The sequence below is a fragment of the Pantherophis guttatus genome, chromosome 6 (assembly GCF_059756535.1).
Source record: "Pantherophis guttatus breed Tessera chromosome 6, ASM5975653v1, whole genome shotgun sequence".
Classification (NCBI taxonomy): domain Eukaryota; kingdom Metazoa; phylum Chordata; class Lepidosauria; order Squamata; family Colubridae; genus Pantherophis; species Pantherophis guttatus.
In genome coordinates, this window is record NC_142068.1 from 67,696,222 (window position 1) to 67,974,039 (window position 277,818).

The window sequence follows — 277,818 nt, forward strand, 5'->3', positions numbered from 1 at the left end:
ATTTTTGACACCTTGCTAAGCCACTGTTGGTACTCCAGTATTGCCATGTCATAAAAGTGGTACAATCTGGGAAAAGTTGAAAAGCACTGTTTTAGAGAACAGCTAACTCTCCCCCTGTATTCCAATCTCTCCTAGCTTGCCCTGGCCAGGAGGGAAGCAGTGTGTAAGTTTGATGTGTGCGTGCATATTTCCCTTTTCACAATGTCAACTCTAAGCTGTACAGTCTGAAAAAAAAAACCCTTTGGGAAATAGATAAGGGATTAGAACCAGTAAATCGAAAACTCCTTGCGCCCTGCTTGCTAATGTCTTCTTTCAGGATCTTCTGCCAGCTGTGGACAGGAGTTTTTCCAAAGGCAGAACTCTCTGCATGTTCTCTGTTGGGGCAGACCAAGAAATATGTAGCCTGAAGGTCTTCCTCTCCAATCTACCCACTTCTAGTGGGTAGGGACTCTAGGGATTAGAACTACACACAAAAGCAGAAGCTTTCATATTTCTGAAGAGTCACTCGGAGCTAAAAAGCTAACCCAGCTATTTTAATTTCAGAAAAAAAACTTCTGTCAAAATTCAGGTTCGGGATAACGGGCATTCCCTGGATACCTTTCTGCCTATACATCTGATCTTAGAATATGCAATCCTGACTACTTAAGGTTTTTAAAAGGCAACTGCATTAATTAAGGAATCACCATTCTATATATAAGGAACCCCAAAGAGTCAGGGAAAGTTTCAAACAGGGAGGAGGGGATAATACCTATAATTGCCAGGGTGCTTTCTCTTTCTTTCTTTATGGCAGGAAATGTAACAGGAGACCTTAGGGAACCTAAATCTCACTGTGTTCCCACTGGATTGTTTGATGCATCCCATTCACATCTCCTAGAATCTGTTTCAAAACAGTTGCGTGTGGCAGGCTTTTAAAATTACCTGCCAAATGGAAGGGAGGATGATATGGCAGCTAAGCCAAAGAGTGTCAGAACTGGAATACAAATCCTGAAATCCTGGAAGAAGTCTAAGGCTGGTGAGCCAGACTTATGACATGGAAACAATGAAATGCTGGAAATTCACTCTATATTTCTCCCATCACTGTAAAACAGATAACAAAGAATATGTGAGAATAGAGGATATGAGCATGTATATACTCATCCCATTTTATTTGGCCCAAACAAAATAAAATCCAGAATCGAAAAAGGATATTGGAGATAATCCAACCTTCAAGAAAAGGAATGTTTAAAAAATGTCTGTGGAGATTCTCAGTCATGGTTGTCTCAAAGGTGCTTCTGGACCTTTCAAGAGGCAACTGGACTTTCTGGTTTTTCTTTGAAGACATTTCGCTTTTTCATCCAAGAAGCTTCTTTAGCTTTGACTGGATGATGGGGAAGGGAAGGATGTATATTACTTGCAGACAGCTGATCATTTGCTTTCTTTTAGACAGTTGTTGAGGCTCCTTGGAGGTTTATCTGTGTTCTCAGGATTACCTGAGTAGTGCAAATGATTGTGAAGCCTCCTTGGAACTGCTGAAAAGAGTTGTGTTGTAGACTGAAGATAGATGATGTCGTACCCACCCATCCCCACCCCCCATTGAGAGAGGGCTGTTCAATTTTGACATAGATGGCCTCTTTGACCCCTCTTTCAAACCAGCAGTCCAATGCAGGGCACAAAATAGGAGGACAAATCCATCAGGACAAGATTCAGCAGTCCATCTGCATTTAAAAGACAAAGGCCACTCTTTTGAAGACAGCAAAGGCCACATTTTGGATAGGGAGGACCACTGGTTTGAAAGAGGGGTCAAAGTGGCCATCTATGTCAAAATTGAACAGCCCTCTCTCAACCAACGGGAGGGATACAAGATCATCTATCTCCAGTCTACCACACAGTCCTTTCAGCAGTTCCAAAAAGACTCCACACCCATTTGCACCACTCAGGTGACCCTGAAGACACAGATAATAATCCAGATGACTGCAAAGAATATAAATTCTTCCATTTCCCACCAATCAGTTAGAACTGAGGAAGCTTCTTGGATGAGAAGCGAAACGTTTTCCAGGGGAAAAAACCAAGAAAATCTAATTGCCTTTTGGAACAGTACCTTTGGGACAACCATGGACTGGATGATTGAGAATCTCCATAGATGTTAATTAGTAGTTACAGCAATCTGAAAATACAGGCAAGCAATGGTGTGTTGCTGAAAGGCAATATGGAAAGAATAGGCAGCATCCATCACAGAAACCAAGTACTGAATCTAAGATTCCCTGCATTGCCCAAAGAAAGAGTAATAGGCCTCCCAGACCCACTGCTATAGTCTATTTGTTGATATGAATAAGCCTTTTCTTATTCCTCCTCCTTCATGGAAAGACAGCTCCAGGCATATTCTCACAGTATATTCCACATAGACATGCAATCATCTTTACGTTAAGAGATTTCTATTCTTAAAACACATGCAGATTATTCACATGTGAGGTACAGCATATTAACCTTTGTATTGTTGCAACAGTCAAGCTTTGTTCAACAGAAATAAGCCTTTTAGAATATCTGCATTATGTTCTTTAACATATTATTAATTAAATGTATTGTTCATAAAAGCATTTTCTCACTATCTGGGCAGAAATAAATCCTAGTGTGTTCAGCATAGCACATTCTGATTTTTCAGAAAAGTGACTGGTTCTATCAAGCATCAATCATTTCCAACCACTGCCTTTCCAATGCCCTGAAATAAAGACCACAGAATTTCCAAATCATTCTGAATTCTTGCTGCCACCAATGCACTCCGAAGAAAACTCTGACCTAAAGCATTATACATTTCCAATTGCACCCAGTTTTACTCTATTCCTTCAAAACGTGGTAAAAGACTGAATTAAAAAACCGCTGGAGAAAGTAAACAAGAAATGCAGATAAAAATGCACTTGCTAGTGATGGAAAAAGCAGCGATAGAAATAACTCAAATAACCAGAGGTAAATTCGAGTAGCCTGGGTTTAAGGTAAGTCTCTAATAAAATTAAAAAGCAGAAGTGGATAGAATTTAATAAATCAGTTAATCCATAGTGGGTTACACAGCCCTAGGCTGGAGAGCAGCTGTAGACATCTTAGCCTGTGTACTCTCTGGCTGCAGAGCTGCTGTTGAAAAATGTTTTTGCAAGGCTATCTGGCTGCTGTCATATCTAGTTCTGTTTTCTCTAAAGACACTGCTTCCTGCCCCCGAATTGCTTTTCTATTTCAGATCTCCCTTTTGCAAAGTTTCCTAACCGCTCTCTTCTCCCAGTCACACCAGTTTGTAGTGTGCCTGTTATTCAGTTTTAATCCAATTTGACTATTCATTCTAATTCTGCTGTTTTTAAATCAGCAGGACTTGGAGATCTTTGAATCCTGTCAGATATTTTGCCCTCTCCTCCCCAAAAGAAAGCTACCTTTAATAAACAGCAATATTCAGATTAATGCAATAGGTCAATGCACCGTTTCTCCTAAAGGGAACTGGACTTTCTGGTTTTTCTTTGAAGAAAAACCTAGAATTTCTCCTAGATTTTTGAAGGAATGTTTCAGATTTATTTTTAAAACGTCTAAATGAAATCTGTTTAGGGAACATAGGGTCATTTTTGTCCGTTTCCTGCTTCAGAATGGTGGAGAATTGTGATGCCTATTTTTGCAATTGCAATAAGAGGCCCTTTAAGGGGTCAAAGTCAAATTGGGATGCCAAGTGACAACATAGTGCTTCAGGTTCCCCATTTGGCCTACAGGCACTTTCCCTTTAGCAAGTAACAATGCTTGTTCTCTTGGCTCAGGATTACATGAACATCACTTTCTATGCAAAAAATAAAACCCAATTTGGCTCAGCCCTAATATTAAGCAAACACTATGAGCAAAACCATTTGCTTCAAAAAACAATATCTTAATTTTAACTGTATTTTGAAGCTTTAGTGAGCATCACTCAGAAAGAACACAAAGTGTAGGGAAAGATGGATAAGAAGAATACCAAATTTCTAAATAAAATACAATTAATATATTATTTTCCATTATGTCTGGTTTGGGATCATTCAATTAGGAGAATTGCTTAAGTCTCTTAGATTATTCCCTTCCTCTTTTTTTTTTTTTAATTTGATTTATATGCCGCCCTTCTCCGGAGACTCAGGGAGGCTTACAATGCGTTAAGCAATAGCCTTCATACTTTTGTATATTTATACAAAGTCAGCTTATTGCCCCCACAAACTGGGTCCTCATTTCACCTACCTTAGAAAGGATGGAAGGCTGAGTCAACCTTGAGCCTTGGAGAGATTTGAACCAGCAGTAAATTGCAGGCAGCTGTGTTAATAACAGGGTGGGTAGACCACTGTACTATCAAGGCTCTTCTCATGTCACTAGTGAAATCCTTGCATAGGGACATCTCCTGCCTATTTTACTCTAACTGAAAAATCTGTTGAATAAAGATTAACATTCAAACATATAGTCTTTGTAAACAGCAACAACACATACCCAATATTTCCCAGTCATATGGCAGACAATTGCAAAGATTACGGTGATCTTATACATATTGATTTTACAGAAGACAATGTTGAAAAGGCACTACACAATCTAAAGCCATCTCTATCTATTGGACCTGATGGACTATGTGCATACTTCTTAAAAAAGCTTTCCACTGCAATTGCAGAACCTCTAAGCATAATTTTTGAAAAATCTTTCAGTACCAGCACCTTGCCCTACCAATGGTAACAAGCCAAGGTCATCCCTATCTTCAAAAAGAAAGACCCTAGCCTAGTTGAAAATTACAGACCAATCTCTTTATGTTGCGTTACCTGCAAAGTCATGGAATCAATCATTAACCAATCTATTACCCTCCACCTAGAGACAAACAACCTACTTTCTAACAAACAATTTGGTTTCAGAAAAAATGTATCCTGTAATCTACAACTACTACATTGCAAAAACATATAGACTACACATCTCGATAAGGGCAAAGCAATAGATGCAATTTACATAGACTTCTGTAAAGCTTTTGATTCAGTGGTACACAAATTACTTCTAAAATTAAAATCCTATGGCATTTCTGAACTCCTACATAAATGGATAGCTGCCTTTCTGTCAAACAGACAAGTGGTCAAAATAGGACGCATTCTATCAAATCCTGTACATGTTAATAGCGGTGTTCCACAAAGCAGTGTTTTAGATCCAAAATTCTTCATACTTTACATAAATGACTTTTGTGATCATATTAAAAGCAACTGTGTTCTCTTTGCTGATGATGATAAACTATTCAACACCACCGACAATGCAACCATCCTTCACCCTGACTATATGTCAGATTGGTCTAACAAGTGGCAACTTCAAATCTCAACCAACAAATGTTCTGTCTTGCACATTGGCAAAAAAAATCAAAACATAAAATACAAATTAGATGGACATGACCTTGTAGATGACCCTCACTCTGTCAAGGATCTTGGAGTACTCATTTTTAAAGATCTAAGTGCCAGAGCCCACTGTAATAACATTGCCAAAAAGGCATTAAGAATTGTTAACCTAATCTTGCGTAGCTTCTTCTCTGGTAATGTTGTATTACTAACTAGAGCATACAAAACATTTGCTAGACCAATTCTTTTTTATATATATAAAATAATCTTTATTAAATATTTACAATAAAATTAACACACAATAATGATTGAAAAGCAATATAGGAAGTGAAATATAGAAACACATAAACACAGGACTAAAACGAAACAACAAACATGATTAACCGAGAGTTAAGCTCACTCTCCAATTAATTTTAACTAATATCATCCTAGCCAAACATTTCAATGCAATCAAGTTCTTTTTACTAACTACAAAACAATTGGCCTGTTTTTATCAAAATTATAAAGAGTTATAAAGCCTAGTAAATACCTAGTTAATCTAATTAGACGATCTTATCACCCTTCTCCTAAGTTTAACTTTCTTTTGAGCCAGACAAAGCATCTGTCCCAACTTTTATTATATACTGAATCTTTCTTGTCTTTTAAGATATACGTTAGCCTGTCCATCTCAGCACATCGGAGAATCTTGTTTATTATCAGATGGTCAGGGGGCGTATCTGCATCTTTCCACAGTTGAGCAAATGCCATTCTCGCTGCTGTTGAGACATGGACAAATATATACCAATCCTTCTTGTCAATGTAGTCCGGTCTTATTCCGAGTAAGTAGAGGTCTGGGTGAAGGGGAAAGCTCACACTGTTATTTCCAGCAGCCACTGCTGTATTTTCCCCCAATAGCGTCTAGCTGACGGACAAATCCACAACTGATGGAAGAAAGTACCCTTTGCCAACCCACATTTCCAACATCTATCAGAAGATCCTGGGAACATCTTAGCGATTCTGGCGGGGGGGAGAGACCAACGGTGGATCATTTTATAAAAAATTTCTTTGAACGGGAAAGAAAGGGTCCGTTTCATAGTTTTGTTCCATACATTTTGCCATGCATCAAGCTGAATTGTTGTTCCAATATTTCTCCCCCAGTAATCATCATATCCTTTACAATCTCCTCCACCATAAAATTGGACAGAAGAAGATTGTAAACGCTGGAAATAAATTTCCTTCGGCCACCTAGGAGAAGCTTGTCAAAAGTTCGTAAATGAAGGGAAATACCATGTTCCTGTTTATCCCTAGCGAATCTAGTTTGAATTTTCACATAGGACCACCAGCCTATGTCTAATCCTCTAGTTTGGAGATCGGCTCTAGGTCTAAGTCTCCCGACTTCATCCAACAAGTCACCATAAACCCAGTTCCTCTTTATATTGTGCACAGTCAGAAGGGTCACTGCCTCTAACGGAGACACCCACTTAGGAATCTGTGTGTAAACTTGCTTCTTCACCATTTCCCAAACCCTTAATAAAATTCCTCTATTATAATGATTAGTAAAATGTTTGGATTGTTTGTCTTTCTGAGACCACAAGAAGGAATGCCATCCCCGCTGCAAATCATCTCCTTCAATTGCCAAAATGCGCTTTCTTGAGAGGATCACCCAATCTTTTATCCAAACCAGGGATGAAGCTTGGTAATAAAGCTCCCACATAGGGAGCCCCAAGTCACCCCTTGTTTTGTGCTCTTGCAGCATTTTTCTTTTTATACGGGGTTTTTTACTCTGTCAAATAAATTTACTTAGAATTTGGTCTAATTTCCTTAAAAAGTTTTTATTCCAATCTTGCAGGAGCCGTTTGGAATAAAAAGATCCATTTTGGTAAAACATGGGCTTTTATCGCGGCAATTCTACCCAAAAATGAGATCTGAATATGCCGCCATCTCTCCACTTCATTCGCTATGTCTATTAATAATTTGGAATAATTGAGCTCTTTGATAGAAGAACATCTATTTGTAAGCAAAATACCTAAATATTTAAGTTTTTTGACACAATTAATCCCCTAATACTTTGGATCTGTTCCTTTTGGACACCTGACAAATTTTTTGTTAACATTTTGGTTTTATCCTTATTGATTTTTAATCCCACTACCTCCCCCTATTCATCTAATTTAGTAAGTAATTTTGGTCCCGTAATAAGGGGATCTTCTAATATGAAAACCAAATCGTCGGCGAATGCTTGGAGTTTGTATTCTTCCCCTTTAACTTTTAAGCCCTTAATTTCTGAATCCTGCCTGATCATCTTAAGAAGTGGTTCACGTGTTAAAATAAAAAGCAGCGGTGAAAGAGAGCATCCTTGTCTGGTACCTTTATAAATCTGTATCTCATCTGATAGTGATCCATTAAACAGTAGCCTTGCTGACTGTTTAGAATAGATGGCTTGAACTGCCCTTGTAAATTGAGACCCAAAACCCATCACTTCCAATTGTTGTATTATAAAATTCCAGTTGACTCTGTCAAAAGCCTTTTGGGCATCCAGAAAAATCATTACCATTGGTTTATCAGGGTGTGTCTCATAGTATTCTAAGGCGTTCAATACTACCCTTACGTTATCTCTTAGGTGCCTATGAGGCAGGAAACCATTCTGGTCTTGGTGGATAAATCGGGACAGGAACACCCAGAGTCTCTCAACTAGTATTGTCGCAAAAAACTTGTAATCCACATTCAGGAGCGAGATTGGCCTATAGTTCTGGATCAGAGTTTTATCTGTATCGGGTTTCGGGATTAGGGAAATGTAGGCTTCCATCCAGGACTGGGGTATCCTAGAGTGTAATAAAACCACATTAAATAAATCTTTAATGTACAAACTAAGTGAGTCAAAGACTCCTTTATAAAATTCACTAGGAATCCCATCTGGTCCCAGAGTCTTGCCAATGGCTTTTTTCTTGATAGCTACTGCTATTTTCCCAACTGTAATTTCTGCATTTAAAATTTCTTTACAGTAATCCGGAATCATCTCCAGTTGTAGATTCTGGAGATAACTCTTGAGTTTATCTTCCTGATGGATTTCTTGGCTATATAAGGAGGTATAAAAATCTTGGGCCACCTTTGCTTTTTGCTCTGTAGTACCTACCAAATTTCCCATAGAGTCCTGCAAAAATTCAATCTTTCTAGATTCAGCCTCTTTTCTTAATCTATATGACAACCACCAGCCCGGCTTATTAGCATGCTCAAATTGGTTTTGTCAACATTTCCGAATTTTATTCGCCAAATAGTTTTGATCTAGGATAGATAACTCATGCCTAATCAAGTCAATTTTCTCCTTAATCAAATTATTATGAGGATCTAAACGCAGCTCTCCTTCAGCTTTCTCCAATTCAGCCATTAACTCAATCCGTTTGGCCTTCTCCTTTCTCCATTTGGTAGCTGTATATTTTATTACCAATCCCCTAACTACTGCTTTGACAGTATCCCAAATATTTTGAAGGGAAGTATCTTCTCTTGTTTTCGGTAAAATGATCTAATTCTTTTTTAATCATATTTATAAATCCCTCATCTTTCATGATCTCAGCCCTCATAGACCATCTCACTCTTCTAGTGGACCCCTTCCATTTTATTACCAGGGGATGGTGGTCTGCCCATATATTCGTCCCTATTTCAACCGAATTTATGCCTTCTTTCAAATCTGATGTTTACCAGACCATATCTATCCTAGACCACGATCTATGCCTGGGGGAGAAATATGTAAAGTGCTTTTGCATAGGATGGAAGTCTTGCCAGATGTCTCTTAACCCTATTTCTGTTCTTAGGTTATCCCATGTTTTGGGGAGTACCTTCCTATGCCCTTTTTTATATTTAGGAGAACCCCTTCCTGGATCATAATCAATTGAAGTATCAGCAATCACGTTGAAGTCATCTACTATGCATACATGTTCGTAATTTAATTCATTAATTTTCTTATGCAAATCTTTAAAGAAACCCATTTGGTTAACATTAGGGGCATATATATTTACTAACAATACTATTTTTTGGCCAATACTAATCTCTAACATAAGTATCCTACCCTCTGTATCTGCATATACTTGACGTTTCACCAGGCCGATCGTAAACAACAACTCCCCTTTTCTTCTGGTCGGCCAAGGATACATACAACTTCCCCAGTTTGGGATAAATTAAAATCTTAGAATGGTCTTTCCTTATATGGGCCTCCTGTAAACATATAATATCATAATTATTTTTTTGAAGTTTAGCCCAGACCTTTTTCTCTTAGTGGGAGCATTCAGGCCATTGATGTTAACGGAAAACAGGTGGAGCACCTCATCCATACCTCTACTTACCTGTGTTCTTGAGTTTCTGGGATCTGGTCTCGATTTGGAAATTTGTTCCTCTTTCTTCTCCAGATTGGGCTGTGTCTTTGTCATGTCCAATATGCTCTGTGGCTGTTGTTTCCTGGGTTACCTCTTCTTGGCTCTTACCTAAGTTACCACCTTCACTCTCTTGGTCACTAAAATTAATATAGGCCTCCGCGAAGTCCTGCGTTTCCTGTACGGTTTCCAATCGTAACCTCTGCTCTTGCCAGGTAAACATCAGGCCTTCCAGTAGAAGCCAACAATAACGTATCCCTTGTTTCCTCAGCCATGTTGCCAAAAAGTCATATTTCCTCTGAATGTCTTGTACTCATCTCGGGAGCTGGGGCAATACCATTTGTCAGTTATCTTTGTAGGTAAAAGCTTGGTCCCTCGTTTTCCGAAACACTTCATCCCTTAGTGCTGTTCTAGTAAATTGAACATGGATCTCTTTAGGACCAATTCTTGAATACAGCTCATCTGACTTCAGTAACAGAATCGTCAATGCCTGGAATGCATTACCTGACTCTGTAGTTTCTTCCCCAAACCCCCAAAACTTTAACCTTAAACTATCTCTGTTGACCTCACCCCATTCCTAAGAGGTCTGTAAGGGGCATGCATAAGTGCACCAGAGTGACTACCGTCCCTGTCCTAATATTCCTTTTTACTTACTCTTTTCATGTATTCAAATTATGTTTATACTTTTACCTGTTATCTTATATATGCTTGACAAATAAACTTATGATTATGGTTATATAACTTCTGATATTAGAAAAGTCCATTTTGCAAGATTTTTTTTCAGGGACAGATAACTATTCCAATCAGAAATAAAATTTGATATTTTTACTTATTTACTTACTTTTATAGGAGCCCTGGTGGCACAGTGGTTAGAATGCAGTATTGCGAGTAAAGTCTGTCCACAGCCTGGAGTTCAATCCTGATGGGCTCAAGGTTGACTCAGCCTTCCATCCTTCCAAAGTCAGGAAAATTGAAGATCCATATTGTGGGAGTAATATGCTGACATTGTAAACACCCAGAAAATGGTGTAAAGCAATATGAAGCGGTACATAAATCTAAGTGAGATGTTGCTACTGCTATTTTATGTCCTTTATTACTATTTTTAATATAAATAATTCAAGGTGGTGACCATCCTAATATTTCTCTCTCCCTCTATTTCCTCCACAAAAACAATCCTGTGGCCTAAGATACAATCACTGGTTTTAATTTTAAATAAAATAGAAAGATTCGAAGGACATTGGAAAGCCAGGCAAAAATAATCAATGAAGGGAAGTTCAACATGTCCCCATATATTTGTTTCCCTTATTGAACTGATCTTATATTTAGAAAGTTTTTCCTAACATTCATTTAGATGCCTCATGTCCATTAGTCAGTGACCTTCACTCTGTGACAATAAATAATTGCGCATGGACTTATTCTATCTGACAGTCTTTCGGGCACTTTAGCAGAGTTAGCACACCCCTGGGCTGTCTTGGTGAATTCAGAAAAACTGGACAAAGAATTCAGACAAAGTAGCCTAACAAGGATAACAAGATTCACAAATAGAGATGAATGGAACTGGTTATGTTGTGGCCCTTTGGCTGCCAGCAGAACTACCAGCAGAGTCAGATGAGGAGGAGGTTGAGGGAGAGCCTGGGCCAGCTTTGGAGCTAATAATAATAATAATAATAATAATAATAATAATAATAATAATAACAACAACAACAACAACAACAACAACAACAACAACAACAACAATAATAATAATAATAATAATAATAATAATAATAATAATAATAATAATAATAATAATTTTATTTCTATACCACCTTTCTCCCGAAGGACTCAGGGCAGTGTACAGCCTATTAAAAGCACAAAGACAAACAACAATTAAAATTATTTAAAATTATTAAATAATTTCAGCTCAATATTAGAACCCCAAAAAATTTAAAACATCCAATTTAAAATCATTACATTGATAGCCCGGCCTGGTGGAACAGCAGGGTCTTAAGGGCACAGCAAAATACCCTGAGGTCGGAGATCTTACGCATTTCCGGGGGCAATTCATTCCACAGGGCTGGGGCTCCCACAGAGAAGGCCCTCCCCCTGGGTGTCACCAGCCGACATAACTTGGCCGATGGCACCCTGAGGAGACCCTCTCTGTGGGAGCGAACTGGCCGGTGGGAGGCTACTGGTGGCAGAAGTCGGTCTTGAAATATCCGGGTCCTATGCCATGGAGCGCTTTAAAGGTGGTAACCAACACCTTGAATCACACCCGGAAGACCACTGGGAAGGCTTTAGAAGGCTGTGATAAGGAAACAGCATCAGAGACAGAGGCAGAGTCAGGATCTTCTATCCTCTCCCAGGTGGAAAGGCAGCTGTCTTTGGGGTATGAGCTGAGTGAGGGGAAGGAACAGATGGGGCCCATCCCAGATGTGCATATGCGTAGAGAGGAAAGGAGAGGAGAGCAAAGGAAAGCAATAAGCTGGCTCTCAGGGAAAAACAGATGTAGACTCTAGCCAGCCCCTCCCTGGCTGGGAAATAAATAGTAGGTGTTTGGGAGTGGCAATAATAATGTTAAACAATAAGTTTACAATTTGTGGGATTGCATTACCAGCTGTCCAGGGCTGCATGCAGCCCGCAAACTGTAGGTTGGACACATCTGGGCTAACAAAATTGTTTAATAGGAGAAAGCCAGAACATGCCATCTCTGCTAGATCTGGTGGAGTTGGCAGAAACAATGGCAAAAGAGTGTTAAATTTATATTTACCAACAAAGAAATAAAGGGAGACTAGTATAGATCTATTTCAAGCTATTTAGCTCTCATCCGCTAACCATAACCTTCTGGGATTCAAACCTGGGCTGCTTTATATTAGGTAGATGTATTAACCGCTAAACCACAGGTTCTCCTCCCTTTGTCAGCTGTACCAAGGGAGAGATTAAGTGTTTAACCTGGTCTTCCCAAATATGAGAAGAGCAGGAGCCAAGAGTCCAGGAGGACCCCAAATTGTGCACCAACTCTGAGTTGGGAAGTACACCCACAGAGTTAAAGATGGAAAATCCCTAGAACCCAAGAGTCTTAAAACTCACAACAATTCCATTCTCCCTCATCCAAAGCCTCATAGCATCCAGGCACTGGGAAAGGGCTGGCTTACTCGGTCAGCCAGGAAGAGATGTACAACTGGATGACCTCACCCAATGGCTTCATGGAGATGTTAAATAGGAGTGTGGAAAGAGTAGAACCTGAGGCACCCCACAAAGTAGAAATCTCAGTTTTGGTATACCGACAGTGGCTGGAGCCAGCCTTGGAGAAAGGAGATCCACAATATCATGGTGCCTCCCACACCCAACTTCCTGAGCTGGCCCAGAAGATACCATGATTGATGATACCGAGTGCTACTGAAAGATCAAGGAGGACCAAAATTGATGCATTGCTCCATCTTGAGCTCATCAAAGGTCACTGACAAGGGCAAGCAATGCTGTCTCAACATATTTTTTATTGTTCTACTTTGGTTCTCAAAACTGGACAGAGCACTTGAGGTCTGACCATCACAGAATATAATGGAATTAATTTGGAAACTCTTCTATTAATGTAACCTAACATTGAATTTCTCTTTAAGCAGCCATGCTCTACTACTGTCACCTATTCCTTTTCTGACCACTTACAATTTCAAGATCCTTTTCAGACATAGCATTACCAGACCCCATATTCTCAATTTTATATCTGTACACAATACCTGTGAATTTGATCTTTTCCCCTGCAGTGAAATATTTTCCATTAAAGTTCATTCTGTTATTATTAGCCTTCATCTGTAACCTATGGAGACATTTTCAATTTTGGTTCGATTTTCTATTGTATGTTAGCCATGCCACACAGTTCTGTGCCATCAGAAAGTTTCCTCCAGCTTTTCATCCTAGCCATTAATGAAAATATTGAAAATATCGAACAGCTTCAGACCCAGTGCAGAATGCTTTGGTATTCCTCGTGACACATAATTCCAGTTTGATGAGAAGCTCTTTAAGTATAATCTTCAAGCCACTTATGGATCTGTCTTCCCTGATCACCCAACCCATCCTTAACTAGCTTGCTAATAGCATCTCCTAGAGTACCTTTGCAAACACTTGAACCAAAATCAGACATATTATGCTGCAGCACTTCCACCATTTACTAAGGAAGTTAGCTGGTTTTCTATAAACATGAAACAAGATCTGACAAGACACGTCCTTTTTGTCTTTACCAAAACACTCATTTGCAGATGCCGAGGCTTCTGGATCTTTTTAAGTTTTTGAGTCTGCAGCTCTTGGGCACATAAGTAAGGCTCTTCTCTCAGTCTGTCAGTTGCCGATGCCTCTGTGGTCTCCCCAGAGAAGCTCTTCTTTTTCTACACTCTGTTATTTCCTTCCCCCTCCATTTCCTTTCCTCCTGCCCCAACCTTGCTTCTCCAATTTCCATTTCCATGCCTGACTTCTCAAATCTCCTTGTCTTTCATTCTAAAAGCTGTCAGACAAGTTTTATAACAGATTTTTTTTTTCAAAATTTAGAAGGAACTAGCTTTGTTTTACAGCTCTGTTTGCGGTGACCTATTTCCTCCAACAACTAAAACATCTTTTCAGGGCAACTGTTCTACACAAATGTTTAAACTCTGTCTGAGATGACACTACGCCTTCTTTCCTAAGTGGCACCTCTCACCCCAAATGAAGCTAATTATACTGCATTTTGTTTGACTCTTTATGAAAATGTTTTGGGTGAGAATAAGGAGAATGTGCTGCAAAATAACCATTAAAGAATTGCAATGCCTCATAAGATAAAGGGGAAGAGGCATAGAATAATAGAGAGATCCAGCAGGAATTTTCAAGTGGTAAAAGCCAAATTTTTTAGTACTATAGAGTAGAAGGATGAGAGGTTGGAAAGAGAATGCAACTTTTAGAATTTGTTTCATTCTGTTAAACTCAAATTGTTGAAATTTATAATATTGTACCTAATATGGGGAAAAAATCTAATTGTTACTTTTCCAACAGTTTTTAGAAAATAGGTGGACAATGTTGGTCATCAAGATTGAAATAAATTTATTCTCTTTCTCTCTCTGTGTGTGTGTGTGTGTATAATGTTATTAAGGTTTTTTTTATAGAACATAAAAGATCAAAACTAATAAACATCGATAGTTAGAAAGAGAAAAAAGAGAAAGAGAAAGGATAAGGATGCAGAAAACAAAAAATATAGGAAGAAACAAAAGTATAACAAGAAAGTTATTTCCAACTTATTTTATGAAAGATATAGGGTAAATGAAGCTTAAATTCAGTCCTTAGTTTAAGACTATACTATAGTATCCATTTTTCAAACAATCAAAATTTACCCATTTTCTCTATATATGATACTCACTATAATTTTTTTCTTCCCTTGAAATTTCAATTTTTACATATATGTTCTGTCTAAACTCTGCCTCCATTTGATCATACAATTTTAGGCGGTTCGATTTCTTAATTCATCAGCACCTCACAAATAAAGTCCATTAAGTGTGCTAAGTTTTGTGCTACAAGGTTTTCACCAAAACCAAACTTCTTAAAACTTTTCACTTTGGGTGCACAATCCAGAAAAGATTAAAGAAACAGATTAAATGAGAGAAACTGGCTGATTCTTTAATAAGTCCAATGTTTAAATCTAATAATATTATAAAAGAAACCACATCTCGAAGTAGATTATTAGAAGAACTAGCTTTATTTAATGAAAACTACTGAATTTCATTTACCAAGATCCAAAGCTATTTCAGATCTGGCCAATACCTAAGATTTGTGCTTCCTGAGTGAGATTTTTTTTTCTTTGCTGTTAAACAGAAACTCCCACTGACAGATCACAAGCTGCTTTTGAAGATCCTATCTCTTTCAAAAAGAAAGTTGCCCTGTGGCAGGTTGGATTATTGTTCAAGAAATCTAAGTTTCCCATGAGCTATGGAAGTGGTTGTGAGTTTGTAAAAGTCAATATATCAAAACAGAAACAGCCTAGAACACCAGGTAGAATTGTTAAAACACATCAGATGTTCAAGCATTCCTCTTTCTCAATTCACAATTTCCCCTATAAACTAAGAAAGAAAAAAGGAAGGAAGGAAGGAAGGAAGGAAGGAAGGAAGGAAGGAAGGAAGGAAGGAAGGAAGGAAGGAAGGAAGGAAGGAAGGCCCAACCCAGAAGAAGGAAATATTTGGGGACTATTAAAAAGGCAGGATATTGTATTTCCCCAAAGGGAGAAATGGAGAAACATGCTCTTAAGGGAGACAGAAACCAGCACCAGTCTCCCTGCCTCCAAGCAGAAACTGAGAAGGCCAGAGGTGGTATTCAGCAGGTTCTGACCAGTTCTGGAGAACCGGTAATGGAAATTTTGAGTAGTTCGGAGAACTGGTAAATACCACCTCTGACTGGCCCCACCCCCATCTATTCTCTGCCTCCCGAGTCCCAGCTGATCGGGAGGAAATGGGGATTTTACAGTACCCTTCCCCTTCCATGCCCACCAAGTCACACCCACCAAGTCATGCCACACCCACCAAGTCACACCCGCAGAACCGGTAGTAAAAAATTTTGAATCCCACCACTGGAAGAGGCCAGCTTTTAGAAATGCAGATTTGGTAATCCATTCAAGACAGGATATTTTGAAACTCCTTGGCAGAATAGTTAGAAAGCAGCCCCGCCCTCAAGATCCAACCCAGGAGGAAAGCCATTAGCCACAATTGGAATTGCCCAACACCCTTTCAGAACTCAAGCCCCTTTATTGCACCACCCCCAGTCCAAATTTCAAAGTCACAGAAACCTATAAAGATACACTCGCTCTCAGCTCCATTTTGTCAGCTGCCCAGAATCACATGAGGTTGGTGGTTCTGCTTCATCAATAAACCTTTCTTTCCAATCAGCCTCCATGTTCCCAGTGTCTTTCTCCCAGCTTGGAACTGAACCAGGTGGATATTTCTTCCAGAGGGAGGGAAGGAGGGAGGGATGGAAGGAAAGAAAGAAGGAAAGAAGGAAAGGATGGTAACCTTTGCTAATGTAGAACTCTTCCCAGGGAGAAAATAAAAAGACTTGGTTCTGACTTTGATGTTATCCACAATTAATGACGATCAACTTTTTCATAGAGAGGGGCTGCACTTTTCTGGAAGTTAAGCACGTAAATAGCAGTGGTGTAGGGGGATAGTTTTACCATTTAATTTATATAAATCCATTCCATTTAAATGACCTCCCTTTTTATTTACTGATTCGAATAATCTCAAACAGCAACTAGGCCTCTATTTGGGGGATAGGACTCAGGCCTGTGGCTCTGTGAGAAACCCCAAAATGGGCTTTTCATAATTTGTTTAGTTGTTTCTGATGGCAAGAGAAACTAAGTGGAAGTAATTGAGCAGTAATATGTTGGCATGCCAATTCAACTGTGCTAAATCAAAATTGTGAAGAATTTTGATTTAGTATGATGTCCAAATGTACCTATTGTCAGAACACACAGACTGCCTTTTGATTTGATTTGATTTGATTTGATTTGATTTGATTTGATTTGATTTGATTCTGCCTTACTCCAAGTTATCTATTTAGAATTGTCTCAGTTCTATTAACAAATAATACAAATGTTTCTTCCAAATATGCTGGAGCTACAACTCCTGGAATTATGTTACCAGATTTCCTTAAAACTGTTCACAAACAGTATTTTTCAGACTATAAGACACACTTTTTTGTCTCCCAAAAGAGGGTGAAAATGTCTGTATGTCTTATAGACCGAATATTGCTGAAGCCCCACCCATCCGCCAGCCATTTTTCTGCCTCCACATGTCCCATTTTCGGGCCTTTTTTTGGCCTATTTTGGGGGCTTTTTCAGCCCATTTTTGATGCTTTCTTTGGGCCATTTTTTGGCTTTTTTTGGCCCGTTGTTGAGGCTTTCTTCTGCCCATTTTCAGGCTTTCTTTGGCCCATTTTTGGCTTTTTTGGCCCATTTTTGAGGCTTTTTTGGCCCGTTTTCAAGGCTTTTTTGGCCTTATTTCAAGGCCTTTTTTGACCTGATTTCAAGGCTTTTGTCAGCCTATTTTCAAAGCTTTTTTTGGCTTATTTTCAAGGCTTTTTTTGGCCTATTTTCAAGGCTTTTTTGGCCAATTTTTTTGGAAAAAACATCCGGAAAAAAGGGCCAAAAAAGCCTCCAAATGGTCTTTAAAAAGCCTTGACAATGGACTGGAAAAAGCCTCAAAAATAGGCTGAAAAAGTCTCAAAAATGGGCTGAAAAAAGCCTCGAAAATGGCCAAAAAAGCCTCAAAAACAGCCTGAAAAAAGCTGAAAAAATGGGCCAAAAAAGCCTAGCTAATGGGCAGAAAAACACCTTGAAAATGGGTTGGAAAAAGGCTGGAAAAGGCCCAAAAATGGGGCGCACAGAGGCCAAAAACTTTTTTTGTTGATTTCCTCTTCTAAATTTAGATGCTTCTTATAGTCAGGTGTGTCTTATAGTCCAAAAAATACGATATCTCCCTAAGCTGACAAAAAAAAGAATGAGAATGAACAATACACTGACTCTAAAAGTCTAGGAGATTCTCAGTCATCCAGGTCATGATTATCCCAGAGCTGAAGAAGCTTCTTGGATAAGAAGCAAAACGTGTTTAAAGAAAAACCAGAAAGTCCAGTTGCCTCTTGAAAAAGCACCTTTGGAGTACACTGGCTCAAAATCATTTTTAAAGATTTCCAAAAATACCAGAAACCAAGCCTAGTATAGTGATTAAAGCATGAGGCAAGAAAACAGGAGACCATGAATACTAGTCCCATCTTGGTCATGAAGCTACTGGATAATCATGGGTCAGTCATTCTCCCTCAGCCCTAGGAAGGAAGCCATGACAAACCACTTCTAAAATATTGCCAAAATAACTGCAGGGACTTGTCCAGGAAGGTGCCAGGAGTTCACACTGATTACAAGGCACCCCATCTTCCCAGTCATACAGGCTCAAAACATACTGTATTTTTCAGAGTATAAGACACACTTTCCCCCCCTAAAAGAGGTGTCTTATACACAAAATCAGGGGTGAAATGCTCCCGGTTTGGACCGGATCACCTGATCCGGTAGCGATGGAGGCGGGTGGTTCGGAGAACCGGTAGCAAAAGTCCCCACACACACCCCCATGCCCAGCTGAGCCGCACAATCATCAGAGGCTTTTTTTTTTTACTTTTAAAAAGTATTTTTTCTACAACTTCAGCCGAAAAAATGCTTTTAAAAGTAAAAAAAAAAAAAGCCTCTGATGATCACGCGGCTCGTCAAAGGCATTTAAAAGAAAAAAAGGGTTTTTTTCTTTTAAATGCTCTGACGATCCAAGCTGAGTTCCCTGATCGGCACAGGCTTTTTTAAAAAGCCTCTGCCGATCAGGGAACTCAGCTTGGATCGTCAGAGCCTTTTGAAAGCATTTTTTTACAACCTCTTAGCCGAAGAGGTTGTAGAAAAAATGGTTTTAAAAGTAAAAAAAAAAAAAGCCTCTGATGATCACGCGGCTCGTCAAAGGCATTTAAAAGAAAAAAAGGGTTTTTTTCTTTTAAATGCTCTGACGATCCAAGCTGAGTTCCCTGATCGGCACAGGCTTTTTTAAAAAGCCTCTGCCGATCAGGGAACTCAGCTTGGATCGTCAGAGCCTTTTGAAAGCATTTTTTTACAACCTCTTAGCCGAAGAGGTTGTAGAAAAAATGGTTTTAAAAGTAAAAAAAAAAAAATGGCCACACCCACCCAGTCACATTACACACACCCCCCCCCGCACCAAGCCATGCCCACAGAACCGGTAGTAACAAATTTTAGATTTCACCCCTGCACCAAACACAGCCGTTTTTGGCCTCCCAAAGCCCCGCCCCACTTGTCTCATTTTTGCGAAAAATGAGTCCGTTTTTCGCAAAAGCAGGGTGCACAGATGGTTTGGGAGGCCTGCAGAGTGCTCCTGGGGGCCGGGGAGGGCAAAAATCTTTTTTTTCTTACTTATGTCTTTGAAATCTTGGCGTGGTTTATACACTGGTGCGTTTTATAATCCGAAAAATACAGTACTTCATTGGCACCAGTTCAGCTCCATGCCTCAACATCTGCTAGTTAAATCTGCAGCCCAACCCTCCTTCACTCTTTAATATTTAAATGAATCTATACCTTGAATTTTGGGGGGAGCTGCTTTCCCAAAGTCATTTTCTCCATATTGTGCCACTAGTAGTTCATTGCAGAAATGAGAAAATAGGGAATACATTTCATTAAACAAAGAAGGATACAAAAGGAATCAATATTGAGAAGCCTTCTTTTTGATGACAGTGGTATGACCTTGAACTTCACTTTTATGTCACTTCCTCTTTTTATAGTATTTTTGGTAAACATAATTAAAAAGGTAAAATCTAAGAAAAAGAAAATAATAAAAAGAAAAAAGAGAACGTGCAGGAAAAATAGGGAAAAATATAAAAGAAAGAAAAAATAAGAGTAACAAAAAGGAAAGGAAACATAAAAAATGATTTCTCTCTTCATCACTATAAACAATTTTAGTTATTTATCATCTTAAAATATGACAAACTATCTTTTCTTCCCACATCTCAACTCTTATTTATTAACAACTCCTTAAACTCTTGTTTATTCCTAGTCAGCAAAAGTTAATTAAGGGTTACCAGAAATAGCAGCATATTTATATCAAATAGCAACTGCACTTAGACTTATATACCCCTTTACAATGCTTTACAGCCCTCTCGAAGTGGTTTACAGAGTCAGTTTATTGCCCTCAACAATATGGCTCCTCATTTTACCGATCTCAGAAAGGATGGAAGGCTGAGGCAACCTTGAGCCTGGTGAGATTCGATCTGCCAAACTGCTGGCAGCTGGTGATCAGCAGAAGTAGCCTGCAGTACTGCACTCTAACCACTGCACCACCACGGCTCATTTAAACCTACTTCATATTTCTTCCTTTTATTTTTAACTATCTTGATCGTCATCCCTTCAAATAATGTCCTAGAACTTGATTACTTTTCAGTTTTTCTCACCAAATTCTTCAAAACTTTAACAAATCTCTTTGTCTTAATAATTAAAAGGGACATCAAAATTACAATCCAAAAGAGCAACCTCCGTATATTGGATTTACGAAAGGGATTTGTTAAAACCTTTATGTCAGCTCCAAAACAAACTTTGGCTGTTCTGACTCTTTATCACAGAGAAATACTTAGCTCTGAACAATTATTTGAACACTACACTTTTCTATCACCATTCCTGCCCTCCAGAATATCATTCTCCAGTGGTCTATTTGGCTTTGTCTCTTCTTTGTTTTGGAAAGACAGTGAACACCTGGTTGTTAGTGGGGGTTTTTTTTAGCAGGCCCTGGGCCAAGGTGTTTTGTGATCCTGCAGGGTGATGACAGATTATTTGAGATGGCTTTTAAATAAAGCGCTTCCCCAGAGCATTATTTAATAGGTTGCACTTCCTGCATTCTAATTGTTGTTTTCGTTCAGGTTTAAAATGCAAGCCACCAGAGGTATCTTCAGTGTGATGGTCTTATTAATCCAATAAATAATAGTTCTCATAATTATCATCGTATGGAACATGGTATACAGATTTCTACTAATGTCTGTAAGAAGCAAACCAGTGACAATGGAACCTAGCAGGAAGGGAGGTTTACAACACAGTAACAGCTATATTTCACTGTGTAGACTCTTTATTACAGATAGAGAGTAAACGTGATGAATTGTATGTAGGGTGGATAAAGTGCAAGATTAAGAGAAGTGGGACTTTTCCCCCCACTAACATTTGAAATACTTATTAAAGTGTTTTTGCTTGCCGTAAATTTCTCCCACTCCCCACACCAGTTTAGGGACTCAAACCTTAAGGGATTCCAATAGAAAGGCTGAGGCCAAGATATAGCAATATCTTTGGTACCTATACTGTCTAGCTTTCTTAAAGACCACTGAGACTTTTGAAGGCTACACTCCTCCGTACTCAGCAAGAGTTTGCCCATAAACTATTGCTTGCCAATAAAGTTCCCCTAGTTGGTGTTTACTTTTGAACTAAAGTTGTCCAATCCTTTGTGACCTTGGGCTAGATTTTTCCTCGCTTGTTAAGCGGCAAAATTTGCTTTGATAATCCCTAGAGAGTTCCTATCTGGGTCCAGGATTTTGCCTGATATATTTGCTGGCATTCATTTGCTGGAATTATGCATCTCTCCCATGGAGGCCGATACTCTGCTCTATCTTTCTCGAACAGCTTCAGTCCCACAGGCACGCTTGGTGATGCACTTTGCTCATCTGATCACTTCTTCTAAATGGATTGCAAAATTGAGTTGTGGGAAAAATGCCCACTTTAAATAAGGGACCAAAACGTTTAGAGAGAGATGCAACCAAATGTCTTTTGTTGGCATGCTTGCACAACTACAATGATCCCGGGCTCGCGCTCCCCCTCCCCCAATGCAAAAGGAGCTAGAACTAGTCAAGGTTATGAGTTAAGTACCCAAGAAATGTTACATAGGAAATCCCAAAGGTGCTTTAGGCAACCAGAGTTTGTTTTTTCTTGAAGATATTTTGCTTCTCATCCAAGAAGCTTCTTCAGTTCAGAACTGAAATATCTTCAAGGAAAAACAAAGTCCGGTTGCCTTTGAAAAAAGCACCTTTGGGACAACCATGACCTGGATGACTGAGAATCTCCACTGACATGGGAAAGATAAAGAAAGAAGTGTCACTCAAACCAGGGGTGAAATGCTCCTGGTTCGGACCAGATCGCCTGATCCGGTAGTGATGGCGGCGGGTGGTTCAGAGACCGGTAGCAAAAATCCCTCCCCCCCCCCCATGCCCAGCTGAGCCATGCAATCATCGGGGGCTTTTTTTTTTTTTTACTTTTAAAAGCATTTTTTCTACAACCTCTTCGGCCGATGTTTAAAAAATGCTTTTAAAAGGCTCTGACGATCCCAGCTGAGTTGCCTGATCGTCAGAGGCTTTTTTTTTCCTTTTAAAAGAAAAAGTAGTAGTAACAAATTTTACATTTCACCACTGACTCAAACTACGAACTTTACAATAGGAATGTAACATCTTAATACTACTATCATGGGATGACCTTATTATGACTATCTCAGCAGCCAACATTCTTTTCTAATAATGAAAAGACCCACCCAATGCTTGACTAGGTGGCTCAGTGGCTAAGACACTGAACTTGTCGATCAGAAAGGTCAGCAGTTTGGCGGTTTCGAATCCCTAGTACAGGTCTCCTGCATGAGCAGGGGGTTGGACTAGATGACCTCCAAGGTCCCTTCCAATTCTGTTACTGTTACTGTAGATCTAAATAAACACTGCCATTTAGCAATAGCAATAATAGCACTTAGACTTATATACTACTTCCTAGTGCTTTGCTGCACTCTCTTAAGTGTTTACAGAGTCAGCATATTACCCCCATTTTACTGACCTCAGAAGGATGGAAGACTGAGTCAACCTTGAGTCATTCAGGATCAAACTGCTGGCAGTCAGCAAAATTACCATGCAATACTGCATTCTAATCACTGCTCTACCAGGGCTCTATCATGGTAATCATTTATTGCATCTATGTACTGCCTCCCACCACTACCAAGAAAAAGACCACAGTCTGGTTTGTAGTATCCGTCTTCTTTCTTTCCAGGGTCAACAGGCGGCTCTGGTTGGCCTGTATTTTGATATTTCTTTGCCTTCCCTCATGCTTATGCTATGTACCATCCTACATGACCAACCTCCACAATTGGATACCTTTAATTTTGAGAAGATCCTGTCATTCTAACCATTCATATTGGAGTAATATTGTAGACAGACTCACTCAGTTAAACTCTGGAAAATAGAGGGATTTGAAATGACAAAAAATAGAAATGGATGGGAGGAAAACAAAGATATGTACAGGGAGAGTCCAGGATGAGAGTAGTCCAGCAGTCTCTGTTTATTCCTCCAAGACTCTCAGACAGGGAACTTGCTACTACACGTGCTCTTTCTGATTGTCTTCATGAAATGCATCATGATTGTGCAAAGTAGAATTTTTTCGAAGCATGTTCCTTCCATACACATTTGCCTTTAATAATAATAATAATAATAATAATAATAATAATAATAATAATAACAACAACAACAACAACAACAACAACAACAACTTTATTGTCATTGTACGTGTATACACAGTATACCCATACAACAAAATTCACTTAACACCCAAAGACCAGGTCCAACACACATAACAATCCCCAAACACCCCCCCACCCAGTGGTGGGTTGCTCCTGGTTCGCACGGGTTCACAAGAACAGGTAGTAAAATTTTGTAGTAGTAAGGAGAACCAGTAATAACATTGGCCAGCCACACCCCCGAACTGGTCCCCGGCCCGCTCGCCGCTCACTTACCCCGCCTAACTCATCAGAAGCTTTTTTTTTTTACTTTTAAAAGCATTTTTTCTACAACCTCTTCGGCCGAAAAAATGCTTTTAAAAGTTAAAAAAAAGCCTCTGATGATCGTGCGGCTCAGCTGGGATCGTCAGAGGCTTCTAAAAGAATTTTTTTCTGCAACCTCTTAAGGTTGTAGAAAAAATGCTTTTAAAAGTAAAAAAAAAAAAAGTTGGCCACGCCCACCCTCACATTACCCCCCACCAAGCCACGCCCACAAAATAAGCCACACCCACAGAACTGGTAGTAAAAAAAAATTGAACCCACCCCTGCCCCCACCCACCACAAATTCCCCACCCCTAAACCACCCAAACATCCATACAACAGACCAAGTAATGCTGTCCAACAGCTCGCTGATGGTGGCCCTTTAGTTCATTGTTGAGTGCAATTATAGCTCTGGGATAAAAACTATTCAGAAAATGTGTGGTCTGAGTTTTAATTGTTCTGTATCTTCTGCAAGAAGGCAACAGTCCAAAGAGTTGTAAGCAGGATGGGAAGAGTCTCTGAGAATGTTATGCAACTTCCTCAAATAGCGAGATTCGAAGATGTCATCCAGGGCTGGTAGCTGGAGCCCGATGATATTCTGGGCAGTTTTAATGATTCTCTGTAGAGCTTTTTTTTCAGCTACAGAGCTGCTCCCATACCATGCAAGAATGCCTTTCTGTATATAGAATAGTTTGGCAGGATTTCGTTATCCCTGAATTATTTTAATCCCTGTTCTCCTCTGTCTTGACCATCAAGTAAGTAGGAGTTGGCTCTAAGAGCCTGCAGGCACACATTTTTTGAGTTTACTAATCTACATGATTTAGAGCAAGGATGCAAACACCCATCCAACGGTGTATGTTCTAGTAGGTAATTTTTATCTCATAGCCAAGCAATTTGCCCATGTTGCAAATACTGGATCTTAAACTTTCATGGAATATTTACTATATGGAATACTTAACTATATGGGATACTGAAAATTGCTCAGGATTCAAAGGGACAACAAATTTTTAATTAACCAATTCAAACTAAATTTTAAAAAATGACTGCTTTAGCCACCACACCTACCTGCTAATCTGTTGATTGCTCCATAGATCAGTAAGGGACAAGTGAATACAAGAATTAGAATCCAAGAGAATGAAGAAGAAGAAAAATAGAACCATCACTGAAAGAAACAAAAGAAGACTGATTAAGTCAGAGATGGTAGATGTGACTATAGAACAAGGGTGTCAAACTCGATTTCATTGAGGGCCACATCATGGTTGTGATTGACCTCGGGGCGGGCGGGCTGGGATGGGCGTGGCCAGGGTGGATGTGGTCAGCTCAATATCCCTTGTGTTGGGGGTGCCTGTGGCATCCCGAACGCTCAGCCAGTGAAAACGGGCTCCTGAGCTCTGTTTTCAGCTGCGACGGCCTCCTGCAACCCTCTGGAGCAAACGGAGGGTTTGCAACCCTCTGAAAACGGAGCATGCCACATGCAGCCCTCCCAAGCTCCGTTTTCACTGGCAGAGGCACTGCAGGCCGGTCCTTTGGTGTTTCCAGGGCAGCCCCATGGGCCAGATCTAAGCACCCCGCAGGCTGGATCGGGCCCGTGAGCCTTGAGTTTGACACCCCTGCTATGGAAGCATGCATATATACTAACAGAGGAATATCGTTGTTTGCAGCTATGACAAACTGGAGCATAACGTGTTAGCAATGTTTTCCATAAAGTAGAAGTGTAACATGATTGCTTCAAAAGGTGGCATGTCATCTGTCAGAAAAGGAAATGCCACTGTACCAGCTTCTTCAAAACTCCTGGAAGCTACTTTAGGGTACAACATGTCACCCATTCATTTCATTGTGCCTGCCATAGGGCCTCAGGCACAGATTAGACTCATTTCTCCAGCCATCATAAAACAAACATTTCTTCAGTAGTTTCTCTGCCCGTTTTCATTCCATTTGATGAAAGAAAATGTGCTTTAGAGTTTTTTTCAGGAAAAAAAAGAGAGAGAGAATTGAACAATTGAGGTCCGTCTGGGCAGGCTTGGGTGTGTTTGCACTTATTCAGTTGTGAGGCAGCTAAAGGGTGTGTGTGAATATGCTCTATTCCACAGCACAATCATTTCATCTGGGCTATGCAACCTCCACAGCTTCCCACAGTTTTAATTAAATTCCAAGGCAAGATATAAAGAGCTAAAGGTTCTGTTAACTGATTCTATTTTTGATCCTGTTATCCATCTTTCCTGGGTGGAGAAAAAAAAAAACTTCCCTATGTAGTAAATAAATCTGGATTCAAAAATTCACTGCCATTGATCTGTATCATGTTTTCCAGGAATGTCTGCAAGTTTTGTGACAGTGCAGCCAAAGCTCTGCCTGGTTTTTATGTGCATTGTTCATGCACATGCAACAAACATGTACATGCAACACATATATACACAATGTGGGGCTTCAATTTTCATAGCTGTGCTCTTTCTTGACCATACCTCATGGACAGCTATTGCTATTTCTCTAACCTGCCACTCAAAATCTGATTCCTTTGCCATGTAAATGCGGATTGTACTGAGTACTTCCTTTTTGCACACTTTTTTTTAATAAAAAAACCCAAACAAATGAAGAGTTGAATAATTTCTGGAGCACAATATATCTTCAACATCTGACTGATTTATTCCATACAGTATTTGAGCATATTGCACACCAAGTCAACTCTGCAGCTTACATTTACCAACAGCTGTTTTTCTTTCTTGGAGCAGATGGTGCGTTGAATGTTCCGTGACATAATTCACATTTGCGTTATCAGTCACAAATGCTAATGTGTTGGAGGCAACTGCATTTTTGTGTTGAGCTAAGATATATTTAGTAGCCACAGCACTTTTTAACATCTTCTCCAAAACTGTTTGTTAGTTCAGTCAGTAAAAGTCAACTTTTCCTCAAGTTGGGTGGATAACAGTAGCGTTTCTCTTTCTATAATAAAAGAACATATTTATTCACCATCTATTTTTAACTGATCTTCTTCCATCACACTTTACATTGATTAAGAGGTCGTTGTTCCTTGACTATTTCAGTAATTTAGATCTGATGCAGCACTAACTTCTAAAAACATTTCTCTGAGAAAAAGCTGTGGCATAGTGTTAATTTATTTCTTCAGTTTACATGCATAACTACATAATATCTGACCATATGGTATGAAGCAACACTTACTTTAAAAATGTCACATCTAGTTTGGACTCTGGGGTGATTTGAATGCAGAGCACTCATCTCGATCTGGATCCTACCTATTTCATGAACTGTCCATTCATTTAGCCAATCTAAGAATTAGGAAATCAATATACTGTATGCTTTATGGAAATTTAAATGTTTCACGTATTTATTTTCAAGAGAAATGTGTGATTTGCCCAAAATAGAATCTGTCAAGGCACAGCTAATTTTCATTAGTATCCACTTCAAAATGTTTCTTGGCTCAAAATGATGTCTGTGGGGAAATTGTACATGAAAAACATATATTGGAAAGGATACAAAATATGCATATTTGAAGAAGCTGCATACACAAAATGCATATTTGCCAAAGGAATATATAAATATATAAAAAGGACAGATTTGAGAAAGTGAAATAAATGTATTTTAAGAGATGTTGCAAAAAAACACACATATATTAGGAAAAGATGTATACAGAATATGTTTAGTGGAGAAATGACACAAGACAGCAATTTCATATTGCATTTGTGTGTTTATTTTAGTCATTTATAAAATAACTTGTTGCATTTACTAATACTTGAATGGATCTCCTGCTAATGTAGACTAGATTTTGACTGATGCGGTCATCTCTATTCTATAGTCAGTTTACTCAAACCAAACTTTCTCAGATACTAAGGCCTGGGCTGCCCAGCATTCAATCATGTCCTGTTTTCAATGAAATAAGATGAAGGCAAAAAAGAAGCAAAGAATCCCAGAACAATTGCAGTGAGAATTTTTTTTAAAAAAAAGCGGGGTGGGGGATGTTAATTTCCAAAGCTGGAAAAAACCTTTCCTGTCCGTCCTTTTCATTGCCTCATTTAAAAACAACAGCCTTCCAGTTTTATGGACACAGTCCAAATCATGCTGTTACAAAGTTTACTTAAGGTATATAAAGTGAAGATAAGGATGTTAGAACCAACCTAGGAGAAATTTCCTGATAGTTAGAACCACTAATCCGTGGGTTAGGGTTAGGGTTCTTCTGCCTCCAGAAGTTGTGAGTGCTCCAAGACTGGGAGTTGGAAGAAGAGAGGGGACAAATATTTGTCTGAAATATTATAGAGTTTTCTGCTTGAGCAGGGGATTGGACTAGAAGACCTCCAAAGTCCCTTCTAACTGTGTTATTTTGTTTCCTGAATATTCTTTCCCACAGTCCTCCACTAGTTATGGCACTAGGTCCCTTGGGAGTTATATGCTCTGATATCTATTATCTACCTATATACCCATCAATCATCTACCATCTATCTATATCCATCTATCAGTCAGTCAGTCTCTATCTATCTACCTACCTATACTGTGCCATCACAGTACATGTTCCTTTCCATCTTTTTTTAAAAAAATTTGTAAACTTTTATTAATTTAAGAAACCACAAAATACATTTATAAATACAAGTAAAACAATATACAACAAGCATCATCTTAATGACATCTAAAAATGTAATGTCTGAATTATTACACTATCAATAACCTATATTCTTCAGTATATATTCTTTCTCTCGCCTTATATAATGATATTATTTTATTGATATCTGGTATTTCTTTATTAAATTTCATTTGATATAGAAATTTATTTTACTCTTTTGAGATCTTCCTTTTATTTGATTTTTATTTCTTTTTTTTTCCCCTCTAACCATTGATACCACCTTTGCCAGACCAGATAATATTCAGATTCTTCTTTTCCTTGAATTTCCTTGGTAAGTCTATCCATCTCAGCACATTCCATAATTTTAGATACTTTTCTATCTTGAGTTGGGACTTATTGTTTCCAATTTTGTGCATATGTGATTCTTGATGCAGTCAAGATATGTGTTATTAAATATAGTATTTCTTTTTCATATTTATGTGTAGGTATTCCTAATAAGTATGTTTCCATCTTAACTAAATGGTTCATTTTTATCTTAACAATTCTTCTTCTTTCCAGAATCCTTTTTGCTCCTATTACCTTAAGAAGCATTGGGTTTTTTTTTAAAAGAAAGAGAAAGAGAAAAAAAAATCAAGAGTACTAAAAGTATGAATTGTTCAAAAGTAAGATCAATTTTCGCTTAAAAATCAGATAGAGCATCAACAAATATTACTTGGGCTTCATTCCGAGTGAAAAAGTGGATTCTGTTCCCAGAAGTTTTCATAATGAAATGCAGGAAAAGCTAGATTGCTCTTTGTTTTTTTTTTCTAAGTGGTTTGAGGACACCTATAATATTGTAAAGCACACAAGCGTGCTGCCATCATCTCACAAATAATATCAGGCAAGCTAGGAAGGAATGCTTAGAAAATGGACAGTTTTCTGAGGATGCTTGCAAATAAGATGATTCCACTACAGATAAGCAGAATTTGCCAAATGTTAAAAAAAAACAAAAACAATGCTATTGTTTAATATTTAAAATCTATCCATGGCACAGAAAATGGAAGAATATTTATCTATGAACCTTAATGCTTGTAAATTATTTTACAAGCATTAAGGTAGTATTACCATGTGGTTTATTCTTTTTTCACTCTCTCCCTCTTTTAAAAATATAGTTGTTCAGCTTCCCATACATGACTTGACTATTTCTTCCATTATTTAAATTTTGAATGTTAGATCTTTCACCCCTCCTTTGTTACTTGCAACATATCTGATCTTCTAAGACGTATGTATGGTAGCATTCATAGTCACTGTCTGACTTGTTTTAAGGCTGTATTCAGGACTATGAGTCAGTTTAAGTCGAGGATTTTTTTTAAGGGGTCTGTAGCAGTGGTGAAATCCAAATTTTTTTACTACCGGTTCTGTGGGCATGGTTTGGTGGGCACAGCAGGGGAAGGATACTGCAAAATCTCCATTCCCACCCCATTCCAGGGGAAGGATATTGCAAAATCTCCATTCCCACCCCATTCTGGGGCCAGCCAGAGGTGATATTTGCTGGTTCTCTGAACTACTCAAAATTTCCGTACCGGTTCTCTGAACTGCTCAAAAGTTCCACTACCGGTTCTCGAGAACCTGTCAAAACCTGCTGGATTTCACCCCTGCTCAATAGGTTTCAGTAGACTCTGAAAGAGCTCACTGCACACAAAAAAGTTTTTTAAAAACTGATCTAGATAAACTATTCTGATTTATTCCTGATTCCACAACATAATTTGTTAGGGGGGGGAATCATATTTCTAGCAACATTTTTTTAAAAAATCTCACTGCTTTAGAAGTGTCTAGGTAGGACAACTTGCCACAGCCAACTCAATGTGGAACAATTCGCTGCTGGACAAGTCAACGCTGTATTAATAGTTTTTGTTGAAATTATTGTAACTCTTGTATTTCTGAATTGGCTTTATTTTATTATTACTGGCCAGATTTCCATAGAAATTAATTTAACTTTTGTATTTGTTGAGTTGTCTTGCAGTGAGTTGTCCCATGGCAAGTTTTCGCATTCTATCTTTAGAATGTGTGTTTCTTTCCTTTGCTCTTAAAGAACTGTACTACCACCACCCAAAAGGGATATTTTTGCTGTGCTTCACCCTGCTTGGTCCTGTCCTTTCCCAGTTTCTCTGTTATCTTATCACTTGTCCTATATATTATGATTGGGATATGTCAGTGTTGGCAAACCTTTTCATCACCACGTGTCGAAATGGGGGGAGGTGCATGCACATGTGTGTGCCGGAAACCAGAAGAGTAGCCGCCCAGTGTGCATGCGCTCACCGGGAAGATGATCTTCCGGTTTCCGGTCTTCCAGTTTCTGGTGCCCATGCACGCACAAAGACCAACTGGCTGGTGCGCTTGCATGTACCAGAAACCGGAAGATCATCCTCCCGGTGCATGCATGCGCACCAGTCAGCTGTTCTTCTGGCGCTCCCGTGTGCACGAAGGCCAGCTGGCTGTTCCAGCAGAACCCAGAAGAGTAATGGGCGATGGCTTGTGTGCCCAGAGCGATGGCTCTGCATGCTACTTCTGGCACGCATGCCATAGGTTCGCTGTCATGGGGATAGGTAGGCGGCTTGTACACAAGAGTACCTTTGAGTTGATATTTTGGGGTAGATTGTGTACCTTTCTCTCTTTTTTCCCCCTTTCTCTTTCTCTTTTCCTTCCTTTCTTCCTCCCTCCTTCCTTTTTTTCTGCCTTCCTTCCCCCACCCCACCCCCACTCTAGTTTAAATTACTTGGATTGGTCCCATGGTTTTTCTGGGTATGGTATATAGTGTGGAATCCTTGGTGGTCTCTGAGCTTGATGGTTTTTTTTTTGCAGATGTGCATTAACATCATCATTGCGCTGATAATATTACCTAGTTTGGTAATGAAATGACTGCAAGAAAGCCACCAAGGTCAGAGAGCACCAAAGACCCCACAGTTCAACCCCGAGCTACAAATATTCTCTTCTCTACGGTATATAGTCTAAGATGTGTCACTTTACTACATGCATCAATTTACATAATAACGTATTTGAAGATACAAGTACTTTGGATTTAGGTATCATGCAGCTGTCTGCACTCTTGGAGTTACTTAAGGATTCTGTGCATAATGTTGTTCAGAGTCGCAAAGTTCAACCCCCACTCGGAAGAGCTTTTTCTAGCAGATATGAAATGCTGAACAAGCAACCTTTGGCAAGGAAGAGTAGAAGTGCAGAAAGCAAGGAAGATAATGCTGTGAACTTTTCTAGTCAAAAGTTATGCTTTGTCTGCAAGTGGACTAAAATTATCTTTGCAATCCAGCAGCTTGTCAAATGAAATTTAATCTGTTTTGAAGCTGGGATGGGAAGAAAGCATTCCTACTGAGGAAAAGCAACATAGAAAATAAGTAATCCAAATCTGGCATATGCTGTACTTGAAGAAAGTGATATAAATGAATTTATTCACTAGCATATCAACTGATTCCATATGAAAGTTATGAATGTAGTAAACTGTAAACCATGTATTATTTGATTTAATGATGTGCTGTCAAGTTGCTCTTGATTCTTTACAACTACATACACATTCTCACCAGGAGACTCTATCTCCATCTTGGTCCTTGAGGTCTTCCAATTGCCACTGTAATTAAATCCATCCATTTTGCCTCGGGTTGTCTTCTGTTTTTGATTTTTATCTTTCCCAGCAATATAAACTTTTCCAAGAGGTAATCACATAATTCCCCCATATGCAAACATTGTTTAGATATACCTAACCCTAGCTAACAAAAGATGCAAATCTCAAGTAGGTCCAGATGTTGAGTACATATGGTTTGGGGGCAGGGGGGAGTTGTGAAAGAGGATCCAGCTGAGATTGTACAACAGCCTTTTGTCTCCAACACACCTTGGTAAGGAGAAATGTCAAAAGCAACTCTCCTGCCACTTATTCACTCATCTCCTGACTTAAAGATGAGTTGAATTCTAGTGACATTAGTTATTCTAAATCCAGGATAAAATGGGTCTAAGCTGTGGCATGAGACAAACCATTGCCTTATGTATTCAGGGTTACAGATGTAGGGAAATTGCTGCAAAGTCTCATGGAACTAAATTTAACTTTTTTGCTCTTATTGCATTTTACAGTGTGGTAAGTGCCAGTATCAAAGAAAGTTACTCTAAAATTCAACTTTTCCAATGAAAAGAAAACACAGTGCAGAAAGGTGAAACTCTATGGCTTTTCTTAGTTTACTAAAGTGTGTGTGTGTGTGTGTCTGAATAGAGGAACGGAATATATTATTTGGAAGTAATAGTCACACCAGCGTGAATAGTTAAGATTGTACTCATCTTAAGGAAAATGAAAAAAGAACATACTGACATTCAGAAACACTTAAAAAAAACACAGAAGACAGAAGGGGGGAAAGTATCACTTATCTCTCCAGTCAGTCAAGGAACACCAAAGAAATGATGGCAAAGGAAGCCTTCAAAGTCAATCAAATGTAGTACTCCACAGTAGGCCTGCATCAAAGTTCCATCTCATGGAAGTTTCCAACCAAATTACATGGACATCCAGCTATAATCATAGCTGTTTTCAGCGTCTTTGTCTAATGTTGCCAAGATCAGATTCTTTCCTCTTGTTCTTGAACGTCTTTGCCTCCCCCTACCAAGGATGAGATCATCCAGGTTTAGTGAGTATTTGTTTGTTATCATTGTATTGAAGATGAGAAAGATCATCCCTCTATGTAGGCCCAGGTATTCCATATCAAGTATAATACAAGACTCAGTATAACCCTTTAGTGAGTAAAATAAATGCTTAATTCTGTTTTACAGATTCAACCATTGCCTTCTGGCAGAAGATACAGAACAATTAAAACTCGGACCACACGTTTTCTGAATAGTTTTTATCCCAGAGCTATAATTGCACTCAACAATGAACTTAAAGGGCCACCATCAGTGAGCTGTTGGACAGCATTACTTGGTCTGTTGTGTGGATATTTGGGTGGTTCAGAGGCAGGGAATTTGTGGTGGGTGGGGGGGTGTTTGGGGATTGTTATGTATGTTGGGCCTCGTCTTTGGGTGTTATGTGTTATATGGGTATGCTGTATATATACGTACAATGACAATAAAGTTATACTTATACTTAGGTATTTAAAGTGGTAGGCGTCATGAACCTACACATCACTGCCCAATCCCTTCTAGCCAAACTTTTCATGAAACCAACCCCATCACAGAGATGGGCGGAAAATGCCAAGATGGTAGTCATGACTATGCAAACAAAGCCCTATTTATGTGTCACACATAAAAATGGGGTGAGGCTTCAATTATGTGGTTGTGGGTACGACCTTGAGTTTTTGGACTCTCCCCCAACTACCCATGCAAAGTTCCAAGGGCACATGATATTTGAAGCAACAAAGCTGCCACCGACGACCTCCCATCGACCCGTGCGCTCCTACAGAGAGGGCCTCCTCGGGGTGCCATCAGCCAAACAGTGCAAGCTGGTGACCCCCAGGGGGAGGGCCTTCTCTGTGGGGGCACCCACCCTCTGGAATCAATTGCCCCCAGAGATAAGGAGAATCCAAGACCTCAGTGCCTTCCGCCGTGCCCTTAAAACCTTCCTTTTCCAGCAAGCCGGGCTGGCCTAATTTTTTAAGTGTTTTTAAGTGTTTTGTTTATTGTTTTTAATTAATGGGGCCAAATTTATATATATATATATATTAACTGTATTTTAATATTTGTACTTGATGTTTTTACTTGGCTATTCACCGCCCTGAGTCCTCAGGGAGAAGGGCGGTATACAAATTCAAAAATAAAATAAAAAATAAATAAATAAATTAAAATAAAGCTGCTCTGAACACTTGCAAGCAGGCACTTTATGCTAATTCTTTTTGTATTAGGTCAGACTCGGTTCACAATTTTTTACAATCAACTATGCTAACAGGTTTGAATGAATTCAGATATGCACTCTTTGAAATAAGCATAGCCAGTTATCAGTCTTTAGCATGAAAATAAAAGTTTGTTTAAATTTTAAAATAAATAAAAAGTAAGTAAAGTGTTTTGCTATATATCAGGAGTCCCCAACCCCTGGGCTGTGGACCAGCACTGGGCCACGGCATGCCGGAAACCGTGCAGCACAAACAAGCAAAGCCCCATCCGTGGGACGCAGGCAGCACATGAAACCACGCCCCCTCCGGTCTGCAGAAAAACCTCTCTCCATGAAACTGGTCCACAGTGACCAAAAGTTTGGGGATCCTGCTCTACACCACATACATACACTGTACTTTCAAGCAACTTTGCAGTTACTTGGGAATTTAATGATCTGATTGTGGGGTTCTTGGTGAGTGGTAGAGTGTCCTAGAGGACACTCTCGCCTCCCAATCAGGAGGCTATGAGTTCGATCCGAGGTAGAGGCAGCTATTTCTCTCTCTGGGCACAATGAGAATATATCTGCTGAACAAAGCTCCGCATTGGTGACAGGAAGGGCATCCGGCCATTAAAACACTCTGCTAGCTCCATTCAGTTGCCCAGACTCCACCCATCAAGGGATTATAGAGTCAGTAAAAGATGATGATGATGATTGTGGTGTTCTTGGTGCTCTCTCTCTTAGTTTGGTTTTTTTCCTGCAGATAGTTCATTACCCAACTAGGTAACTTCATCAGTGCTGAAAGGGATGGGGTTTTGTTCTCGGTTTATAGGCAATGGCTTGTCCTGTCAGTATTGATGGAAGTGTTCTTGGTAGTTCCTTCATTAGGCTGTTTGATTGTTTGTCTGACTCTTTCTCATTGTCTAGCTTTAGTGTTTCTTGACATGTCAGATTCAATAGAGGTAGCAGTTCTTGAACAAATCCCTCCTCTTCTGAAGCCTTAAACCAGCAGAAGCTGAGTCTAGAGCAGGGGTGTCAAACTCAAGGCCCGGGGGCCAGATCCGGCCCATGGCGTGCTTAGATCTGGCCCGCAAGGCTACCCTGGAAACAGTGAAGGATCAGCCTGCAATGCCTCTGCCAGTGAAAATGGAGCTTGCGAGGGCCGTGGGTGGCCCTTTCAAGCTCCGTTTTCACTGGCAGAGGGTTGCAGGACCCTGTCCCAGCTGAAAACAGAGCTCAGGAACCTGTTTTCACTGCCACCACAGGCACCCCCTGACATGAGTGACATCATGCTGGCCACGCTCACCCTGGCCATGCCACACCCAGCCTCCCCAAGGTCAAACACAACCATGATCTGGCCCTCAATGAAATCGAGTTTGACACCCTTGGTCTAGAACTTTGTTCCTCAGAAGTGAAGGATCTGATCTTTGGAAATATTTATATTTATCAAGCCGACAGCTCAAGCCTGCAATAATAATCCTTCACCATATGATCCATGCTGCTGCTTATTATTTGGTGGGGAGGAAATAGTAAGTTTCGGGGTTACCTGAAAAGTAGCAGACTAGATCCAGAGAATCTGAAAGCAGCTTTGCACCATCACAGTGCAAATTCCACCCTCATTTCACATGTGCATGACATCATGTGAGACCCTAACCAAAAGGTCATTGTTGCATTGTGATGCTACAAAACTTGGTTCCTCATTGCCTCTTCACTTGGCTCCACCAAGAAAACCCTCTTGCAACAGGCCAGATCATTTGGAGCAGTGAATCTATGCAACTAATAATGGTTGTTAATCTTGAACAACAATGGGTTTCTTAATCTATTGTGTACTTGGGGTGAGTTAATAAAGGAAGAAAGCATAAGGCCGTCTCTCTGCGATTCCCACTGAAGATGTCGGTTTCTCTACAGCCTTCTTTTTTCCTGAGGCTGCTAACCTGAGGCAGCCTGCAGGTGAGATATTCCAATTTTGGAAAAAAAAAAAATCAAGCTTCTCAGGAGTAAACAGCTTACAATAGTTTAGCTTAATTGCATTTGCATAAATTAATTATGGATACATTTTCACAATCAAAAGTGGCATTTTGATACCAGGCTCTAATTAATCTAATTCAACAGGACACAATTATGTTCCAGTGTCAAGTTCAAAATTGAACACTGTAGTACACGGAGATAAAACTTGACTTAAGACATGGCCATAATTCTTTACATTCACAGACTGAATAATTCAGATGAATCTGAACATAGAAGCTGTATTTACCCAAACCATTACTGGTTCCTTTATTTATGCAATACATTGATTAAATCACCGCTCTTCTCAATTCAATTTCTTGATCACATTCATGGACAAATGTATCAGGCGAAGCTTGCGCTATATTTGCCATATTTTAACTGGCATATTTTTCATTGTTATGACAGATCTTCGGGAACATTTTATTCAAGAAAATGGGATTACATTTCACGAAAGTACTCCGGGTTTTCCTTCTCTCTTTTAATACATTAAAGTCTGATGTTGGCATAAAGAAATATGTACTGGAAGGCGTTTCTGACAGTCATGTTTACTAACACATATTTCTTTTTTTAGGGCTGTTCTTTAAGAAAGAAAGAAAAGCTGCGTGTAAAAATTACCTTTCAAAGCCATCTTCCAAAATGTCCTTTTGTTCAAGCTGTTTGTTTTTTGATGTTTTGCATATGTGAAATCTCTGAACAAGTCGGGTTGCCATGGAATTGTTAAATATGGATGTTGTTAGTACTGGGAATAAATCAGTGGGTAGAGGCCCATATGTCCTGTAATACTCACCAGACAATAACTGCAACTAGATAATTAGAAAATATGTAGTTAGGGACCATATCCTTGACCAACTTTAATGGGCTTGGTAGCTCATTGAAGGCTCCATGGTCCATCATTTTAAATGATATTATAGGAATTGTTGGGTAACGTGATGTTTTGGAGGGTAAAATAAAGCCTTTGATCAATTTTTTTTAAAGGATTTTATTTTATTTATTTTATTTTATTTCAAATTTATATACCGCCCTTCTCCCTGAGGACTCAGGGCGGTGTACAGCCAGATAAAAACATATAATACAAACATTAAAAACAATTAAAAGAAATATCTCTGTTTGGCCCCAAATTTAAAAAGACAAACCAATTAAAATTATTAGAAGAATTTGTTAAGCCAGCCTGGCTTGCTGAAATAAGAAAGTTTTAAGGGCGCGGCGGAAGGCACCGAGGTCTTGGATTCTCCTTATCTCCTGGGGCAGCTGATTCCAGAGGGTAGGTGCCCCCACAGAGAAGGCCCTCCCCCTGGGGGTCACCAGCCTACATTGTTTGGCTGATGGCACCCCGAGGAGGTCCTCTCTGTGGGAGTGTACGGGTCGATGGGAGGTCGTCGGTGGCGGCAGTTTAATTTAACAGATTAAAAAAGTAGGAAGGGACCTTGTAGGTGATCTAGTCCAACCACCACCACTCCACCCAAACAGGAGACCCTACACCATTTCTGATAAATGGAATTCCAGTCTCTTCTTGAAAGCTTCAAGTGACGAAGCTCCCACAACTTCTGAAGGCAACTTCTGTTCCATTGGTTGATATTTCTCACTGTCAGAAAATTTCTCCTTATTTCTAGGTTAAATCTCTCCTTGATCAGTTTCCATCCATTATCCCTTGTCTGGCCTTCAGGTGCTTTGGAAAATAGCTTGACCCCTTCCTTTCTGTGGCAGCCCCTCAAATATTGGGACACTGCTATCATGTCTTCCCGGTCCTTCTCTTCACTAGACTTTCCTTCAGCCCCAGTAATAAGTCATGGAATAATCATACTATGATTTTGAGGAGTTCTTGCATTTTTATTTTTATTTCACAGGCAGTCCTTGTTCAGCCTCCACAATTGTGACCGGCAACTTAAATGAAGCAGTCACTAAGTGAAACCACATCTGTGCTTATGATCTTACTTCAGCTGTCCCAAGTGGAAGGAGTGTTCACAAAATTACTTTTCATCGTCATCATTGTAATTGCGAATGGTCGCTAAATGAGACAGGCAATAAATGAAGACTACCGGTATTATGCAAACTATCATTTTAAGTCTGCATTCATAAAGCAACATCACAGGATCAACACGGCTACAAAATCAATTGTAGCAATGCAAATGGTTAAAAAAAAAAAAGACTCTTTATAAACTGAACGGTTCCCAAAATTGCCCATATTGCCCATATATATTTGTCTCTCGTTTGAAAAGAGATTAACTCAAACCTTGATACACAATGCATAGAAACAATCTACAGATGTAACTCAGCTATGCATCTCACTTTCCGTCTGATGTTTAAACAATGTTGTTAGACAACCTTCTGAGCTGAAAAATTCATAATCATTAATATCTAGTTATAGATTCCAATATTGGGATTCCAATACAGCTAAAAATAACATATATGCCCTCAACAAACAAGGATTGATCCAGAGTTATATTAACAATTGTTGAGATCAGCATAAAATGTAAATATAATAGGATAAGACCAGTGGGTCTCAACCTTCCTAATGCCGCGACCCTTTAATACAGTTCCTCATGTTGTGGTGACCCTCAACCATAAAATTATTCCTAAAACCATTGAAAATATGTGTTTTCGGATGGTTTTAGGCGACCCCTGTGAAAGGGTCGTTCAACCCCCAAACGGGTCCCAACCCACAGGTTGAGAACCACTGGGATAAGACTAAGGGTTGATGGTCCAAGTCTGAATTATATCAACTTCAGCAGGTTAATTGCAAGCAACCATCATTTGTTTTACCAAAACAGGATATTCAAGCTTGTTATATCAAGGGCCATTAATAAATAATAGCAATTGATCCAGCTTTCTGTAAAGAAAAAATATTGGTTTAAGGACTGCCAAAACTTAAAATTTTGTGAAACATCAGGAACAATTTCATATAGAACAGATAAATTAAATTCTTAAGTTGAACATGATGTCAAAAAAGTACCCGGAGATAATTTCATATTTTTAATTCTGTAAAAAAAATTTAAAATCAACCTCTTCAAAGTAAAAGCACAAAATACAGATGTATTGTAGACACTATGTTTAAACTAACCTTATTTAAATCCTGATATCAGCATCAAATATCAACTCTTTGCCTTATTTTAGTAAAACCACTTACTATTTTATACTAATCCTTTAGGGCCTGATTCAACAGAATATACAAACAAGAATCTTTGGCATCAGGTTAAACATAATCTTTACTTCTCAGAGCTATAATCCTATAAAAGAAAAAAATACAAATATATAATAGGGGGACAGAGAAATTGAAAAGTTGTACAGTTAGTACTCGGTATATCATAGATGAAGGATTAACTATAAAAAGCAGAATATATTAAGTTCTTTTAACAAAAAGGGAAAGGATTTAAAAGTGTTTTTAAATGTCTGAGCTGAATACCAATGTGTCCACTATTTTATTATTTAAAGATAAATCTCTTAACAAAAAAAGAGAAAGAACAGAAAAAAAGCTGGTAAAAGTACTATTGAGTGAATAATATCTAACTTGCTCTTTGTTGTACTCCTGATATTCACTATTTAAAAATATTCAAAATGTTCATGTATTTTTCATTTTACTTCTTTAGCCAATTCTTTTTCCCCTTAAAAACCATGCTCCAAATGTTTCAGTTTGCCATGCTGCTTAAGATAAAATGTACATGGACACCATTCTTGCTTAAATTTGGCCAAACATCTGTTATGAATATATGCTGTTAATTTTGCCATTGCTGTTTAGTTTCCAAGCTTAAGCTCCCAATGGTAACACATCCCTTTTCCAAAGTTGCACTAAGTTTACCCTCAGGACTGTCAACATGTATCTCAGTAAACTGTGAGTTTCTTGTTGTTGTTGATTTGTCGTGGACTTATTCCTAATTTTAAAATCTGACTTGCATTCAAAGTTAGATTCTAATACTTTTAGCATGATGATTCAGATCATAACTTATTATGATCTTCTGTTGGTGTATATCAGAATTTCCCAACATCAGCAGCTTTAAGACACATGGACTTCAACTCCCAGAATTCCCCAGCCAGCAATAGGGTCCTCGGTTGGGTTATATGGAAGACTGAACAAAGGAATTACTGATATTCAAAACTTTTAGACAGTAATCACATCCTCACAAAATAAACCTCCTCAATATTTTTTTGCAATTTTTTTTTTTTACAAATGAAATGCTAGAATTTCAATTGCATTGTTGCAGGCATCATCTTGAATTGTGGTCCACTAAATTTTGATTTTTATTCTGCCAAATTATGTTTCTATCATGGGCATGAATGTCCATGAAACAGGGGCAGGGGGAAGAATGAAAGTAATTGGCAACAGCTATGTTTGCAGAAGAGTCAAAGAAGTCAAGACGATAGCCAGGACCATCTGGTCAACATGCCCCTTTGTCCATGCATGTGATATCAACATGTGCAAGAAAGTTAAGAGTTTTGAACGGTTGCAGGTTTGATAATATGGTTGTAGATGCCATCTTGATTGACTCTCCATGATGATGCCCCTGTGACAGATCCATAAGCAAATGCTGCAAAAGGATAATACTGTACTAGGAATAGAAATCAATCAATTTGTTGCCTGTCTGAGCTAATCAATGTGATCAATCAGATTTATAATTTAATATGGACCAGATTTACCTCTGAATAAAATCACCTGCATTTATCATATTTCACTACAACAAAATGTCTCCTACTGTACTCAGCTTTCTGAAATAAATTGCTGAGATAAATAAGTTCAAGCATCCATTCTGTAATATAATAATTGCAGAGAGAGAGGGGGGCGGAAGGAGGGAGGGAGGGAGGGAGAGGGAGAGGGAGAGGGAGAGGGACAAGGGGAGAGAATTTGGACCACTGCATTAATAGAAAAGTTAGTGTATAACTTTCAAATTAGTAAAGGTTCGATTGGCCAAACTAATTTCTTTACTAAAAAGTTTATTTACTAACATTTATATCATATGTTAGCAAACCATGAGTTCTTTCTTGTATATGGTTTGCCTAAAGATATTTGGAACAGTTAAAGTTAGAATATTTCTGGGTGTTAATTATTTTTGCATAGTTAGCTATTTATTCCTTGTTCAAGTAGTTATTAAAACTAAAAACAAGAAAACATTAAACAATAAGCTGAAAATGCAGAAGGATAGCATTCTATTATTTGGGCCTTTCAGATATGTGTTAGAGCGCAGGAATTCTAAAATTGCATCTGGAAGTACATCTGGAGGGCACCAGGTTGAATGTCACTCCACAGACATTCATTTTAAAATATGTTATCTGCATGATTTAGCAATCCCATTATGACTTCCTGCCAGTCCTTTCCCTTTGATTGTATGGTTGTTACAGGAAGAGGAAATTAGAACAAAGGAAACATTTCAAAATATAAATTGCCAACTATTCTAAGGAAATCCACACCTACAACAAATATCCATGGTGCATTTAAGATTTTTCTTTCTCAATAATGATAAAGATATGCTTTGCAGGTAAGTAAAACTTTGCTTTAAAACAGTGAAATGATAAAATCTTATTAAATTTTCTTTAAGCATTTCTTTCCCAGGGTTCAAGGTAATCCAAGCCAAGGTGTGAAAATATTTCTTCCTCATTTGCAGCACTCAGAAAAATTTTCTGGAAGGAGAAAAAAAGCTCAGTTTAAATAAAAGAAGACCATTTCTGAAACAACTAGATCCATAATTAATGTACTTAGCATTTGCGTTGATCTTGGCAAAAATTTGATAATCTGACTGTCACATTGCAAATGAAAAACATGTTCTTATTCTGCAAAGTTCATGAATACAGAAAAGCAAATAAACAGGGTTCTTTTTTTTCCCTCCTAAGATGTCGTATTTTTAATTTGGCATCAATTAGGTCTCTGCAGAACTCTTACTTCATTTCAATCAATTATTTCATAAATATTGCATTTATGTAACATATATTTTCATTGACCTTTAAGTATACTTAATACAAAATGCCTGTTTTGCAAATGATTTCAGACTATGAATTCCATTTCTGTAGTTCTCATTATAGCTTCACTGATCAATAAGGTACAAGAAGCATGAAGTGAACAATTTTAATTAACATTTTAATCAATATATGATTGCAATTTCACCAAGCTCAAATTTCATACTATATTAAAGCAGAACTTGCTTTTTAAAATATATTCTTAATACTACAAATGTGGTTTAAATGTTCAAACATCACACAAATGTAGTTTTCCATAGTTGCCCAAGAAGCAAATCCTGAATGCAAAATAGGATTTTCCAGTATCTTTGCTATTTTTTTTTTCAATGTGTCAATTTCTTAATCCTTAAACTAAGTGTAAAATTGAGGTCTGAGTAAGCTGAATACATTATTAATTAGTTATAAATAAGAATGCATTCATTTTTTTCTTTTAACCCTTAATCCCTTGCAGCTGGGTAGAGTCGGGGCAACTGAATGGGGCTGAGCATTTACTGGCCAGATGCTCTTCCTGATGCCTATGTGGAGTTCACAGCAGACAATTACTCATTGCCCCAGAGAAAGAAATATCTGCTGTTACCTAGGATCAAACTCACAGCCTCCTGATTGTGAGGCGAAGGCTCCACCTCTAGGCCACCATGCTGCTCGCATTCGAATGTTTATCAATAATTAAGAAATTAATTACCAGAACAATAAGCCTGCTTCCTTTTTTTGTTTAACCTCCAGGGTTGCAACTGAACGTTTCTGCCTTTAATTCAAAATGTGTGATCAGGTTGCATAACTTACAGCTTCTTCTATTGCACTATTAGAAAGCTGCCAAAGAAGGAGGAAAAGATGGAACTGCACGAGGAGAATCTGGTCAGAGACTTTACTTTTGTCTCTTCGGCTTTAGAAGGCAGAGATGTGTTTCTGAATTGAAACCTGGAGATCCTAAATTTGAGATATGGGGAAGTCTCCATGTTTGCTTCTTGAACAATGTATGTCCACGGCTGAGTCAGTCTTACCCTGCAATTTTACCATCTTTACTGCAAAGGTAGACATTCAGTTCTATAACATCCCTTTAAAAAAAAGTGTACATAATTTAACCATCCCTGAAATCTTATGCCATAGCACCATGTTTCAATTCTTTCCATATTAAAATGCAGCAAGTAATATAAAGCAGGAGCAACTCAGGTATTTCCGGGCTCAAACCTCCCATGTGTAACATAGCTGACAAATTTAGAATTTTCTTCCCATGTCATTTAAAAATCAGGCAGAGTTCCATGCCAGCAAAGAAGAAGTTAGGAGAGTCAGAAACTTAGAACTTCACTTTATAGAACAGGGGCCTGCGGGTCAGATCCAGCCGATCCAGGGTGCTTAGATCTGGTTTAGAAACAGTGAAGGACCAGCCCGAGGTGCTTCTGCAACAAAATGGAACTCGGGAAGGCCATGCGCTGCCCTCCATTTTAGCAGAGGGTTGCAGGAGGCTATTGCAGTTGAAAATGGAACTCAGGAGCCTATTTTCACTGGCAGAGTGTTCAGGCCGCCACAGGCACCACTGACACAATTGATGTCAAGATGGCCATGCCCACTCTGACCACGCCTACCCTGTCCCCCCAAGGTCAAACACAATCCTGATGCAGTCCTCAATGAAATTGTGTTTGACACCCCTGTTGTAGAAGATTACTTTTGTTCACCTCCATGAAGACAAACCACGCACACACATACAAAGATACATAGAAACATTACATACTGAATGTTCTACCCTACAAACAAGTTTTAATTCCCTCCCATACCTTCTGGTTTTACCAATTTTCAATCAGTAGGAATTTCTGTCATCCACCCATCGTAACAATAAATAGTGTTAGAAATAACTGAGCCAAAGAGATGGATAAATATTACTGTTTCCACATACAAGAGATTACAATAATAGTCTAATGCCCATGTTTAATATAAAATAAGAGAAGTAGGAAAGGAGGCAGCAACAAAGATATCCTATAGCACAGTGGTTCCCAAGCTTTCTGGCTCTGTGGACTGGCAGTGGTGGCTGCGGGTGGTGGGAGAGGGGGCGGTTTCATCCATGTCTCTGCTGCTTGCACAAATGAAATTTTGTGAGATCACATGATTGCACACCACTTGCACAGCCCAGTTTCCAACAGGCCACAGCCAGTATTGGGCCATGGACCGGAGTTTGGGAACCCCTGCTATAGCAGGTACAATATATAAATATTATTGTAGATTAGACACAAAGAGAGAGAGAGAGAGAGAGAAAGAGAGAGACAGGTAGAGATGAGAGAGAGAGAGAGAGAGAGACACACACACACAGAGAGACAAAGACAGAGACAGAGTCAGAGACAGAGACAGAGAAACAGATAGAGATGAGAGACAGAGACAGAGAGACAGATAGAGATGAGAGAAAGAGAGAGACAGAGACAGAGACAACAGAGACAGAAACAAAAATAGACTTGATATATACTGTATATATGTAGAAAGTATAGATTTCATCTCTGTCCCATTGGATTTACAAGGCTGTATGGAGTCACATGGACACATATTTATCAGTCTGTTTATGCTTTCCACTGCTACAACATCACAATGCCTGTTACAAATTAGTAGGGCTTATATCATGTCAGAGTGATGCTGTTTTTATCAGATCAAGCTGTTTCACACAAGCACACCTATGGACACTGCTGTTTGACTTCATTTTCATAGCCAATAGTTTTTTAACCAGCCCTGCCCAAATTATCATTTGAAATACATGGCATTAACAACAACAAAACTCTCTACAATTAAAGAGACAAGAACAAATAGATTTCCAATCCTTTCCTTCCATTTCCATTTATCACTACCTCAGGTAGATCCAGCCCTGAATTTAGATAACTCAAAATAATGTGCAAATTAAAGAACACAGAGCATTTTCAAACTGAATTAACAAAATATAGATTGATCCTTCAAGCAAGAAAGTTAGTCATTACCCCTTTTTAATACAGATTTTTTTTCCTGTCAAGTTTCAATAGGATATTGCTTTCTGCAGATTTTTTAAGCCCAATTTTAGCCAATCAAGACTAAATGTTTTTCAAGTCACAAGCTATCATCATGAATTACTTTAAAGTCACCATTTCAAATTACTCATAGAAGTTAAAACTACAATAATCTCTGTGAGTTCATAGCTGGAAATTACTACCATGGTTGTTCCATTTTGGCTAGAGATTTGATGTGTCATTAAATGAAGTGCCTATAATGAGAATCAATCTCAAAGAGCTTTTTTTGACATTAAGCTCCATGGACTGCAATGTCAACAGCAGGGAATCTGTGATTTGGATGCATTTTATTCAAACTTCTGATTCATTCATTTCCAGTTGGTTCAGTGTCTAAATATGGATGCATTTCCCCATGACAGAGGGGGAATATGTCCTCATGATTGATGTTCAGAGAAGCATAGATGTCCACATTTTCACCAAACAGAAGGACCGCATAAGCAGTGGGTTCTGTCTGAACTAGACTCTGGAGATGCAGGAATCAAGTCAGCAAATGTTAATTGCCATTCAAAATAGTTTGAACCCAGGAAGTAAGGAAGGCAGGCATCCATAAGTCAGTGGAAATGAGCCCCCGAAAATGGAATAACCATGAGCTGTGAAATAGTTGCAAAGAGAGAGGATAAAAGTCTAAAACAGACAAAGGAAAGTATGAATGCCAACTGGCCCAATTAACTGAGCTCTTTGGAAGAATGGATATGCAATAACTATAGCAGCACTATAAAAAAACCATCCAGCTGACTTCCACATGTTGCATTTACATGCATTCCCATTGTCTAAGAGTTGGCAGAAAAGTATGTCCACATACAATTTATATTGTACTGCTCCCGTGATTGAACTAAATTCTGTTCAGCAATGAGCACAAAGAATAGTTCTTTCTTTGCAGATTTAATTCAGAACAGATTCAAGATGGCTTTCTAGGATTTTTAGGCTTCCATTTCTCTTCTGCCCAGCTTCTCCTGCCAGAAGGAGAAACAACCACCATTTTCCTTAAGTGCACCAAACCAAACACAACACAGAGACACCCAATATTATATCACTTCTTCACGTTCTGCAGGCAAAGTAGTCATCACTCATCCCCACCACACCTCTATCATCTCAGAATGCTCCTTTCAACTCACAACATCCTGCACTGCCACATCCTGCTATAAAGGTAATCTTCAACTTACAACCAGAATTGGGACCAGAATTTCTGTCTTGAAGCAAAGCTGTTGTTAAGTGAGTCTTGCCCCATTTTACAACCTTTTTTCCAGTGGTTGTTACAGGAATCAATGCAGTTGTTAAGGAAATTAGGTGCTCGCTAAGCAAATCCAGCTTCCCCCACTGACTTTGCTTGTCGGAAGACAGCTAGGAAGTTCATAAATGGTGATAATCTCACCCTAAGATGCCGCAACCATTATAAATACATCCTGGTTGCTGAATTTTGAACATGCAAACACGGGAATGCTGCAACAGTTGTATGTGCAAGGACCAGTTGTAAGTAACTTTTTTTTTAGTGCCTTTGTATATGCGAACACCAGTTGTAAGTCAAAGACTTCCTGTACCTATTTTGTAAGAAGGCCTCCAAGGTTCACAGTTGTTATTGATATACGTGACACTTTTATATCATGACAGCCTCCAACTTGGTTTTCACATTAGCCTTTTTAACTTTTTTAGGACATGCAGGCAACTTAGTGGGAGGCAGGGGAGGTAGCCACAGAGGCCTACAGTCAGGAAGTGGACAATTCAAGTTTTTGTCATGCTTGACTCGCTACGCACACTCCCTCGCAAGTAGACAACAGAAACAGGGAAATGGGTTAGGTAGATTTGGAATGCAAGGGAAGGAATTGTGGAATGCAAGAGCCCACTATTGCCTGTTGTCCTGATTCCCAAGGTCGAAATATCATTTCCCAAAACAAGCTGACTGTAATTGATTGGTGGACAGTGAACAGTGGGTGGCCCAGGGGAAAAAAGGGGGATTTTAACTACACTGCTTCATGCGTGAAAACTTCAGAATTGGCTTCACTTCTTCTGTGCCTATGTGGAATTATCAGTAAAGTTATAGTCTTGGCAAAATAACGTCCCAGAATTTTCTTTTGCTGTGAATGCAATAGGATAGTTGACAGTTTTAGTATTGTAATCAAAAGACTAGACAACCACCAAATGTACATCACCCACCCAACCTGGTTATGACTGAGTGACATTTTCTTCTGATATAAAAAAGGGGGGATTTAATGGACACCGTATGTTGGTTATGCAAAGTTCAATGTGTTGAAATATCAAAAACAACATTGACTGTTTGATTTATGAGCCATAGAGACCACTCAATGTTCTAGCAGAAGTTCATAAAAACACAGTGTCTATGAAGCGTATAATCCAACTGGCTTGTAAATTATCACTTCCAGGTGGTAATAATCACTAATGAGTATATATATGTCAGGCATTAATTAGTTTTTTTTAATGAATAAGAGATCATGGGAAAACAGTAAAAATTATTAGTAGGAGCATAATCCAAACAAAAGATGACAGTGAGACTTTTAGGGAAATAAAGCTTTATCATTAACATCTAGGTTTTGTTCCTCTAAATCACAAATGTGGAGTTTCAGGTTTCCCCTTAAGAATGAAAAGCTGCTTTGATTCCTTCTTTACCAGAATACACCAAATATATGTCATTGATCAGTAGTCATGGCAAAATAAACATTAGACAACAAAGGATTATAAATGTCATAATAACACTCAGTATTTCACCAGTCCAACTAAGTGGTCGTTCACCTAAGGCCTGGCAAGAAAAAGAATTGAACATTATTTCATACATGTAAATTACATGACAGTCAAGTTATATATTTAAAAATGGGATTGAAGAGTTTAGGCCAGGGGTCAGCAACCTGCGGCTCTGGAGCCGCATGTGGCTCTTTCTCCCCTCCGCTGTGGCTCCCTGTCACTCAAAATATGCATCACAACTGCCAATGTGTGACACCCACCAGCACATGATTTATTGAACTTTTCAACCTCCGGTAGGCTAACCATGGATAAATCCAAGAAAAGAAAAGTCTCAGAAGAAAACAGAACATTTAATTCAACTACATACACTAGTTTTGTGGCCGCTCAAGAAATAGTCTGGCATGGGAAGGGTTTTGTGGCTCCCGGTGTTTTCTTTTCTGTGGGAAATGGGTCCAAATGGCTCTTTGAGTGTTTAAAGTTCCAGACCCCTGGTTTAGGCAGAAAAATCTATCCCTCTCAGGCGCAAGGAACCATAACAATTCTATGAGCTGATCGGGTTTGCTTCTTTATTGTTGCCTGCCTATTTACAAGAATCTTGCCAGATTAGCTGCATTCCCTTGGGGACTGCCAGATAAAGGCTTCAGGGATTTTTTTATTTTGGGGGGGGGGCAAGTCTCCAAGTTTTTCCTCCTCTGCAAGAACTCCAATCATGCCAATTTTGTCACTCTCCTCCCTACTGTAACGCTCTACTACGATCCATTTGGATAACAATTAAAACATCTATCAGGAAATAAACCGAAATAAAAATGAAAAAAGATATTTGTGGATTCAGGAACTTGTTAGATTATAAATATTTAATAAAAAGTGAAACCCACATAATTTGCTACCACGCTGGATTTATTTCTCCTAAAAATTTAAGAACAGATTTAATGATTCCTATTAATTGTATGGACCATTTATAGACTTTGGCCAGAAGCCATTGGCTTGTTACATCAGCTAAATGCTGCCCTTCTGGATCACAGATCTGTAAGCGTTCATTATGCTCACAAACCAAGACAGAAGAGGAAAAAAAGAAAAAAAAAGAAAAAGTAAAGATAATCTCTGTGATACAAGAGAATGGCTGAGGCTATTGCATCTAAGCAAACATGGAAGTTTATTAGATCTCCTCTTGAAATAAACTCCATTATGTTATTTCATACTCTTTAAAAATGGCTCATTTAAAAATGTGGTGGATCTGCCCAATGGCGAAACAATATTGGCAAAGGATCAAAATACAAATAGAGGAAATAACACACCAAAAGATAGAACTAAGACCAGAAAGCTTCTTATTAGGCATAGTGAATGGATACTATGAAAAAGAAACAACCTATTTAATTATACATATGATAACAGCAGCACGAATACTATACGCACAACACTGGAAGAGTAGTGATATACCAACACCAGATAAAGTAATCAATAAAATTATGGAATGTGCGGAATTAGATAGACTCACAAAGGAATTACAAAATAGGGAAGAACATGACTTTTACTTAGTATGGGAAAAGTGGTATAGTTGGTTGAAAGATAGGAAAGAGATGAAGCAATCGGAAGTAAATAAAATGACCAAATATAATATGATGGAAACAAAGAACAGAAATAGGTCAACAAAGATCAATATTAGATAGACAAAAGGGAATGACCAAATAAGGAAGAGTCAAAATACAAAGAAAAATGTATATTATAGTTGAGATAAACTGGACATGTATTGAAATGGATGTTTATATGTTTTGTACGTTTCATTGTTCTGTTTAGTTTGTACTTATAAATAAAAATTGGAGGGGAAAAAAATGGCTCATGTCCTCAGAAGCAGACCTTTTTGTTCACTTACAAGGAAAGTCAATTCCATGTTGCAAATTCCAGCAAATCATAGCAAGGTTTGGGTGAGAAGTATCTGTGGGAATGGGGGTTTAAAAAGGAGATAGGTCTCCATTCATATTCCCCCCCCCTTTTTTTTTTTAAACTCCCTTCTCCCCCTGAAGACATCCCTGCTTCTCTCTCTGACACAGAATAATTTTATAGTCTCTGTTGAGCCTTGATAGAAATTTTGGAAGTTCTGGGTAGGTATGCACTGATGCATGGAGAAACCTAGGAGATCTGGGAATTAATCAAGGAGCACAGATTCCATTCGTGTACTTTCAATATCTTTTGCACGCATAAATTAAGCTTGTAGAAATGCACTTGAATAGATGGAGTGATCAAATCACACCCTGTTGCACAAATACCTAGATGCTCCTTTTATTGACATTCAGTTTCCTGCAACTCCCAAAATAGCACTTTGAAAGGATTTTTTTCCCCTTGTTCTCGTATTCATTTCAATCCTCTGAGTCTGCAAAATTTGGCAGTATATCTCCTAAAGCACTGAAGAATGAATAATACCGAGCAGAAACATTAAAAAGGGAGATCGTACTGTGGTAACTGACAAGCCTGGGGTGAAGATCACCAGAGAATGAAATACAGTAAATGATCAATTGGAGAAAAGCCCGAAAGTCTCTTCTCTCAAAAATAATTTTCTTGATTCATTTCAATCTTCAATCAGGAGTTTGGACTGGTTTTGGCACTGAAATTGCCTTGGTGGCCCATGGCATTATCTTTGCTGAGAAGAGAAAGTGACGTTATATATATTCTTCTGGACTGGGCTACTTGAAAACTTGCAGCCAGGATATTGTAATAAAGCCATGGTGGTGCAGTGGTTAGAATGCAGTATTGCGGGCTAATTCTGCCAGCTGCCAGCAGTTCAATACTCACCAGCTCAAGGTTGACTCAACCTTCCATTCTTCCGAGGACCCAGCTTGTTGGGGAAAATATGCTGACTCTGTAAACCACTTACAGAAGGCTGTAAAGCATTGTGAAGCAGAATATACATTTGGAAGTGCTATTGTTATTGCTAAAAGAAGCTCTGATAATCTTAGAACCTTGCAGTAGCTCCCCTCATCTGGTTGTCTTCAGATGATACTCAGTAGTTGCTAGTCAACTACATGGCATTTTTGTGCTGAGGTTCTGCAAGACTATGCTTTAGCCTCCATGCTGTCTAACATAGCAATAGGACTTAGACTTAGAAATAGAAATAGAGTAGATAAGAATAGAATAGAATAGAATAGAATAGAATAGAATAGAATAGAATAGAATAGAATAGAATAGAATAGAATAGAATAGAACACAACACAACACAACACAACACAACACAACACAACACAACACAATACAATACAATACAATACAATACAATACAATAGGAATTCTTCTTTTTCCCTTGGTTTTCCCAGGTAGGAAATCCTATACCATTTCAAACAAATGGTTGTCCAATCTCTTCTTAAAACATAGGCTTCAAATGGGATTGAGAGACTTTATATGGGGAAAAACATATGGCTATGTCTCCATTGCTCCAGTGAAGTTATCCAACGCAAGTAGCATCAGCTATGTCAGCAGCAGAATTCTCTAACCCAGCATTTCTCAGCCTCAGCAACTTTAAGAAGTGTGGACTTCATCTGGGGAATTCTGGGAGTTGAAGTCCACAAATCTTAAAGCTGCTGAGGTTGTGGAACACTGCTCTAGACTATTTGCTATTACCTAAAGGGGGATAAAATTCATTGCCCTCAGACTTCCTTTTAAAATTTTGTGCAGGTTCTTGCACAGTTCACACATTGGATGAGAACGCAAGATAAAATTAATTTGATTATCAATCTATGCAACAGCAATAAATCAAGTTGAAACTCATCTCCAATGAATTCTACCCGGAACCTCTGAAAAGACCTAATATATGCCTCGATCACATCCAAAACTTTTCTGAAGGACACACGTTACAGCTTCTCCTAAAAATGATTTCAAATGGGAAAATAAACAGAGGAAAAGTACATGCAATAATAAAAGGGTCATAAAACGGCAGGGCAAATCCAATAGCATTGCAGTTATGGCTTTTATTAGAGATGAAATATGTAGATGGATAATTGGCTGACAAGGAAAGTAGCTTCGCTGAACGTATGGGAGGCAGCAAAAGAAGCAAGGGCAACTGCAGGTCATCAGAGTTAGCAGAAATGAAATAAAAGATAAAATCCAAAAAGGAAAATGGGATAATAGCATGATTTTTGTGTGGGTGTTGTATCAAAATGGGGGAAAGGCAATCGTGCGCTGGATTGTACGGTATATATTTGTATGTTTTTCACTTTGATAAAATAGTCTGCATGGGTAAACAATTGAATTTGCCTCAGGCATTACACTACGCAGCAAATGTAAATTTTATATTTAACTAGCATTATTTCATACAAATATGCACATATAGCTCCTGCTCTGAAATCTAATCTACTCCAAATCCAGCAACAAATATAATGACAAATGTATTGGAAGGAAAGCCATCACTCTTTCAAATAAGATTATAGCAAACTCTGAACAAGGAATTTGGGAACATAAGCCATCAACTATGAGCCCTTAAGAAACATCATGAGACACTGTATTAAAATATGCCATGGAATTTATTCTGGTCATTCTGATTATGACTACATTTTAAGCTAATGTGAATCAAGATCCTACATCCTAGTTCATTTTATCATGAAATAAATTTTGCAACCAGAAATAAACACAGCTGTATAAATATATAAAATGAAAGCTTTTTTGCAATATGTAATTTAAGAATAGGCATCCTAATTTATTAAGCCATTATTTTTTTTAAAAAGTACAACAGTAGATTGACAAATTTCTGGAAATCATCCAGATGATTCTCACTTCCTTCCAAAATGTTTATATGCGCACCATGTTTTAATTCTATTTTAACTGAGTCCACATTTCATTAAAGAACCTTTTCTGTCATGGCACTAGAGGTGGCTTTCATCAGGTTCTGACCAGTTCTGGAGAACCTGTAGTGGAAATTTTGAGTAGTTTGGAGAACCAGTAGTAAAAATTTTGACTGGCCCCACCCCCATCTATTCTCTGCCTCCCAAGTCCCAGCTGATTGGGAGGAAATGGGGATTTTGCAGTAACCTTCCCCTGGAGTGGTGTGGGAATGGAGATTTTACAGTATCCTTCCCCTGCCACGCCCACCAAGCCACACCCACAGAACCTATAGTAAAAAAATTTGAAACCCACCACTGCATGGCACATGCTCTTTTCAACATCTTTTCCCAGGAATTTGAAGGTCCCTGGCCTTGTTGGCCTTTCGTCCCAAAACCTAGGAATTTCAATGTGTGGTTTAACCTGTGCAATGGTTGTGCTGATCTATCATTTTCATCTGGGCTGCAAATTACATGTGGTTTTTTTATTGTTTTATGGTTTTTTAAAACATATTTTACTCATAAGCTTATGGGGAGTCTGATGGAGGTCCCACATCAAACTATAGATCACATCATGACCAGCTGTAAGCTGAGGGCATATACCGGTCCAGTATCTGATTTTTTTTAATATAAACAATGCTGCGCTTTGATGGTTAGATGGCCTAGACATTGGTATTTGAACCTAGATCATATTAACATTTCTATTTTACTGGGTTCTACTAATCTAGATGAAATGTTAATATATATTGCTAGTCCATGTATGATATGCCCTACAATCAATTAATCAATCAATATGAGGAGATGGGGAATGCAGAACTTGGTTTGAAAAATACTAACTGTAAATTAATTTGTCTGTCAGAGTTCTATATTCAGTTTGCATAATGAAGTACAACTCATGTAGAAAATCCCTTAAACAATGCACAAGCAGATTTGCTCACTTGACTGTAGAACTGTGCATACAAATGAAGGCCACCTATTGAGTCTTCTTTTCCAGTCAAAACCCAACTGAAGGAAGAAAACAAAGCAATTATCTCTTCTTCTTTTTTAATTCTGGGAATAAAACAAAAGCATGTTTAGAATAAAAACATTCCGTAGTCTGTGGTGGATCTCCATGTTGATCCTGATTTAAAAATATTTTATTGCAATTTTGAATTGCAATTTGAATTGCATATTTCTCTTGAAAAGAGAATCAAATGCAAAAAGAATTTAAACCTGCAATATCCAACAAATTAATTAAGTCTGAACTTGTAATGGATTCCCATGTTGTTGAGGACAAGATTCTTGGAAGTACTTGGTCTGAGACTATGTGGGGATGACCTTGAGATCAATAATCAGAAGCCATTACAAAAGCATCAAGAGCAGAACCATTGCTTAAAGTTTGGCGAAACAGATAGGAAAAGAACTAGGCTGACTCCTCCCTGACTTAGTGGGATGTAGGGTAGGAAGGAAACTTAAAACACAAGGCAAACCTACAAGACCCTATGAATAGAGCCTACCACAATATAGTTTTAATCTTCTTGTGGAGTCAGTTTCAATTTCTAGACAATGCTTGAAAGGTTCATATTGACCAGAACTTCCCCTTATGACAAGATAGATGAGACACAATGGAAGTTGAATCAACTAGACTCTTCCTTCTTTAAAGTAGGGCCATTATATCCACTGCCATATCTAATTGTTTATATAGAAACGATGGGAAAATATGGGTTAGACAGCATCACCACCAGATGGATTTGTAATTGGCTGACATCAAGCTGGCAGGAATAGCCAATATTCCTGAAGATAGGCTCAAGATACAGAAGGATCTTGACAGACTTGAACACTGGGCCCTATCTAATAGAATGAAATTCAATGTAGACAAAAGTAAGGTTTTACATTTAGCATGAAAAACCAAATGTACAATTATGGATTGTGCATTAATGGCTCAATAGTAGTAACTGTGAGAGGGATCTTGGATTCCTAGTGGAATCACAGGGGTGTGTGGGGCGCATGCATGGGGGCTGCATGTGCATTGCATTTTGGGGGTTCGGGCTCATGCACGTGCATTGAGCATTCAATCCGGAAAAGGTTAGCCATCACTGGTATAGGGTTTCTTGCCTGAGCAGAGGGTTGGACTAGAAGACCTTCAAGGTCTCTTCCAACTCTATCATGCTGTTATACTAATATTTTTATTTGCACAATACATAATACATTCATAATACTTGTAGGCCACTTTAGGAAGATTATTATTCTCAAAGATATGATGCAAATAATGATTAAGAGGAGAGGAGGGGAGAGAAGAGGAGGGGAGGGGAGGGGAGGGGAGGGAAGGGAAGGGAAGGGAAGGGAAGGGAAGGGAAGGGAAGAGAAGAGAAGAGAAGAGAAGAGAAGAGAAGAGAAGAGAAGAGAAGAGAAGAGAAGAGAAGAGAAAGAGAAAGAAAGAGAAGAGAAAGAGAAAGAGAAAGAGAAAGAGAAAGAGAAAGAGAAAGAGAAGAGAAGAGAAGAGAAGAGAAGAGAAGAGAAGAGAAGAGAAGAGAAGAGAAAAAGATATTTAGATTACAGAGGACCCATGCTAATCTTGACTGGTTTTAATCATCCACCATTTATAATTCTACAAAACAAAATGCATATGTTAAATAGGAAAAAAGAAAGAAATCAAGGGGGGAAAGTAAAAAATAAATAAAACACTCTTAGAAAAAAACAATTAAAACATTACTGGAAAACTGTTTGATTTCAATTTCTCTCCCATTGTACTCAAGTAAAATTTCCAATAGACATATTATTCCTGACTACAGTAACTTATTTTGCCCTTAAAAACAGTGTCTAAATTTGCCTTGTGTGATACATGATAGCTAGGGGAGCCATTCTTGCTTTAAATTTGGCGTGCTTCTCTTTTGAATGTGGACTGTTAGTTTTGCTATTGCTGCATATTCCTCATATTGGTTTCTGGTCTGATATCATTGGAAAATGTCTCTTTTCCAATACTGAGTTAATTTGACTCCATCCAAATTTAAGGTCAAAGGTAGAATATGCTCCTCCCTCCCTAGAGTCAGCTCTGTAGCCTCTGGTTCAAATAACATACCTAGTACTTGAACCAATTGCAACTCATTTATTCATAAGAATAATGAAGATTCATCTTGGGAACTAAGCTTCTAAAAATGTCTTGGGAGAGTTAAAGTAAAAAGGATGGTGACAGGGGCTTTAATAAGCAGTCAAAGAAAATAGTTGAAGGGTATCAATTATAATGACATGCTGAATTGTTGCTTTTGGTTGTTCTGCCCAGTGTATTGTGTTGAACATGTGATTTCTTGATGCTTCGTTAAAAGCAAACCAAAGCATTTAACCATGCTATGCATGTGGCCATGATATATATATATCATGTGTATGTGTATATATACACATACATACATACATACATACATATATATATATATATATATATATATATATATACACATACATACATACATATATATATATATATATATATATATATACACATACATACATACATACATATATATATATATATATATATATATACACACATACATATATATATATATACACACACACATATATATATATATACATACACACACACACACACACACACATATATATATATATATATATGTGTGTGTGTGTGTGTGTGTGTGTGTGTGTGTGTTTTCTCAGGTTTTCGCGGGTGTTTGTATGTAGGTCTTTGGTTATTCGGGTCTTCTCCCACATAAAATTGGAAGTGTCTTGGCGACGTTTCGACGAAGTCTCATTCGTCATCTTCAGGCTGGTGTTCTCGGCTTCGTGCTTCCTGGAAGCACGAAGCCGAGAACACCAGCCTGAAGATGACGAATGAGACTTCGTCGAAACGTCGCCAAGACACTTCCAATTTTACGTGGGAGAAGACCCGAATAACCAAAGACCTACATATATATATGTGTGTGTGTGTGTGTGTGTGTGTGTGTGTGTGTGTGTGTGTGTGTGTGTGTGTATGTATATGTATATGTATATGTATATGTATATGTATATGTATATGTATATGTATATATATATAGCTTTAAGAGGATTTGCACATTGGTTGCATAAAAAGGGACTCTGCATTACGAATTGCCAGCCATAAAACTGAATCCTTCTGTAGAAAGCTTTGATATGAATCGCAGCGAATGGTCACTCCTTTTTATTGTAGATAAATGCCGAGATGATTTTAACTCTTGATTTCTAAAGCAGGCCAGGTGCAGAGAAACACAAATTCCCAGACTTGAAAGCCTAATCGCTGTTCTGCCCAGGGAAATAAAAGTAAGGGAAGCACTTAAAGGGAGGAAAATGTACATCTGTTTAAATGACTCAGTGTTTAATTGAAGTAATGACTATGGGAACAACACTGATCACATTGGAAATCAATATTATAAACTTGGAATCTTTATGTTTACTTTATGGCTAATCCAGTCATTACAGCAGACATCTAAACCAAACACTGCAGCTGTACCATGTTTAATTCATCAATATGTTCGCTCAAGACTGACTGCTTCTCTGTTAGCACTACATAATTTTAGCATCTGCCAAACTCCAGTCTGTAGCATTCCAGTTTTGTAAAGAACTATTAAAGATCTTTTTTTTAGGTTGGCAAGTAAAGCCACTTCTGGGTTTTTTTTATAATAAAATGGAGTATGAAAACAAACAAATCAACACAAACATTCTCAGTTGCTAGCAAAAGATTTGACAAATTAGGATGGTTTATTAGCAGTTTTGACCAGCTTTCTGTAACTTGTTGTCTTCCAGATGTGTTGAACTTCACCATGTATTATCTTCAGATAGAAAGCATTCGTCTTGAATCTATTTGGAAGCCAGCAGGTTGAGGAAGGCTGGTCATAGCCTACATATATGGGTCTAGAACAATTCACAATGGCCAACTTGCCACGGCCAACTTGCCGTGGCCAACACACCCCAGAACAACTTACCAAGGCCAACTCACAGGAAACTCTGCGGGAAACATTACACTAATATTACAGAAATGGTGGAATAGAATCATTAAAGAAAGGATGCCAAAGGAGGGACAAAATGAAATGTGAATGACAAAAATTTAAGTATTTTTATTTATTTTAAATAATTAAATTGAATTCTGGGAATTGGTCCACAAGCCTTAAATTTGCCAAGGTTAGATATCCCTGCTGTTGATGGAACCCAGAGAATGTATCTCCTGTCAGACCTGATGTGGACCATCTTTAGAAATGCACTCTTTCCAATATCATGGGCTCATTCCATAAAAGGTTCTATAAGTGACAACCAGCACTTTGAATTGCACCTGGAAACCTACTGAGTGCCACTACAACTTGCAAAGCAAAGATGTAACCTGGGCATACTGGAGCACACCTATCATTGCTTGTGTGTCCATATTTCAGTACTATTTGCTATGTCCAGGTGTTCATATAGAGCACATTACAATAATCCAATCAAGAGGAGATCAAAGAATGACTGACTGTGTGCAGTCCTGCCTTATCTAGGAAAGGGTACAATTGGCATACAACCTGAAGTTGTGTAAAGTCTCCTGGCCATAGCTGCCATTTGCTCCTTGAGCAAGAGATATGAATCCACAAGAACCCCCAAATTGTGCACCAGATCTGTCTAAGACAGGGTAAGCCGTTTAGACTTAAGGATAGAAAATCACTGGGTCCAGGGAGCCCCCCAAAGCCAGAACCATTCTCTCTTGTTAGGGTTGCGTTGAAGGCAGTCCTTCACCATGGAGACCCCATAGCCTTCAAACCCAGGACAGGGTCTCCCCAGCATTGTTGGCTGGCCTGGAGCAGAGATTTTTAGCTTAACTCACCCCCTGCTGGAAATTTTATATGGATTTTTTTTTTCTGAAAGATGAAAGAACTGAAATGATGATTTATGGATTTGAAGATTCAGAAAGACATGGATTATATGAGGAGCTGAAGGGACTTGTATAACATTGAAGAAGGAGGAGGGACAGTAAGATTCTACCATAACCATCTATTAAAAGAAGATCAGAAGTCATTCATGTATTTTTTAATTTTAATTTTTTCTCTCTCTCACTTGCATGCTCTTATTTCTCTCTTTTCTTTTTTTCTCTTCATTCTATGAAAAATGATCTTAATAAAATGTAACTTTTTAAAAAGGATATCTCACCCCATGTTTCATACAGATGTAAATAGGAGTGGGGAGAACAACGAGCTCTGAGATACCCCACAAGGAAATGGGCATGAGATCAATGCTCACCCCACCCTACCCCACATATTTGTGGAAGGAGGAGAATCACCATAGAACTGTTTCCAACTCCCGACACTTGTAACTTGTCCAGAAGTATACCAAGAAGATAGAATGGAAAACTGCTGAAAAGTCAAGATATTTGTCCATCAGGGATAATCCAGAATCACAGTGTTATTTCAGCCTTGTGCCCAGATATGAAACTCATGCTTCACCTAAAGTTAGTACATTGCCCTAACATTAATACTGAAACATGATGAAAATTTAGAAGTTGCCTCTCATGATACACAACGACCTGCAGAAAGCTGGTTATCCATCTAATTTGCGCAATCACCTGAAGTTATCCCAAAGGTGCTTTTTCAAAAGGCAATTGGGTTTTTTCCTTGAAGACGCTTTGCTTCTCATCCAAGAAGCTTCATCGGTTCTGTTCAGTTCTCTTCAGAAATGAAGAAGCTTTTTGGACAAGAAGCAAAACATCTTTAAGGAAAAATAAAGTCCAGTTGCTTTTTGAAAAAGCACCTTTGGGATAATAATGACCTGGATGACTGAGAATCTCCATGGACAATCCCCACCCACCCGAGGTGTTTTTAAATAGTATCAACACAGCCCATAATGGCCTGCCTCTGTTCATATAGATATATGCAGTATATTGAAACCAATTTCTGCAGCACAATCCAAAGCCTAGAATTCAATGACACTTTAAAACCAGTTTGCATAGCAACAATTGAAAATTTGGGGTGGGGAGGTTTGAATGCCAGATATGTCTTTAAATGATATGCATAGCAACCATGACAAGTATGTAAATTGCTTTAGCAACTTGCATCCCTAAGTTAGTGGAAAGGGAGTAACTTTTGTTACTACTTAGTAAACTCTGTTACTAAGTAAGGTTCATCCTGGGACCCTTCCCAATTGATCAGCTTCTATAGCAGGCATCCTCAAACTAGGGCCCGCGGGCCGGATACGGCCCGCCAATGCAAAGTATCTGGCCCGCAGAGTGGTGGGATTAAGCCCCGCCCCTCACCATGGGCCTTATCTTTCAGCGAGCCAGCTGGACGGCCAGCTGAGGGCCAGCTGAAGGGTGATCTCACTGGTGCAGCCTTGAAAAGCAGCTCTGGGTTTGTAAAGTCCTGCTTTAAATTAAAAGTCTTTCGAAAACAATTTAAACAGGAGTTTAGGAAGGAGAAAGACAAAAAAATGGACTGTTAAATTGGCCACTCCCACCCAGTCACATGACCACCTAGCCACACCCACCCAGCCAGTTTGATTCCCCCAACAGTCTGAGAGACTGTGAATCAGCCCCCTGTTTAAAAAGTTTGAGGACCTCTATTCTATAGCATCCATGTCAATAGTTTTCCTTCTCAGTATACTTTTTACAATCTGTCTTGCTGCAATACTTCAATACCTTATATGCAGTGCATAAGGCATTGTGGCTTATCTGCCTTATTGTTAATTCCAATAGCCGATGTTCTGACCCAGCCTTAGCAAGTAATGATAATCCGTTTACTCATGAGTAAAAACAAACCCCTTTTCAAACAGGGCAGGAACAATCTTTTATTCATGTGGATAAACAAAAATCAAACATAATTATTTCCAACAGACCTGGGCAAGAAATCTGAATTGCTTCCTGCATCTTAAAAGCGAACGGTTGCTAAGACAACTGGCCACTCACAAACCCCTACTAGTTATTTCCCAGCCAGGGAGGGGTTAGCATCCACGTCGGCTTTTCCTGGAGAGCCGGCTGATTGTTTTCCTTTGCTCTCCTCTCCTTTCCTCTCTGCACATATGCACATCTGGGATGGGCCCAGTGGTGGGATTCAAATAATTTAACAGCCAGTTCTCTGCCCTAATGATTTCTTCCAACAACCAGTTCACCAAACTGCTCAGAAAGTTAACAACCGGTTCTCCCAAAGTGTTGCACACTGGCTGAATCCCACTACTGGATGGGCCCCATCTGTTCCTCTCCCTCACTCAGCTCAGGCCCCGAAGACAGCTGCCCCTCCATCTGGGGGAAGATGGAAGGCCCCAGCTCTGTCTCTGCCTCTGATGCTGTTTCTTTATCAGGGCCTTCCAAAGGCTCTGAAGGTGGCCCAGGCTCTCCCTCCACCTCTTCCTCCTCAGACTTTGCAGCTAGCTCTGCTGGCAGCTGACGGGCCACAACAGCCAATCATAAATAGAGATCATTGCATGTTTAGTTAATGAAGGCGGTTTTAGCCATTAGATCTTTTTCCAAATCAAGACAAGGGATGAGCCCAGGTGAGACCAGGACAAAGAAATGCATGACACAAGACAAAGATTACATTTGAATTAATTTAAATGTATATATTCTTAAAGGGATTAAAACCACCAGGACTTGCAAGTTGGATTTACAGAGTTTCCTTTGCTAATATAATTCTACCCTAGACTTTTTTTTTTGTATTAAAATTGTAATCTATTGTCAATTTTTTAAAAAGCGGCCTTGAACCCACATGTGAACCTGAAATCATAGTTTTGCAGTCCTGTTCTAGAGGGGACCAGTCTTAATCTAGGACACAGGGTTTAAGCCTTTACCAGTTTAATTCGGTGTGTGTGAGAGAGATGTAAACAAATAATTGTCTCTTGTGTCTTTGTGTTTGTCATGAATGCACATCTCTGTGAATGCACATGAATGCACAGTTATGCAGCCTTTACTTTAAAGAAAATGCTGCAATGTAACTTAAGTGATGGGATCTGAGCCTGGTGGCTCAGCAGACTGATAGCTTTGTGATTAACACCAGCTGTCTGCAATTACTGTAAGTTCAAATCTCACCAGGCTCAAGGTTGACTCAGCCTTCCATCCTTTCTAAGGTAGGTAAATTGAGGACCCAGTTTGTGAGGGCAATAAGCTGACTTTGTATAAATATACAAAAGTATGAAGGCTATTGCTTAACGCATTGTAAGCTGCCCTGAGTCTCCGGAGAAGGGCATATAAATCAAAGTTTAAAAAAAAAATTTCCCATGGATTAATGATCTTTCATTTATTCAGCAAACAGCAAGCATATGCCCATTGCACTATAAGATCCTCCTATATAAAAAGAAACACCTAAATATTCAATAAGTTTACTTCTTTGGTTTCAGGAACTTTGCTCTCGTTTCTCAACTAAATGAGGAAAAGCAGAGGTGATATGAAAGCACACAAGTAATAATTAAAAAGAAGCTAGCTTCACATTTGCCAGAAATCTTTTGATTAAAGGTAGATTCTGAAGCAAGCTATTCTCCACTGATGGGTTTTGAGAACAGCACCAGGATCTAAGACTGAATTGGGTTGTGGTTGATCCCAACTGGTTTTAAATATAATGTTGGCCATAGAGTAATTTCTGACATAATGATGACCTGTCCTTAGTACTGTACTGTGACATATTATTATAAATATTTAGGATTGGCATATGGAAGGTTGCTTGCAAATGACAGGGCAAAAGCACATACACTCACATCCTTACCCCAATCAAGAGTCAGCTTTAAGATGGCCAAGGCAATCCTAAATTGCAGTAATAGAGGGATAGAATCAAGATCACATGAAGTACTAGTACCACTTTATAAAGACCACACTTAAAAAACTGCATTCAGTTAAAATGTTCTATAGGTGGCACCTACCACTGGTGAGGCTAGCAAAAATGCTTAAAAATATGTCTACCAAATGTTGGAAATGTGGTCAAAAACCAGGCACATGTGGTGGATGTTCCCAAAAGCAAAAAAATATTGGACGAAAGTGCAAACTTGGTTAGAAAAAAATGTTTTGCAGCATATAGATTATAAACCAGATTTAGTTTTGTTAGGCATAATACTAGAAAAATATGATAAAGGAAATGTATATTTCATATTACATGTTTTAACAGCAACAAGAATTGTATTTGCACAACATTGGAAAAGTGAGGAAACACCTATGGAAGAAGATATAATTAAAAAAATATTGGACTGTGTAGAAATAGACAGATTAGCAATGAAGATAAAAGAAAAAGAAGACACAGAATATTTTCAACCTTGGGACTTGTTTTATCAATGGTTGGATAAAAGAGGTAGAAATTAGGAACTTAATAAGTATTACTCTGTAAACGAATTGACCCAGACAGTACGCTGTCTATTAAGCACATATTGTATGTAAAGAGAAAATAATATATATTATTTGAGGGCTGTTCATAAAACATATGAAGAATGGTTGCAGGAACCGGATATTTCTTGTTTAGTAAAAAGGACTAGGTGTAACATGTTAGCACTGTTCCAATATTTGAAGGCTGCCACAAAGAAGAGGAGGTCAGCCTATTCTCCAAAGCACCAGAAGGCAAGACAAGAAACATTGGATGGAAACTAATGAAGGAAAGAAGCAACCTAGAACTAAGGAGAAATTTCCTAACAGTGAGAACAATTAACCAGTGGGATGGCTTGACTTCAGAAGTAGCGGGTGCTCCATCACTGGAAGCTTATAAGAAGAGACTGAACAGCCGCTTGTCTGAAATGGTATAGGATCTTGAGCAGGGGGTTGGACTAGAAGGCCTCCAAGATCCCTTCCAACTCTGTTATTCTGTTATCTGTTATGGGAAGTATTTGGCAGCATCTATAACTATTATCTCCAATCTAACATCAAGTTAGTAGGCCTTATTTAAGTGAAATGGATGCAGTATTTTTCTGTTTTGGATTACAGAGAGCTAAAGCCAAAAATCTACTAAAGTGTCTTTGGCATTGCATGGCAAATGAATGTGGGTGCTATAGCCAACTTTCAGTGGTGAGTTCTAATTCAGAAACCTTTTAGTACCTGTGCACTATTTCTTGTTTGCCTAACACACTGCAAAGCCTTTTCTATGATTTGTACCTTTCCCTCAACAGTAAGAGATGAGGAGGACCACCTCACTCTCTCAGAGATGCTCTCCTTGTGCTCAGAATGAACTTGAGACCTTTTTGCATGCATTTTTTTCACTGCCCTTTCTACACAGCAGGTGTATCCTTACTGCTTCCTAACAGTAATCAAAGCTGTTATCTTTCCTCTGCACATATTGTAACCTACCATCAATAAAAGAGTTGCTAAGATTCTATTGGTAATAATTTGCATAAAAAGGCATCATGAAAGCCATTGATGATGACACTGTGAAATGCCCTTTTTTCTTCTATCACATTGCATAACTTATTCGATTTCTATCTCATCTTATTTGATATTGTTTTATTCTACCTTATTCTGTTCTTATTCTCTTTTTCTGCCTCTCTGGTTTTTATATCCTAATTTTGGGAGTTTATTTGACCATTATGCTATTTAGTTGCATTATGCATTTGTTCATTACTTTTTTTTTTGTATTATTATTTGGTTATCTTGCTGGTCAATGACTATAGCTAAGTACATTTGATTTAATCTGCCTTGATTGATTGATAATTTCTGGAGATAGGCTAATTGTGCAAGTCATTTGAAGATTATCTTATACTGCATTCATGGAAATATAACATTCTGATCATAAGATATAATAATCACACTTTATTCTGCACTAGTCTGGCCCTATCTGGAGTGTTGTGTTCACTTCTTTCAAGAAAGGAGATAATCTGGGGCATGTTCACAGCAGAACATTCAGAATGGTGAGCGAACTGACATAATTCTATCAGAAATGATTAAAAGTGTTGGACAAGTTATGCTGAGATCCCAGTTGTTGAACCAGCTAATAAAAAAAACAAAACCTTCATATTTTTTTAAGGAGAGTAAATTACACTCTTATCATGTAACATTTTGGGAATCGGTAAGAAGAGAATTGGAGAATGTTTAAAATGCCATTTTTATTCATTTTTCATTGCTTTCCGCATTTGAGGTTCTTATTTAATTCTGCTTAGTATGCTGCTAAATACCATATTTTCTTTACCCTTACTTCCCAGATAAAATCTAAAATGAAGGAATGAACTCATATGTATACATTAATAACCAATCTTTGGAAAGGTGTTTCAATGCTGACAAAGGAGATTATAATCATTACAAGTGTAGCTACGCTAGGACAGTATAGGAACAAAGTAATCTCTGCACAAAACAGCTACAGTCTTCCCTCTTTCTAGATTTTAGTGGGTTTTTTTATTTAAAAAACCCAATTTTAATCAGTTATCACTGACATGCCCAATATAATGGAATGTGTGGGAAAAGAGGAAGAGAGATGCTGTCCAGGAAACAATCAGACAAGAGAGGCAGGAGCTCCCAGTGGCTTAATGGTCAGAGAAATAAACTTGGGAAGCATTTGCCATAAGGAATCCAACAGTCAAAAGTGCTGGCAGGAAATTTGTACCTTTAGATTTGCAAGATTCTGTTAATGTAGCCTTACAATAAAATAGAATTAATTCATCTTGTCATGTTTCCGGTCCGTTTACATAAAAGGACGGACACTCTATTTATTTATTTTATTTATTTTAATTTGATTTATATGCCACCCTTCTCTGGAGACTCAGGGCGGCTTACAATGCGTTAAGCAATACACAATTCTACTTGTGAATTCAGAATAAACCTTGACTTAATTGTCTCCCATTTATTTAAAAATGCAATTGGAATTTTTCAGCCAATTACTAAACCAGCAGCACTATTAGCAAGATATCTGCCAAGCACCTTGCTGTTAAGATTAGATGGTTCACAGGCCATTGACTAAGGAACAAATCAAATTTCATACAGTGTTATATCAAAAAAATAACAGAGTTGGAAGGGACCTTGGAGGTCTTCTGATCCAACTCCCTGCTCAAACAGGAGACCCTACAGCATTCCAGACAGCTGTCCAATCTCTTCTTAAAAGCCTACAATGATGGAACACCTACAACTTCTGAAGACAAACCATTCCACAGGTCAATTGTTCTCACTGTTAGGAAATTTCTCCATATTTTTTGGTTGCTTCTCTTTTTGGTTGTGCAGTGAGCAATCTCCTTGCCTACTTCTTAAAAGCTTCTGTAAATTTGTATTGCCCCAGGTATATGATTTTGGGAGAGCAAGATCACTGAGCACAGTGAGAATTAACTTTTGAGCCAGGGGTTTTCAAACTTTTTTCAAATGGTGAATCATCTCCTGAACTCACAAAATGGCAGCTGTGACATTTTTCATGGAAAACCATTCCTACCAGTGGTGGGTTGTTCCCAGTTCTGTCCGGTTCTACAGAACCAGTAGTAAAATCGGTGGGAGGCTCCGCCCACCCGGCACGACATCATCATTGGTGATTGCGCATGTGCAGAAGATCCCACTGCGAACCGGTAGTAAAGGTAAGTGGAGCCCACCCCTGGTTCCTACCCTTTTCAAAATACCTTAGGAAAAATGCTATGGGTGCCCCAAGATGAATTTGAATTAACTGTCTCTTCTCTTCTCTTCTCTTCTCTTCTCTTCTCTTCTCTTCTCTTCTCTTCTCTTCTCTTCTCTTCTCTCCTCTCCTCTCCTCTCCTCTCCTCTCCTCTCCTCTCCTCTCCTCTCCTCTCCTCTTCCTTTGCCCTTAATTTCTTATGGAACCTCCATCAAGTTATTCTAGAACATGAAATTTCTACAGTACAGTTTGTTTTCAGCAATGAGGCAAGGATCATACAATTATACTTTGGTGTTCCTCAGCTTCTCAGGTGGCCTCTATTCAGATCAGCTTTGCTTCAGAAGAAAAAGTTCCCATGAGCTTCTAAAACATTCCATAGGCTTTGGACTATTACCAGAGGAATACATTTCTTTCCTTTGGATGAAGTATGCGTAAAATTATTTTTGTTTCAACTAGGCTTTGTTTTCAAGGCTAACTGAATCTTATTTACTTTATTCCTTTGGGGGATTAAGAAACAAGGAAGATGAGAAATTAAGTCTTTTTTTTGTGTGTACTCTCTGAGATCTTAGCTTCTATTCAAAATTTATTAATCTGAGCATTTAAGAGACAAGTTTTCCTTTCTCTCAGTCATTTAATTAAATCAAATTAAAAGCATTCTATAGGTTGATGAAGTAAATTTTAACAATGATTTTAAACACCCACATTTTACATTCTGGAGAATATAATTGGAATTTAAAATTAAATTGCTACTTTGACTTTAACTAGATATTCTTTCATTAATGTTCTTTCTGAAATGTTTCTCTAAGTGATGTTTTATTTCATATGTGCAATTTTCTCTGTAATACAAAATTGTTTGAATTACTATAAGAGTTCATTTAATTACTTAATACTCACTACAGCCCTTCAAGGTTAAGTCTCATGGCACTTGTAACAATAGGAAGCAAGTGACAGTGGCATAGTAATAAGAGAATAAAATAAAGAATAAGAGGCTAGAGGCTGGAAAAAGGAAGGGATTAGGCTCAAATCCAAATCCATTAGCTGTTTGTGTATAAATATGCAAGAAACCTGAATTTAAACAGAACTCTGGAATGTTACCTGGTGGTAGAAGCTAGTCTACCACCAGGTCAATAGTTGACAATTTCTATTTCTCAGTGGGTACATCACTTTCCAACAAGAAATCATATAAATTTTGAATAAGTAGGCAGGAATCTTCTCTTCTGCTAATCTTTAGAAAGGAAGGAATACAGCCTCACTTCTACATTTTAAATTTTATTTAATTTATTTTCTCTTTCTGTACAAAACTACTCATGTGAAATATTTCAAGGTAATTGCAATTTGACCTTCAATTTATTTGACAATCAGAGGTCTAATTTTTGCTTAACAGATTGGGGAATGAAAAAGGCATTGAACAGGGGAATGATTGATGAATTCAGTAATGACAGTAGAAAGGAAAAGACATTACCTTAGTTTTATCAAATAAGGCATGATTATCCAACATCATTTTCTTCTCATGGGTGGCATATCTGCGCAGGTCACGTTCAAATTGCTGCATGCATATAAAATATTCAGTGTTATTATAGCAAAGCCAAATTATCTATCGTCCATCTATAATCTATATCTATCTATCTATCTATCTATCTATCTATCTATCTATCTATCTATCTATCATCTATCTATCATCTATCTATCTACCTACCTACCTACCTATCTTCCTACATATCTGTCTGTCTGTCTCTGCCTATCTATCTATCTATCTATCTATCTATCTATCTATCTATCTATCCATCTATCATCTACCAACCTATCTACGTATCTATCTACCTATCTATCTATCTATCTATCTATCTATCTATCTATCATCTATCTATCTACCTACCTACCTATCTTCCTACATATCTGTCTGTCTGTCTCTGCCTATCTATCTATCTATCTATCTATCTATCTATCTATCTATCCATCTATCATCTACCAACCTATCTACGTATCTACCTATCTATCTATCTATCTATCTATCTATCTATCTATCTATCTATCTATCATCTATCTATCATCTATCTATCTACCTACCTACCTACCTATCTTCCTACATATCTGTCTGTCTGTCTCTGCCTATCTATCTATCTATCATCTATCTATCATCTATCTATCTACCTACCTACCTACCTATCTTCCTACATACTTCCTACATCTATCTCTATCTATCTATCCATCTACTTTGTTTTAATCTATTGTAGCACTCTTTGTTATAAACTTTTATGAATATACTGTGAATAAAAATTTAGGATAAATTTAAGATAAATTGATATTGTCCTGCAATGACTTTTAAAATCCTAAAGTAAAGATGTTCCTGGGAGCTAATATTAAAGATTAGTCATGAGGAAGCCTGCTAGGTCCTCATTACTGCACACATAACCATAAGTAATGTGATATTGCGATATTACATTACACTCTTTCCTATAACGAATGTAGTCTGCAATTCTTACCAGTTTTGTAATGGATGTTCACCCAGAGCGACTCTGTTGGATGTGTGATACTATATCACATTAGCTAGTACTGTCTCCCTGATAATTATAACTTTATAAGAAGAGATGGTTGAAGTTTAATTTAAACACACAGTAGATTTCATTTGCTTCTGACTCATAGAAAGTATCTGAGTAAAGCAAAAATCTTTAGGTGTTTGCACTTTTTCATGAAACATTACAGTTTATAATACGTTTGTTGGTAGCTGCCTAGAAATTAGAAGCAACTATCAAAGAAAAAACAAAATACATACACTATTAAGGGAATCAGTGCAGCCTTCAGCAATATTCAGAAATAAATATCATTGGGTTAAATACCTCTACTCTAGAGGTAATATATAAATTACAGTTATAGTCTACACTTCCTAAATCGCATTCAACAAACTTGGCTGATTCTTTCTTGAAAGCACACTTCCCATTCTTCTGACCACTTCAGTTTTATCATTTTAGGGAGACAGGAAGACATGAACCAAAGGTTATTTTTTAAAAAAATATTCTGCTTTCCATATTTATTCCATAAAGTCAGATTTCTATAAAATCAGAATGCAATACATTTTTAAGTCAAATGTTGTAATGAAGTCATCTATAAAATACAGAAATTATTTGGGTTTTGCTTTGTTTATTTACATTTGTAAACCCTGAAGTTTTCTGCTTATTAAAATTATATTTATTTATTTCACATTTACTCTAGAATTTTTACACTTCTACTCCCTGTCTTTAGAAATTAGTTTAAAAAACAGAAAACAGAAAATGAAAGACAAGTGGGTTTTCAAGCAAGTTTTCTCTTAAACATAACTGTTATTTTAAAGAAGCATGGCACTAATTCCCGTAAGCAAGGAGAAAGGTTTTGAAATATTCAAAGAACAGATTGATGCATGACCTAATGATTCTTCATATGCTTAAAAAATTCAAATTGTAAAAAAAAAAAAGTAAGGTGCCATCATAGGTAACTGGTGTCAAACTTGAATTTTCCTGTGCGCAAAATTGTTGTTTTGCTCCAGTGAATTATGTATTTATAGCTTCTCTAAAATACTGAAACTGGATTGGGAAAATCACATAAGACTTGCAGGGGTGGGTTGGGGGGACAAATAATATTTTATCATTTCTTGATGGATCTGAAAGGTATATTAGACAGAGCAGAAGAACTGAAACAGTTGATGACCCTTACAGAGAACAAGATGGATTGCAAAAACCACGTTGTTATCCTGTCTTAAGTGTGAAAGGACACGCTATATAGGTACAATAAAAGATACTGTTTATGTTCTAGTATCAGTAGAAAGGGGTGAGCATGGAGCCCTTATAGGAATATAGAATTTAGATGGATTGGACCAGAACATCTTAAAGTCATCCCATGTTGTTATCAGATGCTGCATTCGGCTGTAAAGATCACAGCATGATTTATATTGCATTCTGGATAATTTCTATGTTACAATTCTGGGAGACTATAACCTATAACCCTGATTACAGTATTTCAGGACATACTTCTGAAATCTTGTGGCTGGGACCACAGTAATCACTATAGTTGTGCAGGCCAATAAAAGATACTTCATTGCATCAATCAAAAAAAAAATGCTTTGTTTCCTTGTTTAAAGTAGGTATTTTTCCACAACAGTTTATAAAACTCAACTGGTAACCTATACTATTTCAGTAAGTATTTTTCCACCTATTCAGGACATAAAGTAGCACTGGACCCTTCAGAAAAGAAACAAGGAAAATATTAATATATGTTGTGGCCCGTACGCGGCCTGTGCAGCTAGTGGCTGATTCCGACAGCGAGGAGGCTGGTGTGGTGCTGCGCCAGCAGCCTGTGCAGCTGGCACTCGAGTCGGACAATGAGGAGGCTGGAGAAGATGTGGTGCCAGAGGCAGGGATTCAGCCAGGGCCTTCAGAACCTCCAGAAGCTCCCTTAAGTGAAGAGGACAAAGAGGAGGAGCCTCTTCTCGATGCACAGGCACGCAGAACTGCCAAAAGGCAGGAGTGGCTCCTCAGGAGGAGGTCTCCTTGAGAGTAAGGCTTGAGGCTAATTGACCACTCCCTTAGCCTATTTAAGGAGGAAGGCCGACTGAAGCAATTTGCAGGGAACAACTTAGTTCACATACCTTCCTGTCTTGTCTTGCTTATCTTATCAGCTTCCTGCAAATTGCTTCTGGGCATTCTGCCAACCACAGTAAACTTTCAGTATTATTCTTTGAATTCTTGGTGGCTGTTAATGCAGTTAATTAACAGCCATTGTTGTAAAAAACTGGTTTATTTAGTAAACTAAGGTTTGAATGGACTTTGTGTGTGCTGTGTTCTTTGGGGTCCGTAGCTGGGGCAGAACAATATACAAGCCAAAGAAATGAACACTTTTTTTCAGATGAAATTATCTTATACAAGCTAGGATAGAAATATAAACAGGAGAAAAAGAAGTTATTTACCCTAGATCCAGTCCAACCTAAGAGAGCAAATGCATAATGTTGAAAAGGAGTAACAACCAGATCCACACGAATCGCTTTCCAGTCTTTTGTTTCTTCTTCAGCAAAAACCTTTGATTGGACGGCACTTCCTTCGTTCACTCTTTCCTTATGGACTTTTAAAATTGCAAAGCACTTCTGAAAATGATCTAAAGCATCAACTTTTCTGCTTGGCAACTTTGTGTTTTCAAACGTTGATTCAATAAGATCATAATATAAGAGCAATTCCTAGAAGAAAACACATTCAATGTATTGTTATGATGACAGCCAATGTGAGGTGATTGTTGTGTTTGCATTAAGTTGTCCTCAACATGAAGGTACATTAAGTGACTTTGGATCAGGTACTCAATCTTAGCCTTGCCTCCTAGGACTGTAATTGTGTGGAAATATTAGAAGAGGACATGGTATTCCAGCTTGCCATAAGCACCTGGAGCCAAGGTAGAATACCAACAAATATATTAATAAAATAAAATATTTATTATGTTATAATTATATGTTGTTACTTTAATTATTTAACCCATACGTCTCAGAGTATATATGCCACAGCAACAATGTGAGTTGAAACAATCATTTGCAGAGAGTCTTAAGACTAATTCATATACATTTGCGTGGCTTGGATTTAACAGAATTTCAAAAATATGTATTGCAAAAAATCTTACTAATTGGGCAAACGAAAACGTTCCTATAAGATTGTCAGCATTCCCTAAATAAGTATGAAGTTGGCAACAAAAGTATCACATTGCTTTCCATTTGGAGGCTTTTGACCATCATGTGATTTATGAACAGCACCTCTGCACTATCATTCTAAGGAATGGAGCTTTAATAACTTGCGAGATTATAACTATGCTGAAATAGTTTTTCAGAAATTATTCACGTATCACCTTTTATGTTTTGATGGGTAGAAGATTTCTACTTGAGCAAATATGAACGTCTTCACAGTGCTAACTGATCACATTCCAGATCAAACATTAAAATCATAAAAGACCACACCTTTTGATGTAGCAGTCAAGAAAATACAGAATTTTCTACATCATGTTGTAGAGTTTTCAAGACGAAAAATGAAGTCCACAGTTTACCATCAAAGTTACACAGCACATTATAGGATTATAAGTAGGACATCCTGGAGTTTTAAGCCCTTAATAGCAAAGATTATTTATGTAAAAAAAGTGGAAAGGAAAGTTACTATATATTTAATAGCTAAGATTCATATTACTCCCACATATCATAATTCAAAAAGCAACTGTATATTTTTCTAATACCTGAGCCAAAGCTTCTCTCCATGTTTTTCATATTTAAAATTTAGAAGAAACAATACAGCTTGCCAAATATCAGTAGGTTGGCAATCACCAGTATTTTGTTACAGTATGCCTACAAAGTTTGCATTCTATAAATACTTATAGCTTTCAGTATAGACGTTGTCAAACTTAGACAGAGGACATTAATTAAAAATTAATGCTTGTCTTCTGTTCCAGTGGAACTTCCTGGGTATGTGTCAATATGCTGCACATACTGTTTAGTTGCTAGATTGCAGGCAACAGTGTGTTGGCTTGAAAGGAGAGTCTAGGTTACAGATTCTAACATGCATAGAATAGCAGCAACATATTTGGGGGCAAAATTTGGGCTTCTTTTTTTCTTAAGCCTAATTCTTTTATGGCAAATGACAGTAACTGTCTTTACCAAAAGCAAGCAACTGCTGAATGTGGAATGAGCATACTTATAACTAGTAACCTTGTCTACTTTTTCATTGTATTGAAAAGTGTTATGCGACAGAGTTGATTAACCAAATCCATGATTGGTGATAGGCCAATATTATGGATCGGCTGGTGATAACCAACTAGGAATATAAGAGAAGATACAAATTAACAAAGGAAAGGAGATCAGTTTCTTTGTTTGTAGGAGAAAGGGAAAGAGGAAAGGAGAAAGGGAAACCATGTGAGAAATCTGAATAAAGGCAGCCTTATTTGTGGGGTGCATTTGATGATAAAAATTGAAAAAACAATTGCTACCAACCTGCCTTCCATTGAGAACCTGTATATATTACGAGTCAAAAAGAGGGCTGTGAAAATATTTACAGACCCCTCGCATCCTGGACATAAACTGTTTCAACTCCTACCCTCAAAACGATGCTATAGATAGAGCATCACAGAACACATGCACACCAGAACAACTAGACACAAGAACAGTTTTTTCCCCAAATGCCATCACTCTGCTAAACAAATAATTCCTTCAACACTGTCAAACTATTTACTAAATCTGTACTACTATTAATCTTCTCATCGTTCCCATTGTTCCCATCTCCTTCCACTGATGACTGTATGACTGTAACTTTGTTGCTTGTATCCTTACGATTTATATTGATATTGTTTCCTGATTGCTTATTTATACCCTATGACTATCATTAAGTGTTGTACCTTATGATTCTTGACAAATGTATCTTTTCTTTTTATGTACATCGAGACCGTTTGCACCAAGACAAATTCCTTGTGTGTCCAATCACACTTGGTCAATAAAATTCTATTCTATTCTATTCTATTCTATTCTATTCTATTCTATTCTATTCTATTCTATTCTATTCTATTCTATTCTAAATGTGGATGTGGATGTGAAGTTTTGATTATAAATGAAAGAACCAAAGCATATGTCAAAGTATGAGTCGTGGCAACATGTACAGGTAGTCCTCAACTTACAATGTGTCCAAAATTTCTGTTCCTAAGTGACACAGTTGTTAAGTGGGTTTTGCCCCATTTTATGACCTTTCTTGCCAAAGTTAGGAATCACTGCAGCTGTTAAGTTAGTAACAGCTGTTACTGCAGCTGTTAAGTTGTTAAGTTGGTGGCTCAGCAGACTGATACCATTGTGATTAACACCAGCTGTCTGCAATTACTGTAAGTTTGAATCTCACCAGGCTCAAGGTTGACTCAGCCTTCCATCCTTTCTAAGGTAGGTAAATTGAGGACCCAGTTTGTGGGGACAATAAGCTGACTTTGTATAAATATACAAAAATATGAAGGCTATTGCTTAACGCATTGTAAGCATATAAATCAAATTAAAAAAAAACACGGTTATTAAGTGAATCCGGCTTCCCCCATTCACTTTGCTTGTCAGAAGGTTGGAAAAGATGACCACATGACCCTGGCACACTGCAACCGTCATAAGCATGAATCAATTACCAAGTATCTGAATTTTGATGATGTGACCATGGGGGTGCTGCAGTGATTGCAAGTGTGAAAGATGGTTTTTCAGTGCCATTTTAACTTCGAATAGTCTCTAAATGAACTGTTGTAAATTGAAGACTGCCTGTATTAAGAAAGACAGAATTCATAGGCTGACACTGGTTACATGTTTTACTCTAATGAATGGTTCTAATGAAAAATCGGGGGTGAGTTTTGCAGAAAATGGTGCAACATTCTGAATGAATGAGATCTGGGGAAAAGATTATTTTGCGGGCTGACAGAAATGCATGAGTTGGAACTAGATGAAAAAGAACAGAAAAATTGACAGAGCTTTCAGAGCCCCAAGAATGAATGAGAATGGTGATTTTTTTAAAAAAATGACTGCTTGTTTTACGGCATAGTTTAAGCATAAATCTATTCATACATTTACCAAAAAAAAAAAACAACTACCCTGAATTGAATACAAAGCATGATTGATTTAAGAATTTAGGGTAAAGGACTGAGAATTAGTGAAGGATTGCAAAGGTGATGAGATATTCTGAATCTGGGACAGATCATTTTTGGTAGTGTCAAGAATGAGACTTGGAGAAAAAGTTTACATGGAAGAACATGAAAGAAATGAACAAAAACAGAGTGAATGCTGAACAATTGAAAAAAAGAGAAAAATGCAGATATGGTATGAAAAAGTGTAGGTGGTAGGTTAATGTTCCAATAGAATGAAGGGAAGATGTGCATTCTATTATGCACAGAATAGGGTGGAAAATAAGAAGTGTGTGGAATTACACCAATGTGAAATTTGAAAAAGAATGCTTGGCAGACTGATAGTTGGGGCGTGAATGAAAGATGGGTGTAAATGAGGAGGGGGAAAATCACATAAAAGAAGGACTTCTGAAAAAAAATGAAGATCAAAGAACAATATTGTGCAGTGTGTATATAAAGAAGATAATTGCAAAGAATGTAGTCAGAGAAGAGCAAGGAACTGTTAAAATTAAAAGAGACAGAGAAAGTGCAGAGCAATGTCAATGAAAAGCAAGGGGGGACAGAAAGAAATATTTTGGAAGTGGATGAAGAGAGACAAGCAAGGAGCCTCTAGCAGAATGAGTAAAATAAAAAAATAAAAAGGATGAAATGATTTGGGATGAAATTGAAGCAAGAGGACGCTAGAAGGACTATTTTAGAGATTTGTATGAGAATGCTCATGATGTGCGGAGGAATGAAACAGAAATGAATGCTATAAATCTTAGTGTCCAAGAAAAAAAATTATGAAAATAAAGTCATAAAAGCCTCAAGAACGTTGAAAAATGATAGGGCTCCAGGTTTAGAAAGAATAATTGGAGAAATAGTAAAAAAAATGGATACATTTTGCTTATGGAGTGGCTGTGCAATTTGTTTAATGTACCTCTGAAGGCTGCATCTGTGCCTGATAATTTTTCCCCCATGGAAAAAGAACTGCAGGGAACTAATCCAGGCAGTTGCCTGGAGTCAACATCGACTCAAAGACACATAAAAACAAGATATAGATAGATAGATGATAGATAGATAGATAGATAGATAGATAGATAGATAGATAGATAGATAGATAGATATAATTCCTCTCACTCATATATACTGTGTGTGTGTATATATACACATACACACACACACACACACACACACATACATATATATATATATACACATACATACACATATACATATACATACATACACATATACATACATAAATAAATATACGCATTCATACACATATAATACACTCACACATACTGAATATATGAGTGAGAGGGATTAGTTTGTTAAGTGTGCCTGGGAAGGTCAAGGCAGAATTCTGATTGACAGGCTACAGAAAGTGACAATGTGCAAAATTTCGAAGTGCAGACTAGTTTTCTGACAGGCAGAAAATTTGCAAGCCAGATTTTTGCTCTTCAACAGACCATTGAGAAATAAATGGATGTGAGAATCACGGACTTGTGAAGTTGGAAGAGACTACTTTTTGAATATAGATAATTTGCATTGTTGGATGAGAGATTCAGTGATTTGCTGCAAATATTAGATAGGCGGTACACTGTGACTAGGAATATGAATTTGAAGGTTGATGCATCAAAAGTCAAGGTGGTTGTATATTTGACAGGAAAAAGTTATATTCAGATGGTGAAAAACAAGAGGAGTCGATGGTTTTGTATATTTTACTAAAATGTTTATTAAAATGGAAACCGGGATGGAAAAATCATTAAAATGGAAAAATGGATGGTAAATGTGATTAAAAAAGAGAATCGGTGGTAGGTGATTGGTTGTACAGTATGAGCGTTTATCAAAATAAATGAAAATGCATGGGTGGAAAAATGTCATTCTGCTTACTGTTATATAGAAACGTTGGGTGGATAAGTCAAGAGCAACATAAAAGTCAGTTGTGCACAATGAGAAATGATACTTATGAAGAGTAGGTGATAAAAGAAGCAGAGACAGGGTCCAGAATGATTGGATGCTGAATGTATGTGGATTGATTACAACGATAAGTGATTCAGGACAAAAGAAGTTACTTGAATGAAGATCAAGTCATAGACCCAGTTTATGAAGGAAGAATAAATGTGTTAAGGAAAAATACTATAGGTAATTTCCAGTGTAATTTGAAACCAGTGCAGTTCCAGACAATCACTATGTTCAGATCAGAGCGAGTGTACATAGAACTCAATATAACTAGCATAAAATGTAGCTTGGTGTTTATTTATTAAATATCAGAAAACATTTGTAAAAATTGGCAAAATTGGATAACAGGGAAAATGGGATAACAGGCAAAAGCAGGCAAGAATTGCAGTATGTGTAAGTGTATCTGTTTGTTTATCTCAAAGAACTGTTAAAAGCCAATGTATTTACTGTTTTAATGGATCTATTCCAGGGATGTCAAACTCACATCATCATGGCGGCGTCACATGATGTATCGCAATTTTTTCCCCCTTTGCTAAACCGGGCATGGGCATGGCCAGCGTGTGATGCATCCAGTCTGCAGGTCGCGAGGTTGACAGCACTAATCTATTCTGTTGGTCTGATATGACCGTAGGAATTTCAGGTTGATTTTTATAACGTCCATTATAAAAGATACTTTCTTCTTATTTTTTCCATTTGTTGTAAAATTAATGTGTTAAAAATATTTAAGCAACTCTGCCTTAGAATGGTTAGTCATAAAACTGACCCAGCAGGCAATCCTAGATTTAACTGTAAATGGTACCCATATCTTTTTGAGATATAAGTTTTCTTAAACTGACTAGAAGCAATGACTTTATAGCAACCAAAATTATTTTATATGCGAGATGAAAATTGCAATGAAAGCCATTACAGTTCTATTTGACTTGAAGGAGGTATCCTCTTTCAAATGAGAGGCTTGGTAAAATGCAAGTTGAAAGAGAAAATCAACAAGGTCAAATCTCTCCAGAATACTTGGAATTATTTAAATCCACAATAATACAATTTATGCACATTTGCATAAATTTTAAGAGGTCACTAAAATGGTCAATGAGCTACACATTAAAAGAGCTAGCTATTAAAGAGAAGAAAGCTTTATTGAAACAATGGAAAGGAGAAGAACAAATATTACTTGAATGGTATAGTGATATAAAAGGGGATTTTGAGGAGCATATCATTAAGACTATTAAATCTAGCAAAGGAGCAATATTATATGAGAAGTAGTAGAGAAATTCTTGGATGAAAATAGAAGCACATGGATATTAAAGAAAGATAAGAAAGTGAGGTTGAACAAATTCTTTCCATTTGTCTTCAGTGCTGAAATATCAAATATTTATAAGTAATGATGTATCTTCAGGAAGAGAATCTGAAGGACCGAAGTAAATAGAGGTGGCATAAGATGGATTTGGGGGAATGGTCAACCCAAATTCCACAAAAATAAGGATGATCAACCTGGGTTCCACAATGGATTTTTATGGTGGAAAAATCAAAAGAACCATGAAGTTCCATTGTCCAGCCCTATCAAAATATTAATCTTTTCTATTTATAATAAAATAATAAAAAATATCAATCCTGTGTGTAAACTGTGTTAAAATTATAAACTCTATGCAGGGATAGTAGTGAAATAAATAAAAAACACACAAAATGTATGAATATCACGAAACCCTTCTTTAAATCCATACTGCTAGTACAAATAAAAATTTTAAATGGGTTATTGCAAAGCTAGAAAAATATGGAAAGGGCAATTGAAAGCATCCAGAGCAATGTTTGGACGCCTAGAAGCCATTCATCATTTTATTTTATTTATTTTATTTGAAAATTCTGAAGGAAACAATAAGAAGGAGGATGATATAAAACATGGAGTTTATTTTTTTTGGAAATGGAAGGGAACTCTTAGTGTTTTAAATTCTATTAAAGAGTTTCACTACAGTTTTGTCAAGTTCCTCTGGCGGAACATGAGGTGGAGTTAAAAGGGGGATCAGCCTAGAATCCCTACAATAGTCACAAGTGAACTAAGTCCAATCTCTCTTGAACTCTGTTGACCCTTATCTAACTCCAAGTAAGTTCTAATTGTTAGTTAAGTAGATTCCTGTGCACAGGTGTGATTAACAACAAATCAGTTTAATTGGACCTTCACATGTAGAACTGATCTTTCATGCCTGTTGGTTCCATACCACAAGATTTTTACAATTTGTATGATTAATTTTGAGCAATAGTGATCAGAGGATTGTAACTATGTGCCCTCAAGTCATTGTCAACTTTTAACAATCACATAGGTTGATTCTTTTTTCAGGAGGATTGGTTCCCAACCTGTCCTTCAGATATTCCAAGGGTACAGCCACCATCACTGTAATTGAGCCCATCCACTTTGCTGCTTATTTCCCAACATCATAGACTTATTTAGAAAGCTGTCTTTCACATCATGCGTCCAAAGTAGGGTACAGGTAGTCCTCAACTTATGACCACGATTAAGCCCAAAATTTATGTTGCTAAGTGAGTCATTTGTTAAGTGAGTTTTGCCCCATTCTACGACCTTTCTTACTACTTCTTGTTAAGTGAATCACTGCAGTTGTTAAGTTATTAACATGGCTGTTAAGTGAATCTCACTTCCCCATTGACTTTGCTTGTCAGAAGTTCACAAAATGTGATCACATGACCCTAGGACACTGCAACCGTCATAAATATGAATCAGTTGACAAACTTCTGAATTTTGATAATGTGACCATGGGATTGCTGCAAAAGTCATAACTATGAAAAATAGCCAGAAGTCACTTTTTTCAGTGCTGCTGTAACTTTGAACAGTTACTAAATGAACTGTTGTAAAACAAGGATTACCTGTAATTAGAGATCAGATGAAAGTAAATCAAAAATTACCCACCACTGAGCTGCATTCTTCTATGAGGAAAAAAATGTTCATACTTATAGCCAGTGGTGGGATTCGGCCAGTTCAGGCAAGTTTGGGCAAACCGGCAGTTAAATTGATGGCTGGCTCTGCCCTTCCCTGCCCCGCCCCTTCCAGGAGTCCCCACACGCCCCATCTTGGCTCCCAGGTAAGTGCAGAGAGGTCTCCAAGGCGCGTCCCCCCATGGCCCATTTTTGCTCCCAGGCAGTGGTGGGTTGCCCCCGGTTCGCACCGGTTCTATAAAACCAGTAGTAAAACTGATGGGAGGCTCCGCCCACTGATCCTGACATCATAAAAACGCTTCCATGCGGCCCCGTTGCGAACCAGTAGTAAAGGTAAGTAGAACCCACCCCTGCTCCCAGGGGGTTGTAGGAGGCCAAATGCTGCCTGTCACACCTCCTGGCCACACCCACCATGGCCATGCCCACCCAGCCGGTAATTAGGGCAGAGAACCAGTTGTTAAATTATTTGAATCTCACCACTGCTTATAGCTCGCTCTTTCCACAAATCGTCTAGTTTTGTGACTTGGGTTTAGCTAGAGAGCATTCTTTTCCTGCTGGATTATTGTAGGTAATTATAAACCATTAAGTAAGTTAGCATGAAAGCTCAAATGAAATACTCACTTTCTCTTCCTGGTTGAATAATATCAACTCCCATGGAGAATTTCAGAATTAGCAGATCATGCTAAGTAGGAAATGTGATGAGGAGGCCATTTTCGGGAATAAAATACCTCTAAGTTATTCTTTATAGCTTTCCCACCATTAGAAGGCTTTGCAGCTTGGAGAAGGTAAGTAGGGAGAACTATAAAGACTAGCAGACTGCAGACAGACATATCAATGTTTTCTTTTTTAAAAGATGCACTTAAGCAGCAATTACACAGGTGCTGACTTCAGCAAGTAATAAAAATTCGACTCCCAACTCGAAATGCCATTTTTTAAATAGAAATCAAGGCCTAGGGCTAGATCCATTGGGACAACCTTTCTGATAAATCTGATTTGATGACGCTCTGGACAACTCTCTTGTATTGCATTCATGCAGCTGAAACGGCAATTCCCAAGCTGCACTCTGATCTTTTTAGCCAAGCAGTTAGCTGTGGAAATTTTAAGAAGGTCTAATCTGAACGTTGCAGGCTACTGAGCATCAAGTAAATAGCCCCCTCAGCTGATTTTGCAGGCATCAACTCTTATTTCTGATCGCGGATAAAAACAACATGTAGGGATTAATTAACTTTAGCTGAAATATCTCAGTATTAATGAAGGAGTTAGATTCAAGTGCTCTTTGTTAACAAAACGTCTTTTCCTGGACTCTAAGCCTGCTTTTTAACATTATGAGAGAAAGGGAAAATCATTTCCCTTATTTATAACAATTATTTTGGATTAAAGGATTTAAATTTCACATTGCATCACCTAACATTCCTTCAGTTTGGTTTCCTGCAAATACTTTACCTTCCTTCAGTCTGAGACATTTTAAAATGAACAGTGAAAATATAAAGTTCCCCCCACGTGCATATTTTTTCTTTCTGTTAAGCTCTTCTAAAGTGAAGGCTTTGAATAGAAGAACATGCAGAAACTGATCAAAATCAATGAAGTTACCATGCCATTCTCATTCTGTATTCTTGGGTGTTATTCAGTCCACAATGGTAAAAACAAAGTTATATATGGGGGGGGGGGGAATTACCTTCCAGCATCAATTTAGCTCCATCTTTAATCTAGACATTATTTGGACAGAAGTTCTGTAGGAAAGCAAGTGATAATTCTGCTGGCCTTTGGAGTCAATGATTTGACCATCAACTGCCCATTTGACTTGCATCCAATGAACAAAGTTCACAAGAATAACTAATATGAACTGGGGGTGTTTGGAACAGAGAGAAAAAGCACCCAAATAGTTTCTGTTTCTCCATTCTAATTCTCCAAAGGAGACTAGAAAGTTGACAGAGAACCTTGTAATGTAGACCCAAATGCAGCCTTTGCTTCAATTAATAGATCCATAGAAGGGTCATGCAATATAGAATCATAAGGCTAGAAGGAACCTTGGTGGTCTTTTAGTCCAACCTTCTGCAGGCAGGAATCCTTATTCCATCCCAGATAAATGTGTGTCCATTCTTTTATTGAAAACCACCAGCAATGGAGCACCCACAACTCCAGGAGGCAAGCTACTCCATTGATTAATTTTCTCATTGTTCAGAAATTTCTCCTTAGTTCCAGGTTGGATCTGTCTCTCTCTGACTAGCTTCCATCCATTGCATCTTGCCTTGCCCTCAAGTGCTTTGGAGAATAAATCAACTCGGTGACAGCCTTTCAACTACTTTTAGGCTGAATCATACTTAGTTCCCTTAACCGTTCACTGTACAGTTTAGCTTCCAGACCCTTATCATCTTTGTTGCTCTTCTCTAAACCTTTTCTAGGGCCTCAGCGTCTTTTTTGTATTGTGGTGACCAGATAGAGCAGTACTATCACTTCTCATGTTCTTGATGCTATCCTTCTGTTGATTCAGTCTAAGACTGCATTGGCTTTTTTGGCAATTGCAGCATACTGCTGGTTCATACTTGGGATTGTCCACTAGGATACCTAGATCCCTCTCACAGGTATTATTCTTGAGCCATTCTCTACCTGGGTTTTGTTTTTGTTTGTTTGTTTGTTTTTTGTCTAATGCAAAACCCTACTTTTCTCACCACTGAACGTAATCTTGTTGGATAGGGCCAAATCTTACAAGATCTTTCTTAATCTTTAGTCTGCCTTCCAAAGTGTTAATAATTCCCCCTAGCTTGGTGCCATCTACAAATGTGATGTGCTCCCTTCTATCTCCTCATCTAGATCAGGGATCCCCAACTCCAAGTACCTGGACTGGCACCTGGCTGTGATTTGCCAGAAACTGGGTCATGCAAACAAGCAAAGCCCCATTGTAGGATGCAGGCAACACACAAAACCACTCTCCCTCCATCCACGGAAAAACTTTCTCTACGAAACTGGTCCCTAGTACCCAAAAAGTTGGGGGTCTGTGGTCTGCAATGGCCTCCCGCAACCCTTTGACAGTGAAAATGGAGCTTGGGGGGGGCTCCCAGCAGCCCTCGTGAGCTCCATTTTCGGCTGTGATGGCCTCCTGCAATCCTGGGTCAACAAAAATGACGCTCCATTTTCGCTGGCAGAGGCACCACAGGCCAGTCCTTTGCTGTTTCCAGGGTGGCCCCAGATCAAACCATCCTGCGGGGCAGATCCAGCCCCCCGGCCTTGAGTTTGACACCCTGGTCTAGACACTTGAATGGCCCTTTCTTCTTTTGTTGTTCATGAAGTCAATAAGGACTTGCTATTCCAATAGTAGAGAATATATGTACTGAAGGTCAGGATTAAACTGTTGCATTCTCAATATTATCTGAGTTTGGTTGTTTTCTTGCAAACATTTCATTATCAGGCTAAGTAGCACCACCAATAGCAACCTGACACTTGCTATTCAAACAGGCTGAGTACTTTGCTTGACCTTCTAGCAATGAAAGTTCTTGTGTCTGGGCTGATTGTGATTAATTCTCAGTATCATATATAATGTCAAGTGTTAGGGAAATCAGGAGATTCAGGCAATGCGTACAAAGGTTTATTGCAAGCTTAAGCTCTCTACAAGAACCTGAGCTACTAGCGGTCAAGGGAAATGAGTGGGAATTAAGAAAGTATTCAAAGTGGGTTGGACTTAAATCTCTTGTGGGTGCGCAGTGACTCATGACTGATGACACATTTGACCCCTCCCTCAGGCTCAGCCTGGTCATCTCCTACATATATGTTATTTTGTTGATGCAAAAAAATAAAACAAATATATACAGTGCCTAACTGAAGCAACAGGTGAGAAGAATAGTTTAGATTCTGTTCTATCCAGGATTCTGACCAATTCAGTCTATTCTACACCTTAATGTGCTATCCTGCACTATCCAAATTGGATTGGCTTCAATTTTCTAGGTCTGAATTCTGCGTATTTTGAACCCAAGCTGCAGAGTTAATCTAGAATTGCCTTCAATCTGATCTTAACAAGCACAAATGTATTTATTTTTAGACAGCTGCTAAATCAGTTGGTATGACTGAAACTAGTTTCATGTAACAGGAAACTACAGTTCTAGCAACAGGAACAAGAGAAAATTATTAGGCTGGAAAAATTACAAATGGCATAATTTCAGGGTCCATCTAATGTGTAAATCTTAAAAGCTTAAAAATGTCATTTCAATTATTATTTTTTTCAGTGCCTAATCACAGCCTTGTTCAAAATTGATTTTCTGCTACTTCATTTTTAGATTGGGAAAAAGAAAGGAAAAGAAAGGAAAAGAAAGGAAAAGAAAAGAAGAGAAAAGAAAAGAAAAGAAAAGAGAAAAGCTACCACCGTTGATATTAGCAGTCCTACTAAAATGACTAGGAAAGCAATATTTGTGATTGCTGGATTTTTCAGGAAACATTTTCTTCTCCTTCTTGTTCATTTGAGGTGAGGAAGAGGAAGAATTAAGAAAATCTGTCTAAATTCCAGACAACACGTTTTGGTTATCACGAATTTTGTAAATGTTAGGGTTTGAAACCTAGTGGGAATCATGCCAAGCTAAAAATTCTGATCTAGCAATAGCTGAACAACTACTTATAGCACAAATAAGGGGGTGCAGCAATTTCAGTGAGGCTGAATGCAGGCATGTCTCCTGTCCTCTGTTTTTGTGTCTTTGTCTCTGTGTGTTGGCTACAGATCGGAGGGAAGAAAGAGCAGCAAGGTTACTGAGGCATCTCCTACCAGAGGCTCTTTTACCATCATCTGGCTGCCAACCATTTCATCCAGCTGCACAGGGAGCCCAACTATTTCATCACTTTCCTGATTGATCAGCTGCCTTTGGCTCCCCTCAGATATGATCTCCCTTGCAGTGAGACCACCAGGCTGCGGAGCAGGAAGAAATATGAAAAAAAGCCATTACCTCTACTAAATCATCGGCTGCCTCCAGTTCTCCCCAACTGCCACCGAGTTGGCAGGCAGACCATCAGTGACCTGAACTGTTGACCTTTCGATTGGTCATAAGAGCTCTGTCTTTTAATGACTGACCCTTGAGCTTATTTCCTCCTCTTCATCAACACCCTTTTTTTTTCCCCTTGGAATTTTCTAGTGCAGACTATAAATTTGAAAGTAGAAGCAGTCTTACATGTAATGGGGTTTGGGAGCCTGTTTGGCTAATTAAAATAGGTTGTAATAAACTGCATGGATAAGAGAGAGAGAGAGAAGCAAGATAATACAGAGAGGATGTGCGTGCATGTATTTGTGTGTGATTCCATTCTAGTAAAGTGTATAAAAATAATTTCTAGTCTACCTTATCCTAGAAGAGAAGTGGGAAGGTATGGCAACTTTACGACCTGTGGCACTCTGGGAGTTGAAGTCCACAGGTCACAAAGTTGCCCACCCCTGTCCAACTCCAATCGGTGACCACTGTAATAAAATAAAATTTGAATGTGCAGAATTACACCTTAGAGCTCAACATTCTACACACTCCCAACCGAATGAAATTATTTTATGGAACTAGGAAAAGTAGAATGATGCTTATTCTGCAAAAGCTTCATTGTCTACTGATAGGATTTGTGGTCCAGTTCAAGGTACTATTTGATAGCAATGAAGAGTTATACTGTTTGGGTCCTTATTATCTTCTCCAAATTGAATCTGCCTTGACCTATATAATTTAACTAAGAGAGAATGCTGTGGATACCACTTCTAGAATGATTTGGGATTGGAGAATATCATTCTCAGAAGAAGTCTTTTTATTTACAGTTTGCCCATTGAGGCCTGGCTAGCACCCATCTTTTTATCTTTTAGAAAGCAGATTAATGCAGGGCATTTAATGGAAGAAAATACAGACTCGATAAAGAGTTTAATGTTTTGTTGATTTTATGGGTGTTGCCATGTATATAGTTTATAAGCCAGGTAGATCATTTGAATTCGTGATATGAACATGATTTTAATAAATAAATAATGAATGAATCAATGGATTGCAAAAAAAACAGCTTTCCTTCTTGCTGAATATAATATATTTTGCAACTGAATACAATTACCTTGGATGGGAAGAAAATCTTCCTGCATTTCTATAGTGTTCACATGTAAGATACTTGGAGGGTGAAATTTAGAGGTCTCAAAGAGCTCTGTAGATATATACATTTAGCTGTTCTGGAGTTCTTTGAAGACAATAGTAAAAGTCTATAGATTTTTCAATAGGATTCAGGATATTGATTTGGAAGCCAAGGACTGAGCTTACAAAATGAAAGGCATTATGCAGATCTGGAACTGGCATTGACTTTCATTGGCTATTATTTGATATTATGCTCCATTTTTTTCTGTTCAGAGCTAAAAGCTTGCATGCAGCTGAAGAATGCAAATCAATGTTGCCTTTGAGAAATGAAGCCTGGGAAAGGGAGGAAAAGGCTAATTGCATGGCCATACAGATAAACAGGCCAACAGAGTAATTTCATTGTGCATATTTTTTTTTCTACTGTGCTATATCAACTGCCCCCTTTCCCATGCATTGCATGGCATTCTTTTCCACAATTTCTGAGTCTCCGGATATGTGGACTTCCACTTTAAAGTTTTCAAGACAGTGTACCCACTGCAGAGGAGGTAAAGTTCTGTCATGCACAAGCAACTGGAATCACTTCGTGAATAAGGCCAAAGTAGATCTTTTATTGTTCATTATCTATATTTGTCAGGCACAAAAGGGCAGTTCCAATTAAACTACCGTATTTTTCAGAGTATGAGACGCACCCAAAAAGAGGGTGAAAATCTGGGTGCATCTTATACTCCGAATGTAGCCTCGCCCAGCTTCTCAAACAGAGGCTTCAGAAGCTGAAAAAAGCATCAGAAATGAAGCTTCAGAAAAAAACCCTCCAAACAGAGCTTCAGAAAAAAAGCCTCAGAAACAGAGCTGATTTTTTTCTGAAGCTCTGTTTCGGATGCTTTCAGAGGCAGAAAAAAGGTTTTTTCTGAAACTTCTGAGTTTCAGAAGTTTCAGAGGCAGAAAAAAAAGCAAAAAAAAAAAAAGCAATTCACAGAGCTCACAACCAACGAACCTGTTGCTAAAATTCATCTCTGGGAACAGCTGATTGGGGGCATTCTGGGAGGCCGATCCACCCGCCAAACAGCTTTTTTCTTATTTTCCTCCCCAAAAACTAAGATGCATCTTATACTCCAGTGCGTCTTATACTCTGAAAAATATGGTACTTTATTGCTAATCATGCCTATGCACAGGAATCTTTCCAACTAACGGTTAGCACCTGCCTGGAGTTCAATAAGTGTCAATCGAACTCAAGAAAGCTTGGACTTTTTTTATGACTATGTAGGGATTCTAGGCTAATTCCTCTTTTAACTCCACCCCCAGGTTCTGCCATTCTGTCTCCTACAATATTACAAGAATCTTGTCAGACTGTCTGTCTTTCCTTGCAATGGCAGATATAGCCCTAAGGGTTTGACCTCAGATATTTCCTCCCCCAAGCAGACTCTAAGCCGGAATGTCTCTTTACTCCCCCTTTACTCCTTCAGCCAATGAATCAGAATCCATAACATTTCCACAACAACTGCTTCCAGTCTGAAAACTTAATTTTTTATTGACTTTGAAATGCTGAGAAGAAAATGGCCATTGGTCCTTTATTTGCTGATTTGAGCTGTTGCTCATAAAGTAACAAAAATTCCTTCACTCCTGCTACTGATAACATGGAATTTGAATTGCTTGCCCTCACCCTATTCACATCCTTCCTTCACATATGTGTTGTCAATATGACTAGGTATATTAGCAGTCCCTTGTTAGGTTACTACAAAGCTATTAAGTGGACTTTTTTTTGAATAATAGGGTTAGTTCAGAAGCTGACAAACAAGACAGTTTGATAAACAGACAATTGCAAGGTTCTTTATTACATGTAATAAAAATTATATTTCCTTCCAGTTGACAGGAAAATGGCTTAAAAGTAATAGAATAAATCTTTGCCTTAAGCTACTTCATGGAATAAATTAGTTCTAATTTATCTAAATTCTAATTTCTAAGTAATAATTGAGTTGCTGAAATTCCTATAATTCTATATTTTTCAGTCTGTAGAGATTCTCAGTCATCTAGGTCATAGCTGTCCCAAAGGTGCTTTTTCAGGAGGCAACTGGACTTCCTTGTATTTTCTTTTGAAGATGTTTTGCTTCTCATCCAAGAAGCTTCTTCAGGTCTGACATGATAGTGGGGAATGGAAGGGTTTATATTCCTTGCAGAGAGCTGGTCATTTGCATCCTTTTAGAAGGTCATTGAAACACTTGGAGGTTTATCTGTGTCCTCAGGGTCACCTGAGTAGTGCTCCTGGTTCCTGTAGTCTGCAATTTTTTCCTCTGGAAATCCATTCCTATGTTTTTCAGCTTCATAAATCTTGTTAAAAGAAGGCTCCCTGAAAATCTTGGTTTGGAAGGCTTATCCTTGGTTGAGGAAACTACCAAAGGCAGTTAAAAGTCTAACATTAAAAGACTAGTTAATATCACCAGTTCAGAGGGTGGGAGGAATGCTGAAGTAAAACGTCTTGCAAATAAGAAACTAGACCAGTGTTTCTAAACTTCAGCCCCTTTAAGATGTGTAGACTTCAACTCCCAGAACTCTGGGAATTGAAATTTCCAATATCTTGAAGTTTAGATACACCGAACTAGACCAACCGTAAGCTCCGCAAAACAGCTGATGTATTTAGCTCAATTGCCAAACACAGAGAGTTATGTGAAATCATGCAAACAAGTAGCAAATTCTGAATAGTACAGAGATCCTGTGCAGAAATGCTTTCTGTCACCAAGAGTGGCCTTATAAACAGGCCATGAAAATGGCAACCATCTTCAGTTTATCTACATCACGGGTGTCAAATTTGTATTTCCATTCGCGGTGTTGGGGGGTGGCCTGTGTGTGACGCATCCAGCTCACAAGCCACCAGTTTGACACCCTTGAAATTTCTACAGGATCCACATTGAGGCTTTCTCTGTGATTCACTAGAATGTCAAATGATTAAACTGGATAAGCAGGGAGGGTATATATAACTATCTATATCCCATGGTCTTCTCACTTACTCTCCATGTCCAAGAAGGTGGTCTGAAGAAACCATGCACATGCATTCATGTGAATGTATGTTATCCATGATGCAATTTTACATGTGGTATGAACAGGGGTGGGCTTCAAAAATTTTAGCAAAGAGTTCTCTGCCCGGTTGGTAGGCGTGGCCTCGTTGGCCTCCTGCATCACAGTGGGGGGGTGTTTTTGCCCTCCCTGGGCTCCGGAAGCTTTTCTCGAACCTCCGGGAGGGCGAAAACGGCCTCCCCAGGTCCGTTTCCAGCATTCCCAAACTTCCGGTAGCCCATTTTTCGCCCTCCCTGAGCCCCCCAGATAATGTGATCAAATTTCAGACACTTGGCAATTGATTTATATTTATGATGTTCACAACATCCTGGGATCATGTGATCCCCTTTTGCAACCTTTTGACAAACAAAGTTAATGGGGAAGCCAGATTCATGTAACAACTGTATTACTAACTTTACAATTGCAGTGATCCACTTAACAACTGTGCCAAGAAAGGTCATAAAATGGGACAAAGCTTACTTTACAAATGTCTCACTTAACAACAGAAATTTTGGAGTCAGTTGTGGTCCTAAATCGAGGACTACCTGTACTAATGCTAGAATATATTCAGAGGACTCCCGTTTTTAAGAAGATCCATTTTGCTTTCATGTTCAGCAGCAGTCACTAAGACAATTTTCAGAAACTGGATGAAATGAAGGACACTGTATAGACTAGGTTTACCATATATGGGTTTGCAAAAATCAGGATGAATTTAAATGACAACAAAGAGATACCAAAAACACTAATTCTTTATTGTCACATAATAACCACCCCGACTTTTGCAGCTGAGATCTAATCATTTCCTTAGAAGCATAATGAAAAGATCAACCAGTCTAAAATGTAATTTTAATTTCATTAGCAGCTGAAGAAGGCTGGCTCAGCAATATGGAATAGTGGATTTCCCCCAATTCAAATGAATGGTACCCAGAGTATCTACTCAAAAGTAGAATATTTACAGTGAGTCTGGGTATGCCATTTTAGCATACAAACACACAATTCATAAAGGACACTGTTCTACTTGAACAACTGATCGGAGAAATATCTCTGTTAAATTATAATCTTTGTGATGGTGATTGTGTTTTATGTTGCAGCTATGTATAATTTATTTTGCCAACAACTATTCTTCCTTTAGTGGCTTTAAAACCACACAAACAGTCATTTTTACTGAGAATCAAGATAATCTAATATGAAATATTTAAATAGTGAAAAAACACAGATGGCTTGGTACAAAACAGTTTAAATATAGCAGGTATTCAGATGTTCTGACAACAAAAGGTTAAATTACCGTTTGCATTGTTCTATAGTTTTGATTGTTTTCTTATATTTGATAACCATTCCAAACCAGCAAGAAAGGTTGAATTAAAAAAGTAGTGTTGGTTTTTTTTAAAATGATACTATACATATTTGGGGGGGGGGGAATCTAAAAAATTATGATATTGCAACTATCCTTAGAATGAATAACATTCATATGTAGAGCCAGTTTGATCTAAATACTGATAGTCCTTGACTTACAACCATTCATTTAATGACAGTTCAAAGTTGCAACGGCACTGAAAAAAGTGACTTATGACTGTTTTTCACACTTACGACTATTGCAGCATCCCCACGGTCACATGATCGAAATTTGGGTACTTGGCAACTGGCTCATATTTATGACAGTTGCAGTGTTCTGGAGTCGTGTGATCATCTTTTGTGACAAGCAAAGTTAATGAGAATACCATATTCACTTAACAATCAGGTTTCTAACTTAACAACTGCAGTGATTCACCTAACAACTGGGGCAAGACTCACTTAACAAATCTCTCATTTAGCAACAGAAATATTGGCTCAACTGAAGTCATAAATCGAGGACTACCTGTAGCCAATTTGGGCTAGTGGTTAAGGCACCAGCCTAGAAACCAAGAGACTACGAGTTCTAATCCTGCCTTGGGTGTGAAAACCAGCTGCCTGATTTTAGACTAGACACTCTTTCTCAGCCCAATTCATCTCGCAAGTTATTGTAGTGAGGAAAACAGAAGGAGGAAGGAATATCAGTATGTTCGCTGCCTTGAGCTGTTTGTAAAAATAATAAACGTGTGATATAAATAATAAATAAATAAATAAATGTAAAATATAATAGATGCTAGATGTTTGGAGAGGGGGAGAGATTCAGAAGGTACAGGACGCCTTTAAAAAGTGTTCGTTTATAAGCAACTACAAGCCATGAAAAGTTAGAGGTTCTGTATATATCTCTAGAATTATTACTATGTTTCCCGAAAATAAGACCCAACTGGAAAATAAGCCCTACCATGATTTTTGAGGATGCTTATAATATAAGCCCTACCCCCAAAATAAGCTCCAGTTAAGATTGTCAGCTAGACAGACTGAGCTGTAGAAGCTTCTTGGATTACAAGCAAAACATCTTCAAAGAAAAACCAGAAAGTCCAGTTGCCTCTTGAAAAAGCACCTTTGGGACATACCTAAGAACACAGATCTTGTGTTCTTTCACTGGCTTTCTTAAACATACAGGTTTTCATCTCAAAGATTTCCAGTGTATCGCAAAAATTGTTCTGATCGTAACAGCACAGCCAATAGATAAGTGATGTAATTTATCAGCACTAGGATTCCACTAGTTTCTAATTCTACCTTCATCTGCACATTGAAATATTACATCAGATAAATAACAGTGCTATCTCTTTCTTCCTCTGTGTGTGTTGTGTATGTGTGTGTGTTTGTATACATGCATGCATCCATATGTCTCATTTCAACATTACAAACTACATTGAAATCATGTGAAAAGGCCCATAAAATAGGTTTTAAGTCATTATTGTACAAAATACTCTATTGACTACAATGCAACTTATCTTATTTATTTCCCTTTTAAGTTAAAAGAAGGAGGGGGATGTTCCTAGACTCACTTATCCCCAGTGACGCTACATCAAAATGCATTGTAGTGTTGACTTACTCCATTTGTTTTCAACAGCCTTTAGGAGGGTTTGGTAATGTTAAACTTCCAACTGAGAGAAAGAAATTCTTCCAAACTATTGGGCCCATGGGAAGGGAGGGGGGGAGGTTTAACTGCCGTTTACAAATCAAATACTGTGGAATGCTTTCTCCAGAAAGCAGATGAAAGAAAGTCAACATGTGACCTTAGCCATACTTTTTGATGCATTTTAGGCTTTGAAGCAACGATACAAAAGCAGAAAAGAAGAGTTAATACAGAGAGAGGCTTGCTGTCAAAAGTATGAAAGTGTTTTCTATGAAAGGTGCTTTGTTTTGTTCAGTTCCCCAAAAGGCTAGAAAAGTATACTTCTTTGCTTCACTTTTTGATTTTTTTTAAAAAAAAAATAATTCTTAAAGCAAATATTTTCAGCCATGCTATTTAGGACTGAGATGATAAAAATCCATATGAAGTTACTAGAAATTGGGCTCCAGATTACATGTTGGAATCTGTGAGGATGCCAACCCAACATAAAAAGAGCATTATCTTATTTTTCTTGCCCCTTTGGATGGTTTACTATCTTGTTTTGATATTGCACATTCTGGATTTCCACCTTTGGATCATATTTACCCATGGAAAAAAAAATACCCATCTTTAAGAAGAGATTGGACAACCATTTGTCTGAAATGATGTAGAGTTTCCTGCTTGAACAGGAGGTTGGACTAGAAGATCTCCCAAGTCGCTTCCAACTGTTACTCTGTTATTGTTCTGTTGTGTTTGAAAACATAATGAGATATTCTCCTGATAACATATAATGGGGTTTTAGTCAATCATGTTTTTCAGAAGGCAAACTCAGCCTTTTTCCAAGCAGATTTGTGGGCAATGGGAAGAAGAAAAAGTGGAACAAAAACTTGACTTGTGGAGAAAGTAGTGCACTTGTGTCACATTAAATGTAACAATCTTTGTATATTTATCTCTTAGGAAATGCTGAAAATGGGTCTTGAAGCTTATAATGTTGTTTTGCATGTACTTCCAATATAATTGGAATATATCCTAGTTGTTTAGGAGATATACAGTTCTTCCTTTGAGGATTGATCAAACTGTAGATCTTACTTCAGAATCACTGCAAGAGGGATTTTGAATGGAGATGTTTTTCACAACAATCTCACTCAGGGACCTTCATTACAGACTTTGATTTACTCTTATTTTAATCGATGTTTTATTACCACCTTTAACTTCACAATGGCTGTTTTAGTGACTCAAACAAGCTAATGCCCTTTTTCTCTTATGTGTAGCCAATACTGTATTGAAAAGTACAATAACATGATCATTCATATTGCAGACTGAAAAATGGGTTGGACACAGTGGTGGGTTCCTCTTGGTTCGGCCGGTTCTGCCGAGCCAGTAGCGGTGATGATATGATGTCACCGAACCGGTTCTGCCTCTCCCGCCCCCAATCTATTGCTACCTCCTGAGTCCCAGCTGATCGGCTAGAAGGAAAAAAACTGTTTAAACTCTTGCTGCGGGGCTTCAAAGGGCCGCCCTACAGCTGATCAGTGTTAAAAGGCAGTGTGGTGGTAGACCGGTGCCTCCAAAAACAAATGAGTAGACTGGTGCCTCCAAAAACAAATGGGTAGACTGGTCCCTCCAAAAACAAATGAGTAGACCGGTGCCTCCAAAAATAAATAAGTAGACTGATGCCTCCAAAAATAAATGGGTAGACCGGTGCCTCCAAAAACAAATGAGTAGACCGATGCCTGCAAAAATAAATGGGTAGACTGGTACAACTCTGCAAGCAGTTAAAAGCCTGGTAGACCAGTACCTCTGCTAAATCCTAAAGAACTGTCACATGACCATCAAGCCACGCCCACAAAATAAGCCATGCCCACAGAACCAGTAGTAAAAAAATTTAGAACCCACCCCTGGTTGGACAGATATCCCGAACCTTGTGAGGCCTCAGGTAAAATGGCCGCTACCGTAGGCTGTGACTAGCCTACACAAATGGGTTTGGGTGTCTCATGAAGTTCTAATGGTCATTCATTGACCAGTTCCTCTTGCCATTTGAGCAAGAATAGAAGAGTGCAGTTCTTCTCTGTAAGGAGGGAATAGATTTGGGATAATCAGCCATGCTAATTCTTCCCAGAGAAGAATGGAATAATGCAGTGGTGGGTTTCTACTGGTTCACCACGGTTCAAATAAACCGTTAGTGGCGGCGGCGGGAGCCTCTGCCCACCCGCCCGGACGTCATCATGGACGTCATCAGAAGCATCCAACGTGAGTGAAGCAAGCACACGCACACACACACACCTGGTTCAGATCTGGTAGCAAAGATAAGTGGAACCCACTACTGGTATAATGGGCAGAAAGAAGGGCAAAAGAGATTACCTGTCTGGTTTTATGTAAACTCTAAATATTCTTCAAAAATGTTGCTTTTGAATACACAACTTTTTTTTTTTTTTGCAAAATATATATTCTATTCACCTAGAAAATTCAGGCAAAATAAACATTGCATAAAGTGCCTTGGTTGCTCATACACATCCCACACTAAAATACCAACATCCTGGCACATGGCACAGGTATTTATTCCATCAATACACCACTACCAAAGTGTTCCCTTACATCTTCCAACTAGCCTTTTTCTTTATTTTGAGTAGTTGTAGCTTATCTGTCATTTCTATTTTATTACAGTGATTCTTTTGCTGAGGTTGGAAATAAAAAACGGTACTGTAAGACTTAAGTATCACTTTGCCGCATGGTTCATTTTTTTAATATTGAAAAATGTAAAACATTTCCCTGGATGAGGATTGAAAAGAAAACAAATTATGTCTAATAATGCTCACTAGGAAGGCAGGTATATTTATTAGTTTGTTTATATCCTACCTTTATTATTTTTACAAATAACTCAGGGTGGCAAACATATCCAACACATCTTCCACCTCTTATTTTCCCCACTACAGTCACCCTGTGAGGTGAGCTGATTTGAGGGAGAACAACTGGCCCAAAGTCACCCATCTGTCCTTTATGCCTAAAGCGGGATTAGAACATACAGCTTCTTGGTTTCTAGCCTGATACCTTAACTACTAGACCAAACTGGCAATAAGAAGCAAAGACGGCAGCAAGACCCAAGGTATTCTAAAAGGTCTGATTCAGAATAAAAAGTTGATCTGCGATATTAGGCAACAGAAGATACCTTTAGGACATAATAAAATTTGGGAGACTTACTTAAGTGCTCTTTCTATCTCTCAGGAACTGTGCATGCTCAACAGGAAAAAAAATAGTTGAGAAATTTGTTAAAAACCACCATGATAGCTAAGTGCTGAGACACAAAAAAAAAAAATGTAGTGATCGGAATAATCACAATTCCAAGCAACTTTTTAAAGGAGTACAAGACTGAGTTGATTTAGCACCAGTCGTGAATCCACTGTAGACAGATTCAAATTACGGAATGTGAGGATAAAGTCAGAGACAGAGAGCTGAAATGCCAGCTTCATCTCTTGAGACAAGTAGCTGGCTTCTCTCAGATGTGGTAAGCCTTAAATGGAGAGGCCAAGTGTCTGGAGGAACTTGAAACTTTCAATACACAAAGTACTCTACATTTAAAAAGTGACGCTAAGATGAAACTGAGAAAAGGAAGTATTTGAGAAGGGAGAATTATCTATATGAATTTCCTTCTAATTAGGTGACATGATAGATACAGATACTTCCTTGATTATTGATAAGGCATACAGGATCATCAACAAAAGTGGATTTTTTTCAATCAAGTAGAGTCTTATCAGCCATTTAAGAGAGGCAGGAGTAAAACAAATATGAAGATCCCAACCGAGACATGACGTATTGCCAAAAGGAAGGACAAAAGATGTCCTTCCTTGCAAAAAAGAAGGACAATACTGAAGTGTCACTTTTCTTTTCAGAAAGTTAACTGAAGACCTCTTAAAACTATAATTCAGATATTTGGAAAGAAAAGTTTTATATAAATCCAGTACAAAACATGTCCTCACAGTGGTGACATGAGAGTTATTCGGGAACTTTTTTAAAAAATGAAATGGGTCTAGTTTTCCTCTTAAAAGTCTCCCATTTTTATTCATCTCCATATATAGGAAAACCTTTCAAAAACAGGCTCAAAATTTGCAGATTTGTTCCAAGATCACTGGATAACCCTTTATAGTCAACTCAGAAATCAGAAATCTATAAGAATTCCCCAAATGGCCTCTTTTCAGATGTTTTGGGCTATTCTGACTTATTTTGCAAAATCTAATTCAGGTAGTCTATTAAACTCAGAAAATCAAATTGAAATTTTAAATTGATTCAAAAAAAGCCACAACGAAATACAACTTGGATTTTGGCATCAAATCATTGACGAATGATTTGATGAATATATGTGTCCCAGGATAATGTTGCAGGATCCAATCTGGGTCAGTCACAGGAGCAGTCACAGGAGCTTGTGAGCTTTCGGAGTCATGCTGGAGCCCATCTTCAGAGAACTTCTCTCTAGCAGAGTGTGTGCTGTTCTTTGTGTGGTATTTATAGTGCCTGTTGTAAGTGGGTTTTTAGATTTGATTGGGGCATGTTGATGGCTGGCATTTAAATCATTAGCTGTTATTTGCTTGTGCTGCCCAGCCCTCACCTTCTAAGTACATTACAGGCTGGTGGTAAATCAGCACTCCTGTTTCCCAGGTTTCAATCACTTCCCTGGCTGTTTTTGTGCCTGCTCGTCCAACAATCTTAGTCACTGCAAAGTTGAATGTGTGTCTTTGTTCATTGCAGTGTGAGGCTACCAATAAATTCAGGTCTCCTTGTCTGACCGCTTGCTTGGGTTCTTGCAATCTCATGGTTAGTTTTCTCCCTGTCTGTCCTACATAGTCACAAGGATGATGCATGGATTGCCCCTGCTAGACAGAAGATCCCTGAAGATTGGCTCCAGCACGAGGTCAAAAGCTCAGAAGACAAAACCTCTAGTCCTGGTGACCAACCCAGATATGATGAAATCATTTGATTGGGTTGACTGGATTCAGAATTCTAAAACAGATTCTGAAACATCCAAATTGGTTCAGTTAGATGATTCACACTGATTTTCTTATTTGATTCAGAAAATTGATTGGATTTTTTTTAACTGAATGAATGACTGTAAATCAGCAAATTATAGACATTCCTACTTACAGCAACTACAACAATATTCTGTATATTGTTAGACCATAAAGATAATTTGATTCATCTGAATACACATGCCTTGTTCATTCTTTGAAAAATATATAGCCTGTTTTTCTTCCTACATTCAAAGCAGCTTGGCATTGTGCTTTAATTTTGAAGGATAACTACGCCAGTTAATTATATCAAGTGAACCATCCTTTAAGAGACAATGGGAGGCAAAACTGAAGACAAATGGGAAGAATTTTACAAAACAATAGTCCAAAATGATTAAGTTGGCTGAGCCATTTTTATAGCAGTCCAGAAAACAATGCCCTAGGAGAAATGGATGTATTATATCCAGCATAAACAGAAGTTTGAAATTGACTGCTTTAGGGTTTTGGAATTTTTAATGCATCATATTATGGCATGCTTTAGTTTTCACTGGCTGATGAAAGGTGTGGTTACTCTAGGATTCCTAACACCCGTGGATATGTTTAAACATATAAAAAAGAAAAAAAAAAGGTAAAGGTTTCCCCATCCAGTTATATCTGATTCTAGGGCACAGTGCTCATCTCCATTTCTTGGCTGAGGGAGCCAGTATTGTCCAAAGCCCCTTTCCATGGTCATGTGGCCAGTTAAAAAGACCCAGCAACCCCAGAAGAAGAAAAAAACAGAAGTCATCTACAACATACAATGTAAGAACTGTAACAAGAACTGTAACACTGTTTATAGGACAAACAGGCGGAAAACTGGCAGAACACATCCATCAACACCAACTGGCAGTCAGAAGGCATGACGGAAATTCTTTTTTTTTTTTTTTTGGATAATTTTTTTTAATTTTTTTTTAAAACAAAAAAAAATTCTAAAACACATGTTTTCAAAATGAAGCTTTTGCTCCGGTCACAAATTAAAACAAATCATTAACAAATCTTATTTTCAATTAACACAACTCAATATTTTAAACAAATATTTCCTTCAAATCTATCTATATAACTATGCCATTATCCCCAAAAACCTGTTACTTAAATCTTAAATCCTAACCAGTTATCAATTCATTTTTCTCTTTCATTTGCTTAGATGAATATTTTAACAATATAAATCATACAATTATATTAAACAGATTAAACATTCATTCATTATTTAATTATTATTAAACCTAACTTGTGCATTTTATCTTAACTATCACTCTCAACATACACCTCCTCATTTTAATTATCCCACCTCTTTTTATTATCTTTGATGTTAAACCAAACATTTCAGGAAATTCTTTAATTTCACAACATATAGACAGATTTAACCATAGTTTCAATTGGGAAAATGTGACTATCCTAGACCAGGCCAAGTCCAAAAATGCCAGGGAATTTCTAGAAGCCTGGCACTCTGACAAATCAGCCATCAATAGACACATAGACATTAACAACGTCTATAGACTATACAAAAGAGACAATCAACCAGCCCAAAAGAGAAAAAGACTCCAGCACCTCTCATAGCATAGATTAACTCCAAGGTTAACTTCAGACCAACAATCAAGTAAGCAATACCCCAATCAAGAAACTGCCAAAGGGCTATCAGTAAACAGCCCAACCAAAGAATCTCTAACACCGCCCCAACCATACAGACAGGTAAGACACCAAAATCTAAACTGACAAAAACAGGACTCCATACTAGCACTGATGATGTTACCCATTACCTTTGGGTAATGAAACATCTGCAAGAAAACAAGCAAGCTCAGAGAGCAAAATGCTGTTATCTTCCCACCAAAGTGGTACCTATTCATCTACTCTCATTTGCAAGCTTTCAAAGTGCTAGGTGGGCAGGAACTGAGGCAAAGAACAGGAGCTCACCCATTGCATGGCACTCAGGTCTCAAACCTGAGTTATCAGGTTTCCAGCTGACAAGTTTAGCATCTTTAACAGCTGAGCCATTCTGCCCCAGGAATCTAAATATATAGACTCTATCAAAATATTAGTTGCATCTCATAGAATAACATCAGTTTAAACTTTAAAGTGGTAGGTTTTACAGTTTTCTCTTCTCTACAGGCTGCAACTGATCAATACTGTGCAGAATGTAAAAAGTTGGATTGATGAAGGAATGCGCGCACACACATTTGCGAACCGGGAGGGAAGGTAAGTGAATCCCACCTCTGGTTACAACCTTTGCAGCATGCCCATGATCATGCAATCACAATTCAGCTGCTTGGCAACTGGTTCATATTTATGACTGTTGCTGGATCCCAAGGTCATGTAACCCCCCTTTGGCGACCTTCTCACAAACAAAATCAAAGAGGAAGCCAGATTCACTTAACAACCGGGTTACTAACTTATCAGCTGCAGTGATTCACTTAATAATTGTGCAAGAAATGGGGCAAAATGCACTTAACTTACCTGTATACACTCAGAAATTATAAACACAGACAGACAGACAGACAGACAGATAGATATGAGAGCGAGAGAGAGATGATAGAGATAATAGAAAGATAGAGACAGACAGATAGATAGATATGAGAGTGAGAGAGAGATGATAGAGATAATAGAAAGATAGAGACAGATGGATAGATAGATATGAGAGTGAGAGAGAGATGATAGAGATAATAGAAAGATAGAGACAGATGGATAGATAGATATGAGAGCGAGAGAGAGATGATAGAGATAATAGAAAGATAGAGACAGACGGATAGATAGATATGAGAGCGAGAGAGAGATGATAGAGATAATAGAAAGATAGAGACAGACGGATAGATAGATATGAGAGCGAGAGACAGATGATAGAGATGATAGAGAGATAGAGATAGATAGATAGATGATAGATAGATAGATAGATAGATAGATAGATAGATAGATAGATAGATAGATAGATAGATAGATAGGATGGATGGATGGATGGATGGATGGATGGATGGATGGATGGATAGATAGATAGATAGATAGATAGATAGATAGATAGATAGATAGATAGATAGATAGATAGATAGATGATAGATAGATAGATAGAATGAGAGAGAGAGAGAGAGATGATAGAGATGATAGAGAGATAGAGATAGAGATAGAGATAGAGATCATAGAGATCATAGAGATCATAGAGATCATAGAGATGAGAGAGAGAAAGAGGGAGATGAGAGAGATGATAGAGAGGGGGGGAGAGAGATAGTTTCCAGGGGAGATAGGACTATGTGGAGGGATCCAGGCTCTTATGATAACTGGCTTAGCAAGGTAACTCATGCAATGATATCAGGACACAGCTAGGAGCAATATATTTTTGCTGACAAGCACCAGATTATTATCATCCTTTATTTTTTTTCCCTCCTAGTTACAGCTCTGTATTAGGGCTCAAATCCCCTTATTATCCTGAAGCTCACTGGGTGACATGGGCCAATCATACATTTCACAGCCACATCTATCTCGCAGGCTTACCGTGATATAAATCAGGAAGCAAGAATCAAGTTCACTACCTGGATGAAATGTAAGACAGAAATGACCTATAAATAAATGATTTTTTCTGTTCCATGAAAGAATCAAAGACTGGGGAGCCTTACCTAAGATGCCAACTAGACACTGACCAAGAACTGTTCAGGTCAACTTACATTCAAGACATCTTGCTGCCTCATGTGATGGATCAGTAAAAGAAAATATACTTTGATAGCAATTTTCATTTCTATATTTATTACGTCTCTCTCGGGAACTACTGCTGCTTGATTCTTTCGTAGACTCAACCAATAGTATATTTTGCGTAACTCTTCTTCTACCTACCATGCATGCACAGATATACATATTTGTGCGTGCTCATTCACACCTGTGCACGGATATGGCTATGTGCATGAGTGCAAGTGGAGAGAGTGTGAGAGAGTTCTATTCCTTGCTGTATGAAAGCCCAAAAATGTGACCTCCTTTTGCGACCTTCTGACAAGCCAAGTCAACGGGGAAGCTAAATTCCCTTAACAACTGTGTTACTAACTTAACAACTGCAATGATTCACTTAACAACTCTGTGGAGCCAGGCCGTTAAATGGGGCAAAACTCACTTAAAGAATATCTTGCTTCGCGACACACATTTTGGGCTCAATTGTGGTCATAAATCAAGGACTACTCGTACATGAAATCATTAAATTGTGGAAAACAGAATCAAGGCATAGTGTTATACAACTGGAGTTTGTTCAGAAAATTAACTTCAGGTAGGAATAAATACGTATCAACTTCAAAGGAGGGTCCCCTGGTCATTCTAGTAAACAAAAGAACAATTAAGAGTCTATGGCCTGGGATTAGATGAACAGAATGTAATTAGCACCTCTCTTTTTTTCTATCCAGAGCTACTCACAAATTAACAGAAGCCAAAAGTGAGATTGAAAAACAACTACTGTGGTGTTGATTGGCGCAGATAAAGTATTTAGCCCGCAAATATATGGCTTCACATATTTCCATCAAGCAAAAACTGGTGAAGACAAGTGACCTCAGGACAGTTGTTCCTACCTGTGTCTTCCAGATATCAATCACGGTGTGTAACAGTTCCTCTTCCTGCCTTGATCCTGGAACAGTAATCAGAAAGTCTACATCGTGTCCAGCCTGCTTTCCCCTGTCAATTACAAGTAAAAAAAGGAAGAACAAAATCATACCGTTTCTGTGGGAATCAGGCTCTGTTTTCAGAGAGAGAGAGAAGCTCCTCTTATTCCCTGCCTGTCACTCTTCCTTGTGAAACAGAAGCTTAAAGTGCTTGATGTACTGTATTTTATCTCTAACTTAAAGCAGATCGATACATGTTTGGGGTAACGGGGGATGTTGCATTTCTTGTTAATCTTATTTTTAGAAGGCTTTTTTTTTCCCCATGCACCTCCATTGGAGATGCAAAACTGAATTGTTCTGTTAATACAACTTACAACCGCAATAGAGCCCAACATTTCTCTTTTTTAAGTGAAACATTGGTTAAGTGAGTTTCGCTCCATTTTACGACCTTTTCTGGCCACCGTTGTTAAATGAGTCGCTGCAGTTTGTCAGTTAGCAACCCAGTTGTTAAGTGAATCTGGCTTTCCCATGGACTTTGCTTGTCCGAAGGTCGCAAAAGATGATCCCACAAAAGGTTGGGACACTGCAACGGTCATAAATATGCTGAATTTTTAATCACAGGATCATGGGGATGCTGCCAAGATCATAACTGTGAAAAATGGTCGTAAGTCACATTTTTCAGTGGCATTGTAACTTTGAATGGTCACTAAATGAACTGTTGTAAGTTGAGGACTTACAATAGGTAGCAGTTGCTGATAAATCTGATTGTTTTGTAACCATCCAACATTTGGGTCTTTGGTAACCATTTCATCTATTAATAAGTTGAGAAAGAAACCAATTATCAGTAAAACAGACCTAGCTGTAGATAATTGTAATATTCCTTTTCTATGAAGACAGCATTACTGAAAGTTATTATTCGTCAATAGAGGAGCAGACTCAAAAATATCTTCTGTATTTAAAATAACAATAACAATATTGTATATGGAATAAATGAATTAACCAAAATTTTCTACATCTCTCTGTGTTAATATCAAAGAGAACAATGTTGAAATGTACAAAGTGCCACACATTTCTACAAATTGTTGAGGGAATTGGAAGTTGACTATGTATAAAGTTAATATTAATGTTCTTTATTGAAAAAAGATCAGATCTCAAAGGACTCTTTTCCTTTTTTTTTTTTTGACAGTGTATAAATCCTATCTTATATTAGGCAGGTTAACTCAGAAATGGGTGTGAAGTGCTGGGAATGAACTAGATGACTTGTACAACCCAAAATTCCAGAGCCCCATTCAACCTCATTTTTTTTAAAGATGCGGAATCCTGTACACCAGTCAAGGAAGAGGTCTGGTCCTCTGTCTATAAACACTGTACGCAGAATCTTTATGAAGGTAAACATAGGACTAAGAAGGTAATGGATGAAATATTGGGATATAAGGTGTTGGAAGAAATATCTTTCTAGGTTCAGTTCCAAGTGGGGAAAAAGACACTGGAAACATGGTGGCTTTTTGGAAAGATGGTTTATTGATGGACAGGATCACATGGCTTGAGTTCCTGAACAGAAAAGGGATGAGATGCTGAGGGTGCCTTGGTTTTATGTCCTCTCTGGGCCCCACCCTAGAGCTCCCTGTTCCTGAAATGTATTGTGATTGGTTGTCAGACTCCCAGGAAGCGGGGGTCTTAGCTATCTTTGTAGGCTGTCTCCCAGGCTTGGTTGGAGCCTTGCTGGCTGATGTAATCTTCCCAGGTGCCATGTGGTGAGTTTCTGTTGTTAGATGGTCTTATTATGTCCTGGAGGCCATGTCTTTTGTGTTGCAGATGAGCTGGCTCAGGCCTTAATGGCCCATTGACAAAGGTGGGGGGGCAGAGTTTCTGCCTCCCTTTTAGGGGAAATATTCTGCCCTTTTAATATTTCCCAAAACATTTCATCTTTCCAGGAGAGGGATGGGTGCCAACTTCCTACAATAGAAAATAGTCTAGCCTTCCAGGATGGTACAAGACCCATTAAGAAACCTTAACACCGAAGTTTACAGAAAACCCACTCACACAGATCAGTGTTTACATTTTGATTCCCACCCACTGGAGCACAAAATGGGAGTCATCAGAACCCTACACCACCGAGCTGAAGGCCTGCCTACCAGCAAAGATGGGAAAGAAAACAAATGAAAACACCCTCAAGGAAGCCCTCAGAACATGTGGCTATCCTAAGTGGGCCTTCATCAAATCTCAAAAAAACCCCACCCTTAGGAGCTCCTGTGAAGCTTCTTGGATGAGAAGCAAAAGATCTTCAAAGAAAAACCAGAAAGTCCAGTTGCCTCTTGAAAAAGCTCCTTTGGGACAACCATGACCTAGATGACTGAGAATCTCCATAGACATTGGGACATAACATAGCACACCATATGTAGGAAAACCTAAAAACTAGCCTACTTTCAGTGAAATTTTAATTTTGTCAGGAGAGTCACATTGAGACTACATCTTCTCCATTTTGACCAAAGGATAGGAGAAGGCCTTCTGTCTCGTTCCTTCTCTCCCTTTCTCTATCTCTCTGTCTGTGTGTCTGTTTGTGTGTGCATGTGTCTGAATTATTTCCTCAAATCCATCAAATAGGGTCGGGTGTACTCGAAAATTTATCTTGATTCTCTCAGAAATTCCCAATAGTTATTGTCAGAGAGCCAAAGGAAGGGAGATGAAGCAGCAGCTCAAGCGAAGTCTTAGATGTGTGCCATGGAGACTAGGTATTTGGGATGAATATATTCAGGCATACTAAGTAATTCTCAAGGCATCTTGTGATTTTTTTTCAGTCAGCTATTTATTTTAATGAAGTGTATTTGTCAAGGAATAATTATCCAACTCAAACAGAACATTGATTCTCAGGTTTTAGAAATGATTTTATTATTGCTTTCAGGTAAAAGTTTGATAATGCTCTCTATCAATGAAGAACAAAAATAAGAGCAGTAACCCACTCTACCACTGAAAATAAAATATAACATACCAAATAAGGTTCTAACCAGTATAAATTCACTCAAATATCCTCCAGGGTGTATCACTTTAGTATTTATGTTAACTTCAGCCAATCTACACTATCTTTCTCCTAGTAGTTTTGTTTTGGTTACTGCTCTCCATCCATATTATTGTCTATCTAATATTTACGAATGAGGCTATGATCAACTTGACCTCTAGATGGCTCTTTTAACTATAATTTCATGATTCTCCTTTCTAGATTCTGCTTAAACTGCTATGTGAGTGGCATTCCATTTAGATGCTGATTTTAGTCATAAAAATACTTACATTTCAGTGCTCAACTACATAGTTATCCATTCAAAGCTGCAAACGGCAATAAAAAAAGCAACCATTTAATTATTAAGAGTCATGGCAAATAATTGAGTCAAATAAACTGGATAGTCCATACCTTCTCTTGGGTAGAATTGAGGAATTGAGCTCTACAACCAACATATTCCCAAACAATACAAAACAGTATGAAAATGTTTTCAAGTAGCATAAAGAAATATCTTTTCTTTAGAAAGAAATCTAAAGAAAGGGGTTTTTTTATGCACACTGGCCCCAAGTTTTGCATAGGGTTAAAAAAATAATAAAAGGGTTAAAAAAAAGCATCACATTTTTTTCCAAATCAGATTCTCAATACTTTCAGCATCCTTTATACTTACTAAGCTGAGTTGCATAGAAAAAAACCAGACCATTAATTATTGTTCTGATTTCACTATGGATCAGGTTATTCCATAATATAAAAAAGAGAAGAAGCCAGCATGCCTTTAAAAGGCTGTTTTTTGGGGTTTAATCCCTTTGAGAGTTAAGCAGACTCCATCAAAGAAATAAAACATACATTTACACTTTGCTCAGTGTAACTAGAAAGAGTGCAGAGAAGAGCAATCAAGATGATTAGGGGGCTGGAGGCTAAAACATATGAAGAACAGTTACAGGAACTGGGCAAGGCTAATCTAGTGAAGAGAAGGACCAGGGAGACATGATAGCAGTGTTCCAATATCTCAGGGGCTGCCACAGAGAGAAGAGGGAGGTCAAGCTATTTTCAAAGCACCTGAAGGCCAGACAAGGAATAATGGATGGAGACTGAACAATGAGAGATTCAACCTGGAAATAAGAAGAAATTTTCTGACAGTGAGAACAATCAACCAATGGAACAGAAGTTGCCTTCAGAAGTTGTGGGAACTTCATCACTGGAGGCTTTCAAGAAGAGACTGGACTGTCATCTGTCAAAAACGGTGTACAGTATGCTTGGGGGGGGTTGGACTAGATGACCCACAAGGTCCCTTCCAACTCTGTTAATCTGTATCAGTGGCTGGAGTTCTCTGTGTGACATGTACTAAAGAAGACATGCCAGTAAACTAGGACCAGCAAAACGCACACAAACACAAGTCAAGATAAAATCTAACAAGTGGAAAACTTCATCCCCCAATACTACCAAATGAGATAGATCTCCTATCTCATTCCATGCTTCCTTGGTTCCTTTTTTTCAATTCTTAGAAGCATCAAAATGAGATTTATATGAAAGGATACCATTCAAAATGATATTTCAAAATGATGAGATACGAAGAAAGATGTTGATCCCCTACATAAATCAGCCATTTAAAGGACCTTCTGCTTTGCAATTTAACAGCTGCTTTCATTTACAGCAATCAAGTAAAAGAAAAAAAAATAGCAAAAGGTAAACATCCTTATTATGTATATAGTGTGATTTGAAACACCTTGCATATGACTTACGGCTCTACTGCATTTTCAAAACATGGGCCTATTGTGGCTAAGGTTGAAATTGCTATGACTGTTTTTACCAGGGACCCCACTGAACCTCAGCAAATGTCTGTCACAAGCAAGCAGATCCACGCATGAATGGTTCAAGTTGGCTACTTTATTGTATTCCACCCATAATACTTAAATCTCCCCAAACTGCTCACCCTTCCTTGGGAACAAAGATGTAAAGTCCCATAGAATTTAAGGGGGATCAATTCTAAGTTTCTTGTGGGTCTGCAACAATTCAAGGCTAACTCACCGCTTCAAGGGTTAAGCGGTGAGTTAGCCTTGAATTGTTGCAAACCCACAAGAAACTTAGAACTGATCCCCCTTAAATTCTATGGGACTTTACATCTTTGTTCCTTGCCTGGTTAGGGACTGTACTGTATCAGCAGTTTACTGGCAGACTTTTCTTCATCCATTAGCTCATAAATGTACCACTTTCTTTAAAGAAGTAATTATTTGGTTTTATTTTTATTATCGTGGAGCGAGTTGAAACAGCATAATAAAAAACATGCATTTTATTAAAAAGATACAGGTGAAACTCAAAAAATTAGAATATCGTGCAAAAGTTCATTTATTTCAGTAATGCAACTTAAAAGGTGAAACTAATATATGAGATAGACTCATTACATGCAAAACGAGATAGTTCAAGCCTTGATTTGTCATAATTTTGATGATTATGGCTTACAGCTCATGAAAACCCCTATTCACAATCTCAGAAAATTAGAATATTACATGAAATCAATAAAACAAGGATTGTACATAGAACAATATCGGACCTCTGAAAAGTATAAGCATGCATATGTACTCAGTTCTTGGTTTGGGCTCCTTTTGCATCAATTACTGCCTCAATGCGGCGTGGCATGGATGCTATTAGCCTGTGGCACTGCTGAGGTGTTATGGAAGACCAGGATGCTTCAATAGCGGCCTTCAGCTCTTCTGCATTGTTCAGTCTCATGTCTCTCATCTTTCTCTTGGCAATGCCCCATAAATTCTCTATAGGGTTCAGGTCAGGCGAGTTTGCTGGCCAATCAAGTACAGTAATCCCATGGTCATTGAACCAGGTACTGGTACTTTTGGCAGTGTGCCAAGTCCTGCTGGAAAATGAAGTCAGCATCCCCATAAAGCTCGTCTGCGGAAGGAAGCATGAAGTACTCCAAAATCTCCTGGTAGACGGCTGCATTGCCCGTGGACTTAATGTAGCACAGTGGACCAACACCAGCAGATGACATGGCTCCCCAAATCAACACAGACTGTGGATACTTCACACTGGACTTTAAGCATCTTGCAGTGTGTGCCTCTCCATTCTTCCTCCAGACTCTGGGTCCTTGGTTTCCAAATGAGATGCATAAATTGCTCTCATCAGAAAAGAGGACTTTGGACCACTGAGCAACAGACCAGTTCTTTTTTTTCTTTAGCCCAGGTAAGACGCTTCTGACGTTGTTTGTTGTTCAGGAGCGGCTTGACAAGAGGAATATGACATTTGAAGCCCATGTCCAGGATCCGTCTGTGTGTGGTGGCTCTTGATGCACTGACTCCAGCCTCAGTCCACTCCTTGTGAAAGTCCCCAACGCTTCGGAATGGCCTTTTCCTGACAATCCTCTCCAGGCTGCAGTCATCCCTGCTGCTCGTGCACCTTTTTCTTCCACACTTTTCCCTTCCACATAACTTTCTATTAATGTGCTTTGATTCAACACTTTGGGAACATCCAACTTCTTTTGCAATTACCTTCTGAGGCTTTCCTCCTTATGGAGGGTGTCAATGATGATTTTCTGCACAACTGTCAGGTCAGCAGTCTTTCCCATGATTGTGATTCCTACTGAACCAGACTGAGAGGCCATTTAAAGGCTCAGGAACTCTTTGCAGATGTTATGGCTTAATTAGCTGATTAGAGTGGGACACTTTGAGCCTAGAATATTGAACCTTTTCACAATATTCTAATTTTCTGATATTGTGAATTTGGGGTTTTCATGAGTTGTAAGCCATAATCATCATAAGTATGACAAATCAAGGCTTGAACTATCTCGCTTTGCATGTAATGAGTCTATCTCATATATTAGTTTCACCTTTTAAGTTGCATTACTGAAATAAATGAAATTTTGCATGATATTCTAATTTTTTGAGTTTCACCTGTATATTTGAAAAAAAAGAATTGGGGCAGAGTCTTCAACAAGGCCACAATTATTTTACTTTTTCAGGCTCTGGAAATTTATGCAGATTCTACATTTGGATAAATATTCTATATATTTATCCAGATTCTGTCCCAATATTTGAGGGGCTGCCACAGAGATGAAGGGGATCAAACTATTTTCCAAAACACATGAAGGCAAGTAAGAAACAATGGATAGAAACTAATCAAGAAGAGAAACAGCCTAGAACTAAGGAGAAATTAGTGAGAACAATTGACCAGTGGAATGGCTTGCCTTCAGATGTTATGGGTGCCCCAACACTGGATGCTTTCAAGGAGACATTGGACAGCCATTTGTCAAAAATGGTATAGGGCTTTCTGCTTGAGCAAGGGGTTGGACTAAATGAAATCTAAGGTCCCTTCTAATTCTGTTATTTTTCTATACGTCAGCATTTTTAGTAGAGATAAACATCAAATACCAACAATAATGATGCTCATTTTACACTTCAAAATCTAAATACAATTGTCAACTACTGGGCCTCTACTCTTATAAATCGACTAACCACAGTACAAAATAATAACTTGAAATGCACAGAGACTGGAATTTCTACTTTGCTATGGGGCACATTCATGCTAAAGATTTGAGGGAACCTTCCAAGTGTTCTCTGAAGTGGTGAAAGAAGTTTTAAAGGATGAGAAACCAGCTGAAAATCTAAATAGATATAAAAGTGTCTCAAAAGTATACAACATTAAACAGATCATTACTCAATGAATTCCTGCCTTACTTAGTGGGAATTTGGCAAAGTGTTTTTCGGAGAGAGGGTCCCTGCTCTCCGATTATATTAAATTAAGTTGAATAAGCTCAAAAAACTATTTTCATAGCGTGTGATAATTTGTCAAAACTTGCAAATTATTCAGAAATGTTCACATCTCTTACATAATGGGGAAATTCTCTTCTTCTATTTCTGTGCTTGCTTCCAAGTAAAATACTACCTGTTTGTAATCCTTTTTCCCTCATGAAGGAGAAAAGAAAGCAAAAACCCAGGTGTGCAAGCATTAAATGCTTGCATTAACCAGAGATGTGGGGAAAAAAACCGTAAATTGAAAGTAAACCCTCCTCGCAGTATTTCCGAGTATGTTCATCACACAAGTTTTAGCTTTTACTTTGTCACTTAATTCCTGGTGGTGGGTGGAAGAAATTAGATTCAAATATTCAAACCCTAATCAGACCTTTCATAAATTAAACAATGTTATCACAGATTAAACACTGTGCGTTTAATTTTCACAAGTATTGCCATTATTTACTATTGATAGTTTATATTCCCAAAATGGTATAAACTGCTGAAGCCTCAGACATAGTAAACTTTCAACAGAAGGTCTCAAAAATATGGTAATGATAAGTTTCAGCTGGAGTATGATATCCAGGATGGATGGGTATGGTAGACCTATCTCAAAGACTGTACTTTAAAACCTACAGTATATTTCAAATACTATTCATAGAGTACAAGATATCCTACGTATTAAAATGTCATGAGATCAATGATCAGAAGACAGTCCTTACAAAAACTGAAATATGAGAACAGTACTTTATATCATATTTGTTTACTCTCAGAACGTGCATGCTTCTGTTAAAACAGCTACCCTAAAACGCACAAGGTTCTATATTACTGCTGAAGTAAATTAGATTATTTATGCCATACTTTATATGAGGATTTATATTTAGCCTCTAATCCTATGTGCACACAAAGCTGGAAATAGCTCCCATTTAGAGGTGTTGGGGCGAGGTTTTGTTGAAGGGGGCAACGACAAAAGTCACATCATGTCATTGTGATACAGTCTTCACCTCTTTTGTGCGTGCAGTGTGATATCATTTGTTATTTTGATGCAAGTGTCATAGCCCATAGACACCTCTATTTCCATTGAAATTAAGAGATGCCTGCCGACAGGAGTTGCTGTGAAAGTTAAAATCTAGCTCATTGCCATAGATTTAATTGATAGTTATGACTTATAGCTATTGGATGAGCCCTTCTGCCAGAAATAAGTAATTGTCCTTTCTACGCAGTGAATCATTTAATATTACAAAAAACAAGGGCATTTCTTCCTTTCCCAATCTTTATTTTTGTATTTATTTCCTTAATTTAATTCTATTTGCAATACAAGAAAGCAGGGGTGGGTTCTAAATTTTTTTACTACTGGTTCTGTGGGCACGGCTTATTTTGTGGGTGTGGTTTGGAGATCCTGTAACTAGGTGGGCGTGGCTAGCTGGTCAGAGTCATTTCTAGAAGGTCCTCGCACTTACGACCAATCCTCGCACTTACGACCCGACTCATTTGTTTGCTTTTAACACTGATCAGCTGTAGGACGGCCCTTTGAAGCCCCGCGGCAAGAGTTTAAACAGTTTTTTTTCCCTCTAGTCATCAGCTGGGACTCAGGAGGCAGCAATAGATTGGGGGTGGGACCAAATAAAAGGTAAGAATAACGTGGGTGGGGGTGTGAGAGGGCGGGGGGAAGAACCTGTTCGGTGACATCATATCATCACCGCTACCGGCCCGGCCGAACCGGGAGGAACCCACCACTGCAAGAAGGGAATATGAAAGCAGAATACACATAACCTTATTTAATTAAATTACTCAGAAACCTATAACTGGGTAGCATTATACTTTTATTGTGCATAATAGATGTAAACCAGGAGACATAAAAATCATCATCTAAATTACTGCAATATTGATATAGGGTTTTGGTCAATATTTCCAGCAGAGAAATTTTTTTAACGTATTTGCTACCATAGAAAAATATTCAAAACCGTTCTTGTTTTCCAGCTAGCCACTGGCTGTGTGCCTGCAAACAATAAACCTCTAGCATTTCTTTATGCTCTAAAGTATGATTCGGATTATAAATAAAAATATGATTAATATCATCATCTGAGTTGTAATCTGTCCTCTTTTAATTTGTTTTAAAATACAGTCAAAAACAAACAATTATACAAGGATTCATGGAAGGTTATGTTATTTATTCCTTTATATTTTATGCAACACAGTGGACATGTACAGGAATTTATTATGTTATATTTCCTTGGCATTCGATATATTTTATAAAGTATCTTTTCCATTAATTTTAATGGTTCTCTATGCCAATTCAATATCCACAAAAATCACAAGTAAAAAGGCTTCTTTATTTTTCTTTTATGTTGTTTTCATCTTGTTTGTTTGTTTGTTTTGTTTTGTTTTGTTTTATTTATTTAACTTTTATCCCACCCATCTCCCCTAGAGATGACTCTGGGTAGCTTACAAACACTAAAAGCCAGTAAACATTAAACCAATAAATAACAACAATAGACAACTGTGGCAAAAGAAAGCAAAGATAGTACCCATAGGGTATTATCTGTCTCCCAAGTGCCCCAACAACTGTTTCCAGTTGTTTTGGAGATGCCTTTGGAGCCCCCAAAACAACTGGAGCACCACTTGAAAACCAACGGCACTGACATAATCACCATCAGTCAATTGCAAAAGGCAGCTTTACTTGGAACAGCTTGCACCTGCAACAATACTTTTAACACATCAACATCTGCCTATCCCAGGTCCCTCAGAAGGACACAACAGATGGACAAAAATAGCAATTCCAGTCTGAACATCTGGCTGACTGTGTGCTAAACCCTAATTTACAATTAGAAATTGGAGAAGAAGGAAGCAACATGCAACATGGGGAAAGGAGCGGTCTTATCTTAGGAAAACACTTGCATTCATACATGCTTATAGAATATTGAAAGGATTTAATTTGATTACTGTTTATTTTGTTTGCTATTGTGATATTTTATTGATTTGTATGTAGTGCTTATGGTTTGGGGGTTTTTTAGTTTAAAATTCTAATAAAACTGTCCATAGAATGGCAACATTAAATACATAGTCCTCAATTTATAACTATTCATATAGTAACCATTTAAAGTCACAACAACACTGAAAAAAGTGACTTCAGCTGGTCGTTGCATTCATGACTATCAGAGCATTGCCATGGTCGTGTGATCAAAATTTGGCAACCAATATGTAATTATCAGCACTGCAGTGTCCCAGGGTCATGTGATCATCATTTTCAACCTTTCCGGCTGGCTTTCAACAAGAAAAGTCAATGGGGGAGCTTGGATTTCCTTAATAACCACATGATACCTTTAACAAATGCAGTGATTCAGTTAAGAATTGCGACCCCAAAAAATCACAAAATCAGGTGTAATTCATTTAACAGCTATCTTCCTTAGCAACAGAAATTCTGGTCCCAATTGTGGTTGTAGGATGAGGACTAACTGTAAGAGCAATGAATCTTCCACCAAAAGACATGTTCTTATTCCAAGTCAAGCCAAGTACAAATCAGATGACTTTGAGTCCTTACAAAAAGTAAACCAAAAGAAATTCAGTTTTTACTATATGCAAAACATAGTACAATGACCACCCTCATACTTTTACACTAGGAAAATACACGTGAGCTGAACTGTAATAGTAGCTGAATTAAAACTATCTGTCCATCTATTTAATGCAGGGCTGTCAAACTGGATTTTTTTTTAGGGCCGGATCAGCATTGTAGTTCTCCTCTGCGGGCCTGCCAGGGGGAAGATGGGACGGACGCCTCCTGCAGCCAAAACGGGGCTCAGGGCCCCTGTTTTCCGCCTGGACAGCCTCATGCAGCACTCTGCCAGCTAGAGTGCTGCAGGAGGCCGTCCAGGCCGAAAATGCACCCCCCCCCGTGCCCCATTTTGGTCAGCAGAATGCTGCAGGAGGCTGTCCAGGCTAAAAATGGGGCCTGCCCGCCCCCCCCCCCACCCCCGATGCCCCATTTTGGCTGCCAGAGGCATCGTGGACTGGTCTTTTTCTATTTCCAGGCCAGCCCTGTGGGCCAGATTTAAGCACCCCACGGGCCAGTCCTTGAGTTTGACACCCCTGATCTAATGATATTGTAGTAGAAAAAGAACAAGAGTGGGGGAAAACAAGCATTCTTTTGCCATTCTTCTCCAGTTTTGACTTATACTACACACTTTCTCTTTATTAAAGCAAGAAGAAACAAAAAAGAGTGTTGCCAGATAAAATCCAAGGCTTAAGAACATATAAGCACTGCATCAACTTCACCTGTGTGTTTGCTACACGATCCTTATTTTTTCATCTGCCAACTGGGGACAACGATGCATGATTGATGACAATGCTAGAGGCAAAATTTCATTCTGTAATTCCTCATGATGTATAGTCAGAAGCTACAGAAACCCATAAGCATATGGAATGACAAAATAGAGCAATGACAAGGCATTGCAAAGGCTGTGTCTAAAATACTTCGTTATATACTCTCAAAACTGCATTCTTTTCCTTAAAAAGAATAATCTTTGCAGTACCTTGGGATTATTACCAAAGAGATCTAATTCCCAAATTACTTTTATGTTTCCAGAGAATGGAACTATATGAAGCAGAAGGTTGAGTAGTTACGTATTACTGTAGCTGAAGGACTATCTATTAATGTCAATTCTAATGTCAAAAAGCAAATGATAAGTTGATTAAAGAAATGCCCAGAAAAAAAAACATTCCTGCACTTGGCTTGTGCATTGTTAAATTTATTTCATCTTTCCTGACTTTCTAAATTCAACAGCACATATCCATCTGCCTCAGTCTTCCTTTCAAAACAATCCTTGCAGGCCAAGGTAAGCCTACAGTATAGAAAAGATGTATTCAATTGTTGGTTATATTCAATATTTGATTATTGTAAATATCAGGCTACAAGCTGACATTCACAACCTGCCAATCAATCTGCCTGACAGATGTACTGTAGACATAGAATCAACATCTTCTTGAATATGCTGTTTGCCTCACAGGCACAGAGAGATTATAGCTACAGAATGTTATTTTGACATAAAAAATGGGTGGGGAAGCCATCCTTCATTTTATTTTATTTGAGTCAAATTGTAGGGTTCAAAGACACAATAGCTCTTTCATGGTATTCCTGGCCATCATTTACAGACTTTTTGAGTAAGATAGATTTTTTTTTCTTCCTAGTGCTTTCCCACAAGTGCGGGGTTTGCTTTTTTATGAATCAACCAAATGTTGCAATAGTAATGGATCGACCAGCTTGTCACCCAAGCTTGATAATGTGGGCTGAGATAGATTGACTGGCTGAAAGTCACCTAGCCAGCATTCATGCTAAAATGAAACTAGAACTCACAGTCTCCTAATTTCTAACTAATAGACCAAACTGGCTCTCTAATATACAGACATAATAATGGTCTTAAATCGATAAACTCTGTTTATTTGGTTTAGATCATCTTTCTCCAACTGACACCAAATAACATTCTGTTGCTAAAATGGACTAGAGTTTATTATTCAAATTTATTTATTATTCAAATTTCTATACCGCCCTTCTCCTTTCAGACTCAGGGCGGTGAGTTCCTATCACCTCCAGCTAGTAAGTTCAATAGTCATGCTACATGGAAGATCTTTTCCAGAATGCTACCTTTATTATTCTCTCATCCTTATTACAATTAGCCAACTTATTTGTCTTCACAAAACCTCTGATATTTTTTTTTTAAAGAAAATGATCCAATGGCCTAGCTCTAAATTTATGGGATTCCCCCCAAATTAAGATAAATATTGCCAAATGATAGAAATCTGGATATTTATCTACAGTTTAATGCATATTTTCTTTTTATTTTCCACTGAAATTAAGCTATTAACTTATTGCTGTTCCATTTGTCAACTTTTCTCTTATTTCAGTGTGATCTCTGTTTAAGCTTTGCAAACTAGTTGTTCTTACCTATCATTTTTGAATAACTGGTTCACGTTGTTTTATTACATTATCATTATAGCAGCATCTTTGAAAGTTTAAACCCTCAGTTCATGTTTTCCCCGTTTCTCAGTATTATTCATTATTACAATGCTTTGTATCATAAGTTTTTTTTGCTATGTGATGTTTGATGAGGAGTACTTTTCTACTTTTCTTTATGACACAGTAAAAATCCACATGATTATAGATAAATAATAAAGACTTTAGAAAATCTGATGCTGGACATATACTTTACCAAGTATGGTCAGCTTAACATTATGTACTTGTGAATACTTCTTTAGCTAGGGTTTGTTTGGGTTTTTGTTTTTTTTTTTCAGTGACAAAATATTTTATTTATTTCTTAGATGTCAAAGTCGGCTGATTCCAAACAAACTTTGAGCAGCTTACACATTTACAATATGTAATATAAAAAAAGAAAGCACAAATGCCCAGACAGAACCACACCAACATCAACCCAAGACAATCACCAAGGAGCTTCTCAAGCACCCTAACCCCAGGCCTAGGAACAAAATCAGGCCTTCAAAAGAGAACATTTGAAGGTGAGATCCAAACATATGGCTTTGTGCACATCCCGTTTGAAATAAAAATGTGATCTGTATAAAAGGTTTGCCTTTAGGCTTACAGGTATAATATTTTTGTGTACTGCTGACTTTCACCATCTTCACTGATACCTGCACACTGCAGAGTGAGGTAGAATCCATCAAACTAAAAGTTACGTTATCACTGGAACAAAAGTGAAAAACAATGTTAATATTTGAGGACCCGGTTTGTGGGGGCAATAAGCTGACTTTGTATAAAAAAGAACACCGCTTTGGGGGGGGAGGCAAAAGCCCTACTAAGCAGATATATACAAAAGTATGAAGGCTATTGCTTAACGCATTGTAAACCGCCTTGGAGGAATTTGGAAATCATCCCCCAGCCTCAGGGAAACTTCCCAGGCCAGTCTTTTCCAATGCTGAATACTTAAGTGAAGAAAGATAAAAGCAGGAGGTTTCAGGTAGATCATAGAAAACCCTCTGGGGCCCAAATGGGGGACAATCTGACTCTGAGTTCCTCCTCTTCCACTGTTTTATCAAATTAATGGATTTCTGCATTTTATTTAACAGCCAGTTATATACTGGGCAAGCTGAAAATGTGTTAGAGGTCGTGAGATCTGCACATACATCATCTACATTGCTCTGTATTTTCCCCACTTACTCATTATCTTTGGGCTATGAGCAAGGAAGGGTCACACTTAAGCAACATCACCTTGACTTAGTCTTAGACCATCAAATGGATGCTGGTAATATTATCCAGCTTTTCATGGCAGACAACGGGAGATACACTCTCTGGCACTACAGTGTTTCCCCGAAAATAAGACAGGGTCTTATTTTCTTTTGACCCCCAAAATATGGCCTTGGCCTTATTATCGGGGGGGGGGGGTTCTTATTATTTTTGAGGTGCAGGAGGCCCCTAAACCTCGGCCCGCACCAGGGGGATTGGTGCCAGAGCGTTGGCCAGCTGCTTCACCGGTGTTGCTTAGGCCGCTGCCTCCAGCAATCGTGGCAGCTTTTTCGTTGCTTCCTCTGCAAACAGCACGAGGTGAGGAGGCAAGACAGGGCAGCGGAGAAACGAGACACATGGAGTGAGATGGGACTCCCCTTGTTGTCTCTTCTTTCACGCCTCGCTGGGCATGGCAGGAGCGGGAAGTTGGGTGAGACACGGTGGAGAAGAGAGACGCTTCTCCGCTGCCCCACCCCTCTCCACCTGCCACTCCCCCTCACCAGCCAAGATCAGCAAGCCAGATTTGGGGAGCTGAACGCAATGCCCGGAAGGAGAAGAACGTGAGAAATGGGCTCTCTCACAGCACCTCCTCTCTCTCTTCTTCTCCCAACTGGCAGTGGTGCATCTGGTTCACCAAATCTCGCTTGCTGATCTCGGGCGGCAGTGGCTCTGACCCGATCTTCGCCAGCAATGCTGCAGACAAGAACCGGACACGCCGATCCCGCTTCATGGCTGCATAGACAGCCCACCACCAGCCCCTGCTCGCAGCTCTGGCACCAGTCTCCCTCCCTCCAGACCCAGGTCGACAGAGCTAGGGCTGGCAAGAATTTTTTGTGGTCACTCTTTTTGCAACCATTACTAAGAGAAGGGGTGCATGAGCTAGGGTTTGAATCGTGTTGTTTGTGCGGCAGCTGCTCATGCGTCTTAAGTATTGGGGGGGGTCTTATTTTCAAGGGAGGCTTATTTTAGCTCATGCGCTCAAAAGCCCAATTGGGCTTATTATCCGGACATGTCCTAGTTTCGGGAAAACACGATATCTGTACATCTTACACAATTTAGCATCCCAAACCAGAGAAGAGCTTTTACTTTAGCCCAATATAATGCTCTCCCTTTAGCATTTCTGGCTAAAAAAATACCAAAAAATCCTATACTCATTAGGATTATGTCTTTTTGACTCAGGACAGGTAGAAATTATCAAACATGTTCTTCTATATGCCAGTTCTATATAGAACCTCAAACTGTTCAAATTACCCCATACCTAACTAGCAAAACAGTATACAATAATCAACAGTATAAGCAATTTTTACTTTCTGACAGCAATGTTGAATATAACAGACAAGGTTATACCTGAGTATAGATAGCTAGAAATGGTTTGGGCTCAAAATAAACTTTTGGATTTTGAGTGCACATGCCATGTCAGCTCTTGTACGCTATTTTTCTCAGTTTTGACAGTGGTGTGTATATTTTTTAAGTCCTTGTTGGATGATTTGTTTTATTTACAAATATGTGTGTATGTTATGTATCTATGGCCTCGGCAAGTTCTTCAGCATATTTTGATTTAATATTGTCTCTTAGCTATTTTTTTTTAGTCTGTGTGTATTTTTCTTGACTATCCTGACATTGTCAATTTAGTTTTGGATATTTTGTATATTCAAACACCAGTTCTTTTGTGCTGGTTAATGATTGCAATAAAGTTAAGTAGGACACTGTTCTGTTCCTTTGCAATTCTATGCACAGATGTCCAGAAGTAAATCCTATCAAATGCAGAGGGATTTACTTTTAAGTAAAGAGGCATGAAATTGATTGGGCTGTCAAGCTTCAAGCGAAAATGTTTCCTCAAGAGCAGCCATACTCTCAAGTCTCGAATGAACGGAGTGTTGATTGAAATGTGTATAGTTCATACGGCATTCTGTAATTGTATTCTAATACAGGTGAGTCCAGCTTCAGTTAAAGGTGAAATCTGGTTCCTAAAAAATCTCCAAAGCAGTTTCTATCGCTGGAATCCATTCCATATTTTATTATCCAAACCTAACACTGTTCTTAAGTTTTGACTCCCTGGAAATCCAGCCACAGGTTCATGTAAATAATAGAACTCTACCTGGCAGCCATTCACAATAATGTAAGCCTTTAAAGCTTAAAGCTTATGAAATGCAACATACCAATCTGTCACTGTTTTATATGAAGTCATAAAATACATGGTTGGAGTTTTATTTTTGCTGTCTTGGCAGATCTTGTAAATTGCATTCGTTTCCAATCAAGCATTTCAAATGGTATCATGGCAACTTCCTGAATGCATAAATTTTTGTGAGTGCCAATCAATGCTGAAAGTCAGAAGTGTGGGGAGAGGAGATGGGTCTAGCGGTTCTAAAAAATAGACACATTCCACCGAATATTGATGCAGTTTGGGCACCAGCTGTACTCAGCTGAAATGTTAAAAGCAATATAATCCATTCTTTCATCTTAAAACATCTATCTGGATTTACATACATACAAAATAATGGTCAGCACATTCTCTCACGCTCGACAGCATATTTTCTAACTGGTGCAATGAAGTAAGGCAACATGGACAATCTAGAATGATGACTTTTGAATATGCAAAATGAACAGGGGGGGGAACACACTACAAAATAAGGATTACGTATCCCAAGAGAGTATGGATTTTAAAAATAATGAATGTCTCACAGGAAACTTTTAGGGATGCTTTGTAAGTCCCTCCACCCCCTCTTTCAAAGATGTTCATGTCCTGCAACAGTCTTGCAAGACATGAACATGAGGGAGAGAAAATAAGCTGAAATTAATATTTCAGCTGCTACTACCCAAGCCAATTTCTCCCCCACCCCGATCTCTTCTTTTTTAAGTGATCACCTATGGTGGTTTTGAAATATATAAATTGTTGACTTGCACAAACTAGAACTAATGTCATTGTGTATTCTCTCTCCCCAAATCAGATGCTGGGGGCATTATGGCAGAGAGCACAATCTATAAACAACAACTATCCTCTCATGTACTACTTAAATATTAACCTTGATACTTCAGGTTAAATATCAGGTTATAAATTGCATTTGTACTCTCTGTCCCAAATTCAAAGTCCCATTTTATGTAAAAAGCCTTGCACTCTACTAACATTTAGCCACTCTGCCTTTTTAAACAAAATTAAAGAATTCAGGGACAAATGGATGAATTACTCCACACATCCTATCTTTACTTATATGATCTGTAACCAATGATAAGTCCTTGAAGTTGACAGCTTCATGCGAAGTCCAGGGAGCTCTGAAAGATGTTTCTGCTTTCATCAGAAGAACCATAGCATGTTGTGGCATTGAGCTGCAAGATCCACCCCTTTGGAACACACATACAAATGTGCAACACATGTAAAAAAGGGGGGGGTCTGACCTGAGTTACAAAAACCCCAGCACTGCTTTTGTCAGGCTTTATATGTGGAAATGATTTTGAGAGAGAGGAGGAAGACCCACAGCCTAGACCAGTGATGGCTAACCTTTTTGCCATCGCGTGCCAGGAGGAGGGGAGTGGGGGGGTCGTGCGCGCGTGCCCACACCGATAATTCTATGTACCCCGCCGCGCACATGCGCACATGCGCACATGCGCACATGACTCCCCCCGCTCCCCCCACTCCTGCCACACGAACGCCCAGTAGTCCCATTTTTCTCTCTCACCTGGCTCCAGAGCCTCTCTAGGAGCCTGGGGAGGTGAAAACAGCCTCCCCCCGCCAGAGGCCTTCCAGAGGCCAGAAATGGCCCGTTTACCAATTTCCGGTGGGACCTCACAAGCCTAGACAATAGCCTGAGAAGAGAAGCTCAATCGGCAGCTGTGAGAAAAGCATGGAAGCATTTAAGAAAGGGTTCCCCCTAGTTTTCCAGAGACTAAAAAGACAGAGGAGGGGAGAAATACTTTCCATCTGGCAAGATTCTGTTAATGTAACCTTACAATAAAGTAGGATTAGTAGTTCATCTGGGTATACTTGCTCTCTGGATTACCTCTGACAGAATGACAGACTGAGACCTATTCATCTGTCTACGTCTTATGAGAACAAATGCTAGTCAAATAGAATAGAATAGAATAGCTATCATTTATAAGCAGCAATAATATTCTTTTAAAATGTGTAAGAGTTATTCAAAACTGTTAGGAAACCAGCTGTTGGTGTGGTTGCTGGAACAGAACAGAACAGAACAGAATAGAATAGAATTCTTTATTGGCCAAGTGTGATTGGACAAACAAGGAATTTGTCTTTGTAACAATCACAAACTTCTGACATTTTGAAAAACAAAAATCGATCAATTTTTACAATAAAATATATTTCAGCTTATTTTAAAAAATAAAGAAATCATTACAGTGATACCTTGGTACCCAACTGCTTTGAAACTCATCAAATTTGGTACTCAGTGCATTTTGATGTGAAAATTTGTCCTGGTACTCAGCTTTTGTTTGGTACTCAAGGCACAAGCTACAACTTGTTGGTGTCAGCTGCCTGGTGACTCACTACATTATTCCTTATGGGAAAAAGTAGTTTGGTACTAATCGTTTTTGGTACTCACTATGCCACCCACAACCAATTAACAATGAGTAGTGAGGTACCATGGTATCTTATTGTGAGGTGGTCTTGATTTTTATCCAAATCAATAGAAGTTCAGCTTTTCATATTAGAAGGTTTGATAGGACAGCGTCACTATTTAATTTTACTATTACCAGTTTCCTCAACAAATATTTACTTTAAATATATACATACTGTATATCTAAAGTATCAGAAAATTTTATGATAAGTTTCCCTGTTAGCACATTACCTGTTTGCTAGAATTATTAAATGATAAAACATAATAATGGGAAGCCCTAGGCACTGACAGATTTGCTCAAACAATAACTGATTGATTGCTTTAGTTTCATTAATAATGTAGCAATGGAAAAGAGAAAGGTCAGCTGCATAAAAATTATTTACTGAAATAAGTGGACAGTGTTTGAGGTTATTAATTATGAAAGCTCTGTACTTTAAAGGGGGATCTGATTTTATAAAGCTATTTGTTGTGCTTACTCTTTTTGTTTTTGTTTTAAATCACTGGTAGAAAAGAGGTTTTGAAGCAAGACAATTTCCATTTACCAGTTCAGATTTTTATTATCCAAAAGAGAGTTGTTTGTTTTGGAATTACATTTCTATTCTCTTCCTCAGAATCTCATTAATATATATATAAACTAGTGAGTCTGGGCTTTTAAATTTTTCGTGAAGGAAGTAGGAAGAAGACATGTTTCTTTACTGAGACTCTAATAAAAATAACAAATTACTTAATGGCAGAGTGCTAGCTCAGTTAATGCATTCTAGTCGGCTAGCAGAAATAGACATCCAGTTCTGACTCCCCGCTTTGATGGTTTTAAATGAATTATTTCATTGTCTTGTTTACCACTCCAACTTTTAACATGCTCTTATTGAGGGGACATCAATTTTAGTCTATTGGCAGGCAAAACAATGCTTCTTCTCTTCAAGACCTTCAAAATATAATGTTGACAATCTGTAATTCTGTTCAAGGTCTGGTGCATCTGGGTCCCCCAATCTGGGTTACAAAAATCCAGAGGTTCAGATTACAGATTAACAGAGTTGGAAGGGACCTTGTAGGTCATTTAGTCCAATCCCCCGCTCAAGCAGAAGACCCTACACCATTTCTGACAAATGGTTGTCCAATCTTTTCTTGAAAGTCTCAAGTGATGAAGCTCCCACAACTTCCGAAGGCAAGCTGTTCCATTGGTCGATTGTTCTCACTATCAGAAAGTTCCTTCTCATTTCTAGGTTGAATCTCTCCTTGGTCAGTTTCCATCCATTATTCCTTGTCTAGCCTTCAGGTGCTTTGGAAAATAGCTTGACCGTCTCCTCTCTGTGGCAGCCCCTCAAATATTGGAACACTGCTATCATGTCTCCCCTGGTCCTTCTCTTCACTAGACTAGCCATGCCCAGTTCCTGTAACCGTTCTTCATATGTTTTAGTCTCCAGCCCCCTAATCATCCTGGTTGCTCTTCTCTGCACTTTTTCTAGAGTCTCAACATCTATTTTATAGTGTGGTTCCCCAAATGCTACCATGTAGATGTAGAAAATGCTCCATTTGCTACTAAGCTGGTAGTTGTCCATTTACTTTTCCAGCTCTGTTGTAAGAGAAATTAAGTAAAAATGACAGTCTTTTTCATTAAATGCTGAGAAGTGGAAAACTGAAATTCACACTGGATTGGATAGGCATTTAACTTAAAATGGGAACTGTGTGTCTTGTCTCCATAAACTGGCACAGGAATAAATATAAGGAGTGTGCAGCTGTTTACACACCTGCTGAAAATGTACCCTTTCTTCCAAATCATTCCAAGAAAATGTAAGTCTTTATTGAAGCATAGCACAACAAATGACTTAATCACTTGGTATGATGGATTGGGATAAAACACAATGTGGTACAAACTGAATTCTTAGGGAGCAGCTTTCTATGTTTCTGGGCTCTTTCCCATGCAAATTATTGATAGCTTCAGGGGGTAATTTTAGTTCAGGAACTGGGATAAAGAAAACGTTAGACTGTGGCATTGGTCTGTTTAGGGAATCTAAGCAAATGCTAAGAGGCATTCATAGAATTGTAGAATGATAGAGCTGAAAGGGATCTCAGGAGAATTATTCCCAAGAAAAAAAATGGGTGGACACAAACGGTGAGGCTATGCCCGCTATCTTGCAAATTTGGACATACGCACATGTAGATGACACTGGAGCTCAGAGGTCATTGGAGATTGCATTTTAAAAAACAGTGAAAAACTAGAAAGAAAAATAGTGCTCCCTAAAATTTAGCAATGACAAAATAATTAAAAATAAGTGTGAGCTGGATTCAGTAGAATTATTTTTATTGCACCAAGGTATCTCCAAAGATTAAGACAGGCTGGGCTTCTCAGGATCACTGAGAGGTCCTACAATCTACTGTATTTATGGGGTTGCAACCATAGCTGGGAAGAGTAGAACATCAAAGTCTTAATAATGCTGCAAACAGAAAAGGGAAGGCCAGTTCCAGTGATATACTTCCTCTCTTGCTGCATTCTGTTCGTGAAAGAAAAAAAAAGCCTTTTTCCATAGTTGTTATCGGATAATAAAGGAAATTGTGATGGAATTTCACTTTTGTTGCTTTGATTATAAGCAGCTCTATTCTAGAGTCATTACACTTTGGCTAATTGTTATTGTTTCCTAATAACCTTTATCTTAATTTTGTGGCTTTTATTTCTTAGAGATATTAAGGAAAATTATTCACTTAATAAGGTTGGTTGACCAAGTCTTCTGCCTATTGTATTCACCTCATTTAATCCCTGAATAATATTTTACAGATCATCTTTAACTCTAATCTTTTTCTCTCATGAATCTAGGTAAAAGATGACACAATTATGAAAAATTAGCACAGATCAGCTGACAAGGTAGTACAGACTATTTCCTATAGTATTTTAAGCAGAATATTTTCTGTTTAAGTAATAAATGAAACATACCAAAGAGTTAATAGAATTCAAAATATTACATAGTTAATTATGTCAAAAGAAACTGGAGATCCCACCCCTCCCCCCCCAAAAAAAGAATCTGGATAATCCCAAATCAATTTCATTTTGAAACTTTAAATAAAATTCAGAATGGTAAGAAACAAATAAAATATTTTACTACTAAAGCAGAGCTAACAATTTAAATGAAATAAATAGTCTGTTATTAAAGTCTACGGAACATAAATTCCACTGTTTTTAATCATAATAAACCACATATGTATATGCCAATACAATTGCCACAAATTATATTTTTCTACAACTTCTCTCTTTCCACTGTGTGGCTATATTTTATGTTTTGAAGCATATATTTTTATGAAGATTTTAGATAGTACTTGCTATACAGCCACTCAGAACCAGGATTTCCATTGCTAAGCAAGGCAGTTGTTAAGTGAATTGCACCCAATTTTATGACATGTTTTGCTACAGGTACTAAGTGAATCTCTTCAGTTGTTGAGTGTATCATGCAGTCATTAAGTGAATCCTGCTTCCCCCGTTGACTTTGTTGGAAGTCTCCTGTGAAGGTCACAAATGGTAATTACAGGATCCCAGGTCATTACAACCATCGTAACTACAGGTTGCAAACCACCTACATTTTGATATATTGCTCTTACAGTTAGTCCTCGACTTACAGTTGGGACCAGAATATCTGTTGCTAAGCAAGGCAATTGGTAAATGAATTATGCCTGATGTTATGATCTCTCTTTTTTTTTTTTTCTTTTTTGGCCACAGTTCTTAAATGAATCCCTGCATTTGTTAAGCAAATCACGCAGTTGTTAAACAAATCCAGCTTTCCCCATTGATTATCCTTGTTGAAAACCAGCGGGAAAACATCACAAATACTGATTACATTATGCCAGGATACTGTCATAAATACATACTGATTACCAAGTACCTGAATTTCGATCACATGACCATGAAGATACTGTGACAGTCATAAGTGCGAGGTTGGGTCATAAGTCACATTTTTGTGACTCCAAACTGTCTCTAAATGAATGGTCGTAACTCCAGGACTACCCGCATATCTTAAATATTTGTTTCGAAATAAATTCTTAGGGCTTCATTTTTTTTCCGCACTGAAATTCATGTCTTAACTTTGCTTAGCTTTTGCTTCAATCAATTTATGAACATTTATGAAGTGAAATACCCACAACGGACAAGCACTTGCTGTGTGTTGTTTCCCACTCTATAAAGCTTATGCTTGAAAAATAAAGTAATGATTAGGAAAACAGCAACAACATGGAAATGTACAGAATGAGGGTCACCACTACTAATGGAGCTTTCACGTCCCTATGCTGATATATATTTGCCCAATTTCCACAAAATCCACAAATCTAACTTTATGACATTTATATTTCATAGATTAGATGATCAAAGAAGCTTCTCTGGAAAGTTTTTCACTGAAGGTGCTCGCTGTGAATGGTTTGCCAATTTCATTGTGGAAATCATTTTCCATATTTTCTTTAAAACGCTCTTGCTCTCTGAGGCCACAATTAAATTCCTCCATATGGATCCAAGGGCAAATGGGCTTTGCTGAAACATTGCTAAAACTCTTTTGCAAATTACTTACTTTCATCCCCTCTGGATAATAGCTTCAGATGTTACCCAAGTTTCTCCTATGGCTCCCCTGGCATTGTTGGTTTTGTAATAACCAAGCAGGAGCTCTGGCATCAGCAAGTTATCCAGGTAGTAACTGACTTATGCAAACTTTATGCAGAAATATGTTGTAGCCAGTGATGCAAAACAGGTGAGATATTCTTTTGGAATGTCAGTTCAACTCAGATAATTTGACTTTAAATTCTATTTACCTGAAATGTGGAAATCTGAACCAACAGTTCAGTGACATGCTGTATGATGTGGGTGAGATCTCTCTCCCAAATTCCATGCATAAAAACTGACCAACATGGATGGCAACACTTATTTCATCTGTCCCAGATCAATAGGCAAGTTATTACAGCAAAGTTTATAGCAATAGCAATAGCACTTATACTTATATACCGCTTTATAGCCCTCTCTAAGAAGTTTACAAAGTCAGCATATTTCCCCCAACAATCTAGGTCCTGATTTTACCGACCTTGGAAGAATAGAAGGTTGAGTCAACCTTGACCCGGTTAGGATCAAACTGTTGGCAGTTGGCAGAGTTAGTCTGAGTTATTATCTGCTAATAATTGCCGTATCTGTTGCTTTGATAGGACCTGCCTAATTTTAGCCTCACACAGCATTAAAATAGGTAGGTTAAGAGGAACGTATCTAGTTTTGATTTCATTTGGAAACCACTTCTGAATTTTGTGCTTGAAAACTGAAAAAGAAAATGAATCTTTAATTTTAAATTTGGATGATTAGAATGATTTTGCTGTGATGGAAAGAGCAATTTAGAAATATAAAGCAAAAAGTTGAGGTTGTAACTATTATACACACAGACACAGAGCATTAAATACTAAAATAAGTCGGTAGTCTTTACTTTTTTTCTTTCTTTCCTACTTCTTTCTACACTCTTCTTTTTCTCTCCTTAATTTCCTTTATTTTCGCTTGTATTTCTATTTCATCCCACAATAAACTCTAATATGTTACTTTTTTTAAAAAAATGGAAAGTTCAAAACTTCTAAAAAGATTCACTCTTATTAACTTTGAGATGAGTTCCACAAGGAAAGAAAAAAATATCTCTCCGGCAAAAAGTTCCTCAGCTTTACCGAAATAAAATATTGACACTAAAGAAGACATGTATTTATGCATAAAATGGAGAGAAACAAAAGAGCCCTAGAATAGCAAGAACATGTCAAGCTTTTACTTGCATGCCTCAGGGGAAGGAATAAATGTTATTTAAAGATGAGCGTGTTTCTAAAGTATACATGAATGGATAGAAGTCAAATAAAAAGGAGTTGCTAGCTTGCTAGCGCTTTTGATTAGAGCACTGAGACATTGCGTTGCCCTTTCATAATGATTAATTTTCTCCATCTTCTCAGTAAATAAGAGCAATGCTAAGGATGATGCCATGGCTACCTTTTTAGATAATTTCAGTATGCACATACAGTACATACATACATGCATACCTACCTACCTGCTAAATGCTTAATGCTAGTGGAGTTGTGGCTTGACAAGGAACTATTTCTGGGAGTTTACGGCAATATTTCCTGACCTACTTTCATGTTAAGAGAGATGTGATAATAAATGTCAAAATAATCTTGGCAGATCTTAACACTACTGAGAGAGTACGAACAGGAAGAAGATAGTGCAAAGATGGAAATATCACCAGTTATTGGTCTTCAGCATCAGTAGCTATATTTAAAACACAAAGATGCCTAGATCAATTCAGATTCAATTTTTCCCCTATGATTAATCAAATGCATTCTATATTCAGAGAGGGGAGGGGAGAGGGAGAAGGAGAGAAGATTTACTGCTGGATATATTGTCCAGCCTTGCCCTTCCACCCTCCTCATACCCTCCTCATACCCATTTCAGAGAGTGGGTAGAATAGAATAGAATAGAATAGAATAGAATAGAATAGAATAGAATAGAATAGAATAGAATAGAATAGAATAGAATAGAATAGAATAGAATAGAATTCTTTATTGGCCAAGTGTGATTGGACACACAAGGAATTTGTCTTGGTGCATACTCTCCCAGTGTACATAAAATAAAAGATACATTCCTCAAGAATCATAAGGTACAACATTTAATGATAGTCATAGGGAACAAATAAGCAATCAAATCAGATTAGGAAACAGTCAATATAAATCTTAAGGATGAGGGATGGATAGATAGATAGATAGATAGATAGATAGATAGATAGATAGATAGATAGATAGATAGATAGATAGATAGATAGATAGATGAATGTTTGGTGCTGGCTTTTTATAAACAAAACACAACTCCTGGGAATTGTGCTTGAAGCTGGATACTTAGACAGCTCAAGTTCCTCTCTAGAAATGTAATTCTAAGAGTAGAAGGGTCAATGACTATTTAACCAGTTTAAGTCATAATACAGATAAAACCTTTAAAACACTTTGGCAGATTGCCACAATTATAATCCTTCAGCTTTATGCATCAACTCTGCCTTCTCACTACAGGAGGTTTTCTTCATCAGAGAAGCAGCCCTGGAACTACGGTATAAAATGCCTTAGCAAAACAATGACCTCTTTAATAGCTTTTTAAACTGTGGTGATTAGAATGCAGTGGTTAAACAGTGGTTAGAATGCAGTATTGCAGGCTAATTCTGCCGACTGCCAGCAGTTCGATTTTCACAGGCTCAAGGTAACCTCAGCCTTCCATCCTTCTGAAATTGGTAAAATGAGGATACAGATTGTTGGGGGCAATATGCTGAGTCTGTAAACCGCTTAGAGAAGGCTGTGAAGCACTCTAAAGTGATATATGTCAAAGTGCTATTACTAGTTTCATCATGTCATTTCCATTTCTACCTAGACCCCTCTACCTTTAACAATTGTTTATGATGGAGCTCTGAAAGACCCTGGTCATTGCAATGAACTAATATCCTTTCATTTATTTATTTTTTCCCTAGCATTAATCCATGTATTCTATTTTCACAGAGATATAGGATTCAGTTCTGGATATATTTACCAATCTTGTCCTTCCAGCTCTTCCATGTACATACTTCACAAACTAGATAGATACAGCTGAAAAGGACAGCCCAGATGGTAATCCTGTTATTGTCCCAGGGGCATAATTGAGCTTAAATTGTACACCAAGTATCCAGATGTTGATGCAAATTTGGAAACAAATTGGAATATAGCAGCAGTTCCAGCCTTATCCTCTTGGTTTCCTTCCTTCCTCCCTTCCTCCCTTCCTCCCTTCCTTCCTTCCTTCCTTCCTTCCTTCCTTTCTTTCTTTCTTTCTTTCTTTTTTTCTTTCTTTCTTTTCCAGGTTCATGACAAAACTTGAAAAAGGTTGGACTGCTTTAATGAACCGTGAAGAGTGGTAGATTTCTGCAGATTAGGCTGTGCTTTTGTCTAACCTTTTCAAAATAATTGCATCCCTAGTTTAGATGTGGCTTTGATGCATGTAAAAGCCTGTTTTTAAAAACATAGCTTGTTTAAAAAAAAATTAAAAGCTATGGATACAGGTAGTCCTTGACTTATGACCACAATGAACCCAAAATTTATGCTACTAAGTGAGACATTTGTTAAGTGAGTTTGCCACCATTTCTTGCCACTATTGTTAAGTGAATCACTGCAGTTAAGTTAGTAATGTGGTTGTTCAATGAATAGCAATAGCACTTAGACTTATATGCCGCTTCATAGTGGTTCTCTCTAAGCAGTTTACAGAGTCAGCATATTGCCCCCAACAATCTGGGTCCTCATTTTACCGACCTCAGAAGGATGGAAGGCTGAGTCAACCTTGAGCCTGATGAGATTCGATCTGCCAAACTGCTGGCAGCCGGTGATCAGCAGAAGTAGCTGCAGTACTACACTCTAACCACTGCACCACCGCGTCTCATCTGGCTTTCCCCATTGACTTTGCTTGTCAGAAGGTCACAAAAGGTGATCATATGACCCTGGGACACTGCAACCCTCATAAATATGAGTCAGTTGGCAAGCATCTGAATTTTGATCACATGGGAATGGTGCAATGGTTGTTAAGTGTGAAAAATTGTCACTTTTTTCACTGCTGGTGTAATTTTAAATGATAACTAAACAAACTGTTGTAAGTCGAGAACTACCTGGATTTACTTTTAGCCTTACAGTTATTTCTTCCCTACTGATTCTTCTTTGGAACAATTCCCATGAAATTATAACCTCATGGAAGAAGTTTCCAGCACAGGACAGGACAGGACTAACCATCTCTGTCTTATTACTAGTTGATAATAACAACTCCACGGCACAACATTTTAAATTTCTTTATTTATATCCTGCTTTTATTAATTTTATAAATAATTCAAGGTGGTGAACATACCTAATATTCCTTTCTCCTCCTATTTTCCCCGCAACAGTTCTGTGGGGTGCATTGGGTTGAGAGAGTGTGTTTAGCCCAAAATCACAAAGCTGGTTTTTGTGCCTAAAATAGGACTAGAACTCACAGTCTTTTGGTTTTTAGGCCAGTTAACCATTAGTCCAAACTGGCTAATAATACTGCTAATATTATCGTTGAAATTGTTAAGTTTGCTTACAAAAAAAAAAACCACTTGACATTCTTGCTACAGATTTTGAAAATATACTTCATTCAAACCACGCTTTGTTTTGTGTTACTATCAAGCAAAAAATTACATTGCTTACATCTAATAAGAACAATGTTTTTATATTTGCATTATATTCTCACATCATCTTCCTTGGCAATATTGATTCATAAATTATCAGAACACCCGATGAGCAGAAACTCAGCAGAGTTATTTGAAACCAGCAATTCTAACACCTAAATTACCTTGATAAATCAGTTTCAAAAAAGTGAGCATGTACCACCAGATTATCACTTTAATGCAAGTGAATCTTAGCAGGAGCTGATGAGTATAACACTGTCTTAGTAGATATATGTCTTAAATAGAATTAACGTGGTAATTGGTGTTCTATTTGATGCTAAGCACATTTATAGAGATAAACATATATAAATACACTATCTCTGCCTTGAGAAGAATCTATCAATATATTTTGGGCAAGGCTTATCAATATGCAACAAACATTGGATTCAGAAGGAAACTGTGACAGAGTTTGCTAACTACATTTGTTAATATTTAAGATGCCACAAACTCATTCTGTTTTCTTGCAACAGATTTGTATGGCTCTCCCCATATAAATTGTTTTCGTTGTTGTTGTTGTTGTTGTTGTTGTTGTTGTTTCTGTTATCTCTGATTTTTCATGTGGTGTTATGGCAAGTATATTGCCTAGAAAAATAATTAAGAGCCATGGTGGTGCAGTGGTTAAAATGCAGTATTGCAGACTGACTCTGCTCACTGCCAGGAGTTCGATTCCTTCTATCTTGACCGGTTCAAGGTTAACTCAGCCTTCCATCCTTCTGGGTTGGGTAAAATGAGGACCCAGATTGTTGGGGGCAGTATGCTGACTCTGTAAACCACTTAGAGAGGGCTGTGAAGTGGTATATAAGTTTAAGTGCTATTGCTATATTCACTGCATTTGAGTATTTCTCCTACCATACCTTTTTCTCACAAGATGCCAACAGGAATCCAAAAGCATTACTCTCATTTCAGATTTTATCATTTAGTTCAATCATCACAAACTTGTTTGGACAAATTGATAAAAGAAATGAAACCAAATTAGACTTAGGAAAAGATATTAAACCAAAGAGGGCATAGAAAAAGAAATATCATTCTATGATTGATCTGACAAAATCATATAATCGGTGAGATTTACTTATATAAATGGCATCTAAAGTTAAATCAGAGAGAAAGCAAGGTTCTGTAATCTTTGGGGAAGACAAAAGTGACCCAGAGTTGGTAGCCAAGGGCAGACACATGGGGAGAAAAAATTGGTTCAGTTTACAGATCCTCCGGCTTTAAAACTTGAGCATGTTAACCCTTGTTAAAACTTTTCTACAACTGACTTAAACAATTAAAAATAATGCAAAAACATATACTAAAATCAATTAATCATTAGAGCCTGAGGAAATACAGGTTTTTCCTGTATTACAACACTTTTCAGATTTTCAGTACTGAAAGAGCGGCAACTAACAAAAATCCTGAGACAGTGAATGTTCCATAGCCTAAGATTAAGCAGGACGGTGCCATCTCCCGCTGCTCCAGTTCAGACCGTTCGCAAGAACCAGTAGTAAAACCGGCAGGAGGCTCCGCCCACTGACCCGGACATCATCATAGGTGATCTGTGCATGCGTGATGCGAATCGGTATTAAAGGTAAGTAGAACCCATCCCTGCCGCATGCCATGAAGATGGGCTCTGTAGCCCAAAGTGAAGATGTAATTTGAGAAAAAGTCTCAGATTTGACCCTCCTAATCTTTCTTCTAGACAAGGCAGGGAGGAGAGGGGTGCTTTCTGACTTGCAAGATTGATGTTAGCCATACAAGACAGACCAGACTAGGAAAACATACTTATGAATATGAATGCTGCTCTTATTATAGGGTTACAGTAACGGATGTTTGGGGGGAAAAACAGCAAAAAAACCCAATACATTATATGAAAAGAATAGTAAAGAATAGTAACACATAGCAGTTTTGGTCACCGCCATATAAAAAAGAAGTTGAGACTCCAGAAAGAGTGCAGAGAAGAGCAAGGAAGATGATTAGGGTAAAACATACAAAGAATAGTTGCAGGAATTAGCTATGGCTAATCTGGTGAAAAGAAGGACTAAGGGTGACATGATAGCAGTGTTCCAGTATTTGAGGGGTTGCCAAAAGGTCAACCTTTTTAAAAAGCACCAGAAGGCAAGACAAGAAGAAATGGGTGGACATTAATCCAGGACAGAAGCAACCTAGAACAAAGGAGAAATTTCCTGACATTGAGAACAATAAACCAGTGGAACAGCTTGCCTTCAGAAGTTGTGGGAGCTTCATCACTGGAGGCTTTCAAAAAGAGACTGGACAGTCATTTGTCTGAAATGGTATAGGGCTGTGATGGCGAACCTATGGCACGTGTGCAACCTGTATTGGTGGGCGTGCAAGTTCAGCTCTGGTGCACATGCATGTGCCGGCCAGCTGATTTTCAGGCCTTCTGGGCCCACTGGAATTCGGCAAACAGGCCATTTCCGCCTTCCGGAGAGCCTCGGGGGTAGGTGGGTGAGGAAGGCCATTTTCACCCTCCCCAGGCTCCTAGAAAGGCTCTGGAGCCTGGGAAGGGCAAAAAACGGGCCTACCGGGCCCACCGGGCCATCACGTGCCAAAAACAGGGCAAGCACGGGGGGGTCGCACACACATGTGCAGGGGCAGGGTGCATAGAATTATGGGTATGGGCACACGCATGTGCAACCCCCCCCGTGCTCCCCCCACTTTTGGCATGCGATGGCAAAAAGGTTAGCCATCACTAGTATAGGGTCTCCTGCTTGAACAGGGAGTTGGATTAGAAGTCTCCAAGGTCCCTTCCAACTCTTGTTATTGTGTTCTGTTAATTCTGTAAAAATCAGAAACCAAACGAAAATGGCCAAGTCACCGAGGAAAAGTATAGATAAGTAACCCAAAACCATAACTAATGCACTAAAACAAAACAAAATAAAATAATAAAATAATAAAATAAAACAAGTGGAGGTTAGAAGAAATTGATATATATAATACGTGTGTGTGTGTGTGTGTGTGTGTGTGTGTGTGTTCATACTTAAAGGAAAAAGATGGGGGGAATGTATATCAGTTCTCAATGAAAATAGCAAACTGGTAGAAAATAACCAAGAAAAAAAAATCAGTCCCTTCCAACGAAAGAAGAACATATTTGCCCAGGGAATGGGCAAATGAGGAACAGGATAAAGGAGATGGATGAAATCCCAAGACCGATAAAACATAAGATAATATTTAAGAGGAATAAGTCTACATTTCCAGCATTGCATCAAGGATACTGAAAGAAATAGATGGTGGTCCTGCCAGTGCCTTTTTAAATTATCTTTGAGCAATTTTGGAGAACTGGTAATGCACATATTGTCCAATATTCATGAAGATGGTACGGGAAGGTTCCCAACAAAATGTAATTTCAGCCCAATTCAAATAGACTCAGATAATTAGTGTCATTCAGTTGTATCAGGAGCTATAGGGGAACCAGCACCTGATTCCTAGAAATGGAATGGAGTTTGGCTTATAACTGAATGGAGATTCCAGACCAAAAGATGATTTCTTCAGCTAATTATCAATCTTTTAGAAAGAATGAATGCATTCTTCCTACAGAGAGGATCACTTCCCTTAACATGAGGCCAGTCCCATCCTGATTGATGAAATCAGGCTGGAGAGGATTTAGTGTCGAGTGAATGAGCAGTAATCATCATCTCTCCAGACCATCTGTTCTCAAGACCTACAAGCCAAAAAGAATCCAAAATTAAAAAATGGTTACCAATACTACATCCCAATGATCTGCTCTAGCAGTCCAAACTGAGAAGGAAAAAATGAAACATGTATGAAAAGAACAATGCATATTGTTCATAACAAGTCTCTGACTAGCCCCATTCTCAATTTTTTCTTGGGGGAGAAACACTGTGTAGTATTGAACGGCAATACTGCTCTGTTCTTTATGGACTTGATGCTTGTAAAGCACTTTATGCTGGCTCAGAAAAGAGCTTAATGAGCCCCACTCTGTTCTTGATCTGATCCATCACAAGAATTTCTCCATATGTACTCCAGCTGATGTCCCATCTGCTTCATTGCTCTCAGCTCTTTAATAAACCAAGAGGAAACCATCTGGATCCATCAGACTTCGAGGTGAAACTGTTTTAACTTGGAAAGATTTATACCAACTGTCTGACTAAAACTGACCAGGGAGTGATTTCTCCGTGACAAAGGGATTCTCACACAAGGCTTCTCGGTTTTCAGATCATCAGCTCTATCAGAATAATTTTGTTTAAAAATACAGGGTATATAAGGTTTTCTATGGGCCATTGGCATAAATTCATAATTACCCTGGAATAAAAGAAATCCTGAGAGGCAGCTTTTTTTTTTTTTTTTTTTTTTTGGACTCTGAAATCTCTCTCTCTCTCTTTTTTTTTAATTTGATTTATATGCCTCCCTTCTCCGGAGACTCAGGGCGGCTTACAGTGCGTTAAGCAATAGACTTCATACTTTTTGTATATTTTATACAAAGTCAGCTTATTGCCCCCACAAACTGGGTCCTCAATTTACCTACCTTAGAAAGGATGGAAGGCTGAGTCAACCTTGAGCCTGGCAAGATTCGAACTTACTTTAATTGCAGACAGCTGGTGTTAAATTACAGTGCCTTGTCTGCAGAACTATCCAGGCTCCTTCTTCTTGATCAAGACGTCTAGGATAATCCAATTCCATATCTGAAAGTAGTAGGCATTTTGTCTACTCCTGTAACATTTAATAACTGCAGCAACAAATCTTTAAGATCTTCGGATTAAACCTTTCAAACCGCAGATCAGAGAGCGAAGCAATGTAATATTGCAAAGTTCAAAAAAGTCATGCTTTATTTAAAATAAATATAGCAGGAAGAATATTAGCCCAGAACATCTTTGGTAAAATACTGATTTGCATATACACGAATCATTCCATATTTGGGATGCCAGAGTTGAGAAGATCTTCTGTTGAATCTCCACAAAATATTTCTCTCCCCAAAGTGGGAATACAGTAAAGGCCTCACGGCAAATTTAACACTTAGGTAAATTATATACAAGAAGCAGACTGATGTCTCAAACCATGTAGAACTTTAAACGATATTATTAATATCTTAAGATAGCAACTTTTTGTATGTGGCAGGACCTATCTGGCCTAATTTGGGCTTGGAAGCTAAACTCAGTCAAGTCATATTAGTAGGCTCAAAAGTAGAGCGTGTTCCCACACATACACACCAAAATACCAATGGCAAATCATTTCCCTTCTGTTACCAAGAAAATTGCATGGATGTCCCCATGGGGCAGCTGCAGTTAAACTCCACTTTATTCTATTTTTACCAATAGTTTGAATTCAAACAGGAAGCTTAATGACTTCATTTCTATAAAGGTAACGCTTTCCCCTTTTCAGTCATGTCTGACTCTAGGGGACAGTGCTCATCTCTGTTTCTTAGCTGAGGGAGTCAGCATTGTCTGAAGACATTTCTATGGTCTTCAACATGGCCAGCATGACTATATGCCAAGGTGCACGGAACACTGTTACCGTCCCACCTAAATGGTACCTATGTATCTACTCGCAGTTTCATGCTTTCGAACCTCTAGGCTGGCAGGAGCCAGGCAAGAACAGGAGTTCACCATGTCATGCAGCACCCAAATCTTGAATCAGGACTGGCAGCTTTACAGCTGACAAGCTCAGCATCTTTAACCATCGCAAAGCCCCCCTCCCCCCATTTCTATAGAAGGAGATTTATAAGAGACATGACAGGCGTTCCCACCCAAAGCACAAAGCATTAATCTGAACTCTACCATCCAAACTGTAGCATCCTGGTGAGATCTTGTTTATGTATTTGATCACTTTACTGAGCCACCCAACTTAGAAATTTTGATTCTGGGTAAGAGTCACACCAAAAGCAAGGACAACCAGATAAAATATAACACAGAAGAGATCATTCCATCTATTACAGATGGGCTCATCTGGCCCAATGCCTGTGAGTTTTTCACTGCCTTTACAGACCACCAAATCTTGAGGAGGATGCTGTTCTAAAGGGCAGGGACTACTAAAGAGAAGGCACAATTGCTGGGTTTTGCAAGATGGCCTTGTGTTATAGAAGGGAACTCCATTTTCCCTCTCTCAATTTCCTCCTACCCAGCTTTGTTTTTCTTCTATCAGGGGATCCTTCCCCTTAGCTGTACAAGCCCATGACCACATATGCTCTCAACCATCTAGGCATCTCTTTTTCTCCGTTCCCTATAATATCCTTCATTATACATTGTACAACAAAGGAGTGGCGCAGTGGCCTAGAGGTAGAGCTCTCACCTCACAATCAGGAGGCTGTGAGTTCGATCCTAGATAGAGGCTGCTATTTCTCTCTCTGGGCACACTGAGAATATATCTGCTGAACAAAACTCCGCATTGGGGACAAGTAGGGCATTCGGCCATTAAAACACGCTGCTACCTCCATTCAGTTGCCCACACTCCACCCCACAAGGGATTATGGGGTCGTTAAAAGATGATATGTTGCACAAAAAGTTCTTGGTGCTCTCTAAGCTTGGTTGTTTTCTTGCAGATGTTTCATTTACCCAAGTAGGTGACATCATCAGTGCTAATGAACACCAGTACTCCACTGATCATGCTATCTAGTTGGGCAATGAAATGTCTTCAATAAATCAACCTAATTCAGAGAACACCAAGGGCCCCAACAGTTCAGAGTTGAACTAAAAATATTTTCTTCTACTGATTAGCTAAAGTTTCTGCTTTTGTGAAAATAAAATAAAGAATAGAATACATTCTCCATCTTAAGGAATAAAAATAAGATAGAAACAAACATTTCCTAATAAGAAAATTGTTATGTCCTTATAAGGGCATCCGCCCTGATTGGCTGCCAGCCATCGGGCGGGAGATTTGAATCCCTGTCAAGGGGCGGTGCGTCTGCCGGGAGCGAATATAAGGAGAGCTCCGGCAGCGCGCCAGCAGTCTTGACTCGTTACTTTGTAATGAATAAAAGTTGCTTAATGTATCGAGCTGGTCCAGTCTTCTTTTCCCTGCGCCGGTTCTAACACTGGCGACGAAGGACTAGAGAGAAGAACCTTCACAAGACTCTTGGCACGATCGCCCACCGAACAAAATCACCACACCACAGCGATCTTCCAGAATGGCCACCCCGCAAGCCCCGATGACCGCGCTGAACCCGTTCGACCCATCCCGGGAGAAGTGGAGGTCATACATGGTCCGATTCCGGCAGTTCCTGCGAGGCAATGGATACCAGAACCTCGATGAGGAGAGAAAAAGAGCCCTCTTCCTGGCTCATTGCGGATCGGACGTTCTGGAGATGGCGATTGACCTCGTGGCACCCAGGGACATCGAGGAGATGTCCTGGAACGACCTGCAAGAAGTCCTACAGGAGCACTATGCACCTACAGGCACCCCCATCGCAAACAGGTTCACCTTCCAGCAAAGAAACCAGCGGGAAGGTGAATCCATCAAGGAATTCGTGGCAGCGCTTCGCCAAATCGCTGCCAACTGCGAGTTCGACAATGTGGACAATGCCATCCGGGACCGCATTGTGTTTGGAATGCGAGATGTGGGGCTGCAGAAGAAGTTCCTCAGCCGGAAGAAGATTCCGCTCAAAGATGTCCTCGACGAGGCAACGGCGGCTGAAACGTCTGAGCAAGCAGCCGCCGCAATGGTAAAAGCAAGGGGGATCCATAAGATCCACAAGTCGGGCCCGACCTCATCAGACGAGGCAACCACTCAATCCGAGTCTGATGAGGAAATGGCCGTCCACAAGGTGTCCCGCCCCCCCAGGCGGGAAAACCCACAGCATGGCGACCGGGGAGAGCGATGCGGCAGCTGCAGAGGCGACCACCCCAGGGCAAACTGCAGATGGAGGGATGCGACCTGCCGCCGATGCCTGAAGAGGGGCCACATCGCAGAGGCCTGCAGAGCCACAGATCCAGCCCCGGAACCACCCAGACCACGATTCAGGGAAAATCGCAAAGATAACCAGAGGACATCCAAACGGTCCTCAAACCAGTCCCGGCGCGGGGAGGAGGAATATCCCCGCAACAGAACGGTGCACCAGACCACCACCATTGCTCACACAAGCGACGAGGGAACCACCAAGTTCCACGTGACGCTGCTAGCAGAGGGGTCACCATGCAAGATGGAGGTAGACTCCGGATCCGCCTACTCCATCATGGACTGGCAGCACCTACAGCAGCTGAACCCGGCATACAAAAGGACCCAGCTGAAAACCCCGAAGGCGAGACTTGTGGACTTCAACGGGAATCCCATTGAAATCCTAGGCAGAGCCACAATCCGGGTGAAGTACAATGACTTCAACGGAAAGCTACCCATCACCATTGTGCAGCACAGCCGACCGAACCTGTTGGGTGTGGAGTGGTTCAAGCCGCTGGGACTTTCACTTCAGGGCATCCACGAGATCCGCAGGGACGAACTCGACTCCATCATCGAAGAGTTCAAAGAAGTCTTCGATGGTAAGCTGGGGAAATTTGTGGGGAGGCCAATCTCCTTTAATCTGGACAAGGGAATCACCCCAATCAGGCTCAAGCCCCGCCGAGTTCCATTTGCCCTGTGGCCCAAAGTAGACGAGCAGCTGGATAAGCTGATCGCCCAGGGCGTCCTGGAACCGATCGATCATGCCTCATGGGAGACCCCCATTGTGACCCCACTGAAGCATGATGGGTCTGTGCGCATCTGTGCTGACTACCGTTGTACCATCAACAAGGCGTTGGCACAGAGCGCATACCCAGTCCCAGTGGTGCAACATCTGCTGCATTCCCTGGGATCTGGATCAATTTTCGCGAAACTGGACCTGGCCCAGGCTTACCAGCAACTGCCAGTGGATGACAAAATGGTGGAGGCTCAAACAATTGTCACGCACAGGGGGGCATTTAAATGCAACCGCCTCCAATTTGGAGTCAGCGCTGCCCCTGGCATCTTCCAATCCATGATGGAACGCCTTCTCCAAGGCGTTCCAGGGGTGGTGCCTTACTTCGATGATGTGCTCATCTCCGGTGACTCAAGAACCCAACTCCTTGAAAGGCTCAGGCTTGTCCTGCAGCGGTTCAAGTCCAAGGGTTTGAGGGTCAGGCGGGACAAGTGCATCATAGGAGTACAGGAAGTCGAGTTCCTGGGCTTCCTCATTGATAGCACAGGCATCCACCCCACCAAATCAAAAGTGGAAGCAATCCATGAAGCTCCAAGCCCAAAAAACAAAACGGAGCTTCAGGCTTTCCTTGGGTTGCTCAACTTTTACGCCATTTTCTTAAAACAGAAAGCCACAGTTGCTGAGCCACTCCACCGCCTGCTGGGAAAATCGGCTTCCTGGAAGTGGGGCCAGGAAGAGGAAGCGGCATTCCGGGCCATCAAAGGACTATTGACGTCCAAAAGCGTCCTCATTCAGTACAGCGAGACGCTCCCCATCAGACTGACCTGCGACGCGTCGCCTTACGGGGTGGGGGCAGTCCTCAGCCACGAACTGCCCAATGGCTCGGAAGCCCCAAGCGCATACTTCTCAAAGACTATGTCCGGCGCAGAACGGAACTATAGCCAGCTGGACAAAGAAGCCCTGGCCATCGTGGCTGGAGTGAAGCGCTTCCACGAATATCTCTACGGAAGAAGCTTCACCATAGTCACAGACCACAAGCCTCTCCTGGGACTCCTCGCAGGCGACCAACCAACCCCGACCTTCATGTCCCCAAGAATGACGAGATGGGCAATCTTCCTAGCTGGCTACTCCTATAGGCTCGTGCACCAGCCAGGCACAGCCATAGGAAACGCTGACGCCCTCAGCAGATGCCCGTCGAAGAAGCCGGTCGAAGACCCAGCCCCCATGCTCCACCTACTGCACATTGATGACGATGCCAGCTGCCCGTTGTCATCCGCAGATGTGGCCGTCCACACCCAAAAGGACCCCACACTCCGCAAAGTGAAATCCTGGATCCTCAGAGGGTGGCCATCGGGAAAGCCAGAGGAAAGGTTCAGCCCGTTCGCCAGGAAACAGGAGGAGCTGTCCACCATGAAGGGCTGTCTGCTATGGGGAGACAGGGTGCTGATTCCAAGCACTCTGCAACGGCGAACGTTGGAGACCCTGCACAAGGGGCACCCGGGCATCGTCCGCATGAAGGCACTGGCACGGAGTTATGTCTGGTGGCCCTCCATGGACAAAGACATTGAACAATGGGTCTCCAGATGTGACCCGTGCCAAGAAGTTCGCCCAGCGCTGCCGCAATCCGAGGTCGCGAAGTGGGAGACCCCCAGCAACCCCTGGTCAAGGGTTCACATTGACTTCGCAGGTCCGATGCAGGGGCGACACCTCCTCATCGTGGTAGATGCCTTCTCCAAATGGCTCGAGGTGGTGCCCATGGCATCTACCACAACGGACGCGACGATCCGAGCCCTGCGCCGTCTCTTCGCCACTCATGGTCTACCGGATGTGCTGGTCTCAGACAACGGCCCCCAGCTCACATCCTTGGCCATGGAGTCCTTCCTGGCGGGACTGGGCATCCGCCACGCCCTGTCCGCCCCTTACAGGCCGGCCGGAAACGGACAAGCGGAACGCATGGTCCGACTGACCAAAGAGGCCCTCACCAAGATGGGCCCGGGGGACTGGCAAGAGCGCATAGACAATTTCCTCCTCACCCAGCACATCACGCCACACGCCACCACCCACAAGAGCCCGGCCGAACTGTTGATGGGCAGAAGGTTGAGGTCACCCTTGGACCGGCTGCACCCCCAATACAGCCCGGAAGTGACCGCAACCGCCAGCCGCCCGCTTCGCGCCTTCAGCAACGGAGATTCAATTTTCGCGCTGAATTTCAGCGCCTCTCCTAAGTGGCTGAAGGGGAAGATTGCCAGTACAACCGGCCCCAAATCCTACATTGTCGAGTTGGAAGATGGACAGTTCGCGAGACGTCACATCGACCAACTCCGAAAAAGGTGGGGGGGAGCGCATGAAAACCAGCCTGACGAGGGAGGCCTACAACACCCCGATGAGGTAGACCTCCAACACCCCGGCGAGGTAGGCCTACCACACCCAGACCGGGCAGGCCTACAACAACCCGGCGAGGTAGGCCTACGACACCCCGACGAGGTAGGCCTACCACACCCCTGCGAGGCAGAGCAGCACCACCCCGTCAAGGTCGGCCCAGCCCACTACCAGATGCTGTCACGCCGGCAGCCCAGCGAGGTAGACCAGGGCCAACACCAACCCAGCCAGGTGGGCACCGGGCACAGCAAGGCCAGGGACCACCAACCCAGCCCGCAGGTAGACCGGGACCTGCCCAGAGGAGAAGCAACACACCCCACCAGTTACAGCAGCCCATGCCAGCCCAGCGAGGGAGACTGCAGTTAAAGGCGAGTAGACCGGGACCCAGCCAAGACGGGCAACCCACGACCCACGGGCGAGGGTGGCACACAACTCACCGACGTGGGGGACCCCCGCCCATCACAAGAGACAGCCAAGAAACGACACCCCGACCAGGATGGCCCCAGGCACCAACCAACGGTAGACCAGGGACTAGGGGGAAGGGGAAGCCGACAACAACCCGGCCAGGGAGACCTACACCACCCCGGCAGGGGAGACCGCCGCCGCCCCGCGGAGGCAGCGCCGCAACAACACCCCGACCAGGTCGACCACCGCCAGCCAGACAAGGTAGACCAACGCCAGCCCAACCGAGGGGACCAACGCCACCCCTGCGAGGTCGGACGGCACAACAACAACAACGAGAGCCAGCACCACTCGAACCGAGCGGAACCGCCACCCGAGCGGCAGCAAGCCGGACCGAGACCGAACCACAGCGCCCGGGAGACCAGGGAGGAGCAAGCAATGGACTTACCGAGACTCAGACGCTCTTCCCGGGTCGGAACCGAGCAGCCGAGGCGAGGCGAGAGATCCACAGGACAGGAGGAAGACCACCAGGACCAGCGATCCAAGGTCTGCGGTCCGGCCGGAGGCGCTGGGGGTGGCCCCGCTCACTCGACAGCCGAACCGAGCCCGGTTCCGGAGAGGGAACCAGGAGACGAAAGAGCCCCGTCCTTCCAGGCCGGAGATGGAGGAGAAGTGAGACTGCGCAGGTCAGCTAGGGTGCCGAGGCGTCCGGTGTACCTGCGCGACTACGTAACGTTTGTGAATGAGATTGACATTTCGGACTAAGGGGGGGAGGAGTGTTATGTCCTTATAAGGGCATCCGCCCTGATTGGCTGCCAGCCATCGGGCGGGAGATTTGAATCCCTGTCAAGGGGCGGTGCGTCTGCCGGGAGCGAATATAAGGAGAGCTCCGGCAGCGCGCCAGCAGTCTTGACTCGTTACTTTGTAATGAATAAAAGTTGCTTAATGTATCGAGCTGGTCCAGTCTTCTTTTCCCTGCGCCGGATCTAACAAAAATATTGAGCAGCCATCCTGAATTGTCAGCTTGTTGTTTATATTTCAACTTAAAAAGAATAACATTAAAATCTTGGGGACTGGCTACTAATAAGAATATGATGCTGTCCACAAAAAGAAGAAGTGAACCAGTAACAAAGATACCTCTTAAGAGAGAAGTAAATTTAGTTAAATTAAATTAAAGAATAATAGTGTAGTATACAAAATTGCAATTATTTTCAGCATTCTTCCATGGGGAATGGAGAAGTGTTCTAACTTAAGAATTAAGTTTGTGGCTCCTCCTGCTTAGTATTCAAGGCGAAATCTTTCCATATCCTGAATTCTAAATATGAGTAAGGTTTTATCACAGTGGGGGTCTCCACTTTATCGAGACAGTTCTGAGAGCCTGTCGTAAAAAAAAAAACTAAATAAAACTGGAGCAATACTATTGTGAGCACACCAAAGGAATACAGTTGCTCTCTCAAAGCATGATCATAATTTGGTTATTTATAAGCCTGTAAGTCTCTAAATACATAAATTGGCCATGAAAGCATTCAATTAAATCATATTACATGAACACTGAATAAATGGATCTAAAGACCCCAGGGTACATCGAACCTTGTTTGGAGATCATGCCATATGTGAGGTAGAGAGAGAGAGAAAAAGAGAGTGGGGGGAGAGAGAAGGAGATGGTGATGAAGATAATCATAATACTTATGATTTCTATTTCACATGCATCAAGTGGTTTTCACTTAGACAGTTCCCTTTAATATTGGCTAACAGCTTGTTTTTTCTTTCTATTCAATATGGTTTTTTTTTAAATTCTAGCCACACTTCATATACCTGAACCAAGAGTACCCACACTAAACAAGGACTGAACTTTTTCATTAATAAATTGACGATACGAAGGTGAATATTGGCATTTAATATATAATTTTAATTGACCTTTATTTATTCAAAATGTATCAAGTTTGTTTTGCCTTAAAAAGACTAATGAAGAGGCTATTCAGGTCAGCTGCTGGTAGTAAAGTTGACTGAATTACATTGCAATGTTTTAAAGGATGTGATCAGGCAAAAAAAGAAAGAAAGAAAGAAAAGTAAGCCAGGGCTGTGAAATTTTAATTTGACTGAGCAACACCATTAACATTTCAGTTTTATGCAATGGGAGGCTTTCTAAAAATATGCCTGCATAATTTAACCACCCAGAGTTGCCAAGTAGAGAGTTCCCACATAGAAAAAAATAGGATGTGTGACCTTAAAGAGAAATTATAGAAAGAATCAAAGGTGACAACTTTATTGGCTCCCAGGGATATCTGACAGACTATCCTTATGAAGCATGGAGATGAATGAATTTTCATGAGTCGCAATGCGAGCAGATGGCTCCATTTTGAGACTTGTTGGCTTTGCATTAACCCCTCTCCTTTTATGACTCTGCCATCTTTTTGCTTAGTGTTGCTGAGAGTTTTGAGACACCACAGGAGATTATGCAAATGGGCAGTTATGGCACTGAGTTAATTACTAGCAAGCATGTGTCAATCTTGTCAGAATCAAGTTAAACATGAGTGCGTAGGTCTGCTCTGGAGAGTAACAGAACAAATACAAACCTGAGCAATAACCATCCATCATCATGTCTCTGATGAAGAAGGTTGGAGAATATGAGTGGCTCATACTAATATAGAAGGGAGTGGGATCACTCCAGATGAAGTGAAGGAAACTTCTGGTCTGGATTTCATTTAACATGGTACCGAGCACCTTATATTTCATATTGTTTAGAATTTAGTATAAAGGTATTTTAAGGGAAACACAATTCTGCGTTAAATCAAAGGGGTAGAATCTATGACCAAGCAATGTTTCTAAGCTTCAGGTTCTAGGAACATTTATATGCCCATTGTTCCTGACCTTCTGACTTTTAGCTACAAGCTAAAGACTGTGCTCAGACATATTTCTCCTTTGCTTTTCACACAGAGGCCGTCACAGATAATTCTGTTATTTTTTTATTTTTACATCTATCTCTTTCCTGCATTTCAGAAACTCAGTACAGTCTAACTAATTGTCTTTTATCCTTTGCATTTTGTGAGATAGAGCAGGATGATGGAGAGAATGACAGTGATTTCACAGCTGGATGGGAAGTTAAATATGAGTTTCCCGGTTCCTAATCCAACTTTCTAACCATTGCTAGTAGAAAGGGTAAAAACTGCTGCCTTCTTTTATATAGCCCCTTTGCTTTGCAGCAATATTCATATTTATTAATAATTTGCATCTTTATTTTTAAAATTATCTAAATTTATCACAGGGTTAAACTGTGAGGTAGGTACTTTTTATTTGTTCATTTGTTTGTTTTTGTCTGCCTTCATTATTTTTACAAATAATTCAAGGCAGTGAGCATATCCAACACAGTTTCTTCTTGTTGTTTTCCCCACAACCACAACCCGGTGAGATGAGATGGGCTGAGAGTCACTAGCCCAAAAGCTCCTGGTTAAGGAGGGCCTTGAACCCGTGATCTCCTGCTTTCTAGCCTGGTGACTAACAATTTAAGTGTCTTTAAGCCTAAAATTAATTTAAAGTTTGGGTCCTTTTAGCCTTCTACCACCTAAAAACCAGATAAAATATACAAGAGGGAAATCACACAAGCTGAAAATTTCAGCCCAACTTTCTCCAGAAATTCTATGATGTCAATGGCCATACTTTTTGTGGTCCACAGGCAGGGCAAAAAAAAAAAGATCAAATAAACCCCGGGGCCAAAGAAAGCTGCTGATTTCTATAAGGAGCAGATGGATGGGAAAATAATGAATAACGAATGAGGTGAGAGAATAAATTAGTGCAAATAATCAGCCACAAAAATATCCCCATAAAACTAAACAATTAGAAGAAAAAGATGAAGGGACAAATAAAAGTTATTACAACTTGCTTTGAGTTTGAATGTTTACAGTGATTTTTATTGGGTTCTCTCTTTTTTTTAGTTTTTTTAACACTTTAAGGGCAATTTATTTATTATCTTCTGCAGAAAAGTGATATAATTAAAGGAACAGAGAGAGCACAGAAGGAACAAGAAGTGGATGTCTTGTCCTTGAGTGTTTCCGGCATCAATGAAATTCAGCTCCTTCTGTCATCCACTCTGGAAAACAGAAGGAAGCAAATCTATCTCTGGTTATGGTGGCAGCTTTGCTTTTTCCTTCTTGTCCAGCATGTGAACTGGGAAGGAAAGCTCTAATGAACATTCAGCAGTAGTCTTCAGAGAAAGAAGTGAAACCAGTGAGGAAGATGGTCCATCAAAATCACTGTGCCTAAAGGCATCCCAGGACCTACCTTAACAAACATGCACTCCACACATCATGAGCGAAGGAGTAATCCCGCTAAATATTGAGACATGGACACACCATCCATCAGCCTATGATCATCTCTGCTACTTGGAAACAGATAGTGTCTTAAAAGTATAAAGCCCAGGAGAATTGCAGATGAATTGGGTGACTCAGAGGCACGTTGGAATGCAAACATTTCATTTTTGCTTTTTAGTTTTTGCTTTCCTCTTTCTTCCACTGGTTTAATAAATATGGTTTCGTGTGGCTTTGATTCATCAATTATTGTTGCATTTTACGGCTTGCAGAAGTATTTGTGTAGGAAGCATTATATAAATATGTCAAATAATAAATGAATAAAATCTTGAGGCACAGGTATCTTTTGGGATTCTCAAACATTTTGGAGTCAGTTTTATGGTGATCATCTAGCATAATATCATATTGCTCTTACCAAAAGCTTTTCTGAAGACACCAAAGCAGGGGCTTCTTCTAACTTTAACTGAAAATGAGTAGATGGAAACTACTTTGGAAGGTTCTCTCAGGAAAAGAACTGTGGGTCCCTGGAGAAGAACTGCACAGAACTGAGATGTGGAGCATGTCCAAAAATTCTTGAAATCTGGTCCTTGACAGAGTCTTCCAATTCCTGTAGGACTTTTTTAACTTGGAAGCTTTGTCATTCTCTCAAAGGTTCCCTGAGCAAAATCGCCACAATGAAAACTTGTTTTCATAACAATTTGAAATCAAAACTTGACCAATGTGTCTGTTCTATAGTGATTTTCGTAGAGTTGTCAACAGTGGAAAATGCAAAAATTATAGTAATTTCAGTTTCAGCATCTCAATGCTTTTTTTTTTTTCTGAGTTAGATATAACTGGGTTTTGGAGAGGGGAGAAGAGGGGTGATCGTAGATTCGGTGATAGCAACTTCACTACAAAACAATACAGTAACATGTTTTCCAACACTAGGATTCATGTACCATAAGGAACCTTAACTCCCTCCTAAGACTGATAGCAACATCACTGCATATTTAAGGAGATAATCTATATCTTTCTAGCTTGGCAATGTAAGACAAACTGTTTTTCTACTAACTGTTAACTTCTGCCAAGCTTTTTAATTCCCCATTCCAGAATCTTGGAACCATGTGACTCCCCACACTATTGTCTCCAAGCTGAGCAGTGTGAAACAGACACCATATGCGACAAGGAACTTGTTTTACCTATGACTGAGTTTCCACTGTTGTCTTAGTAGCCTGAAACTATGTGAGCTAGGTGTGAATACAGCATCTGTTGTCATCATTAAACTTAATCTCCTTAGACTGGATTTGCAGCGGAGTTCTCAAAGCAATTGAGATGTCTAGGGGAGAAAAAAAATCATCAAGGCCATCTGGAAAAACTTGTAAAATCATCATTTCTGCTTCCTATTTCAAAAGTGATTCAGCCTCAAGCAAATCATCTTTCGTCTTTGACCCTTCCTGTTCAAAGGAAAGCTTTTCCTCTCTTTTGTATATAATGCTGATGGAAGTTTTAGAACAGCTTGGCTCCTGCCTGGACTGATTCATTACTGAGTTCTTTCTCCATTATATAATAGTTCCAGGGTCAAATTTATAGGTGACTTCAAAGGACAAAAAGGTTAACTTTTAATGCTTCCGCTTATGAAATACTGGCACTTCTTAGAATATATGCATTTATTTTATTTACTACATGATGACAGCAAACCTTCTTACAGGTAGTCCTTGACATACAACCAATCGCTTAATGATTGTTTCAAATTATAATGGACTCCAAAAAAAAAGTCCTCAAGGTTACGACTGCTGCACCACCCCCCATGGACATATGATTGTATTTCAGTCATTTGGCAACTGGCTCACATTGTTGACTAGTGGCAGCCTCCTATTTGGTGACATTTTTGCCATTTTCCATTTCATTGGCAAAAATCATCCACTGGATAATATGGGTTCAGATCAGAGGTGGTATTCAGCAGGTTCTGACCAGCTCTAGAGAACCAGTAGCGGAAATTTTGAGTAGTTCGGAGACCCAGTAAATACCACCTCTGACTGGCCCTGCCGCATCTATTCTCTGCCTCGTGAGTCCCAGCTGGTCAGGAGGAAATGGGGATTTTGCAGTAACCTTCCCCTGGAGTGGGGAGAGAATGGAGATTTTACAGTATCCTTCCCCTGCCACGCCCACCAAGCCACGTCCACCAAGCCACACCCACAGAACCGGTAGTAAAAAAAATTTGAATCCCACCACTGGTTCAGACTTACAATTCACTTATAACCACCATGTGATTCACTTAAAGACTGCAGCAACTCACTTGACATCCATTGTAACAAGAGTCATAAATTCATGTGTGGTCATGTGATGATTCAACTTACAACTGCAAGTACTTCCAGTCTCAAATGCGGTTGTAAATCAAGACTACACGTTCTCTTCTACCTTTTTTTTTTCTTTTCTTTTTTTGGCACGTTACTACTCTCACGTTGCCTTATCATTCTAAACTTTTCTCAATTGGCCATTGTATCATCATTGTTTTTCCTTTTTTCTTTTAGACTGAATTCCATATTCATTCCTGTTTCCCTTATCCCAACAGGAAAGAGGCTGAAAAGGAGTCCTATGAGCTTAAAGGAAGCCTTAAGGCAACTATGGATTGAAGATCTAATCCGAAAATCAATTTATATGTCAGTAAATCCAGAAGGTCCTTTTATTGTCAGTGATCAATTTGAGCCTTTTGCTTAGTTGAAAGAAGTGATAGGAAAGAGGCAATAGGAAACGTACCAGTTTTCCATCTCTGAAGGAAAATCATTCCCTAAGACCAAGAGATAAATAATCTCGGAAATAATGATATGTCAAATCCCCTGTTCACAGATTCTTCTCAGCTGATCTCAAAACAATGTAATCATACTGTTTACCTGCTATATGCAGTCAATGAAAAAAATGGATCTTCTTCTTTGCTTGCTACAAGGTCACCCCAAAAACACTTGTTCAGATGTGAGAGGGAATGAAGTTGGGGTTGCTATCTGCTCTTCTAGGCTGGATTAATAGAGGGATAGAATCAAGACCACGTGAAATATTTACAAAGCCCTAGTAAGACCACACCTAGAGTACTGCATCCAGTTTTGGTCACCACGATATAAAAAAGATGTTGAGACTCTGTAAAGAATGCAGAGAAGAGCAACAAGGATGATTGGGGGGGGGGCTAGAAGCTAAAACATTTATTTATTTTATTTTTATTAAATTTATATGCCACCCTTCTCCAGAAGGACTCAGGGCGGCGTACAGAATTAAAATATATAACAATAAAAACCCTAAAAACAGCCAAATATAAAACCCCAAACAAAATAAAATCTCATAGCAGATCAGGGAAATTGCTAGAACAGCCATTTCTTCAGGTTGGTGCGGAAAGTGCGGAGGTCAGGGGCCGTCCGGAGCCCAATGGGTAACTCATTCCAGAGGGTCGGTGCGGCTACTGAGAATGCCCTCATCCTGGGGGCCACCAGCCGACATTGTCTGGCTGACGGTACCCGGAGGAGGGCAGCCCTATGTGACCGCACAGGGCAATGGGAGGCCAGTAGGAGGTGGTCCTGCAAGTTTCCCGGGCCTAAGCCATGAAGGGCTTTATAGGTAAGAACCAGCACCTTGAAGTGGATCTGAAGAACAACCGGCAGCCAGTGCAGCTCACGCAGGAGAGGTGTCACACGGGAGTATCGAGAAGCTCCTTTAACAACCCGCACGGCCGCATAAAACATATGGAGAACGGTTGCAGAAATGGAGTATGTCTAGTTTAATGAAGGACTAGGGGTGACATGATGGCAGTGCTCCAATATTTGAAGGCTGTCACAAAGATGAGGGGGTCAAATTAGTCTCCAAAGCACCTGAAGGCAAGACAAGAGACAATGGATGGAAACTAATCAAGGAGAGAAGCAACCTAGAACTAAGGAGAAATTAGTGAGAACAATCAACCAGTGGAATAGCTTGCCTTCAGAAGTTGTGGGTGCCCCATCACTGGAGGCTTTTAAGAAGAGACTGGACAGCCATTTGTCTGAAATGTTATAGGGATGCAAACTCGATTGTATCACGTGACATATCACAACTTTTTTTGCCTTTGCAGAGCCAGGGTGGGTGTGGCCTGTGTGTGACGCATCCAGCCCATGGGCTGCCAGTTTGACACCCCGGTATAGCATCTCCTGCTCGAGCAGCGGGTTGGACTACATGACTTCCAAGGTTCCCTTCCAGGTCTGTTATTCTATGTTCTTTTCAAAAGCGGCTGAAGCCAGGGAGGAATGCTTCCCACCCCACTTCCCCAAAGGCTGAGCACAGCTCATGTTTTTACTCAAAGGATTGTAAAAGTTTACAGCCCTAGAAACCTGAGAGATTGGCTCATGCCTGCATTCATTTACTCAGAGGTATCCATGCTGGCATTCCAGCTGCCAGGCTAATTGAGCCACACCCTGGCATTTTGAATGACATGCTGAAATCCAGAGGCGGCCTCACCCCATCCAGACCCTAAGCAAATGCCAAGACAGAGTGTGTATGGGTGGAGAAAAGGAGACAGCAAACAGTACACAGGCAAGGAAGCAGAGGCAACATGCAGAGATTTACAACTATTATAAGCAGACTAGATAACTATCTGTGAGCTGTGTCAGAACCAAAACAACTCCATGAATAGGCCAAAGCAGTTTCATCGTTGTTAATCACCTATTGATAAGAGTCTCACCAGATTAACTGCATTCTCTTGGGAACAGGCAGATAAAAAGGCTTCAGTAGTCTAGGCTCCACTGCTTCCTCCTCCTAATTATCCAAGCTAGACCACCTCTTTGCTTTCCCTTCTATTTTAACCAATGATTTCAATCAGAATAGAGCTGGCAGGGACCTTGCAAGTCTTCTAGTCCAACCCACTACTATACCAGAGGTGGGTTTCAGCAGGTTCTGACCAGTTCTGGAGAACCGGTAGCGGAAATTTTGAGTAGTTCAGAGAACTGGTAAATAACACCTCTGACTGGCCCCACCCCCATCTATTCTCTGCCTCCCGATTCCCAGATGATCGGGAGGAAATGGGGATTTTGCAGTATCGTTCCCCTGGAGTGGGGTCGGAATGGAGATTTTACAGTATCCTTCCCCTGCCACACCCACCAAGCCACGCCCACCAAGCCACGCCATGCCCACCAAGCCACACCCACAGAACCGGCAGTAAAAAAAATTGAAACCCACCGCTGCCCTTTTTAATTTATGGCCAAAATATTTAATTATTTTAAACTGTTTTTAAATTTTGTATGTTTTGTTTTTTACTTTGGCTGTTCACCGCCCTGAGTCCTATTTGGAGAAGGGCGGTATAGAAATAGGAACAAATAAATAAATAAATAAATAAATAAATAAATAAATAAATAAATAAATAAATAAATAAATAAATACCATTTCAGACAAGTGACAGTCGGGCCTCTTCTTAAAAACCTCCAGTGATGAAGCAACTACAACTTCTGACGGCAAGCTGTTCCACTAGTTGATTGTTCTCACTGTTAGGAAGTTTCTCCTTAATTCCAGGTTGCTTCTCTCCTTGATTAGTTTCCATCCATTGTTTCTTGTTTTGCCTTCTAGTGCTTTGACAAATAAGTTGACCCCCTCATCTTTGTGGCAACCTCTCAAATACTGGAATACCGTTATCATGTCATCCCCTAGTCCTTCAACCGTTCTTCATAGGTTTTAGTTTCCAGTTTAGTTTAGTTGAGTGTCATCACAACTGCCAGGACTGCAACCTACAGTAAGCAGCATATCCTGATGGCATTCGTGCCTGGAACTCAGCTTTGAAGCTCAGCTGGAATGCTCAAAAGCAACACTGCTCCAGGGCAGAGTTTGTAGCAAGTAGAAGAGGAGCCACCACAGTGAAACAGCATCTCATCTCAACTAGTGCAAGGTTTTTTGGAAAAAGGAAAAGGTTGTATACCACTTTATAGACTTTGAGACTTTGTTTGAACTGGGTATTACAAGATTGAGTACAAAGGACGGAGTATTGTTAGGGATGGTGGGGTTATTTTATTATTTTTTAAAAATTATTTTTAGTCCGGGCATTTATTAATCCCATGTTTGGCTCTGGGACTAATTACCCTAGTTTAAAGGAGGAGATGAATCGAGGCTTATTCCAAGTTGCACTATTCTGATAAAGAAACGCGAAGGAAGGTTTCTAATAAAACTCATTTATTTGTTATAAAGAAAATAAAACACCTCACTAACTAAGAAAAGTTAATTGTTACATTTTTGAAAATAATTCTTGCCAGCTATCTGAGCCGGACCTCTGGCAAGAGAACAAAGGAAAGAGTATGTGAAGAGCAAGTGAAGGAATGTGGGTGGATACGGAAACACGTAGCTTACTGATAAGAAGTTGGCAAAGCTATGGAGAGTCAGATAGTCCAGAAATAATGAGCTCAGCTGGTAAATAAAATAACGCAGTGACATTCTACATTGTGTTTTTATTTTCTGTAAGCCGCCTAGAGTCACCGTGAGTAGGCGGTGTATAAATTTTCCTAAATAAACAAAATAGGAGCCTTGGTGGTGCAGCGGACTAAAGTGCTGTTCAGTAGCCCTTAGCTGCCAGCTGCCTGCAATTACTGCAAATTCAAATCTCACTAGGCTCAAGGTTGACTCAGCCTTCCATCCTTCTGAGGTAGGTAAAATGAGGACCCGGATTGTGGGGGCAATAAGCTGACTTTGTATAAAAAAGAACACCGCTTCGGGGAGGGCCAAAAGCCCTACTAAGCAGGTATAAACAAAGGTATGAAGGCTATTTCTTAACGCATTGTAAACCGCCCTGAGTCTCCAGAGAAGGGCAGCATATAAATCAAACCAATCAATCAATAAATAAATAAATAAATAAATAAATAAATAAATAAATAAATAAATATTAAAGACATATTTATGTGACATCACCTGGGGAATCCCAGAGTTGACTCAAAGCAATAGCTTGTGGCTGGGGAAGGTGTGTATTGCAACGAAGAGTTGTGTACAGTTTTCTACACTGTGTTGAGTCCAATCTTTGGAATGCAAAAAACTCTCACAGGATGAATGGATTTGTCAAATCCATTTGATAAACCAGGCAGAATTATGTTATATTTTACAATCAGCCAAACTGTGCTTGTTATTCAAAACAATGCTACAAATATCCACCAAATGGGACACTTTTAAGAGATTAGCCATCTCTCTGAGCCTATGGCTACATATCCCAATTTCTCAAGTGGATTTAATGTCTGCAGATGGGCTGCCAAGCCCCAAGGATCTCTGCAGAATACTTCTTTCATTCAACACCACAGTGCTTCCTTCCATGGTAATAAAAATGAGAAATTGTGGCTTCTTTGCAAATTTCTCTCACCCAAATTTTCAAAGATCTAACAATTAAGCCTCTGCTGCTGTTGTTACTGCTGCTGCTGCTGCCCTTGGATTCTGGGCTTATTGCCAAGACTTAAACTGGCGGAAAAACACAGATAAAAAACATCTTGCTAATCTACCCAAGGACCTTGAGAAAACCAGAACAGAATCTTTGCTTAGAATGTCTTTATTATGGGCCCTTGCAAGAAAATAAGTGAACATCACAAAGAAATAACACATTCATGTACACAGACAAGCATTTGTTTCTTTGGTTTATGTTCTGCTTTTTTTTGTAGAGGACCTTAAAATGGCATATAAAGGGCTCCTTCCTGTTTTCCTGCACAGTAACAACCATGGTGAGGGAGGTTGAGCCGAGAGAGAAAATGGGTCAACTATCGAGTGTCTATGATTGAAATGGATTAGAATCAGAGTCTCTCTACTCCTTACCCAGCGTCTATATCATTACACCACACAAACTACAGAGAGAGAGAGAGAGAAAGAGAAAGAGAGAGAGAGAGAGAGAGAGAGAGAGAGAGAGAGAGAGAGAGAGATGTTTCTTATACTATACCAGGGATGTCAAACTTAATTTCATTGAGGGCCATATCAGGATTGTGTTTGGCCTCGGGGGGATGGGTGGGCGTGGCCATGTGGACATAGCCAGTTTGATGTCACTCATGTCAGGAGGGTGCCTATGGTGGCTCGAGCACTCTGCCAGTGAAAATGGGCTCCTAAGCTCTGTTTTCGGCTGCGACAGCCTCCTGCAACCCTCTGCCAGTGAAAACAGAGCTCAGGAGGGCCACATGTGGCTCCCCTGAACTCCGTTTTCACTGGCAGAAGCATCACGGGCCAGTCTTTTGCTGTTTCCGGGGTGACCCTGCAGGCCAGATCTAAGCATCCTATGGGTCAGATCCGGCCCACAGGGCTTGAGTTTGACACCCTTGTATTATACAATATGTTGAGTTCTGGGGCAGGCCGGCAAGACTCGAGACGACTCAGTGTAACAATAACCAACTGTTTAATCAAGTAACGCTAACCATACAGTAACTTGTTCGAATGGCTAACACTGCGAGTCAAAGCTCCCTCACAAACTGACAGCTCTTTTATACCCGCGGCTGACAGTGTCTAAACCAATGAGAAGACTCCCTATTTCCTGCCAGCACAGCGCCCCCATCTGGCGGCTGCAATTGCCATGCGCCAATCAGGACGTAACACAATACACTATTCGTTTCATAAAACATAATATGGGACCAGGATATTTGGGGGGCCGTTTTTCTCTGTCTACATCTACTCATCCCATCTACTAGGAGAAACAAGGTATAAATCCCATCTACTAAGGAATGTCATCTTATAGAACCTAGGCAGAGAGCTATACTGGAACGTATGAATTATTTGAGGGAAGAGATGAGGCGATGCTGTCTAGGAAAAAAATCAGACAAGAGAAGCAAAGAACCCACAGTCGCTTAACGGTCAGCAAAAGAAACTTAGAAAAGACCCACCCTAATGGATCAAGTAGTTAAAAGACAGGAAGTTTGCGCCTTCAGGCTACAGTCTGTTAATGTAGCCTTACAATAAAGGAGACTTAGGTCATCTTGTTGTGTTACCTGTCTGGTTTACCTGGGAAGACTGACAAGAACCTTTTCTGTTCTGGTCCCCACTCCATGAAACGTAATTCCCCTGAACCCTAAGTAGAACTATGTGCCAGGCTTTAGGAAGGACTCTAAGCAGCAATCCTTGTGGATTGGGCCTAGCCTAAGAAACATACTCTGTAAACCAGGGGTGTCAATTTCAATTTCACTGAAGGCCTCAACAGGGTTGTGGTTGACTTTGGCGGATATGTGGTGGCCAGTGTGGGCGTGGCTGGATGGTTGCAGCCGACTGGATGGGTGTGGCTAGGGTGGGTGTTGCTCCTTGTGCGCCTGTGGCGGCCCATGCATGGCTGGGGAGATCCATTGTCTCCAGCATCCACCCAGGAGCGGGGTGGGGCCATTCACTCACTGGCTTCAGGGCAGCCCCGTGGATCTAATGCTGACCACGTTCCAGCACGATGGTCACCACCAAGTTGTAGATCAATGGCTGGCCAGGGGCTGAGGTGCCGAGGGCTGGTCCTTCGATGTTTCCAGGGGAGCTCCACGAGCCAGATCTAACCACATTTTGGGCCGGATCTGGGCCGCGGGCCTTGAGTTTGACACCCCTACTGTAAATTATTGATTACAGATGAGCAAGAGACATGCTTATTCCAAAACTACAGAGACAAAAATTCCTTTGAAGCCAACCAAAACTGCACCCAAGAACATTTTAAAAGGACCAGATACAGGTAGTCTTTGACTTACAGCAATTCATTTAGTGACCATTCGAAGTCACGATGGCATTGAAAAAAGTGACTTTTGACCATTTTTCATACTTATGACTGTTGCTGTATCCCCATGGCCATGTGATCAAAATTCAGACGCTTGCAACTGACTCATATTTATGATGGTTGCAATCCCAAGATCATGTGATCACCTTCGGAGACCTTCTGGCAAGCAAAGTCGATGGGGAAGCCAGATTCACTTAACAACTGTGAATTGTTGAGTTCACTTAACTCAACAACTACAGTGATTCACTTAACAGCTGTGGCAAGAAAGGTCACAAAATGGGGCAAAACTCACTTAACAAATGTCTCACTTAGCAACAGAAATGTTGGGCTCATTTGTTGTTCTAAGTCAAGGACTACATGTATTGCTTAACCAGATGTTGCAGAGCTAATTCCTGAACCTTGGTAGTACAGGGGTTTAAGGCACCCTGTTATTAAGCTGGTTATTAAGACCAGCTGCCTGTAATTACTGCAGGGTTCGAATCTCGCCAAGGCTCAAGGTTGACTCAGCCTTCCATCCTTTCTAAGGTAGGTAAATTGAGGACCCAGTTGTGGGGGCAATAAGCTGACTTTGTATAAATATACAAAAGGATGAAGGCTATTGCTGAGCACATTGTAAGCCGCTCTGAGGCTTCGGAGAAGGGCGGCATATAAATCAAATTAAAAAAAAAAAAAAAACTCCATGTACTTTCCTAAACGAAAACTAAGCTCTTTCTTAATATTCTGTCCTGCTCCATCCATTCTAATAGTGTTTCCTAGAGATGGCTTATGCACAGCCTGTTAATAATTCTAAGTGGACTTGTTGGTCTCTAATTAGCTAGATCAAAGCATTCCCATTTTTTACAGATCAGAACTACAATGACTAGACTCTGATCCCGGGGGATATTACACTGTCTGATCAGTACAAATAAAAAGATTAGCCAACATTACTCTTCATCATTCTACATTTACTTTTCTTAATTCTAGTGGTCAAAGATCACCTGCTGAAGGTTTTCCAAGCTGAAATTGGGCTATGAGTTTAATGTCCCCTTAACAACAACTGGAGTCATGGACTTTTCTGTCATTCATCAAGCTCATTTTGTAATTAATTTGATTGTTTTATTCTGTAGCCACATACTTCCTAGGGCCATGGTGGCGAATCTATGGCACGTGTGCCAGAGGTGGCACTCAGCGCCCTCTCTGATGGCATGCAAGCCATTGCCCCAGTTCATCTCTGCTGTGCATGTGCACGCTCCTCCCACCAGCCAGCTGGTCTTCGGGTCTCTGCCACACATGCACGGGGCGAGGGAATGGAGTGCATGCGGGCGGCCCACACTTGTATGCCTGAGGCGCAGTGCATGTGAGGGGTCCATGCATGGAGGTGCAGAAGGCAGGGCATATGCGGGGGGCTGCGTGTGCATGTGGGGTGGAGTGCATGCTGGGGGCACACGCACATTGCATTTTGGGGGTTCGGGCACACATGCACACATTCCCGTGTGCATGCACACGCTTTGGGCACGCAGTCCAGAAAAGCCATCACTGTCCTAGGGCTATACAATATATCCCCTTTATGGGTTGTTATCATGTGTTGGTGAAGGGCCTTGTTCATCCCACTGATGCTCTGAGCTCTACTGCCAGGAATGAAAGAGTCCTCTATTATGAGCCACTGAAAGACAAGAGCTTTCACCATATATAAGAGAGTGGTGCAAACTTGAATCCAAGGAATCTTACGATGAAACGAATACAGTGGAATGCACCGATTCAGAACTTTTAGATGAATAAAGGTAGATGGAATAAGCTTTAGAGATATATAAGACAAAGACCTCTATGGTCTGAATAACTTTGCTCAATTTATCACAAATATCTTTTCGGTTCAAGTTTCCTGAGATATTTATATAGATATTAAAAGTCTTCTAAATAAACAAATGATAGTTTTCCGTATTTCCGTTCTCCCCGCTCCTAGATTTGTCTTTTTGTAATCAGCAGTCTCAATGAGCAAGGGGGGGGGGGAATTAACTCCATATACAAGTATTTCCATAGTAATGATCTATAGCCTCACTCTACCATTGCTATGGTGATAGAAAGCCTTCATTAATGATGTATCGCCATAGCGATGGTTGGATGACACCATAAATTGCTTATACAGTATGGAAAACCTCCTTGAAACCCAACGTTAATAAGCATGCATTCGTTGCTTCATTTTGCTCTTAGGGCATCTTCCTTCTGTTGTACTTTCATTTGTTTCATTTGTACAATTTTATTTGTACTTCTATAACTGTCTGGCTCATTATAGCAAGTAAACAGGACAGATATAGACTTCAGTGAATAGTTAGGGCTGCAGAAAAAACAATTACAACCAGCCCATCTTCCATTGAGGACCTGTATGCTGCATGGGTCAGAAAGAGGGTTGAGGAAATATCTACAGACCCCTCACAATCTGGACATGAACTGTTTCAACTCCTCCCTTCAGGACGCTGCTACAGGGCACTGCATTGCAAAACAACTAGACTCAGAGACAGTTTTTTCCGTTATGCTATCACTCTGATGAACACCTAATTCCCACAGTACTGTCTTATGTCTAAGGATATTTACCCATGTAGTATGGCTGTATTACTATTACCCGTCTCATCGTTTCTACTATCTTCTCTTATTGGTATCGTTATTATGATTACCCTTCAGCATCGATGAAGCTTCTTGGATGAGAAGCAAAATGTCTTCTCCTTCCTCAAGGAAAAAACAGTCCAGTTGCCTTTTGAAAAAGCACCTTTGAGACGTATTTATTAGCTAATGGAATATGCTTAGGCATACACACAAATGTACCATTTATAGGTAATTTGGGGGAGAGGGAGGAAGGAGGTCATATTTTGGGAAGGCAAGTGAGTAAGAGACTTGTAAGATCTCCCTTCTGACTATCTGATCCCTGACTGGATTAGGTAATCTTTCCAGGAGGGAAAAAACCAGGAAAACAAAAACAGAAGGTGTGTAAGAAAGTTACTAAAACAACAATGATTAGCAAAAGGCTACTGAACACATCTGAGATAAAAGGAGAATATTCATCTCAAATTACTAGTCTGTCAAAATATGAAACCAAAAAAAATATTCAATGCAGTTCTGGTTTATAAAAATGCAGGTTTTATATACTCTTTAAAAAATACATATAGTAATAGAGAAGTCCCTACTGTAATTGGCTTCGTAAAATACTTTGCTTCTGTTTTGATATAAGGAGCTAGCTATCATAGTGCATCATTATATAATATACAGCACTAAATCCAAATACAGTATGCACATACTTTTCAATAATTTATTGAAACATACTCTGATTTCCTTTGTATGGTGTTCAGTCAAGAGCCTTGCTAAGAACACCATAAATTCATTCCCATTGACACTATGGATAGAAAAGATACTTTTAGGTTGTTGGTTTTTTTTTTAATCACCATTTTCTTGCTCTGCAATTTTTTTTTAATCACTCAAATAGAAGTGTGATTGCTGAAAGGTGTTTTTATCGTATCCTAACCCAGTGCAGCAGATATAAACAAGCGAAAAGTCACAAGGCACAAATTAATAAAAGAATATTTAGAATTCAGTTGAGTTAGATTCCCTGATGCATACATGGCATAATAACACTATTTCCACAAAGCTTGATCTTAAATGCCTTTATTCAGAGCAAAACAAAACAAAAAATCAGAATATTATTCCAGGAAATTAGTTTAATATTAGTGAAATCCCATAGTCCTTTGACATCAGAGGAAGATGTCTGTTTTCAGAAAATGGAATCCAAAGTTTTGCCCTAGCAAAAGCTTCGGGAAATAAATGGATAAACCAGGACGTTTCAGGTAAAATTCTCAGATAACTATATCGCATATTGAAAACTTGGTCTCTTTCTACAAAAGGTACTTCCCTGAGTGCAATTCACTATAACTCAATGGGAGGGGAGCATTCAAAGCAAGGCATCCTATATGATTTTAGGATAAAGGTAAGAAGGTATGGAAAGATGGCATTCCTTCATAAATTCTGAAGTTCTTCATACGTTCATACCAGGACCCAGAACTATAGCTGAATCTAATTTAGACTGGCATCTAGTACTTTACTTTGTTTCTCCAGTATAATATGAATCAGAAACAAAGTCTGAAGCTGTCATACAGCAATCTGTCCTGCAAGACATCACTGCAATATGATGGGGTCCCAGCTGTGCTGAGACTGTTGCCTTCAAATTCTCTCCTGTCTCTAGAACTCTGCAGTAGGCTACAAGAATAACCTTGGGAGACAGGAGAAAGAGCCACAGACTAGATAACAGTCTGATAAGGGAAATCTGAGTCTAAAAGAGGGACTCTCCCTAGTTGCCTGGAACACAAAGGCAAGGGAGGGGGAAAGGATTTCCAGACTTGCAAAATTGATGTCAGCCCTTAAGGTAGGATTATTGTAAGATTACAGCAACAGAATCTTGCAAGTTTTGCAGCCCCCTTCCCTGCTTTTATTTTCCATGGAGCTGGGGGGGGGGCGCTTCTGAGATGTTTTCTCTACCCCATTTCCCCCTTTGGATTAATATTTTATTTTATTTTATAAAGTTGGATTTGAGTCATTTAGTTAAAATTCTTTTAATATAGTTAAATTTTGTTTACATAATTTACATAACATTACACGCTCTCCATGTATACTGTACACATATAAAGAGCTAATCATTAGAATTATTGTAAATATACATCACACTAAGCTTGTACAGTAATAAACATCGCTGTAATTCACTTGTAAGCTATATGCATGTGTCTAGCTTCTTTCGTAGCCAAAATTATCTTCTGTGGTGAAATCCTAATATCGTGTGTGTGCAAGACACAGCTCTTTATAACTGATACTTCCACTTACAGGCTACATGAGTTGTGATGGCGCAGTATTGCGGGATACTTCTACTGACTGCTGAGCCAGTCTCACTGGCTCAAGGTTGACTCAGCCTTCCATCCTTCCGAGGTGGGTAAAATGAGGACCCAGATTGTTGGGGGCAATATGCTGACCCTGTAAACCGCTTAGAGAGGGCTGTAAAAGCGGTATATAAGTCTTATTGCTATTGCTATACCTGTAAAGAAAACCATACTTTTAATCGTGAATTTCCTGCCTAATTGATCTTACTAAAAAATGAATAAAGAAACAAATAAATAATGAAATAACTTATACCTAATGGAAGTGGAAGAGAATTCATATACAGTCAAGCTTCTTATGTATCAATACAAATATGGATTAAATAAACTGAAAACCAAGGGAAATGGATAGGGGAAAAGCTAAATATAACAGAGTTCATGTCCAAATTCTTCCATATTTGCTGATAGATTATCTACATCTTTTATTTCCTCAAAAGTCTATAGAGCTTTCCAGAGATCCCACCTCTTTGGCTCTGATTTGTCCATTTGTTCTTTCCCTCCAGTAGGTTCTCCTGAAGAAGTGGGCTTATCCAAATTTGGTCCATCAATGTTGGTTCAAAAGAATCTTCATTACTATGTGACTGTAATGTTTTACCAGGAGGAGAACAGTTTAGGCAAATTCATTTTTATTATTGTCGTGTTTTGTTTACATCCTTCACAATTCTAGTTTTATCTTTCTAACCTTCCTCCCACAGCATAGATCAAGTTCTTCCAAGTGCCTTCCTAACAAATATAATATTGCATTTTTTGCAAGAATGAAGTATTGCATGCAATATCAAGAGGGGAAAATGAGTCCGGTTGTAGCTTCATTACGTTGCTACTATTGCTGCAATATTAAGCTAACTATAATAATATTGCTACAATATTACATTTCAATATCAAGTAAAGATCTATTCTTATGCCCCTGTATTCCTTATTGACAGCTGATATTTTCCAAACTTTTTTATTTAGGAATACCAGTGAAATCAGAACACATGTCATTTTTATACATAAGTAACTCAAATACATAGGAACAGTGCTGATTATTTATTTAAACATAGAAGCCTCCAGTTTTCTCACTCTTTCAACTATTTTCATGTAAGGTTTGTAGCCTGTGATCTGTTGTGAGGAATTCATATTTGCCAAAAGAAGCAAGAAGTGTTGTGTATACGAGTGTGCTTCTTCCTGTTTTGCTAAATGGATATGGCATGTCAAGAGAAAAATAAGCACCGAATGCAGTGAGGATCCTTTACTTAAGACATGCGCATGGTAGAAGAAACAGAAATAGGGTCAAGAATGAGTGGTTTCTGAATAGATGTGGATTGAATACAAAAATGTGTGATGTTACAACAGAAGTATATGGGGCCAGCGTTAACATACAGAGAGAATGGTTGAAGATAGAATTGCAAAATAAATATATGGAAGGAAAGAGTGAGTGGGTCAAGAAGAAGAAAGTGAGTTGGTGAGATCTTGAAAAAGAATGAGGTGAGGAGCTTTAAGAACTAAAGACGATGTATGAAGTAGTGCACCTATGTGTAGAAAAAAAATAGGAAAAAACAAAACGAAAAGTATTGGAGTAAACTATTTTTGACTATTTTTTTTCTTATTTTGTGCTTTTAATTTCTTAATATTTCATACAAAAGAGCCAATGGCACAATGGTTAGAATGCAATTTTGCAGGCTAATTCTGCCAACTGCTATCCCAACCACCTCAGGGTTGACTCTGCCTTCCATCCTTCCGAGGTCAGTAAAATGAGGAGCCAAATTATTGGGGGCAATATGTTGATTCTGTAAACCACTTAGAGAGGATTGTAAAGCACTACGAAGCGTTGTATAAGTTTTGTTGCTATTGCTACTCCTTTTCAGTAGTCTGCATAACATACTTTACTTTGAAAGGAAAACACCAGGATGAGTATGTATTTGTATGACAAGCAGACAGTAGGCCTCTTATTTTTCAGTCGGAAGGGTGTGGGTAAAAAACGGTGTTTCTCCAGATGTCATTTAAGCTACAACTTTGAGCATCCCTCAACATTAGCAATGCTTGTTGAAGTTACTGAAAGTTAAAGTTCATCCAAGCAACATCACCCACCATTATTCTACAATAGTGTTTCTCAACCTTGACAACCTTAAGACACGTAGATTTCAATTTCTAGAATTCTGGGAGTCAACCTACCTTGGACCAAGATTATCTCTAACCCCATCACAGAGAAAGGTAGGAAATCTATAAGGATTTTCTCTCAATCCTTTGGGGACAATGAATACTCCCATGTTCTTGTCTACAAATTGGTTATTTCTAAAACATTATCAACATTCATCCCACTCTCTCCTGAAATTATTTAGGGTTTTTTTAATGCAAAACATTTGTATAACATATTTTATTTTAAAAATCCAACCTGATTCAACATGGCATTGCCATGGTTTGCAAAAACACTAACCCAGCCCTTCCACAGATAAAATTTCCAGAAAACCTGTATTTTATACTTACCTTCGGAAGCCACCAGTTAATGTTACAACAGCATCGGGTAAAATTTTCCACACTGTATCTTGAACGATCTGAGTTGCTGCATCTGCTTCGGCTTTAGATACAGAGCTAATAAGGTCATCATAATACAAGAAACCTGGAAAATGATTCTTATATTATACATCTCATATCATTGTACAATTCAGAGTACTGGTTTAATAGCCGATGGCCTGGTTATTTGTAGCATTGCCTCTCCCCAAGGATAACTGCCTGTTCTATTCACTCTGATAGGATAGGCAAACTCTAAATCCCTTCCCCTAAATGTTACCATCTAGTGGGACCTAGGCACTGTGCCTCTTCTGGTGGGCCTTACCCCTTGGAACATCTCCCTGGGATCCAAAAGGCCCCCACTCTCATAGTCTTCTAAAAAGTCTTGAATATAAGTGGCTTGTCCCATAAGCATGTTTTGGGGTAGTATGAGGGTGTGGTCTACTAAAGTTGTTTGTGAACATGTGGAAATGTGTGGAAGTAGCAGGAGCTTCCATGTTGGCTTTTCTGCTTTTTATTATTTTGTTGCTGTTTATAAGTAATTTAAGATTATGTTGCTTAAAACTACTACAACTCCCAGATTTTCTGGCGATTCTGATGAGGAACCCTGGGAATTGCAGCCACTATATATCTGGAAATCCTCACATTAGGGGAAACTAAGAGCCTTGGTACTACAGGGGTTTAAGGCACCCTGTTATTAAGCTTATTAAGACCAGCTGCCTGCAATTACTGCAGGGTTCGAATCTCGCCAAGGCTCAAGGTTGACTCAGCCTTCCATCCTTTCTAAGGTAGGTGAAATGAGGACCCAGTTTGTGGGGGCAATAAGCTGACTTTGTATAAATATACAAAAGGATGAAGGCTATTGCTGAGCACATTGTAAGCCGCCCTGAGTCTTCGGAGAAGGGCGGCATATAAATCAAATTAAAAAAAAAAAACTGCATTAACCAAACAGAGCATATTTGCACACCTATCCAGTGATTTGCTAGTTTAACTAATGCTGTTTTCAAGACTGAACATACAGTTAGATAATGTTTACCTGCTTTTTGCATTCTTGTCAGTGTTAGGTTCTTGTTACATTTGACTTCTTCCAGAGTTCGTAGTCCCATTTTGTACCATTTGTCAGATGTCTTCAATCCAACTCCAAAAACAGAAGTAAAGAGCTATGTAGAGTAGAAATGTATTCAATTTAATAGTCTGCAGAGCGCTAGGTCATAAGTGTGAGGCAGAGTTTCATATTTTCTCCTGAATTTTAATACCAATGCAAGAGTTCCAGCCATACTGTAATTACTATATTTACTGTATGAAACTCTATGGAAATGCAGTTCCCCCCCACCCCCGCGCCCTCTCTTTTCCTCTTCCTCCGCTCTTTCTTTGCTCTCCACATAATCAAAGATTGTTCTTCGGATCTGTCGCTCACCTCTCCTGCTCCCTGTCTCTATCACTATCCTAGTGAACCCAGTGCCTTGCTAGACCACATGACTACACCAATAGATTGTGAGAAATGCTAAACCCCTCCCATTTGTCCCCCACTTTCTGAGCTGTGGCATCATCAGTCTCTTCGAGCACGTTTTTTGAGGATCTGGCAATGGCCATTAGTCATTTTTTTTTACCGGGGCGGGCAGGGGAAGGACATCCCTTCAGTTATGCTTGGGAGATTTGTGTCTGAGCTTTCCCACAGTCAAGAAATGTATCGTCTGAATTTGAGATCTTCACTGCAAAACCCCAGGTGCACATTGCAAATCCACTTGGCTTTCTTGGACAACCAAGGAAGGGGTGGAATAAGATCTCCTGCCTCGAGCAGGAGACCTCTGAGGTCCTTTCCAGCCCTAGAATTCTATGATTCTATTCTAAATGGCAACTTCAGGTACGACTGTATGAAATATGAAGGAAATACATTTCAGATAATGCTCATTTAACTATAGTAATTGGGACCAGGACTTGTGTAGCCAAGCAATGCAACCATATTGATTGTGCCACTTAGTGATGGCAATTCCAGAGCTTCCAGTTGCCATCATTAAGCGAATGCCATGCTGTCATTAAACACAATGTCATGTTGAAATGTCTTTAAATATTAGTAGCTCAGGTTGGTAGTTATATTGTTGGTTTGAGCTCCAAGCTTGGCAATTTGGTTGCAAACGTTTCATCCCCATTCAATGAGACATCTTAAGAGCACTTTGGATTGTCAATCCAAAAGCTTTGGACAATCCAAACTGCCCTGAAGATGTCTCCTCAAATGGGGACGAAATGTTTGCAACCAAATCACCAAGCTTGGAGCTCAAACCAACAACACAATGTCATGTGGTTGCCATTTGCCACCTCCTGTCATCTTCCCTGTTGACTTTGCTTGTTGGACGCTGGTAGCAAAGTCAAAGTTGCAAATGACAATCATGATGGAAAAGTCAGACAAGTGTTCCTTTAAGTGAGGACTACCTTCTGTATACCTAAATTTGAAAAGCACGTAGATTGCAGCAAGCAGCTGCAAGTACTTCTACTCAGTAATATTTGCTATAGATTGAACAGCAATGCAAATATTACATTTATTAATAAAAGCAGGGAAGAGTACAAAAGGAAACAGAGACTTTACTAAATCACTAGGGAGGAGAGACAGAATTATTAGATTAGATAATTGGCCAAAGATACAGATGATTACACTAGGATTAACAGTGACAGAATAAAAAAGATGATTACACTGGGATTAACAGTGACAGAATAAAATGATTACACTAGGATTAACAGTGATAGAATAAAAAAGATGATTACACTGGGATTAACAGTGATAGAATAAAAAAGATAATCACACTGGGATTAACAGTGACAGAATAAAAAAGCTGATTACACTGGGATTAATAGTGATAGAATAAAAATGGATAAGGGGGAATACATCTCAAAAAGGAAGAGAAGAGAAAGAAATGGGGAAGAAAAAGGAAGAGAAGGAGGCAAGGGAATGTGAGAAAGGGAGGAAAGGAATGGAATTGTGGAGAAAATAAAAAAAATAAGAGATAGTAAAAAGGAATTTAAAAGCTGAATATGTTAAGTTGAAGAGAAGGATGTTAACTTTAGAAATCATATATAAAAAGCAATTTAGAAGGAAGATACAGATTATTGTAAAAGGGATATAAGTAAAGATAAAATGAAATGTGAGTAAGTAAAAAAGAAGAAATACTCTATTTGATGCAAAATAGATCAGTAGATGCAATGTGAAAGACAGAATGGACTATATATTTTGTTGTTGGAAGATGTACAAATTTGAGAGAAATAATAGTAACAAAAGAATTAATTGAAATTAAGGGGAAAATTGAAATGTAAAATTGAATAAAAAGGAAATGTTAATAAATGATGCAAGTAAGAATAAAACAATACATGTAAGAAATAAAATAGAAGAAAGATATTGTTAAGGGTTGGAAGGTTATACTAGTAAAGGATTTAAGATAAAAATGGAATAAATTGAAATACATTGTTAATAATTAAAAGATAAGGGGAATTTTGAGAAAATAAATGAAAGAAAAGTCGGGGTTGCCTGGACACCATAGTGGAAAATTGAAAATTGAAAATAGATACAGCAATAGAGAGAGATGAAAGAGGAGTAGAGGAATGGAAGGGAGGAAGAAGCAGAGAGAGGAATGGGAAGAAAGGAAAGAGGGGAGGAAAGAAGGGAGGGGAAATAAGAATAGGAGAGAGGGTTAGAAAGGGAGAAAGAGAGGAGGAGAGGAAGAAAGGAAGGGAAAGTGGAGTAGGAGAAGAGAGACGAAGAAAGTAGAAAGGAAAGAAGGGAGGGAGAGATTGAGAAGAAAGATTGCTGTACAATAAAAAAAGATAAAATGGAAGAAAGGCAACCCCGAACATGCATAAATGTACTAGGATAAAGAATGAGTTATTAAAAAAATAAAAGAGAATAAATATGAGTTAAAACAGAAAAATTAGAATTTGAGGGCGAATTAAGATGTTGTTTATATAAATAAGCATAGACATTTTAAGACATGATTAAAAAATGGAAAAAGGAAATTTTGGCAAAAATTGTAACTGAGTAAAATGTACTTGAATATGTTAAATTGTATAAGTTATGATATGGCCAAAACTCCATTCATAAAATATGCGGGTGAAAATGGGGGGGGGGGTTGTCAATAAAACTTGATTCAAAAAAAAAAAAGAATTTTTTATTGGCCAAGTGTGATTGGACACACAACAAATTTGTCTTTGGTACATATGCTTTCAGTGTACTTAAAAAGAAAATATACATTCATCAAGAATCATAAGGTACAACACTTAATGACAGTCATAGGGTACAAATAAGCAATCAAATCATATTAGGAAACAATCAATATAAATCGTAAGAATAGAAGCAACAAAGTTACAGTCATACAGTCATAAGTGGGAGGCAATGGGTGATAGGAACGATGAGAAGATTAATAGTAATGCAGACTTAGTGAATAGTTTGACAGTGTTGAGGGAATTATTTGTTTAGCAGGGTGATGGCATTCGGGAAAAAACTGTTCTTGTGTCTAATTGTTCTGGTGTGCAGAGCTCTATAGTGTTGTTTTGAGGGTGGGAGTTGAAACAATTTGTGTATGTCCAGGATTCAAGAGATCTGTAAATATTTTCACAGCCTTCTTTTTGACTCTGCAGTATACAGGTCCTCAATGGAAGGCAGGTTGGTAGTAATTGTTTTTTCTGCAGTTCTAATTATCCTCTGAAGTCTGTGCCTGTCTTGTTGGGTTGCAGAATGGATTTGTAAAACATGTCTGACAATGAGTAACATCATCAAGGATCCCAATTAAAACCACTTTCTACCCATTGAAATACAACTGTCCATCCTTTCAGGTCTTCTCTCTTTCCTGAAATACATCACCCAAAAAAGGAGGTTTTTAAGCCTTTTCTCTTTTTCTTGGTTTTGGTAAAAATCATGTTCTAAGAGGTAGTTCTCTCCTAGGTCAAATAAATAGCAACAGCAATAACACTTAGACTGGTATACCACCCCATAGTGCTTTACAGCACTCTCAGAGTAGTTTACAAAATCAGCATAACCCTAACCCTAATCCCAACAATCTAGGTACTCATTATACCGACCTTGGAAGGATAGACAGCTGAGCCAAACTTGAGCTCTGTCCAGGGATGGGCTTCAAAAATTTTAGGAAGGGGTTCTCTGCCCAGTTGCTGAGTGGGTGTGGCCATGGTGGGTGGGGCCTAGTCAGCCTCCTGCACCATGGTGGGGGGAGCCCTCCCCGGGCTCTGGAGGCTTAACTTGAGCCTCCGGGAGGGCGAAAATGGCCTCCCCAGGCTTCAGAGGCCCTCTGGAGGCTGGAACGAGCCCGTTTCCAGCCTTCCTGAACTTCCAGTAGGCCCCCCCCAAGCCTCCATGCACGCCATGCACTTACCTGCATCCAAAATGGGCTGGCTGGGAACTCCTGGGAAGGGCAGGGAGGGATTGGCAGGGCCAGCCAGGAGTGGGATTTGGGGGTTCTTCGAACTGCACAGAATCTTAGGTAGAGGTTCTCCCGAACCCCTGCAACCCCCCCCCCAGCAGCCCACCCCTGGCTCTGTCAGGATCAAACCCCAGGCTGTGGGCAGTGTTTAATCACTATGCCATCAGGACTCTCAACCATAAAGTTTTGTTGGTGCTTCAACTAGAGACTAGTTGATCCTAGAAAGCTATTGAGAAAACAAAGCAATGATCTTCATACAAGCTGATATTTCAGCAGAAGATCAATGCATCTATTATGCATGTGCTTGTAAATGGATTGTTTCTCAAAGTTTCATTGCAAGTAATTGAATTCATTGAATTTTAGAACTGGCTGGAGAGTCCACTTTAAATCTTCCTTTGTGTTGAATCTCCAGGCTTTGAATTTGGGTCATGCTAATTTATCTTGTATTTCCAAGATTATTTATTAATGCAAAAACAATAAAGAAAAGAGAATGATTCTGGAATATGTATGGCTTGTCATTTTAGATACAGCAAGTGAAATTATCTACTCTTTGTGAAAAGCATGGTCCTTGTTAGGAAGAGCTATTATATTTTGTAATCTCATTTGTCAAAAATTACTTAAATTCTTATCTATTAATTCTCTAGCATTTTGTTAATAAGATCATGAGAATTCACAGAATTGTTATTAACTCTTGCACAATGGTCAGAATAAGGTTTATAAAGCATGAGCTATCACTGGCAGAAAAGGAAACAAAATTAAACTTTTCCATCACTCAGAAATATTATCTGCTTTTTTAAACACTCTCAGTAAAGTTAGATTTCTTCATGGCCATCATCCTGTTGTAAATCACTTTATGTGCAATTAAACTTCAACCTAAACAAATTTACTTGGAAATCAGGCTTAAATGAGCCAACTAAATGGACTTAAAATTAAGGCTAAATCCCAATGATTTATATGCTACTGTTAGCACAATTAGTAACAGATAAATGAAATGGTTAATTAATTAATTACTACACTTGTATCTTGTCTCATTCAATAGATGTTGAGTTGAAAAATTATTCATTAAATATGTTGATTGCTGTTCATTTAGAACAAAGAACACCATGGATTGCCAATGCATTAATTCAAGAAGTAGGTTTTTCAGAGCAGATTCTGAGAGGTTGTGTGTCATTTATATTTGACATCTGGATCAAAGCTTCTCCAGTGTCCAGGTGCTCAAATCCATGACATGGACAAATATTTATTGTAAGTTTTATATCTCAACTTTCGTCTGGAAACTGGAATTTACCAGGATCTTCAGTTATTTTATGAACACTACAACAATCCTGTTGTTGGAGAAATAATGAGACATCTAAAAAATCACTCAGCATATCCCACAAGGGGGTGAGAGGGTTAAATTTGAATGCCAGATTTCGATTCAATGGCACCATACATACAATACTTTTCATATACCTAACATTGGAAAAGTAAAATAGCAAAGTCATTTGTCATTAACTAATTACATTTCATAGGATATCCAGCAGAATTTTCAGACGTCCAACATTTATTACAGGTGGTCCTTGGTCCTACAACAGTTTGCTCAGTGATCGTTTGAAGTTGCAATGTCACTGAAAAAAGTGACTTATGACCATTGTTCACACTTACAACCATTGCAGGATCCCCACTTTCATATGATCAAAACTCAGACCTCAGCAACTGACTCATATTTATGACAAATGTCCCTGGGTTATGTGATTCCCCTTTTGTGACCTTCTGATAGGCAAAATCAATGTGAAAGCCAGATTCACTTAACAACCATGTTAACAACTGAGTGATTTGCTGAACAACTGTGGCAAGAAAGGCTGTAAAATGGGGCAAAACTCATTTAATAAATGTCTCACTTAGCGACAGAAATTTTGGGCTCCATTGTAGTCATAAGTCGTTGTGGTCATAAGTCAACTGTATTGAACAATGTGTTTGGATGACATGTCCCAAAGGTGCTTTTTCAAGAGGCAAGTGGACTTTCTGGTTTTTCTTTGAAGACATTTTGCTTCTCATCCAAGAAGTTTCTTCAACTCTTCTTCTTCAGAGCTGAAGAAGCTTCTTGGATGAGAAGCGACATGTCTTTGAAGAAAATCCAGAAAAAATCCAGTTGCCTCTTGAAAAAAGCACCTTTGGGACAACCATGGCCTGGATGACTGAGAATCTCCATCAACATTTGGTATAGGGTCTCCGGCTTGAGCATGGGGTTGGTCACTTCCAACTCTGTTATTCTATGTTCTGTGCTTTCAGAATCCAAAACCATTTAGTTTACTTGAAGGGCACCAGATTTGGGAAGGGGATTGCAACTTTCTTAGCCACTGTATTTCCTTCTCAACCAAGCCAGACTTAGATTTCCTTTTTCCTTGTAATCCAGTCTGCAGACTCAGAGGAAGAAACACAGAGAAAACTTATATACACCTCTTGGCAACTATGAAAAAGAAAAGCATAATCCAACTTACTTTAATTGATCTGTAGTTTTCATCATTTAGTACTGCTTTCACTTTAGAACTCTCCCCTTCTTCTAATATATCCTGAATGCATAGGAGAGACATATTTGTGCAGGTTTATACACATTTCTGTGGTATTTATGTTGCAATCTAATTACTTCTAATAGCCTCTCAGTGCTTTAGCAGTCCTGTTTTAAAATTCAAGCTGAACTCTTACACATACTTAGCGTTGCTGGTTTTGTTAGAAGATAAGCATGCGAGGCATTTTTTAAAAAAATGCTGCTGAGCTTTTACTGTTGCACAATAAAGGAGAAGGATAAATAAAGGATTCTCCTGAAAGGAGAATCTGAACAGCGATTCTAGGCAGCATTTAATTATAGTGCTCCCCCTCCCCTTCCTTAACATCCATCTACATTGCAAAGAGGAAAATACGTCTGTTGCTAAAAATGATCGGGGGAAGGGGCTGTTTTGCAAATTGTCTTTAATTTTAATGCTTTGGTACAAATGCGATTCCTAGAGACGCTCAAAAAAAATTAACACAATGAAATGATCTTGTTTCAAAAAGAGAATGGGAGGGATTTCTAATGTTTCTTGCTAAGTGCTGGGAGGGATGTTATTGCCTTGACACAAAGATTCTCCCATGTACCAAGAGAGAGCTAAACAGTTGTGGGATTCAACTGGTATAACAACCGGTTCGCTTTGCACGCTTTGCGCGCCCTTCGTACGTGTGCAGTACATTTGAAAACAGCACCTTCTACTGCAGCTCCAGTGAATAAAACAGCTGAGGCACGGCAATCCGCACTGCAGCGCCAATCAGCTGGGCTTTAAATAAAGGAAATAAAGGTAGGTATAGTGCAAGGTCAGGCGGGTGAGTCCAGCTGATTGTTGGAGCGAACCAGTTCGCTCTCAGCTGATTGTAGGAGCTACCGATAGGCCCGAGCTGGTCGGAAATGGCAGACTCCCACCCAGTGGTGGGTTCCTCCCGGTTCGGCCCAGTTCGGCCGAGCCGGTAGCAGTGACAATATGACGTCACCGAACCGGTTCTCTTTGTCCGGGAGCTGGGCCCTTCCGCCCACCCCCGCGTTATTCCTACCTTATATTTCTTTATTTTTAGCCCAGCTGATAAGTGCGGCAAAGTGAATTGCCGCACTTCAGCTGGGCATATTCCTAACACGCTTGCAGCAATCAAATGCAAAGCGCGTGAACAAAGAGAACCGGTAATGAAGCCAGTTAGAACCCACCACTGCTCCCACCCCTGGAGCTAAGCTACAATGTTTGAGGTGTAACATTAAATATTTTCTTTCTTATGTCAGGGATCAGGTCTAGAACAGAACCACAGCATTCTATTTGCATAAGGTATATTTTATTGTTCCCACCACACCTATCCATATGGTTTTGAATAAATTGAATACAGTAATCCTTGACCTGTGTCCTCAATTGGGACCAGATTTACTGTTGCTAAGCAAGGTGGTCGTGAAATGAGTTGCGACTGATTTTGTGACCATTTGGGCCCATGTTTGTTAAGCCAATCGCTGCCATTGTTGAGTGAATCATATGCTCATTAAGCAAATCTGGCTTCCCTTATTGACTGTGCTCATTGGAAGCTGGCTGGGAAGGTCACAAATGGCCCAGGGATGTTGTAACCATAATAAATACATGCCTTTTGCCAAGCAGCCTAATTTGCATCATGGGGTCATGGGGTTGTGGGTGTGAAAACCAGTCATAAGTCATTTTTTTCAGTGCCGTCGTAACTCTGAACAGCCGCTAATGAATTATTATAAATCAAGGATTATCTGTATTGAGAGGAGAAAGACCAACCCAACATGGGCACAAGGAAATCATGAATGGGTGTCTCTGAGTGGGTCTCTCAAAAAGCATTATGTGACATTTCACATAACATACCTCAATTATTTCTTTGACTTGTTCTCCCATCCAGGGCAACCCTTCAGTGTCATTCACTTGAACTACAGTGAATGGAAGACACTTCAGCACGGAAGCTCCTCTTCCAAATGCAAGGCAAAACTCTTTATTTTCATTGAATTCATAGTTTTCAACCAGGATTTCAAACGCATCCTTGAAGCAGGAAAGATAGGAAACAGGGAAAAAATTAGTAACACTTTAGAGCAGGCAGAAAGTTTAAAACTTGTAAGTGGATGAACAAATGTCTTTATATTATGATAAATGTAAATCACAATTGCTAACCCACTAAATATTTTGCTCATGGCTATCTTTAACACCATATCCTGCAATGAACTATTATGTGTTGTTTTAGCTTCCACTAGCCAGAGAATGTGGATCAATAGAATCTGGATAAATTTCCAGAGCCTAAAAAAGTACAGTAATTGCTACCTTGTTGAAGACTTTACTCCAATCTTCTTTTTTCAAATATATCTTTTCATGTAAATGTCTTAGTTTGAAGCAATCAAAGATAATAGTTTAAAGCAGGTTCAAATTCCACAATCGGAAGTCAACCCTGCTGAAATAAAAGAGTTGCTGGAGAGTGTCCATGGATAGGTCGAAATTTGCAAGATGGATGGTGGACATTGCAGTCCAAGACCCACTTCTTTTGAATATGCATACAGTATGACCACAAGTACCAAAGTGGCAAAGCTTGAATCATGATGCCACATCTACCATCTGTCAGATTTTGATATCCTCTACTCTGAACACCACAGGCTGAGTACCAATTTCAGAAAGAATTTTGAGATACCAGAAGCAGTGAGTAACCCTGACGACATCTCCACATTAATATATCTTTTGTCATTTGAACATTTCAAATCTCATTATTATCTCTTTTATTCATTAAACGTGAAACTCAGTCAACTGAACATTTAAAAATGTGTCACAAATACAATTGACTGGTGCTAATGGTTGATACAGGTTGCTGCCAGCATCCTAGGTGGTGGTATTATTATTATTATTATTATTATTATTATTATTATTATTATTATTTATTCTGGATTTGTTGGATACATCTTCCTTCCTCCCCCCACCCCTAGGAATCTTGTCATATTTTACTAATAATTTGTGATAAATGTAAGGCGGTGGTAGTAGAGGAGGAGAAATAATAATAATAATAATAATAATAATAATAATAATAATAATAATAATAATAATAATAATAATAATAATAATAGTTGTCGTAGAACTGGAAAAAATCACAAAGTATTGCGACCTGGCAATTAAAACTACATGGCTATGGATGAAACATGTAACAGTGATACCCATTGTCATCGGGGCCAAGAATTTTATAACATACATCAGCAAATTGCAGCTTCCTGCAATAACACCAGCAGAACTGCAAAATACTGCGCTACTTGGAACATCATACATCTTAAGAAGGTACTTGGTTGATACCTAGGACGCTGGCAGCAACCTGTATCAACCATTAGCACCAGTCAGTGGTATTTGTGATGCATTTTTGAATGTTCAGTTGACTGAGTTTCATATTTAATGATAAAGATAATAATAATAATAATAATAATAATAATAATAATAATAATAATAATAATAAAATAAAAATAATAAAAATAATAAAAATAATAATAATAATAATAATAATAATGACAGATTAAATAGATGGAAAACCAAAGCTTTGCATGGACAGCACTTGAACAACATTGAAGGAAAATGTGATGACAACTTTACATGGGCATGGCTTAAGATGGGAACCATCAAGAAAGAAATGGAAGGTTTAATATTTGCTGCTCAAGAACAAGCACTACAAACTAATGACATGAAAGCGAAGATACAAAAAAATCCACCGACAATCCAAACTGCCAACTTTGCAACAACAAAGTTGAAACTGTTTCACAATTAATATGTGAATGCAGCAAGATCGCACAAACTGATTACAAAGCTAGACACGACCAAATTACTAAATTAATTCACTGGTCATTATGTAAAAAATACAATTTACCTGTATTCAAAAAGTCATGGGAACATAAAGTGGAAAAAGTTATAGAAAATGAGAAGGTGAAGATCTTGTGGGACTTTTGAATACAGACAGATTGTCATTTGGAACACAACACACCAGATATCACAGTTGTCGAAAACCGAAACGTACAATTTATTGACATCACGGTACCAGGAGATGCCAGAGTCGAAGAAAAAGAACTGGAAAAAATCACAAAATATCGCGATCTGTCCATTGAAACTACGCAATTATGGATGAAACATGTAACAGTGATACCCATAGTCATTGGGGCACTTGGTACCATGTCCAAGAATTTTATAAGATACATCAACAAATTGCAGCTTCCTGCAATAATAGCAGTGGAACTGCAGAAAACTGCGCTACTTGGAACATCGTACATCTTAAGAAGGTACTTGATTGATACCTAGGATCCTGGCAGCAACCCGTATCAACCAATACCACCAGTCAATGGTATTTGTGATGCATTTTTGAATGTTCAGTTGACTGAGTTTCATGTTTAATGAATAAAGTATATAATAATGAGATGGTGCAAAATTATTGCAAAAGTGAATAAAAAGGTTTTGTAAGCACTTCTGTGGTTCATAGCATTGTAGGAAAGAAAGATCATATTGTCTTTGCAAAAGGGAGAAGAGAAGGAAACCATCTTGATAGTGCAGCTTGCAGATTAACCACCTTTCAGTGATGTTCTCTAAACAAGGCATCAGAAACAATATCATTTCCTGCCTCTGCTTTCTCAGCTTCTCCAACCTGCCACAGGACCCAGCAGAAGGAACCTGCATCTCAGCTTCCGCCCTGATTTATTTGATGGAAATTATTTCTGCCCATCATCTCCAATGTGTGAAAACAAAAACAAAAACAAAATCCCAAAACTCATTTGTCTGACATCTGATTGAGTATTTTCCCAATCCAGGGGCAATGTTTGTCACCTGTCATAGGCTCATAAGGAAGTCTAGCTCCATAATTGTGTGTCTATTTCTCTAAAGTAATAGGTATATTTCAGTAACAACAGATTTCTTTAATGCTAATTGAATGCTTTATTGCAAATTGAGGCCCATACAAGGATTTTAAAAAAGTAATGTTATTACTATTTTAGACAAATACTGCAAATTGAAACTTGATCATATAAAAAATTCTGAATTCCCTGTGTATGCTGAAATCTTCAGGTTTTAGCAACCTACAACATAGCATATGCTCTAACCATACACATACAGAAATACACACACATACATACGTAGGTATATATTGCTAGTAAAACATTGCTTGGACGCTCCATCAAACACGATGATTATAAAAAAGGTGCTAGAGTATGCAGAATCAGATAAGTTAATGATGGAACTCAAAGACAGAGAGGAAACGATTTATTACAAAACATGGAATAGGTGGTATAATTGGCTGGAAAAGAAATCTAAAATCAATGTATAGTGACTGTTAAGAGAAGATATTATAGTGAAAATGCAATATTTAATGTATAGTAGGTACTTATATAATGTAGTGATTATATGAATAAGTATGTAACAAACAAAATGCACACGTATACAATTGGCCAAAGGATAAAATGGATATTACTAAAGATGTCAGTATTGGAAAGATGTAAAAGTGAAACTAAGATTTTAAAGATGTAAATGTTGAATAAAATTTTTTTTTAAAAAAAATTGCTTGGAAAAAATGTGTGTACTAGGAAAGGCATGTATAAATATATACTGGGTATATGAATGTCAAAGTCATTAAAAGCAGGGCTGAACATAATTAAAAATGACTGAAATGAGAGCTAAAAACACTGACAGAATCACAGATACTTCACAGTATCAAAATTGTTTGTTTTTTCACAGTTAAAGCAAGAAAACTCAAAATAGTTTCTCTGTACAAGAAGAAACCTAACAGCCATGGTTCGCTTTGACAACACAGTGTGCCATCTCAGTCCAATTCGTATCTTGGCAAATGAAAGTTAGAAGAGAGGTAGTTGCTAAAATAACATTTATTTCCTGCCTTCTTTTCTATTGAAAAGCCAGTTTGGGTCACTCAGATGCAGGAAATGCTCACAAAATGTCAAAAATATTTGTTAATTAAAATACTGGACTAAAGTGTGCATTATTTTGTTCTACTGGAGGACAATGGACGTTAAGTTTCCCTTTTGTATAAAGCTTTACTTTCAGCATTTCTTGTAAATGAAATGAATAACCAGCTAGTATTAAGGTTGTAGGCTATTATTAATGGCAAAATATGAGAACAATATTAGGCTCAGCAGGAAAACCACAGGACAATCCAAGAACGTCTAAGACAAGCAATGACATCTGGCAAATTTAGGTAACATACTAAAATGCTCACGGGTGAAATGTAGCATTAAGCCTGTGAAACTTTGAGATCAGTAATGCAGTGTCGCTGGAGATAAAAAGACTTTGATTTTACTTTGTCCTTGTTCAAGTCCTGATGTCAAGCTTGTGTCCATTAATATATATATATTTTAATGAAAAATCTGACCTGTTTGCCCTACATAAAATCCAGAGGGGCCTTGTTACAAGGTTACCAAATTTGGAATTTCATTTTTTAAAGCATCCTGTTTGTGTTAGATTAATATATTTCCAATAATCCATAGACGAGTGGTGGGTTTCAAAATTTTTTACTACCGGTTCTGTGGGCGTGGCTTGGTGGGCGTGGCTTGGTGGGCATGGCAGGGGTAGGATACTGTAAAATCTCTATTCCCATCCCACTCCAGCGGAAGGGTACTGCAAAATCCCCATTTCCTCCTGATCAACTGGGATTTGGGAGGCAGAGATTAGATGGAGGCAGGGCCAGTCAGCATTTTTACTACCGGTTCTCCGAACTACTCAAAATTTAGGCTACCGGTCAGAAACTGCTGAAACCCACTTCTGCCATAGACCCATAGACCAGATCTAGACAACTTGAAATAATCAACATAATCATGAGTAAAGCCTTTTCAATATTCATTTGGTAAACCAATTGCAAGATGTGTTTCAAATTTCCTCCTCCACCACCATAACCCTTCCTTTTACTCCAAATGGTAGCTTTTCCAACCACTCAGTGGCATTGGAGATCTTTCTCTCTTTGGGACTTTCCTGTAGTAACTGAAGAACAAGTTTGGGATTTGAGTACCAGCTGTTCAAGTTCAACTTTGCAAACATTAGCATTCTACACTTGTAAATGTAAGACGATATATGTAGCAGAGAACTTTCTTTTCCTTATCTAACAAAACTTACTTTGCACCTATCCATGTAACATGCTTCCTATGGTTAAACTGATATTCTTAAGAGACTATTTATACTAACATTGGAAGTGTTAAATAGAAACGTCAGACAAGATCCAGAAATAAAAAGCAGTGATTATCAGTTCCTTCCCCTCTTAATTCAATTGCCTTTTATATTCTGAATCTCTATCTTCTGATCCAGCTGCAGTTCTCACCTGACCCACTCTCATTCCATAATAGACCACACTATAGTTCCTTAGCAATTCTGGCAGACTGAAATAATTTATTTATTTTATTTTATTTGTTTATTGAATTTATATTGCCGCCTATTTGTTCATGGAGACTCAAGGCGGCTTACATAATTTAAAACCACATTAAAAAACAATAAAACTAATAAAAGAATCAAATAAATTAATATCATAAAATCACCCCACACCCCACACCTCCTGCCCCAGTGACAGCAGATCCCCCCAGCCATTTAATGGGCTCCATCCCGCTCTGGATTCCCCAGGCCCGCTAGCAGAACCAGGTCTTCAGTGCCTTCTGGAAAAGTATTAGAGGGGGGGCCATTCTAATCTCTGGGGGAATGATGTTCCAGAGAGAGGGAGCCACATGGAGAAAGCCCCTCTTTTGGGTCCTACCAGGTATATCTCTCTCATTTACCGTTTCCTACCACCATGTTATTTCCTAAATAAAGCATATTTTTATTTACATGATAATTCTTTCCTGTTCAAGTTATATTCCTAATGTTAGTGTTAGTCTCTCCACAAATTCTTTCCATGAAGCAAAGCTAATGGCTACCCAACATCAAGTGCTTTTTTTCCTGGCCTATGTTTGGCCAGCGGGAAAGAGTGTCAGTCAAAATGCAGTGGGAGGATAGTAAAACAGGGAATACACTCACACATAGTTACAAAGCTGCTGCAATTTGTTTAGGTTTGAGGGACAGGACAGCAGGGAGGTGGTCTTACATGTCTCAATTATTTTAATCAATTTGCTGTAAAAATGCCTGGATCTCACTTTATGTTTGTATCGTCCACTAAACTAATATTGCACTTCCCAAATGGTTTTGCATATTTTATATGGTAACATAAGATATCTGCAAGGAGCCTAGTCCAATATTATAAAACCTACATAATATGAAAATATATTTTCCTCCCAGTAATTATCAATTTTCCCAATTCATTTGATACCTGTCTCCACTTCCATCATAGAAATTTTATTCAGAGACTACATTCTATTTTGGGGCACCTCATTTGTCTCCCTCTGCTTCTTGATTTTCCTATCAACTTCAAATAAAGTTTATTTTATTTCACTTAGACGCAGATTTATATCTAACTTGTCTGTATGTGACCATACTGAATTTTGGCTATTTGTAAGATACCTTTGAAGAATGCAATAATTCAGATTTGGCTGAGTTGGGTTGAATGGGTTGTTTTCTTAATGAGATCATGGATGTTGTAAGAGTTTGGTCTCCCTATATTAGATACCAGAAGAACAGAGCAGATATATTACTACAGTTATACATACAATATACTATAGTGCATCTAGTACAGTGGTGGGTTCCTCCCAGTTCTGCCTGTTCCACCGAGCCGGTAGCAGTGACGATATGACATCACCGAACTGGTTCTGTCCCCCCCCCCGCCCACCCCCACCCACCCCCGCATTATTCTTACCTTTTATTTGTCCCCACCCCCAATCTATTGCTGCCTCCTGAGTCCCAGCTGATGGGCTATAAGGAAAAACTGTTTAAACTCTTGCCTCAGGTCTTCAAAGGGCCACCCTACAGCTGATCAGTGGTAAAAGGCAGTTTGGTGGTAGACCGGTGCCTCCAAAAACAAATGAGTAGACCAGTGCCTGCAAAAATAAATGGGTAGACCAGTGCCTTCAAAAATACATGAATAGACCGGTATCTGCAAAAATAAATGGGTAGATGGTACAGCTCTGCAAGCAGTTAAAAGCCTGGTAGACCAGTACCTCTGCTAAATCCTAAAGAATTGTCACATGACCATCACGCCACATCCACAAAATAAACAACGCCCACAGAACCGGTAGTAAAAAAAAATAGAACCCACCCCTGATCTAGTAGTAGTTAAAACGTTCTTAATATTCTATAATGGTATTTTGAGAGTCTGGGCCAAGTGATACTGCCAAGGAAACAATCAGATTATAGATAGCATAACCCTCAACAGGTTAGTTTCTCAGGGTGTAAAGGAGACAAGGGGAAGGACTGTACTTTCAAACATGCAAGATTCTGTTAGTATAACTTTATAATAAAATAGAATCAAGATTGATGTTAGTCTTGCGGGTTAAACCAGATAGGAATTGCAACTAGATGATTCTATTATTATTTTTTTTGTAAGCCTATACTATATTCCCTTGGCAGCATCTCTAAGTCTTTCTCCCAACGTCTTTCCCACATGCCATTACATGGTCACCGTTGCTTCACATTGATGGTTGTTTGAGCACTGTGAGCTTACCAGCTGCTGTTATGGCTACACACACATTTTCTACCAGTTCTGTCAACTCCCCATTTGCTTGGCCATATTTCCTTCTGTCTGAGCTAATGAGATAAATTCTCCCTTGTAAGCCCCTTGATCTTCTGGAGGAAAGACAAGGTATAAATCTAACCCAGAGAAAGAGACAAACACAGAGGCAGAGAGTTAAAGATATGCAATGATATTGAAAACACATAAGCAAAAAGAAAAGCCAGTATTTGTATTTCCATCAAAGTTCTGTGAGAAAGTTAACAGAACAGTCAGATGCTGTTTATAGCATTGTTTGTAAAATGTAAATTACTAAGGGATCACAGTACGTATGATCCCCTTATTTGTAAAACACTATCTTAAAGTTAGGACAATTGTTACTGTACTCCCAGTTAATTATCATTAGCGTATTTATTAATTATGGAAAGCAGAACAGAATATAGGTATTCATAGACTGACAATTGTTGCATGCTACACTCCAGTTGTAAAACATGGGATGAGACCGTGGGAAAGTAATAAGTATGAGCCAATAATAAATTATGAAAGGTATCATAATGGATCAGTAGGAACAAGATGAGAGAATACAAAAAAAAATTGATTGACTGATGAATGAATAAGGGCTTTGACTATATGATATGTAACCACTTAGCAAAAGTTCAGAGTTGAAGGGTAAGTATGTGTGTGTGTGTGTTTAAGATAAGATTTTAATCAGAATCTATCCCTATGTACACATGGGAATCGATATAAATCTTAAGCATGATGGAGTTGTTATTTATGATGACAGATTGAGAGAATTAGTGAAGGATAACAGAATAATGGGAAATTTTGAATGTGAAACAGACCATTTTTTTGATAGTGAGAGGAGCTGGTCTTGAAAAAAAATGGATATAGAAAAAGGAAAAGAAAAGTTGAAGCAGAATGACTGCGGGAAGACAAAATATGAGTCCAGAGAGAAAAAGAATATTAATCTCCCAGAAGAATGAAAAAAAGACATAAGGAAAAAAGATGTAGAAGCTGTTTAGAAGAGAATAAAAAGAATTATGCGTCAAAGAAGTATATGGAATAATGCTAAGAAATATTTAAAAGGTGTTTTATGGAATGATAAAATAAAAGTGGCTGATGATAAAAAAATGGTTATAAGTGAACAATTTCTTCAAAAAATTAAGAACTATTGTATAATGTCTATACAGAGTAGATGAGGTCAACTTTTTCAATAGAGTGATTATAGCTTATTTCTTTTTATTAACCACACAAATCTTTTTTGTTCCTAGGAAAGTTTAATTGTTTTTTTCTTAAAATTTGCTGGGAGGTTATTGGTCATTATTATTTTTCTGATATTTTTCTGATTAATATTTTATTAGACCTTTTACTTAGTTCTGAACATTTAAGAAAGCTTAATTTTTATCAGTATTTTATCACTGATATCTTATTTCAATTTATTCCTATTTTAATATTTTAATTGTCTCAAGGATTACACTTATCTTTTTTTCTGCTAATGCATCTGCTGCGGGTTTTTTTTTATCTTAATTTCTCTTATATTTCATAGTTTCTGTTTTGATCGTGTATTCATTCATTGACATCATTTATTTATTTCAATATGCTAACTTTCTACGGTATTATAGGCCAGCATATTATATCAAGTAAACTTAAAAAGCATGCAAGAAACTGATCTCTGCAGGTAGGTATTAGCTGAAATGCAATTTATCTGGCCAAACCAGACATCAAGCATGATGTGAAAGAAGGTTCTCTAGAACCTTTGAAAATGACTGATTTTAAAAGTATCAAAGGTTACTTAGTACATTACCAGCATACTAAAGGACTCCAGAAAGCCAGAGGGTTTTTATAAGAAACATCAGTAGCTTCCTTATGGAATAAAAGACACACAGAGGCAGGCAAGAAAAATCATTCATTCACACTATCTGCATAACCTCGCAAGATAAATTAAATAAAACAAAATAACTGGGGGTGGGGGGAAGCAGCATTATAGTTTTAAATTGAGAGGAAAACTAAAATGCTAAATATGTGTAATCAAATATTGTTGGCAATCAATTGAAAGATGTCATCAAGTCTTTCATTTCAAACAGTGTCTTCATTACTCAATGTTTTCTCCCACTATCAGGAACTCATTAAGACATTTAAAATAAAAATTAAGTCAACACTGAATATATATTCCTCCTTCAACAAAACATTGTTGATGAATGCAGAAATAAATTATGGAGTTGCCTTTTTTTTTCTATAAGGCACATTTTGGCATGTTTTGATTTATTTACTCATAATTTTTTTAAAAAAAACTGTCATTATTTCTATCTCTGTTCAACTGGGTATAATTTGAACTGACTGCACGCGCACACACAAACACACACACACAACAAAGAAATAAATACAGCAGTTCAGATTTAACATGTATTTAATAAAATGACGGTCTTCTTTTTAGGACTTTTTAGGACTATGTAATATAAAGAGTTATGTGCTTGACTGCTGCACATTATATAGTAAAACAGATATTCCACTATCATCCTTTCTGTATTAAAAGTAATATTGGTCTGAAAACTACTTTACCATTTCCAAAAGTTATGTTACCTTCTAGCAGGGCATCTCAATGTTTTACTTGTTCTTGTGAGATTTCTCCATTATTCACGTTCTTCAGGAATGCTTTTGTTTTCCGATTGAAAATGGTCCCTGCAAATGCTGCAAATCCCACATAGTGTCACTTCCTGGGCTTGAATTAAAGCTAGAGGAGCTAGAATACAGTATTCTTGAATACAGCTCATCCACCTGGAATCCACACAGTATATCGGACATTAACACAATTGAGTGGGTCCAGAGGTATTTCACAAGAAGAGTACTCCACTCCTCTACTGACAATGGAATCCCTTATGCCACCAGGCTTGAAATTCTGGGCTTGGACGATCTAGGACTGTGCCGCCTGCGGTCCGATCTAAGTATAGTACACAAAATTATCTGCTACAGCGTCTTACCTGTCAATGACTTCTTCAGCTTCAACCACAATAATACATGGGCAAACAATCGATGTAAACTTCTCCAAACTCAATTGCAGAAAATACGACTTCAGTAACAGAGTGATCAACGCCTGGAATGCCCTACCTCTAACCCTCACAGCTTCAACCTCAAACTGTCTACCGTGGACTTCACCCCATTCCTAAGAGGTCCGTAAAGGGGGTGTGCATAAGCGCACCAGTGTGCCTACCGTCCCTGTCCTAATGTCCCCATTTATCTGTACTTACATCCTTTGTTTATGTTTATGTTTATACCTATACCTGCTATCTTGTACATGTTTGACAAAATAAATAAATAAACAAAACAAATAAATAAATAAAATAGAAAAGCTATAGATGGCTGTGAAGGTGGTCTGGGTTTATTTCTTTATCCCATCTTTTCTCAACAAGCAAAAGGTTTGTTAAAACAACCTCTTTTTATTTTATCCATGCTAGGTTGGTATGAGAGAAGGTGATAGATCCAGCCACCCAGTCTGTTTCTAAAGCTGAGGATAGACTTCACTCTGGGTAGTTGTAAACATAATCCAATACTTCACTTATATACCAGTACAAGTCAAATGGCTGCCCATCAATCACCTTTTAATTTAGATCTTTAAAAAAAAACAACCAACTATGCTCCACTAATGAAGTTATCACCAAATCTACAAAGGAACACAATATTTTTATTAAGTTGAATAAAAATAGTCATCTAAAGATATTCATTAATACAATTGCAACTATAGCTTTGTCTCAAAGTGTTCCCAAACCCTTGGAATAAAGTGGAATCTAATAGGACAGGAGAAAATAGATGAACTATTTCTCATGTATGCATTTGTGTATTTGAGCTATGTCTGTGTACCAACCGATCACCCATCTGCAACCAATCATTTTCTTAAATACATACAAATTCACATACACTTTCCCATAATTCCTTTTCAAAGAATCAAGAAGGAAAAGGAATGACATAAAAGGGCAACATTGGGGGGGGGAGGATAAGATACACCAAAGTTGTCTGGAGATACAGGTAGTCCTTGACTTGCAACCATTCATTTAGTGATGGTTCGAAGTTACAATGGCACTGAAAAAATCAGCTTATCGACGTTTTTCACATTTATGACTAATACAGAATTTTACCTTTTATCATTCATTTCTTACTTAAGTAACTTTGTTGGTGGTTTGTGCTCTAAACAATAGTTTACTTGTTCAGAACAATCAAATTCCAAGAAACAATAATGTTCCCAGAAATGTATTTTTGCTTACTGTTGTGACACACCAAATGGTGAATTTCTTTTCCCTAAAGACTTTCCACAGTACAAAGAATATTGCTTAGAAGATATATATCTTTCAGTATTCTGCTACCTGCAAGAAGCCAAATGTAACTTTAAAAAAAGCAAAGTGAAAGTGTCTTGCTTTCTGATTTAAAACTATATTAATAATAATTTATTTGTTTATCTCAGTGACAAAGCCGTTTCTCTTTTTTAAAACGTAAATAGAAAAGAAAAAGAATTGCTCTCTTCAGATATAGTGAGACATCAGGTACTCACAATATTCAAATATACACTTTCTTATTATCATGAGTAATGGCCTGGAGGACAACGCAATTCAAAAGCATTTGTAATGAACTTCAGGATGGCACCACCCTTTACTCCAGAATTAACTAGTTTCTCCTCTCAAAATTAAATTGTATTTGTCTACAAGAAAAATGTCTTTCTGAGTTTATGGCAGTTCACAATTAATATTATCATCCAAACTAACTCCTTGTGGGGAACACGGGTGTGGGAGAAAAAATACAATTTTTATTTTACCTCATAAAAAATCACACTGCAAATCTGAATTGCACCTTCAGGGGGGAGATGGATAGGCAAGGAAGTTTTTGGTACATTAACGCAAGAACAATAGTTTGCCACTATCAAATAAGTCAGGGGTATTATTAAAATTGCATGATGAAAGTGAAGAAAAATATTCAGCGATCTGCAGATAAATGATTTATTATGTGACTTGACCACAAAAATCATGATTATGCCATTATTTGACAAAAATCAATTTTCTGACTGACAATTTTCAAAGTTCTGATGGTTGAGCTTCCTCCATGGTCACATGATTAAGATTTGGACATTCAGCAAGAAGGCTGTAATTATGGCATTTGCAGTGACCTATGGTCACATGACTACATTTTATGACAGTTTTGCTGAAAACCAGCATTTGTTTCCAGTTTTCAGAAAAATCACACCCATAATAAACCATTGTTTGCATAACAATCATGATGTTCACTTAATGACCACTGCAAAGAGGCCATAAAATTGGGGTCAATCACATTTTATGATCATTACAACCATACTGGGCAAGCTCCATTAGGTTGTATATCAAGGACTACCTGTAAACCAATCTAGGAATGAAGCATCCTTGTTTCCAACCTCCTCAAATATCTACCCAGGGAATTCCCATCTTTCAGTAGGATCGAATAAGGTCATCAAACACGTTTGGCAGATCTGTAGCCTCCATTCCTCCTCAGATGCACTGATGTTTTAGCTGCCATTTTGGCCAGTAGACACATCCTCTTTGCCGGAGTAAGAAGAACTGGTATTGCTGCAGACACAAAGAACACCAGCTCTCAGTTGGCAGTGAAGTCTTAATCTGACAAATTCTCAGGCATGTGGCATGCTGAGAAACACAACAGGCCCCGCACAAGCACACACCTGGACAAGCAGGCATTGGCTTACCTGTATCCTGAACATGACACATTTATAAAAGGGAGAAGCAGAGTTGGTATGGCTTGTGTGAGACTGTGGTACGGGCCTAATATGCACATTAGTGTTAGCCAGCTCTTCATTGGGATGGATCCAAAATCCATACACTCTTGTTAGTATTTTAAACTTTTATCATTAAAGTTTCTTGCCCTCACTGTCAGAAAAAAGGAATGTTTCAAAGCAATACCCAAGTCAGAAGGAACTATTTTGTCATCAAGACTTTGCTTAAATAGTGAAATGTTTTAAAAGAAATAAACATCAACAAATGATTCGATGCTATAAACTCTTGAATCTGTTATGAGCAAACAATTCAAGTAATATGAGTAGGGAACAATGGATAAGAATTTGCCTTCTGTATGAATGACAATTCTAGGCAATTATTTAAAAATGTTTTCTAGATGAAATTTCTGCCTTATTATTAATTGCAAACACAGCTACTAAATATACTGTAAATATATACATTTAAGGATTAGAAGGAAAGATCTATGAAGTGCTTTAGTTCCAGTTTACTTCCATTCATTATTTAAACACATTCCTTGGTTGGGGTTTGGGAAGACTGTTGACACAACAGTACAAACTTTACTTCAGTTATAATCTTTGATTTATTTGGATTTCCCCCTTTAGGGCTGGGCAGACAGTGTGCCAATGAGGAGAGAAATAAATAAACAAATGCAGGTAATCCTTGATTTACAATTACAATCGGGACTTGAATTTTGGTCACTAAGCAATGTTGTAAAAAGAGATATGACATGATCACATTGTTTACCAACTGTAATCTTGGCAATCCCCATTGCCATCAATAGGGAGAACAGAATAACAAAGTTGGAAGGGACCTTGGAGGCCTTCTAGTCCAACCCTCTCCTCAAGCAGAAAACCCGATGCCATTTCAGACACCTCGTCCAATCTATTCTTTAAAGCCTCCAGTGATGAAGGACCAGAGGTGAAATGCTCCCGGTTCGGACTGGATTGCCCAATCTGGTAGCAATGGTGGCGGGTGGTTCGGAGAACCGGTAGCAAAAATCTCTGCCCACCACTATGCCCAGCTGAGCCATGCGATCATCAGAGGGTTTGTTTTTTTTTTACTTTTAAAAGCATTTTTTCTTCTGCACTCTTTCTAGAGCAGGAGTGTCAAACTCGAGTCATCACGGCAGCATCACATGATGTATCATGACTTTTTCCCCTTCGCTAAACCAGGCATGAGTGTGGCCAGTGCGTGACGCATCTAGGCCATGGGCCACGAGTTTGACACCCCTGTTCTAGAGTCTCAACATCTTTTTATATTGTGATAACCAAACTTTTACTGGTTGTTAGCTGAAGAACCATCCCAATCCAAGCCATTTCAGGCTTGGTCCCCCCTAGCCTTGCACCTCAATAAGATGAGGGACTGCTCCAATTCCGTCCACCCACCAGTCGCTGCCCTTTGGCTATTCTGCATCCTGCCTTGTGGGGCAACAAGCAGTCTCAGAAACTCACAGCTCTGTGGCAATTTACCATTACCCAGAAAACTATAGTTGTCCAGCCCAGTTCCAGTCACCACAGCACTTCAGGACCCCTGCTGTCCTGCAAGCTGCTGCCCCAGTTGACCTTCGCTTTCTTGCTCCTGCTGTTGAGAAGTTGTTCCCAGCCTGACTGGGACTGACTTTGTGGTGGAAAAAAGAAGAAGTAGGCCCTGAACCGCAGCCTACAAAACACTGCTTTGCAAAGAGCTGTGGGCATGGTTTTCTTTTTTATTTTTCATAGCATGAAGACAGTGCCAGCCCCACCCGGTCTCGGCACCAAGATGCCTCTCAAGATGAAGCCCAAGGAAAGCAAGAAAACAAGCCAGCTTCCCACCAGCAAAACAATTCCAGCCAAATAATACTCTTTCCCCAAATATTGCCCAAACAGAAACAGCTGCTTTTAGAGTGTGTGAAGCGTCTAAGAAAAAGCCATTGTCGGTTTGCTGTTCAATAGCATTTCTCACAATGCACAGGCTTCAGGCCAAGCATAATGGGAGTTTTTCCAAAAGTATCACAATTGTGCACACTTAGGACATTAGAGTAGCTCCAGCAATCACAGATCTCTGAATACAGGTTCAAATGAAAGCCCCTGAATAACAAAATACTTATCTAAAAGGCCTTCCCTGCTATTAAAATATAAGTTCACACGGGGTCTGAAAAACGTATGTTGATTATAATTCAGGCTGAAAATTAAATGGAAGTTTTCTCCTCTGGAAGTAAATACTGAAAACTCTGAGCCATTATCTGAGACTGGCTGCCAGGTTAACAAAGCACCTGTTGTCTTGTTTTGTTGTCAGTATGGAAAATGCCACATTTAATTGCCTTTATAAAACAGCTCCTCTTCTACACAAGAGTTCAGAAATGGCATTGTAAAGTCTCAGAGGCCTCCTCGAAGTTGAAAGGGGGGGAGAGGAAATATCCTGTATTTATCAAAGATTCCACAATCAGCATCTAACATCAAAAGCTAAAAATAAAAATAGAAGGTAAAAAAGATCATCAAGTTACAAAAGGAAGAAAAGGCAATATAGTTATATCTTAAAATAAAGTGATTCTAACAAGATGCTATCACTGACACATAATTCAAGATGCTTTGGACCTAATTTGCCGCTTACATGGCACTCAGCCAGAGACAATGCAGCATTTAATGGTTGAATGCCCACAGCTTGTATAAGTAAATTACACAGATGCCTCATTGAAGCTCCATATTTGCACAGAAAATAATATTTTGGGACATATTTTTCTAAGCATATGAATTACAGTCACAGTGCAAGCATCAGATAAAAACAGCAGGGTTTAAGATTATAAAACTGTTGGTATATTGAATATCTTTTGGGGTAAGTATAAGTCCCCATTTTCCTATACTACATGTCATTGGTAGTCCCCAGGCAATTTGCTGGTCATTTGAGGCCACCTACTCAGCAAATCTTGCTTGTTTTATAACAATTTAGATTCCCGTTAAAGAAATGTGGAAGTTGTCCATTTTCTTCAAAAGCTCTTCTAGCCCCTCCAGAGACATCTAGTCCATAAAATTCCTGGAGAGTGAAAATGAGTTTATAGCTCAGAACATCTTTCTCCAATCTGCTGTGCTCCAGATGTCTTGAATACCCAGCACATTTTTGCCATGTTATTTTGAGTATTTGGGGAACTGCAGTCCCAATACATCTGGACAACATTCAGTTAAGGAAAGCTAATATAGCTAAAACTCATTTTTCAGATGCTGGTATCCTTGTAAAATGCATATGTGTTCATCAAGGCAGCCTACTCTACTCTTCGACCTATTTATGCTTGGAAAAAGTCTCAGGATGACTATGCTCAATTTCTGTGGTTGCTGTCCCAAAGGTGCTTTTTGAAAAGGCAACTGGATTTTGTTTTTCCTTCAAGACGTTTCACTTCTCATCCAAGAAGCTTCTTTAGTTCTGACTGAATGGTGGAGGATGGAAGGATTTGTATTCCTTGCAGTCATCTGGTCATTAGCACTCATTCAGTCAAGGAACATAAATCCTTCCAGTTAGTCAAAACTGAAGAAGCTTCTTAGATGAGAAGCTAAGTCCAGTTGCCTTTTGAAGAAGCACCTTTGGGACAACCATGACCTGGATGACTGAGAAACTCCATAAGCATTCTGTTGTTGCTATTGTGATGCAGGAGTCATTCCCAACACCACAAATTCCCAATGTTTTTTTTTCCTAAGGCAAAAGTTTTCCCACACTGACTGGAACACTTTTTCTTTCAATAGCTATAGTTTCTCCTGTATATGCTTCTATTTAGCACATTATAACTTTATCAGTGGCCTTGAATTTAACTCTATTGAACACATTCTTCCTCACTTTGCTAAACTTCTTGTTGGATCTCAAGTAGGAGCTAAGGATTTGTCTCTGGGAAATCCCTGTGGTGAGGTTGGTTTTGGGATTTATTTTTCACTGCACAACTTAAGAACTGTGTGGCTCTGACAAGCCATGAAATCTTTAGTACCGCCATACCTCTACCATAATAGAGGTAGTTTGCAAAAGTCCAAATTAATTAGGTATAGCATAATCTCCCTGTGTCTCTCAGTACAGCATTGTTACACTATGGTTTGGGGCATGGTTTCAGTCAAATAAACACAACTGACAAGACAACAGACGCTGTCAAACTCCGTCCCTGAGGGAGAGAGGCAGACTAGAAACATAATTAATTAATTAATTAATAAACAAACAAATAAAAATAAAATAATAAAATAAAATAAAATAAAATAAAATAAAATAAAATAAAATAAAATAAAATAAATAATAAAATAAAATAAAATAAAATAAAATAAAATAAAATAAAATAAAATAAAATAAAATAAAATAAAATAAAATAAAATAAAATACATTGTACATTTCTTACAATGACCACACTATACAGCAGGGATGAAATTCAGCCTGTTCTATCCGGCTTGGGCAAAGTGGTAGCAGCGGCTGTAGGAGGCTCCGCCCACCCGCGCGGACGTCATGAGATTGCTTTTTTGCAACATTTTTAAGTCTCTATGCATGTGCAAAAGGCTTTGTGCATGTGCGGACAACAGCACACGCGAGCGAAGCGAGCAGGCGAGCGAGCGAATGGCGCGCACACATTTGTGAACCAGTAGGAAAGATAAGTGAATTTCACCCCTGCTATACAGCAGTACAGTAAAAGGAATCCGGTGTAGCTTCCATCCATTTTGGATGCCCTTCTACTTGTGTTTCCTTGTTTGTCCTATCCAAGAGCAAGCAATACAATACTAAAATACACATAACACGCATATAAACATACCCATAGTAAAGGAAGTTGAGTGAAATTGTCTGATGTCAGTAGCGTGGGAATCCTTCATAAAAGGGATTGATTCTAGTAGAAATAATTGAAAGACTAGAGATTTATTACAAATAGTTTGGGAGTCAAAAGCAAAATCTAAGCAAATGCAATTGCCCTCAATTTATTCGGCAGACCTCATTTAGTCTTGAGATGATCATATAATAACAGAGCTATTTGATTAAAGCTCTTTGCATGTCTATACTTTGTACAAATAAAGAGCTCTTAGATCATAACATGTGCCAAAAGTCAGTATTACGGAGAAACCAATGCAACGGTTTACTCTCTATATGCTTGCTTAAAAATAAGTCCCTTGACTATACAGATTGTCCTAAACTTACAACTAGTGTCTTTGCAATTGTACAAGTTCTGACGTAGCCCCACTTCCAAAAAAAACCTATTTACAGCCCAGATTAGAAGTTCTGATGTCCAGAGCCTCTTTAGAGTCACATGACTGCATTTTAGGCATTCAGTAACTAGTCCACATTAACGAGCATTTGCAGTATCCTATACTGACATGACCCCAATGTATGATTTTCCCCCCCAGAAACCAGCAGTGACTTTCAGTTTTCATCAAAAAAAAACACCCCATAGCAAACAATGGGTTCACCAAACAACTAGTGGCATTCATTTAACAACCATGCTGTTTGCTCTATGACCCGCCACATTCACTTAATGACTGCTGTATGTAAAGTCACAAAATGGGGGCCCAGTCATGTGGTGACCCACTTCATGATTTTCACAACTTACAACTGAAATTGCAGGCTCAATTACGGTCGTAAGTTGAGGACTACCTGTATCCCAAGGAAAACAGGTGACAGAACTTTCCAAAATATAAAGAGTATTTGCCCTAAGTAACATCCCGTTATTAATGGCAGATCTTGACAGACAAACCCTGTTGTCTTGAATCCATCGAATGGGCTTAAGGGAAAGCAAGAGAAAAATTCCTGTTCACCCAGAGGAAAGTTTCTTGATTATTGGATCCTTTGAGCCTTTCCTAAAAGCTGTGAAGAGCATCCACAAAGCGAGTGAAAGCTATCATCTGCAAATGCCAAGGTTCACAGCTGCTGATCACTACCTACAGTAAGCACAACTCAGCTGTACATTCACATTTTCCCCCTTGCCACTCAACGTTGAGAGGATAAGTGAAACCTGCAGAGACACACAATAAAAGCCTATAAAATTCAGCAAAACTAATGAGCTCAATCAGAATAGGTGCCTCCTGATTGCTCTATTGTCTATCCTATATGCTTTGTTGGTTGGTTGGTTGTTTTGCCGGTTTCAGGTGTTGCTCGGTATAAATACAGAGTCTAGGTATTTGCCTTCATAAGCTTTATGCGTTTATTCAGCTGAATAAAGACAGGAGGGGACCTTGAACTCACTTTGACGCTCATATTTATATGTTTGCTACATTGTCCACTTCTCCACCCAGAAGCACTGGCACACCCCACCCAGACAAGCTGGCCCACTCTAGATCAGGGATGTCAAATTCAAGGCCCGAGCTTAGATCTTGCCCATGGGGCCACCCTGGAAACAGCAAAGACCCAGGCCCCATTTTTAGCTGTGACGGCGTCCTGCAGCCCTCTGCCAGAGAAAAGACAGCTTGGGGGGACTTCACATGGTACCTTTGCCACAGTGGAGCTTGGGGGGGTCACGCAAGCTCCACTGAGCTCTATTTTCACTGGCAGAGGGCTGCAGGAGGCCATCATGGCCAAAAACAGGGCCCAGGGGGGTGTGCAGCCCTCCCCCGGGCTCTGTTTTCACTGGCCAAAGGCTAGAAAATCAAACTAAAAACAAAACAAAAGAAGAAATGTTTCCTCTTTTGCATTTGAGCATGCAAGAAGGGATAGGAAACGAGAAAGAGGAAAGACAAAGAAAAAGAAGGAAAAATGGAAAAGAGCAAGGAAGGAAAAATAATGAAAGAGGGAAAGGAAGAAGAAAGGCAAAGGAAGAGGGAAGGAAAAAGAAGAAAAGGACTACAGGTGCCCCGAACATGAGTGATGTCGAGCTGGCCACACCCAGGCCCCCCCCCAGCCCCCCAAGGTCAAACACAACCCTGATGCGGCCCTCAATGAAATCGAATTTGACAGCCCTGCTTTAGATAAAATAAAGAAGTACAAAAATAGTCATCCATCTCCATTGGAGGTCTTCCAAGGACATTGGGTGTCATTTCCAGGACATTGGGTTCCCTGAACTTTCCATGACCTTGAAGGCCTGCAGAAGCAAGGGTACCATTTGCACATATACTCCTCAAGGTTATCAATAGATTCTTGTGTTCTGACCTAGGCTCCCTTAAAAAGCAGGAAGCAGAGTCTTGGTCCTGGCAAAACCTCTTTTATTTACACGACTATGAATTCCTTTCATTCACAGTCAGTCCAAACAGTTTTTCAAAGGAATATTTATCAACACAAACCTTATCTCGCTTGGAAGGCTGCCAGGTAACTAGTTTCCAACCACAGTACAAGGCAAAACCTGGCACAGAGTCTCTCAGAGTCACAGAATGAACGAATTGTTTCCTACAAAAGCTCACTCCCCGTTCGCTCCTCTTTTGTTTCCTATGGGAGGGGACCAATCATCTGCAAGGTGTGGCTTTACTCTCAAGTCAACCCTGCTTTCTGAGTTGTTCTTATCATCTGGCAGCTCTGCGCATGTGCACACTGGGAACAGACCTCTGCCTCACTGCTGTTTAGCTTCCTCTCTGCCTCCGACGTAGAGCCCTCATCCGAGCTTTCCCTAGCCCCCAGGACTGGCCCATATTCCTCCCCAATGTCCTCTCTGTCCGACTCTGGTGCCAGCTCCGTTGGCCACCAGTGGGCCACAACATCCTGGTCAACAGGTCAATGACCATAAAAAAGAATATTTTGTCTGAAGTCGCATTGTAATCCATCTAGGCTAGTTTAACACATCCTGAAGAATGCATAGCCCCTTCCTTCCATTTCAGGTGTCAAAACATCTAGTAACTGTATTTGTATCAGCACTGGCAATGGCATAGCATTCTGAAATGTATCCGAAGACAGATGTTCAGTTTAAGGATGCAAAATTTAACAGAACTGCTAAGGAAATCAGGAAATTTGTCTTAGCTCATTTATCCATTAGCAATTTACAGTAATTCAGGCTTTAGCCCAAGAATCCTTTGAGACTGAAGTGGTTTATAAGTCTCGTTCATTTATTTTATTTTATTTATCAAATTTAAAGACCACCCACCTCACTTTCAGAGTTACTAAATACACAAATAATCACCATTGTACCAACATAAAAAGAGCTCTGGTGGAGCAATAGTTAAAATACAGTATTGCAGGCTAATGCTGCTGATTGCCAACTGCCAGCAATTCATCAGTTCGATTCTCACCGGCTCATGACTCAGCCTTCCATCCTTCTGAGGTCAATAAAATGATGAACCTGATTTTGGGGGGCAATAGGCTGACTCTATAAACTGTTTAGAGGCGGCTGTAAAGCATTATGAAGCGGTATATAAATGTGCTAATAAGGACAATTCTACAACACTTCAATATAAGTGAAGCCCCTTCAACCAGTAGTGGAAAAATGACTTTAAGCTGATAAGTTTCATTTTACTTCATTAAGCTTTCCCAGTCTAATATAGTCATATAATTACATTTCTATAATAAAAACACTTCAATTTAAGGTACGTTTAAGGAAATACAGGTAGTCCTTGACTTATGACCACAATTGAGCCCAACACATCTGTTACTAAGGGAGACAGTTAAGTGAGTTTTGCTCCATTTTATTATCTTCCTTGTCACATTTGTTAAGTGAATTACTACAGTTGTTAAATTAGTAACACAGTTGTTAAGTGAATCTTGCTTGCCCATTGATTTTGCTGGTCAGAGAGTTGCAAAAAGTGATCACATGACCCCGGGACACTGCAACTGTCATAAATATGAGTCAGTTGCCAAGTTTTGATCACGTGACCATGGGGAATGCTGCAATGATCATAAGTGAGAAAAACGATCATAAGTCACATTTTTCAGTGCCATTGTAACTTTGGGGGTCACTAAATGAACTCTTGTAAATCAAGGACTATCCAATTGCCACACGTCAGTCAAAATCATAGGAAATTGCAATATATATAAACACCATTTTATATCCATAGCACATAAACTGGGAAGACTTGAAAGTTGTTACGGCTTTAAAAGTCAGGATCCATGTAACCAGTTCACCTTGAAATTTCAGGTTAACAATACATTATGCCGGGATAAATCCTGACAAACTTCCAACAGACTAAGCTTATCCAGTCATTGAACAGTGCAAAAAATTATCCTTTTTAAACTTATACAAACTTTAGTGTTAACTCCATGTTTCATTTGCTATAAGAACTATGCAAGCAGAAACTCAATAATGACACTACATATTCACCAGTCCTAGGATTCACACAAATCTATCTTGCTATTCTAACATATTTTACACACAACACTAGTAACTGTCTCACTTCAAAACAAAACAAAAAGTTCCTTCCTCAATTAAATGATATAACGAGAGCATGGATCATTTTCATCCATGCTTAAAATCACTACTGCTCATAAATTCAGTTGCAAATATTTTAAGTTCTTAATTCTTTTTTCTAGAATTCAAGTTTTACGTTCCCTATTCCAAAAGGACAACAGTGTGCTGTTTTTGTAGTCTTGCCATCTCTCTTATTTTCATTATCTTCTTAACTAATTACTGAACAAAGCACAGCCTGAAACAGATTGAGGGTGTCTACAGTTATTTACTTTCATACAGTAGTAAATCTTGCAACTTCTAGGCTATAAATATTAATTGAAAAATGAAGGGAAAGACATAGCTGTTAACAGTATTGATGCAAATGAGAGAGAACAATATATTCTGGAACAGACTTCAGATGTGTCATGTAGCAGGCACACAAAAACTTTATAATAATGTTCCTGTTGGGATGTCAATTCAGCTAGAGGATGCAAACTAAAAAAAAAGTTTCAAACAACCCAAACAAAGCAATATATCTTAATGTTAAAATATATCTGAAATAATTATGGAGGGGAGAGACAGACAGTGATTGTGGTATACAGTAAATTTCATAAGTGAAGGAAACAACCTAGTAGCGTGAACAATTTCTGAATTATTAGTGATGCGGTGAATTGAAATTTAGCATCTAGCAGAACTTGGTTGCAGTCTGACATTCAGCACAGCCAATCTGTTCCTCATTTCAGTGGAATTATTAGCATTCTTTGCATCCTGAAAATATACATATATTCATATTTAATACACAGAGAGACCCACAGCAATGACTCTTTGACAGTGGCCTTGGTTTATAACTATAGAATCCATTTTCCCAAACCTTCTTGGATATTAAATAGGAGGCAAGGATTTGCCTATGGGAAATCTTACTTGTTAAATGGGTTGATGGTGTTATTTTTTTTACTGCAAGATCAAACCCAGCATCTCCAAAATGCTAAAAAAAAGTGGGTCTGAAAATTATAGTCCCACTCATACTTTAAAGTCATCATACTGCTACCAGCCTTGTGGTCCTTGAGCAGGACACAGAGTAAGGGTGTTCCCTGCTTTGAGATTTCTTTTAATTCCAATACAGACAAGAACTCTGTGCTGATTTTGCACTGAAAAAAATGTTTCTAAAATAATGAAGTTGAGCAAACACCTGCCAGGAATTATTTGTGCATATTACAGCACATTTGAACTGGGCTATACTATAGTGTCGATTCAAAGGTCGGCAGTTCAGCGGTTCAAATCCCTAGTGCCGCGTAACGGGGGGAACTCCCGTTACTTGTCCCAGCTCCTGCCAACCTAGCAGTTTGAAAGCATGTAAAAAATGCAAGTAGAAAAATAGGGAGCACCTTTGGTGGGAAGGTAACAGCATTCCATGCACCTTTGGTGTTTAGTCATGCCGGCCACATGACCACAGAGATGTCTTCGGACAGTGCTGACTCTTCGGCTTTGAAGCGGAGATGAGCACCGCCCCCTAGAGTCAGGAACGACTAGCACATACATGCGAGGGAAACCTTTACCTTTACCTTTATACATAAGATGAGGGCCAGTTCAGCCTAGTGGTTAAAGCATCAGCTAGAATCTGGGAGACTGTGAGTTCTAGTTCCACCTTAGGCACAAAAGCCAGCAGGGTAATTTTGGGCCAGTCACTCTCTCTCAGCCCCAGAAAGCAGGTAATGACAACCTACTTCTGAAACCTTGCCAAGAAAACTACAGAAACTGCCCAGGCAATTACCAGAAGTTAATCCTGATTTAAAGACCAAAAAAAGGGGGGATAAGGTATAGGTAGGCCAGAATGTGTAAAATAATTGCACTGACTTTTGTTAGATATACAACTTTGGAAGGGAGAAGGGAGGGGGAAAGTAGATAGACAGGCTACCAGTCAAAACAAAAGGTTTTCTTGTGGGAACCAAGGTCATCCCAACAGGTAGCAAGTGAAGGAGGAGAGGAGTGACCAAGCAGCCTCCCAGCTGCTTTCATTGGACAATGTGACTAGGGAGGAAAATATTTGCTCTTTTAATTAAGGGGAAAACCACGGGAACTTTTAGAGTTGGTTTTCACTAGCTGTGCCAATATGATGTATCCAATAAACATGTTCTTTGAGGAATCTGCCTGCCTCGGAGCTCTGCTTTTGGCGAATGAGTTACTCAGAACACTGACACTGAGACTTTTTAGCAGCAGCATCATTCTGGGTTCCATGATCAGAATGGAAGAGAAAGGGGCTTAAGAATGGGACAATTGATAGTATTACAAAGCAATGCCCTTAGCCTCTCTGATAGGGATGCATTGGGGAATTTCTAATGGATTTTTTTTTTTTGTCTGCGTAGCCTCCAGCCAGATCTGATTCATTTTCAGACCTGGTCTTTCTTTTGCGCGTGTGAAAGCTGTATGCATGTGCAGATGGTGCGGTTGCATGAACAGCACGTGGGGAGGAGCCGCGTGTTACCACAGATGGCACGCGAGTGCGCGCAGGGCGTGAAGCGCATTCCTGTTTGGCACTCGGTAAGTAAAAGGTTCACCATTACTGCCCTATACCATTTCAGACAAATGGCTGTCCAATCTCTTCCTAAAAGAAAACTTCTTAAACGTTTTCTTTCAATGGGTATGAGACGCTTCTCACCAGGGCATCTTCTGGATGCTTTGCTCTCAGTGATACTATTTAGATCAGGGGTGTCAAATTCGCGGCCCCTGGGCCTGATGCATCACACACTGGCCAGGCCTCCCCCGTTTTAGTGAAGGAGGAAACAGTCACGATACGTCACGTGCCGATAACATGATGATGCGAGTTTGACATCTCTGATTTAGATATTAAAAAAATAAAATACTTATTTCACTGACTAACTTAATAACTTTTATTCTAAAAACTTTAATTACATTATTAATTTTCTTCCCCACCCCCACCCCCCAAATATGTGGTTGAAATAACAGCATTTTACTTCCAGTTTCAGTGGATTCAGAGTTCCAAGTCAGAATGAATCCTGCAGGGTGAAGAGCTCTAATTGATTACAGCAGATTGTTAATGACTGTGCTCTGAAACAACCATGTGATTGATTCGGTGTTTGCCAAGCTCAGAACTCAATCACTCTTCACTCTTCAAATCATTTGATTGTAAATGCCACTACCAATATTAAAAAAAAAAAATGCAGCTTGAAGATCTCAGCTGGGCACACACTAAAACTATCAGAGGTGTGGGAAGCCCCTACACACAGAGAAGAATGAAATATTTTGAGGAATATTAAAAAAGGCAGAATATTATATTTCCCTAAAGGAGAAATGGAAACCATGTTTTTAGAGACAGAAGGCAGACTCAGTCTTTCTTTATAGCTCCCAGCAGATATTTTGTGTATATTAAGAAAGATTGGGCCAGCATATTCACAAAACAAAAGAACTTCCCCTCCAAGAATGTGATTAAAATTTACATTCTCCTCTACCCAAAATTCTAAGAACAGGACATGACCCTTTAGGACAGTGTTTCCCAAAGTGTGGTACGGGAAGAGTTTGGTGGGGGTACGCGTTGCACCGGAGTTTGGTGGGGATCACGTGGGAATATCCACTGCACCATGCTTAGCTGCGCCCACAGAACAAGGAAAGAAATAGGCGCATATCGCAGTTTTTACACGGGAACTGGGGCCATTGTACATCGTACGATCGAAAAAATAAATATATTTTAATTTTTATTAAAGCATATGTTTTTTATGAGGGGTACTCAGCATTACGAAAATTATAGAAGGGGTACACATATGTCAAAAGTTTGGGAAACACTGCTTTAGGACATAATAGGATTAACCCACCACCATTTAACAAAAGACACAAGCCCCTTCATTGCACAGCCCCCCAGAACAGTTCAAACTTCAAAGTCACAGAAACCTATAAAGATCCATCCACTCATTCAACCATTTGGTCAGCTGCCCCAGAACCGCATGCTGCTGGTGGTTCTGCTTCATCAATAAACTTTCTTTCCAATCTGCCTCCATGTTGTTCTCCCAACTTGAAACTGAACCAGATGGATTTTTCTTCCAATAGAGGCCACCACCTATCTTACTATTGGAGAAGAATTTTGATAAAAAGTTTCATTTATCAAGCTTTCAGATGGGTAGTGGTCTCTCCTTTGCAAGGGTGTTTCCAAGCAGATCCTGGAGAGCAACCTGTGGAAATACCCTAATTATTAATTTCTTGCATGAACAGAAATTGAAATAGATGTCTTACAAAACCCTCTCCAGTTTTATGATTGACCGCATGACCATCAGTTTTCTAATTGCTTATTTACTGCTGGATTTGTTTGTTATCCACTCAATAGCAACTCTGAGCAGTTGGTATACTCTAGAAATCATGTTAATCTTCCATTGCTCTTCAGATCCCAAGAGAGATAAATTTATCTCAGAGATTCCTGCAGCCAACAGCTATGAAGATTTATTTGAGAAAGAAACAGAGCTGTTTGAGTTGGCTTTCTCCTGCACACATATAAAGAGAGAGGAAAACACAGAGAAAGAGAGAAAACAGGGTGTGATTCACACTCTCTGGTGTCAGTTTATGATGCTGGGACTGTGTGTGTGAATTGAACTAAGTAACCATGTGGAAAAAGGCTAATGGCGTGCATATTTCCTTCACACTTCCTCCTTGCAGGATGCTGATTAGCTAAGAATGGATCTGTCTCTGCATTTTCTTCACTCAGGCACAATTCCCAGCCATTTGACAAGTAGCTCCAATAACTCTGGATGGATGAGATCAAAGGAACTGTCATTCATTCTCAAGTATCTTTGGCCAATTGTTACCTGCCAATGTATTGGAACCACTATTCTCAGAAAATGTGTTCAAGGTAATAAACTCCAGAAATTATTAGGTTACAGCTCACATAGAAGCCTCTCCATGCACATCAAAGGCCTCCAGTGCAGAAAATTCCATTTTACCTATGGAGATTCAAGTTCAATGACATCACTAACAATGTGTAACAATGGGAAAAAGCTCCTTGTCTCTCAGTGTTAAATTGTGCACGGGACTGCATCACCTATACAGAGCTTTGTGACCAAAGAGTTTGTAAATATGTAAGATTTAATTCAAAATTATCCAAACATTGTATGTTATATTTGCTTAAAAATAAATCCAAATCCTGTAATTTGCAGGAATTCTTTCCAAATGGGGGAAAGAAAAACTGGAACAGATATTTCTATGAGTATATGAACCACAGATTTATGGTTCACGACTTGTATATGAAAATATTAGCAAAATTCCTTTAACCTTGGCAGTAAAACTATACATATATATATATATATTACCGTCAACTTTTGGTTGTAATTCTTTAAAGTTGTCCTTCTCTGGCAGGCATACGGGGAAATGCGAATTCCACCAATATCTCGAGTAGCAGAATGATCTTCATCTACCTAAGTAGATGGGGAGAAAAGATACCATTTGTCAATCCAACAAGTCAGAGAACAAAGGTTTCAAACCATTTCAAATGAGTATCTTGATCTCTCATAAGTATATGTTCTGCACAATCACCTCCTATCATATTTACAGACCCCTCGCATCCTGGACATAAATTGTTTCAATTCCTACCCTCAAAACGACGCTATAGAGCACTGTACACCAAGACAACTAGAGACAAGAACATTTTTTTCCCGAATGCCATCACTCTGCTAAACAAATAATTCCCTCAACACCGTCAAACTACTCACTAAGGCTGCATTACTATTGCTATTGGTCTCCTCATTGTTCCTGTTGCCCATCTCCTCCCACTTGTGATTGCGTGACTGTAACTTTGTTGCTTATATCCTTGCAATTTATACTGATATTGATTATTTCCTAGTATGATTTGATTGCTTATTGTACCATATGACTGTCTCTGGGTGTTGCGCCTTGTAATTCTTGACAAGTATATCTTGTCTTTTTATGTACACTGACAGCATATGCACACAAATTCCTTGTGTGTCCAATCACACTTGGCCAATAAAGAATTCTATCTATTTATCTTCTATTCACATTAAAGTGGATACAGATAAAGCTCTTCCTTGTTGTCCCATTTGAAAAATTTTAAGATTTATGGGACGAGTCCAACATATAGAGTCCATGCTCCATGCACGTAATTACTAATTTCCTTGCAATGCAAGACCTACAAAATTATAGGAAGCAGAAAGTTAGGTAGGACCTATTTATCCATTTGTTCATTACTTTTGTTAATAAACAGAACACTTGGACACTTAGATAAATGTTTTTCAAAAGAGCATAAAAAACCTGTGTTGGGTTTATGTGTAGGCCTACCCATAGACCCAACCAGTTAACAATCAATATGTGGCCTTAAGGAGAAGCACAAACATTTTAAACATACATATTCATGTTTTTATTCAGGATGTCATCATCCTGTCATCATGCAGACATTAAGTAGGCAACAAGAAGAATTATATAGAGTTTTCATTTTGGGTTAAGCAATCAGGGCTATCCTAGATCTGCTTAGAATAGAGTAGAGTAGAGTAGAGTAGAGTAGAGTAGAGTAGAGTAGAGTAGAGTAGAATAGAATAGAATAGAATAGAATAGAATAGAATAGAATAGAATAGAATAGAATAGAATAGAATAGAATAGAATAACAAAGTTGGAAGCGACCTTGGAGGTCTTCTAGTCCAACTCCCTGCTTAGGCAGGAAACCCTACACCACTTCAGACAAATGGTTATCTAATCTCTTCTTAAAAACTTCCAGTGTTGGAGCATTCACAACTTCTGGAGGCAAGTTGTTCCACTGATTAATTGTTTAATGGTCAGCAAATTTCTCCTTAGTTCTAAGTGGCTTCTCTCCTTCATTAGTTTCTACCCATTGCTTCTTGTCCTGCCCTCAGGTGCTTTGGAGAATAGCTTGACTCCCTCTTCTTTGTGGCAACCCCTGAGATATTGGAACACTGCTTGTTTTATTATTCCTCTCTTTTCCTTTTCTTGTAAATTTTTTTGAGTCCTGAATTCTCACCAATTGTCTAGTCTCTGCCTTGAAATACAATAATATTTCCTTGATTTAGACAGAATTGTTTTCAGGAAAATGGAAGAGTTAACAGAGGAGAATCGGATTAAACAGAAACTTTGTACTTCTGACTGAAAGGCATAACTACACTATCCCATATGTACTGTAGGAGTAACACCAATTCAGTTCTACACAAACAGAATGATTAACAGAAATCTCAAATGAACTTTGTATAACCAAAACCCAGAGTAGAATTCATATAAAAATTGTAATGAAATAAAAACAGAGCGAAAATACTCTGCTATGAATATGTTTAAAGCAGCTTGTGATGCTTTGCTATCTGAATGAACTTAGTGTGGGGTACTTTGCCACCTCTAGAAATAAGGAAGAGTTGAAATAAAGGTTAATTGGTTTTTAAGGGTTTTCAAATTAATTCTGCTGTAATTTAATTGGAGCTACATGAAATAGACATTGCTTATGTTACGATCAGCTAATTTTAGATGAGGGTCAGTGACAAATATTGGACTCTAGTAGAGTGACAAGACCTGCCCACTGCAGAAAGGTCACTCTTACCTAGGAGGTGAGAGAAAACTGCTAGGATCTGATGCTATAATTAGGCAGAATAAGGCAAATTTAGGATATCAGCATAGAAGAGCAAATTGTGTACTTAAAAAAGTATTTGCGTTCTCCACAATCAAGCTCCAATTAGTTTTAACTAGAAATGATAATGTAATTGATCTAAAACAAGGAAATGTTCAGGTAATCAAATAATTACAAAATTGGGGATATTCAAACGTCAGTTGAGACAATAATTGTTTAGTTAATTTATTCAATATACTTATCAGCTATCTTAGAGATTAAAAGAAAAGGGATGTTGTGAGGATGTAGAATAATAAAACATATTGCCTGCACAAAGTCAGTACCGATAATTTAGAACAGCCTGAAAACAAATCAAATTAAAATGGCTCACTCCACCCAATGAGATAATCAAATTAAAACAAATTCCATTCAGCATCTCAGTGGCACCCATAAAAGGAAGCAATAAAGAAAAAAATTATCGTTTTAGCTCTTCTAAGAGACTATGAGGGTGAGATCAGATACCTTAATACATTGTCTACCACAGCAGTCAAACTCTTTTTAGAAGATTAAGTAATAAACTGTGTCATGGAGGCACACACAGAGATGGCATGAAGAAACTATCAAGAGCATTAAACAACATAATAAAGTATACAGAAATGGGGTTGTTTTAACTCACCTTTTAAACATGATCAATGAGGTGCTTAGCTGGACTCCATAGGACAATAAATTCTAGAACCTGGGACCTGCTGAGGTGAACCATTTCTATAGACTAGAAGTTCCCAACCCCTGGGCTGCAGCCCACTATTGGGCTGTGACCTGTTCAGAACCGGGCCGCAGAATCGGGAGGCGAGCACATGTGCAGCTCCACCTGTGTGATCAGCTGCATTTGCGGTACATGTGCGCACATCATTTGCATGGAACCATCCCCTCTTCCTCCCTACCTCCACCAGTCTGCAAAGCCGGAAACATTGGGGACCACTGCTATAGATGTCCAGAACCAAAGAGATATGTAAAGTATAGCCATTTTTGAAGACCACAATGAGTATGGACATTCAGGTGGGGGAAAAAAATCCATCACATAACTGGTTCAAGATGGGACATGGATCCTCTTAGTCACAAAGTTTCATCTTGTGGAAAATTCTACCCGCATCCCAAAAAACAAAACCACTGGCTATTTTGCTGTGGTAGAAAACCCTGAAGTCCTAGCACTAGCCCTTAGACTTATATACCGCTTCACAGCCCTCTTTAAGTGGTTTACAGAGTCAGCCTATTGGTCCCAACAATCTGAGTCTTCACCGATCTCGGAAGGATGGTAGGATGGGTCAACCTTGAACTGGTCAGGATTGAATTCTTGGCAGTGGGCAGAGTCAATCTGCAATACTGCATTCTAACTACTGTGGCTCCATGGCGCTAATAATGTCTCTCTCTTTTTATGTGGAAACTTTGTTTGAATTGATGATAATGGGCCAGTCATTTTTTTTTAGTAAATTAACACTCTTTGTAAATTAAAAATAAATAAATAAATGTGATTAGTTTTGGGGCCAAGGAGAAAAAGAAATGAAGGCTGTGATGGATGAAATAGGAATTCATATCATGTATATGGGTAGAACTGGGAATCTCCACAATTTTCATGTTTTTTTTTTAATTTGATTTATATGCCGCCCTTCTCCGAAGACTCAGGGCGGCTTACAATGTGCTCAGCAATAGCCTTCATCCTTTTGTATATTTATACAAAGTCAGCTTATTGCCCCCACAACTGGGTCCTCAATTTACCTACCTTAGAAAGGATGGAAGGCTGAGTCAACCTTGAGCCTTGGCGAGATTCGAACCCTGCAGTAATTGCAGGCAGCTGGTCTTAATAACCAGCTTAATAACAGGGTGCCTTAAACCCCTGTACTACCAAGGCTCTTATGTGATGTTTTGGGGATGGTTGGCTGGTTACTTTAATGTGCAAAGCTACATATACTTCAAAATGGCACTTGCACCACTAAAATTACTAGTTTGTGGCAACTGTACCAAGTCAAATTCATCAACATGCTTGGAGATGTCTATGGAGATTCTCAGTCATCCAGATTATGATTGTCCCAAAGGTGCTTTTTCAAGAGGCAACTGGGCTTGTTTTTCTTTGAAGATTTTTGCTTCTCAGCCAAGAAGCTTCTTCAGCTCTGACTGGATGGTGGGAAATGGACTTATACTCCTTGCAGACAGCTGGTCATTTGCATTCTTTTAGAGTCATTGAAAGAATGCAAAGGGCCAGCTGTCTGCAAGGAGTATAAATCCTTCCATTCCCCACCATACAATCAGAGCTGAAGAAGCTTCTTGGATGAGAAGCAAAACAAGAAAGTCCAGTTACCTCTTGAAAAAGCAGATTTGGGATAACATGCTTGCAAGTTTCTGAGGTTGTCATTGATTATTATTGAATTTAAAAGTAAGAACCAATCTTTTGAATTCTGATAAAAAAAAGTAAATGAAAATTCATGCAAGGGATAGACTATTAATGTCACACTGTCTGTTAAGGATATTGTTGTTGTGTTACCAACCAGCAGAGTGTAGAGCACAGAGAAACATTGCTGAGAGCAATGAATAAGAGATGTGCAAACTGGTTTATCAAAAGTTTACTTTATAGTGAAAAAACAATCTTCTAGTCTTTTAAATCAATCCAAGTCTTTGCCAGTTAAATTAGTCCAGTGATACAAAAACTCTTCTTACCACACAAACAGTAGTTGGTTAGAATAACAAACTCACTCTGATTCACAAACCACGATGGTAGCAGATCCATCCAACGATGATAGCACAATGGTAGCAACTCCACACACTATGGTAGCTTATCATCAACTGAATATTTTACAGTACCTTTCTTAAATACGTTTACAACTAGTGATTATCTAATTACAGAATGACTCAGCATTACAATGAATCAGCAGGAAAAATTTTAAAGTCACACAATACATATCCATGTTAAAGTCACAGAACACATATATTGCCTGGACAACTTGTTAGGCTCAAACCATATCCTAACACTGTCAAATGACTAAGCTACCATGAGCAGTTAGTTTTGAACAGGTTTTCAAATTCCATTTAATGTTTGTATAGCTAGAGACTTATTTTTCTGCATGAGACTGAATAATAAATGGCAGAGATATCATTGCTGCCCACCCAAGTCAAACTGCAAAGTATTTAAGCCCAGGCAAGTAATGTTGGCTTCGAAGACCATTCCTGGTAGTCCAACTTGTATTGATGATACAACAATTATACCCCATGACAGTCAGTATGTGAAGCAATTAAGGCATCATACCAGAAACTAGGGGTCTTTGAGATCTAATTCCACCTGAGGCACAAACCCAGTTGGATAATCTTGGGTCAGTCACACACTCTCAGCTCTAGGAAGCAGCCAAGGGCAAATCACTTCTGAAAAACCTTGCCAAGAAAACTGCAGGGACTTGTCCTGGAAGTCGCCAGAAATCAACACTGACTCTTTCAGGCATGCATGCATGCATGCATGCATGCATGCATAAATAAATAAATAAATAAATAAATAAATAAATAAATAAATAAATAAATAAATAAATAAATATCCTTTTTGCAGTATCACCTATCTTCATTTTTTTTCTCTTGCTCCACAAGATCCAGTAGAGTTCCAGTTTCTTCTATGAAACAATGTCATCTAATGGGACCCAGAAGACAAGCTTTTTCTTTTGTGTTACTTGCCCTTGGAACAGCATCCCCTATTGTATTTCAAATAATTTGCTTTCCTCTTATGATCTCCATAAGATGCTCTTTACTACCTGCTTATTGTAACTAAGGTAGCCACATCAACGTGAGGTGCTATTCAGCCGGTTTGTACTAGTTCAGGTGAACCAATAGCGGCGACTGCAGGTGGGACCGCCCACCCGCCTGGACGTAATGCCGTCCTATTTAGCCACACTTTTGAGGCCGGGCGCATGCACGGAAGGCTGGGCGCATGTGTGGATGGCGCACACGCAAAGAGAGTGTGTGCGCATGTTGCGAACCGGTGGTAAGAATATTGGAAACCCACCGCTGACATCAACAATGTTGAATGGTGCCGTGAAATTTAATCAGTGATTATAACAAGGAGACGTATCTACTGCAGCATGGAAGTAGATGTGTTTTCAAAGATTACGAAAGAGCAGGAAAAGTTAATTGATTATTTTAATCGGACAGGGATTCTTAACTTTCTGTATCTTAAATCCCAGCTGTCACACCATTTAAGAAAAACCAAACCTCCCTTATTTATATGTTTAAGATGTATAAGAAGTGTGAGAAGCTTATTTATATATATACAGACATCATAGAATAGAATAGAATTAGAATAGAATAGAATAGAATAGAATAGAATAGAATAGAATAGAATAGAATAGAATAGAATAGAATAGAATAGAATAGAATAGAATAGAATAGAATTTTTTATTGGCAAGTGTGATTGGACACACAAGGAGTTTGTCTTGGTGCATATGCTCTCAGTTTACATAAAAGAAAATATACGTTCATCAAGAATCATAAGGTACAACACTTAATGATAGTCATGGGATACAAATAAGCAATCAGGAAACAATATCAATATAAATCGTAAGGATACAAGCAAGAAAATTACAGTCATACAGTCATAAGTGGAAGGAGATGGGTGGTGGGAACGATGAGAAGATTAATAGTAGACTTAGTAAATAGTAAATAGTTTGACAGTGTTGAAGGAATTATTTGTTTAGCAGAGTGATGGCGTTTGGGAAAATCATAACTTTTATATTTACATTTGTGGTAAACTGGAATAAGAAATCAGGTTCAATCAAGCTGTATGTTTACTTACATGATGTTATGCGGTTCACTTACTTTAGGTTTATAGATGTCCTCTGTGCCTCTCCTGGAACATCCTTAAGAATGGAATTTTTATTATTCTGCTAATTAGCTAGTGACTAATTAGAGTTCAGGCAGCACTGAAGTATAAGTACTGCCATACAGCTTTATCTCTTCCTGCTATAAATGCAGGGTCAGCTGGTAAGAATCATGAGTACAATCTTGGCCCTTTTTATATATCAAAGTGGTTGGGTTGTAGTTGTAGGAATTTAATGTTTTCACACTCTGAATGTTTGTGTTTCTTCCATTTCCTTATCAGTTACAAAGCAAATCTTTATTTATTTGGAATCTTTTGCAGTCTGGGAAGATGCTCAAACCATCTTTGATTGATTATCTCTGTGAGATCTGTGTGACCCTGGTGTTTTGCTCTTGGCATTTCTAGGTTTAAGAGACCAAGCAGCCACTTAACCCGCTAACTTTGGACTGAATAAAATGGCCATTTGGACCGTCTCCGTTTGCTTGTTTCTTGATAAGTGATTTTTACCAAGACACAATTTTAAGCACTTCAAATTTCAGAGGCTTATCTTGTCTCCCACCTAGATTACTTTTTCAATCCTTTGGTGGTAAAAGTATTATGGATTGAGAACCAAGGCACCAAATAGGTGGTTCTTTCAACCGGCTCTTCTGTAAAAGAGTGGAAACAAGAGTTTGTAGAAATCACCTATAAATGTATGAAATTATTTGTTATAATTCTCATTTGGCCCTGATTTTTAGGAGACATAATTGCGCATCCACTTAGGTACTTTATAAGGTCTGTACTTTAGAATTTACCATTAAAGTATAATTCACTGTTTAAATTATGATCAAGCCTGAAATAATTTTGTTGCAACTTATTGAATCCCATTTAGCTCACTCGCCAGGACAGATTCAGATGCACACACGGTATTTTTTTTTTCCTTTCAAAAATACATTGCAAAAATTACAAGTAAATTGAGTTTTTTAAAGATAGAGGGGGGGAGGGAGAGAGGGAGGGAGGGAGAGAGAGATCTAGGGGGATGACAGTAAAAGAGCTTCTCTGTGTACCTACTCTTCCTTTTCTACAGTACTTAAATATCTCAGTAAAGAACTAATCTATCTGGAACTACTGTGTTTTTCAAACTGAGCTGTTCTATATAATTTCGAGCTTGTGAAACATATTTTTTAAAGAAAAGAAACAGCATCCTTTTGCTAAACTCTGTGTTTTTCCCACAGGGATACCACTTATCCTCCACTCAGCCTTTTCTTGGATTTCCAGAGCCCAGTTTAAATGTCCCCATGTTACTGTGCCCACTGTCTTGTTGGATGGGGGAGGGGTGGGGTGAATGCATTTACCTAATTTGGGGTATCTTATACAACACACGGCACAGAAATCGCTTAACATCAGACAGAGGCTGTGTTGCCATTGGACTACAAAAGAAGTCATCTCCTTCTGGGGAAAGCCCCCAACTTTTCATGCAAAAGCCCTTTGTTATTCTAAAATATTTCCAAGTATAATGTAAATGAAGCGGGCTCTGATAGATAACCACTGGATAACTTTCTATTCACTCTATTCTAAAAAGCAATGCATCCGGTTGGAAAAAGTACAAACTCAGCCAAAATCCTTTTGGTTCCTCTAGGAGGCCTCTAAGTTGTCAGAAGAAAGGAACATTCTAATGACATACAGCTTAAAGGTTGGTTAGGTCAAGGGGATCCACATGACTTAAAAGTTGTCTATCGTCAGAAGATGATTTGAGTCTATGCTTCAGTAATCTACAAAAAGAATTATAACTGTTTTGCAAAGAAACTCAGTAATTAGGAAATGTCAATTAAAAATGACAAATGAATATGACCATATGAATTGCTGAGTTAACAGAATCCTTTGTCTAGAAGGGTATAAAACCATTGTACCTAATTTCTGTCTTTGTTCAACGCTTCATGTACAGAGCTTTGAACATATTGCGCAATATATAAATTTGTCTCTGATTAACCCAAAAGTTTTGTTTGTCTTATTAAATCCACAACATTTAGGGTCAAGATCTTGAAGCATTAACACCAGTATGTATATAATCTTGAATTACCTGTACTTTTCGGAGTATAAGACGCACTTTCTCTCCCCCCGAAAAGTGGGTGAAAATTATGGTGCGTCTTATACACCGAATGTTGCCGAAGCCCTGCCCATCTGCTGGCCCCCGCCCTTTGGCTGTTTTCGGCCTCCACGCATCACATTTTCGGCCTCCGCACTCCCCATTTTTAGCCTCCATATGTTGCATTTGTGGCCGGTTCCAGGAAGCGGGGATCAGCAGCAAATAGGCCGCGCCAAATGGGCAGCTGCAACAGTGAACAGGCGGCACTGAATGGGCTGTGCCGAATGGGCCACAGCAGCAGCAAACGCGCTGTGCTGAATGGGTCGTGCCAGTGGCAATCAGGCCACAGCAAACGGGCCACACCAAACAGGCCTCAGTGGCAGCAAATGGGTAGCAAAAGGGCCATGGCAGCAAACAGGCCATGGTGAGTGGGCCGCAATGAATGGGCCAGGTGAATACCAGATGGATGCTGGGAGGCAAAGGCAGATTTTATTTCTTGTTTTCCTTCCCCAAAAAGGTAGGTGTGTCTTAAAGTCCGGAGCGTTTTATACTCTGAAAAATACGGTATATAGTTTGCCTTCGTGTAACAGCTTCTTAAATACCTATGCTTATTCAATCAGGAATGTTGAACTTTTTTTTCCTTGAAAAGACGCTTTTGCAGCAAAACATCCTCTTTTGCAACAAAGAGGATAAACATTTTTTATTTTTATTTTTATTGCTCGGAAGCATTGAAACAGAGATTGGGGAAAATCTCATTGCCAGAGATGCTGCAATTATATCAGAGGGATGAACTAGAATGGGCTTTTTAAAAAGCAAGGATCCCCCTTGGTTTAAGTAACTCATATTCAGCAATTCCTTTATAAATCAATAGATCTCATCAGTTATAGCATGTCAATAATGCTATACATCTATTTCATTTAAAGGCGATATACAAATCTTAAGTTAATTACAATGAATTCTTCCCGAAAGTCTTTTAAAACTCTGGATGATTTTGACATTGAAATTAATAAATCTGCTGGGAGCATTTGATAGCATTAAATTTCTTTTAAATCCATTTTAGCAAGTCAATGAGAATTGACTGGAAAGATAATCCATAAATGCTGTTATATATGACATGAGATCAATTGTAACTTTTGTAGATTTGTGTTGGGGTAATTGAACAAATTTATACATACCCTGTTTCCCCCAAAATAAGACATCCCCTGATAATAAGCCCAATTGGGCTTTTGAGTGCATGGCAATAAGGCCAAGCGCTTATTTCAGGGTTCAAAAAAATATAAGACAGGGTCTTATTTTTGGGAAAACACAGTACTACCATCTTTGGCGTCATTCCTTTTTGTGAAAATGGTTTTCGAGAAATTGGAAAAATTCAACCTCAGGCATATACATTGATGAAACATAAGAAATTAATTCAATTTTCCAACTTATGGAAAATTGAAATACATACACTATTGTATTTCTTAAAAGAACTATATTGTAAATGGAAGAAGATGGGGAAAAAACTCAAGCTGTTAGCTGCAGGTTAACTTCACTCTTCAAAATCCATATTTTAATGACATCAGACAAGTATATAACCTTTGTATGGCCAAGGGCTCCACTTGACACGAGCACTAGCTAGGGAAGCCCATTTCAAAGGTGAGAACAGAGAAAGGAGGTGTGAGGTGCTCTCACATTCAAGTTTCTAACTTAGAGGCAGTTTGGGAGAAGATTTGGGAATTATTCTCTAAACCCTCAGAGATGTACGTAGCCCTAGAGATTCTGATTGAGCCTGTCTGATGAGAGAATTGTTGTCATAGAGTTGATCCTTCTCAGCAATTAACTCTGACTAGGTAGACCAACAAAAAAAAAAAAAAAAAGGAGAACCTGAACTGAAAATAAGTCCGAAAAATAAGGTTTTCAGAAAAAGAGCATGTGAAGGGAGAGACATGAGACTAAAAAAGAACTGGAGTAGCCATTAAGAGCTGGTGCCCATGGGCAAAAATGAAGACAAGAGCTAGAATCCAGATGCTAGATCATAATAATACCTCTAGTTTAGATTTATGGGTGCAATGGTGCATGTAGAATAATTGAGGAAAAACTGCTGGCAGAAACTGCTAATTCTTAGTAGTACTACTAAAATACTAGTACTAGCACTATTGATTGGGCATGTTAATACATGCCACATTAGTTAATTATGGTGGATATTTTACTCTTGATTTATGTACTTTCAAAAACACAGTTCATTTGTTGTTTCTTGTGTTGCAAAATTCATTTTGAAGTTGGTATCTGCCTCCATGCCAGGCAGTGTATCTAGTCACTAATTTATGCCTACGTATTAAGAAGTCTAACCATACAGCTTTGTACTTTTCTAGGTTTACAATATTTTTTTAACCCTTTTTAAAACCTTTTTCTTCAACAAATCCAGTGGCAATAATGGCTAAAAATATAATTCCAGCAACATTCTAAACAATAGCTCCACCTGGTGGGGCATTTTGGATTCTTGCTGTACGTTTGAATGCAGTAGATCCATTTTTCAGACTCATTCAAAATTCAGTCATTAATTCATAAATTGCCTTAATGCACCCGGAGTGTAAACATACTGTGCTGAATTACACAACACAATAGCCTGAAGAAATTTCAAATAGTCTTATATTCGCATCAGGTTGTACAGACCAACCTCTCTACAAATGTTACCTCCTGCAAAATCCAGATGGCAAGATCAGAATAGAGCTGGAAGAGACATGGAGGTCTTCTAGTCCAACCCGGGGTGAAATCTACTTACCTTCCTAACCGGTTCGGAAGTGCACGTGCCATGCGTAACTTCTGCGCTTGGACCCTCTGCTTATGCGCAAACCCTTCTGCGCATGCGCAGAGGGTAAAAAACAGGTTACTTCCTGGTTAAAACCAGGAAGTAATGATGACTGGGTGGGTGGGCGGAGCTTTGCACCACCATTGCTACCAGTTCTCCGAACCACTGGCCGCCATCGCTACAGGTTATTTATTTATTTATTTATTTATTTATTTATTTATTTATTATTGCGATTTATATGCCGCCTTTCTCCCTGGGGACTCAAGGCGGCTTACAAAATGACAATTTCCAATACAAATCACAATGAAATAAAATTAAAATCAGTGACCCTATTAAAAACAGTTTAAAATTATGGCAGTGTACCCACAAATGGATCAGTTGAGTTGACGAAAGAGCCACGTCTTCAGCTCACGACGGAAGGAAAGAAGGTCAGCGGCTGTCCTAAGCTCGGTGGGGAATCCATTCCAGAGGATCGGGGCTCCCACAGAGAACGCCCTCCTCCTGGGGGCCGTCAGCCGAGATTGTTTGGCCGACGGCACCCTGAGGAGGCCGACTCTGTGAATGCACACAGGACGGTGGGAGAGAGGCTGGAGATGGTCCTGCAAGTACCCTGGGCTTAACCCCGGGTTCAGCTGAACCGGTCCAAACAGGGACTATTTCACCCCTGGTCCAACCCGCTGCTCAAGCAGGAAACCCTATGCCACTCAGACCGGCAGCTATCCAGTCTTTTCTTTAAAACCTCCAGTGATGAAGCACCTACAACCTCTGAAGGCAAGCTGTTCCACTAGTTAATTGTTCTCACTGTTAGGAAGTTTCTCCTTAATTCCAAGTTGCTTCTCTCTTTCATTAGTTTCCATCCATTGTTGGATGGAAGTCTTGCCATCTAGTGCTTTGGAAAATAAGTTGACTCCCCTCTTCTTTGTGGCAGCCCCTCAAATACCGGAATACTGCTATCATTTCACCCCTAGTCCTTCTTTTCTCTAGACTAGACATATCCAATTCCTGCACCCGTTCTTCATCTGTTTTTGTCTCCATGCCTTTAATCATCTTAATTGCTCTTCTTTGCACTTTTTCCAACATCACAACATCATTTTTGTAATGTGGTTATCTAAACTGGATGCAGTATTCCAGGTGTGGTCTTACTAAGACTTTATAAACTGGTACTAAGATTCTAGGCTTCTGTTTATATAGCCAAGGATTGTATTAGTTTTTTGGCTGCTGCTGCACACTGCTGGCTGGCTTATGTTTAAGTGGTCATCCACTAGGACTCCAAGGTCCCTCTCACAGTTACTGTTTTTGAGCAGGTTTCGCCTAATCTGTACTTGTACCATTAGTTTTTCCTGCCTAGATGTAAAACATTGCTTTTCTCCACATGAAATTTCATGTTGCTGGATAGGGCTCATTGTTCAAAGCTATCTTTTTGGATCCTGACCTTGTCTTCTGTGGGGGTTAGCTATTCCTGCCAGTTTAGTGTCATCTGCAAATTTGATTAGTTCCCCTTCTATTTAAACTTGTGATATCACACTGCTTACTTCCCTCCATGTAGATGTACCATGTACCATGCAGATGTAATGGTCTACTTTGTCGAATGCCTTGCTGAAGTCTAAATATATTTAAAATGTCCACAGCATTTTGCTGGTCTACTAATTTAGTCACTTTGTCAAAGAATGAAATAATATTGTTTTGACATGATCTGTTTTTAACAAACCCATGCTAGCTTTTAGTTATAACTTCATTTGTTTCCTAATGACAAAAAAATGCATCTGTGTTGTGACCCCGACTCCCAAGCCTGTCCTAACAGAGGAAGAGGACTCAGAAGGTGATGGGGAGGAACTGACAAGGCCTCCCTCTCCAGGACCCTCCTCTCTGGCAATGCCTCAGGTTCCATCCGAAGGCCAAGATATGCCAGGAGGAAAGCATATTGGAACAACAACAGATAGGGAGTGAGGATTATGAATCCTGGCTTGATCCCAGGCAGCGTCGGAGGGAGAAGCGTGCGCAGCAACGAAAGAGGCGTGGCCAAAGATTGAGCTGAGTCACTGAGCCACACCCCACAAGGAATAAAAGTGGGTGTGATTGGTCTTCAGACTTTGTGACGGTCTAAGTTAAAAACCTGAGAATCACATCACGTTACCTGAAATATGGATTGGACCTTGGCCAATTCTTACTTCGTGGATTACTTTTTGCTACTGAATCGGACTGAGGAGAAACTCTCTCTTGCTGACTATGAATGAAAACTGACTTGGCAGGCATTTCACAGTTTCCTGCCAAAACTCTTATCTGCAAGGGTTTCTAGTCTGATTGCTTAATAAAATCTTGGCAGGCGTGCCTGGTTGTGTGTTTGCCTGTGTGGGGAAGGGGGACAGAACAATCTGGATTTTTGTAGTACAGCTCTGGCAGTCCTAACTAATGATAACAGAAACATTATTTGTGAGATTTATTTATCTATCTAATTTACACAGCCACCCACCTCACAGGCAAGTGACTCTGAGCAGCAGACAACAAAATTAAAACATTATTTTGTTCTTCTCTGAGGACACTTAACACATTAGAAAAACTGTTGCAAGTAATATCTCTCTCTCTTAGTCATCCGATCCTATGTACAAAAAAGATTGAACCAAAGGAATGTATTCAGTAAAGACTCTTTGTATATATAATGCTGCCTCCAATCCATCCAAGGTCCATTTAGTCCCACCTTCTCTTTGTCCCAGTGGCCAATCAGAAGCCTAAGAGAAGCCTTAATGAAGAATATAGTCACTTTGCACTGTTTTTGTACTATTGATATTGTTCATCCTGTTTGAACATGTAGAAGATTGCTTTAATATACTGCAGGTTATTACAGTTGGGCAGCAGGAAAATTAAAGTAACAAAGAAGGGATACATCAAAGACAATTGTCTTGTGTGATTATTAACCTTATGTATTAATAAGTAGTAATTATTATTAATTTTGAGTCCCTTTTCTATTCCTTGAAGAGGTTTTTTTCCAAAGGAAGACATTCTATAGCCATATTTTGACAAAATTTACTGTAAATTTCCGATGGCAAGCAAATTATTGAGGTTTTAACTCATTTAGCATCAATGCAATCAGCTTTGATGTCTAGCTTAACCATCTACCAGTCATGACCCGTCTTTCAATTTCCAGCTCTTCCCATCCCATTGCTTTCACATTGTTCCATTGTTCCACTTGACTTACAGGAAGCTGATATTTCTCAGAATCCACTGGTCTTCCCACCTCCATGCAGGCTGTCAACCAGCTGACATCAAGAATCTTGAATCTTGAGCTGTCCTCCATCTTGTGTTTATGCAGCCATCCGAGGATTTCAGAGCAGGAATTATTCTCAGCCACAACGTGGGTGACACAATCACTAGAAAAACAAGTATAAAGGTTAAACTTCCTCTTGAGAAGCAATAGCAATAGCATTTAGACTTATATATCCCTTCACAATCTTATATAGCCCTCTCTAAATGGTTTATCATTGGCATGTTTATCATCGGCAAATGAGGACCCAACAATCTGGGTCCAACAATCTGGGTCCTCATTTTATCGAGCTCAGAAGGATGGAAGGCTGAATTAACCTTGAGCTGATTAGGACCAAATTGCTGGTAGTCAGCAGAATTAGCCTGCAATCCTGCATTCTAACCACTGCGCCGCCGCAGTGCTTAGCAAGATTTTATAACAGCAAAACAAGAGAACTGCCAGAGAGGGAGGGAGGGAGATGCAATTTGATGTTATAAGAACTCCAAATACGTTATCACATTGCAATGATTTTCTAAAACTCAGACTTAGTATCAATTAACAGCCTCATAAATTAAAAGTCTGTAGAGATTCTCAGTCATCCAGGTCATGGTTGCCCCAAAGGTGCTTTTTCAGGAGGCAACTGGACTTTCTTGTTTTTTCTTTGAAGACATTTCGCTTCTCATACAAGGAGCTTCTTCAGCTCTGAAACTTCCATTCCCGCTATCCTGTCAGAGCTGAAGAAGCTTATTGGATGAGAAGCAAAATGTCTTCAAAGAAAAAACAAGAAAGTCCAGTTGCCACCTGAAAGAGCACCTTTGGGACAGCGTCATAAGTTGCATTTTTCTCAGCCATTTCATGACTGCAGTATGAAAAATATAGCATGCTTAGATCCTATAATAATGAAGAATCTTAATATTACCCCGTTGCCTTGTGAATAAATTGTGTGCCTGGTCAGTGTCTGGAATATAGCCCAAAAAAATCTCTTGGGCTAAATATTATAACCATTTCATTGCTAATATTTTCCACTAAACTTCAATCCTCAAAAGTAAACCCTTTGTACATAACAATTTGTTAAGCATACAGGAAACAATCCCTTTGAACTATGTGCTGTATATAGCAAGCAAGCACATCTTTAAATGTAAACATAACAGTCTGTGCTACACTGATATTTTAGTTGTGGCTTTAATGAAACTTTAATGATTGGGTGACTAGGTAACTAATTATAACTGTTCTTAAATCACTACTCAACCAGACATCCTTATGGCAGAGTCTGGTTTGGCATATTACGCAAAACATTAGAAATGGGCAGGCCACAACGTGCATTCTCTGAGAGGGTTAGCACAATTGTTTCAAAAGGTATCTGTGTATCTAGAAAATGTGTACCTATAATCCCTTCACTTCACTGGGGGTTCTAGCAGAAGTGTTGTTGGTACATGAACACAAGTGCAGGCAGCTTCAAAACAACCATGTCAACTCTTCTAGAAGACACCACTTCAAATACATACTAGAACTATGGAACATTCCCTGCTATTAACCCACAGAATGTAAGTTGATGGAATGACCCCTTTCAGTGGCAGTGACATAAACAGTGACTTGCCACCACAGTTAATTAGCGTCCCAGGCTTAGTAAACACTGCAAGATGTTATAGTGAAGAACAGAAATGTGAATACTCAAAAGAAACAGAAAACAGAAAAAATCATTGAAAGAATAAAGGCTTTTAAAAGTTCTTAAGGGATACGGAGGGAATGAATGAATATTTTCACGTTTTCTTCCCTTGACTTTCACTCTTCATTGTTTATGTTCTACCTATATTATTTTTATAAGTAACCCAAGGTGGCAAGCATACCTAATACTCCTTCCTCCTCCTCCTTCTATTTTCTCCATGACCACACCCCTGAGAAGTGAGCTGGGCTAAAAGAACAGGACTGGCCCAAAGCCACCCCAGATGCCTTTCATGCCTTATGGCTGTAATGGCGAACCTATGGCACGCGTGCACACATAGCCATATCTGTGGGCACACGAACGTTGCCCTAGCTCAGCTCCAGCGCGCATGTGCATGCCGGCCACCTGATTTTCCGGCCTTCCAGGCCCACTGGATGTTGGGAAACGGGCTGTTTCTGGCCTCCGGAGGGCCTCCAGGGCAGTGGGGAAGGCCGTTTTCGGCCTCCCCAGGCTCCTAGAAAGCCTCTGGAGCCTGGGAAGGGCAAAAAATGGGCCTACCAGGTCCACCGTGCCATCACGTGCCAAAAGTGGGGGAGCGCGGGGGATTGCAGGCGCATGTGCAGGGGGGTGGGGCAATTGAATTATGGGTGTGGGCACGCGCGTGTACTCCCCCCACACTTCCCCCTACTTTTGGCACATGACAGCAAAAGAGTTAGCCATCACTACCTTAGTTGGAACTACAACTCATGATCTTCTGGTTTCTAACCGGGCACCTGAATCACTGCACTATCTCCGCGGTGGCACAGTGGTTAGAGTGCAGTACTGCAGGCTACTTCTACTGACTGTTGGCTGCCTGCAATTTGGCAGTTCAAATCTCACCAGGCTCAAGGTTGACTCAGCCTTCCATCCTCCCGAGGTCGGTAAAATGAGGACCCAGATTGTTGGGGGCAATATGGTGACTCTATAAATCACTTAGAGAGGGCTGTGAAGTACTGTGAAGCAGTATATAAGTCTAAGTGCTATTGCTATCTCTGTGGCACAATTGTTGCCACTGGTCTTCACAAAGCATATTGTGTTTCAATGGTGGATTTGGCTTAGAGTGATTTTTTAAAAAAACAATTTAAGTAATATGGTAACTTAGTGGCAGCTTAGAAATCAATTCTTATTAAAACACCATAGTAACATTAGATTTTATGGATATGAATGGAATCTGCAGATGGAATCCTATCCATCCATCAATCACATCCATACATTCTACCACCGAAAAGCAAGGACACACACTTTTCCAATCAAATATCAGCCACCCAGGACCAATCCTAGCGAAGTATGAAAGTCACCTCATTTTGCAATCATCCTGGAACCCCAAACTAGCCTCTTGTAGAAAACTCCATCCCATTGCTCAACTGTCTTCTTTATATGGAATAGGAAGACTGTCATCTTCTTGATCTCAATCCCTGGCATCAAAATGTCTTAGGACAAGATTGAATCTCTCTGTCCAACTATATATGTGCCAATTATGTTTCTAGAACATAGTTAGAACATGGTTAGAAATAGAGTGAATTCATTCTGATCTTTATCATTTCACAAATACTAAAACCAAAGAAGCCTAACCTGTGGAAAGGTAATGTTAGTAGTGCTGTATTAGGAAAAAATATTGTGCTTGTTCATTATGAAAATAATTATATAGCGCAATCACATTCGGATCCGCTATCTTGAAAATTCCTTTTTATTCCAAACACAGGGGAGCTCATTTCTCTGTTGCAAAGCCAGCAAGCAGTGCCCATATCATTACAGGGAAGAAATAGCCAGGAATCAATGATTTGGCCTCATTGTTACTTTAATTTTATTATTTCAAAGCTGTTAGTTATTTTCTGCTGCAGGGTTAGTAGCATCTGCACAGAGCAGGGGGAAATAATTAAATCTCCTCCTTCTTAAACTCTAGTACTCTCACCCAAACTTCCCTTGGATAAATTTAAGGCTAAATCGAAAAAATTGGAAAATGTGGGAATAGATTTCCTACAAAAAATGCTATTTGGTCCAAAGAATTTATTAGGATTTTTGGCAATAGCAATGCCAGGTGAAAGTTTCAGGCAGGGAAAACTCTTAGTTTCTGTTGTAATGTTATCCATTAAGTAGGTAGAGAATGTAGCATAGAGTCTTAGGTTTTATGGAAACCCAGTTCTTGAATCTATAGAGTAACCATCAAGAAGGAAGACACTCTGTTTGTAAATAAACAATCATTCCAGAGCATCTGACCAAGAAGGCCAATGATGAAAGGTCCAGAGCAATGAAATAACATTGAAATAAATCACCAATTTCTAGCTTCCTCGTCACTAATTCAAGTTTTGGTCCTTAGGCTGAGCAACGTTAATTGTCAGAATCCCTGAATTATTTCCTTACCCTGTGTGTTTTGTTTTGTTCCTCCATTTTATCAACTGATCCCTAAATATTGGTTTAGTTTAATTAACACATTGGTTACTTATTTGCCACTGTCAGCCCTGCTAAGTAAATCAGACAGAATAACAGAGTTGGAAGGAACTTTGGAGGTCCTCTACTCCAACCCCCTGCTCAAGCAGGAAACCCTATACCATTTCAGACAAATGGTTGTCCAATCTCTTCTTAGAAATTTTATTGTTGTAGCACCTATAACCGTGATGGCTGTCAGGGTGACAATTAATCCCATTCTGCTTTTGGGTAATTGCACCTTGATTTAGAGAAGTGGATCGAGGCTTTTCCCTTGAAGCATACTTTAAGAAAATAAACCCGAAGATATATTTTCTAAGAAAAACTCATTTATTTGTTATAAAGAAAATAAAACATCTCACTAGCTAATTAGTTACATCTTGGCAAAGTTTTCTTAGCCACCTCTCTTGGCCAGAGAACAAAGAAAGAGTTTTTAGAGGAAAGTGAAAGAATGTAGACATGCGCAGTTAGCTTAAAGATAAGAACTTGGCAAGCTATGGTAAGTCTTAGAGTTCAAAAATAAGAGCTCATCTGGTAAATACAAAAACGCAGTGACAATGGCGAACCTATGGCATGCTTGCCACAGGTGGCATGAGGAGTCATATTGGTGGGCATGTGAGCATTGTCCTAGCTCAGCTCCGGCGTGCATGTGCACGCCGGCCAGCTGATTTTCGGGCCTTTTAGGCCCACTGGAAGTCGGGAAACAGGTTGTTTCCGGCCTCCAGAGGGCCTCTGGGGGGGGTGGGGAAGACCGATTTTGCCCTCCCCAGGTTCTGAGAAAGTCTCTGGAGCCTGGGAGGGTGAAAAATGGGCCTACCGGGCCCACCATGCCATCACGTGCCAAAAGCAGAGGGAGCTTGGGGGGTCACGCACACATTCATTGGGGGGTGCATTGAATTATGGTGCGGGCACACTCATGCACAACCCCCTCCCCCTCTCCATGCTTTTGGCACACGACAGCAAAAAGGTTAGCCATCACTGACCTATAACTTCTGGAGGTAAGTTGTTCCACTGATTAATTGTTCTAACTATCAGGGAATTTCTCCTTAGTTCTAGGTTGGTTTTGTCCTTCATTAGTTTCCATCCATTGCTTCTTGTCCAGACCAGGAAAGCAATACCACAGGAAAACAGGTGTTAGTTATCACCTTTAAAGCGCTCCATGGCTTAGGACCTGGGTACCTACGAGACCGTCTTTTGCCACCAATAGCCTCCCACCGACCAGTTCGTTCTCACAGGGAGGGACTACTCAGGGTACCGTCAGTCAAATTATGTCGACTGGCGACTCCCAGGGGGAGGGCCTTCTCTGTGGGGGCTCCAACCCTTTGGAATGAACTTCCCCCAGAGATACGGAATATCCCTGATCTCCGTGCTTTCCGCCGTGCCCTCAAGACCCTGATATTCCAACAGGCAGGGCTAAACATACAAACATGCGAATGATTTTTTAAATGTTATCTAATTCTGGCTTTTATTTAATTGACCAAACTAAGTAACAATTTTAATTAGCAATTTTATGATGTTTGTGTGTCTATATTTTTCTTGACTGTACACCGCCTTGAGTCCTACGGGAGAAAGGCGGTATAGAAATATAATAAATAAATAAATAAATAAATAAATAAATAAATAAATAAATAAATAAATAAATACTAAAACAATGTTTATTGCAATTGGCTCTAATCACACAATCTTGCAATTTTATTGTGCTGCACCTCCTCCAACCTTACACTTCAGTGAATTAGGGCGGTTTCTGTCTGACCTGCTTCCAAATGTTATTTCATAGCTCTGGACTTAAAGCAATGTTTCAGCCCCTTTTGCCTAGGTATCAGTTCCTGCATATTTCATCAAGTCTTTTTTTCTTTCTTTCTACAGGTTCCCACAGGCAATAAAGCAGCAAATTACTGAACATCCGAAATGTGATTATCTGTTGATTTGGGGCAGGAAATGAAATAAGAGACATCCAGTCTTTGGATAGATTTAATGCATTTTAAATGTAGCTTCACAGCTTGCCATGATAACAGAAAACATAACAGAAGCAGCGACATCACAATTCCTTCCACGCTTGCATCCCAATAATCAGAAGCGGGATCATGAAGTGTGGCATTTGATTGGAACAATCAAATCACAGCACATTTCATCACTTCCCCCTCTCGGACCTGTGGAGACCCATGACCTTAAATTGCAAAATTTAAAAACCAAGATTGATACACATGTCAGAACAACATCTCTTGTAGTCTATGGAGATTCTCAATCATCCAGTCATGGTTTCCCCAAAGGGAGCTTTTTTTCAAGAGGCAACTGGACTTTCTGCTTTGTTTGTTTTTTAAGACGTTTCACTTCACATCCAAGTAGTTCCTTCAGCTCTGAAGAACCCTTCACCATCCAGTCAGAGCTGAAGAAACTTCTTGGATAAGAAGCGAAACATCTTCAAAGAAAAAAACAGAAAGTTGCTCTTGCCTCTTGAAAAAAAATAGGGACACATCTCTTGAAATTAACCTGCCCTTTTGCATGATATCATGACATTACCCAGGCTTGCTAGTCCTGTTCACTGAAAATAATCTCTCGGTCAAAAGGAAGGATGCTTCACTGCTCATCCCCTTTTCCATTTTTAAATGGAGTTTCTGACTAAAGTTCTCGTGTTGTTTTCTTTGTGTCTTGAGAACCCTGTGCTTTATGCAACTCGCTAGACTTGGATATCTTTAGGGTATGTCAGCAAGAGCTTTGAAAGCTAATCCAGAATTCTACTTTCATATCAGTCCCACCAGCTGTTAACAAAAATGATAGAGATTGGATTTATGTTTAACCCTTTTTTATTATTGTCTGGTCCAACATCCCGGAAGGGAAAATTAGAAGAGCTTTATGCTGTTATACTATATAAATATAAACATACTACAGTATATAAGCACATTTATATCTGTGACAATATAGTATTGTACTATGGCAACACAGCATATTGTATTTATCCCCTTTTAGACATTTTAAATCATTCTGAGCACTCTTTTACACTGGAAAAGTGTGATATAAGATGTCCTGAGTAGTAGCCAGTCAATGCTACGGGTATCTGTTCAAAAGAAAGTTCTCATTCAATTCAGTGGGATTTATTCTGGGAAAATGAAACTGAGCCAAAAGGGCTGTGTAGTACTTCAGATTCGAAGTAAAAAAAAAAAATGCTCTGAGATGTGCTTTTCTATGGATCACACTGAAGCTGTGGAGGGGAGTCACAGGATCCTGGGGAAATTTAAAGAGCTGCCAATTTAAAGAGCTAAAAATAGCCACAGAAGAATTCCTGTGTATTCCATATCACATTTTTGATATGGGCCTGAAATGGCGTCCAGTTCTAAAAACAACTTTCCCCAAACTGGTGTCTAGATATGCTGAGATTTCTGCTTGCAAATTTCTAGCCAGTGCCCAAAGTTGAGGAAGGCCAAAATAAAAAAGATTTTAGCAGAGAAGCATAATCCTATGCATGCTTGCTCAGAAGTAAATCCCACTGAGCTCAATTAGATTTCTTTCCAGCAAACACAGATAGGACTGTAGTCTAGTATCTTAATGATCAAACTGGTTACACATCATTTTTCAAATCAACATTGTGTTACCTTCCCCTTTAATTAAACTGATGTGCTCGGCTTTGTTGTCTCAAACAACAACAAAAAAATTCAGTTAGAGTTGTTTAACTTCTGCTTCCTGTGGTTTATATCCCTTTATATAAAATGTGCATATTTAATGTATTTGTACATAGCTGAAGTTCTGGGAACTCTGCCATTTCTACACTCACAACAGCAGTTCAGCCAGCATGCCCTAGTTTCTTCTGTTATTTTACAGCTGCGTTTATCCTTGGTCCAAAAAAATATATGTAAGAAATGTAGAATTTCCACAGATATTGTTGACGTTTTTTAAAAAAAAAAAATTGACAGTTTTAAATTATCCTGGTTGAAGTGAATTTAAAACGGTTTCCAGTAAAACAAAGGACACCTTCCAGTGCTGGATAAAAAAAAAACAACAAGAACCGAAATTGTCAAGTTCTCTTTTCTTCTTCACATTTGCTCTGGCTGAAGTTATCAATTTGCTATCAGGGACAGGAAGAGTCAGAAAGAAAAGAGGTTGGTTGCTTTTCCTTTGTCCAGCTAGGAAGCTATGTCTAGCTGACTTCGAAATATTAAATGGGATTGAATGGAGGTCAAAAGCCTGGGTGGGGAACCCACAGTCCATCCCAAGTAGAGGAATCTAAATTTTACCAAGGGGTTCTCTGCCTGGTTGCTGGATGGGCATGGCCATGGTGGGCGTGGCCTAGTCGGCATCCTGCACCATGACGGGGGGGCGTTTTTGCCCTCCCCGGGCTACAGAGGCTTTCCTCAAGCCTCTGGGAGGGCAAAAATGACCTCCCCAAGCTCCAGAGATCCTCTGGGAAAAGGCCCATTTCCGCCCTTCCTGAACTCCCGGTAGGCCCGTTTTTCACCCTCCCTGGGCCTCCGCGCATGCCCTGCACTTACCTGCATCCCAAAACAGCCGCGTGGGGAATCTTGGGAAGGGAGGGGTGGGCGGGGCAGGGCAGGGCCAGCCAGGAGTGGGATTTGGGGGTTCTCTGAACTGCACAAAATCTTAGGTAGAGGTTCTCCCAAACTCCTGTGAACCCCCAGCAGCCCACCTCTGAATCTAAAAGTATCCCGCAAGAAGACCATGGCAATTTATACTTTCACCAAGAATAGGGTTAGGGATTAAGGGCACATAGATGTGCCCATGAACTCACCAGCCTGAAGAAGATTTTTGCACTTCTGACTGATTTTTGTCTTTCCGACACTGGCAGCTGCAAATGCCAACTGGCCATTGACCATTTAATAAGTATTTTTGAAAAAATTGGGACACCCTGATGGGTACTAGTGAAGCTACTTTTGTAACCATATTTATTTTTGGGTTAGGCCCAGACCAAAAGTGGGAAAATAGTCCCCAATGCTTTCTGAAAATACTATGTGATTACCTGGTCATTTTGCCCAAAATAGTTAGTGTAAGGGGCTTATTACTTTATTTAATTTACTTATTACTTTATTTATTTACTTATTATTACTTATTACTGCTTAGATATTAAGACATCCCTCTTCCTGCTTGTAAAATCCCACTGAAAGAATGACTGGAATTTAAGGCGGGTAGTTTGGGAATTCAGCAGTACTGTGCAAATCCTGAATTGGCCCAGTGCCACATGTGAAGGGCACCAAAACTAAAATAATAAGCACACCAGTTGGGATTTGGGAAATGTAGATACAGCTTCTATCAATATATTTAAACTGTGGGTTACAAAATTTTCGATATGGATTTGTTCCTCTCAACATTAAGTCTTCTTTTTATTTATTTATTTATTTTCTAAAATATTTCCACCAGAGGATGGTACATGTGTTCAAAATCAGTCACAGTGTTAACTGTCTTGGAGCTGTGATTTCTTTCCAGTGCCATTGTTTGGTTGGTTCAGCTTGTGAAGCTGTGCCTCTAATTCCCCCATTGAAAAATGTCTTTCTTCAGCCTCTTTGTAACTTCTGAACTTCAGGTCCTATAAGGGGCATGTTAGCTTTAGGCTTGGCAGCTCTGCCTCCATGTCCCAGACAAATTGAGCAGGGGTGAATTTGACAAGTATTTCATTCATTTTCTCAGTCTCTTCAACACCAGACAAAGTCCAATCAGGGTGATTCTCTCTCCTTCTCTCTCCCCTCTTTGTCTTGTATGGATTGGGAGGGGTGGGAAGATTTTTGTTGCTAGAGAACGCTCCTTGTTTTCAAGACAGCAGAAATTAAGACAATCATGGATTGCTTTCAAACAGATGTTGAGGTTTGGGAATGAAGATGGTGGCAATTTGGAAGCGACTTCAAAATTCTGAATTTTAATCCATTGTCATTTCTGCACATCTAAGGTTTCTCTCTCTCTCTTACACACACACACACACATACACCTTGTTCTTCCCTACTAATACAACTTCTCTGCCACTTCAGATGTCTTCTTCCTGACCCCTGTCTTTACCATCAGTGGTTGGTAAATATTTGAGAAGGAACTGCAGATGGTGGGAGAGGCCAAAACATTTTCATATCAGGTTCAAATGTTTACCAATGTTATTTTTCAATCTTCATTGGCAGCTGGCTGGTTATTTTTGTTGACTTGTTGCCATGGCTGGTTGATTTTAAAATTGGTGTCTATTCCTGGTGAGATATGCAATGCTTGCTTCAGAGTTATTTTGAGAGAAGGGCCTTGTACTCAAATTAATAAGAGGAATGTCATAAGATTGTTTACATGATTTGAAGTCTTGGAGGAGAAAAAGTGGGCTGTATAGCTAACATATTAAAGATGAATGAAAAGAAATAAAAGCAACTATGAAAAAAAGCAATGTCATCTTTTAATTTAAAAAAATAACTATTTAAAACAACAATCTCCCCCAATTATAGGTAGTCCTCGACTTACAACTACTACTGGGAGCAAAATTTCCATTATAAGGGAAGTGGTCCTTGAGTGAATCATGTCCGATTTTATAACCTTTTTGCCACAGCTGTTAAGCAAATCACTGCAAATGTTAAGTGATTCAGTCTCCCTCCATTGACTTTGCTTCTCAGAAGCCATCTGGGAAGGTCCAAATGATGATTATATGACCCTAGGACATTGCCACCATATTAAATACATGCCAGTTGCCAAACACACAAATTCTGATCTTGTGACTGTGGGGATCTGCAACAGTTGTAAGTGAAGTACCAGTTGTAAGTCACTTTTTTCCAGTGCCATTGTAACTTTGAATGGTTGTTAAATGAATGGTTGTAAGTCAAGGACTACTCTGTATAGCAACGCAGTATTGGAAATTGAACTACAAAATGTTATCTCAGCAGCAGCGTTAAAGGCAGGCAAACATTTGGAAATGGGACTTGCATTCCTTTACAAACAACATTACAGCTTCCAGGAGTCACAGGGGAAGAACAGTGATGTGGTGACATTGCTTGAGGGGAATATGGACAGCGCTGTGGTCATTTGTCCCTCCTAGAGGGAAGGGAGATTTAATCAAGCTAAAATATGTAATGTTTATCAGAAACATTTTTCTTAGATCAGGTTTGGAAATTCATATATTTCCATGGACTGCAATGCCTTCATAATACCTCCAAACATGGAATGCGACAACTTGCCACAGGAAACTTGCTGTGGTCATTGCACCATGGCCAACTTATCATGGCCAACTCTCCATAGCTAAGATGCTGTGGGCAACTTACCATGGCCAACTCTCCATGGCCAACTCGCTGTGGCCATCTCACCATGGCCACCTCACCATGGCCACTTCGCCATGGCCAACTCACCACAGCCAACTCTCCATGGCCAACTCTCCATGGCCAACATGCTGTGGCCACCTCCCCATGGCCATCTCTTCATGGCCAACTCATCATGGCCAACTCACTGTGGGACAACTTGCCACAGGACAATTTATCAATCCAATTTAATTATTTAAAATAAATAATTTTAAAAATAAAAAAATAAAAAAATTGTTTTAAGTGTTGTCATTCAGATTTCATTTTGTCCCTCCTTTTGCACCCTTTCAATTCCACCATTTCTTTGCTATCAGTGTAACTCTTATCCTGCAGTGAGTTGTCCCGTAGTGAGTTGGCTGCGGCAAGTTGTCCCATGGCAACTTAGCCATAGCAAGTTGGCTATGGTGAATTGGCTGCAGTGCATTATCATAGACCCCCTCCAAATATATCAGTGGAAAAGACTGGTTCCCCTTCCTTCCTCCCCAAAACTCTTCCATTCAGGTCAATGTCAGGTCAGAAAACGAGTGATTGCACCAAGGCACTTAATGACAGGTGAGATGGCAGGTGGGCCTTAAAGACCAAAGGGCCAGAGGGCTCCATATGTTCCAGACACAATGTTTATAATCTCCAGTATCAGCTCTCTAAGTAACAATACATATGTTTATTCAAGATAGATTCGTTCTCCGATTTTGCATCAGTGTAACTGATGTGCTTCCACATATGTAACAGATATAATGTTCATGTAATAGAAAAAGGCAGCTGATAGAAACCTTCCTTGTGTAAGATGGCCAGGAGCAAAGTTAATTTAATTGTGGCTATAACATTCAGCACTACTGCTATATTAAGATGCCTGAGTGTTCTTTCAACACTTCGCTAATGAGATTCTCCAAATTAAGAAGGTTTATTTACAGGAACAAGATATTATGCACTGTGATATTATTTTCCTTTAACATCTGCTGTTGCAATTTTCTACATTTGGCCATTTAGTTTAGCTCAAGTTTGGGGGTAGAGATCATTGCATGGATCCCCATTTTAAAAAGTGTGAAATCCAATGTGGATCAGAGGGCTATAACCTTGTCCCCATCCTCATGTTATACTTCTGATCTAGATATCATGCTATAGCTTTGGAAAGAAACCTTCTTTCCAAAACATATATCAAAAATATCTCAGAAACCACCAACAGACTATTAACAACCACATGAAATCAGCACAGCACCCAAGCCAACTAAAGCCCTTCAAAACATCCTAAAAAAACCCAGAAGGTTCAGCAGCCACAGAAGAAGAAAAAACAAGAGGCAACTACAACGTACAGGGTAATGACTGCAACAGCAACTGCACAGGAGAAATAGGCAGAAGTCTGGCAAAATCCATCCATGAGCCTCAGTTAGCAACCAGAAGACATGATGAGATCTCTTTAATTTTACAACATATGGACAGACTTAACCAGACTTAACAACTGGGAAATTGTGACCATTGTGACCATCCTAGATCAAGCCAAGTCCAAAAATGCTAAATAATTTCTAGAAGCTTGGCACTCTGACAAATTAGCCAACAATAGACACATAAATGATATCTACATATTGTGCAGAACAAACAAACCAAAAAGGAAACAAAAAAACCAAAACATCTCCCCACCAGCAATCAATACCCAGATGATTGAATTTGAGTTGAATTTATTTAGATTTATATACCACCCTACTCCCGAAAGACTCATAGACTAACTCCAAGATTAATATTAGACCAACAATCAAGAAGTGAACAACGCCGCAATTAAGGAACTGCCAAACAGCTAACAGTAAACAGCCCAACCAAAGGACCTCCAAGTCCATTTCCACCAACATCGATAGGGCAACTACTAGAATATTAATTGAGAGACCCTATCCTACTAGCACTGATGATGTTACCTAGTTTGGGTAATGAAACGCATGCAAGAAAGCAACCAAACTCACCAAGGACCTCTCAAGAATCCTTCTGTTGGCTAGAGTAGCAGATTTCTTTCCAAACTAGGTAGCAGTTTCCAAATATTCAGATTTACAATAGTGACAACTAAGAAATATATACTGATGAAGGCAAAAAAGCTTGCAGAGACCCTGAAGAACAAATCCTATGAAGAAGTCTGAAGGTGGTGACTCCACTCATTCTGAAAAAAAATAGCATCTAAGTAGTATATGATAACCACTTTCAAATATTACTCCAGAGTGCTTTTCTTCAAGCTGTTACCTTCAGATGAAAGGGAATATACTTTCAAGAATTCTAAACCAACTCCTCAAAATTTTAGGAGTTATTGTCCCAGAACTCTGGAGAACTTCAAGCTGGAGAAAGTTGTTTCAAAAACAACATCAACAACTAGAAAAGTTTCAAATGTAAAAAAAATGAGTTTTGACTAAATGTTCATCAGAGAAACATCCCGCTGTGTAGATAGTTTAGGAGGGAAACAAACACCCCAAATGTAACATATTCTCTTCATAATTGGTCTTAAGCAAAAATTACACATAAAGTGTTGATATTGTGTCTTGTAGAAGTAAAGCATTTACTCATTTGGCTTCAGCAATAGGACCACATTCAACTCCTCTCACTCCATACTTGTGGCACCTAAAAAACCTCTCCCTTCAAAATACCACCAAACTTCACTGGCGTATTGCTGATTTTCAGTGACATGGTTTTATATTGGTCTCTTTTTAAGTGGTAGCTTCTTGTTAATCTTAACTGACTCTAAATAACCCAAGCAGGGTAGACCAGATTATTATTTAGAAAATCTCAGGGTCATAGGGTAGACTGGGAAGTTGAAAACCACATCCTAGAGTAAAACAATAGCAACCTATTTCCATGTTGTGGCCAAAAAAATAACAAGGATGTGTACAACTAGTTTTTGAGAATAAGGGAGATGGCTTTGGTAAAGATTTTCAGGCTCCATAACCTAGTCAAAAGTACAGAATGTGTGAATAATGTTCAGGAGTGGATCAGTAGAGATCTCCTTATAAAAAGGGGAGGAGGTACAGCAGAATCAGACTTGCAAGTTTACCTCATTATAGCCAAATGTCAATAAAAGTTGCAATGTATGGTTGTGAATGTTGGACCACAAGGAAGCCTGAGCATCAAAGAATTGAGGCCTTTGAACTATGGTGCTGGAGAAGACTCCTTCTAGTCATTGGACTGCAAGGTGATCAAATCGGTCAGTCCTAGAGGAGATCAACCCTGACTGCTCTTTAGAAGGCCAGATCCTGAAGATGAAACTGAAATATTTTGACCACCTAATGAAAAGGAAGGACTCACTGGAGAAGAGCCTAATGCTGGGAATGATTGAGTGCAAACGAAAAATGGGACAGCAGAGAATGAGGTGGCTGGATGGAGTCACTGAAGCAGTCGGCGTGATCTTAGATGGTCTCCAGTGGATGGACAGGAAGGCCTGGAGGAAAGATGTCCATGGGGTCGCAATGGGTCGGACACAACTTCACAACTAACAACAACAATAACAACAATAAAAGTAGCTTTAGCCCTCCCATGGAGCTGATTTCCTGGTCAGATCAATCTAGTTGGGCTGATAGTACTCATCAGGAGTTGCATTTGAGTTGAGAAAGTCTTCACCTAAACTGGTGCATTAGATCTCTGCAGGATTAATACATTTCTTATCCACTGAATGAGCCTTCTCCTGCCTTCTCCAAAATTGTCCCAAAATTTCAAACCTTCCCTCTCTTGAAACATACACCTAGCCACAGTCTTACACTCCCATGTGTTAATGCACACTCCTAAGAAAAGAGTGGGGGGAAGGTCCACTCTTGTGTTTGGAAACTGGCCTAGATTACAACTACAATTGTGGGAAAGCACCCTGATTCCTTCAGAGTAGGATTCCCAATCAGATTTTCCCTCCTAAACAACACCTATTAAAACTCTGCAGTTATTAATTGCCTGTTGAGGTGGTACCATAATATATCTAACTCCTTCACACGCCTTCTCTATTGAAATAATAAGGATGGCTCACTTGTAGAAAGGCTTATTTACTATAGAACACCCACGTTACTTTGAAATAGGGCATTGAAAGCACTGCAAAATGCACAGAAATATCATTATACACAAGACTAAAATCTCATTCCATAATTGGAACATAGTCAAATATGCTTTTAATATATGGTGCTGGAGAAGACTCCTGCAAGTCCCTTGGACTGCAAGGCGATCAAACCGGTCAGTCCTAGAAGAGATCAACCCTGACTGCTCTTTAGAAGGCCAGATTGAGAAAGATTGAGGGCAAAAGAAAAAGGGGACAACAGAGAACGAGGTGGCTGGATGGAATCACTGAAGCAGCCGATGTAAGCTTAAATGGACTCCAGGAGATGGTAGAGGACAGGAAGGCCTGGAGGAACGTTGTCCATGGGGTCGCGATGGGTCGGACACGACTTCACGACTAACAACAACAACAACAACAATAAAATATGCTTAAACTTAACATTATATGCAGAATTAATTATTTAACAAAGAGGGCCTCATTCTGAATGTATAGATATTTACCATAGATATATAGATTGTCCTCAACTTACAATTCATTTAATGATCAATCAAAGCTACAACAGCACTGAAAAAAGGGACTTATGACCATTTTTCACACTTACAACCATTGCAACATGGTCATGTGATCAAAATTCAAAAGCTTGGCAACTGACTCATATTTATGACGGTTGCGGTGTTCCAGGGTCATGTGAACACCTTTTTGCGACACGGTGATCAATGAGGCAAGGAAGTAAAGGAAAGTCAATGGGGAAGCCAGATTCACTTAACAACCTTGTGACTAACTTAACACCTGCAGTGATTTATTTAACAACTGTGGCAAGAAAGGTCATAAAAGGGGACAAAACTCACTTAACCAATGTCTCACTTAGCAACAAAACTTTCAAGCTCAATTGTGATCATAAGTCGAGGAGTACCTGTACTGCTAAATGCAGTTGTATATTAATAACTATTGTTATAGCACTAAATGAAGCTAAACATAAATGTTGTTCAACAAGCTACTTATTCTAAAGATACATTAATATTTCATATTAAAGCTCGATGCTTTGTTATTTTGCTAGCACTTTTTCAAATGTGGGAAATGTATAAAATTACTAAAAGATCTTCAGAAAAATACCTATATACGCTTTCTGGTACTTTATACACTCAAGATGCACACACCTGTAAGAGCTGAAGGCAACACTTGAGTCCCAAATCATGTTGGCGGAAGCTCATACCAAAAGAAAATGAAGTTGGCAGGACATGTAATAGACACTAATAGAAGTAAATGAGCTTCAGACCATATTATTATTTAATATTTTTTTCATCCTGTCACATTAAAGATTATTAGACTGAGTCATGTTTTGGAGAAGCTCTGGGGCACCTCTCAAAGTTTCCAAGGGGTATCTGTGCTTTTAGTGCTCAGACTGTTCAAACCTTTTGGACACACTTATCTACACTGATATGCATAGACTTGCACTGAACACTTTTTCAACCCAACTCTCCATACAAAGAGCTATTAATTGTTTTCGTACCTGAGTTCATTTTCTACTCGGAAGCCTTTTCTTCTTGCTAGATCCATCAGGAAGGTTCTCCTGGTCATTCCCATTTTCCTCTCCACAATGAAAATGATGATGTCCCTAAACTCTATTTTGTAGCTGCTCAGAGGAACTGCAATTTGCATTCTTTTCTGCCTTTTCCTCATGGGACTGAAGTTGGTAGTTTTGATCTTATTCATGACACAACATCTACTTTCCTTTGTTTGTTGAAACCTAGACTTCACTCAGGAAAAAATAAAGCTTGCAGTCAATTGGTCTGGCCAATCAAAAGCCTGCTTTTGAAGTTACCATCCAGTGATATCACTTGTTCTCTTCCCACCCACCCCAAAGTCACAAAAAGCAAGTTTTATACTGTAAAACTTGCTTCTCCCCAACTATTTATCATTTTTTCAGAGCGCTCCTGAATCAGACAACTGCGAGTACTTTCTAGAAAATCAGAAAAGACGGAATTACTGTCTTTTTGTCTGTCCTATCTGAAAGAATAAAACTTATTTGAAGATGATTTTTGTAATAATAGATTTATCTAAGGAACTATAGCAAGTGAATGTCTTATATAAACAAAATAGCTTCACTGTGAGATAATAAACCAAGCTATACAGAAGCTAATTTAGCTAACTAGTCAAAATATTGTCCTCATTTTCAAGTACTAAGTACTGAGCAGGCTTTCAAAGACAGCTTCTTAGTACAATGTCAGTGAGATGGGAACTAAAGTCCTGAGCACAAAAATCCATATGGATTTATAATATTCCTGTTCAAATGCTTGTCCATACAAGATCACATGTAAAATTCCTTACTTCTCCACTGTAACCTTAATTTAAGATGGAAATCTAAAGAGGCAGGAGTGTGTGTATACACACACATATAAACACATATGTGGAGGAAAGGGATGGCTAAGACGCTGAACTTGTCAATCGAAAGGTCGGCAGTTCAGCAGTTCGAATCCTTAGTGCTGCGTAATGGGGGGAGCTCCCGTTACTTGTCCCAGCTTCTGCCAACCTAGCAGTTTGAAAGCATGTAAAAAATGTAAGTAGAAAAATAGGGACCACCTTTGGTGGGAAGGTAACAGCATTCCCTGTGCCTTTGGCATTTAGTCATGCTGGCCACATGACCACGGAGACGTCTTCAGACAGCGCTGGCTCTTTGGCTTTGAAATGGAGATGAGCACACACCCCCAGAGTCGGGAACAACTAGCACATATGTGTGAAGGGAACCTTTTCCTTTACTATATACACATACTGTAAATGCATATATGCCGATATACCTATACTTATACCTATATACATACATACACACACATATATGTGTGTATGTACAAAATTTCTCAGTGAGAATGTTCTATCAATGCTTTATCAGTTATAGACCTTGCTCACCTAATCTCATGCAGGAATCTCTTTCAAGGGGAATATCAACAACTGGATGAAATATATGGTTCTCTTCCAAATGACTGAGGTAATTCTCTTGATCTAATTAAATTAATGCAGAGTTTTGCAAACTTTTCCTTCCTGACGTATCATTACATATCGTATAATTGGTCACAGTCAAACAACTGGCCACATTTTCTCCAAGATTACCCGATTTTAGAAAGTATCGTAGCTATTTAAAGTTGTGATTTAGTACAAGATTATTCAGAAGATTGTGGCAATCTCCAGAGATTTCAGCCATTTAATCTGCACAAGAGAGGCTGTAGATAATAATTTCATAAAAGTTGCAGCATCTGGGGTTGCTAGAATATGCATCACCTCAGGAGTATAAATCCAGAAGACTGCCTAGAAAGTGAAAACCCTTCCTGTGAATTTTTGACAGTCGTACAATTCCCTTTCTATTCTTCAACTTAAATTCTGGAAGACATTTTGAGGAAAATGGATTTTCTATTGTGATGCTTATATATCTGTGATAACTCCTTTCTATGACAGCCAGCTAGATGTTCTGGTTAAGGCATCGGGCTAGAAAGCAGGACACCATGAATTCTGGGCCTAAAGCCAGCTGGGTGACCTTGGGCCAGTCACTCTCTCGTAGTCCTGGGAAGGAAGGAACCATTGGCAAACCACTTCCAAAATCTTGCCAAAAAACTGCAGACTGTCCTGAAGACACTAAAAAAAAAAAATCCTTTCTTCACACTTTGTATCATGGCTTCTAGATGCCACTAATTAATTCAAAAATAATTGTAGAAAGCTCAGCAATCTGAAACAATTGCAGTGTCAGACTTGCCTCAGCTTGAACTTCTAAGTAAAAAATGATCATTAACTCCATTTGTTGAGAAAGGTATAGTTTACTAGAAGTCAAGTGAATTACAGTAATGCAAAGCCAGAACTGAAAATCGCGTGCCAAAATCCCCAAGTCTAACTTTCCCTTCCCTTAGGTACCTCCCATTGCTGGCCCCCCTCGTGTCCAATCAAATTCAAAGAAGATGTTTTTAAAACAGTCACTTCAAGTGTGGGTTGGTACACAGCTGCGTTCTAGTCCCATCCAAATGACCTTGAGGTCTGTCTATGGAGATTCTCAGTCATCCAGATCTTGGTTGTCCCAAAGATGCTTTTTGTCAAGAGGCAACTGGATTTCTGGTTTTTCTTTCAAGATGTTTCGCTTCTCATCCAAGAAGCTTCTTTAGCTCTCAGAGCTGTGTGTTAAGAAGTCAAAGAAAAAGTTGTATTAGAAAGTTTTGATTTTAAAAAAGTGTTTTAAAAAAGTTTAGTACTTTAAAGAAAAAAGAGAAAGAGAGAGAAAAGAGGGATTTTTTTTCATTTTTTTTCAGTAAGGTCAAAGAACTTGAAAGAATACAATGAATCCTGTAAATAAAAATGGTGACAGTTGACAAAGGTTATTAGGTGCAGATAGAAATACATACTATTTCCATAGCAAGGAAGATAAAGCAGGAAAGGTTAAATTGATTATTTTATTCAAAGAGGAAAATATGTTTTCATTTGAATATCACTTCTGGATCTTGTGCTTGTGATGGAAATAAAAATGAAACATTGACTTTGGTTTTGTTGATCAGAAAGATTTGTTGTTATAGCAATGGCTAGTTATGTATTAATGTATAAAAGCAAAAAGTTGAGGTTGGAGTGTTTTTATCTTATAGCGTGCTAAGAAGAGTCGCAAGTAGTACAGGATAAGAGCCTTGGTAGTACAGGGGTTTAAGGCACCCTGTTATTAAGCTTATTAAGACCAGCTGCCTGCAATTACTGCAGGGTTCGAATCTCGCCAAGGCTCAAGGTTGACTCAGCCTTCCATCCTTTCTAAGGTAGGTGAAATGAGGACCCAGTTTGTGGGGGCAATATGCTGACTTTGTATAAATATACAAAAGGATGAAGGCTATTGCTTAACGCATTGTAAGCCGCCCTGAGTCTCCAGAGAAGGGCGGCATATAAATCAAATTAAAAAAAAAAAAGTCAATGCCTTTTTTTCTTTTCTTTCTCTCTTTCCCCTTGTATCTCACACTCCCTTTTCCCCACTCCTTTTTTTCCCCTTAATTTCCCATTATTTCTTCTCTTCTTTATATTTTATATAATAAAACTAGTTGAACTGCAAAATATTACCTCCTCATTGACACTTATAAAGAGCCGCAGTACCAGTCAGACACTGTCTGGCAAGATTCCAGCTTTGAGTAGCGCTTCAGAGCTTCCTGTTATCTGAGTCATAGTACCATGTGCAATATCTCATTCTTCATTACCCATGATTAGAGATATAAAACCACATTGTGACCACAGAACTGTTTGCAGTGAAATGTATGTCATAGACTTCCTTCAGATCCTCATCAGTGGATTTCCTTGAAAAACATGCGCAGCAGTACCAAAGTGAGGGAGATGAAAACTTTGTTTTCAAAGACGCCTCTGTGCTATGGGGACCTATAAGCCTTCTATGGCAGTTTGGGGATCTGGATAACGATTATTAAGAAGCAGTTTTGGTTGAATTGTGTCTACTGAGGCTTCATACAATAAACAGTAAGGCACCGTTTATCCTAGATTAGATTATGGTCTAACTGTCCGTTGTGTGGATTAACAATTTTATGCCCTCCACTTATTTTAGTCCGTAGCTCCCACGGTCCTCTGTTATTGGTCATGTTGTCTGGATCTCCAAAGTACAAGTAATCCTCAATGTTTGACCATAATTGAACCCAACGTTTCTGTTGTTAAGCGAGTTTTGCCCCATTTTACGACCTTTCTTACCATAGTTGTTCAGTGAATCACTGCATTTATTCAGTTAGTAACACAGTTTTTAAGTGACTTTGGCTTTTCCCCATTGACTTTGCTTGTCAGAAGGTGACAAAAGGTGATCAGACGACCCCGGGACACTGCAAGTGTCATAAATATGAACTAGTTGCCAAGCATCCAAATTTTGATCATATGACCACAGGGATGCTGCAACAATCATAAGAGTGAAAAACAATCATGTCATTTTTTCAGTACCATTGTAACTTTAAATGGTCACTAAACGAACAGTTGTAAGTTGAGGACTACTTGTATCTGGAAATTTAGCAGGTTGCTTGTCTCTAGTGAATTATAAAGAATTACAGATTTCTCCATGGTTGAACATGGTGTGGGAAGAAATATCCATCTGGTTCAGTTACAAGCCAGAAAAAAGATACTGGAAAGATGCTTGGAAAGATGGTTTAATGATGAAGCAGAACCACCAGCAGTCCTGGGTTCTGGGTAGCTGACCATGTGGGATTGAGAATGAGGGGTTTTTATACCTTCTTGTGGGTTTTGCACTTGAGCTTCCTGTTCCTGTGCAAGAACATGTATTCTATTGGCTGTGGTAGGGGTTATGTAGGCGTCATAGCCGGCTCTACAGGTTGTCTGAGTTCCCAGGTTTTTGGTTGAAGTTTGCAGGGGGTAATGTAAGGAAGGGGTGTTGGGCAATTCCTCTTGTGGCTGAGGGCTAATCCTACCTTTGTTCCCTACCTTGCTGCAGGGAATTTTTGCCTATGAATAGAGCAACCTAGATACTTGGCTTCTTTCAATAAGTTCTTTATCTCTTAAGTGCTGACATCTGCTGAGGCCCATTAAGAAATGTGGGGGCTGCTTTCTCCCTCTAAAAAACATGTTTCTCAATTTCTCATCCAGGGAAATATAATATTCTGCCTTTTGATACACTTTAGAGTCATAAAGGACTCTTGGTGGCAACATTCTTTTTCTAGCATATCATATCAAGTGGTTCATCTAGAAATGGGAAGGAGATGAAACGGCATTGAAAAAAACACCACTAATTCATAAACAGCTCAAGAGGCCATGAAAAACCCAGGGGCTGGTGTAGGGTTTGGCATCTACTGACATCAGCTGTTAGATCCATGTGTCAATTTATTTATTTCTCTTTATTTTAGTATCCAAGTTATGCAAGTTATCTGCCCGAACTAAAATGAAGAAATGGCTCTAAGTACCTAGTTTCTTTTTTTTCCTGAGATTCTTTTTTTTTAAAAAAAATTAGCTTTTTGCTATTTCTCTGCACATCTTCACTGTCATGTCTGCAGCCCTTCTGTTATTTGTTTCTCCTGTGAGACTTGCTAGTGGCTTGAGAACCGTTTGTAGGGTTATTTATTTATTTATTCGTTCATTCGTTCGCTATGAGCATTCCATCTGTCGCTAACGCCAGTTAGCGAAAAGTTTAGAATATGTTTGAAAGTATCTTGCCGCCACCATCAGTTCTTTGAAGGATTTTTTAACAAGATCTCACAGTGGGGCAGATTGGGAATGAAAATAGAGCTCATGAGCATTTCTGCCTTTAAAAAAAAAAATAGCACAGAGTCGGATATCTGCAAAGATATAGCACCTAGCTGGAAAGACTGATGGATAAGATGCATTCTAAAGTTGTTTTCTAAGTTTCTGTTTCTTTTGTTTTCTTTGTGTTAATTTCCTATCACTTCAGGCATCTGTTCTGATTACCACCAGGGAATCATTCTGCATTCATTACAGCTTGCAACTTCTGTTCATAATCCAACTCGGTCTGAATAAAGTGTTAATTAGTTGTACTTGCTGTCACTGTTAAGTTGGCAACCCCAGGCATCTACAAAATACAACTGTGGTATCAGGCTCTGAGGGTACGGATTATACTCGATACACACAAAGGATCTGCTTGACTTATAGAGGTAGTGGGCCTTGAGCTGCATCAGCACTGCCTTTGAAAGGCTCAAACCATATCTATCTATTTCTGGAGACAATGTCTCACAGCATTTTCTAGTATAAATGATGATAAAGTGTGCACTGAGGTTTAATTCAAGCACTACGCCATTAAAGAAACAGTGTGATGCTCTGCTACTTTAAAATGATGATGACCTCTGAAGTGAGCTAGCAGTAGAGCTGGATAATTGTGCCAGTGAAATTCAACAGTTTTGGATTAAAGCAGGAGTGCGCAACTTTTTGGGGGAGGGAGAGGAGAGGGGGGATTAAGGCTGGTTTTGGCTTTTGAATGGCCTCACAGAAGGGATATAAAATGAAAAATAGTGAGCGGAGCTTGGACAACAATTAAACTTAAATTTATTTTGCTTCCACTACACTTTGCAGAATTAAATAAAAAAATGGTATGATTACTCTCCAGCCATCTATGTAATCATTTTCCCCCATTTTAACGCATTAAAGATTATAATTTGTTAGCAGTGTCTGGAGGTCTCTGGAATTCAGGTTTTCAAAGGCCTGTTTCAAAAATAACATGTTCCAAAAATAGTTCCTCCTCTTTGATAATGTCAAGGCTCAGATCAACTGACAGTTTGTAAATTAATAACTTAGAACTGAAAACAAATTGATCCATTAACCAATGAAGGAATGGGATATAGTAGATGTAAGCCAGTTCCCAGTAAGAGCCAGGTATCTAACCCCCTGAGGTGATTTTCGCTCCCACCCACCTGACTTTTCGTAAGAGCTCACAGTTCAATATTTCATTAGGAATCATACTTCTGGTTGAATTCTGTTGATTTCACCCATTTCCGGTTCTACACTTCTTCCTAATACATAAAATGTTGCAAACAGGACAGGTACAGACTTCAACAAATAGTTAGGACTGCAGAAAAAACAATTGCAGACAGCCTCCCTTCCATTGAGGATCTGTATAATGTACAAACCAGAAAGAGGCTGAGAAAATATCTACAGACCAGTGGTGGGTTCTTTCCAGTTCGGCCCGGTTCCGCCAAGCCAGTAGCGGTGACGATATGATGTCACCAAACCGGTTCTGGCCCCCCACCCCTCCTCCCACCCATCCCCCGCGTTATTCTTACCTTTTATTTGGCCCCACCCTCAATCTATTGCTGCCTCCTGAGTCCCAGCTGATGGCTAGAGGAAAAAAAACTGTTTAAACTCTTGCTGCAGGGCTCCAAAGGGCCGCCCTACAGCTGATCAGTGTTAAAAGAAAACAAATGAGTAGACCGATGCCTCCAAAAATACATGAGTAGATCAGTGCCTGCAAAAATAAATGGGTAGATCGGTACAGCTTTGCAAGCAATTAAAAGCCTGGTAGACCAGTATCTGCTAAATCCTAAATAATTGTCACATGACCATCAAGCTATGCCCACAAAATAAGCCACACCCACAGAACCGGTAGTAAAAAAATTTAGAACCCACCCCTGCTACAGGCCCGTGACATCCTGGACATAAACTGTTTCGTCTTCTCCCTTCAAGACGCTGCTATAGGGAATGACACACCAAAACAACTAGACACAAAGATAGTTTCTTTCTCGGTGCCATCACTCTGCTAAACATCTAACTCCCACAACACTGTATTATGCCTAAAGATAGAATAGAATAGAATAGAATAGAATAGAATAGAATAGAATAGAATAGAATAGAATAGAATAGAATAGAATTTTTTTATTCTATTCTATGCTTGTATTCATAAGGATACAAGCAACAGACTTCCAGTTCGCCAGACTTCGCCAGTTGCAGCCCTTCTGGATCGCGACGCCTTGTGCACAGTCACTCATGCCCTTGTCACCTCCCGACTGGACTACTGTAATGCTCTCTACATGGGGCTCCCCTTGAAAAGCACCCGGATGCTCTAACTGGTCCAGAATGCGGCTGCGCGGGTGGTTATGGGCGCAATTCATTGTGCCCATGTGACACCCCTCCTGCGCGAGCTGCACTGGCTCCCAGTGGTCTTCCGGGTGTGATTCAAGTGTTGGTTACCACCTTTAAAGCACTCCATGGCATTGGACATGGGTACCTTCGAGACCGTCTTCTGCCACCAGTAGCCTCCCACCGGCCAGTCCACTCCCACAGAGAGGGTCTCCTCAGGGTGCCATCGGCCAAATTATGTTGGCTGGTGACACCCAGGGGGAGGGCCTTCTCTGCCCTTTGGAATGAACTACCCCCAGAAATGCGTAAGATCTCCAATCTCCGTGTATTTCACTGTGCCCTCAAAACCTTGTTGTTCTGCAAGGCTGGGCTATCAATGTAAGATTTTAATTGGTTTTAAAAATGGGATTTTAAATTTGGGGGTTTTATAATTGAGCCAATTATTTAATTATTTTAATTATTTTTAAATTTTGTCTGTCTTTGTGCTTTTAATCAGGCTGTACACAGCCCTGAGTCCTTCGGGAAAAGGGTGGTATAGAAATAAAATTAATAAATAAATAATAAATAAATAAACAAAGTTACAGTCATACAGTCATAAGTGGAAGGAGTTGGGTGATGGGAACAATGAGAAGATTAATAGTAGTGCAGACTTAGTAAATAGTTTGACGGTGTTGAGGGAATTATTTGTTTAGCAGAGTGATGGCGTTTGGGGAAAAACTGTCCTTGTGTCTAGTTGTTCTGGTGTGCAATGCTCTATAGCATCGTTTCGAGGGTAGGAGTTGAAACAGTTTATGTCCAGGATGTGAGGGGTCTGTAAATATTTTCACAGCCCTCTTTTTGACTCATGCAGTATACAGGTCCTCAATGGAAGGCAGGTTGGTAGCAATTGTTTTTTCTTCAGTTCTAATTATCCTCTGAAGTCTGTGTCTGTCTTGTTGGGTTGCAGAACCAGACCAGACAGTTATAGAGGTGCAGATGACAGACTCAATAATTCCTCTGTAGAACTGGATCAGCAGCTCCTTGGGCAGTTTGAGCTTTCTGAGTTGGCTCAGAAAGAACATTCTTTGTTATGCTTTTTTGATGACGTTTTTGATGTTAGCTGTCCATTTTAGATCTTGCGGTATGGTAGAACCTAGAAATTTGAATGTCTCTACTGTTGATACTGTGTTGTTTAGTATTGTAAGAGGTGGAAGTATGGAAGGGTTTCTCCTAAAGACTACCACCATTTCTACAGTTTTGAGTGTGTTCAGTTCCAGATTGTTCCAGTCACACCATGAGGCTAGTTGTTCAACCTCTCGTCTGTATGGGGATTCATCATTGTCTCGAAGGAGACCAATCACTGTTGTGTCATCTGCAAATTTCAATAGTTTAACAGATGAATCGTTAGAGATCCAGTCATTGGTATACAGAGAGAAGAGAAGTGGGGAGAGCACACAGTCTCGGGGGACCCCTGTGCTAATTGTACAGGTATCTGATATGATTCTGCTTAGCTTCACCTGCTGCTTCCTGTTTGTTAGGAAGCTTATGATCCATTTACAAGTGTATTCAAGTACCTGTAGCTGGTTTAGCTTAGTTAGAAGAGTGTCTGGAATGATGGTATTGAATGCTGAACTAAAGTCTACAAAGAGGACCCTTGCGTAGGTCTTTGGAGATTCAAGTGCAGAGCCATATTAATAGCATCATCTGTTGATCTATTTGCTTGGTATGCAAATTGCAAGGGGTCTAACAGCAAATCCTTTATGGTTTTCAAGTGGAAAACAGCACTAGCCTTTCAAAGGTTTTCATGACTACAGATGTTAGAGCAACTGCTCTATAGTCATTCAGTTCCTTGATGGTGGGCTTCTTCAGCACTGGGATGATAGTAGAGTGTTTGAAGCAAGAAGGAACATAGCACATCTCTAGAGATTTATTGAAGATTTGGATGAGGATGGGGGCCAATTGGTCAGCACAGACTTTTAAACAAGAAGGAGTTATCTTGTCTGGGCCTGGAGCTTTTCCTGGCTTTTGTCTGTGAAATAGGTCTTGCACTTCCTTTTCTGTGATCACTAGGGGTTGTGAACCCAATAGGATGGGGTCAGTTGCAGGAGGCTTGGCTGTTGTTGGTGTGGGGGTTGAGATGGGGGTTGTGAAGATAGGTGGCTGTAGTTTCCTTTCATATCTGCAGTAAAACATGTTCAGGTCATCTGCCAGTTGTTGATTTCCTTCAGCCTGGGAAGGAGGTTTGCTGTAGCCGTTGATATTTTTAAGAGTTTCCCACATGTTTGCTCATTCATTTGTTGAGAACGGATTCTTTAGCTTTTCAGAGTAGCTTCTTTTTGTTGCTCTGATCTCCTTTGTTAATACATTTTTGGCCTGATTGTACAGTATTTAGCCATTTGGACACCCAATTGCTATTATCCTTGACACCTTCTCATCTTTCTCATTTTCTTTTCTTTCTCACCTCTCACCTTTCCTACTACCTTCTCCTATTCCCCTGACTTATCACCAGGGGTGGGCTTCAAAAATTTTAGCAAGGGGTTCTCTGCCGGTTGCTGGGTGGGCGTGGCCATGGTGGGGCATGACCTAGTCAGTCTCCTGCACTACGGGGGGGAGGGTTGCCCTCCCCGGGCTACAAAAGCTTTGCTTGAGCCTCCGGGAGGGTGAAAATGGCCTCCCCAGGCTCCGGAGGCCCTCTGGAGGCTGGAAACAGGCCTGTTTCCGGCCTTCCCAAACTTCCAGTAGGCCTGCTTTTTGCCCTCCCCGAGCCTCCACGCACGCCCTACACTTACCTGCATCCAAAATGAGCTGCATGGGGACTCCTGGGAGGGGAGGGAAAGGGAATGGTGTGTGGGTCCAGCCAAGAGTGGGATTTGGGGGTTCTCCAAACTGCACAGAATCTTAGCTAGAGGTTCTTCCGAACTTCCAGCAGCCCACCCCTGCTTATTACTTTGTTGTTTGTATGTACACTGAGAACTTACGCACCAGAGACAAATTCCTTGTGTGTCCAATCACACTTGACCAATAAAGAATTCCATTCTAAACGAATAATAATAATGTTTAGAAACTGTGTGACTAGATTTTAATCAGCATTGCTTGTTCCGAATTTCTGAAATCTGCATTCCAACAATACTTTGAATTATTTAGTTCAGAGGCTCTCCTTTCTGTTATCTGAAATTTATTATTCCTTAGATTAGACAAGATGTAAGTGGCACCAAACAGTGATTGAATGATTACAAAGTATTATGTATAATTTGTGATAAAAAGAAACCCCTCATCACAATAACAGTTGCAAATTAATGAGCTAAAAAATAAAAGACTGAAGAGAGTTAGAGAGACTTAATTATGATAGATTATTTAAATGATAAGGAATAGCATTTTGATGTTATATAAGAGTCTTTAACATATAAATTTGGAATAGCAGTCAGTTTCTACAAAATATATCAGAGTGAAGCCATGCCCCCTTTTAAGTGCATTAATAGATACAAAGATATGGGGATTTTATTTTACTGCTGTAATGAGCATGTTGACTTTTTTACAGGTAGTCCTTGACTTATAACCATTTCGTTAGTGACCATTCAAAATTGCAACAGCATTGGGAAAAGTGACTTGTGACCATTTTTCACACATTGCAGCATCCCCATGGTCATGTGATCAAAATTTGGATCCTTGGCAACTGGGTGGTTGCACTGTCCCGGGGTCATGTGATCATCTTTTATGAACTTCTGACAAGCAAAGTCAGTGGGAAACAAAATTCACTTAACAACCCTGGCAAGAAAGGTTTCATTTAACAATTGCAGTGATTCACTTAACACCCTGTGGCAAGAAAGGTCATAAAATAGCGCAAAATTCACTTAGCTGTCTTGCTTAGCAACAGAAATGTCACTTCCCATCAGTGGTGGGTAGAACCGGTAGTAAAACCGGCGGGAGGCTCCGCCCACCAACCCCGATGTCATCAAAACGCTTCTGCGCATGCGCAGAAGAGCGGGCACACGCACAAGCAAAGCAAGCGCGTGGCCCCGCTGCAAACCGGTAGTAAAGGTAAGTAGAACCCACCCGTAAGCTGCATAATGTGTCCTCGGGAACTTTGTAGAGCTCAATTGCTTCTTATAAGGTTAAAAAGGAAACCCACAGAGTAATTTGCAGCTGTATTATGTTTTCCATTTAATAACCTCCAATGGATCTATGAGACCCAGGCCAGAAGCATCCCTAGTAGAAGGTTAAAAAAAAAGCCAACAGCTTTGAATGCATGCCTACAGCTGCCATCTTCATCATTTTGATCTCCAGACCAATGCCGCTCTCTTTAATACAACTGAGGAAGGAAGTTTAAAACAGTCAAGCGTTTTAATGTAATTGTAGTCGTTTTGCCACTTTTGGGGTGGGAAATGTCTTTGAACGTTTAATCATTTATTTTAACTGACGTTTAAACAAATTGTTGGAGGGTGCCCAGGAACCATAAGGAGCCATAAAAGAGTGGGTAAAAAACGGTCTACCAAAAAGAAAACAAACAAATGCACAAAGAAATAAAAATCAGAATCTGGTGCATGGGGAGCTTCTCATGTCTTCTGCGAACGGTTCGGCTAAATCAATTTATTCTGTCCTTTCATTATTAAGCAAAAGGTGTCAAGCTGTTGTTTATCACTCAGATGAATTCTAACGGATGGATTTGCTCTGCGTTCAGAAGAGATCGCAGGCACTGAAATGGTGAGGGTGGGAGAGAGAGGAACACATGCCTTGGAGGGGACCGAGCAGGTGTTTAACCATAAAATGAGACATGAGAGTTTCCTCCTCCCAAGTGAAGGTTCAAAATCAATTAACTGTCTCTTTTATTCTGAAAACATGAATTGAACGGCCCACAAAAACTCCAGGAACACCAAAGGGAGAAACAAACTTCCCCCTGAGTTCTGAGAAAAACGACTGTTTAACTAATGCTGGCGCCTGTATTGTTATATTCTCAGGCATTTTATCTCTTTGTTTTAATGTGGAATTAATTGCTAAACCAAAAAAAAAGCATCGCATGCCATTAATGCGCCATTATGAAAGAGTGTTTAATTTTTCCAGCTGATTATTTTTAGATCCTTGGTCATTTTTGTCACAGCAACATGTGAATCCTCTAGTCTAGTGTGTGCGGTCCAGGCCTGTATACATTTAATCAAAAATTAAATCTAATTTATTTCGACAGCACTTACTCCCAAGAAAAAAAAGCCAAGAGTTAATAGTTTGGCAGACTCAACTATTTTTGAACCAAAGTGCACCAAACTAAAATGCAGTAATCAGAGCTGAGTTCAAAACTTTAACCTTGGAGACTGTGCACATACACAAATGCATTATTTAGTTGTTATTATTATTATTATTATTATTATTATTATTATTATTATTATTATTATTTTATTAGTCATATTTCTATGCCGCCCACTCTCCGAGGACTCTGGGCAGCTTACATCAAAGACAGTATACTAAATAGCATATTGCCCTCAACAATCTGGGTCCTCATTTTATCCACCTCGGAAGGATGGAAGGCTGAGTCAACCTTGAGCCGGTGAGATTTGATCCGCTGATCTGCCGAACTAGCAGTCAGCTGAAGTAGCTGCAGTACTGCACTCTAACCACTGTGCCACCTCAGCTCAGTTAGATTGTCATTCTTTAGTAAGTTACATAGTGGTATATGGCTCAGCAGATTTGATCAGAAGTATTCTCTTGAGGTCAAGAGGAATTCACAATTTGATTAACTGGACTTCCTATATTTATTCTGATATATCTAATCTAAAATGTATTGAATATATGTAGGGTATGTGGGATGCTAGGCTGGGCAGACACCAGTCAGGGCATAGAAAAACTCATAGAAGTAGTGAAAGATTGGAAGATGTGGAAAGACCATAGAATTGCTAAGGGTTGGACACTGAATGGATAACATCATCATCATTAGTATGTATGGGTGTGTGGGTGGTGTTGTGTTGGTGCTGGCAACAGTTACATCCAGTAGTGAAATCCAAAAAAATTTACTACCAGTTCTGTGGGGGTGGCTTGGTGGGGGTGGCAGGGGAAGGATACTGCAAAATCTCCATTCCCACCCGACTCTGGGGCCAGCCAGAGGTGGTATTTGCCAGTTCTCCGAACAACTCAAAATTTCCACTACCGGTTCTCCAGAACCTGTCAGAACCTGCTTACATCCCCATGAACTGTACAGCAAAATAATGTGGCTACAAGACAATTGAAGCATCTACCAATTGCTCCATACAACTGTTCCCTGAAGTCAGAACCAATGTCCCATCAGCACCACAAAACAATATGTAGCCAGTTTTCACAATACTACCAGAGACAGAGCCTTGGTGGCGCAGCAGACTAAAGCACTGTTAAGTAACACCAGCTGCCTGCAATTAGTGCAAGTTCAAATCTCACCAGGCTCAAGGTTGACTCAGCCTTCCATCCTTTCAAGGTAGGTAAAATGAGGACCCGGTTTGTGGGGGCAATAAGCTGACTTTGTATAAAAAAGAACACCGCTTGGGGGGGGCCGAAAGCCCTCCTAAGCAGGTATATACAAAAGTATGAAGGCTATTGCTTAATGCATTGCAAGCTGCCCTGAGTCTCCGGAAAAGGGCGGCATATAAATCGAACCAATCAATCAATCAATCAATCAATAGGAGATGTGCTCCTGAAAGCTTCCTGCAAATTCAAACTGCATAGAATTTATCCCAAGCAAGTGAAAAAAACCACATTAAAAGAAAAAAGAAAAGAAAAAGTAAGATATCAGGAAGGAGGGGAGTGACCTCTTTTTAGATGAGAATGATAAAAAGAATTGCAAGACACTCTGCAGGATCTGATCACAAATTACATTACATAGCGAACTGCTTTGATGGAAAGTGACGAGGAGATGGTACAGATACAAAGGTATTGAAATGCCAGCCAAGAATATGACTGAAATATATTTTATACTTAATATATTTATTTAGAAAATTAAAAACCCAAACTTTTCCTTGAAACATGAGATGAATGGTCACAGCCAAAGCCTAAAGGCGGCCAGATGGACAATTGCCATGACAAATGGAGAAGTCATCCCAGTAATAATGTGATCGTTCCCAGTTTGCAGAGAACACCCCAAAAAATGACATGGGACATGGAGAATATTCTCTGGTTTCTCTTCAGATCATAGAAATCTTTTGGCCTTTACTGAAATTACTTATAGTGTACCTAACAATCTTATTTGTTTTAATGAGTGTGGTTATCAGCCGAAACTGTTTTCAAATCATTCAGGTCTCCCCAAAGTCCTTGCTCTTTTATTATTTAGAAGCAATTTGGTTTGGTTATGTCTTACCACAAGATTTTTTTTTATTGTATCATTACAGATATACTAATAATTCATCATTGTATTTTTCATTTGCTTTGCATTGAAATATCCTGGGACACACAAAGACAGCCTTTGAAAATCTTTGCTGATGCAGGCGGAAATTCAGTTTGTATCCTAAAAAGAGGCTTATCTTTATTTTCCAATGGTTATAAACCTGATTAGAAATGAACCTGTATTCCTCAGACCAAGAAATAAATATAATGGGTAGAATGCTATGGTGGGTTTCCATAGAGTTTGCAAGATTTAGGAAGGAAAAGGGGTGCTTCTCTCCATCCATACACTACAATTTGTTCTAGAGGATGCCTGAAGCTACTGAAGTATATTTTGGAAGTATGGAGACATTTTGTGAAGGAGGAGGACAAAAGGCAGTCCAAGTGTATGAACAGAAGTCCTTTTACAGTGAATAAAGATAAAGGTAAAGTTTTCCCTGTCAGTCATGTCCAACTCTAGGGCGTGGTACTCATCTTCATTTCTTGGCCAAGGGACCCTGCGTTGCCTGAAGACAATTTCCGTGGTCATGTGGCCAGCATGGCTATATGCCAAAGGTCCATGGAATGCTGTTATCTTCCCATCAAAGTGGTACCTATTAATCTACTTGCATTTCCATGCTTTTGAATTGCTAGATGGACAGGAGTTAGGGTGAGTAACGGGAGCTCACCCCATTGTGCGAAACTTGATCTTAAACCAAGTTTGTCTGCTCTCCAGCTGACACAGTCAATATCTTTAATCACTGAGCAATGAATACCACCCATTAAATCCTGCATAAATTAAATTTTTAAACATAAATTGTGAATGCTCCAACACTGGAAATTTTTAAGAAGATGTTGGGTAGCCATTTGTCTGAAGTGGTGTAGGGTTTCCTGCCTAAGCAGGGGGTTGGACTAGAAGACCTCCAAGGTCCCTTCCAATTCTGTTGTTCTATTCTACCCTAAATATTAACTTCCACATCATTTATAAATTCCATTAATGGTTATGCCAGTGAGATGTCACCCACTCAAATTCAACTAGAGAAACCTTTACTAGTTAAACCTTGCTCACAGCTCTCCTAAAAATATATCAATAAATCCCTTTCATCCTATGTATCTACTTTATCCATTCTCTTCTCTTTCTTCTTTCTCTCAACCTTGCCAAGCTTAATCATTTTTTTCTCATCCATCATCAGCTACACATGACCCAAGAAGAGTCAGCCATCCTTTGATCCAAGATCAATCAACTGATTCTTATTTGTGGTCTCCAAATCCACAAGTCAAAAGCGTTTACCTTTTTTTCCCCTCTGTCTTTGCAGCATCCAACTTTCACTTTCATCCAACATACATTACAACAGGAAAAACCATTGCTTTCACTCTTCTGAAATGCCCTTACCTTGTCTAAATTTCTCATCGCTGTTCCTCTAGGATTAATCCCCCCTTTATCTCTCCAGTATAGCATTCATCTTTGTCTATTCTTGAGCCCAAGAAAACAAAATTATTTACCGCTTTCACTTCTTTGCCATCAGTGTACTTTTGCTAAATGCACAGATTAATATTAACTTCATTAAATATTAACTGAGATAGTTTAGTGTTCATGATTATGTTCATAAAGAGCTTGTCTAAGTCATTTTTGCCTAATGACATAATGCCATCTGCATATTTCAAATAGTTAATCAATCTAATTTTTATTCTAATTGTCACTTGTACCAGTCTTGCCATTCTTACTATAAATTCATTGTATGTATTAAACATGCACAGGGATATTATGCATCGTTGTCTCACTCCCTTCCCTCTGTTTCTCCAGATTTAGTTCTTGCAGTAGCTTCTTGATCATTTGTAAAGATTCCTCGGAGAATATTCCAGTGAGGTGAACTCCTTGTATCCTTCGGCTCTTTCTAATATCATCTTACATTAGCTATTTGTTCCCATGTTCTTGGTTTGCTTTTTTCTGGTAACACATTATTATTTTTCCCCTGGGTTTGACAAAATCTGCCTGGGAAAAAGGAAAGAAAGAAAGAAAGAAAGAAAGAAAGAAAGAAAGAAAGAAAGAAAGAAAGAAAGAAAGAAAGAAAGAAAGAAAATAAATCATAGGGTATCCCATTCACAAATCTTCTTCATGTCCTGCCTGGTTTGACTATAACTGTCTTTGGCTTTAATAAAATATAAGTTCAAGTCACAGCTTGAAAACTATCATTTCCTGCGATCTGTATGATTGGCACGTAATTCTTCCATTCACATAGAAAAGTGAGATGGTCAAATTGGGAATTGATTGGCAATATTGCATAACACCATTGATTCTCATCCTTTCTATCCTCTCTATCCCATGATCTGTTTTAAGGTGCGAATATTAAAAACTATTACCAGATAGAAATGGAAGATTCTCTAAATTTTGCTGAAATTCTCCTTTTGACAATTGCAGCTTCTGTCGCAACAGTCCGTTTGTGAACATGGCAGAAATTTATACTGGTATATTTGTACACATAATTGTAGATTTTTCCCCCTAATGCTATGCATGCTACTGTTTTATATGTTTATTTCTTTTACAAGAACTGAATATGTTCCTTCTGATCAGACACACATGGAAACTTACAGCTATAGATAAATATTCATATTATTAACATAAAACACACTTTCACAAAATTCTGAGCAAATCACTGTGCCCTTAAGTGCTTTGTGGATTTCACACATTCATTTATTATTTGCCACAAAGGAGAAACGTGGAAAAGAACAGCTAATCAGTGATGTTGGTATAAACATGGGTATTGTAGTAGCAGCCTAGAGTGGTGCATTAGCCTAGAGGTGGAGCTCTCGCCTCATAGTCAGGAGGCTGAGAATTCAATCCTAGGTAGAGGCAGTTATTTCTCTCTCTGGGCACAATGAGTAAATATCAGCTGCAAACTCTGCATTGGTGACAATAAGGGCATCCGGCCAGTAAGCACTCAGCTCCATTCAGTTGCCCTAACTCCACCCCACAAGGAATTACGGGGTCATTAAAAGATTTTTTTAAAATTGTAGTAGCAGCCTACCAAAATCTCAGCAGTTACTGCAGATTCATTTGACAGCCAGGCCAAAAAAAAAAAAAAAAGTCCCCAAAAAACAAGAATACAGAGGTATAAAACTAATAGTCCTAGATATCAGGACAAAATCCTATCCAAGCTCCTTTCTTATTGTTAACATGGAAGGATAACAGAAGACTTAAAGGCCATTTGCAGTGGTACAGCATACCAAAGAGCAATTGGTTTCTAACAAATCATTTTCATCTCTTTAGAAACATTATTGGCTAGAAGATATATGTTCTCACCACTCAAAGTAATACTCATTGATCTTCCTGGACTTTGTCTGATAAGGTTTAAGCTATAACCTTTATGAACTCCAGAGTATTCTATAGAAATTATAGAGTTGGCTGTTGTGTTTGCTGTATATTAATTTTGCTTGTTGCCTCCTAGGACTATTATGATACCATGTCAGCTTTATTTCTAGTCTTAAATAAATACCCTTATGACCAGCAGTGAAATCCAGCTGGATCTATCTGGCTCACGCGAACCGGTAGCACCGGTGGCGGGAGGCTCTGCCCACCCATTGGCATGTCATTACGTCCCGTTTTTGATCCGCTGCGCATGCGCAGAAGGGTTTGCACATGCAAAGAGACACATGCACACATAGCACGCACACGCTCCCGCACACTTCTGTTTCTGAACCAGTAGCAAAGGTAAGTGGATTTCACCTCTGCTTATAATCACAACTTAAGTAATGCAAGATCAGAAGACATGGAGGGACTTGGCCATGGAGAGTAAGACACAACTGAATGGATAACATTATCATCAAGATTACATCTTATTTTAAGAAGTAAACTCATTTTCCTATCTGAGATGGAGGACAACAAAGAGTTTATCTGTATTGATCACCACTATATTTGAGGGTAGAAGAATAATGTAGAGCAGAGATTTTCATACTACGATCTGTGGACCATTGGTGGTCTAGAGGTCCACCCACATGTCTACTGCAGCCTTATCACATTCATTACATTATTCATTTGTGAAAAATGGACCAGATGATTTAAACTAGTTCATTGAAACACATAAGTGGTAATACCGATAGTAACCTGAACACCAGAATTCAGAAGACTGGCAATATTAAAAAGATATCAAGTGGAAAGTAAAAATGTGATCTCAACCCAAGCAAATCCCAAAGGGAAAAAAAAGGAACAAGAAATATCCAAAAATGAGATTTTACTGAGCTGGAGGTTTACTTGTCCCTCGTCTCTTAGCTTCAAAGATGTTTACTGAAGAATATTTTCAACCACTTTGTGCTAAGAGTTGTTGTTATTATAGCATGTGGTAAATAAAATAATTCAAGAAGTAAATAAATATTTAATTTTGATTTCTTATTTACAAAGTTTAGTTTTAAAGAGGCCTTAAAACTAGAAGAGATGGGAAGACATGGAGAAATGCAAGGGGGAAAATCTTTTTTAGTCATTGAATATTATGAACGCTTTTAAGGCTACAAGTATAAAGAAAGAGATGCTTCTTTAATTAAGTGGCCTCAATTAAAGGATTTATTTGGTGATCCACAAATGCAGAATGTTTGTGAAACACTGCCATAGATGGCCAACACAAACTGCCTGGCACACACAACACTGCCCTGAATCATATTTATTGATTTGATTTGATGTTTGATTTGAGATTTGATTTGGTTTCTTTAACCCCCATCTCAACAATGTGTGGCAGCAGCCAAAAAAGTCAATGCAATCCTAAATTGCATTAACAGAGGGATACAATCAAGATCAAGCGAGGTACTAATACCACTCTATAAAGCCTTAGTAAGACCACACCTAGAATACTGCACCCGGTTTTGGTCACCACACTATAAAAAACATTTGAGACTCTAGAAAAAGTTCAGAGAAGAGCAACCAAGATGATTAGGGGACTGGAGACTAAAACATATGAAGAACGGTTACAGGAACTGGCCATGACTAGTCTAGTGAAGAGAAGGACCAGGGGACACATGATAACAATGTTCCAATATTTGAGGGGCTGCCACAGAGAGGAGTGGGCACCAGACAAGGAATAATGGATGGAAACTGATCAAGGAGAGATTCAATCTAGAAATAAGGAGAAATTTTCTGACAGTGAGAACAATCAACCAATGGAACAGAAGTTGACTTCAAAAGTTGTGGGTGCTTCATCCCTGGAGGCTTTCAAGAAGACTGGACAGCCATTTGTCAGAAATGGTGTAGGGTCTCCTGCTTGGGCGAGGGATTTGATTAGATGACCTAATCTTCCAACTTTGATAATCTGTTAAACAAGTGACTCTGTTGCCATTTTCAACTTGTCAGCATCTGCCACCTGAAATATTTACCTCATTCTGCTTAATGTTAGAGCTGGCCTTTGATTTATTTATATTTATAAATATGATTGAATGGAAGTAAAAGTATGCATAGTTCTTCTGTGACTACTAGCATACACAATTCTTGTGGCCAGCTAGCTTATACTGTGTCTACTAGCAGATATAACTCTTCGCATATTCTATGAGATTGTTTCCCTCTATGCCACTACTATGAATATTTTACTTTGTTTTGAAACAAGAAATCGTCTTCAGAATGTTGATATTTTCAGGATCTGTTGTGAAGAGACATCTAATTTGGAATCTGGGAGACGCTTAACACAATCAAACAAATACAGAATATCAGATCCTGTTTTAACGTATAATTTTATGCACGTTTTAAACTCTAGAAATAATAAATTAACTGGAGTAGTAAACATTATTTAAACCGATCAAATATAATAGGGTGTGCATGTATAAAAAACATTATGGCTAATGTAGAGGAAAATACAATGAAGAGCAGAGTGGGTCATTAGATGGAGATTATTGCTTTTCCTCAATTGAGCGTAAGCATGTGAGCTCCCCCTACTGATTCACTTGGAAACTGCATTTTGGTGGCTCGACCTTGTTTTTGAATGTTTGTGAAGATCATTGGAAGATCCCAGAGATTTCTAAAAATCAGCAGACGTTAGAAACTTGTCAAACTTTAGGAACCCTTCAACACCTTTTCAGCAAAAGATGAAAACTCACGTTTAAAAAAGAGAGAGATGCGATATGCAGCAGTTATGAAAAGTTAAACTTTTCATTTTTTAATATTACACATATTAAAAGATATTAAAAGCTCAGGACTGTATTGGTTGAAAACATGCGGAAAAGGCCTTCATCCTGCAGTGGGTAGACAATGGCTAAAAATGAATGATTAAAAGATTTATTTGCTTAAATTAGCAATAGCACTTAGACTTATATACCGCTTCACAGTGCTTTACAGTGCTCTAAGCAGTTTACAGAGTCAGCCTATTGCCCCCCAAAAGCTGGATCCTCATTTTACCCACCTCAGAAGCAGGGGTGGGTTCTACTTACCTTTACTACTGGTTTGCAGAGGGGCCACGCTTGCGCGCTCACTTCTCTCATGCGCGCGCACACTCTTCTACACATGCACAGAAGCATTTTGATGACATCGGGGTTGGTGGGCGAAGCCTCCTGCCGGTTTTACTACCGGTTCTATAGAACCGGTGCGAACCGGGAGCAACCCACCACTGCTCGGAAGGATCGAAGGCTGAGTCAACCTTGATATTCAAAAAATATTCATAACCAACACATTATTAAGGTGTAACCCTGGAGGTGTACAAATTGTCTACTGCAGTGCTTGATAATCCCATACAGTTTACTAACATGGGTTGTTAAGGAACATAATGAACCATAGAGTTTATGTACAAATACAGGTAATTCTCAAATTACTACCATTTGTTAACAACTGTTCAAAGTTACAACAGCACTGAAAAAATGTGAGTTACAACCGATCTTACATTTACGACAATCAAAGCATCCCCATGGTCATGTGATCAAAATTCGGGAGCTTGGCAACCGATATCTATTTACGATGGTTGGAGCATCCTGAGGTCATGTGATCACCATTTGCGACCTTCCCAGCTGGCTTACAACAAGGAAAGTCAATGGGGGAAGCCAGATACTCTTAATGATCACATGATTCACTTAACAATTGCAGTAATTTACTTAACAACTGTGGCAAAAAAAGGTCATAAAATCAGACACAATTCCCTTAACAACTGCTTTGCTTAGCAGTGGAAATATTAATCCTGATTGTGGAAATAAGTTGAGGACTACCTGTATGGAAGAACTAAAAGATCTCTTGAATCTAGTGAAAAGAGTAAGATTCAAGTTGAACCAGGGATTAATTACAATCTGGAAGCTGAATCCAAAGTAAGATTTATTTACTAATATGGGAAAATAACAAAAGATCGAAATGTTCTTAGTTTTAATGGAGAAGATTCACTTTTGCATGCAAATTTCAGTAGATATTTTTGAGATGATACTTGAAACATCTTTTGTCTTTTGTCAGGACACTGCATGTGCATCATATTTGTCAAAAGGTTGTATCTTGTAGAGAAAAGCATTAGCACACTTGAGATACATCTGGGGTTTTTTTATCATCTGTGGCATACTGAACAATATATGCCAAAACTGCCATTCTCCTTAGTATTAATAGGGAATGCCAAAAGGCTGGTAACCTTTCTTCCATTTTTTTTTCTCTGTTACTAAAAACCATTATATAAAAGCTTTGATTGATCGAAGCCAGGGGTGAAATCCAGCAGGTTCTAACAGGTTCTGGAGAACCGGTAGCGAAAATTTTGAGTAGTTCGGAGAATTGGCAAATACCATCTCTGGTTGGCCCCAGAGTGGGGTGGGAATGGAGATTTTGCAGTATCCTTTCCCCAGGAGGGGAAGGAATGGAGATTTTGCAGTATCCTTCCCCTGCCATGCCCACCAAGCCATGCCCACAGAACCGGTAGGGAAAAAAATTGGATTTCACCCCTGATCGAAGCTATGTTTGGCTCAGAAAATCACTATATATGGGCATATATAGTAATGATCTTGCCATATGGAGATTATGACCTGGACTGGACTCGACTGGACTTGACTGGACTCGACTGAGTGAATGAATGAATGAATGAATGAATGAATGAATGAATGAATGAATGAATTTTTTACAAAAGATTTGTTTTGTATAAGTGAGTCTGATGAGATGTAGACAACACAGACTCATCCCCAACAGCCTGGGCCTGGGCCTGGGCCATTTCAATAGAAATGGGCACAGGACAGAAAGCATCCTGCAGCCAAGAAGACTCAAACCCATTTGAACCACTCAGGTGACCCTGAGGACACAGATAAACCTCCAACGACTCTCTAAAAGGATGCAAATGACCAGCTGTCCGCAAGGAATATAAATCCTTCCATCCCCCACCATCCTCTCAGAGCTGAAGAAGCTTCCCAGATGAGAAGCGAAACGTCTTTCAAATGGTTGGTTAATATTAAAATCTATTCATATACATTCATAAAAAAGGAAAGAATCTAAACTCATGATGGATTTTATTGCTTATAGAACTTAGCACTTAGACCTATACACTGCTTCACGGTGCTTTACAGCCCTCTCTAGGCAGTTTACAGAGTCAGAATCTTTCCCCCAACAATCTGGATCCTCATTTTAATTTTAATCCTAATTGTGGAAATAAATTGAGGACTACCTGTATGGAAGAGCTAAAATATTTCTTGAATCTAGTGAGGAAGGATGGATGGCTGAGTCGAGTCGAGTCAACTTTGAGGTGATCAGAATCAAACTGATGCACTTGGCAGAATTAGCCTGCAATACTACATTCTAACCACTGTACCACCACTGCTCTTAACTGTTTATAATGAAATACTGAAATAATCATTGAAGGAAACAAACTTTATGAGAGATTCTGAATGTGGGTCAGCCCATTACTTGGTACTTCTCTTCAGGAATGGATCCGGGTGATGGGATATAAAAAGAAATGAAAAGAGAGCAAAAAGTAAAATGACTGCAGTTGTGCATGAGAACACAACACAGTTTCCCAACTAAATAATAGAATGTAAATATAAGATGAAGCTGCTTAAAGCAAGTGCAAGAATCAGATTGAGCCATGCTATAGAAGCATATGGAGTTATATTAAAGGGAGGTAAGAAAAAAGAGGCTTGATGGAATGATGAAATTTAAGACTGAGGAATGATGCTGTTAGATAGCAAGAATATTTTTTAAAATCCTTAATTCAACAAGATAACAACTTGTCAGCATTTAGAGAATCTGTGTGACCTTCTTATCTCATTGATTTCAACAAGTCTGAATAGAATTAAAAGCTCCATTATTTTCTTTCATAATTACCCAAAACAAAGGCCTGTTGAACTCAATAGGAATTAGTTCTGAAAGAACATGATTTGTTCACTTCTTTGTACAGCTTAAAAGCAAATTAGGAAATCTCTATTGTCGTCCTAAATTGCTTCTTGAGGTTGCCAACAAACAGGAAGATCATGGTCATCCAACAGGAATTGAATTCTTGGAAGATCTAAAAGCCTCCAATAGTTTTTCAGCAACAACTACTGAACAAAGTGATCTCCAGCGAAACAGAGAATATGTTCTATCATGGACTGACAAATGGTTAAAAAACAGAAAACCAGTAAGAGGAGTAAATAAGCAATTCTCACACTGGCAAAGATGTGCAAATCTCCCAGGGAAGTGCTCTTGAACTTTACAGCTTGTATATAAATGTTCGGTTAATATTGTCGAAAGAAGGGCCATGTTTGCCGATGACATCAAACTTTGCAGTGTGGTAACATGAAAAGGGGGTTCCAAAATGACCTTTGGGTGAGCGGGATCCAAATGGCACATGCAGTTCACTGTAAATAAATATAATGGGACCCAAGTCGCGTATGTTGGCACATCCAAAAAGGTTCGTTCATACCTAGAGTCTGATCTGCAGTGTCAAAGCAGGAATGGGATATCAGAGTGATGGTGAATAGCTCAGGGAAAATGTCTTCCCAAAACACAGCTGCTGTAAAGTCGGGATCTTTGGGGAAATGAATTGAAAATAGAACTGCTAAAATAATCATGATCTTATGCAACCTAGGATGAGGCCAAACAGAGTATTTTGCTTGCTGTAATTTTTAAAAAAATCATCACAGAGCTAAGGAAGGCGCAAAAGGAAGCAAACCAAAATGGCCCCTAAGGAAAGACTACAGATAGTCCTCAACTTACAACAGTTCATTTAGTGACTATTCGAAGTTACAACGGGACTGAAATAAGTGACTTTTTCACACTTACAACCATTGCAGCATCCCACATGATTTACATTCGGAAGCTTGACAACTGCTTCATATATACAACAGTTGCAGTGTCCCAAGGCCATGTTTGCAATCTTCTGACAAGCAAAGTCCATGGGAAAGCCAGAGTCACTGAGTTATTAATTTAACAACTGCAGTGATTCCTTAAACAAATGTGGAAAGAAAAGACATAAAATGGGGCAAAATTCACTTAACAAATGTCTCACTTAGCAACATCAATTTTGGGCTCAATTGTGGTCGTAAGTCAAGGACTACTTGTACAGCAGTTGTGTCTGTTTGTTAATCACATTGTAGACCTCTACAGTCGGAAGGACTCTCAGCTGTTGGGGCTTTTTAGCTTGAAATTCTTAAAAAAGCTGAGGAGAGACATGATAAAGGTAGATAAAATATGCATGTGATAGATAACATGGTTAGAACAAGATTGTTCTCCCTTTTTCAAAACTTGAGCTCATCTAAAGGTGCTTTTTCAAGAGGCCACTGGACTTTCTTGTTTTTCTTTGAAGACATTTCACTTCTCATCAGTGGTGAAATTCAATTTTTTTTTTACTACCGGTTCTGTGGGCGTGGCTTGGTAGGCATGGTGTGGCTTTGTGGGCATGGCTTGGTGGGCATGGCAGGGGAAGGATACTGCAAAATCCCCATTCCCATCCCACTCCAGGGAAAGGATACTGCAAAATCTCCATTCCCACCCCACTCCAGGGGAAGGATACTGCAAAATCCCCATTCCCTCCCCACTCCTGGGGGAAGGATATTGCAAAATCTCCATTCCCGCCCCATTCTGGGACCAGCCAAAGGTGGTATTTGCCGATTCTCCAAACAACTCAAAATTTCCGCTACCGGTTCTCCAGAACCTGTCAGAACCAGCTGGATTTCACCCCTGCTTCTCATCCAAGAAGCTTCTTTAGCTCTGACTGGATGGTAGGGAATGGAAGGATTGATACTCCTTGCAGACAGCTGGTTATTTGCATTCTTTTTCGAGAGTCATTGAGGCCACTTGGAGGTTTGTCTGTGTCCTCAGGGTCACCAGAGTAGTGCAAATGGATGTGGAGCCTTCTTGGAACTGATGAAAGGATTGTGTTGTGGAGCTGTGCTTTCTGCAGGATGTTTTCTTTCCCTGGGTCCCTTCACTGTTGAACTCAGGTGCAGGCCGTTGTCTGCATCTCAAACTGAGGTGCAAGTTGTTCTGGTAGTCTGCAATTTTTCTGGAAGTCTGTTCATACTCCATACCTTTCGAAGGGTGTTCATCCCAAAGTGCATAGCTAAATGTCTATGGAGATTCTCTGTGATTCAGGTCATGGGTATCCAAAGGTGTAACCATGGGACAACCATGATCTGAGAGACTCCATAGACATTGAGGTCATCCATTTATGGAGATGCAGGAGTGACAGAAATAAATACTTTTTCACACAGCACTTGGTTAAACTCCAGTATTTGTCGTCAGCAGCCAGTTGGATGATTTAAAAAAGAAAAACTGGACAGTTCCAAAGAGGTCAATCTGTCACTGGCTACAAATGTTGTTTATTACCTTCTGAACTATATTCAGCACACCTTAACTGTTGGTTGCTGAGAAGCAACCTTGCAAGAAAGCTACGTATTGCCCTCTGCTCCAGATTTGTGAGCTTCTCGGATACATTCAGTCATTCATTGTGTGACATAAAATCCTGGATTACTTGGATCTTCAGTGATTCACTAGAGTTTTAATATTTTACTTGCTCCTGAAAAGAGAGAGAAGAAGAGCAACTGAGGTAGATGTTACTCCTTCAAGGTGGGCCAGATGAAGAAACAAACAATTGTTTTATAGTTGTAGGACACTTCATCAAAATCTTGAAAGCCTGTCCTAAACAGGACAACAAGGTCGAGACAGGATTGTCTCTGTGCAGGAATGGGTTTCACTTACCTTTACCACCGGTTTGCCAGCTGCACACTGTCCGTGCATGCACCCACCCTTCCACATATGCGCTTTGCTCGCTCACACTTTCCATGCATGTGCCAGGCCTCAAAAATGTGCCTAAATAGCATGACATAAAGCCCAGGCTGGTAGGCAGGCCCACCCGTGATCGGTGCAACCGGTTCGCCCAAACCAGTGCGAACCACCTGACTACCACCTCTGTCTCTGTGTCTCTTTCTCACACTTCTACTTTTCCAGGGGTCAATAACTATTTCCTCTCTGTTATCTCCTTTTCAAGTCCAGTACTAGATTGCTCTGCACAGCAGTATTTACTCATCCCCCCCCCCAGAATTTTATTACTGTGATTAAAATACTATATTTTACAGATAAACATTCTTTTAAAGGTTGCTGTAAATAGTCAATTGGGTGCAGTGATAAATCTAACACATTATCATATTCTTCATATAGGCACTAATGTATTCATATCTCTGTCAGCAAATTCTGCTTTGTGCATCAGTTGTTTTGAAATTGGTAAGGATGTTATCTCAGGCCTAATCCTTTTTCTTAGAAAAAGATGATCAAATTAAGCCAACAATAATTTTCTACCCCGTTTCTGTCTAAAGGAATAATAATCAAAAACTAGAAAATTATTTTTAACCCCGAACAGAAAAAGATAGAAAAGGAAAGGAAGGTGGGATTTTTACATTAAAACCTTGCAAACCACAATAGTCTCGGTTTTGTCACATATGGAAATTAGCAACAACTTGACCAAATAGACCCAGAGCGCAATTCCACAATTAGCCAGTTGGAAAAGTTTAAATCCATCCATTCTTTAATACAGATTCCAAATTCCAAAACAAAATTAAAGAAATGGAATAAACAAGCCACTGAGCTGTATTGCTTCAGTATTCTAATCTCATTGAATGGCACCATTATCTACTCAACAAAATCATGGTAATGAAATGATCTTGCTGCAGGTCAAAGCATCTCTGAAGCAATGATTGCAGTTATTCAGGTACACTGTTAATTCAGGCTCCCATTATCACTTCGTTGTTGATTAGAGAGACCGAGCAGTTTTCTGCATCTTCTTCAAGAACCAGTTTAGCCTTCCCTAAGTTTCCAATTATACGGCCAGCATGGCTAATAGAGGGCAGGATTCTACGCAGGAGAAATGAAGCTGGATACACCTTCCCATACAGAAAAAGAAAAGCAATTTGCAAAGCATCCATGAACGAGGCAATCAGTTCGCTAAATCTACTCCTTTGCTATAATGTTAATTAACATATGCATCTTTTTGGACACCTGACACTCTTGATGGCTAGGTTCTACACAGATGCACACCTCGTATGGACTCCAGGGTTTTAACTTCAGGATTCAAACTAGGATTATCTGCATCATTTTCCCCTACAAGATTATCCTAACAAAAAAATGAGGAATTTAAGCTTTCGTAATTGAGATATCTAGTTTATCCACAAAACAGGCTGGTTGTAGGAGATGATCAGGCTGAGCCTGAGGGAGGAGTCAAATACGTCATCAGTCATAAGTCCCTGCATGCCCACAAAAGATCTAAGTTCAGCCCCCTTTGAATTCCTTTTTAACTCCCACTAGGGGAAATTAGGGACGTGGCAGCTCAGTGGCTAAGAAAGATCGGAAGTTCGGCAGTTCGAATCCCTAGTGCCACGTAACAGTGAACTCCTGTTACTTGTCCCAGCTTCTGTCGACCTAGCAGTTTGAAACCATGTAAAAAATGCAAGTAGAAAAATAGGGACCACCTTTGGTGGGAAGGTAACAGTGTTCCGTGCACCTTTAGCATTTAGTCATGTCGGCCACATGACCACAGAGATGTCTTCGGACAGTGCTGGCTCTTAGGCTTTGAAACAGAGATGAGCACCGCCCCTAGAGTCAGGAACGGCTAGCACATATGTGCGAAGAGAGCCTTTATCGGTACCTTTTAATTTCCCTTGACGGTTAGTAGTCCGGATTCTTGTAGAGAACTTAAGCTTGCAATAAATCTTTATACTAATTTGATTTGCCTGAATCTTCTGATTTCCCAGGCACTTGACATTAGTACAGCCAAGCGTAACTATGAAAGTTTGCCCAGACCAAAAACTGACATTCAAGGGGTTCACATATGACATCAAGCTATGGTTTGCTCAGCTATGATTTGCTGCATACATAGCTATTGTATCTGGCTTCATACAATGCAATGGAGTATAAATTATATTTTATAAGCTGACAACAGTTCAAGCCATAAACAAACAAAGCATATATATGATCCTTGCTGGAAAAACCTCCTGTTAATGAAATCCTATCTGGCATAAGACCCAAATTTTAGATGGAAAAGGAGGAATGGATGGATGAAAAGTTTTCTCTTCTTTCTATACTGAGGTTGATAATTAAGTACAGTAAGATGCAGTTGTTCCAAAATGAAAATTCCTCAAAGCCTTTAAGATCATGAACAACAACTTTAAGAGATAAAAATAAATAAATATTGAATTTTCACTTCCACATTATTGGGCTGCCTAAAACAAAGAAAATCCCTCCATATTGATTTTTCCCAAAATTCTCTAGCCAATTATTTGCTTATTAGCAAGGTTGGGAATTGTTATATAAAACACAACCTAGTATAAAAATTGGGTTTGTTGGGGAGGAAATATAGCAACAAATCCTTGGAACTATTGATCAGTATAAGGGAGTAAGTCATATGAAACTTCTACCACTTATAAAAAGCTCGGTAAGGATTAAAGTATTATTTCCAACCTACTCTAGACTCGGATTTCAGAAAATGAGTTGCTAAAGCATGGAAAAGCACACTGAGCACCTGCTCAGCACTCAAAGCCGAGTTAATTCCAATTCCCTGGTTTTAAAATCTTAGTTTAGCCACCAAGGCACATATCATTTAATAGCAGTGCTGGAGAAAGATTGAGATTGAAACAGGTAGTCTGACCATTCAAACTTACAATGGATCACTTACAACAATTACAGTACTTACAACCTGCCTTCAAAACTCTGACTGCAACACAGATGACTGGAGGCTAAAACATATAAAGAACGGTTGCTGGAACTGGGTATGTCTAGTCTGATGAAAAGAAGGACTAGGGGTGACATGATAGCAGTGTTCCATTATCTCAGGGGTTGCCACAAAAAGGAGTCAAGCTATTCTCCAAAGCACCCGAGGATAGAACAAGAAGCAATGGGTGGAAACTAATCAAGGAGAGAAGCAATTTAGAACTAAGGAGAAATTTCCTGACAGTTAGAACAATTAATCAGTGGAACAACTTGCCTCCAGATATTGTAAATGCTCCAACATTGGAAGTTTTTAAGAAGATGTTGGCTAACCATTTGTCTGAAGTGGTGTAGGGTTTCCTGCCTAGGCAGGGGGTTGGATAGAAGACCTCCAAGGTCCCTTCCAACTCTGTTATTCTATTCTACCATGGCTGTGATAACATGATCACATTTCAGGGGTTTGACAACTGACACATTTAAAACCAATTGCAGCAAAAATGGGCAAGAGACACCCATTGCATAAGTCATTTATTTAATGACCACCTAGTTTACTTAACAACCATGGCGACTTAATGACCGATATAAAAACACTTGTAAGATCGAGTCCAGTCACATAGTGTCTTAACATATAACTGCAATGAGTTCTGACCAAAATTCCTATCCCAATTGTGTTCATAAATGGAGGACTACCTGCATATCCCATGATATCTCATTTCAACTTTCCCAACCATGGCATCCTCCTGACACCACTTCAAGCTCTAGACAGCTTCTTCAACATTGATTAGGGTAGTGGTTGTCTGCACAGTTAGAATACTGCATCCAGTTTTGGTCACCATATTATAAAAAAAAGATGTTGAGATTCTGGAAAGAGTGCAGAAAAGAGCAACAGCAATGATCAGGGGCCTGGAGACTAAAACATATGAAGAATGGTTGCAGGATTTGGGTATGGCCAGTCTAGAGAAAAGAAGGACTGGGGGGGGGACATGATAGCAGTGTCCCAATATTTGAGGTGCTGTCAAAAAAAGAGGGGGTCGACTTATATAGAATATTAAAAATTATTTTTAAAATGTAATAATAAAAAATATTTTTAAAATCCTATTCTATTCTATTTGGCAAAGCACCAGAAGGCAGTAAAAGAAACAATGGATGGAAACTAATCAAGGAGAGAAGCAACCCAGAACTAAGGAGAAATTTCCTAACAGTGAGAACAATTAACCAGTAAAACAGCTTGCCTTCTGAAGTTGTGGGTGCTTCATCACTGGTGGTTTTTAAGAAGAGACTGGACAGCCACTTTTTCTGGAATGGTATTGGGGGGCATCTCTTGCTTGACCAGGGAGTTGGACCAGAAGACTTCCAAAGTCCCTTCCAACTCTGTTATTCTGACACAACACTCTGAACTAACAGATAAGCTGAGATAATGTCACCTGAAAAGAATAGGGGGTTTGCTTTAAAATACCAAAAATCACAGCTGCCGGTTACGGCTGGAGAAACAGCTTTTATGTTCCTTTTTTGCCTCAAATCTCTGTTTCTGCTCCTGCATTTGGAAAATGGGTTAGCTGCAAAGAAATAGCTTGAGCACATCAGACCTCCCCGTAAAGCAATGAGAAAAAGAAATGAGAAGTTTTTCTTTATTTTTGGAGGTCTGTCTTCATTCTTGCTTGTCTTTCCCTAAACAGTGCAATGCCTTTGCAGATGTGAGCAATCAGAGTGAAATGAAGCTTGGATTTATGGCACGTTGGCTTCATGTTACAGATAATGCTTGTTTAACAATGCTAATTGGGACTGGAAACTCTCTAGTTAAGCCCCATGGTTGTAAATTGAAGTGCTGTTTAACAACAACAATTCTGACAATCCCACTTACTATCGTTAAAACAAGTATTTAATTTTCTTAAGTGAAGTGAGGATCTCATCTGACCACAATTTCTGATTTCCTGCCAGCTTCCTAAATGGCGATGCTAATGGGAAGCCAACAGGAAAAGTCTCAAATCACAGTAACGTGACTGTGGGGACACGATGAACAAATGGTCATTAAACAAGGACCACCCGTATAAACAGAATGGATCTGGTGTATAGCGAGCCTCTTTGAAAACACCAAATTAGAGAAAGTACATCTCGATCTTCTGATCCTTCTCTGTGGTTCTAACTGGCCGAGAGTCAGGCAAAATAGATAAGGGGAAATGGCTGCAAATCACATCAAGGATCTGTTTTTAAAACAGCCTCGAAATCATAATGTTCATTTTTCAAGAAGACGTTTAGCATGGCCCTGCTCTTTCCATGTATCTTTTTTCCCCTCTTTTATCAATGATTTTGCACGTGTGTTTTGAATGGGGATTTGATATCAAAAATTGCCATAAGCTGCAGGCGCACAGAAACTCAAAAGCCCAAGATACAACAGCAGTTCAATACTGCTGAAAATTGGCTTGCTAGCTAAAGAACAAACATAATTCAAAGAAATTGCCCAATTAAACTGAAAAGCACAGTGAAGTGCACACAAAAGGAACGGCAACTTCATCATCAGTCGTTATGAAAGATGAAAGAGATGCTTGATACAGGTGGATAACAAGAGCTTGATGATCATTCTTCTTGTTTTTTTTCTTTCTTTTTTGGTCATCCTAGTTAAGCTTTTAAGGCCCCAATCTATGGAAAGTTTATGCGGGGCTTAATTCTGAATAGATCTGCCGAGACTTGCACAGTGGAAAGGCAGATCCTATCATCCAATCAATAGGGCCCAAAGGATGCAAAGAAAAAAGGAAGAGGAAACATGAAAAACAAGCAGGAGAAGCAAGGTAAGGCTAGGCATCCACAATGGGAGTAAGATGAAAGGTAAGTCATACTGTTGTTATGCAAATATTGCATATTAGGTACTTGTGTTGGAGTTCAGACAGAAGGATATAAGGGCAGGGTGTATGTGATGACACCATACTGCTTATCAGAGTGAAATGAAGCTTGGATTTATGGCATGTTGGCTTCATGTTATAGGTAGTCCTTGTTTAACGATACTAATTTTGACTGGAAACTCCATAGTTAAGTCCCATGGTTGTAAGTTGAAGTGGGACTGTGCCATTTAACAACAACAACAACAACACTTGCTATCATTAAAACAAGTGTTTAATTGTGTTAAGTGAAGTTGTTAAGTGAGGATCTTGTTTCAGCCTTCCATTCTTCCGAGGTTGGTAAAATGAGGACCCAGACTGTTGGGGGCAATAGGCTGACTCTGTAAACTGCTTAGAGAAGGCTGTAAAGCACAGTGAAGAGGTATATAAGTCTACCTGCTATTGCTATCTCATGTGACCACAATTTCCGGTTTCCTGCCAGCTTCCCAAATGACTTTGCTTATGGGAAGCCAGCAGGAAAGGTCTCAAATCATGGTAACATGACTATGGGGACACTAAGATGGCCATAAGTATGAGTCCCAGTCATAACTACCACTCATTCAGCACCACCATAAGTTTGTCGCTGAACAAATGGTCGTTAAACAAGGACCACCTGTATAAACAGAATGGATCTGGTGTATAGCGAGCCTCTTTGAAAGCATCAAATTGTCATGCGGGTGTCTCAGTCCGGGCTGAGCCTATCACACCCATGTAGGACATGGAGTATCTTTCACTGCAAGAGAATAATCACATGCCCCACGGAGTTCAAACATGTAAAGCCCTAGTCCTATAAAGACCCCGCATCATCCATAAGGAAGCCCTCAGAAGGAAGATAAGAGGGCAGGGTAAGGTTTCCCATTCTCAAAAATGACTTAGCAGGTAGTCCGCAACTTACAACCATTCATTTAGTGACCGTTCAAAGTTACAACAGCACTGAAAAAAGCGACTTGTGACCGTTTTTCACACGATTGTTGCAGCATCCCCATGGGCACGTGATCCAAATTTGGACACTTGGCAACTGGCTGATGTTTATGATGGTTGCAGTATCCTGAGGTCAAGTGATCCCCTTTTGTGACCTTCTGACAAGCAAAGTCAATGGGGAAGCCAAATTTACTTAACAACCGGGTTACTAACAATGACTGGAGTGATTACTTGTATTAGGGGCTTTGGTCAGATCTCTGCTAGTCTACATAACCATTCACACATTGACTTGACTTGACTTGACTTGACTTGACTTGACTTGACTTGACTTGACTTGACTTGACTTCTTGCTTCCTTGCTTGCTTGCTTGCTTGCTTGCTTACTTACTTACTTACTTACTTACTTACTTTATTTTTTGAACTATAAGATGCTCCAGACTAATATAAATAGAAAGAGCAACATATTCAATATCCATATAAACAGTGTGTTGTCTGGTTAGTATTCTTTTGAATAATACTCATCATAGTAATAATAATAATATTCTCTAGTAGTAATCTCGTAATGACAGTGCTTTTCCCTCATAATATTAATACATATTATTAATACTAATCAAAATTAATAATGAACCCTAATAGTAAAATTAATCTTTCTCTTGTGATTTTAGAAGTTCTAACTTCTGTTTCCCTTATTTAACCATCGATAGAACAGATCCCATATCTCAAGATATTCAGTGTCTTCCTTTTCTTTAATTTATATTTTAAAATTTTTTTAAAAAAAGATGCTCCAGACTATAAGACGCATCTAGCTTTTGGGGAGGAAAACAAGAAAAAAAAATCTGCCTCTGCCTCTGCCTCCCAGCAATTTGCCTCCTTGCAGCAAACAGCAAACAGCCTGGTCAGCTTCAGTACAGCCTGATTTAGCATGAGCAGCTGATTGGCAGTTGGATCAGCCTCCCAGAATACAATCTATCAGTTGTTCCAGGCTGTGGGGATCACCACTGCCCATCGCTGCCCATCACCGCTGCCACCTATCATTGCCTAGGCAATCAAAGGGCTGCAGCATACCAAAGCTAGAAGAAATAACCTTGGAGATATAAGCAAAGACCAGACCATAGTTGCAAAGTTGCAATGAAAATTCTCCACTGACCCCCTCCCCACTTTTCCATGACAGCAAGCAGCAGGATAGCTGACATTTGGCTCCCCGTAACAGAGGCTTTAGCCACACAGATAAAATTTATACAAGTAAAAAAAAAAACAACAGATCTCAACAAGGACAATAATTCATTCAGGGTTTGTCGGGGTATTTTCTATGAAAAATCTGGAGTAGTTTAGGTGCCCGGATATGTTTAGCATCCACCCATTTGGACTGTGCAGGGAGAAAATGCATTTCCAGGCAATGAGGTATTGGACCTTCCCTCTATGTTTCCTGGAATTCAGAATTTCTTTAATTTCAAAATGCTGCTCTCCTTCGGTTAGAGTGGGCACAGGAAAGGTGTCAGGTGCAGGGCGAAGAGGTGACACAGTTTCAGTTTCAATAAACTGCAGTGAAACATAGGATGAATAATTTTAAGATTCTTAGGCAACTTGTAGAATCACAATCGTATTAAAAATGACTGCAGCCAACCTTTCTTTTTACAATAACATAAGCTTTACCTTTTCTAATATCCAGAAGGGGGGATTGAAATCCTAAACACAGAAAGGTGGTACAGAAAGGTATTGTCAATTGACATCCTGTGCAAAGCCCATCAGCTTCACCAAACTATTACTGATCTAAGCACGTCCTTCTTTGGACTCTCCACCATCTCCAGTGGGTATCAGTCAATATCATCTTTTACCTCAAGCAACCACATTTATAGAATCATCACATGCAGACTTGGCAAAATTACAGTGCTGTAAACTCTTAAGTGGTCCTGTGATTGTCATGTAGCCTTGTCATTCATAATTATATCAATACATACATACTGTCCATCCAATATTTTTCTGAGTCCAAAGCAGGAAAGGACTGCAGTGTTCCAAAAAAGTGGCTAGGGCAGGAAGGAAATTGGAAATCAATATGTAACAGGCCAGATTTTGCCCATCCTGTATTGGAGGGTAATAGCAGGTTTTCGTATGCATATAATATTTTATTGTAGTCCTATTTTACTTCTTCATCGGCTGTAATGTTCCCTTTCATTCCCAATAAAATCAAGTGCTTATTTCTGGAGGTCAAAATGAAGTATGCACAATAAATAAAGTTAAATAAACTTCCCTAATTAATGATCATTACAGAATGGGAAATTGGACTTTAAAACAGAATGTTTGGCTCTACTGAGGCACAAAGAAAATAGTTAACAACTCTTTCAGGGGTTGTGGCAGAGGATTCTGTACCATGTGAATGCATTGATGATTATAAGACTTCTTCTTCTCCAATCTCCTCCTTCTCCTTCTCTTCTTCCTTCTCTTTTTCCTTCCATTTGTTATATGGCATAGTTTACCCATCAATCATTCTCTAAACACATATAGAAGGCGTATCTTTCAGAAGAATAACCATGATAGCAAGTTCCATGGGGTTTTAAGCATTTGAAAACAGGATCACAGCTATTTGTATATAGTGAATTGCTCTTTAATACTGTGCATCCTTATGTGATTGTTTTGTTTTGGAATACTTTAATGAAATACATGTATGTTGGCTATAGGAATATAAAAACAGTGTGTTCATCATAGTGGCCACTAGCGTAATGTCAATATTGATTTTAAAGGCTGCTGTATACTTCATATGTGAAATAGCCATGGGAGCAACTTGGTTACAATTTAGCAAGAAGCAGTATAATTTCCAATTAAGTGCTGCTTTAATGGGTACATAAGACATTGCTTTAATGACCAAAAAGTAGTCAGGCCATGTAAACAAGAATAAGGAATTTGCTTCCTGTAAGTGGAAAAAGAGTTTAAAATAGTTGGTTTTCAGTATTTGGCCTGCCTCCCTCACTTTGAATACAGAAACTGTAAACTGGTAAATAAAAAGCAGACTTTGATGTAATTCCATTCGATTTTAGTTCTTAAAAATAAATTAACAATGGGGGTGGGGGGGAGTTAAACAGGAAGAAGTGAAGCAGGATGTGGAATGGAATATCCTCACTCTTCAATCTTTATGGAAAATTTTACATTCGTTGTGTCACCATGACTCAGGGTTCCCAGACCCAACAAGCTGACCTTTGTCAAAACGTTTCGCATAATTGCTGCGGCTTTATTTTGGAATGGTAAAGTTTCCACTGAATCTTCTGTACTTTCAATGGGATGCATTTGTTTCTTTTTCTTCTTTTCTTTTTTAAAAAAAAGAGGTTTTATAGCACATAAAGATGAAAGTCTGTCCAGTTGGGATAGCATCTTAGACCGGGTTATACAAATTACCCTTCAGCTTTGGGAGTTTCTCCCTTTCTCCCACTGGCTATTCTTGATTCTAAATTAAGACCTACGGTATATTGTCAAAAAATTGAAGATACTATATCATGGGTGTCAAACTCACCGCGTCCCATTGCCATCACGTGATGCATCGTGACTTTTTTTTTTAATTGAAAAAGTTTTACAAATACAAATTTTCCCCCTTTCCCCCCCCTTTCCCTCCCTAACCCTCCCTTACCCTCCCCTCCCCCCATGGCTTCCCCAGGATGAAATCCAAATCCAAATCACATTATATAATACTTTACCGCCCATCTACTCTATCCCCTGTGTACAATACATTTCTTCCTGATATTCTAGTATTCTATCCCCTGTATGCTATACATTTCTACACAACATTCAACTAAAAGCTATCTGGTACTTCCTAGTTTAATATTTATTCTGCACATAATCTATCCATTTCCTCCACTCCCATACATAGATCTTGGGTCCAGTCTTTTATGTATGCTGATATCTTCACCATTTCTGTGAAACTGGCCACCTTCATAGTCCATTTTTCAATAATAAACCTAACATCCCTTTTCCAATATTGAACAATCAGTAACCTAGCTGCTGTCACCATATACCATATCAATTTTGTTTCACCCACTTTCCTGCAGGTCCACCATATATAATAATTTATAGCTTCTAAACAATCACATCAAATCCTTCTTCCAACAGTGTATTTAATGTCTTTAGTTGCCATCTGCCCCCATCATTGAAGAGTACGTCTATATATAAACCCCCCCCGAGTGACTTTATATTTATATTCCGTATGATATCTTCTATAAAATCTTTCCTCTAGATTATTAATTCCATCGACCATGTTAGGGTAACAACCAGATCAACTGCAAATGCCCTTGTTCCATAATCCTCTTGCCTCATAGCTATTCCCTTCAACGTACACATAATCCATCTTTCTTAAAGTCTGTAATAGAAAGTTCCAATTCACTCGATTACAGGCCTTCTCCGCATCCTAAAACACCAGCACTGCAGGGATCTGTTTATTCTTCTCAAGATAGTCCAATAAATCTATAATTTGCCTCACATTATCTTTCATATATCTGCCTTCTATAAATCCTGCTTAATCATGAATCAGCTCTTGGATAACTGGCATTAATCTGTTGGCTAATCTGTTGACTTTTTTCCCTTCGTGGAGCTGAGGTGGGCGTGGCCTGCATGTGACGCCTCCAGCCCGCGAGCCGAACAGTTTGACACCCCTGTACTATGTGGATCAGAAATATCCAACTTTAGGCTCTGGGGCATATTGGCTTTTACCCTGCAGGAAAAGCATTTCAAAATATAGATGGGTCAGGATTAAAGAAGAAAGTTGGGGGCTAAGGTAAAAACATCCCTTTCATTACAATGATGTTGAATTAATTGCATTTTATATGAGTGGTGCCAATTGCTTTAATCATTTTCTCTTTCTGTCTCATTAAAAATGACAATTTGGTGGCCGTCCTTAGAGATGTTCTGAGAGCCCATATATACTGCTCAGGTTTTGTAGAAATGGATATTATTAGCCCTGGAATAATATCCAGCACAAAGTTGCAGATCATGACTATAAACCATGCATCAGCCACATTTGGTATGGAGCAAGAGTAAGTGGTTGCCAAATTATTCCATCACCAAAAACATTTTCTTTTCTTTTTTTTAAACGAACAAACAAACATGAAGAATTCTGCAAAGCAACTTGAATTAAAGGGAAGTTCAGAGCACCTTCTCTAACCTGAAACTTCTCTTTTGTCAATTGTGTAGGACTGCTGGCTTCAAAACAGATAATTCTAAGGTCAGTTCTGCCTTTTCCTCTTCAAACATACTTCCCCGAAGGTCCTAATTGCGTGTTTGTATATTCATGATACAACAAATAGCTTTTTAAAGTTGGGAGTGCTTGTTTTATTTATTTGTTTACCCACCGCATATTAATGTGCCTTTTAACGCAGGTGGTGGCAAGCAAATCTGATGAGGACAACAGTAACAGTACAGGCATACTCGCATTATTTGACAAAGTGAAAAAGGGGGCGTGTCTTTTTCTTCGTGCGTTAACTGACTTTAGTTGCAGCAACTAAAAGCAGAGAGAAATATCAATGAGTTTCTAAAGCTGAGGTTGAAATTTGTGCACTGATATAGCTGATATACTACAGTATATCAGAATGGGATTTGCTTGTTTGTGGCTGAACGTGCATGAAGTTTGTGTGTGTCTGTGTCTGTGCGTGCATGCATGCATCTTTGGGTCTGCAGTTTTCTTGGCAAAGTTTTTCAGAAGTGGTTTGTCTTTGCCTGCTTCCCAGGGCTGAGAGTGTGTGACTGGCGCAAGGTCACCCAGCTGGCTTTGTGCCTAACGCAGGACTAGAACTCACAGGCTCCCAATTTCAAACCTAGTGCCTCTAACACTATGCCAAACTGGTTCTATGTTAACCTAGCTATTATAATACAACTGGTTCTAACTTAACTGAGCCAGCAGTGTGCAGCAGTTGCCAAAAAAGCCAACACAGTTCTAGGCTGCATAAACAGAGGGATAGAATCAAGATCACGTGAAGTGTTAAATACCAGTTTATAATGCTTTGGTAAGGCCACACTTGGAATACTGCATCCAGTTTTGGTCGCAACAATGTAAAAAAGTTGTTGAGACTCTAGAAAGAGTGCAGAGAAGAGCAACAAAGATGATTAGGGGACTGGAGGTTAAAACATATGAAGAATGGCTGCAGGAATTGGGTATGTCTAGTTTAATGAAAAGGACTAGGGGTGACATGATAGCAGTGTACCAATATGCTGCCACAAAGAAGAGTGAGTCAAGCTATTCTCCAAAGCACCTGAGGGCAGGACAAGAAGCAATGGGTGGAAACTAATGAAGGAGAGAAGCAACCTAGAACTAAGGAGAAATTTACTGACAGTTAGAACAATTAATCAGTGGAACAACTTTCCTCCAGAAGTTGCGAATGCTCCAACACTGGAAGTTTTAAAGAAGAGATTGGCTAACCATTTGTCTGAAGTGGTGTAGGGTTTCCTGCCTAAGCAAGGGGGTTGGACTAGAAGACCTCCAAGGTCTCTTCCAACACTGTTATTCTGTTTTCTGTTTTCTGCTAACCGGGACTAGAAACTGCATTGTTAAGCGACATGGTCATAAGTCAAAAAACTGTGTGACCACACCATTTAACAATGGCAGTTCTGGCAGTCCTGGTTGCCATTCGTAATCAAAGTCCTCAAGTGACTGTGACTTGTGACTTTTTGCTGGCATTCCCATTGACTTTACTTGTTGGAAATTCACAGGTCAAACTCGTGTGACAGCGGGATACAGCAAAGGCCATAAGTTTGAAGACCAATATAACTATTACTCATTCAGTACGATCATAAATTTGAACGGTTGCTGACACTTGGTCATTAAACATGGGGCCAGCTGTATGTAAAAACATATGTTATTTATTTAGCATATGATGAGAACATAACAAAAGAGAAGTAAACATATATACTGTATACAAAACACATAATTATATAAAACTATGGAAGTGGTCTCATAACTAGATGTCCAATTCAGATGTCCAATTCAGCAATTGCCTAGGATATTGCTTCATGCAGATCTTCTAAAGCTGTAGCCACAACCTTTTGGGCACCAGTGACAAGTTCCGTGGAGAAAGGTTTTTCCACAGACCAGAGGGGGTGTGGTTTTGCATACTGCCTGCATTCTGTGGATGGGACTTTACTTGTTTGAATGGACCAGTTGCTGACATGCCACGGACCAGTGCCAGTCCACGGACCAGGGATTGGGGACCCCTGTTCTAAGGAACCAGAGCTGACTTTGTGCCTAATGGAGGAACAGAACTCACAGGCTCCCAAAAAGTGACCTTGCACTTTTGGGGCAATCTTGCACAATATGTTTAATAGTTTGCATATCAGCACCAAAAATTGCAACATGGGGAAAGTTTCCATTCCCACTGATACAGGGCAGAGGCACTTCTTCAAGTATCACATGTAATTCTGTTCAATTTCACTCCAGACAAAGTGAGGGCAGGTTAAAACCATGCGGTAGAGGGATCTCTAATGGTCAGGCTATAGGAAGGTACCTTGGACCATTCCTCTCTCCAGGCATTCTTAAACTGGGTAGATGTTAAATGAATAGCTGTTTACCATGCTGGCCTACAGGATTTCAATCCTGCGATGGGCTGCCTATCGTCCTGGTGAATAGGGAGGGCCTTGTTGTTCAGCATTCTTGACTATAGTCCAATGAGAGCTTGTTGTCTTTTAATGTGGGTTGATATGATATTGCCAAGTACTAGTAACCAGTGCACAGGAGTGGATGCAATGTGCCAGAGATGATAACGCATTGTCTGGCATACTAAATAGATGTAAGACTTAATTACAGAAGAATGTATGAACCAATCAATATATCTTCCAATTCCAAGAACACAACTAAAAATACACAAGTAGAAGAAATCACACAACGAAGATTAGAAATGAGACCGGAAACCTTTCTTCTAGGTATAATAAATGGACAATATGAAAAGGAAATAAAATATTTAATCATCCATATAATAACAGCAGCACGAATAATTTTTGCACAAAATTGGAAGAGTAGTGACACACCGACAGAAGATAGAATAATTAATAAGATTATGGAATGTGCAGAAATGGACAGACTTACAAAAGAATTACAAGATAAAGAGGAACATGATTATTATCTAGTATGGGAAAAGTGGTATACCTGGTTGAAAAATAGAAAAAGGAAAAAAGAATAGGGAGTAATTGGAGTTACAGAAACAGGAACATAAATCACTAACATAAATTAACAATGAATCATAAAGATAGATATATGAGTAAGATCAAACAAGGAAGAGTCAAAACACAAATAAGAACATACATTACTGTTGTTTATTTGACAATATATATTTGACAAAATGTATATTTGAAATCTTTGTTTACATGTTTTGTTCTGTATGTTTTGTTGTCACTAGTTCTGTTTTGTTTGTACTTTTAAACAAATAAAAATTTATTTAATTATTAAAAAATATATATATCCTATTATTATGGGTTTATATCTCATAGGATGTGCGGTGCAGTGGCCTAGAGTGGAGCTCTCACCTCATAATCAGAAGGCTGTGAGTTCGATCCTAGATAGAGGAAGATATTTCTCTCTCTCTGGGCTCAATGAGAATATAGCTGCTGAACAAAACTCCGCATTGCAACAGGAAAGGCATCCGGCCAGTAAACACTCAGCTCCATTCAGTTGCCCAGACTCCACCCCGCAAGCGATTATGGGGTAATTAAAACAAGAGGTTATCTCTCAGGGTATGAAGCCTGGAGAAAAGTTTCATTTTCACATAGAAATCACTGAGTGTAAACATTTAGAATTCCAAACAAACGTTGGGAATTATAATATAAGATACTTTAAATGTCTCTTAATTCTTTGATACTCATAAAAATTCTCAACCAATATTGATATTTCTGCATAACAAGTCCCACATATAAATAAGATGCTCTATATAAAGAGTACATAATCTCCTTCTATAGAAAAAATCAGCATGGCAATCGCTTAGGAGAACTGAAAGAACTTGATGGTGGCCCACCAAGAGTAAGATTTTTGCAACTTGCCTGAACAAATAAGCACAGAATTGATCCAAGCAAAAGAAGCAACAGTAAGTGATTCATTTCAATACAGCTCATGTAAAACATTGAAGCCACAAAAATAATTTAGTTGGCTTCGTTTGAATGCACATGCACAGTGCACATGTTTGCCTTCGATAACCAACTGGCAAAGAAAGCAGCTCTTAACAATTAGCCTAAGTCCAGTTTTTTTTCCAGTGTGTGAGTTGACCACAAGAGGAACCTGGTATAGGTCATTCTTCTGCATCCTTTTATGCAGTTCAAAAAAAAAAATCAGCAGCATATTAAGAGGATTTGTTACCATATATGTATAATGGAATCGTTTGCATTTGGCAACCTGTTTCACAGCCCAAAAAGACAAAAGCAACATCATTTTGCCCCAATCATTCATTTATTCATTTATATTCTGCATCAAGTTGGTGTACATGGTACAGATAGTCCTAGACGTACGACCACAATTGAGCCCAAAATTTCTGTTGCTAAGTGAGACATTGGTTAAGTGAGTTTTGCCCCCATTTTACGACCCTTCTTAGCCACAGTTGTTAAGTGAATCACTGCAGTTGATAAATTAGTAATCTGGATGTTAAGTGAACCTGGCTTCCCCATTGACTCTGCTGATCCGAAGGTTGCAAAGGGGGATCACAGGACCATGGGACACAGCAACGGTCATAAGTGTGGGAACCAGTTGCCAAGCATCTGAATTTTGATCACATGATCACGGGGATGCTTCAAAGGTCATAACTGTGAAAAAATGGTCATGTCACTTTTTTCAGTGCTGTTGTAACTTTGAACAGTCACTAAATGAGCTGTTATAAATCAAGGATACAGTGAGATGGATTGGGCTGAGAGAGGGAGTGTCTAGTTCAAATTCACTTCTGAATTTCTGTGGTTCAAAAACTCAGGTTCATCATCCTACCTTCCCAGTCCTAATCTAACACCTTAATCAAAATATATACTGATTCTCTATGGCAAATATACCAGGCATATTTTTGCATTTGCTAATCTGCTCGAAAAACCAAATACAACAAACTACAATCCCACAGTGTTACATTTGAACCCGTCATCTGTAGACTCCACACTGGTTTAAGTACTGTAGCTAGTTTAAAACGTTAGTCAGGACTAATTCTACAGAGTGGGCTGGCAGAGGAGGCCACCGGATTAAGCAACTATTGGCTTGCAGCTCAGACTCTCGGTCTTTCTATGTTCTCTATACTTGTGTTTTACTTTGAAAAGCAACAATCCAGAATAATTATCAGCACCGAAGCTGCGCTTTAATTGACTCTGTAGTTCTGCATCCCTTCTCATCCCTTCAATTAGCATCAGCATATGGCAACAAAGACTGAATGCATGCCTGCTGTTTTTTGGGCTAATGCAGTCTCCATGGCTTGAAGGACTTGGGGAAAAAAGCAAAACCCCAATTTGCAGGATGTTGGAAGACTCAAAGTATATGTAACAAAAGAGCATTTTTGGCATCACATTCTGGAACTTGGGGAGAGCTCTGAATATTCAAAACCAGCTATTCTAAGCTCAGAACATTTGAAGGCCAGAAAATTTTGCTCAAGCTTGTTAAGGAACAATATAATAATTAATATAGCTGAACTATGTCGAAGCAAGCAAACCAAATAAATCAATTAAATTAAAAACTGTATTAAGACATGAATAATAAGGAAGTATATTGAAAGACTGTGGGCTCCACAGTTGGACCCTGAGCTACATATATTCTTTTCTATTGGATTTGAAAGATTATCATAATTGATTGGAGGAGTGAAAAAGCATTTTTTATTTCATTGTCTTTTTTTTTTAATCTCTAACTCTGCTCATTTT

General features: G+C 39.2%; 1 protein-coding gene and 1 long non-coding RNA gene across 2 annotated transcripts; one reads left to right on the forward strand and one right to left on the reverse strand.

The window, feature by feature from the left end:
• Positions 1 to 36,147: 36,147 nt before the first annotated feature.
• On the forward strand, positions 36,148 to 38,463 carry LOC117676677 (uncharacterized). Its single transcript, XR_004594466.2, has 2 exons — positions 36,148 to 36,353; positions 38,255 to 38,463. It is a non-coding gene; the product is annotated as an uncharacterized LOC117676677 (long non-coding RNA).
• Positions 38,464 to 41,407: 2,944 nt separating this feature from the next.
• On the reverse strand, positions 41,408 to 232,990 carry DNTT (DNA nucleotidylexotransferase). The gene is made up of 11 exons (XM_060683185.2): positions 232,788 to 232,990; positions 215,844 to 216,019; positions 200,710 to 200,810; positions 172,693 to 172,863; positions 170,803 to 170,874; positions 163,939 to 164,062; positions 162,879 to 163,011; positions 101,437 to 101,539; positions 71,248 to 71,511; positions 67,774 to 67,857; positions 41,408 to 42,017 (listed from the first exon to the last, which is right to left on the reverse strand). Exons 1-11 carry the CDS (start codon positions 232,988 to 232,990, stop codon positions 41,931 to 41,933), a joined length of 1,518 nt encoding a protein of 505 aa, XP_060539168.2. The 3' UTR covers positions 41,408 to 41,930.
• Positions 232,991 to 277,818: the final 44,828 nt, after the last annotated feature.

Excerpts from the sequence above, each read along its gene's own strand:
- DNTT (XM_060683185.2), bottom strand. The coding sequence starts at position 232,990 with ATGAATAAGATCAAAACTACCAACTTCAGTCCCATGAGGAAAAGGCAG. Across the intron at positions 101,540-162,878 it reads TTAACTGGTGGCTTCCGAAG|GGGAAAGCAGGCTGGACACG; the intron begins GTAAGTATAAAA and ends TGTAATTGACAG. Across the intron at positions 42,018-67,773 it reads CCTTATTTGATAAAACTAAG|AAAATTTTTCTGAGTGCTGC; the intron begins GTAATGTCTTTT and ends TTCTCCTTCCAG.